The sequence below is a fragment of the Thalassophryne amazonica genome, chromosome 12 (assembly GCF_902500255.1).
Source record: "Thalassophryne amazonica chromosome 12, fThaAma1.1, whole genome shotgun sequence".
Lineage (NCBI taxonomy): Eukaryota > Metazoa > Chordata > Actinopteri > Batrachoidiformes > Batrachoididae > Thalassophryne > Thalassophryne amazonica.
Genome location: NC_047114.1, coordinates 23381550 through 23645251, shown reverse-complemented (window position 1 = coordinate 23645251; position 263702 = coordinate 23381550). Strand labels below are relative to the sequence as shown.

The 263702-nt window shown below is 43.1% G+C and overlaps 4 protein-coding genes and 2 pseudogenes across 7 annotated transcripts; 4 read left to right on the top strand and 2 right to left on the bottom strand.

Moving 5' to 3' along the window:
* Nucleotides 1–12975: 12975 nt before the first annotated feature.
* LOC117521712 lies at nt 12976–14879 on the bottom strand (annotated as a pseudogene).
* Nucleotides 14880–23988: 9109 nt separating this feature from the next.
* On the top strand, nt 23989–97393 carry LOC117521714 (pyroglutamyl-peptidase 1-like). The gene is made up of 7 exons (XM_034183052.1): nt 23989–24006; nt 25067–25160; nt 25234–25277; nt 35535–35587; nt 38414–38530; nt 38682–38914; nt 95712–97393. The coding sequence occupies exons 3-7, from the start codon at nt 25247–25249 to the stop codon at nt 95935–95937; spliced, it is 660 nt and encodes a 219-aa protein (XP_034038943.1). The 5' UTR covers nt 23989–24006; nt 25067–25160; nt 25234–25246; the 3' UTR covers nt 95938–97393.
* A 7586-nt stretch (nt 97394–104979) lies between these two features.
* LOC117521507 (regulator of nonsense transcripts 1) lies at nt 104980–158803 on the top strand. Its single transcript, XM_034182822.1, has 24 exons — nt 104980–105324; nt 108587–108723; nt 112727–112816; nt 115516–115683; nt 115785–115965; nt 119606–119767; nt 121398–121482; nt 122728–122826; nt 123413–123521; nt 126605–126764; nt 127142–127260; nt 132401–132565; nt 133732–133846; nt 139819–139962; nt 145738–145951; nt 146077–146194; nt 150892–151048; nt 151208–151350; nt 152771–152945; nt 153078–153159; nt 156958–157119; nt 157213–157469; nt 157719–157838; nt 157952–158803. Exons 1-23 carry the CDS (start codon nt 105160–105162, stop codon nt 157833–157835), a joined length of 3324 nt encoding a protein of 1107 aa, XP_034038713.1. The 5' UTR covers nt 104980–105159; the 3' UTR covers nt 157836–157838; nt 157952–158803.
* LOC117521508 lies at nt 114297–115062 on the top strand (annotated as a pseudogene).
* Nucleotides 158804–167586: 8783 nt separating the features above from the next.
* Nucleotides 167587–246648, top strand: LOC117522392 (homer protein homolog 3-like). 4 transcript variants are annotated; one of them, XM_034183787.1, is made up of 10 exons: nt 167587–167776; nt 203254–203410; nt 208267–208398; nt 208473–208577; nt 213522–213530; nt 218179–218291; nt 220203–220359; nt 240757–240864; nt 245588–245668; nt 245813–246648. In XM_034183787.1, exons 1-10 carry the CDS (start codon nt 167754–167756, stop codon nt 245996–245998), a joined length of 1071 nt encoding a protein of 356 aa, XP_034039678.1. In that variant the 5' UTR covers nt 167587–167753; the 3' UTR covers nt 245999–246648. The 4 variants fall into 4 exon arrangements, with proteins under 4 accessions (XP_034039678.1, XP_034039676.1, XP_034039679.1 ...); XM_034183785.1 differs by having other exon boundaries at nt 218158–218291; XM_034183788.1 differs by lacking the exon at nt 213522–213530.
* An 8742-nt stretch (nt 246649–255390) lies between these two features.
* On the bottom strand, nt 255391–263066 carry LOC117521176 (homeodomain-interacting protein kinase 1-like). The gene is made up of 9 exons (XM_034182526.1): nt 262955–263066; nt 258667–258872; nt 258334–258525; nt 257392–257573; nt 257092–257215; nt 256852–256971; nt 256683–256772; nt 255704–255876; nt 255391–255607 (listed from the first exon to the last, which is right to left on the bottom strand). The coding sequence occupies exons 1-9, from the start codon at nt 263064–263066 to the stop codon at nt 255391–255393; spliced, it is 1416 nt and encodes a 471-aa protein (XP_034038417.1).
* Nucleotides 263067–263702: the final 636 nt, after the last annotated feature.

The window sequence follows — 263702 nt, the reverse complement described above, 5'->3', positions numbered from 1 at the left end:
GCTACATTGGGACTTAGCACAGGTTTTACTCTGATGCAACTCCAGTTCTACTGGAGAAACATACACAGACATTGGTCTTCCAAAGTGGTCTCCAAGCTATGTACTAGTCAGGACCTACTCTGCTTCACTTCTGAAATCTGACAGGATGAGGTGTACACAAAGTAGCATGGCTGTGTAGCCATGTGTGTTTTAAAGTCTTACTTTTTCTTAAACATTAAGGTAAACCTTACCTCAGCCTAGCTGTCCTCTTTGTTGTGGATCTGACTGTCCCAAAAAGTGTAAAAAAGTGGAGTGAGAGTAATATTAAGGCTATTTCCTCTCTTTATTCAAGGCTGTGGTCTGAGCACATGATTTTTTAATTGCACTCATTTTGTAAGACCCAACACGTCATCCCCATTCAGATCTTTTAGTATGGTGGTTTGCATTCAGCTTAATGATGTTACCACCCCCTCCAGTGTTGATCAGACATTGCCTCAATTAAATCTGTACACAAGTGCCATCTTGTGGCCATAGATGAAGGCCAACTTAATGGTCTAGAACAAGGGTGGCCAAGTTCGGTCCTCGAGAGCCACATTCCTGACACTCTTAGTTGTCTCCCTGCTCCAACACACCCAAATCCAATGAAAGGCTCATTAAAGTCTGCTAACGAGTCTTTCATTGGATTCAGGTGTGTTTGAGCAGGGAGACAACTAAGAGTGTCAGGAATGTGGCTCTCGAGGACCGAACTTGGCCACCCCTGGTCTAGAAAGTAGGTTATTGACATTTTTGCTGTGTTTTTGTGGAGTAGAAAGTTCTAGACGATTTGTCATCCTACAGCATCAACGACATACATGATGGCATGTTTACACATGCACTGCGTCTGAGCAGCTCACATACAAAACAAAAATGATCACTGTGGAAGGTGGAATTCGAAAGTTAGTGAGGAACAAATGTTAACCATAAACTATGTGATGATGCAATGTGATACAGCCATATCATGAACATGATGCAGAAGCTTTAAATAACAGCGTTATGGTGCACTTCTGCTCCATGCAGCAGAGGATGAGAACAGGACATCCACAGCAGGTTGTCTCCATCTGTGCTCTGTGCAGATGTACAGAGTGAGTGAGGGTTAATGGATGGTGTGTGTTGTATAAACATCTCAAAACATTAGAATATTAAGTTGATCTTATTTATTCATCTTTATTTCAGAAATAAATTTATTTCTGAATTTATTCATCTTTATTTTACCCTCCAATCAACTTTTTAATTAAACTACGCTGTTCGTCTGAACGTCTTGAACATCCCATTTTCCTCAGGCTTTCAAAGAGAAAAGCATGTTCAACAGGTGCTGGCTTCATCCTTAAATAGGGGACACTTGATTCACATTTGTTTGTTCCACAAAATTAATGAACTCACTGACTGAATGCCACACTACTATTATTGTGAACACCCCCTTTTCTACTTTTTTTTTTAACTAATAGCCCAATTTCATAGCCTTAAGAATGTGCATATCATGAATGTTTGGTCTTGTTGGATTTGTGAGAATCTACTGCATCTACTGGTACCTTGTTTCCCATGTAACAATAAAAAATATACTCAAAACCTGGATTAATCTTTTTAGTCACATAGCACTACTATTATTCTGAACAATACTGTATATTCCAGACAACATATCCATCCATCCATTTTCTGAACCTGTTTATGAACTTTTTTTGTGGCTGGAATTATGGCCTAAAGCTCCAAAAAAAAAAAAAAAATCAGCAAAAAAAGTTTTGCGAGATTAGATAAAATGATTTTTAATACATACAGTACATGTTGAATTTGACTTATGTAATACATGTTAATTTATGTACTCAATACTTGGTTGGAGATCCTTTTTGACTGAGTTACTGCATCAGTGTGATGTGGCATGGAAACGATCAGCCTGACATTGCTGAAGTGTTATGGAACCCTAGATTGCTTTGATAGCGGCTTTCACCGTATCTGTATTGTTGGGTCTGGTGTGTCTCTTCCTCTTGACAGTACACCACAGCAAATCTATGTTGGTAACGTCGGGCGATTTGGCTGGCCAGTCAAGTACAATAATGCTACCATGTCCGGTAAAGTGTTTCTAGTAGTTTTGTCACTATTTGCAGGTGCCAAGGGCAGCTGGAAAAAGGAAGTCTGCATCTTAATAAAGCAGATGGAAGCATGAAATGTTCTAAAATCTCCTGGTATGCAGCTGCATTGACTTTGGATGTGATAAAACACAGTAGCCTGACACCAGCAGGTGACATGGCACCCCAAATCATAGTTGACTGTGGAAACTGCACTGACCTTCAAGAAACCTGGATTCTGTGCCTCTCCACTCATCCTTCAGACTCTTGAACAAGGGCGCAATTTAGAACTAGAAATTTGGGGGACAAAGTGTGAAGCCCGCAGGGCCAAAGCCCATAGGCCAGGGAGGGCCCATTAGCCAAAGATTTCTAGATAAGCTCAGATGCATTCTGAGCATCCAGAACAGTAATTTTAATGTTTTGAAAAACCCATAAAGTGGACACCATTTGACTTACGCAATTTGAAACTGTGGATATAAGTACTTTATTCTGAGAATAGCCAGCATTGATTTTATTAACATCCTGTTAAATAAGGTATCACCACATGTGTAGAACTCAAAAAGAATGATAGGTTGAGTTTCATTTAAAAAAACAACTGTAATGTGGTAAAATGTATTCATAAATATGAAGAACAGGCTCTTAATAATTATTAACTATCGCATACTGTATTTTTTTTCTCAAGATTTGTTTTTGCAGTCTGAAGTTTGAAAAAAAACACAGATCATAAGTTTAGGATAAATTACTTATGAATTTAATTTTCGAAGTGGCATTTTAACACTCATAGTGAACATAATTTTGCTTGCATAGACTGATTTGGAGATCAAGCAATAATTGCAGATGGGCTTTCTGAGGTCCCAGATAGCTTTTCTGATTTCCTTTTCTAACTTTCAGAATTAGTAAATTAGCATATGGTCCATTGATACTTATGTGTAGACACTAGTCCCTAGAGGCAACTATTTTTGGTTTCAAATCTGGGCAAATGCAGTCCCAGAAAATTCCAAATGTGACAAGAACGTGTAAACAAGTCAGTGCTGCTAAAAATACAAACTTGCAGAAACAAAGATACTATTCTGACATGGTTTTGCACATAAGACTGACATAGCATGTTTCAAGTACACATACGAGGGCTGTCCATAAAGTATAGGTCCTTTTTATTTTTTCAAAACTATATGGATTTCATTCATATGTTTTTACATCAGACATGCTTGAACCCTTGTGCGCATGCGTGAGTTTTTCCACGCCTGTCGGTGACGTAATTCGCCTGTGAGCACTCCTTGTGGGAGGAGTCGTCCAGCCCCTCGTAGAAATTCCTTTGTCTGAGAAGTTGCTGAGAGACTGGCACTTTGTTTGATCAAAATTTTTTCTAAACCTGTGAGACACATCGAAGTGGACACGGTTCGAAAAATTAAGCTGGTTTTCGGTGAAAATTTTAACAGCTGATGAGAGATTTTGAGGTGATACTGTCGCTTTAAGGACTTCCCACGGAGCAAGACGTCGTGCAGCGCTCCCAGGCGCCGTCGTCAGCCTGTTTCAAGCTGAAAACCTCCACATTTCAGGCTCTATTGATCCAGGACGTCGTGAGAGAACAGAAGTTTCAGAAGAAGTCGGTTTCAGCATTTTCCGGATATTCCACTGTTAAAGATTTTTTAATGAAAGACGTGCTGGCGGATTGCAGCGTCGGCTCGCAGCCGCCGTGACGCTCCGCCACAGGAAAAACACCTCCGTTGGAAGCCTTAAGGACAAGTTGGAACATGTCCAGCTGTTAAACAATTTCTCATATACTCACTCCACTGAAAGCCATCAAAAGCCGCCTGGATTTTACAAATGGTTATCAACACGGAGGTGTTTTTCCTGTGCCGCCGCACCGCGCCGGCTGCGTCCCGACGCCCCGTCCGCACGTCTTTCATTAAAAAAATCTCCTTTAACAGTGGAATATCCGGATAAAATGCTGAAACCGACTTCTTCTGAAACTTCTCTGTTCTCTCACGACGTCCTGGATCAATAGAGCCTGAAATGTGGAGGTTTTCAGCTTGAAACAGGCTGACGACGGCGCCTGGGAGCGCTGCATGACGTCTCGCTCCGTGGGAAGGCCTTAAGTGACAGTATCACCTCAAAATCTCATCAGCCGTTAAAATTTTCACCGAAAACCAGCTTAATTTTTCGAACCATGTCCACTTCGATGTGTCTCACAGGTTTAGAAAAAATTTTGATCAAACAAAGCGCCAGTCTATCAGCAACTTCTCAGACAAAGGAATTCCGACAAGGGGCTGGACGACTCCTCCCACAAGGAGTGCTCACAGGCGAATGACGTCACCGACAGGCGTGGAAAAACTCACGCATGCGCACGAGGTTCAAGCATGTCTGACGTAAAAACATATGAATGAAATCCATATAGTTTTTGAAAAAAATAAATAGGACCTATACTTTATGGACAGCCCTCCTATATGTCAGAAGGTTGGGGGGGACATACCATATTCTGTCCCCCCTGGTTGAAAAGCTGGGAGGACATGTCCCCCCTATTCCCCACCAAATTGCACCCATGCTCTGGAACCTTGATTTCCAAATGAAATGCAAAATTTAATTTCATCTAATAAGAGGACTTTGGATTACTAAGCAATGGGCCAGTTCTTCTGAGCTCAGGTGAGATGCTTCTGACATCTGGTTCAAACGTGGCTTGACACTAGGAATGCGACACTTGTACCCGTTTCCTGGACAGGTGTAGGTGTGTGGCTTTTGATGCACTAACTCCAGCCTCAGTCTACTCTTTGTGAAGATGACCCAAGTTTTCTTGACAGTCTTCTCAAGGCTGCAGTCATCCCTGTTGCTTGTGCACCTTTTCCAACAACACTTTTGCCTTCCATTCAATTTTCCGTGGCTGTGCTTTGATAGAGCATTCAGCAATGACCTTCTTTGGCTTACTCTCCTTGTGGAGGGTGTCAGTGACTGTCTGTCTTTCTTCTGGACAAATGTGAAGTCAAATCGTCCCCATGACTGTGGTTGTGTGTAATGAACCAGACATTCGTTGTTTTTTTTGTTTTTTGTTTGTTTGTTTGTTATAGTGCATAAATAATGAGGTAGTCCCCATGTCTTGCTTCTTTTCTTTCCCCCCAGTTGCTTCACATGAAAATGTAAAAGTGTATGCGGCTGCATGGCAACTTAATTATTTGAGAAGACTGCATTAGCTGTTTTTTTTTAATTGTACATATTTATTTATTTATTTCTGCTGCTGTTGAGAATGTTTCAGTTGAAAAATCCATGAACTTTGCAGAAAGGCTGCAGTGTCACTGCAGCACCTTTTTCAGGCAACTGGGAGGACAGGTTTATGTTTGCTGATTTGTCATTCAAAACCCATCACAATGGAGACAAACTAATTTGTGATAAAATTGGTCGGATACTAGGTTGTTGCTGAGGGTGAGTACATTTTAATGACTGTACATTATAATTTAGTTCACTGTTTATTGATGATCATAGAAACAAATTCCAAGGCCAGTGGTTTTTTTTTTTTTTTTGTCATCATAGTAATAAATCCCACATGTAGGCTCAACACTGGGGGCTGGGGAAATGTTGATTATTAAATACTTTGTGATACACGTGGATATTTCTGAATTGATTGACAAATGTCAGTTGATTTTATAAACGTGAACATGTTAAAAGCTCAGCTGATTGCTCTGCTGAAAGTGGACTCATTCTGTTATTTCATAAAGGTCAAAGAATCCAAATGAATAATTTGTGGAGTATGATGGCTCATCCCCTAAAATAGTCTCCACCAGTATTTTCATTTTTACCCAAGGCTAAAATACGGCCATCAGTTATTGCAAAAACTTTGCGTCTGTCTGTGCCCAACATAACTCCATTCCTATTACTGCCAGGGTCTTCAAATTCACAGGGAGCATTCTTGGGACAAAGACCTCAGACAAATTCAAAGCTGTCTAATCTTGACCTATTTTTAGGGGTCAAACGGTCACATTCTTAGTTCACACTTTTTCATTGATTACATGCTTATATCAAAGGGCATTGCATTATATTTTTCATATGCATTGGGCAGCACATTGTGGTGGAGCGCGCATGTGCACATTATTTTAAATTATTCTAACATAAGTGCAAAGTGCATTCGTGCCGCACAGCCAGTGTGCACGCGCATCACGATGAGGTGAACACAAAGGCAGGAAGAATTTGGAGTGGTAATAATCCAAACAAGTTGGACTGAAACCACACTTAACACAGGTTTTAGCACTTGGGATTTTTTTTGGGGGGGGGGGGGGGGGGGGGGGGGGGGGGGGTGGGGGGGGGGGGGGGGGGGGGGGGGGGGGGGGGGGGGGGGGGGAGGTGGGGGGTGGGGGGGGGGGGGGGGGGGGGGGGGGGGGGGGGGGGGGGGAGCAACAGTCCTGCATTGTAGAATTTAGAATCGTAGAATGAGAGCCACACAGATGCAAAATATGACTCAGTTTTAAACATGTATAAGAAATCGTTTATTATGGATCTTGCAAATGATTTGAAAAGTAACAAGTGGTGACAATGAGGAAAATAAGAAATCTTCTATAGAAAAAAAGATGCATCGATGATCCGTTTGTAATTGAATCGTAGCCCAATTGAACATATGCTGAATGGCATTTCAAGAAATGTTTGTATTTACAGTTTGTGTTATTCTAATGGACACCTGTTTGACACTTATTTTTTTTTTAACAGGCAGATATTGTTTGAAATATCATTGTTGGTGTCTTACATTAGAACTAATCCATACTGGCCTTGAAAAAGCCATATCTGTCGACCCCCTAGAACAGACTGTATGTCTGCATGTACAGTAACATCATGATGTGCTGGCAGAATTATTTAATTTGTGCAAATGAATGAATCAAACCATGGAAATGGACTATACAGATTGCTATCTTCAATATTTTCCTTTCCATGGCCACTCTGGGGCTCTGTTGCTATGCTATGGACACGTTCATGTGCACACTTTGGCGGTCAGATTCTTTAAAGGCACACAGCTTTTTTTTTCTTCTTATTATTATATTATTCTTTTTGCTGCATCTCTTGAGCATTTTTATAAAAGAAACATCTATTTCCACTTCACTTAGGCTCTTTAAGGAAGTCCAGTGGCTTTGGCCACAGGTATGTGATGCATGGTGCCGTGTTCATGTCTTCATTTATGTTGTTACAAAAAAAAACAACCTTGAAATATTGCGAGATCATATGTCTGTCACCCACCCCTAATTAGCACCAAATGTGCAAGTGCACACTCTGAGTCCTTACAAATGCGTGGTTGCTGATGTTGTCAGAAGGGTGATGAATGTTCCATAATGATACATAGGCTTTTTGTTCATACAGTATGTTCAGAATAATAGAAGTGCTATGTGACTAAAAAGATTAATCCAGGTTTTGAGTGCATTTCTTATTGTTACATGGGAAACAAGTACCAGTAGATTCAGTAGATCTCACAATCCAACAAGACCAAGCATTCATGATACGCACACTCTTAAGGCCATGAAATTGGGCCATTAGTGTAAAAAAAAAAAAAAAAAGTAGTAAAGGGGGTGTTCACAATAATAGTAGCATCTGCTGTTGATGCTATAAACTCAAAACTATTAGTTAGTATTTAATTGTATAACCACAATTTTTCATGATTTCTTCACATCTGTGAGGCATTAGTTTTGTTGGTTTGGAACCATGATTTTGCTCGTTTACTCGTGTGCTTGGGGTAATTGTCTTGTTGAAACACCCATTTCAAGGGCATGTCCTCTTCAGCATAAGGCAACATGACCTCTTCAAGTATTTTGACATATCCAAACTGATCCATGATACCTGGTATGCAATATATGTAGGCCCAACACCATAGTAGGAAAACATGCCCATATCATGATGCTTGCTTCACTGTCTTCACTGTGAACTGTGGCTTGAATTCAGAGTTTGGGGGTCATCTCACAAACTGTCTGCGACCCTTGGACCCAAAAAGAACAATTTTACTCTCATCAGTCCACAAAATATTCCTCCATTTCTCTTTAGGCCAGTTGATGTTTCTGGGCAAATTGTAACCTCTTGCACGTCTTTTATTTAACAGGGACTTTGCGGGGGATTCTTGCACATAAATTAGCTTCACACAGGCGTCTTCTGTCACAGCACTTACAGGTAACTCCAGACTGTCTTGATCATCCTGGAGCTGATCATGGTGAGCCTTTGCCATTCTGGTTATTCTTCTATCCATTTTGATGGTTGTTTTCCGTTCTGGTTTTTTGTCCATTTTAAAGCATTGGAGATCATTGTAGATGAACAGCCAATAATTTTTTGCACCTGCGTATAAGTTTTCCCCTCTCCAATCAAACATTAGAATATTAAGTTGATCTTATTTATTCATCTTTATTTCAGAAATAAATTTATTTCTGAATTTCATCTTTATTTTACCCTCTCTGCTATTATTGTGAACACCACCTTTTCTACTTTTATTTTTACTAATAGCCCAATTTCATAGCCTTAAGAGTGTGCATATCATGAATGCTTGGTCTTGTTGGATTTGTGAGAATCTACTGAATCTACTGGTACCTTGTTCCCATGTAACAATAAGAAAATACTCAAAACCTGGATTAATCTTTTTAGTCACATAGCACTACTATTATTCTGAACACTACTGTATCAAATCAAAATCAAATCAATTTTATTTATATAGCACCAAATCACAACAAACAGTTGCCCCAAGGCGCTTTATATTGTAAGGCAAAAGCCATACAATAATTACAGAAAAACCCCAACGGTCAAAACGACCCCCTGTGACCCCTGTATGTGTAAATGCATGATCTTAACAGATTTTTATGAGTCCCCTTCATTCACTGCTGTGTCCATAATGGGGTTGAATGTTAAAAGGTTGTAGACGAGAATCATTCCAGATCTGTGGCTCCATGGCCTCAAACACAAAGGGATCCTCAACATTTGGAAATGTTTTTTGCTTCAGTCCCACTGGAAAAAAACAACAACAAAAACTTTTTGCTTTTCTTTGAGTTGCTTGTGATTTTGGAGCATGTCACCTGTCTTTTAATATGTTGACTTTTTTTAATACATCTAGATTGGATATAGTTAGAATCAAAATCTATTAAATTTAGCAATAAAGATGAGCAGAGCCAATAACATCAGGTACTTGTTATTACACATTTCACTGTGGTCACTTTACGTGTGGGGCTCAGTGAAGTTGGTGCATCCATAAAGTATTCACAGTGCTTCACTTTTTCCACATTTTATGTTACTGCTTTATTCCAAAATGGAGTAAATTCATTTGTTCCCTCAAAATAGTCACAACACCCCATAATAACATTAAAGTTTGTAGTTTTTTTTTTGCAAATTTATAAAAAAAAAAAAAAAAAAATTAGTCACATGAACAAAGTTGTGCTCAAAAGTTTATGTACCCTGGCAGATTTTTTTTTTTTTTTTTTTTTTTTTTCCCCTTTTCAGAAAATAAAAACACAAAACTTTTTTTCTTATAGCTAGTGGTTAGGTGAAACCATTTATTGTCAAACAACTGTTTACTCTTTTTAAATAATGACAACAGAAACTACCCAAATGACCCTGATCAAACGTTTACATACCCCTATTGTTAATACCGTGTGTTGCCCCCTTTTAACATCAGTGACAGCTTGGAGTCTTGTGTGGTAGTTGTGGACGAGGCTCTCTGATGGTAAAGCTTCCACTGTCAGTTGTGGGACCTTATATGTAGACAGGTGTGTGCCTTTTCAAATCCTGTTTAATCAACTGAATTTACTCCAGGTGGACTCCAGTTAAGCTGTAGAAACATCTCAGTGATGATCAGTGGAAACAGGGTGCACCTGAGCTCAATTTTGAGCTTCATGGCAAAGGTTATGAATAGTTATGTACATGCGTCCTTTTTTAAATTTTCAATGAATGTGCAAAAATCTTAAAAAAAAAAAAAAAATCATCGTCTTTATGGGGTATTATGTGTAGAAGTTTGAGAGTGGAAAATGAATTTAATCCATCGGAATAAGGCTGGAACATAACATGGAAAAAAAGTGAAGCACTGTGAATACTTTCAGGGTGCAGTGTATTTCAGTCACAGTATGTGGAGCTGCTCAGCCTCTAGAGGGCACTAGATTTCAACTTATCAGATGTTTAATTTTTTTTGCCATTTTTGTAAATGCACAGGACATTTCAGCGTGATGTATTTTAACATGAGTCTGATGCTTAAAATGTCAAAGGGCATGCATTTTGAATGCAGGTGAATATATATATTTATTTTAAAAATATGGAAGCATGGTACTGTAAGGAGATTTTACAGTTGTTGGGTAATTCCATTCATGTTTGAATCGTATTTGTTGCTTGTATGTTTGTGTTGTGACAAAACCCACATGTACGCCGGCCTCCCCCAATGTTAAAGCATCTTGCTGACTTTTGTCGGCCACATGTGAGCTGCTGCTGTCCTGTCCAGTGAAAGGTGTGTGTTATTCAGACCAAACGTCTGCATCCATAGAGGATGTTCTGTCAGATAATCTCTGTTTAAAGAACACAATATTTATAGACATGTTACTTTGTCAGACTGTTTTTATTTCTCTAATTCTGAGATTAGGGACTCATCTGCTTCCAAAATTCATGCAGTTACAGGCATGCTGAGGTCACATTTGTTAACCTTTTTAATTTATTTCAAAATAACATTATTTTACAAATTGTTCGTTCCAGATTATGCATATCAGTTTACATGCCATTTTTTAAGACATTTTCTGTTGTTTAGTTACTTAGTGTCCCACCGTTCAGTTAAATGTTAATGATGCAAAGGTTACATTGCTTTCTTTAATAATAAAGTGAAACATTCCATAAGAACTCAATCACTTGGCTTCAGTGGGAATTTTTTTTTCTTTTGATATTGCTTGTCAGGTTTAAGACTTTCCCAGATATATATATATATACACACACAGACTGTTCTCTCAGAGCAATAGCAGTGCTTTCTCACCTAAATGTCAGCGACGCGCTGAAATCTTGTAGAACACGTACTGTGGGTGGATACGTGACCGTAAAGTTCTGTATAAAGTTGGCACTCATGGTAATTGTTTTCCATAGGGGCCTTGACCAATAACACGAAGGCAGAAAAGTGTTTGGGGAGTTGCACTTGCACTGACATGCTTCCCAAGTGTATCTCTACACTGTAGTGTGAAAGAGAAGAAAATACCCCAAATAAAGTTTAAAAAAACGAACAGATTGCGTATTGGCTCACTTTATTGGTTGTTGTATTTTGCAGCTGTGAAGTTTGTGGGGCTTAAAAACATATCGGTTCCTCTCGATCATGGGCCAAGCAGGTTTTCGGTACCACCGAAGGAAGGGGTGGGCAACTTGTTTCAGAAAGGGCCAAGAGGGTGCAGGTTTTCTTGCAGTCACTGACTCCACCAGGTGATTTCACTAATTAATATCGTTGAGCCAATGGAATCAGTTAATCAGTGAAATCACCTGGTGGTGCAAGAAAACCTGCACCCTCTTGGCCCTTTGTGGAACAAGTTGCCCACCCCGACCCAAGTGACGAAACATGGTCTCGGGATAACCATGACCTGTACAAAAATGTATATCTACCCCAGAGTGGTAACTATGGCCCAGGAAGGTTCAGTTAAGGATTACACAGGTGGCAAAATTTAAAATTCGCCAATCCTGTTGACAAGTATACTCCTATTATTTATTGATGAAGGTATAATTTGGTCTATGCTGAATGTTATGGAGTTGAGGGGTAAAAACAGCAAAAAGAGTGATATTAGGCTTTCAGTTTGTACAGGGTCAAAAGTTGCTCCAATTTTGCTTAAAAGTGATGCGAATTATTAGTTGAGTTAGTAGGATTACATGAAAATAATTTCCACCATCTGTTGCTCTTACCGCATTACGAAATAACGTCATAGAATCCAATGAATGTTGACCTTGTTTGCCCATTACTTTGGAGACTAAGCATTCAAAACAAACAAATTGCCCAGTTCAAGCTGAAAATCAGTCTGTCACCATTTTTTAACCACATACTCCATAACTTTCAGTCCTACGTAGTACAAAATGTAGGACTGTCGCTCTCGGTGCAATAGCAGTTCGTTCGCACCTAAATGTCAGTCACATGCTGAAATCTTGTATAACACGTGCTGTAGGCGGGGTACGTGACTACGGTTTTGTATAAAGTCGGCGGTTGCGTGAATTATTCCAAAGAGGTCATGACTAATGGATGTTGAACCTGTTTGGCCCGTTATTTAGGAGGACTTAAGCATTCAAAACTATGAAATTGCCCATTTCAAGCTGAAAATCAGTCTTTGGTCACCATTTATGGTATTTGTTTTACCACTTAACTCCATAACTTTTCAGTTCCACTATAGTACAGACTACATCATTTTGGAATCTTTATGATCGAGTAACAGTGTGTCAACTTTGTGATTAAAGTGGACCCATATGTAATCCTTTATTGGCTATAGCTCCCACTCTGTGATGGCTGTCGTACATTTTGTATAGGTCATGATGTACTGAAGCTGGACTGTAATGTTTAGGCCCTTAAGTAATATAGATTAGGTCCAAGTAGGTTGTGGCTCATCGACCGCATTCGCTGTAAATCAGATCTTTTCCGTGGCTCGTCCTTCAAGTTGTGTAACTGTGCGTAAATGCAATTCTGTAATGCCAGATTAATTTTTTTTTTTTAAAGCTTGATTTATAAATGCAGCACTCGTGTGGGTTATTTGATTCATAAAATAAACCTGTGGTTATTCAGACATACGATTTTGGCCCACTAGAGGGCGTCAATCCTGCTTAATGTCTTGTTTTTGACTCTCACGGTGTTTGACCATCTATGGCTTGGTTTTTGTTTCTGCACCACAGTATCAAAATGTGGCAGAACAGATAAGTGTTTGAGCACAGAAGTGATGCCTCAGGAGAAAAAATAAAAGGCCCAATGGGCTGCATTAACGTAGTGAATTTAATAAGTGTTGGGTCCATTACACATGGATACATGAGGCTTTGCAGCACATACATTCATGGGGGCTCGCGGCCACCATAAGGAGGTACAACAGTTACTGTACACAAAAGTTACAAGACATGCAGTGTTCAATCTTTGCAAAATATAAAAAAAGTTGACAAAGAAGTAAGACCATATGCAAAATAAGAAATGTCCTCAGTAAATTAAAATAGCTATATATATGTCATTGCTAAGTTCTTGTAAACAAGTAAGGCATTGTATTTTGCTGGCTGGTGACAGCCTGGTGTTTGGTTGCTGAGATTGTCCCGATGCCTCTGCAGGCTGCACATTGCTTTAAAAAATAAAATAAGTTGGACATTGGACTGATGTGCAGCTTGGACCAGCTGCTGACATCTGGATCTATAGTATTTTTTCATTTTCCAATGGTCTGACATTAATGTTGTCATTAAGGTCAAAAGTTATATGTCACTTCAGAGTAGGAACTCAAAAAGAGCAGGTTGACTTTTAGTAAGCTTGGACCTGGTTTGGTAAAAGCTGGCAGCCGCTGCTCACGTGGTTCATGACTTTTGCTTCAGCTGGGCCACTTGCTCCCTGAGCACGCTGGCTGTGGAGGCCAGCTCGGTGTTCTGCGTCTTCCAGAGTCTTGACCTTGTCCTCCAGCCGAGAAATGCGCTCCAGCTTTCTCTTGCGGCATTTGGAAGGCGGCTATCCTGTTGCGCAGCTTTTTCCTCTCGGCCTTGATGCGCTCCTGGTTGTCCATGTCGATGGGAGACAGAGGGGGACTGTCCCCGAAGCTCTGCATGTCCGGCACCGTCTGCGGCTCGTCCTTCAACGCGCCGCTTGCGGCAGCGTGGAGCCGCGACAGCGCGGCCGCCTGCTGCAGGTGCGGCGGCGGCGGCGGGAAGGGGATGGTGTCCGTGGAATAGTTGATGGTTGGTTCCTCCGAGCGGACTGGCCGCGTAGCCGTTCAGAGTAGTGTAGACGGGCAGGTCCGGGTCTGGAGCCCGGCCGAGCTCACTGCGTTGGATCCGAGGAGCTCCAGCCTGTCCACGGACACGCACGCCGCCTCGCTCAGCTGGTTCTGCTTGTGGAGATCCTCCAGCGCCTTCACGAATCCCTCCGCGAACTCCTGCTCCTCGCTGGCCGATTTCGGGTAGAGGAACTGGGACGTGGCGTTGGTGGCCGTGACCAGACCGTTGGTCTGGATAATGAAGCGTTCCAGGTCCGGAGAGGCCAGTTTCAAAGTCCCAAATCGGCCGAGGCGAGAAGTCCGTCCGTGTCCCGGAGCGGGTTGGCTTTGAGCTCTGAGTTCTGCTCGTCGAGGTTCAGGTTGATTTCTTTCTTCATCATGGTGATCCTGTGGGTGTTCGCCGCCGCGGAGCCTGGGTACAGGGTCGTTTCCATTCTAAACCTCACATGTTACCGCACCAGAACGCCACATCCAAACAGGAAACCCGGAGATTGTGCTTCTGTCTCCGCTCCCCGGGAACCCCCCTGACACGGATCAGACTGTCGGCGGACCGCTGTGAGGTTCTGGGATCTGGTGAGATTGTCTTTTCCCTGATGGCACGGCTGCTATGCGCAGCGCCAGACCTCGCTCGCTTTCTAGCCCTAAAAAATTCCATTATGTCACTCCAGAGCGCAGAGATTGGCCCAAAATGACGTTGGTTTCCGGCTTAATTTAAATAAGGGGCCGAGCCGGCCTTTATTGCCATGGAGACTTTAGGTAAACTCCAAACAGTGCAATGCATTGTGGTTTGATGTCATAGCATGAAAAAGCACACTGCTGGCCAAAAGAGAGCAGAGACTGGGCGGGAGGGCGTGAAGGCGCAGAGCAGGAAACAGGCTGTGCAGAGCTCGGCCCGAGTTCAGGCGAAACCAACTTAACAACAACAAAGCACAACTGCATCTGTGTTTCTAACGCCACCTGTTCCACCTTCTAAACCTCATCACTCACCGCAAGCCCGGAGACAAAGTGCATCCACATGTACAGGGGCGGCTCCAGGATTTATGGATGGGTGCGGTGACAAGGTTACGAAACTGAGAAGGTGGAAAAAATGTCATTTTACTTAACCAAGAAGGTACTCGGAGAGTGGATACCTCCACCAAGGCCACATGTGTTGTGGAAAATATATTCCAGATCACATTCAAAGTAAAATCCCTCATTTTCTAAGACATTATTCATCTGCTCATCAAATTTCATCAACGTGCTCTCACAAATAGAGTTATGTGTTACTATGTGCCAAATTGTATCGATCTCAGTTCCATTTTATATTCTAGATTAGGTCCAAAATCGAATCACTTATTTCCTGAAACAGTACGCATCTGCACACCAAATTTCATTAAAATCTCTTCATTACCTTTTTAGTTATTCTGCTAATAGACAACCGCCAGGGAAACCATTACCTCCTTGGTAGTGGTAATACGTTTTTCTTAAAATCAACCAAATGTGCAGAATTACATTCAGTGAAGTCTTAAGACAGCTGAGAGGTATTTTAATATTTGACACAAAAAAATGAAAGAAACGTGTGTGTATACACACACACATATTATATATAATACAAATAATGGATGGTAAGGAGTCCAACATAGAGAAATACTGGATGAAGAAAAGTTATATTGGACGAGGCAATAATTCAGCAAGGGAGGCAGATGCTCTGACTAGTCTGCTTAAACCTGGCTCTGGCCTGAGTGGCAAGTGTATCCTTTGGCTGTCAGGGGAGTGAGGCTTATTGACTACCACATACACAGCAACTCCTGCTGGCCTCTATCAGTCACACACCATGCATTTTATACTCTATATAATAGGATATATATATATACTCAACAAAAATATAAACGCAACACTTTGGTTTTGCTCCCATTTTGTATGAGATTAACTCAACGATCTAAAACTTTTTTCCGCAGACACAATATCACCATTTCCCTCAAATACTGTGCACAAACCATCTAAATCTGTGATATTGAGCACTTCTTCCTTTGCTGAGATAATCCATCCCACCTCACAGGTGTGGCCATATCAAGATGCTGATTAGACACCATGATAGTGCACAGGTGTGCCTTAGACTGCCCAGCAATAAAGGCCACTCTGAAAAGGTGCAGTTTTGTTTTATTGGGGGGGATACCAGTCAGTATCTGGTGTGACCACCATTTGCCTCATGCAGTGCAACACATCTCCTTCGCATCATCCGTGAAGAGAACCCCTCTCCAACGTGCCAAACGGCAGCAAATGTGAGCATTTGCCCACTCAAATCGGTTACAACGACGAACTGGAGTCAGGTCGAGACCCCGATGAGGACGACGAGCATGCAGATGAGCTTCCCTGAGACAGTTTCTGACAGTTTGTGCAGAAATTCTTTGGTTATGCAAACCGATTGTTCCAGTAGCTTCCGAGTGGATGGTCTAAGATGATCTTGGAGGTGAACATGCTGGATGTGGAGGGCCTGGGCTGGTATAGTTACACGTGGTCTGCGGTTGTGAGGCTGTTTGGATGTACTGCCAAATTTCTCTGAACGCCTTTGGGAGACGGCTTAGGTAGAGAAATTACATTCAATACACAGCAACAGTTCTGGTTGACATTCCTGCTGTCAGCATGCCAATTGCACGCTCCCATCAAATCTTGCGACTTCTGTGGCATTGTGCTGTGTGATAAAACTGCAGCTTTCATAGTGGCCTTTTATTGTGGGCAGTCTAAGGCACACCTGTGCACTAATCATGGTGTCTAATCAGCATCTTGATATGGCACACCTGTGAGGTGGATGGATTATCTCAACAAGGAGAAGTGCTCACTATCACAGATTCAGACTGTTTGTGAACAATATTTGAGAGAAATGGTAATGTATATGTGGAAAAAGTTTTAGATCTTTGAGTTCATCTCATACAAAATGGGAGCAAACCAAAGTGTTGCGTTTAAAGTGTAGTGACACGGACCCACAACAGGGGGCGCAAATGAACGGTCAATAGATGAGCCAAAGGTAACAATTTAATGTTGTGAATGTGCACAACGAATATACAGACAATCTCAGAATCTGATAGCAGTTAATACACAAAGGTGACGTGTGGGCAGGCTCGAGGATTAGAAGACTTCTGTCCTGAGAAGAGCCGGAACCACACGATTTCCGCCGCCACCGAACCTGGTGAATACTGGAGCCGCCAGTCCCGAATTCCCAGGTGATCACAGTCCCCGACTGTCCGGATCTGGTACTGCTGGCGAGGAGCACAAACAGTGAGATGTGGTGTGTGCACACCCAGTAACAAAAACAGTCAGAAGGTGGAAAGTCACCTCCACCTCTAATCACACACTCGTGCAACTCCTGTTAACCACTTATCTGGTGGGGTGTGAAGCGAAGCCGTCGCTGATCACACCAAACGCCAATCTCACAGATAAGGCAACACCCACAGGAAAACGGCTGCAAAGAAGTTCAGACTATAAAGTCAGTGTTAAGTTCAGATACAGCAGAAAATATTACCTTCACAGGTAGATGATATCTCGGCAATGAGGTGGAGATGACGTCCGGGTTTTATGCAGTAGTACGATGAGTGTAATGAGTGACAGCTGTCACCCCCGGCTGTGTCCGTGGCGGCAGCGCCCTCTCGTGCCTGAAGCCCGCACTTCAGGCAGGGCGCCCCCTGGTGGTGGGCCAGCAGTACCTCCTCTTCTGGCGGCCCACACAAACAATATATATATATATATATATATATATACAGCTAGATAGATAAGTATAGTGCATCTAGAAAGCACTCACAGTGCTTCACCTTTTCCACATTGACAGGGTTTTCTATATATCAGCAATATGATTATCAAATATTAATGGTCTTTACTTTGATTTGCTGTCTTGGATTTTGTCTTTGATCTCATTCTCCATATACACATTTATATACATTTTCAATGTGTTTCATTAATATTGCTTTCCTTGTTAATCACTGATTGCTAAAGTAGTTATATTCACTACATTGATTGATTGATACATATCTATTCACTGTATTCACTGAACTGTTTAAGTAATCATTAAACTGCTCACAAGATGATCTTTGACTCAGTGAGAGGGCAGACTGTTTTGCTGAGATCATGTTTTTGCTGAGCGCAGATGTGTGTCTTTAATTAACGGGTCAGCCTTGAGGGAAGAGCGGTGTGACCGGCACACTGGTTCAGGGCTGAATGTTGTTATCGGAGGAATAGGAGACTGGAGGGTTAAAGCCATAACAGTTTTCATATCAACGTGAGACCAGACTCTGTGTTTTTTTTTTTCTTGTTTTGTCCTATATGCTTGTATGTAACTTTACGAGGTCTGTTAGAAAAGTATCCGATCTTTTTATTTTTTGCAAAAACCATATGGATTTGAATCACGTGTGATTACATCAGCCAAGCTTGAACCTTCGTGCGCATGCGTGAGTTTTTTCACACCTGTCGGTTCCGTCATTCGCCTGTGAGCAGGCTTTGTGTGAGCAGTGGTCCACCCATCTCGTCGGATTTTATTGCGAATAAAATGTCTGAACGATTTGGAGCTTTGCTGCATCAAATTTTTCCAGAAACTGTGAGCCCTCCAGGTGGACACCATTCGGAAAATTCAGATGGCTTTCAGGGACGATTTTATGGGGATTACACAGATAAGGAGTGATCCAGCCAATTTAAAGACCACCCACAGCTGCTGAGAGCACGCCGCGCTCCAAGCGCCAATCGACAGGCTCAAACCCCGCTGAAACAACCAGATCATTTCCAACGTGAAGGCTTTGTTGATCCGGGACGTCGTCTGACTTACACAAAAATGGCAGAAGACGTGGACATCAAGACTTTTCGGCACATTCCACTATTACAGGAGTTTTTTTCATGGAAAGAGGAGCGGAGGAATGCACCACCATGCTGCTCATGGCGTGGCACGAAACCACCTCCGTGTTGGTCTCACAGGACGGCTTTCAGATGGCTTTCAGTGGCTTTTCAGTCGTGTGACTATCCGAGAACTTGTGCATGAGCTGAACATGCCCCAACATGTCCTGTGAGGCTTCATCACGGCGTTGCTTTGCGCCATGCGGTTTCCGTCCGGATGCGTGGAATTCCTCCGCACGTCTGTCTCAATGTGCCGAAAAAGTGCTGATGTCCAAGTCTTCCGCAATTTCTGTGCTAGTCAGATGACATCCTGGATCAAAACAGCGTCCAGTTTGGAAATGAACAGCACATTCCACTGTTACAGGAGTTTTTGTCATGGAAAGAAGAACGGAGGAATTCCGCGCATCGCGGCAGAGCCGCATGGCGCAAAGCAACGCCGTGATGAAGCCTCACAGGACATGTTCCGGCATGTCCAGCTCATGCACAATTTCTCGGATAGTCACACGACTGAAAAGCCACCGAAAGCCGTCCTTGAGACCAACACGGAGGTGGTTTGTGCCGCGCCATGATCAGGCTTGGCTGATGCAATCACACGTGATTCAAATCCATATGGTTTTTGCAAAAAATAAAAAGGTCGGATACTTTTCTAACAGACCTCATATTCAATAAATAGGAGAGGCAGAAGGGCAGGGCCCTTCAGAGCGGACGAGATGGTGGTTGGCGAGGGTCACGCTCGTTTGCTCTCTCCTGATCAGGAAAAGAAATTCAGTGTCTCCTGCGTGATTATTTTCTGTGTTAACTGAGTTGTTCTTTTCATGTCTAACTTGAACAACTCTGACACACATTTTATGTTAGAGCCTTATTCTAAAGTGGATGAAATTATTTTTTTTCCTAAAAAATCTACACACAATACCCCATAATGGCAATGCAAAAAAGTTGTGATTTTTGAAAAAAAAAATCCACATGTACATAAGTATTTGCAGCCTTTGCTATGAAGCTAAAAATTGAGCTCAGGTGCCTCCTGTTTCCGCTGATCAGCCTTGAAATGTTTCTACAGCTTAATTGGAGTCCACCTGGGTAAAGTTAGTTGATGGAACATGCTTTGGAAAGGCACACACTTGTCTACATATAAGGTCCCACAGTTGACAGTGCATGTCAGAGCACAAACCAAGCATGAAGTCAAAGGAATTGTCTGTAGAACTCCAAGACAGGATTGTCTCGAGACACAAATCTGGGGAAGGGTAGAGAAACATTTCTGCTGATTTGAAGGTCCCAGTGAGAACAGTGGCCTCCGTCATCTGTAAGTGGAAGAAGTTTGGATCCAGGCCGCTGTGAATGTCTTTGAGTGGTCCAGCCAGAGCCCAGACCTGAATCTAATTAAATATCTCTACAGAGATCTGAACATGGCTGTGCACCATCACTCCCCATCCAACCTGATGGAGCTTGAGAGGTGCTGCAAAGAGGAATGGGCAAAACTGCCCAAGATAGGTGCACCAAGCTTGTGACATCATATTTAAGAAGACTTGAGGCTGTAATTGCTGCCAAAGGTGCATCACAAAGTATTGAGCAAAGGGTGTGAATACTTATATACATGTGACTCCTTAGTTTTTTATTTTTAGTAAATCTGCAAACAAATAATAATAATAAAAAAAACCTTTCATATTGTCATTATGGGGTGTTGTGCGTAGAATTTTGAAGGGAAAATTAATTTACTCTCTTTGGAATATGCTGTAACGTAACAAAATGTGGAAAAAGTGAAACACTGTGAATTCTTCCAGATGCACTGTAATCTTAATAAAATCCCTTCCCATCCATGAATCTGAGCAAAAGGGGTTTGGCCAAGACACCAGAGACCAAGATGATACAAGAACGTGTGCCGCCATCATTCATACATTAATGACGTGTTCTTTTGAGTTCGTGTGGTTTTATTTGTTAAAGCTGAACCGAAAAGAATGGGGTGCAACTTCTCATGTATAAGGAAGATGCGCTGTGAACTCTATGCGCTAGGAAGCAAGAGTGCTGACCACGTATTCTCCAAAACCACTGCACCACCGCCCCCCCCCCCAAAAATCATCATATTCTTACACTGAACTGTTTGAATCTCAGAATGAAAGACAACGATCCATCGAAAATGTATTTGTATTTATAGAAACCGTGCAGTCGCGTGACCACTGCTTCCGCTGCCATGTTGGTTGTCGACAGAGACACTGGATCCACTTACTCAGTGCACAAGTGGGCCTATCGCTGTCGTAACACAATGTCTCCAAATACACTGACTGAGGAATGATTACTGTGGCAAATGTTCACTAGTTTGGGTGCAGGAGTGACACAATCTGTCTGGTCTATTTAACAGAGTCTCTTCTTCCACAAACTACACAAGACTTTAAAACTGGTTCAACCTGTCACCATACAAATAACCTGAATTTTTGGAACTGTGCATGAACTGAAGCGTAGAGCTCGTTTCTGGACACAGACATGAACAGAATCATTTCTATAACGGTCAGAAAGTAAGGTGAGTTTAATGGAATCGGGTTCAAAATCGGGTTACATGCACTCAGTTTAAAAAGCAGGGACCAAAACAAAAGCAGATGTGGGTGGTGTAATGTGCCGTGTGTTACCAAACAGGAGATTAAAAGATCAGCAACAAGTCTGACGTTACGTTAACTCTAAAGTACTAACTAACACATAAACTTCAGCAAATATTGCGAAAACTGAACAAATGATCACATACGAAGATGTTGATTTGTCTCAGGGCAGTGATGTTAGGAGGACACTAGATTTAGTGACCTTTTGTCATTGCTTAGCGATGTAAAATAAAACTAGCAACCAGCGGCAAAACTGGTGTCTTTAATGCACGCAAACTGATCAGTTTGTAAATAGTTGAATATAATAAAATGATAAAAACAGGAAAAAGTATTTAAAAAAAATACCAACACAAATATACCCCACCTCCATTTCCCTACCAAAAAACAAAACAACAAACTAAAGATAACGAAATTATCCTACCTTCAAGGAAAAGGATGTCATTCACTTTAACTCTATATGCAAATTAGTTGTGATTACTTCATCAAGTGACTTTTATCAAACTTTCAGAGCCAATAGTGACTGCTGGTGAGGGTTTTGTTGTTGTTGCTGTTCTTGTTCTTTGTTTGTTTGTTTGTTCGTTTGTTTTTTTGGCAGCACTGATTTTCCCTCCCTCATCTTGACACACAGCGGTGCACATATACACACACACGGGCGTGTACACACAGAGTGGAACACTGCAGGCTTGCCTGAGGTCTAAAAGTAATAAATTTGCCTCCTGTCCAGCTCATTTAAATGATCTGATGCTGGTCTCCAGTTCTCATCACTTGTATTTCTGCATTTGATGGAAATCTCACTCACTCGCCTTCAACTGCTTACACCAATTAAGGGTCGGGGGGTCTATCCCAGTAGTCATAGGGCATGAGGTGGGGTACACCCTGGACATGAAGCCAGTCTGTCGCAGGGCCACATATAGTCAAACAAACACATTCAACTTTAAAGTTTCCAATCCACCTAACCTGTATGTCTTTTGATGTGGGAGGAAGCCCACACAAACACGGGGAGAAGATACAAACTCTGCACAGAAAGGCCACAGGTGGGAATCGATCACATGACCTTCTTGCTGTGAGGCAACAGTGCTAACCACTAATCCACCGTACTGCCTTTTGATGCAAATCTGTAGATTGGAATATCCTTTTTTTTTACATTGATTGTGCAGCCATGTGCTCAACAAGTAGTAGTGCCCTCAGTGGCCACCAGATATTGGAAATGAAAGAAACGGCAAACATGCTTGTTTCAAGATTTATTTATTAAAGATTTTTCTTTGCAACAAGTCCAATCATGTATAATACACAAGCAAAACAAACATGCCTTTTCTGTTGATCTGGTGCCTCAAAGTTGACCATATTTTAGCCAGTTTATCCTCATTATGTGCCATTTCAATTTGGAGGTGTAAAAGATGGTGGCTGTTATTGTTTTTGAGTAATCGTGTTGGGTTGCACTCATTCATCTACAGTGTCGATTGACTGTGTGTTTTACAGGGTAATGCATAGGGTTTTAGGATGACAAAATCCACCACGTGCCCTTTGGTCCAGAAGATCCAAAATGAGAGGATATTGAAGAATGAGACTGAGCCATTGTTGCTTAGTAAAATAATGGATAAACAATATCTGATCTTGCATCGGCTGCACAGAATCTATAGTTCCAGTTCCAGGGAGAATTATTTGATGTGGTAACTGTGATTTCTGTTCATCAAATCATAGCAGAAATCTTTAAAATCACATTTTATGACATTTTACAAAGTGAAAGCAGTAGGGCAGCATGTTTAAAGGTGCACTGGGTGAGGCCTTCATGTTCTTTAACTGTCACGTGTATAAAAAGCATTTTGAGTTCTGTGGTGGAAACTATAAGCAGAATCATTCTTATTCTTCTTGTGCTCTGTGAGGACGTCAGCGCACCGTCTGCATCAGCACCACGGAGCAAAGAGGGCATTTCTGTTCCCATGGCAACACTGACATAGCCAATGGCGGGAAGAGGGAGAAGGTGAATGGATGGAGGGAGGAGAAGTGGAGGCTGTTAATGGCTGCAACGCAGGTTGTGCTTGCGCGATAGCATTTAGAGGGACATTTTTAGAAGCACAAATATGAATCAACAGATGGACTAACCTTTGGAAGAAAAAAAATATAATCAGTTTGTGGAGGAGTAGGTTTGAGTGGCACTTACAGCCACACATGATGCAGTGTGCAGAATGTGCGTGTCACTTTACTGCCAGGGGTGTGGACCTCAGAAAGAGAGAGAGAGAGAAGGGGGGAAGCGTTTCTGTTGGATGATATTAGATTAGTGTTGCCTTCATGACAACACGCAGCTCATGTGAATAGGCCAAAAATGTCAGAATGCGCTTTGTCCTGTGTGTGTGTGTGTGTGTGTGTGTGTGTGTGTGTGTGTGTGTGTGTGGTGTGTGTGTGTGTGTGTGTGGGTGTGTGTGTGTGTGTGTGTGTGTGTGTGTGTGTGTGTGTGTGTGTGTGTGTTGTGTGTGTGTGTATGTCTGTTTCCTCTTGGGAAATCTAATGGGGCATGCATGTTGCTTTTCAGCGAGGCCCTGCCTCACACTGAGCACATTCACACCAGTGAAACCAGCTGAGGAGGAGGAGGGGAGCTGAGGGGTTATGGTTTCATTTCTTTAAGACACTTGAACATTTAATCTGTAAATGCAGATGGTTTTAATTTGAAGTGCAATGGATGACTGAAACAATCCTTCAAACAGTGATACAAGCACCAAATTTGGCACAAATACACCTTAGACATTACTCTTTTGAAAAAACTGACTGACCACTTGAATTTTCAATAGGCGGCCAGGTAGGGGTCAACTGAAGAATTACACAGGTCAAAATACAAATATTCTCCAATTGAACTGAAAACTATATCACATTATTTGTCTGATCATAAAGATTCCAAAAAGGTATAGTTTGTACTCTCTGTGACTGAATGTTGGAGTTATGGGATAAAAACAGCAAGAATGGTAACAAAGGTCAGTTTCAGTTTGTATAGGGGTCAAAAGTTAAAGTTGCTCCAGTTTTGGTAAAAAGTTGTGGAAATTACTGGTTGAGCTAATAGAATTAATAAATGGAATAGTTTTGACAGTGTCGAATGCTTGGTCTCCAAAGTAAAGGTCAAGCAAGGTCAACATCCATTAGATTCTATGACATGTGACATGTAACCCCATAATGTGATAACTAAGCATGATACATGGTCCAAACTATTCCCTTTTAAAACCCTATTAACTCAACTATTAATTTGCATCACTTTTTTTTTTTTTTTTACCAAAATTGCAGCAGCTTTAACTTTTGACCCCTGTACAAACTGAAACAGACCTTTGTCACCATTCTTTCTGTTTTTATCCCATAAATCCATAGAATTCAGTCACAGAGTCCAAACTACCTTTTTGAAATCTTTATGATCAGGCAAATAATGTGGTGTAATTTTCTATATGATTGGAGCATCTTTTAATTTTGACCCCTACCTGACAGCCGATTGAAAATTCAAGTGGCCAATCAGTTTTTTTCAAAAGAGGAATGTTAAGGAGTATCTGTGCCGAATTTAAGCTTGTATCACCATTTGCAGGATTCCGCTCTAAATATTCTAAATATTTTCTTATCTGCTTCACTACTGACCCACATGTGCCTCACGCTCTGATACAAAGCTTTGTTTTATTCCCTGCTGGAGATCAAACGTCTCCTCACTGTGGAGGGATTGCCTCCCATACAGCAGGGGGCGATACACTGTGGCCTTTCTCTTCAGCAGAAAAGCACAGCTGCAGGTACAGTGCTGTCATTCATGTTTTGGTGGCTGACCTGCTATTACACATTTATAACAGTTGTTTTGATCTCCAGTAAGGATCTACTGATGGCCAGTAAGAAGAATGTAATAGTAACAGGTGAGATGACGCTTCTGTCTGTGTGATTTTTTTCAGGATGGATCACTAACATTTCATTATGAATGTGGCCCAGAGTGTGACTGAAAAGGTTTTTAATCTTCTAACTTGATAAAGGACACATAACAGTTGTCAAACAGGAGAAAGAATTAATTTCTTGTTCTTTCCAGCGGTTGTTTCCTTTAGTGCTACAGTTAATGTTTAACGGGCTCCAACATTAAACTTTGTGTTGTTTTCAGATTCACTCTAATCCCTCCGTAACGTTTCATCCTCACTGAGTTTTGCTTCACTTTGTCATTGCTGTCAGATTATATTTGACATTGTTTCATCCATAATAATAATAATAATAGTAAGTAAGTAAGTAAATTTTATTTATATAGCACCTTTCACAGACAAGAGCCACAAGGTGCTTCACAACATAAAAGCAGAGTACACCACACAAAACATCAGACAATGGCCGAGACATAAAAACATAAAACATAACATAGGATCACAGAGCAGCCTAAAAGCTAAGCAAACGCTTGAGTAAAAAAGAAAGTCTTAAGTTGGCTTTTAAAAGTATCGACAGAGTCCAGTGAGCGCAGAGAGAGCGGGAGACCATTCCAAAGCCTGGGAGCAACAGCCTGGAAGGATCGCTCTCCTCTGGTTGCAAAATGGGTGCGAGGAACCATCAACAGATTTTGGTCCACAGACCTCAAAGCCCTGGCAGGGGCATAAGGCTGGATGAGGTCACAGATATAGGGAGGCGTCTGGCCATGTAGAGCTCTAAAAGTTAAAACCAAAATTTTAAAATTGATCCTGAAGGACACTGGCAGCCAATGAAGTTCCTTTAAAATTGGGGAAATATGAGTCCTTCTGTTAGCTTGTGTCAGAATTCTTGCTGCAGAGTTCTGTACCAACTGCAGTCGACGCAACTCCTTCTTGTTTAGACATGAAAACAAACTGTTACAATAGTCTAAATGTGTTGACACAAAAGCATGAATAATAAGCTCTAAATCATTTCGAGACACCATTTTCCTGAGCTTAGAGATATTTCTTAATTGAAAGAAGCAATTCCTCGTCAGCTGTTTACAATGCTGTACCAACGACAGGTTTCGAAGACATGATTTAGCAGACTGGCCCAGGTCTCCCAAGTACTGCTGCATACCTGGAATATGGGCATCAGGGGCAATAACCAATGTCCTCTGTTTTGTCTGCGTTAAGCTGAAGAAAGTTATTCGTTAGCCATTGTTTAATTTCCGCCAAACAATGGAGGAGGGAATCAAGCCTCTTAATCTCAGATGGCTTAAAGGAGCAATAAAGCTGGATGTCATCCGCAAATAACTGGTAAGAGACATCAGTAAATATTTGAATGATCCTACCTAAAGGGATCAAGTACAATAAAAACAAAATGAGGCCCAATACAGAACCCTGAGGGACTCCACAGATAAGGGACTCTGACCTTATCTGGTTAGCAAAAACGCTAAAGCTGCGCCCAGACAAATATGAAAAAAAACCACCGAAGAACTGACCCCGACAGTCCGACATGATCCCTCAGTCTATTCAGCAGGACCTGGTGGTCAACAGTATCAAAGGCAGAGGACAATACATAATCCATAATCCATAATTTGTGGGTTTGAAGGAAGTGTCTAAAATGGCATTTTAATATCTATCTCAATACTTTAATGTTTTCTGTTCTTGTATTCTGAAAAATATTTCCCAACAATTGTCATTATAGCCCCCCCATCCCAGTTCATCTTACATCTTTCTCTTTATATATATATATATATATATACACTCAACAAAAATATAAATGCAACACTTTTGGTTTTGCTCCCATTTTGTATGAGATGAACTCAAAGATCTAAAACTTTTCCACATACACAATATCACCATTTCCCTCAAATATTGTTCACAAACCAGTCTAAATCTGTGATAGTGAGCACTTCTCCTTTGCTGAGATAATCCATCCCACCTCACAGGTGTGCCATATCAAGATGCTGATTAGACACCATGATTAGTGCACAGGTGTGCCTTAGACTGTCCACAATAAAAGGCCACTCTGAAAGGTGCAGTTTTGTTTTATTGGGGGGGGGGGATACCAGTCAGTATCTGGTGTGACCACCATTTGCCTCATGCAGTGCAACACATCTCCTTCGCATAGAGTTGATCAGGTTGTCAATTGTGGCCTGTGGAATGTTGGTCCACTCCTTTTCAATGGCTGTGTGAAGTTGCTGGATATTGGCAGGAACTGGTACACACTGTCGTATACGCCAGTCCAGAGCATCCCAAACATGCTCAATGGGTGACATGTCTGGCGAGTATGCCGGCCATGCAAGAACTGGGACATTTTCAGCTTCCAAGAATTGTGTACAGATCCTTGCAACATGGGGCCGTGCATTATCCTGCTGCAACTGTTGTGTGGGCCGCTGAAGAGGAGGTACTGCTGGCCCACCACCAGAAGGCGCCCTGCCTGAAGTGCGGGCTTCAGGCACGAGAGGGCGCTGCCGCCTCAGGAACAAGCCGTGGTGACAGCTGTCACCCATCATCCGTGACAGCTGTCACTAATCATCACATCTGGTATAAAAGCAGGAAGACACCTCCACCAAATTGCTGAGATATCATCTTCATCTGGAGGTAATACTCTCAGCTTTTGTGATTTATAAATCTGTTATTGTGAGTGTTTGCAGGAGAACCGGTCGTTTTTGCGGAGGCTGTGCAAGACAGCGCTCCTTTTCATCTGAGACCGCTGCAACGTGTTGAGTGAGAGGTGGAGGTGGCATTCCCACCATTGTTACTGGGTGTTCACACACCCACCCTTTGACTGTCTTTTGCTTTCTGCCAGCAGTGCCAGATCCGACACGCCGGGAAGGTGGCCACCTGGGGACTCCGGGACTTGGCGGCTCCAGTATTCCTCGGGTTCAGGTGGCGGTGGAAATCGTGTGGTTCCGGTTCGTTTCCAGACGGGCGTCTCCTATCGTCGAGCCTGCCCACACGACACCTTTATTAATTGACTGTTGCACATTCTGAATCTGCTGTGTTTGGTTGTGACATTCACAACAGTAAAGTGTTATAATTTGTCTCCTTCCATTGTCCGTTCATTTACGCCCCCTGTTGTGGGTCCGTGTCACTACACTTTCCCAACAGGATATCTCGGCCAGCGTCATGGACTCCGAGGGGCGTCACCAGGCTGTTGAACAACCAATGGGAGAGCAGGGAGCGCAGGCATCTGCAGGAGGCATGATTGGTGAGCTACAGCATATTCTCACCGCCTTTACGGCTCGAATGGATCAAATAGCCGAGCAGAACATCCTCCTGAACCGCAGGGTGGAGGCTCTCTCCGCGCAAGTGGCGGCGAGCGCTCAGGGTGCTGCTGCAGCTCCTCCTCCTGTCGATCCTGTGCTAGATATTAATGTTCCAGTGGTGGTTCAACAACCCCTCCCACCATCCCCTGAAGCATACATAAGCCCTCCTCAGCCGTACGGAGGTTGTGTGGAGACGTGCACGGACTTTCTTATGCAGTGTTCGCTCATCTTCGCACAACGTCCCGTCATGTACGCGTCAGACGCAAGCAAAATAGCTTATGTGATCACTCTGCTTCGGGGAGAGGAACGGGCTTGGGCTACGGCGCTTTGGGAGCAAAATTCACGGCTCCTTCACACATACACTGGGTTTGTGAGGGAGTTCAGAACTGTGTTTGATCACCCTAACAGGGGAGAGACCGCTTCAACCGTGCTGCTGTCGATGAGACAGGGACGCCGGAGCGCAGCCGCTTATGCAGTCGACTTCCGCATCGCGGCTGCGAGGTCCGGCTGGAATAACGCTGCGCTCCGCGCCGCCTTTATAAATGGACTGTCGTCAGTCCTAAAGGAGCACCTAGTGGCCAAGGATGAACCACGGGAATTAGATGGGCTTATTGATCTCGTTATACGGTTAGACAATCGGTTGGAGGAACGCCGTCGGGAATGAGACGAAGGACGTGGCCGGGCGCGCGCCGTCCCTCTTCCTTCCGGGTCCGAGAAAGGTCCGCCCTTCCCACGCTCCCTGGCCTCTACGTCCCGTGGGGCGACAGCTCCCCCTGCTGACGAAGCTATGGACACGAGCAGGGCCACATTTAGACCACCTAATAGACAGAGGAGGTTTCCACACGGGGCGTGTTTTGTTTGTGGCTCAATGGAGCATCAATTGAGCGATTGCCCCGAACGGTTAAACACCAACGCCCGCCCCTAGAGACTGGGCTTAGGGTGGGCCAAAAAATTCACGTGGGACACACACATATTGCCGCACGACTCCCAGTTACAATCCTTAGTGGGGATTTAACCCTTCAGGCCCCAGCACTGGTAGACACAGGGTCAGAAGGGAATCTGTTAGACAGCAGATGGGCCAGGGAGGTAGGGCTCCCTCTGGTGGCGCTACCTACACCATTGCAGGTGCGAGCACTAGATGGCACCCTACTCCCTTTAATCACACACAAGACACCACCAGTAACTCTGGTAGTGTCAGGGAATCATAGGGAGGAGATTGAGTTTTTTGTGACTCCTTCTACCTCCCGTGTGATTCTGGGGTTCCCCTGGATGATGAAACACAATCCCCGGATTGATTGGCCGTCCGGGGTGGTGGTACAGTGGAGCGAAACCTGCCATCGGATGTGTTTGGGATCCTCGGTTCCTCCCGGTTCCCAGGCTAAGGAGCAGGTCCAAGTTCCCCCCAATCTGTCGGCAGTGCCGGTTGAGTACCACGATCTTGCTGACGTTTTTAGCAAGGATCGGGCACTCACTCTTCCCCCGCACCGTCCATATGATTGTGCCATCGATTTGTTGCCAGGCGTGGAGTTCCCGTCCAGCAGGCTGTACAACCTCTCCCGACCTGAGCGCGAATCAATGGAGACCTACATCCGGGACTCCTTAGCCGCCGGGCTGATCCGTAACTCCACCTCTCCGATGGGAGCAGGTTTCTTTTTTGTGGGAAAAAAAGATGGCGGTCTTCGTCCATGCATTGATTATCGGGGGCTGAACGAGATCACGGTTCACAACCGATACCCGTTGCCTTTGTTGAATTCAGTGTTCACCCCCCTGCATGGAGCCAAAATCTTCACAAAGTTGGATCTTAGGAACGCATACCACCTAGTTTGGATCCGGAAGGGAGACGAATGGAAGACGGCATTTAACACCCCGTTAGGTCATTTTGAGTACCTGGTCATGCCGTTCGGCCTCACTAACGCCCCCGCGACGTTCCAAGCTTTGGTTAATGACGTCTTGCGGGACTTCCTGCACCGATTCGTCTTCGTATATCTGGATGATATACTCATCTTTTCTCCGGACCCTGAGACCCATGTACGGCATGTACGTCAGGTCCTGCAGCGGTTGTTGGAGAACCGGTTGTTTGTGAAGGGCGAGAAGTGTGAGTTTCACCGCACTTCTTTGTCCTTCCTGGGGTTTATCATCTCCTCCAACTCCGTCGCCCCGGATCCGGCCAAGGTCGCAGCGGTGAGAGACTGGCCCCAACCTACAAGCCGTAGGAAGCTGCAACAGTTCCTCGGCTTCGCAAATTTCTACAGGAGGTTCATTAAGGGGTATAGTCAGGTAGTTAGCCCCCTGACGGCCCTGACCTCACCAAAAGTTCCCTTCACCTGGTCGGATCGGTGCGAAGCCGCGTTTAGGGAGTTGAAACGCCAGTTCTCGACTGCACCGGTCTTGGTGCAGCCCGATCCTGGTCGCCAGTTTGTGGTTGAAGTGGACGCCTCTGACTCAGGGATAGGAGCCGTGCTATCCCAGAGCGGAGAAACCGATAAGGTTCTTCACCCGTGTGCCTATTTTTCCCGCAGGTTGACCCCAGCAGAGCGGAACTATGACGTGGGCAATCGAGAGCTCCTTGCGGTGAAAGAGGCCCTTGAGGAGTGGAGACACCTGCTGGAGGGAGCGTCAGTGCCTTTCACGGTTTTCACTGACCACCGGAACCTGGAGTATATCAGGACCGCCAAGCGACTGAACCCCAGGCAAGCCCGCTGGTCACTGTTTTTCGGCCGTTTTGACTTCCGGATCACCTACCGCCCCGGGACCAAAAACCAAAGATCGGATGCCCTGTCCCGGGTGCATGAACAGGAAGTCAAGACCGAGCTGTCGGATCCACTGGAACCCATTCTCCCGGAGTCCACTATCGTGGCTGCTCTGACCTGGGATGTGGAGAAGACCGTCCGGGAGGCCCTGGCACGGAGCCCGGATCCTGGAACAGGGCCGAAGAACAGACTATACGTCCCACCAGAAGCCAGAGCTGCCGTTCTGGACTTCTGTCACGGGTCCAAGCTCTCCTGCCACCCAGGGGTGCGTAGGACCGTGGCAGTAGTCCGGCAGCGCTTCTGGTGGGCGTCCCTGGAGACTGATGTCCGGGCTTACATCCAGGCCTGCACCACCTGCGCCAGGGGCAAGGCTGACCACCAGAAGGCACAGGGACTTCTACAGCCACTTCCTGTGCCTCACCGCCCCTGGTCCCACATCGGTCTGGATTTTGTCACGGGCCTCCCGCCGTCCCGGGGACACACCACCATACTCACGATAGTGGACCGTTTCTCCAAGGCGGCCCACTTCGTGGCCCTCCCGAAGCTCCCGTCGGCCCAGGAGACGGCGGATCTCCTCGTCCACCATGTTGTCCGGCTGCATGGGATACCAACAGACATCGTTTCGGATCGCAGTCCCCAGTTCTCCTCGCAGGTGTGGAGAAGTTTCTGCCGGGAACTGGGGGCCACTGTAAGCCTCTCGTCTGGGTATCACCCGCAGACTAACGGACAGGTCGAACGGGCCAACCAGGAGTTGGAGCAGGCCCTCAGGTGCACGACCTCCGCACACCCGATGGCTTGGAGTGAACATCTGGCCTGGATCGAGTACGCTCATAACAGCCAGGTGTCCTCTGCTACCGGCCTCTCCCCGTTCGAGGTGTGTCTGGGGTACCAGCCCCCTTTGTTTCCTTTGGTGGAGGGAGAGGTCGGTGTGCCCTCGGTCCAGGCCCACCTGCGGAGATGCCGTCGGGTGTGGCGCACCGCCCGTTCGGCCTTGTTGAGGGCCCGGACGAGGGCTAAAGCCCATGCAGACCGTCGACGGTCCCCGGTCCCCACTTACCAGCCCGGGCAGGAGGTGTGGCTTTCCACCAAGGACATTCCACTCCAGGTAGAGTCCCCCAAGTTGAAAGACCGATTCATTGGACCCTTCCCCATCCTCAAGGTCCTCAGTCCTACGGCAGTGAGGCTCCAACTCCTGGCCTCACTGCAGATCCATCCGGTCTTTCATGTCTCCAGGATAAAACTGCATCACACCTCGCCCCTCTGTGCACCCGGTCCAGCGCCGCCTCCTGCCCGTATTATCGACGGGGAGCCGGCTTGGACAGTTCGCCGGCTCTTGGACGTCCGTCGAATGGGCCGGGGTTTCCAGTATTTGGTGGACTGGGAGGGGTATGGACCTGAAGAACGCTCCTGGGTGAAGAGGAGCTTCATCCTGGACCCAGCCCTCCTGGCCGATTTCTATCGTCGCCACCCGGACAAGCCTGGTCAGGCGCCAGGAGGCGCCCGTTGAGGGGGGGGTCCTGTTGTGTGGGCCGCTGAAGAGGAGGTACGGCTGGCCCACCACCAGAAGGCGCCCTGCCTGAAGTGCGGGCTTCAGGCACGAGAGGGCGCTGCCGCCTCAGGAACAAGCCGTGGTGACAGCTGTCACCCATCATCCGTGACAGCTGTCACTAATCATCACATCTGGTATAAAAGCAGGAAGACACCTCCACCAAACTGCCGAGATATCATCTTCATCTGGAGGTAATACTCTCAGCCTTTGTGATTTATAAATCTGTTATTGTGAGTGTTTGCAGGAGAACCGGTCGTTTTTGCGGAGGCTGTGCAAGACAGCGCTCCTTTTCATCTGAGACCGCTGCAACGTGTTGAGTGAGAGGTGGAGGTGGCATTCCCACCATTGTTACTGGGTGTTCACACACCCACCCTTTGACTGTCTTTTGCTTTCTGCCAGCAGTACCAGATCCGACACGCCGGGAAGGTGGCCACCTGGGGACTCCGGGACTTGGCGGCTCCAGTATTCCTCGGGTTCAGGTGGCGGTGGAAATCGTGTGGTTCCGGTTCGTTTCCAGACGGGCGTCTCCTATCGTTGAGCCTGCCCACACGACACCTTTATTAATTGACTGTTGCACATTCTGAATCTGCTGTGTTTGGTTGTGACATTCACAACAGTAAAGTGTTATAATTTGTCTCCTTCCATTGTCCGTTCATTTACGCCCCCTGTTGTGGGTCCGTGTCACTACACTTTCCCAACAGCAACATGAGGTGATGTTCTTGGATGTATGGCACAACAATGGGCCTCAGGATCTCGTCACGGTATCTCTGTGCATTCAAAATGCCATCAATAAAATGCACCTGTGTTCTTCGTCCATAACAGACGCCTGCCCATACCATAACCCCACCGCCACCATGGGCCACTCGATCCACAACATTGACATCAGAAAACCGCTCACCCACATGACACCACCCACGCTGTCTGCCATCTGCCCTGAACAGTGTGAACCGGGATTCATCCGTGAAGAGAACACCTCTCCAACGTGCCAAACGCCAGCGAATGTGAGCATTTGCCCACTCAAGTCAGTTACGACAACGAACTGGAGTCAGGTCGAGACCCCAATGAGGATGACGAGCATGCAGATGAGCTTCCCTGAGACGGTTTCTGACAGTTTGTGCAGAAATTCTTTGGTTATGCAAACCGATTGTTTCAGCAGTTGTCCGAGTGGCTGGTCTCAGACGATCTTGGAGGTGAACATGCTGGATGTGGAGGTCCTGGGCTGGTGTGGTTACACGTGGTCTGCGGTTGTGAGGCTGGTTGGATGTACTGCCAAATTCTCTGAAACGCCTTTGGAGACGGCTTATGGTAGAGAAATGAACATTCAATACACGAGCAACAGCTCTGGTTGACATTCCTGCAGTCAGCATGCCAATTGCACGTTCCCTCAAATCCTGCGACATCTGTGGCATTGCGCTGTGTGATAAAACTGCACCTTTCAGAGTGGCCTTTTATTGTGGACAGTCTAAGGCACACCTGTGCACTAATCATGGCGTCTAATCAGCATCTTGATATGGCACACCTGTGAGGTGGGATGGATTATCTCAGCAAAGGAGAAGTGCTCACTATCACAGATTTAGACTGGTTTGTGAACAATATTTGAGGGAAATGATGATATTGTGTATGTGGAAAAGTTTTAGATCTTTGAGTTCATCTCATACAAAATGGGAGCAAAATCAAAAGTGTTGTGTTTATATTTTTGTTGAGTATATATATGTCATACATGTATGTATGTGTGTCTGCCTGTCTAAATGATGACTAGCCTGTTGCTAAGCATCAACTAGAGCAACCAATTCATTATTAAGAGACTTACGGGAAAGGGGGTGTGCAACTACTTATAGACCTTCTAAATTAAAAATCCCATTCCTTCCTTCCTTCTTTCCTGTCCACATTGTCTAAATACCTAGCAAATATTAGATTCTAATGTTAAATAGGTAAAAGTATCAATCAGTCAAGATCAAAGTTCAGTGAGCTTCAGGAGGATTAAAGTTACATTCAAGCTCATTCATTTCCATCTTTGATGCTATTAATGGTGTTAGTCAAAAACAATTAAAGCTTTAAACCATACTGTCAGAGGCGAAGCAATCATAAATTTCTGCAAAACCTCACCAGCAGACATCACTCAGGTGCCCTGCTAGTTAATACAATACTTGGTACAATGAATACAATTTAATAAAAAAAGTAAAGTGTACAGTAACTTTGACATCTGCAGTATTCCTAGGCTTTCCCGATGAAATGCTGTGGGTGAAAGGTTAAAAAACGAGTCTGTCCTAAAGGTAGTGAACTTTGATGCACTGGATCAAGCCATAAAGCAACTCTTGTTTTGCTGATATAAAAGCTCATCGATGTCTCTGCCACTTGCTGGATGATTAGTGGATTCTAGATTGATGAAGGATTAAGAGCATGTGTGGTTGTCGATGAGAGAGCCATCGTACCAGTTCAAACAAAGAAAAGAAAAGAAAACATCAGTGAGAGGCAGCTCCCGGGTGACGAGCCTGCAGCCTGCACAATGGCACCGTCAGAGGTGTGACAGGCAGAAATGCCCAGCAGGCAGAACAAAAAAAAAATCCTGGCAGTATTTTCAAAGCTTGAGCTGGTATTTATTTTTTTGCATGTGCAGTTAGAATGTTTTGTATATCTAAACAGGTTTTGAGGTATTTTTGTCCTTCTCTGTCTGCAGGCTTTGAGCCTTTTGGAGAGCATGAAGTGAACTCAAGCTGGGTGGCTGTGCAGGTAATCAGTAATCAGCTAGTCCATGTTTAACAAAGGTTAAGACCTGGTGTCCTTTATGGATTAGCAGATTTGGCATTAAGTAAGGGAGGTGCAGTTCATATTTCCCGATGCAGTATCATTTCCTCCTTTATTCCACAAACACTGTGCAGTCATGTGACCTGTGATTTTTCCGCCTCCACATTGGTTGGGAAAACAGGTCTTAGATCCACTTGCTTAGTGTACAAATAGACTTATCACTAAAGCACCGTCTTAACTCTACAGAACACCGGGATGGCAAGACTACAGTAAAGCCCAGTTCTCACTTTTACAGATATGCATCCCAGAAAGTCGGTTTGAAAACTTTGGAAAAACGTGAACCAGGGTATCCCATCATAACACTGCAGGCTTGTTGAAACTGCTGCAGGATTTTCAAGATGATCAAAAATATAATTTTTTCATGTTATACTTCGACGTGCATTGTAAATCCAGGGCATTTCCATGGAGCCTGTTTAAAGTTGTCGTACAGACGAGCCCATAAGTACGACTTCAACTGTGTACGACTTTTTAGACTTTGAGAATAAAGTCGCAATATTACAAGAATAAAGATGTAATTTTATGAGAAAAAACTTGTAATATTATGAGAATAAAGTCGCAATATTACAAGAATAAAGATGTAATTTTATGAGAAAAAACTTGTAATATTATGAGAATAAAGTCGCAATATTACAAGAATAAAGATGTAATTTTATGAGAAAAAAAACTCGTAATATTATGAGAATAAAGTCGTAATATTACAAGAGGATGTAATTTTATGAGAAAAAAACTTGTAATATTACGAGAATAAAGTCGTAATATTGCGAGAATAAAGTCATAATCATTAGTATCAGAACTTTGAAAAGAATATGCAAGAAAATGTGTCTGTTCCAGAGGAGGAACTACACAGACTTCGCCTGTAGTTCTGGCAATTAGTAGCTCCCGAAATCACCTCTTTCATGGAGGAGGAGATGGTTATAGCTGGTGTTGGGGGGCTGGGTGCCAGGGGATACAATTCCTGGTGGGGATAACTACTTTGGCACGACACTGGCAGTTGTTGCTTCTCGTATAAATACAACATAATTCTTGTAATATTATGACTTTATTCCTTGTAATATTATGAGTTTTTCTCATAAAATTACAACTTTATTCTTGTAACTCATAATATTACAACTTTATTCTTGTAATATTATGAGTTTTTTTCTCGTAATATTATGACTTTATTCTCGAAGTCTTAAAAAAAAAAAACCTCAATGTAGCCCTAAAATGCCATCGTAGACAGTGACACAATATTTGAAATGTTGCCTCTGTGCACCAACACAATGGAGTTGAAATGAATTAAGATGTACTTGTATACTTCCAGCTTTAATTCAAGGGGTTGAACAAAAAAATCACTTTAGCTATTCAAGAATTACAATCATTTTTATGCACAATTGCTTCATTTTCAGAAGCCATAAATAACTGGACAAGCTAAATATAAGGATTACTGTTCATTTTTACAGCCAGTTTGCTTTAGACAAGTCAGGGGACTGACACATGAACATTTCCAAGTCACTGTATTCATAAAGACAAACGGTGGGCAGTTTGGTGGCCAAGTGGTCAGTGCATTTTCTTCCAGAACAGAAGATTCATGGATCAAAACCATATCTGATCTGTCGTAGCAACGTCAAACAAGCAAGGGAGAACCTGAAAGATGTTTCTATCAAGAAATCCAGACAGTATTGTACTATCTATTTGTGCAAGAAGGGGACCAGTGAGGGAAGCCGCAACACATCCGTGACCTCTCTGAAGGAGCTATAGGTGACTGTGACTGGAGAAACTGTGCATTGTCTATTGCATTATCAATTGTATGTACAGCTCTATGGTGGAGTGAAACAAAAGGATTTACTTCAAAATAACCAATAAAATTTCAGCTACATTTTGCCAGAAGTCACATGCGAGACATTAGCAGAGGTCTGTTCTGTTTTCTTGAATCAAAATCCATTTCTGTGCCACTTCACCATGAAACTGTGACAGGTGACAGTGCTACAGTATGGATATGTTTTCTCAGAGAAAAGCCCCCGTCATACATAGCAAGAATGTGGAGGAACCATTCTGACACTGCAAATATTGCCATAATCCGACGCAGTCGAGAGGAAAAGAGACGTGGCCAGCCGTTGTCTGAACACATCCGGCCTGCCTCGTGCACACCTGCAGGATGCAGCCCAAACATATTTCAGACAGATGACACAGATTGCTGTCAGATGGCAACATTGGAGCTGTCACTCACTCACCCACGCAATCAAATCTCTGCTTGTCCTCACATTCCCAGCGCTAAACTGACCTCATCATCTCACGTGACAGAGTGTGCGCGTGTACGTGCGTAGAACAGGCCATCTGCTGCTTGAACAGCTGCTTGTATATGTTTCCATAAACGCTGTACCAGCGACTCCACGTGCGCACGTGTGGCGCACACGTGCACGCGAGCACTGGAGCTGTCCATCCGGCCACACAAAAAGACTGACAGCTGTCAGTGATCGCCTGCTTGTGTACAGACAAAGCATGCATTTTTTTTTTTTTTCTTTTGGACCCGGAAGTTGAAAATCACGTGATGCGTTACGTCACACTTGACAACCGAATAGCTGCCACCCTGGGATGGCCTCCATACATTTTTCTGTAGTCCAATGATTACTGATGCTGGATTGGACCAGTTACAAAACAAACTGGCCTCAGGCTCTTGGACAATGTGTTTGTATTTATGGCATTGTTTGTTTTGTGTCCGTGAGGTCCTCTCAGTACTATACTGAGCTATCTACAGTATATGTTTGCACACAGGCACTGGAGCGATTAGGGCTGGGTGAGGCAGTCGACCTTTATGTGTGTGAGGTCCCTGTTGAATACCAGGCTGTTCAGTACCTGCTGCCAACTCTGTGGAAACAGTACCAGCCACAGGTATTTGAGGATATACACGGTAGAAATGAAAGGTTCATAAATCCATTTTTTTCAGTCACTGAAACTCAGCACTACAAAAAAAAAAAAAAAAAAAAAAAACAATACCTGCAAAATGTTTTTTGCTTTCTCCGCTTTCTGGTTGTGTGAGCAGTTAGTTGTCCACGTTGGAGTTTCTGGAATAGCTACCACAGTTACTCTGGAGCAGCGTGCCCACAACAATGGGTACAAACGGGTGGACAACTGCAGCTTCTGCCCACAGTCACATTGTTGCATGGAGAACGGCCCTGACTCCCTCAGCTCAGTCCTGGACATGAACGCAGTCTGCAGACGGGTTAATGACTCTGGCATCGGGGTGACCGTGTCAGCATCTGAGGACGCTGGAAGGTTAGTGATCTTCCACTTTTACACACTCACACACATCTAGGTACACACAGTGAGAGTATCAGTCCTACCCTAAATATCTATTCATTACATGTAGAAATCATTCAGCAACAAACAGTGTAAAAACACTACCAAACAACTGCAAAATCTACCAGTTCAAAAAGAAAAGTTTGTAAGAGTTTCCATACATACAGTGGCGTGCAAAAGTATTCAGCCCCTTGGTATCTCACACATTTTAATTTGTTTATGGCATTTCAGATACAAAAAGTAAATCAGGCTTCTCACTATAAAAATTACAAAACTTATCTTCCTTAGACTCAAACTGAAAGTAAATCTCTACAAGTTGATATAAATTAAGTAAAAATATAAAAGCCAAGATGATGGGTTGCATAAGTAATCAGCCCCTTTGGTATAATACCTGTAAATAATCAGTTTAATTGCCAGTTTTCTTCAGACAAGTCAGGGGATGGATACATGAACATTTCCAAGTCACTGAATATGTCTTGAACTTTATTTACATCCGTTATGAAGAAATACAAAGGCTCTCTATGGTAAATCTGTGTGGAGTAGACAGTTCTCAAAAACTGACTGTGCAAGGAGAAGAGTGAGGAAAGCCACCGAGACACCCAGACAACCCAGAAGAAGTTACAGGCTTTTGTTGCTGTGATTGGAGAAATTGTGCGTAGTGCATGTTTTGCATTTTGTACCCCAGTTATAAAGCTTCATGATAAAGTGGGACAGAAGAGGGTTTTTTTTCACCAAAACATCAAATCTTGGCTTACGAGGTCTGTTAGAAAAGTATCAGACCTTTTTATTTTTTCAAAAACCTGATGGATTTGAATCGCGTGTGCTTGCATGAGCCAACCTTGAACCTTCGTGCGCATGCGTGAGTTTTTTCCACACGTCGATTGCGTCATTTGCTTGTAAGCAGCCTTTGTGTGAGGATGGGTGGAGTCTCTCGTCGTTTTTTTCTTTGCAAGGAAATGGCGGAACGACTGGAGCAGGGCGACTGCATCAAATTTTGCCAGAAACTTGGCGACAGCCAGGTGGAAACCATTCGGATTATTCAGACGGCTTTCGGTGACGATGCTATGAGCATCACATAGATTAAGGAGCGGTACAAGTCATGTCACCTCTTCCACAATTTCTCGGATGGTCACATGACTGAAAAGCCACCAAAAGCCGTCTGAATTTTCCGAATGGTGGAAGAGCTGGGCATGTCACAACATGTCCTGTGAGGCTTCAACACGGTGGCGCTTTTGCTGCGCCATCAGCTTCGTGCCAAAGCCATCGGCAGGAATTTTGCTGCAACTCTTTTCATGGCAAAATTTTCTGTCACAGTGGAATGTGCCGAAAAAGTGCTGATGTCCACCTCTTCCGCAATTTGTCGGATAGTCACACGATGGTCCCACATCACCACAGAGTTCACTTTGGAAATGATCTGGTCATTTCAGCATGTTGATGGCCGCCCGGAGTGCGGCTCGCTCTCCACCGTTGTGCGGCCATCTTTAAACCGGTTGTACCGTTCCTTAATCTGTGTGATGCCCATAGCATCGTCACCGAAAGCCGTCTGAATAATCCGAATGGTTTTCACCTAGCTGTCGCCCAGTTTCTGGCAAAATTTGATGCAGTCGCGTTGCTCCAGTCGTTCCGCCATTTTCCTTGCAAAGAAAAAACAATGAGAGACTCCACCGATCCTCACACAAAGGCTGCTTACATGCAAATGACGCAATCGACAGGCATGGAAAAAACTCACGCATGCGCATGAAGTTTCAAGGTTGGCTCATGCAAGCACACGTGATTCAAATCCAAGAGGTTTTTGAAAAAAAATAAAAAGGTCGGATACTTTTCTAACAGGCCTCGTACATATCAGATGTACTTTCTGGCAAATTGTAGCTGAAGTTTCAAGTCTTCTTTTTAATAAAATCCCCCTCTACACCACTTCATCACGAAGCTGTATAACTGGGGATACAAAATGCAAAACATGCACTATGTACAATTTCTCCAATTACAGGCAGAGAAGCCTGTAACTTCTTCTGGGTTGTCTGGGTGTCTTGGTGGCTTTCCTCACTCTTCTCCTTCTTGCACAGTCACTCAGTTTTTGAGAACTGTCTCCTCCACACAGATTTACCATAGAGTGCCACACTGTTTGTATTTCTTCATAACTGATGTAAATAAAGTTCAAGACATATTCAGTGACTTGGAATTGTTCATGTAGCCATCCCCTGACTTGTCTGAAGAAAACTGGCAATTAAACTAATCATTTACAGGTATTATACCAAAGGGGCTGATTACGTATGCAACCCATCATCTTGTCTTTTATATTTTTTATTAATTTATATCAAGGTGTAGAAATTTACTTTCAGTTTGAGTGTAAGGAAGATAATTTTAGAAATTTTTATAGTGAGAAGCCTGATTTACTTTTTGTATTTGAAATGCCATAAACAAATTAAAATGTGTGAAATACCAAGGGGCTGAATACTTTTGCAAGCTACTGTATCACAGGGATCATTATCAAAAATCAATATTTCGTGACTCCCCCTCTAGCTGCCACCTTATCGTGGTGGGGGAGTTTGCGTACCCGGATGATCCTTGGAGCTATGTTGTCGGGGGCTTTGTGCTCCTGTAGGGGCTCCCAAGGCAAACAGTTCCTACGTGACGGGTCAGACTAAGGGTAGTTCAGAACCTCCATGACCAGTAAAAAATCAAGGACCGAGACGTCACCCGGTATGGCGGAGCCGGGGCCCCACCCTGGAGCCAGGCCTGGTGTTGGGGCTCGCGTGTGAGCACCTGGTGGTGGGGCCTTAGCCCATGGGGCCCGGCCGGGCTCAGCCCGAAAGAGCGACATGGGCCCACCCTCCTGTGGGTTCACCACCTGCAGAGGGGGCCATGGGGGTCGGGTGCAGAGAGGATTGGGTGGCGGTCGAGGGCGGGTGGCCCGGCGGCCCAGTCCATGCTCACAGCCCCTGGCTGTTGGGACGTGGAAGGTCACGTTGCTCCCTCAGAGTCACTCAGGAGGAGCTCAGAGTCGAGCCGCTGCTCCTCCACGTTGAAAGGAGTCAGTTGAGGTGGCTCGGGCATCTTTTCCGGATGCCCCCTGGACGCCTCGCTGGAGAGGTGTTCCGGGCATGTCCCATTGGGAGGAGGCCCTGGGGAAGACCCAGGACACACTGGAGGGACTACATCTCTCAGCTGGCTTGGGAACACCTTGGGGTTCCCCTGAAGGAGCTGGGGGAGGTGTGTGTGGATCGGGAGGTCTGGGCGGCTTTGCTTGAGCTGCTGCCCCCGCGACCCGACTCCGGATAAAGCGGAAGAAAATGGATGGATGGAATATTTCGTGGTAAGACTGTGCGATAAAACCATCACAATAACGGATCCCAATCAAATTTACGTCAATAATAATAATATGATTTTTACAATTATACTTGATATGGACAGATCTAACAGCCTATTATGTGGCACGAATAAAAGTGATAACAGTGTGGATAGTTTTTAGCTGTGAGAGACTGTGAAAGTGAATTCACAACATCCTTTAAATATGTAGAAAGAGGAAATTGTTAACAAACATGGTCATCTGACTGAGGGTTATAGGTAGGTGTGTATAGATATATACATTTTTAATCCAATTACATTTTTTACGTGAATCTGATTGGTTAAGCGTGTGAGATTTCAGACTGTATAATATCGGGATAACGGTGGCAAAATGTGACTGCTTCACATTTGGATGTATTACTCCGCGCTCTGACCGGTGTTCTAATGAGATGTCATTCCTGTTGAATGTCATTCCTGTCCACCGCACAACTGCGCATTCACACGCATGCACACGCATGTGCAATATTGCCCGGATGCGGAACTGTCGATTCATGCGATGAGACGCACAATTCGACAAAACACTCACTGGCTGTGCGTGCTCCTAGCTGTTAGCGCTGTTAGTGACGGCGAGAGAAAGTCACGTGCTGCCACCGCCTCTGCCGCCACCGAAATTTAAGCTACCATATGAAAGTATTGATGTGGATTCTGATACAAAATTACCACTTCACATTTGATGGATTTTCACGTATGATGGATTACTCTGCACCCTGACCACTTTCGGTTGGCTTGACAGTAAGCCTCATTGACCGAATTACCTACAGAAATATAAACCGTGCAAACGATGGAATTGAATTAGAATGGGAATAACCCTGTTGTATCTGATGATTTGTGGACATTCATGCTGTTATACAGTCGCAAATAGCCATTTTACCGGCTCTGCTAACACTCCGCAGGGGTGGTGGCCAAGTGGTTAATGCGCTTGGTTTCAGTGCAGAAGGTTCCGGGTTCAAATCCCACCCCTGCCACATTTCTCCATGTAATGTGGAGTTGCGTCAGGAAGGGCATCCGGCGTAAAACCTGTGCCAATTCAATATGCAGATCCACCTAGGATTTGCTGTGGCGACTCTGAGTGCAAACAAGGGAGCAGCCGAAGGGACTTACTTTTCTCAATTTGCGACCGTATAACCAGCATAAATGTCCACAAATCATCAGATGCAACAGGGTTATTCCCTAAATATATGTAATAATTATAGTTGTACAGTATATAGTATTTTATATATATATATATGCATAGTAGTATAGTTGTACTGATACAGCATAAATAAAGGAGGCTTGCTAGAAATTAGAAGAGCAAAAATTTTAAATTTTGTCACACTTAAACCATCGTCAAACAGAGAGATACACCTCTCCTTCTCACAATAAAAGCCCTATACAGTGGGGAAAATAAGTATTTGGCCCCCTGTCAGTTTTGCAGGTTTTCCCACCTACAAAGAATGGAGAGGTCTGTAATTTTTTATCATAGGTACACTTCAACTGTGAAGTAAATCACATTGTATGATTTTTAAATAATTAATTTGCATTTTATTGCATAAAATAAGTATTTGACCCCCTAGAAAAACAGCTTAACAATTGGTACAGAAACATTTGTCTGTCACTACAGAGGTCAGACGTTTCCTGTAGTTCTTGACCAAGTTTTCACACACTGCAACAGGGATTGTGGTCCACTCCTCCATACAGATCTTCTCCAGATCTTTCAGGTAGGTGGGAAAACCTACAAAACTGACAGGGGGTCAAATACTTATTTTATGCAATAAAATGCAAATTAATTATTTAAAAATCATACAATGTGATTTACTGGATTTTTTTTTTTTTTTAGATTCTGTCTCTCACAGTTGAAGTGTATCTACGATAAAAATTACAAACCTCTCCATTCTTTGTAGGTGGGAAAACCTGCAAAACTGACAGGGAGTCAAATACTTATTTTCCCCACTGTATATGTCCTACTGCAATAAAATAATAAAAATAATGATAATGTTACAATTAATTGTGCTACACTTTCTAAACATATACACAAAGTACTTCCCAAAATAAAATACAATAAAATATGAAGGTTTTACAAATGACCCATCTGGTTTCCTCAGGGTTCAGTCATTACTGGGATACTCTACACTGTACATCAAGATAAATATTAATATTGAGAAATACCACCCAGCCTTAAATTGCAGTATGCCTTGCCAGATATTTTTATATTGTTAATGTTACTTTAAAAATGATACTTGTCGTGTCTTCTTTTCTTATTTGTATTATATTATGGAATACAGTTTGAAAAACCCTCAAACTCAACAAAGTGGTGTGTTAAAACCTCAAGCAGAGTAATATAATAATATATCAATAATAATAATGAATAAATATAGACAACACAAAGTTCATTGAGAGCATTTTTTAACTTCTCTTGCCTCAAGGTAAACAGACAGAGATCTACATAACCTTCATCCCTCCTCTACCGGCTGGTGGAGTGACAGAGTTTGAAATGCTTTGAAACGTCTGACTGACAGAAAATATAATGGCCATGGGATTATTCAACAATTTTTATCATTTTTATTTAGAACTGAGGATATTTTCTTGGTACTTTTTAAAGTTTTCACGAAAGTGTAATTTGTTTTGCAAATTTGGGTGGGGCGGGGGTGCATGACTAAAAATATCAATAGCTGGAGTTTGTGGCTCAGTGGAGGTAGACACACCACTTGCAACCACTGTTGTAATATTTCTTCCAATAGTGGCAGCAAATGCACAGCTATCTCAACCACAACTGTAATAAGTGTTATAGCCCCGTCACACTAGATGCTGAATGAGCCCGAATGCCTTCCGAATGAAAATCAACCACCATTCGGGCAAAGTTGAGGTGCATTCGAAAACCTCCAACAGCTACCTGAGTGCATTCCAAACACTCAGGCTCATTCATTCGTGCAGCCAGCCTGAATGTGGAGCACATGTACCCAACTCTCGAGGTGCGTTCGAGGTGGAAAAAACTCGAACAGCGGTCGAAGTACAGTCTGATTGTAGTCCTACTGCACTCTAGGTATTTGAAACGGAACTCCGACAGCATTCGAAACAATCTGAACGGGGTTGGATGACATACCACACAATGGCCAGTGTCACAAGCTGGTTCCTAGCTTGTGACAAATAAATGAGTGGAGACAAGGTTTAGGCCAATCAAAAGAGTTTTATTGTAAATAATAATTAACTTTAAATAAAAATAAAGACAATGGGGTGTTACGTGTCAGCATGTTGGTTGTATGCAGTGCATGGATGGGTGAACATGTATGTGCAAATATGACTGAGTATGAAAACTAAACCCTAACCAAACTAAACAAAAAGAGGTTACCTGTGGGAGCCAGCAGAGAGAGTGAATGTTCCTGGAGCCCTGCTTAAATAATGAGCCCCAGGTGGCTCCAACTACATGGCCCATCTCTACCTGCAGGAGGACCCGCCCCTGCAGGGGTATGAGACCAGCCCCCTTAAAACGAGGGTTCACCCTCTGCTCCACAAACCTAATGGCCCACTTAAAAGTCCCCCCCCCCCAAAAAAAAACACCCTGTCCCAACTCAAAATGTTGACCTCACACCCCCTACAACCATCCTACTCCCCCCATCCCACTCAGCAACCCTAACAACTAGGAAGCAGTTTAAGAGCGGTAGGGGGTGGACAGCCATTCTAGAGACCTAGAGGCAACAAGAACAAATGTTAGTTCACCGGAGCATGGGACAAAGCATCAGCAAATTACAGTCAATAAAGACCTGTCCAGAGCCAACATAGACCTCAAAATGCTATAAAGGCCAAATGTGACCGTATGCCTCCTGCACTAATACAGCTCCAGTCCCTATCTGGCTAGCATCATCTATAACTTAAAGGGTTGCCCAACCCAAGAAAGGAGCTGAACATAAAAGATCTTTTACCAGTTCAAATGCCTCGTTAGACTGGGTGGACCAAACAAAGTCAATCTTGTCCTTCAACAGGTCAGTCAGTGGGGACACCACTACCAAGAAGTTTTTACAAAAAGCACAATAGTAACCTGCCATTCCCAGGAAGCACACCAGCCCTTTTTTTGTGGTTGGCTGTGGAAACTGCTTCACAGCCTCAATTCTTGGCTCCACAGGACACACAAAACCGTGACCAACAACTTTTCAAAGGTAAGTCACAGTGGCTTTAGCAAACTCACACTTTGCCAAGTTAATTGTTAGCCTGGCCCACACCAGTTTTCAAAACAGGGCAACACAGAGGCCAGCTGTCCTCTCACTGCCGGAATCTCGACAGACGCCAACTGTCTGGAATCTCGACAGACTTTAACAACCAAGTACAAAAAAGTAGCTCACCTGCTGCCAATCTGGGTTTAGGACAGGAGACACTCCCCGCTATTCTCAAAAGCAGCTAACTAAATGTTCCCTAGTCTTTGTACAGCCCCATATGGTGGGGTATTATGCACACAAAACCAGTGGAGTGAAAAAGCAACCAAAACTGGCCACCTTCAACAGCCAAGGAGCTGCTCCCAAGCCGATGTTGGGGAAAAGGGAAGGGGAAGCTCCACCCACATTCACTGCCGCCTAAAACAAAAGCACCACGAGTCTGCTCAACTGCTGCTCACCGAAAACAATGGCCTAACCAAACATCCCCTCAACAATTGGCAAACTCAACCAAACTTAACAACTGAACCAAACAAACCAACTGAAATTTAACAAGCCAATTAGAACAAGCCCCCATTTGTCCCGGGTGAGCCCCCATTTGTCACAAGCTGGTTCCTGGCTTGCAACAAAAAAATGAGGGGAGACAAGGTTTAGGCCAATCAAAAGAGTTTTATTGTAAATAATAATTAACTTTAAAGTGTCCCTGCCACGCCATGACGTTTTTACATATTCTTGAAGAATAAAAAAGCTTTTTCCACATGTTGTCTTTGTTTTTTTACCATAAAATTACACTGAACAAAGATTTAGACATTTCGTCCATATGAGAATTTGTATTTACCGTCTCTGAGTTTGACCTACTCGCTGCGACGGATGTGATGTCATGCAAGTAAAGGTGTCGAAGTGTGGCTCTGTTTATCAATACGGCAGAGACGGACATTGAAGGCATAGTGAGCGATTACAGCGAAGATTTAAGTGACATATCGATTGTTTTTGAAGAAGATGAGGAAGCTTCTGATGAACGAAGTGGTGTTGAAAATAATGAGGAGCTCCAGCCGTATATGTTTGAGCCGTATGCAACAGAAGACGAGGACGAAGCAGAGGTGTCAGGGGATGACAACAACAACGCTGTCAAGGAGGATATAAGCCGCTTACAAAACACAGAATGGTTTGTTCACCCACCAACTTTTCTTATAAATGATCATTTATTCCTGGGTAATAGACAGTTCCACCTGCATTTTGATCACTTTGGACCTGGACTGCGGTGTGTTTGTATGTGTATGAAAAAATTATTTCAGCAGCACGCTGTGTTTAAATTCAGGAATCACTGAAAATAAAATTTCTGTACATTCTGTATATATTTAATCATTTGGGATGGGGGGAAAGATTTCTAAATAAAAGAAAATTTTACTTATATATCTGTTGTCAAATTTTATCAGGCATAATATTCTAGAAAAAAAAGAATATGCTAAATGGAGACTTTCCTGTCTAAAATACACATACAGAACATCTGTAATCATAAATTGTATCACATCTAATCTACTTTGAATGAACAGAAGTCTGAACAAAAACAGGCTGTTCAGTTTACATGCATATGTATATTTGGAAAACACAAAAATATCAGTGTTCTGTTTTTTTCAGGTATTCATGTGAACACAGTCAGCTGATGCCACTCGTGATCGAGTCTCCTTCTCATATCAGGGTCAGCTGGCAAGTTGTCTATGTTATCTCAATAACACCCTAACTTTCAAACAGCATTTTGTAATGTATATAAGCTATTTTTTTTATTAATTTTGTTTTAACTTCTGTTTTAGGAGTTTGGTGGCAACCCTTCATTTTAATGAAAATGCAGGGAGACAACAAAAGCAGACAAAGCAAGAGAGACCAAGGTTCAGAATATACTTTCCTTAGTGGAAAAGAGGAGGATTCACAGTGAGAAAGTTGGCCACATATCCAACATGTGATATGTGGAAAATGGAAAAAAAAAAAAAAAACAACAAACTGTTAATTGTATATTTTTATATAGCATGATAAAATGAATAAAAATACAATTTCACATAAGTTTAACATTGTTTCATTCAAATGAGAAGTGTTTTACAATTTGTTAAAAAACATTTTATTCAGTCTATATAAGCGACAGCAAAAGAGGTTCTTCAGATCTGCAAAACACCAAACCGACCATAAATCCCCACCAATGATCCTCCTCCACTGAGCAGCCAACGTGAACGGACAAAGCTGAGGCTGATGCTGCCACGCGGACCAGGTACCACCGATGAGCCCAACCCCTCACTCCAGAGGAGGAAACTGGAAGCCAGTGTAGTCGGATGATGGTGATGGAAAAGTACTCCTTATTTTGGATACAACACAAGCTGGTACTGTGGCAACCTTCTGTGCCTTCCCAAGTGTCCCCAGCACAACCGCACAAATTACCGATATGCGATATGACGATACTTTCTGCAACAAAAAAATAGCATGGATTTATGTTCAAAACAACAGTTCATTCTTTTTGTATTTGAATATTTTTTACTTTTTTCTATAAACCATGTAAATGAAACTTTCTATTTCATGTGCTGACTCGTACTGTGGAGCATCATGTAGGCTTAGTGTGCCACTCTGAGGACATCTGCATCCAAACACACAATCGAGAAACTCGCCAGCTGTGTGACACATTGAGGATTTTCGCCACCACGTTGCATGTCCGCCAAGACTGCAGAAATTTCCCTGCAACAGCGAGACTCGATCACAAGTGGCATCGGCTGACTGTGTTCACATGAGCACCTGAAAAAACAGAACATTGACATTTTTGTGTTTTCCAAATATACATATGCATGTAAACTGAACAGCCTGTTTTTTGTTCAAACGTCTGTTCATTCAAAGTAGATTAGATGTGATACAATTTATGATTACAGATGTTCTGTATGTGCATTTTAGACAGGAAAGTCTCCATTCAGCATAAACATTTTTCTACAATATTATGCCTGATAAAATTTGACAACAGATATAGAACTAAATTTTCTTTTATTTAGAAATCTTTTTTCCCATCCCATGTGGGTCTACAGCTTTTCAGATAAAGATTTGCAATCATTTGCTTTGAATAAAATGTGAAGAATTAGCAATCACAAGAAACTGACTTATAAATGATTAAATATATACAGAATGTACAGAAATTGTCTCTGGAGTGAGGGGTTGGGCTCATCGGTGGTACCTGGTCCGCTTGGCAGCATCAGCCTCAGCTTTGTCCGTTCACGTTGGCTGCTCAGTGGAGGAGGATCATTGGTGGGGATTTATGGTCGGTTTGGTGTTTTGCAGATCTGAAGAACCTCTTTTGCTGTGTCGCTTATATAGACTGAATAAAATGTTTTTTAACAAACTGTAAAACACTTCTCATTTGAATGAAACATCGTAAAACTTATGTGAAATTGTATTTTTATTCATTTTATCATGCTATATAAAAATATACAAGTGACAATCTGTTTTTTTTTTTTCTTCATTTTCCACATATCACATGTTGGATATGTGGCTAACTTTCTCACTGTGAATCCTCCTCTTTTCCACTAAGGAAAGTACACTCAACAAAAATATAAACGCAACACTTTTGGTTTTGCTCCCATTTTGTATGAGATGAACTCAAAGATCTAAAACTTTTTCCACATACACAATATCACCATTTCCCTCAAATATTGTTCACAAACCAGTCTAAATCTGTGATAGTGAGCACTTATCCTTTGCTGAGATAATCCATCCCACCTCACAGGTGTGCCATACCAAGATGCTGATTAGGCACCATGATTAGTGCACAGGTGTGCCTTAGACTGTCCACAATAAAAGGCCACTCTGAAAGGTCCACCAAATATTGGAAGCCCCGGCCCATTCGACGGACATCCAGGAGCTGGCGTACTGTCCAAGCTGGCTCCCCGTCGATGATACGGGCAGGAGGCGGCGCTGGACCGTGTGTACAGAGGGGTGAGGTGTGATGTGGTTTCAACCTTGACATGTGAAAGACTGGATGGATCCGCAGTGAGGCCGGGAGTTGGAGCCTCACTGCGGCGGGACTGAGGACCTTGAGGATCCAGAAGGGCCCTATGTATCGGTCCATTAGTTTGGGGGAAGCTACCTGGAGGGGTATGTCCCGTGTGGATAGCCATACCTCCTGCCCGGGCTGTATGCGGGAGCCGGGGACTGTCGACGGTCTGCATGGGACTTTGCCCTCGTCCGGGCCCTCAACAAGGCAGAACGGGCAGTGCGCCACACCCGACGGCATCTCCGCAGGTGGGCCTGGACCGAGGGTACACTGGCCTCTCCCTCCACCACAGGAAACAAAGGGGGCTGGTACCCCAGACACACCTCGAACGGGGAGAGGCCGGTGGCAGAGGACACTTGGCTGTTATGCGCATACTCGATCCAGGCCAGGTGTTCACTCCAAGCTGTCGGGTGTGCGGATGTAGTACATCGCAGGGCCTGCTCCAGCTCTTGATTAGCCCGTTCAGCCTGTCCGTTGGTCTGAGGGTGATACCCAGACGAGAGGCTCACAGTGGCCCCCAGCTCCCGGCAGAAACTTCTCCAAACCTGCGAGGAAAACTGGGGACCACGATCTGAGACGATGTCTGTTGGTATCCCATGCAGACGTACGACATGGTGGACCAGGAGATCCGCTGTCTCCTGGGCCGACGGGAGCTTCGGGAGGGCCACGAAGTGGGCCACCTTGGAGAACCGGTCCACTATCGTGAGGATGGTGGTGTGCCCCCGGGACGGCGGAAGGCCCATGACGAAATCCAGACCAATGTGGGACCAGGGGCGATGAGGCACAGGAAGCGGCTGAAGGACTCCCTGTGCCTTTTGGTGGTCCGCCTTGCCCCTGGCGCAGGTGGTGCAGGCCTGGATGTAAGCCCGGACGTCAGCCTCCAGGGACGCCCACCAGAAGTGCTGCCGGACCACTGCCACGGTCCTACGCACCCCTGGGTGGCAGGAGAGCTTGGACCCGTGACAGAAGTCCAGGATGGCAGCCCTGGCTTCTGGTGGGACGTATAGTCTATTCTTCGGCCCTGTTCCGGGATCCGGGCTCCGTGCCAGGGCCTCCCGGACGGTCTTCTCCACGTCCCAGGTAAGGGTGGCCACGATAGTGGACTCCGGTACGATGGGTTCCGGTGGATCCGACAGCTCGGTCTTAACTTCATGTTCATGCATCCGACCTCTGGTTTTTGGTCCCGGGGCGGTAGGTGATCCGGAAGTCAAAACGGCCGAAGAACAGTGACCAGCGGGCTTGCCTGGGGTTCAGCCGCCTGGCGGTCCTGATATACTCCAGGTTCCGGTGGTCAGTAAAAACCGTGAAAGGCACTGACGCTCCCTCCAGCAGGTGTCTCCAATCCTCAAGAGCCTCTTTCACCGCAAGGAGTTCTCGATTGCCCACGTCATAGTTCCGTTCTGCTGGGGTCAACCTGCGGGAGAAATAGGCACATGGGTGAAGAACCTTATCGGTCTCTCCGCTCTGGGATAGCATGGCTCCTAACCCTGAGTCAGAGGCGTCCACTTCAACCACAAACTGGCGACTGGGATCGGGCTGCACCAAGACGGGTGCAGTCGAGAAGCGCTGTTTCAACTCCCTGAACACGGCATCGCACCGATCCAACCAGGTGAAGGGAACTTTTGGTGAGGTCAGGGCTGTCAGGGGGCTAACTACCTGACTATACCCCTTAATGAACCTCCTGTAAAAATTTGCGAAGCCGAGGAACTGTTGCAGCTTCCTACGGCTCGTAGGTTGGGGCCAGTCTCTCACCGCCGCAACCTTGGCCGGATCCGGGGCGACGGAGTTGGAGGAGATGATAAACCCCAGGAAGGACAAAGAGGTGCGGTGAAACTCACACTTCTCGCCCTTCACAAACAGCCGGTTCTCTAACAACCGCTGCAGGACCTGACGTACATGCCGTACATGGGTCTCAGGGTCCGGAGAAAAAATGAGTATATCGTCCAGATACACAAAGACGAATCGGTGCAGGAAGTCCCGCAAGACGTCATTTACCAAAGCTTGGAACGTCGCGGGGGCGTTAGTGAGGCCGAACGGCATGACCAGGTACTCAAAATGACCTAACGGGGTGTTGAATGCCGTCTTCCACTCGTCTCCCTTCCGGACCCGAACTAGGTGATATGCATTCCTAAGATCCAGGTTTGTGAATATTTTGGCTCCATGCAGGGGGGTGAACACCGAATCCAACAAAGGCAACGGGTATCGGTTGCGAACCGTGATCTCGTTCAGCCCCCGGTAATCAACGCATGGACGAAGACCGCCATCTTTCTTGCCCACAAAAAAGAAACCTGCTCCCATCGGGGAGGTGGAGTTCCGGATCAGCCCGGCAGCTAAGGAGTCCCGGATGTAGGTCTCCATCGATTCGCGCTCAGGTCGTGAGAGGTTGTACAGCCTGCTGGAAGGGAACTCCACGCCTGGCATCAAATTGATGGCGCAACCGTACGGACGGTGCTGGGGAAGGGTGAGTGCCCGATCCTTGCTGAAAACGTCAGCAAGATCGTGGTACTCAACCGGCACCGCCGACAGATTGGGAGGGACTTTGACCTGCTCCTTAGCCTGGGAACCGGGAGGGACCGAGGATCCCAAACACACCCGATGGCAGGTCTCGCTCCACTGTACCACCACCCCGGACGGCCAATCAATCCGGGGATTGTGTTTTAGCATCCATGGGAACCCCAGAATCACACGGGAGGTAGAGGGGGTCACAAAAAAACTCTATCTCCTCCCGATGATTCCCTGACACCACCAGAGTTACTGGTAGTGTCCTGTGTGTGATTAAAGGGAGTAGGGTGCCATCCAGTGCTCGCACCTGCAATGGTGAAGGAAGCGCCACCAGAGGGAGCCCTACCTCCCTGGCCCATCTGCTGTCTAGCAGATTCCCTTCTGACCCTGTGTCTACCAGTGCTGGGGCCTGAAGGGTTAAATCCCCGCTAAGGATTGTAACTGGGAGCCATGTGGAAATATGTGTGTGTCCCACGTGAATTTCTTGGCCCACCCTAAGCCCAGTTTCTAGGGGCGGGCGTTGGTGTTTAACCGTTCGGGGCAGTCTCTCAATTGGTGCTCAATTGAGCCACAAACAAAACACGCCCCGCGGGGAAGCCTCCTCTGTCTAGTCGGTGGTCTGAATGTGGCCCTGCTCGTGTCCATAGCTTCGTCAGCAGGGGGAGCTGTAGCCACACAGGGCGTAGAGGCCATGGAGCGTGGGAAGGGCGGACCTTTTTCGGACCCGGAAGGAAGAGGGATGGCGCGTGCCCGGCCACGCCCCTCGTCTCGTTCCCGACGGCGTTCCTCCAACCGATTGTCTAACCGTATAACAAGGTCGATAAGCCCATCTAATTCCCGCGGTTCGTCCTTGGCCACCAGGTGCTCCTTCAGGACCGAAGACAGTCCGTTTACGAAGGCGGCGCAGAGCGCAGCATTATTCCAGCCGGACCTCGCAGCCGCGATGCGGAAGTCGACTGCATAAGCGGCTGTCCGGCGTCCCTGTCTCATTGACAGCAGCACAGTTGAAGCGGTCTCTCCCCTGTTAGGGTGATCAAACACGGTTTTGAACTCCCTCACAAACCCAGTGTACGTATGAAGGAGCCGTGAATTTTGCTCCCAAAGCGCCGTAGCCCAAGTGCGTGCCTCTCCTCGAAGCAGATTAATTACATAAGCTACTTTACTAGCATCAGACGCGTACATGACGGGACGTTGTGCAAAGACGAGCGAACACTGCATGAGAGTCTGCGCACGTCTCCACACAACCTCTGTACGGCTCTGGGGGGCTTATGTATGCTTCAGGGGATGGTGGGAGGGGTTGTTGAACGACCACTGGAACATTCATATCCTGCACAGGGTCGGCAGGAGGAGGAGCTGCCGCAGCGCCCTGAGCGCTCGCCGCCACCTGTGCGGAGAGAGCCTCCACCCTGCGGTTCAGGAGGATGTTTTGCTCGGTCATCTGATCCAACTGAGCCGTAAAGGTGGTGAGGATGTGCTGCAGCTCACCAATCACGCCTCCTGCAGACGCCTGCGCACCCTGCTCTCCCATTGGTCGTTCAACTGCTGGGTGACGCCCCTCGGAGTCCATGACGCTGGCCGAGATATCCTGTTGGGAAAGTGTAGTGACACGGACCCACAACAGGGGGCGTAAATGAACGGACAATAGAGGGAGTTAAATGTGAACACTTTACTGTTGTGAATGTCACAACCACACACAGCAGATTATAGAATAAATACAAGTCAGTGAATAAAGGTGTCGTGTGGGCAGGCTCGATGATAGGAGACGTCCGTCTGGAGATGAACCGGAACCACACGATTTCCACCGCCACCGAACCCGAAGGATACTGGAGCCGCCAGGTCCCGAACTCCCCAGGTGGCCACCGTCTCAGCGTGTCGGATCTGGTACTGCTGGTGGAGAGCAAAGACAGTCAAGTGTGGGTGTGTGTACACCCCGTAACAATAACGGTGGGAATTCCACCTCCACCTCTAACACACACTCGTGCAGCGTCTGAGTACCACTTATCTGGTGGGAAGTAGAACGAAACAGTCGCGACCCACGCCGGTCCTCTGGGTAGACAGCTGCAACAAAGTAGCTCTTGAAATCAATTTGTACAATACGCAGGCAGAGAACGTTACCTCCAAAGAAGTACGATATCTCGGCGACGTGGTGGAGGTGTCATCCTGCTTTTATCCGGGGTGAAGTGCAGATGATCAGTGACAGCTGTCATAGTTGATGAGTGACAGCTGTCACCTCGGCTGTTCCTGTAAGGCGGCAGCGCCCTCTCGTGCCTGAAGCCCGCACTTCAGGCAGGGCGCCCTCTGGTGGTGGGCCAGCAGTACCTCCTCTTCTGGCAGCCCACACAACAGTGATACAATTTATGATTACAGATGTTCTGTATGTGTATTTTAGACAGGAAAGTCTCCATTTAGCATATTCTTTTTTTTCTAGAATATTCTGCCTGATAAAATTTGACAACAGATATAGAAGTAAAATTTTCTTTTATTTAGAAATCTTTTCCCCCCATCCCAAATGATTAAATATATACAGAATGTACAGAAATTTTATTTTCAGTGATTTTAGAACAAACTCCTGAATTTAAACATGCTGTGCTGCTGAAATAATTTTTTCATACACATACAAACACACCGCAGTCCAGGTCCAAAGTGATCAAAATGCAGGTGGAACTGCCAGGAATAAATTATCATTTATAAGAAAAGGTGGTGGGTGAACAAACCATTCTGTGTTTTGTAAGCAGCTTATATCCTCCTCGACAGTGTTGTTGTTGTCATCCCCTGACAGCTCTGCTTCATCCTCGTCTTCTGTCGTGTACGGCTCGAACATATACGGCTGGAGCTCCTCATTATTTTCACCGTCGCTTTGTTCATCAGAAACGTCCTCATCTTCCTCAAAAACAATTGATATGTCACTTAAATCTTCGCTATAATCGCTCACTATGCCTTCGCTGTCTGTGTCTGCTGTATTGGCAAACAGATCCTCGGTTCGACGCCTTTACTCGCATGACGTCACATCCGTCGCAGCAAAGTAGGTCAAGCTCGGAGGCGGTAAATACAAATTCTCATATGGGTAAAGAAACTTCTAAGTCCTTGTTCAGTGTAATTTTATAGTAAAAAAAAAAAACCAGACATGTGGAAAAAGCTTTTTTATTCTTTAAGAATATGTAAAAACGTCATGGCGTGGCAGGGACACTTTAAATAAAAATAAAACAATGGTGTGTGACCTGTCAGCATGTAGGCTGTATGCAGTGCATGGATGGGTGAACATCTATGTGCAAATATGACTGAATTGTTATATGTCGGACGCAGCCCGGAGAACCGACCAGCGTTTGAAGGACCCAGTATAAAATAAGCAGAGCACGGTACAAAGGATAACTGAGTTTAATAAACATAACAGTGCTGTGAAAAAATATAAAAGTGCGCGGTCTGGCGTGGTGGTTTTGCGGTGCGCTCCCAGCAGCGCCATCGGTCCGGAGCCAGAACCAATTCAGACCCAAGGACCCCGCTGACACCCCCCAGGTGGCCGCGACAAACCGAGTCTGTGAAAGAAGGAATCATTATGTGAGTCCACACTCAACACACAGAGAGAACGCTCAAAGGTGCACAAACAGCAAACACTTCCTGGCTTAATTACTAATCAGCTTCCCACCCTGCAGGCATGGAACACGCAGTTCACAAAACTCCACTGCAGAGGAAGCTGATTACACGACCAACATACAGCTCAATATAATAAGGTGTGAGGGACACCACATTTACTGACTGTATAAATGTTAGTCACAAAATCTAACGTACCTCAGGAAGTGTGCTGACGAGCGTGAGACCTCACCCCCTCCTCTTTCACAGACCATGCATCAAACCTGGACGTTCTCTGCATCCACTGATGATGAGATGGCTCCCGAGACGACGATCTCACCCGTCTGGTCACAAGGTCGAGTCTCTGGCAAATACACACTGTGTACTCCAGTCTTAAATGCCACCATGTTCCAATCCATGTAGATGCACCACAGCTGTGAGTCCTGACGAGCCGCAGGTGATCAGCCTCAGGTGATCAGGGTGAGGTCCTGATAAACTCAGCTACACAACCACTCAGTCCCAAATGCAAGCCACCTGGAAGGAAAAACAAAAGACAGGACAGAAAACAGAAACAAAAGGCAGCCAGGCCCCCCCAGCCACACAACATGAATATGAAAACCAAACTTACTTACTATATTTTCATCATATTTTTACTATGCTATGATTTATCATGTCCTGTCTGTTTTCATTGTCTTTGAGAAATGTTAATGGTGAAACCAAAGATGAATTTGCACTCTGTGGACACTATAGTTTTGGTATCATATCCATCCAGTTGTCATGTGCGTCTGTGGAGTTTGGCCCATCCTGTAATTATACTGTGTCACACTGACATCAACTGTAGGATCACTCATGGCACCAAACAGGGCAGGCCTAGAGATACACAATGTGGCAACAAAGTGTCATATAAAAGCAATGGGTGGATATTGTGCACAACAGACCTGACTGACAGGTACTGGGCACATCCGCCGTACTGATACATACACACCCACATACATGTGTTATAACAGCCCATGGTATCAAGGTGTCATTATTAGCCCCAATGGGGCAATTTGTTGTCCAGCAAGAAGAGAGAACACATTCATACATACATAGACGTAAACATGACATGATCCTAAATATAGCATGGAAATCACCAGACAAAGACACTGGTATCGCCAAACACCTCTGATCAGTGATCTCATGACTGCATAAGGTCTTCCCAGATGTCTCTCAATGTCAAAAACTAAGGACTTGGAGACACGAAAGTCACTACTAGGAGAAGTGAATGTCTCTATGTTTGACACTTTCTCCATATGCAGATACACTTCTGATGGCCAAGTCCAGGAAGTCACTAAAAGCCTGGGCCCGTATGCACGAAGCAGCCTAAGGCTAAAAATAGCTCCTAGTGACATTATTCTAAGAAAAATCTTAGAATTCCTCAAATTCTCAGACATTTCTTAGAATTTTCCCTTGGTAAGATGAAAGTTGTCTGCAAAGCACCTTATGCCTTAAGAGGGCTCCTAAGGGCCCAGTCCCACTGGCGTTTAGGAGGATTTGGGTATGGATTGCGCACAAAATTGGCTCATGTTCGCTTAACATCCGCAATATGCGTGAAACATGCTTGTATGAGTCGGCCGACACCCGCACACATCTGCAATTATCTGCAGAGGCACGTTTTTCTGTTACCAGGATTTTTGAGCTGCACAAAATTTTGGCTGCGGATGACATCCGCCTTCCATACTCCATACATACATATACAATCTCAATCTATGCGCTGTATATTCGCCATCATCTGCTGATATCCGCAACTGACAGGGATTTGCGGCTTGGCAGCGGACTGGGACAATGTGTAAAACGGATATTTTGCGTGCACATCATGTCCACATCATGAACTAAAATAAGTTGTAGCGACTGCATACAGAATGGCCACGAATAAAGCCTTTTTATTTCGTCTGCTTTGCTTCTGATTTGTGGCAGATGCAAATCAGATGTGCTGTGTTCACAGCTGGACGCCATTCTTTGTTGCCCAGCTGCCACGCGCTCTGCGCTGGATGCTGTGTATATAAAATAATTATTTCTTGGCGGATTAATCATTTTATTCTGCAAATTGGCTGTTGAAAACGGCTCTAATCACCTCCTGAATCACAGAGGAAGCTGCAGCTTGTTAGCCCGTGCGCGAACGGCTAACAAGCTGCAGAAAGCGTTTTGAGCCGTCTAAAAAGGTAATTATTTGACTTGTTTACATTGTCAAGGCTTGATAAAACAGTTGCATGTTTTTTCCTTCTTGTCTGTAGCCGTTACAGTATTTATTCCTGTGTTTATAACAGATTTACCTTCTTGTTATAATCGTTCAGACGAGCTACGCTTTGATGCGATCCGCTGACGTCGCCACTCGCCCTGTTCACTGCTTGTTTATGCCAATCAACTTGTCTAAGTCCAGCAAATGCTCCAGAGCCTGTATTGTTGGTGTGAATAGTGATGCCGAAAGGCCCGAGTGCGCTTCTTTTATGACCGCAATGCAGATGCCGTGCACATGCAACATGTGATCGATGCATTCATAATACACCCGTAATACTGCCGTGATAATTGCAATGCGTCGGGTCCGTTTCCTCACTACATGCGTTATACAACCATGATTGTTCATCATGTATTCGCTATATATTATTAATATATCCATAATTCATACTGGGACATTTGTCATTTTTGGCCAGTTTTGTTGCGGACGACAATGAATGCCCGTAATTTGTATACTCAATTCATGCTCAATTAATCCTCTCCCCAGTGGGACCGGGCCCTAAGGTGCCAAACTGGTAAGAGTAGTGAGGACTTTTAAGAAGCCTAAGAGTGTCTTAAGCAGACAAACTGGTGGAAAAGACAGAGAGGAAGCAGAAATATTCTCCGTATGTAGGATAACAGTGAGTCATTAACACACTACCCGCGTAATTATTTTATGTTAATTTACTGTCTTAATGTATTTATAAATTGTTTAGGTTGTTGTTATCATATTCACACATTAATATTATCATTATTTTTATTATTATTATCAGTATTACTGATATTATTTTATTTTATTATATTATTACATCTATTTTGTCATTTGATTTTTAAATGGACAACAATGGAAATAAGTGTTTTCACTTTCTTGTGTCATGCATGTAATTTTAACGTATTTACAGTTATATTATGTACTTACATTGAACTCATTAATACACTCACCCACCCACACACACTTTTAATATGTAGATAATCAACGTGAGAATGAGGTATGTTCAAACATCTTCAAGCTGTGTAATAATTCATTTTGTGGTGAACTGTGTGGAATGAAAGACAAGTGAGACATTTTGCCTTTATGGCACTGTCACAAGGAGGCACTCATTTTTCAGACAAAGCAACACAGACTGTGAAGGGACAGCATCAAACCCAATACACTTTTGACTTATGGTGGCAACATGGTGACACTTGACTGACTAAACCAAGTGTACTACAAAAACACAATGAATCAATAACACTAACATCACTGTTAAACTAACATGAACTGGAATAACAACATTTAAAACCCAAAACTCTCATAATGCATTGCAGCACAACAATTTTCAGGTTATCAAGCAGTCCAGTGATCACTCCAGTTTAATTTTGCTGAGTCTGGGCCCTGGGCCCGTATCCTTGGTGCATCTCAAATCCTCTCAAAGAGCTCCTAACTTAGCCTAAAATATCCTGGCAAGGAATCCCAGCCTAAGACACACCCAAGAGGTGTCTTAGAGCGCATCTGAGCAAGGAGTGGACAGAAACTCCTATCTTTTTTGCGAGTATGCGGGGTTGACCGCCGTTGCTAGGTATGATGCAGTCCTCTAAGAGCTGTGATTGGTTGTCACGGAAAGGGGAGGAGAAGTAAGAAAACAAATGTGCTCCGCCCTCCTCATCATGAATGGACAGTGAAATCAACTGATCAGCTGATCAACTGATCATATAACTTGAACTGCATTAAAACGTGTAATCGTGAAAATAATTTAATGTCATGATTTTCTTCTTCTCCCGCTGTTCGTGGCAACGTTTTCCTCCTCTTCTTCGTTGTCTGCTGGGCGAAGACGACGAAAAAGAGGAGGAAAACGTTGACACGAACAGCGGGAGAAGAAGAAAACTAGAAGGGTGGAAATGAGAGTGAGGACTTTGAATGTTGGTAGTATGACTGGTAAAGGGAGAGAGCTGGCTGATATGATGGAGAGGAGAAAGGTAGACATATTGTGTCTGCAAGAGACCAAGTGGAAGGGAAGTAAGAGCAGGAGCATCGGTGGTGGTGTCGCAGCTCGTCTTTAGTCTTCTCAGGATGTCGTCTTTTAGATAACACAAACTAATTGCAAGTGATATGCTAGAAAATGACACAACACTTTAGAATAATTCAGCCTTAAGCAAGATAAAATGCACAGAGTTTTTAAGTTTATTTAAGCCTTCGACACAAAGCTTAGACAAACTGAGTCCTCTAGAGAGACTGAATATGACAACCGCGCTCGTCTATTTATTGGAGACCCGCGGGCATCGCTCCTCCTTCGACTTTTTTATTTATTTCATTCCCAAGACATGGTTTTCTATTGGAAGCGTCCTCTAGTGAACCCTAAGCAGGTGTTAGGCCATTATTTCAATGTGACAAACGCTCCCATTAAAACGTGAAGGATTTACAACTGATTTTTTTAAAAGACCTTCAGCCACAGGTGCAGCTGGCCTGAGGCCCCCTCCGCACGTGGCCTCAGCCACACGTGCAGCTGGCCTGAGGCCCCTGCACGTGGCCTGCGGGAAAGCACCTAAAAGGCCTTGGAAAGCCCCTGACAGACTAAATGACTAATAGAGCCCTTTTTTTGGGTTGAACACCTGCTAGTTCAACCAGAGGACATACAGTTCGGATCAGGACACTTGATAGTTCATCACAGTTCAAATATGGACCTAAAAATTATTCTACAGTCCCTCCTCTGGGACTCGAAAGAGTCCCATTACATCAACTATACTCTTGGGTTGTTTACTGACAAGACATCCTCATTTGTGCATTGCAATAAAAAAGAAAAACACAGCACTCGACTTACTGATAACTCTGGTGCGGATATGAATATCAGTGATACTTCACACGGTAAATATTGCAGTGCAGGTGAACCTACATACTAAGGCACAAGGTGATCAATTAGCTGGATTATATCAACACAAGGTGACATTCAAACATTGAGTTTTGGTGTAATTCAAGGCACTTAAAATGGCCACATAAAACAAGTTACATCAACCTCTTAATCATGGCAAAGTAAAGGCTTCACATTGACATCAGTGCAACCAATCATCTTCTGGCATCTATTGACTCACTCAACCAGAGGCTCCAACCCATTATACTTGGTTCTACATATTATTTTGTTAAAGCGTCACACATTTATTATTTAAATGCATCAAATAACCCCTACGTTACCACTATTTAGTCGACCAATCAAGAAACTATTCTAAGGTTAGCACAGCTATGTCTAATTAAATGATAAAACACAATAAATGGTTTCCCTTCATGTCCGTCCTTAAGTCATTTGCCTTAGTCAATCATATAATGGTTTTCATTATAGGCCATTTCTCAACATTTTCCACTTTGTTTTTCTTCTTTTTCAGCTTGTTTTCTAATGCCCTTTTTGGCCAGACGCCAAATTTAGGCGATGCATGTCTCTTGAGGCATGCTATAATTTAAGAAAAAGGGGTCCCTATGGTGCATCTTTACTACTAAATCTACAAACACGCCGTGTAAGGGTCCCCTTTTTATAACTTTGCAATGTGATATCTATGTGTATGCATTTAGCTTTATCTGTGTTACGCAGATGATGGTAAGGACAGACATTTACCCAACCTTCGTTACTAATATATATCCTTCTTTGTTTTTATTTACACTCAGATTTCTGAAACCAGTCCGCAATTCAAACTCAAGAACCAAGATCATAGTCCGTGTTCAGTGCCATTACGTCAGTCCGCGCTCCTCAGCATTTACTCAGCATCTGAAGTTTTGGGAGAAGTTGGGGAACATGGGGAGGTTGGCCTTTCAGGGGTAGTGGGGGAAGGATCAGGAATTCTGGCTTTCAGACAGTCGTGCAGTTCTCTGATGGATCTTTCCAGCTCCTTGTGCTGCTTGGCCAGGTTGTACAGGGCCCCCAGAGAATTCTTGCCCACATTCAGGGTGGTGGTGGCCAGCCCTAGCTGTTCCCTTTCCATATGCTCCATCATGCCGGCTAGCATGTCCATACTAGACTGAAGACCACACAGTTGAGTATGGAGGCCCTCCTGAGCACAAGAGATGTTGGCATTGTCACGGTGTATCCTGAACAGGTATGCAGCTGTCTGACTTAGTTGTGGCATGATTTCCTCAAATAGCTAATGGGGAATGTGATTTGTGAGGGGCAGGAGCTGCTCCAAGGTTTTTGTAACAGACTCTTGTGGAAGACGAAGCTCTCGAACCAAGATTGCCATGTCCTGTGGGGTGACCATGACCAGATTAAGGTTGTGCAGTCCAGGGGACAGGAAGTACAAGGGGGAAGGCATTTCGTGTGTGGGGGGAGTATTGTTGATGTCGCACAGGCAAGTGGGTGGGACACTCTGGGCATTTAGCAGCCTGTACAAAGCTCCCCTCTGTCCTGGTGGGTGAGTTCGGCTAAGGTCTACCCCTGCTGATCCTCCTCCAGAGGTACTGGGCTGATCAGAATATCTCTCCTGCCTTGGGGGTGGAAAGCTGGGGACAGGTCCTAGCAGTGAATTGGGTCTAGGATGCACTCGGGCAGTTGCTGCATATGGCCGACCTTGGCTGCCTCCCCTGGAGGGTATCGTTGCCACTGGCACATGTGACTGTCTCCATGGCATCTGCGGAAGGGGTGTGTTCCTGAGTCCAAAGGGTCCTTCAGGTGATGGTGGAGTCCTCGGGCCGACTCTTGCTGCAGGCAGATTCTGTGAAGCCGTCATCGCCAGGTGCTGGAACGATGAAGATCCTTCTGTTGCCAACTGGTTTAGCTGCTGGATGGATGGCGGCTGTGGCGACCAATCATGTCTCGACCATCCCTCCTGTATATCCTCTTCTCCAAACAGTTCTGAGAGTCCAATCAGACTTGATAGAGGCAGATCAGGCATAGGTCCCTGATCAGGGGAGTCTGGTCTCTCAGCCATACTCCTGTGTCCTAGTAATATACATATACGTTCATTATTACAGCTCCATGTCATTCTTTCAGATATTGTCTATCCTATCCCTCATTTTTGTGGGTGCATGTGTGTGAATGTAAATGTGCGTGCATGTCTTCTTCCTCGTCTACAATATCACCAAGCACGGTCCATCCCAGTCCTCCCTATCTGGGGTGTACGCCACAATATTAGGGAGCTGGGGGCTGTCGGGGAGGATAATTGGTATTTCATCCATTTCCATATATTCTGGTTCTCTGTCTGTTTCGTTTGTGCTTTCTTCTAGGGCTCGGATGGCTAACAGTGGGAGCTGTCCTACTGTGGATGAAAGCAATTTATTGACCAGAAATTTTATCAAGGGAATACCACAACATATTACCAGCAAGACCGCCACCCCTGTTAGTGCCAAGATTACACCTATCTGGTATAACCAGTCTTTCCATGATATCCACCCTCTCCTTAGAGTCCCAAACAGTGAAAACAGTGGGCCAATATTCATTCCATTCCCTACAATGTATCCAGAATCGTCAGTTTCATTTCTCCCTCCTATGGAGTTACTTAACAGTTCCTGTTGCATCTCTTCAAGTGTGATTAAGAGCTCTGTCAAATTTCCGTCTTCCCCTGTACGCATGGGAATAGCTGTGCAACATTCGGTGGCTTTGATCATAATACAAACTCCTTGTTCATCAGCCATCATCATCTTGATAGCTAATCTATTTTGCATTGTCATTAGCGAGGTGGCGTGCAGTTGTTCGGTTAAGGCTCCTACTGCTGCCAATGTCCAGTTCAGGTATCTTTGCTGATTATACCACAAGTAATTAATCCACTGCACCTCCTGGAACCTAGAACGGATTTTTGGAGTAACCCCAACCAGAGCCAATGCCCATCCCCATTTATCCGCATCTTCATCTGCTTTAACTCTGCTACTGTCTATGGCTTCTAACTGTCGGGGTATCCCTTCTGGTATCCCGTTTCTTATTGTGATGTTGTAGTCTGTTTTAAACGTCATTATTCCTCTTTTCTTACGAAGTTTCTGTGGCATGGGTTGTATTGAATTTGGCATTTCAATTACTGTTATTGCTCCTGTGAGCATCACAGGAGCACAAAGGCCTTTCCAATTCGGGGACAGCGATGACAGGAGTTTCCTTTTTTGTCCGCATATCCAAAAGATGTCAGCTAAGGGTACCGTTCCCTTAGCTAAATTTGGAGTAGATACCCATGAAGCATGGGTGAGATTCAGTCCAATTACAGACCCCCCTGTGGCCGGTACTATTTGTTCACACTGTATGCCTGCTGCTGGCAGGGTGTGACAGACGGTAATGTTCCATGCTGTTTTGGCCGGTTTGTATTCTTGCTGCTTTTGCATACACTGTATGTGGTGTTTTGGCTGGGTCGTCCCTACCTGCCAATCGCTTATGTATTGTGCTACTAAGCCTTTAGCTATACAGAATGGGTGTATCATCCCTTTCTCTATTTTAATCATAGGTGGAACGGTTCCTTCTGTACTTAGGGGCACTGGACAAAGTTGACTGTCGGCAGCATATTTTTCATCACCTACTGCCATTTTCATAACACATTGTGTATAGCATTCTGCTTGGTCTGAGTTATGTTGGGGACTCCTATAACAGTTGTTGATATCAGGTAGGGGTTTAGCCTGAGGTATCACACCTTTCCGGTGACAGGCTATGCAAGGCTTTTCACTGATCTGCCTAGCCGAAAATTTCAACCATTGGTAAAATAAATTGGTCTTCAACCCTTGTGTGCGGGCTAGGTCTGTACTGGGATCCCATCTCCCTAAGTGACTGCTTGTTTCTAGGCTTCTAATTGTCCTCTTTTTCCTTGGTTTGATTTTTACCCATTTTGTGGCTTCATGTACTGTAACAGTTACGTCTTGCTTGGTTTCCCTGCATTCTCTTTTATCACAAATTACCTCTATGTTGAGTGTTCCCTCCTCTTCACATTTGATGCTAATGGCTTCGCCTAATATGTAATCCCCCAGCTTTCCCTGTATTCCTATGTTCTTGTAGGCTTTTGATTTAATGTATACCAAATTATATGTTTTTCCTGTGTTTAGAATGCCTTGTTTAGCTGCTATTGCGGCCATGGCCACGGCACAGTCCGTTGTATGTTTTGGATGTCTATTTTCTCCCATACTGACCACCAGTAGTATTGTCAATCCCTTGAATAATTCCTTAATCATTGCTCTGATGACTGTTGAGATGTGCTACTAGATGTGCTACTAAGTGAGCCGTCACTAGATGAGCTGTCACTAGGGATGTGTGGTGTATCTGTGCTTTGTCTGGGTTGTACTTCCTGCGGTTCTTCTGTCGGTAAATCTACTGAGTTGCTGAGTCTGATGTCTCCTGTGGCCTGTCTATCTGTCGGTCTGTATTTCTGTCTGTCTGGTGGCCTGTGTCTCCAGTTGTCTCTGAGTCTGCATCTGAGTCTGTCGCTGCTCTATCTGGCAGGGATCCACTACTCTCTGAAGCTGTGCGTCGTCTTTGTTCAATCAGTCTCTGTGAGCGCCTTGGCCAGTGTTCGCCTGGCTGCAGGGAGGCGTGGCCTTCCCTCGGTGCTTCTTCTGGCTGCAGGGAGGCGTGGCCGTCCCTCGGTGCTGCTGTAGGGTCTCTGGCTTCTCCTGCTTCCCCCCTTGGCCCGGCGGCTCTGCCAAGACGAGCTTGCCGAGGCCGCAGGGGCGCTGGGCCACCAACCCTACAGCAGTGGTTTAAATGAAACCAAGTGTCCTTACCGTCTACTTTGACTGCTGTACGTGAGGCAAGAATAACTTTGAAAGGACCTTCTCGGCGGGGCCTGTCCCACTTCTTTTTGAACACCTTGACGTAAACCAGATCACCAGGCTGGATGCTCTGATTTTCAAGTGGAATCTCTGCTTCTCTGTCTTCTGTAGCACCTTTGACCTGCAAAAAGATAGTTTTGTGTATTTGGGTTAACTGTCTCAGATAATTATGCCATTCGTCTTGTAGCTGCTCCAGCGATGGTCCTTCGTAGGGTCCTCTCAGGTATGGAATAGGCATCGGCCGACCTGTAAGAGCTTCAAATGGTGTCAAATGGGTTAGTCGGTTAGTTTGTGAGCGCATTGACAATAAAGCAAGCGGCAACGCATCCAGCCAGGTTAGTTTGCCATTGCTGTCTGCTATGATTTTTGCTAGTTTGTTCTTTAAAATGCCATTAGCCCGTTCCACCGCCCCATTTGATTGGGGGTGATAAACACACCCAAACTTCTGTTTGATACCCAATTGTTTGAATGTTTCTTGTGTAACCTTGGCTACAAAAGCCCTACCGTTGTCAGATGAGATAGTATCTGGAATGCCAAATCTTGGAAAGACATCTCGGCACAAGAATTTGGCTACCGTTTTATGGTCTTGATTTGCAGAGGCTACTGCCTCAATCCATCGGCTGAATCTGCATATCACTACCAAAACATATCTCATTCGTTTAACTCAATTTTCAGCTCCCATGTCTATGAAATCCATCATAAGATGTCTGAATGGCCCATCAGGGACCGGAATGTGGGCTAAAGGGGCTGTGAATGATTTCCGGACATTGTACTGTGCACATACCTCACACTCATTCAACAAACGGTCCACTGTTGCTGCCATATATGGTGACCACCAGACAGCTTTTAGTTTGTTCATAATTTGGACTCGCGAACAATGATCAGGTCCGTGGGCCCAAATGATTGCATGTCGTAATAAATTGGTGGGTAACACAAAATGTCCATGACTACTGCGCCACAGCTTGTCCGCTGGCCCCTGACTGCGTGTCTCAATAGCGCCTCGTTTAACCCACATTCGTTTTTCTTCTCCACTGGCCCTACTTTGAGCCACTATCAGTGCGTCAAGTGAAACCAGTGGGGCACAATCTTGGATGGTTAGCAGGGGAAACATATTTTCTCCTTGTGCTCCTTTGCGAGCTGCGTCATCTGCTAGATTGTTACCTTGAGCTATGATGTTATTATTCTTTTGATGACCTGCACATTTAATGATGGCTACCTCAGACGGTAATTGGAGAGCTTGTAACAGTTGGGAAATCGCTTCTCCATGAGTGACAGGGGTGCCATCTGCTCTCAGGAATCCCCTTTGTTTCCAAATGTTTGCATGTACATGACATACGCCATAAGCGTAGGCTGAGTCTGTGTAGATATTAACACGTTGATCTTTAGCTATCTGGCAAGCCATAGTTAAGGCTTTGATTTCTGCCAGTTGGGCTGAACAAGGCTGATCAATTCCTTGGGACTCCAGTAATTCAAAGGTTTCGCCATCCGTGTTTAGTTTAACAATCCCCATACCCGCATGCAATCCCGCGGCATCCCAAAAGCATGAGCCATCCACGAACAGGGTTAGATCTGCATCTATGGCGTGATTATACAAATGTTCTCTGGCTCTCAAAAATTTCTCTGTCTCTGCCACACAGTTATGTGGAGTACCATCTAACGGTGTGGTCAATTTGGTGGCGGGATTCACCGTGTGACAACGTTGTATTGTTATTTCTGGAGCGGACAACACAACTTCATATCCAGTGCGTCTAGCTTGTGTTAAGACAAAACGTTGACTGGTTAGCAGGGCATGTAACTGATGCGACGTGTACAACGTTACTGCATGTCCCATGATTATGGATGATGCTTTTTGAAATGCAAAGGCAGCTGCTGCTAGACCCTGATAGCATGGTGGCAATCCTGTTTCAATGTTGTCAAGCTTTGTACTATAATAGGCCAATGGTTGTTTTCCTTCATTTGTTTCCTGCATTAGTACAGCACAAGCATAACCAGCTTTTTCAGTAACATACAAATGGAAAGGTTTCCCATAATCTGGGTTACCTAACGCGGGAGCAGATTGCATGTCTGTTTTTAGGGCCTCAAAAGCTCCCGTTGCCTGATCTGTCCAGACGAGGAGAGCTGCATTGCTTGTTTGCCCCACTGCTCTAATCATGGCACGCAAAGGTGCAGTTTTTATAGCATAATCACAAATCCACGGCCGACTGTACCCTGCCATCCCAAGGAATGAAAGCATCTGTCCCACTGTTTGGGGTTTGGGAGCCTTGATTATAGCCTCCACTTGGCTTGGGGCTATACATCGCGTGGTCCCACACAACTGTCTTCCCAAGTATTCTACTTGTTGTTTGCAGAACTGCAATTTGTCCTTACTTACTTTATGACCTCCATCTGCCAATGCATGCAATACAATTAATGAATCTTTTTCACACTGTTCTTGAGTCTCTGATGCAATAAGGAGATCATCCATATATTGCACCAATGTACTGGGTATGTCAAGGTGTTGTAAATCTTCAGCCAGGACTTTGTTAAAGATGGCTGGGGACAGGTTCAGTCCCTGAGGTAGCCGTGTATACATTAGCTGTTGTCCCAGAAATGTGAATGCAAACAAATGTTGTGAGTCTGGGTGCACAGGCACACTGAAATAGGCTGAACACAGATCGATTACTGTGTACCATTTTGCTCCAGCAGGGATGCTTGATAGTATAGTATGCGGATCAGGTACTATAGGTGCATCCATTTCTATTATTGCATTGATAGGACGCAGATCATGTACCAGCCAATACTCTTTGGTATTGTTTTTAGGGATAGGGTAGATAGGAGTATTGCATGGGCTTGCAGTTTTTATTAAAACTCCAGCTGCCATTAGTCCCTTAATTACTGGTTTTATGCCTTCAATAGCCTGAGGTTTTAATGGATACTGCCTTTGGTGAGGCAGTTTTGCTCCCGGTTTTACTTTTATTTTTACTGGTAAGGCTGTTTTTACTAGTCCTACATCCGTTTTGCTTTTGGACCACACCACTGGTGGTATTTGCTCTAACAATTTCTCTTGTTGGGCCGATAACACCATCTGTCCCTCTGATCTAGGATTGAGCTCCACTTTTTGAGCTATAGCCTCATCATTTACTTTTAAATTAATTCGTATAAACTGCTGGTCTTTTGACAGATGTACTTGTGGACTTTCCATGTTTTGCCATTCTTCAACTTCTGAGGCTGTCTTTACCGTTGGACCTAGGTCATGGGATTCATACTTTTCTGAGACTAAAAGGGTCACATGAGGCATGGCATTCGGCACTTGATACCATTGTTGTTCAGCTGAAGTTAGCTTGACAGAAGCTGCGGCCCCTTGGGGGCCTAAATAAATTTCTGTGGTGGTTATGTGAAACAGCCGTTGATTCATCAATGCATCCCAGCAGCATGCATAGTCAGTTTGTTCTTGTTTGGCATCGAACATCAGGGTGACATGTAAAGGTAAACTAGGTGTATATACTGCTTCATAGTGTTGTTCGGCCCAGGGCTTCCATTTTTCCCATTGCAGTTGAAGATTTGAATTTTCTGGTTGTAACTTCAGCCAGTATACCATGGGTTGCACAGGTCGGACCTTGTTTTCCATGTCCATAAGCACCATAATGTTGGCGAGTGCTTCGTCAGGAAAGTGTATTTGCAGTCCTTGATGGGTACACACTATCTGGGTTTGTAGCTTACATAAAATGTCTCTTCCCAGCAAATTCACAGGTGTATTTTGTGAGTATAACAGGGGTGCTTCAATTGTTTTTCCTGCAATCGTTACAGGAAGTGGGCGTGTAAAAGGTATTATTTGAGTTTTCCCAGAGAAGCCGATGGTCTTAATTACAGACCCAGAGAGGGGGAGATGAGCGCCCATTTTCCCTATGCAAGAGTATGTTGCCCCTGTATCCACCATGAAAGGGAAATTTCTGTTTTGTATATTAACAGTGACGGTTGGCTCTTCCTTAGGTATCATCGAAATAGCCAATGCCACCGTTTCCCCCTCTGTCTTCTCTAGGCCTCCCTATTGCCAATAGGCAGAGGGTCCAACCCAAGGTCGGGCCGGACAATTTCTCATTCGATGTCCAGGTTGTCCACAGCTCCAACACTCATTAGAGGGTTGATCCCCTATTGGGGGTGTTGGTCCCATAGGCGGTCCCGCTTGACTGTTCCTGGGAGCTGAGTTTTGGAATCTGCTTCCAAATGAAGGTTGGCGAGATCCTCTTCGCCACCCTCCTCTTTGACCTTGAAAGTTCCGTGACTCTCCTCTCCACCCATGACTGTAGGTGGGTCCATTTCCGGGTGTGCCAGTGCTATGGTAGTGATAGTGATGCTCCACTGGTGCTGAGACTTCTCCTGTAGGAGTGCTTCCTGCTGCTCCTTGGGGGCTCTGTGCGGCTGTTACCACAGGTGCCTGTATGGTGGCAGCAGTGTTTGCCGTAGGGGCTAGGCTTGCCGACTCAGAAGGAACAGGGGTCATCATTGGTGCCTGGGTCTTTGTTTTTTCTTTCTTGACTTTGGTTAGCTCTCCCAACTGCATCTGCACCAATTTTTTCGTCAGGGATTTTGCTGCATCTTCTTCTTTTTGTTTTTCTTTCTTGTAGATTTCAAGATGGTGACAAATATGCTCAGAGTATAAAGCCCAATTCATTTTCGATAGTCCCACAACTCCATCTAGGGCTTTCTGAACCTCATCTGGTAGAGCCTTTTTTACAGTTATTTTAAACAGGATTTCAGTTGCTGGAGAATGGTTCCATGCATTTCCTGTTTCCTCCGCCCATCTTTTCTGGAATCGGTGCAGGAACTTCTTTGGGCACTCTTCAGGTGTCCACTCCTCATCATCCAATTTAGAGGGATCCAAGACCTCAGGGTACTTTCTTCTCAGTCCTTCCCACATGGAGTTTCTATAGCGATTAAAGGGGACTTCATCATGTTGATTAGTGCCCATCATTTGTGTTAGTCCAACCTTTCCTGCTAATTCTTCAGTGTCATGTTTTCCCATGACATGCATTAGCAAGGCTTTTATGTCACCTAAAGACAAGGTTACCCCTGCAGTGCCTTCTTCTAAGGCAGTTATCCATCTCCCAGCTCCTTGGGTGATGTCTGGCAGTCTGTTGGCCAGCCCCACCATGTCTGTCCAGCTCCATGGGGTATACACATGATGACCATTTCTAACCACCAATGGGCATATGAGGTCTTCGTCCTCCTCTTCTTCTGTGCGGGCTCCATACTGTCTTCCAGATCAAGTGCGACTGACTGGTTCCAGGCAGTCCATCCAGTCGGTTATATTCTGTTCTAAAGCCGCTATGTCTTTGGCTACACATTGTTGTCTTTGCCTGAGTCGGGCCTCTTTTGCAGTCTCAATGATGATCTCACCAGAAATTTTTCAGGTGGGTGGCTCTATATTGTGATTCCCTTGATTGGGCGTCGATTGTTGTAATATTCTTCTTTCCTCGGCGTCCCTATGTCTTTGTATTCTTTCCTTCGCTAGCCGAAGTTGCTCAGCTAGTTCTTCATTATCTCTTCTGGCCAGATCCAGTGTGTCACAGAAGCTCTTGTGCCACTCTTCGGAGCCTCTATAGCCTGTGAAGGTCCAGTCGGCTGACTTATGGTGGGAGGGGACGGTTTTCAGTGGACCTCGATGTGCAGGCGGAGCCTTCAGGTCTCTCTCTTTATCCTCGTCTGCCTCCGTGTCACTGTTATTTGTGGCCCCCCCTGCTGGTCGTGGTGTGCGACCACTTACTTTCGGACTTGGAGACCTTGTATGATCCATTTGACAGACTGAGGACCTGTCTCCTTGTGGCTCTCGAGCTTTTAGTGTCAGTGTGAATTTGCCCTCCACATCCATGCCTTGGTCCTCTTCACGAGTTCCTAATACAAATTGTCCAGCTGTCCTTCCCATATCATGACGTTTATATGGGGGTGGCTCTGCTTCCCAGCTCGGTGCACTGGCTTTAGTCTCTTTGGATCTTTCCTCTGCCATTTTTTCTCTTTTCTGCTGTAGCCTCTGTGCTTCCTGCTTGAACAAGGCCAAAACTTCTTTTTCTTCAGTGCGTTTTTTGTTGTTATTTATGTTCTTCTGCTGATCTTTAATTTCTTTTTTCTGTATTTCTACCGCAACTGCTTCACACATCACCGGATCAAATGATCCCTCCAAAGGCCATTGCCTGCCCCCATGTGACCTTTTGTGCCACTTTCTCATACATTGGTTGGCCTTAGTGCGTTTTCCTGGATATTTTCTTAGTACTAAGTCTAGCGGGGTACTTTCCCGACCTTGACCTTGAGAGTTACCCATGTAACCCTGACAAACGCTATGTGAGGTGTTTCTATGGTGTTCTGGTAGCCCCTCAGGGGCTGTCCTGATCCAGACCAATAACTTGCTGGCTGTAACACCTGTTTTGTATTTTAAACCCTTAAAAGGATTAAATTTCCAACTGTTATGCCCGTCTTCTTTTTCTTTAACTAAATACGAAAATTTACCTGTTTCCCACCGAACCTTCCTTGGGACCACAGTCAAAGTCAACCTAGGAAACAGTTCTTCACCTGGATCGGTTGGCAGTGTTACTAAATGATTTAATGGTATGCTAAGTTCTTTATTAGGGTCAGCACAAAGCAGCTCCAGCCACGGGGTTAAACCCTGATGCCACAGACGTCTTATCAGCAGCTCCCAATTAATTAGAGGGAATTGTTCTTTCTTTTGCTTCAGATTGATTACCTTAGTAATCTGCCATAATTTCTGATTGATCTCTTGTTCGTCCTGCCAATGTTCTGCTCCTACCCTGTCAAAATAGGTCCTTTCCAGCCAAAAATGTGTCCTGATTCCCTGGGTTTTGATGTCTCCGTCAGTCAAGTAATGTTCTGGGAGTATTATTTCATCATCACTTAAGTCTCCCATCAATGACTGTCCCAAGCATTGATCAGTCTGTCAGCTTTTTCACTATAATCTAAGCTTTATCTCTTTTGATTTATAACCAATTTTATTTATTTAATCCTCTTACAACCCTAACACTTCCTAATGTCTTTGCTCCCGACTTTCTATTTTCCTTCTAATTTTTTTTAACTTTCTGCTTCTAGTCTTTTTCTGCTATATTTGTTTATTAGTGTTCTCTCTTTGAAATAATATATTTACATAGCACTCTTCTCCTGTCTTTTTCTTCACTGTCTCTGTTTCACACTTTCCTCTCTGCCTGTCATGCACCTCCCAAGTCCTCCTGTTGGGTCTAAATACCTCCCCCTCGTACTCTTTCACATTAATCTTGTATGTCAGCCAGCCTGCAAATTCTCACAGCTTTACACAGATTACTCTCCACTCTCCCACACACCAATCTTCAAAAGCTTTATACACAAAAATTATTAAAAACAACTTTCTATATATCTCTATCTAGACTTCTGCCACTTTTCACTCCGCGGCTTTAAACAACCTTTTTATTCACTTAACACCAATGTGTTCTGTTTAAGCATGTATCTCTTCTTCACGTTAGACAGCTTCTCCGGCGCTGTCAGCAACTTCATATATTACTTTTTTACAAGCCCTCTTTGAGCGTACAATATTTCATTTACTTCTACGCCTTACCGCGCCTCGCGTGCGTATCCTGTGCTTAATATATTATTTTCACAAGCTCCTTTCTGAGCATACAATATTTCATTTACTTCTACGCCTTACCGCGCCTCGCATGCGTATCCTGTGCTTAATATATTATTTTTCACCAGCTCCTTTCTGAGCATACAATATTTCATTTACTTCTACGCCTTACCGCGCCTCGCGTGCGTATCCTGTGCTTACTATATTATTTTCACAAGCTCCTTTCTGAGCATACAATATTTCATTTATTTCTACGCCTTACCGCGCCTCGCGTGCGTATCCTGTGCCTTTCTGCACTTTCTTCTACCTTTTTTTTTTTCACTTACTGAGCTCCTCGTGAGCTTAATGTGCCTTTGCACTGAAAATATTCTCTTTTTCTTTTCTTATAAAAAACTCATATTACTGTGTACTTAATTACTTATTCTTCTCCCACGCCCCACAAGCGTGTATTTGGTGCCTTACTGCACTATTTCTGCTTCATTAATTCTCATGTATTCTGCACTAACTCTCTATTTATTTTATTATTTTTTTTATAGTTTTTCTCTTTTCTTAAAAAATGACGTCCTTTATTGAGCTCTTTTACTTACTGTCAGCTGTGCTTCTTTGCACTTTTCTCTTTAAACCTCTTTATCACGTACGGTATTTCTACTGCGCCCCCTCAGGCGCTTATCTTGTGCCTTCTCTGCACGTATTCTCTTGTTAAACTCTTTTTTCTCACTTATTTCACTTCAGTCTCTGTTAAACTCTTTAAATAACCTTGTATTACCTTGTATCTATTTGTCAGTATACTCCCCTAAATTAACCCCTACAGCGCATGCTATCAGCCGGCACGTTAGTAACGAATTTCAACACCAATTATTCCCCAAGCATCCAGGTTAGTTCTCCACGCACTCTTTCCGCACCAGAGTTCATGAACATTCCTGACCTTTCACTCACACAGACATTCTTTTTCCCGGGAACACACACACCTTCTGAGCATTTTATCTACAAGGCCTGATAATTTTCAATCTTATCTTTTTTAGTCTCTTATCAATTTTCTTAGTCCAGGTTCTTTTGGGTAAGAGGCAATTAAAAAATATCACCTGTCAACTTGGGCGGAAATCCCGACTCACTCCTCCAGATCGTGCAGAAGTTATAAAAGGTTTCTGCTTACCTTTTAGTCGTGATCACTGTTATTTACGGTCTGGAGGGATGAGCTGGACTGCCCCAGGCTGCCGGAATGCCCCTGGACCCTCCTGGCTGGCTCGCCAAGTTCTGTCGCGGCTCGTCTTTAGTCTTCTCAGGATGTCTTCTTTTAGATAACACAAACTAATTGCAAGTGATATGCTAGAAAATGACACAACACTTTAGAATAATTCAGCCTTAAGCAAGATAAAATGCACAGTTTTTAAGTTTATTTAAGCCTTCGACACAAAGCTTAGACAAACTGAGTCCTCTAGAGAGACTGAATATGACAACCGCGCTCGTCTATTTATTGGAGACCCGCGGGCATCGCTCCTCCTTCGACTTTTTTATTTATTTCATTCCCAAGACATGGTTTTCTATTGGAAGCGTCCTCTAGTGAACCCTAAGCAGGTGTTAGGCCATTATTTCAATGTGACAAACGCTCCCATTAAAACGTGAAGGATTTACAACTGATTTTTTTAAAAGACCTTCAGCCACAGGTGCAGCTGGCCTGAGGCCCCCTCCGCACGTGGCCTCAGCCACACGTGCAGCTGGCCTGAGGCCCCTGCACGTGGCCTGCGGGAAAGCACCTAAAAGGCCTTGGAAAGCCCCTGACAGACTAAATGACTAATAGAGCCCTTTTTTTGGGTTGAACACCTGCTAGTTCAACCAGAGGACATACAGTTCGGATCAGGACACTTGATAGGTCATCACAGTTCAAATATGGACCTAAAAATTATTCTACAGTGGGTACAAGTTGTTATACCATGGTGAGGAGAGGAAGAGAAATGGTGTTGGGGTCATTTTAAAGGAAGAGTATGTTAAAAGTGTGTTGGAGGTTAAGCGAGTGTCTGACAGGGTGATGAGTGTGAAGTTGGAAATTGAAGGGGTGATGATGAATATCATCAGTGCGTATGCCCCACAGGTAGGTTGTGAGATGAAGGAGAAAGAAGATTTCTGGAGTGTGTTAGATGAGGTGATGGAGAGTGTGCCCAAGCATGAAAGAGTGGTGATAGGAGCAGACTTCAATGGGCATGTTGGTGAAGGGAACAGAGGTGATGAGGAAGTAATGGGTAGATATGATATCAAGGATAGGAATGGGGAAGGACAGATGGTAGTTGATTTTGCAAAAAGGATGGAAATGGCTGTGGTGAATACCTACTTTAAGAAAAGGGAGGAGCACAGGGTAACATATAAGAGTGGAGGAAGGTGCGCACAGGTGGACTACATTCTTTATAGGAGATGCAAGCTAAAAGAAATCACAGACTGTAAGGTGGTAGCAGGAGAGAGTGTCACTAGACAGCATACGATGGTTGTTTGTAGGATGACTTTAGAGGTAAAGAAGAAGAAGAGCGTGAGAGCTCAACAAAGGATCAGATGGTGGAAGCTGAAGGATGAATCCTGTTGTGTGAAATTTAGCGAGCAGGTGAGAGAAGCACTGGTTGGAGGGGAAGCAATTTTGGACAAATCAAATCAAATCAATTTTATTTATATAGCGCCAAATCACAACAAACAGCTGCCCCAAGGCGCTTTATATTGTAAGGCAAGACCATACAATAATTACGGAAAAACCCCAACAGTCAAAACGACCCCCTGTGAGCAAGCACTTGGCGACAGTGGGAAGGAAAAACTCCCTTTTAACAGGAAGTAACCTCCAGCAGAACCGGGCTCAGGGAGGGGCAGTCTTCTGCTGGGACTGGTTGGGGCTGAGGGAGAGAACCAGGAAAAAGACATGCTGTGGAAGAGAGCAGAGATCAATCACTAATGATTAAATGCAGAGTGGTGCATACAGAGCAAAAAGAGAAAGAAACACTCAGTGCATCATGGGAACCCCCCAGCAGTCTAAGTCTATAGCAGCATAACTAAGGGATGGTTCAGGGTCACCTGATCCAGCCCTAACTATAAGCTTTAGCAAAAAGGAAGGTTTTAAGCCTAATCTTAAAAGTAGAGAGGGTGTCTGTCTCCCTGATCTGAATTGGGAGCTGGTTCCACAGGAGAGGAGCCTGAAAGCTGAAGGCTCTGCCTCCCATTCTACTCTTACAAACCCTAGGAACTACAAGTAAGCCTGCAGTCTGAGAGCGACGCGCTATATTGGGGTGATATGGTACTATGAGGTCCCTAAGATAAGATGGGACCTGATTATTCAAAACCTTATAAGTAAGAAGAAGATTTTTAAATTCTATTCTAGAATTAACAGGAAGCCAATGAAGAGAGGCCAATATGGGTGAGATATGCTCTCTCCTTCTAGTCCCTGTCAGTACTCTAGCTGCAGCATTTTGAATTAACTGAAGGCTTTTCAGGGAACTTTTAGGACAACCTGATAATAATGAATTACAGCAGTCCAGCCTAGAGGAAATAAATGCATGAATTAGTTTTTCAGCATCACTCTGAGACAAGACCTTTCTAATTTTAGAGATATTGCGCAAATGCAAAAAAGCAGTCCTACATATTTGTTTAATATGCGCATTGAATGACATATCCTGATCAAAAATGACTCCAACATTTCTCACAGTATTACTAGAGGTCAGGGTAATGCCATCCAGAGTAAGGATCTGGTTAGACACCATGTTTCTAAGATTTGTGGGGCCAAGTACAATAACTTCAGTTTTATCTGAGTTTAAAAGCAGGAAATTAGAGGTCATCCATGTCTTTATGTCTGTAAGACAATCCTGCAGTTTAGCTAATTGGTGTGTGTCCTCTGGCTTCATGGATAGATAAAGCTGGGTATCATCTGCGTAACAATGAAAATTTAAGCAATGCTGTCTAATAATACTGCCTAAGGGAAACATGTATAAAGTGAATAAAATTGGTCCTAGCACAGAACCTTAGTCTGTGAAGAAGATTCCCCATTTACATGAACAAATTGTAATCTATTAGATAAATATGATTCAAGCCACTGCAGCGCAGTGCCTTTAATACCTATGGCATGCTCTAATCTCTGTAATAAAATTTTATGGTCAACAGTATCAAAAGTAGCACTGAGGTCTAACAGAACAAGCACAGAGATGACTCCACTGTCTGAGGCCATAAGAAGATCATTTGTAACCTTCGCTAATGCTGTTTCTGTACTATGATGGATTCTAAAACCTGACTGAAATTCTTCAAATAGACCATTCCTCTGCAGATGATGAGTTAGCTGTTTTACAACTACCCTTTCAAGAATTTGTGAGAGAAAAGGAAGGTTGGAGATTGGCCTATAATTAGCTAAGATAGCTGGGTCAAGTGATGGCTTTTTAAGTAATGGTTTAATTACTGCCACCTTAAAAGCCTGTGGTACATAGCCAACTAATAAAGATAGATTGATCATATTTAAGATCGAATTGACAACTGGAAAAGTACTGCAGATGTGGTGAGGGAGACAGCTAGGGCAGTACTGGGTATGACATCTGGACAGTGGAAGGAAGACAAGGAGACTTGGTGGTGGAATGAAGAGGTCCAGGAAAGCATAAGGAGAAAGAGGTTGATGAAAAAGTTTTGGGATAGTTGGAGAGATGAAGAAAGTAGACAGGAGTACAACGAGATGCGCCGTAAGGCAAAAAGAGAAGTGGCAAAAGCAAAGAAAATGTTGTGAAAGTGTAATGACATGGACCCACAACAGGGGGCGTAAATGAAGGGACAATAGATGAGCCAAAAATACAACACTTTACTGTTGTGAAGCGTGCACAACGAAATACAGACAAATACAGAATTTGGACAGAGTCAAATGTACAAAGGTGACGTGTGGGCAGGCTCGAGGATAGAAGACGTCCATCCAGAGAAGAGCCGGATCCCACACGATTTCCACTGCCACCGAATCCGGAGAATACTGGAGCCGCCAAGTTCCGAGTCCCCAGGTGGCCACCGTCTCCGGCTGTCGGATCTGGTACTGCTGGCAGGAAGCAGAAATAGTTATATGTGGGTGTGTGTACACCCAGCAAATACAAGCAGCGACAGTTCCTTTATGGTGGGTAAGACACCTCCACCTCCAAAACAGGAACACAATAACAATACCAGTAACACCTACTGAACACGGCTGAGAGTTTTACCTCCAAAGGCAAACGATATCTCGGCGACGAGGTGGAGATGTCGTCCGGCTTTTGTGTGTGTGGTTGATGACCAGGAGATTGGTGACAGCTGTCATAATTGATGAGTGACAGCTGTCACCCCAGCTGTTCCTGAAAGGCGGCAGCGCCCTCTTGTGCCTGAAGCCCGCACTTCAGGCAGGGCGCCCTCTGGTGGTGGTGGGCCAGCAGTACCTCCTCTTCAGCGGCCCACACAACAGGACCCCCCCCCTCAACGGGCGCCTCCTGGCGCCCGACCAGGCTTGTCCGGGTGTCGCCGGTAGAAATCGGCCAGGAGGGCCGGATCCAGGATGAAGCTCCTCTTCACCCAGGAGCATTCCTCGGGTCCATAACCCTCCCAGTCCACCAAGTACTGGAAGCCCCGGCCCTTCCGGCGGACAACCAGGAGCCGACGCATCGTCCAAGCCGGCTCCCCGTCGATGATCCGGGCAGGAGGCAGCGCAGGTCCGGGAGGACAGAGGGGTGAGGTGTGGTGCGGCTTGATCCGGGAAACATGAAAAACCGGGTGGACCCGCAGTGAAGCTGGGAGCTGGAACTTCACTGCGGGTCCACCCGGTTTTTCATGCCGGACTGAGGACTTTGAGGATCTTGAAAGGACCGATATACCTGTCCTTGAGTTTAGGTGAGTCCACTTGGAGGGGGATGTCCTTCGTAGAAAGCCACACCTCCTGCCCAGGCTGGTATGCAGGGGCCGGGGAACGCCGGCGGTCTGCATGGGCCTTAGCCCTCGTCCGGGCCTTCAACAAGGCAGAACGGGCGGTACGCCACACCCGATGGCACCTCCGCAGGTGGGCCTGGACCGAGGGCACACTGACCTCTCCCTCCACCACAGGAAACAATGGGGGCTGGTACCCCAGACATACCTCAAACGGGGAGAGGCCGGTGGCAGAGGACACCTGGCTGTTATGCGCATACTCGATCCAGGCCAGATGGTCACTCCAGGCCGTCGGGTGTGCGGACGTCACACAGCGCAGGGCTTGCTCCAATTCCTGGTTGGCCCGTTCTGCCTGTCCGTTGGTCTGCGGGTGGTACCTGGACGAGAGGCTCATGGTGGCCCCCAGTTCTCGGCAGAAACTCCTCCAGACCTGAGAGGAGAACTGGGGACCTTGATCCGAGACGACGTCCACAGGTATCCCATGCAGACGCACGACGTGGTGGACCAGGAGTTCCGCTGTCTCCTGGGCTGTAGGGAGCTTCGGGAGGGCCACGAAGTGGGCCGCCTTGGAGAATCGGTCCACTATCTTGAGGATGGTAGTCATGTCCCGGGATGGCGGGAGGCCCGTGACGAAGTCCAGGCCGATGTGGGACCAGGGGCGATGGGGCACAGATAACGGTTGGAGGAGTCCCTGTGCCCGGTGGTGATCAGGTTTTCCCTTGGCGCAGGTGGTGCAGGCCTGGACATAGTCCCGGACGTCAGCTTCCATGGACGCCCACCAGAAGCGCTGCCGGACCACTGCCACGGTCCTTCGCACCCCCGGATGGCAGTAGAGTTTGGAACCGTGACAGAAGTCCAGGACGGCAGCTCTGGCCTCTGGTGGGACATAGAGGGGGTTCTTCGGTCCTGTACCCGGGTCCAGGTTCCATGCCAGGGCCTCCCGGACGGTCTTCTCCACGTCCCAGGTGAGGGTGGCCACGATAGTGGACTCAGGTAGTATGGATTCCGGCGGATCCGACAGCTCGGTTTTGACTTCGACTTCGTGAACCCGGGACAGAGCATCCGATCTTTGGTTCTTGGTCCCGGGGCGGTAGGTGATCTGGAAGTCAAAACGCCCGAAGAACAATGACCAGCGGGCTTACCTGGGGTTCAGCCGCTTGGCGGTCCTGATATACTCCAGGTTCTGGTGGTCCGTGAAAACCGTAAATGGTACCGTGGCTCCCTCCAACAGATGTCTCCACTCCTCAAGAGCCTCCTTCACCGCGAGGAGTTCCCGATTGCCCACGTCATAGTTCCGCTCAGCTGGGGTCAACCTGCGTGAGAAATAGGCACAAGGATGGAGAATCTGATCGGACTCCCCACTCTGGGACATCACGGCTCCTATTCCTGAGTCCGAGGCATCCACTTCAACCACAAACTGGCGGCAAGGATCGGGCTGCACCAGAACTGGTGCAGTCGAGAACCGACGTTTCAACTCCCTAAACGCGGCTTCGCACCTATCCGACCAGGTGAAGGGGACTTTTGGGGAGGTCAGAGCTGTTAGGGGGCTAACTACCTGACTGTAGCCCTTAATGAACCTCCGGTAAAATTTAGCAAAACCGAGGAACTGTTGTAGTTTCCTACGGCTTGTCGGTTGGGGCCAGTCTCTCACCACCTCAACCTTGGCCGGATCAGGGGCGACGGAGTTGGAGGAGATGATAAACCCCAGGAAGGACAAAGAAGTATGGTGGAACTCGCACTTCTCGCCCTTCACAAACAGACAGTTCTCCAACAACCGCTGCAGGACCTGACGTACATGCTGGACATGAGTCTCAGGGTCCGGGGAGAAGATGAGTATATCGTCTAGATATACGAAGACAAACCGATGCAGGAAGTCCCGCAAGACATCATTAACCAACGCTTGGAACGTCGCGGGGGCGTTAGTGAGGCCGAACGGCATGACCAGGTACTCAAAGTGACCTAACAGGGTTTTAAATGCCGTCTTTCATTCGTCTCCCTTCCGGATCCGAACCAGGTGGTACGCATTCCTAAGATCAAGTTTTGTGAAAATTTGGGCTCAATGCATGGACGGAGTCCGTCGTCTTTCTTGCCCACAAAAAAGAAACCAGCACCCATCGGGGAGGTGGAGTTCCGGATCAGCCCGGCAGCTAATGAGTCCCGGATGTAGGTCTCCATTGATTCGCGTTCCGGACGTGAGAGGTTGTACAGCCTGCTGGATGGGTACTCAACGCCCGGAATCAATTCAATGGCACAATCGTATGGACGGTGGGTTGGAAGAGTGAGAGCCAGATCTTTGCTGAAAACGTCAGCAAGATTGTGGTACTCAATCGGCACCGCCGTCAGATTGGGGGGAAGTATAACCTCCTCATTAGCACTTAAACCGGGAGGAACCGAGGATCCTATACACTCCCGTTGGCAGGTTTCGCTCCACTGAGCCACAACCCCAGACAGCCAATCAATCCGGGGATTGTGTTTTACCATCCACGAGAAGCCCAAAATCACACGGGAAGTAGAAAAAACATAAAACTCTATCTCTTCCCGATGATTCCCAGACACCACCAGAACTACCGGTTGTGTCTTGTGTGTGATTAAAGGGAGAAGGGTGCTATCTAGTGCCCGTACCTTCAAAGGTGAAGGAAGCGCCACCAGAGGGAGCCCTACCTCCCTTGCCCATCTGCTGTCCAACAGATTCCCTTCAGTCCCTGTGTACAGCAGTGCTGGGGCTTGAAGGGTTAAATCCCTGCTCAGGATTGTGACTGGGAGACGTGTGGAAATACGTGTATGTCCCATGTGAATGTCTGGACCCACCCTTAACCCAGTCTCTAAGGGCGGGCGTTTGTGTTTAACCGTTTGGGGCAGTCTTTCTGCTGATGCTCATTTGAGCCGCAGAAAAAGCACTCCCCGCGGGCCATTCTCCTCTGTCTATAAGATGATCTTAACCTGGCCCTGCTCGTGTCCATAGCATTGTCAGCAGGGGGAGCTGTTGTCACACGGAGCGCAGAGGCTGTGGAGCGTGGGGAGGGCGGAACCTTGTCGGAACCGGAAGGGAGAGGGACGGCGCGTGCCCGGCCATGTCCTTCGTCTCGCTCCCGACGGCGTTCTGCTAATCGATTGTCCAAACGTATAACTAGATCGATTAGACTATCCAAATCCCGCGGCTCATCCTTAGTCACCAGGTGCTCCTTCAGGACCGACGACAGTCCGTTTATGAAGGCGGCGCGGAGCGCAGCCGTATTCCAGCCGGACCTTGCAGCCGCAATGCGGAAGTCAACTGCATACTCAGCTGCGCTCTGACACCCCTGTCTCATAGACAGCAGCACTGTCGAAGCGGTTTCGCCTCTGTTAGGGTGATCAAAAACCATTCTGAACTCCCTCACAAACCCAGTGTAAGTGGTAAGGAGCCGTGAATTCTGCTCCCAAAGCGCTGTAGCCCAAGCGCGTGCCTCACCTCGAAGCAAATTAATGACATAAGCCACCCTACTGGCGTCTGATGCGTACATTACGGGACGCTGTGCAAAGATGAGCGAACACTGCATTAGAAAGTCAGCACACATCTCCACACAACCTCCGTACGGCTCCGGGGGACTTATGTAAGCCTCAGGGGATGGTGGGGGGGTTCGTTGGACGACCAGTGGAACGCCTACATTCGGCACCGGGTCAGCAGGAAGAGAAGCTGCAGCCGCGCCCTGAGCGCGCGCTTCCACCTGCGCAGTGAGAGCCTCCATCCTACGGTTGAGGATGACATTTTGCTCGGTCATTAAATGAAACCGAGCAGTAAAGGCGGAGAGGATTTGCTGCAACTCACTGATCACGCCCCCTGCAGACGCCTGTGCATCCTGCTCTTCCATTGGCTGTCCAACAGATGGTTGACACCCATCGGGATCCATGACGTTGGCCGAGATATCCTGTTGTGAAAGTGTAATGACACGGACCCACAACAGGGGGCGTAAATGAACGGACAATAGATGAGCCAAAAATACAACACTTTACTGTTGTGAAGCGTGCACAACGAAATACAGACAAATACAGAATTTGGACAGAGTCAAATGTACAAAGGTGACGTGTGGGCAGGCTTGAGGATAGAAGACGTCCGTGCCTGAAGCCCGCACTTCAGGCAGGGCGCCCTCTGGTGGTGGTGGGCCAGCAGTACCTCCTCTTCAGCGGCTGGAAAAGATGTGCAGCAGGTTAGGGTGGTAAAAGATGCACATGGCAATGTGCTGACAAGTGAGGAGTGTGTGCTGAGAAGGTGGAGGGAATATTTTGAAGAGCTGATGAATAAAGAAAATGAGCGAGAGAAAAAGCTGGATGATGTGGTGAGAGTAAATCAGGAAGTACAAGAGATTAGCAAGGAAGAAGTGAGGGCTGCTATGAAGAGGATGAAGAGTGGAAAGGCAGTTGGTCCAGATGACATTCCAGTGGAGGCATGGAAATGTCTAGGAGAGATGGCAGTAGAGTTTCTAACCAGATTGTTTAATAAAATCTTGGAAAGTGAGAGGATGCCTGAGGAGTGGAGAAGAAGTGTGCTGGTTCCTATTTTCAAGAACAAGGGTGATGTGCAGAGCTGCAGTAACTACAGAGGCATAAAGCTGATCAGCCACAGCATGAAGTTATGGGAAAGAGTAGTAGAAGCTAGGCTTAGAAAACAGGTGAAGATCTATGAGTAGCAATATGGTTTCATGCCGAGAAAGCGCATTACAGATGCAATGTTTGCGCTGAGAATACTGTTGGAAAAGTACAGAGAAGGACAGAAAGAGTTACATTGTGTGTTTGTGGACTTAGAAAAGGCTTATGATAGGGTGCCAAGAGAAGAGTTGTGGTATTGTATCAGGAAGTCTGGAATGGCAGAGAAGTATGTTAGGGTAGTGCAGGACATGTACAAGAATAGTGTTACAAAAAAACTCATGCATGCGCACAAAGGTTCAAGCTTGGCTGACGTAAAAACATATGAATCAAATCCATATATTTTTTGCATAAAATAAAAAGGTCGGATACTTTTCTCACAGACCTCGTATATTTTAAAAGTGTGCATGCGTAAGTTTCTTTAGTAAGTTCATTGTAAGTACATAATATAAATACATTAAAATGTATTACATAATAAGTACATAATGTAAATACATTAAAAATACACGCATGACACAAGAAAGTGAAAACACTTACAACCCCAATTTCAATGGGATATTGTGTAAAATGTAAATAAAAACAGAATACAATGATTTGCAAATCTTCTTCAACCTATATTCAGTTGAATACACCACAAAGACAAGATATTTAATGTTCACACTGATAAACTTTATTGTTTTTGTGTAAATATTTGCTCATTTTGAAATGGATGCCTGCAACATGTTTAAAAAAGTTGGGACAGTGGTATGTTTACCGCTGTGTTACGTCACCTTTCCTTCTAACAACACTCAATAAGCATTTGAGAACTGAGGACACCAGTTGTTGAAGCTTTGTAGGTGGAATTCTTTCCCATTCTTGCTTGATGTACGACTTCAGCTGTTCAACAGTCTGGGGTCTCTGTTGTCATATTTTGCGCTTCATAATGCGCCACACATTTTCAGTGGGCGAAAGGTCTGGACTGCAGGCAGGCCGGTCTAGTACCCACACTCTTTTACTACAAAGCCACACTGTTGTAACATGTGCAGAATGTGGCTTGGCATTGTCCTGCTGAAATAAGCAGGGACGTCCCTGAAAAAGACGTTGCTTGGATGCAGCATGTTTTGCTCCAAAACCTGAATGTACCTTACAGCATTCATGGTGCCATCACAGATGTGTAAGTTGCTCATGCCATGGACACTAACACACCTCCATACCATCACAGATGCTGGCTTTTGAACTTTGCGCTGGTAACAATCTGGATGGTCATTTTCCTCTTTTGTCCAGAGGACACGATGTCCATGATTTCCAAAAACCATTTGAAATGTGTACTCATCAGACCACAGCACACTTTTCCACTTTGCGTCTGTCCATTTCAAATGAGCTTGGGCGCAGAAAAGGCGGCAGCATTTCTGGACATTGTTGATGTATGGCTTTCACTTTGCATTTTAGAGTTTTAACTTGCACTTGTAGATGTAGCGATGAACTGTGTTAATTGAGAGTGGTTTTCTGAAGTGTTCCTGAGCCCACGCGGTAGGATCCTTTATACAATGATGTCGTTTTTAATCCAGTGCCGCCTGATGGATCGAAGGTCACGTGCATACAATGTTGGTTTTCAGCCTTGCCGCTTACGTGTAGAAAGTTCTCCAGATTCTCTGAGTCTTCTGATTATATTATAGACTGCAGATGATGGAATCCCTAAATTCCTTGCAATTGAATGTTGAAAAACATTGTTCTTAAACTGTTGGTCTATTTTTTCATGCATTTGTTCACAAAGTGATGCTTCTTGCCCCATCTCCCCATCTCGCTGGATCAGACCACCTCTGCCTGTCCCCCATCCCCCCCCCCCCCCCCCCCCCCCCCCCCCGCTGAGGCGAACAAAGCCACAACGAAAGACTATCCAAACCTGGTGTTGTGAAAGTGTTGGAACACGGACCCACAACAGGGGGCGCAATGAACGGACAATGGAGAAAGTAAATAACAAGTTTTACTGTCGTGAAAATGCACAACCAATACAACAATTGACAATTTGGGTTTACACCGAATTCCACTGGTGTCGTGTGGGCAGGCTCGAAGGTAGGAGACGTCCGTCCGAGTCGAGCCGGAACCACCCAGATTTCCCCTGCCACCGAACCCTGGAAATACTGGAACCGCCAAGTCCCGAATTCCCAGGTGGCCACTGCCTCCGCTCGTCGGATCCAGTACTGCTGGCAAGAGAACAAACACACAGGTGTGGATGCGGCTGCACCCAGTACACAGAGAGGGAAGAAGCTGACTCCACCTCACGTCAATACTGCAGAAAGGTGAGTACTTCTCCAAGCAATTTAGCTCACAATAATCAGCTGTCCTGCAAAGGTTTAACAAATCTTTTAGCCAGTTAATCAGAATATTAATGCAGAGAACGTTACCTCTAACGTAAGGCGATATCTCGGCACTGAGGTGGAGACGCCGTCCTCCTGATATACCTCTGTGCTGAGTGGAACAGCTGAGTCTGGTGATGGGTGACAGCTGTCACCCAGGCTACTCCCATAAGGCGGCAGCGCCCTCTGGTGCCTGGAGCCCGCACTCCAGGCAGGGCGCCCTCTGGTGGTGGTGGGCCAGCAGTACCTCCTCTTCAGCGGCCCACACAACAGGACCCCCCCCTCAACGGGCGCCTCCTGGCGCACGACCGGGCTTGTCCGGATGGCGACGGTAGAAGTCGGCCAGGAGGGCCGGGTCCAGGATGAAGCCCTTCTTCACCCAGGAGCGCTCCTCGGGTCCGTACCCCTCCCAGTCCACCAGATACTGAAAACCCCGGCCCATCCGACGGGCATCAAGGAGCCGGCGGACAGTCCCAGCCGGTGCTCCGTCGATGATCCGGGCAGGAGGCGGCGCCGGACCCGGGGTGCAGAGGGGTGAGGTGTGAAGAGGCTTGATCCGGGAAACATGAAAAACTGGATGGATCCGCAGTGAGGCCGGAAGCTGGAGCCTCACTGCGGCGGGGTTGATGACCTTGAGGATCTTATAAGGTCCGATGTACCGTTCTTGTAGTTTTGGTGAGTCAACCTGTAGAGGAATGTCCTTGGTGGACAACCAGACCTCCTGCCCAGGACGATACTTGGGGGCCGGGGCTCGCCGCCGGTCTGCATGTCTCTTCGCCCTCGTCCGGGCCTGCAACAAGGCAGAGCGGGCGGCCCGCCACACCCGACGGCACTTCCGTAGGTGGGCCTGGACCGAGGGCACACCGACCTCTCCCTCAACCACCGGAAACAAGGGGGGCTGATACCCCAAGCACACCTCAAACGGGGAGAGGCCGGTGGCTGATGACACTTGGCTGTTGTGGGCGTACTTGATCCAGGCCAGGTGGGTACTCCAGGCCGTCGGGTGCGCGGCTGTCACACAGCGAAGTGTCTGCTCCAGTTCCTGATTCGCCCGCTCTGCCTGCCCGTTGGTCTAGGGGTGGTACCCAGACGAGAGGCTGACCGTGGCCCCCAGTTCCCGGCAGAAGCTCCTCCAGACATGTGAGGTGAACTGGGGACTGCGATCGGAGACGATGTCTGATGGTATGCCATGCAGACGGACGACGTGGTGGACCAGGAGGTCCGCTGTCTCCTGGGCCGTTGGGAGCTTCGGGAGGGCCACGAAGTGGGCCGCCTTGGAGAAACGGTCCACTATCGTGAAGACGACGGTGTTTCCCTGGGACGGCGGGAGACCCGTGACGAAGTCCAGACCGATGTGGGACCAGGGGCGATGAGGCACGGGCAGTGGCTGTAGCTGCCCTGAGGTCTTTCTGTGGTCGGCCTTGCCCCTGGCGCAGGTGGTACAGGCCTGGACGTAGTCCCGGACGTCGGCCTCCAGGGATGCCCACCAGAAGCGTTGCCGGACGACTGTCACGGTCCTTCGCACCCCTGGGTGACAGGCGAGCTTAGAACCGTGACAGAAGTCCAGGACTGCAGCCCTAGCCTCTGGTGGGACGTATAGTCTGTCCTTTGGTCCGTTTCCGGGGTCCGGGACACGGGTCAGGGCCTCCCGGACGGTCTTCTCCACGTCCCAGGTGAGGGCGGCCACGATAGCGGACTCCGGGATGATGGGATCCGGGGGATCCGACGGTTCCGTTTTGACTTCGTCTTCGTGCACCCGGGACAGTGCATCCGACCTCTGATTCTTGGTCCCGGGACGGTAGGTAATCCGGAAGTCAAAACGGCCAAAGAACAGTGACCAGCGGGCTTGCCTGGGGTTCAGCCGCTTGGCGGTCCTGATGTACTCCAGGTTCCGATGGTCAGTGAAAACCGTGAATGGCACGGCTGTTCCCTCCAACAGATGTCTCCACTCTTCGAGGGCCTCTTTCACAGCAAGGAGTTCCCGATTGCCGACGTCATAGTTCCGTTCAGCGGGGGTCAACCTGCGAGAAAAATAGGCACACGGGTGAAGGACCTTATCGGTCTTCCCACTCTGGGAGAGCACCGCTCCTATCCCTGAGTCCGAGGCATCCACTTCAACCACTAACTGGCGGCTAGGATCGGGCTGCACCAGAACTGGTGCAGACGAGAAGCGCCGTTTCAACTCCTTGAACGCGGCTTCGCACCGATCCGACCAGGTGAAGGGAACTTTTGGTGAGGTCAGGGCTGTCAGGGGGCTAACTACCTGACTATAGCCCTTAATGAACCTCCTATAGAAATTAGCAAAACCGAGGAACTGTTGCAGCTTCCTACGGCTTGTGGGTTGGGGCCAATCTCTCACCGCCGCAACCTTGGCCGGATCAGGGGCGACGGAGTTAGAGGAGATGATAAACCCCAAGAAGGACAAAGAAGTGCGGTGGAATTCACACTTCTCGCCCTTCACAAACAGGCGGTTCTCCAACAACCGCTGCAGAACCTGACGGACATGCCGGACATGAGTCTCAGGATCCGGGGAAAAGATGAGTATATCGTCCAGATACACGAAGACGAACCGGTGCAGGAAGTCCCGCAGGACATCGTTTACCAACGCTTGGAAGGTCGCGGGAGCATTAGTGAGACCGAACGGCATGACCAGGTACTCAAAATGGCCCAACGGGGTGTTAAATGCCGTCTTCCATTCGTCTCCCTTCCGGATCCGAACCAAATGATACGCATTCCTAAGATCAAGTTTGGTGAAGATATTGGCTCCATGCAAGGGGGTGAACACCGAATCCAACAGGGGCAACGGGTATCGATTGCGAACCGTGATTTCGTTCAACCCCCTATAATCAATGCATGGACGAAGCCCGCCATCCTTTTTACCCACAAAAAAGAAACCAGCACCCATCGGAGAGGTGGAATTCCGGATCAACCCGGCAGCTAATGAGTCCCGGATGTAGGTCTCCATTGATTCTCGCTCCGGCCGTGAGAGATTGTACAGCCTACTGGACGGAAACTCACTGCCTGGAACCAAATCAATGGCACAATCATAAGGGCGGTGGGGAGGAAGCGTGAGAGCCAGATCCTTGCTGAACACGTCAGCGAGGTCATGGTACTCCGCCGGCACCGCCTTCAGATTGGGCGGGACTCGGACCTCCTCCTTAGCTTGGGAGCCGGGAGGAACCGAGGAACCTAGACACTCCCGATGGCAGGTTTCGCTCCACTGAACCACTACCCCGGACGGCCAATCGATCCGGGGATTGTGCTTTAGCATCCATGGAAACCCCAAAACCACACGGGAGGTGGCCTGAGTCACAAAGAACTCGATCACCTCCCGGTGGTTACCTGACACCACCAGAGTTACTGGAGGTGTCTTATGTGTGATTGGTGGGAGTAGGGAGCCATCTAGCGCCCGAACCTGCACAGGCGAGGTAAGAGCCACCAGAGGGAGCCCTATCTCCCTGGCCCATCTACTGTCAAGCAGATTCCCCTCAGAGCCGTGTCCACCAGTGCTGGGGCCTTCAGGGTTGAATCCTCAAACAGGATCGTGACTGGGAGTCGTGTAGCAATGTGGGTGTGTCCCACGTGAATATTTTGGCCCACCCCTGGCCCAGTCTCTAGGGGCGGGCGTTGGAGTTTAACCGCTCGGGGCAGTCGTTGGCGAGATGCTCACTCGAGCCACACACATAACAGGCTCCGTGGGCCCGCCTCCTTTGTGCTCCAGGTGCCCTAAATGTTGCCCTGCTCGTGTCCATAGCTTAGTCAGCAGGGGGAGCCATAGGCGCACGGAGCGCAGGAACAGAGGAGCGTGGGGAGGGCGGAGCTCGATCGGACCCGGAAGGGAGAGGGACGACGCGTGCCTGGCCACGCCCTTCTCCTCGTTCCCGACGGCGTTCTTCTAACCGGTTGTCGAGTCGTATAACTAGATCGATGAGCCCATCTAAATCCCGCGGTTCATCCTTAGCCACCAGGTGCTCTTTTAGGACCAGTGACAGTCCGTTTACAAAGGCAGCGCGGAGGGCAGTGCTATTCCAGCCGGATCTCGCCGCCGCGATGCGGAAGGCGACTGCATAGGCAGCTGCGCTCCGACGCCCCTGTCTTATTGACAGTAGTGCGGTTGAAGCGGACTCTCCTCTATTGGGATGATCGAACACCGTTCTGAGCTCCCGTACAAACCCATCGTACGTATGAAGGAGCCGTGAGTTCTGCTCCCAGAGCGCTGTAGCCCAAGCGCGTGCCTCCCCGCGAAGCAGATTTATCACATAAGCTACTTTGCTAGCATCAGTCGCGTACATCACGGGACGCTGTGCGAAGACGAGCGAACACTGCATCAGAAAGTCCGCGCACGTCTCCACACAGCCTCCGTACGGCTCTGGAGGGCTTATGTATGCTTCTGGGGATGGAGGAAGGGACCGTTGAACGACCAGTGGAACGTCACTTTCGCGCGCAGGGTCCTCGGGAGGGAGAGCCGCAGCGGCGCCCGAAGGGCGCGCCTCCACTTGTGCGGCGAGAGCCTCCACCCTGCGGTTCAGGAGAACGTGCTGCTCGGTCATTAAATCGATCCGAGAGGTGAAAGCGGTGAGAATCCGCTGCAACTCACCGATTACCCCTCCCGAAGCCTCCGCCGCGCCTTGGTCTTCCATTGGCCGTTCAACAGCCGGTTGACGCCCCTCGGGGTCCATGACGCTGGCCGAGATATCCTGTTGTGAAAGTGTTGGAACACGGACCCACAACAGGGGGCGCAATGAACGGACAATGGAGAAAGTAAATAACAAGTTTTACTGTCGTGAAAATGCACAACCAATACAACAATTGACAATTTGGGTTTACACCGAATTCCACTGGTGTCGTGTGGGCAGGCTCGAAGGTAGGAGACGTCCGTCCGAGTCGAGCTGGAACCACCCAGATTTCCCCTGCCACCGAACCCTGGAAATACTGGAACCGCCAAGTCCCGAATTCCCAGGTGGCCACTGCCTCCGCTCGTCGGATCCGGTACTGCTGGCAAGAGAACAAACACACAGGTGTGGATGCGGCTGCACCCAGTACACAGAGAGGGAAGAAGCTGACTCCACCTCACGTCAATACTGCAGAAAGGTGAGTACTTCTCCAAGCAATTTAGCTCACAATAATCAGCTGTCCTGCAAAGGTTTAACAAATCTTTTAGCCAGTTAATCAGAATATTAATGCAGAGAACGTTACCTCTAACGTAAGGCGATATCTCGGCACTGAGGTGGAGACGCCGTCCTCCTGATATACCTCTGTGCTGAGTGGAACAGCTGAGTCTGGTGATGGGTGACAGCTGTCACCCAGGCTACTCCCATAAGGCGGCAGCGCCCTCTGGTGCCTGGAGCCCGCACTCCAGGCAGGGCGCCCTCTGGTGGTGGTGGGCCAGCAGTACCTCCTCTTCAGCGGCCCACACAACACCTGGCCTGAGAAAGCGCTCTCCCAGCTATAGGACTGCTTCTCATGAACTGTATGGGATTTATTTTCCAGCAACAACCTGCAGGAGTACACTGACACCGTACTCTCTTACATTAAGAACTGTGTTGACACTGTCACCGTCAACAAAAGGGTCAGGGTTTTTCCAAACCAGAAGCCCTGGATGAACAGTGCAGTCCAGTCCCTGTTAAAAAGCCGCAACACTGCCTTTAAATCAGGGGACAGGGCCCTGTACAGCGCGGCCAGGTCCGATCTGAAAAAAGGCATCAGAGAGGCCAAGGCTGCCTACAAAAAAAAGATAGAGGCCCACTTCACTGTAAATGACCCCAGAAGAATGTGGCAGGGAATAAATCATATAACCAACTACAGAAGCAGCAACCCAGGAAATACTAGGTCTGACGCCTCGCTGGAGCTGAACCGCTTCTTTGCCCGCTTCGAAGCAGACAGACCAGCAGCAACTCCACACCCACCACCCTCCAGCACTAGCACACTAACACTTCAGGAACACGACGTGAGATGTGTGCTGAAGGCGGTGAACCCCAGGAAGGTGGCCGACCCCGATGGTGTACCTGGAAAGGTACTCAAAGCGTGTGCTGACCAACTGGCTGGAGTTTTCACCTGCATCTTCAACCTGTCCCTGTCGCAGGCCATCATTCCACTCTGCCTCAAATCTTCCACCATCATTCCAGTCCCCAAGAAGTCAGCAGTGGAAAGCATAAATGACTACAGGCCTGTTGCACTTACGCCTGTGGTCATGAAGTGCTTTGAAAGACTGGTCTCTCAGTACATCAGAGCCTGTCTGCCTCCCACTCTGGACCCCCACCAGTTTACCTACAGGGCAAACTGCTCCACAGAGGACACTATCACCACAGCCCTCCACACCGCGTTGAGCCACCTGGAGCACCAGGGGAGCTATGTGAGTATGCTCTTCCTGGACTTCAGCTCAGCCTTCAACCACATCATCCCGGAGATCCTGGTCCACAAACTGACACATCTGGGCATCTCCACCCCCATCTGCCAGTGGATCAAGGACTTCCTCACAAACCGCCCACAGTCCGTGAAACTTGGCCCCCACCTTTCCTCCACCATCACACTCAGCACTGGTTCCCCTCAAGGCTGTGTACTGAGCCCCCTCCTGTTCACCCTTTACACGCACGACTGCTCTCCGACCCATCCCAACACCATCATAAAGTTTGCGGATGATAACACCGTGATTGGGCTCATCTCAGGGGGTTTGAGACTGACTACAGAGACAAGGAAAATCAACTGACAGCATGGCGTTCATCTAACAACCTGCCGCTGAACACCATAAAAAGTAAAGAAATAATCCTGGACTTCAGGAAGGACAGGGCCGACCCAGTCCGGCTCTACATCCAAGGCAACTGTGTGGAAAGGTTCCATTAGGTTCCTGGGAGTGCAGCTCTCTGACAGCCTCTCCTGGACTGCCAACACCACAATGGTGGTGAAGAAAGCCCAGCAGCAACTCCACTTCCTGAGGGTGCTCAGGAGAAACAATTTGGAGGAGAAGCTGCTGGTGTTGTTCTACAGAGCCACCATCGTGAGCATCCTGACGTACTGCATCACAGAGAGGTACGGGGGATGCTCAGCAGCAGACAGGAGAGCACTGCAGAGGGTGATCAAAATGGCTCAGGGGATCACTGGCTGCTCCCTGCCCAGCCTGGAAGACATTGCCAGCTCTCGCTACCTCAGCAGAGCTGCCAGCATCAGTAAAGACACATCCCACCCCAGCAACCACCTGTTTGACCTACTACCCTCCGGCCGACAGTATAGGTCAATCAAAACTAGGACAAACAGACTCAGGGACAGCTCTCCACCCCCCCCCCCCCCCCCCCCCTCCCAGAGCGATCACTGCACTAAACAATAACAAATCACTCTAATCCGCACCTTTCAAGTTTCTTGTGCAATATCTGTAAACCATGTGCAATATTTGAGTGCAATATGATTCCACTGTTGTATATAATTCTCATTTTACATTTTACTTGGTCCATATTTTATTTTATTTTACCTTATGTTTATATTAGTTGTACATATACTCTGAATAATTTACCATTAAATTTCACCATCTTTTATTTGGCTAAAAATTACTCCTTTTTTACCTTTTTGGAGTTGCACTCAAATCTCGTTGCAATGCAAATTACAATGACAATGAAGGCAATTCTGATTCTGATTCTGATCTTTGCTTGTGAACGGCTGAGCCTTTTGGGGGTGCTCCTTTTATAACCAATCATGACACTCACCTTTTTGAAATTAGGTGTTCTTTGAGCATTCATCAACTTTCCAAGTCTTTTGTTGCCCCGTCCCAACTTTTTTGAAACGTGTCGCAGGCATCCATTTCAAATTGGAATTGGGGTTGTATTTCCATTGTGGTCCATTTAAGAATCAAATGACAAAATAGATGCAATAATAAAAGAAAATAACAATATTAATAATACAGATAAGAATGATAATATTGATAGTGTGTATATGATAACAAGTACCTAAACAATTTATAAATACATTATGATAGTAAATTAACATAAAATAATTACATAGATCATGCTGATTATAGCATGTTACTGACTCACTCTCATCCTACATACGGAGAATGTCTCTCCTTCCTCTGTCTTTTCTGCCATGTTCTCTGTTTAAGACACACTTAGTTGACACTCTTAAAAGTTCTTCCTCCTCTTACCAGTTTGGCACCTTAGGAGCTCTCTTAAGGCCTAAGGTTCTTTGCGGACATCTTTCATTTTACAAGGGAAAATTCTAAGAAATGTCTCAGAATTCAAGGAATTCTGAGATTTTTCTTAGAATAACAACACTAGGAGCTATTTTTAGCCTTAGGCTGCTTTGTGGATACGGGTCCTGGATATTAGTCTTGATCTAGGACTCTCACAAATCCAGGCACTCAAATTCTTCAACTGCTGCATTCAGGCCATCTGTTGATTCTGCATTCATCAGGGATGTGTAATCTGTTCAGTGTGTTGGTATAGTTGTGGAAACCAGTGACTTTGGTGCTTCACTGACTTTGACTTTGCAGAAGATGCTGTGATCTTTGCAGTCAAGTGAATAAATCTATTATTGGTCCTACTGAATTAAAACTACACTTTCCTATGTGTTGCTTATGATTCAGGAGAACATTGACAATTCATAAATACCTAAACGTAATAAATTAAAAAGGCAGCACTTGCAACACTCTTGTTGGTGTAATGATTATTACAGTAACAGTTGCAATAATGCACACTGAATGCTGTTCTGCTGTTTCTGTGTCTCCTGTACCTGTTTGATTTTTTGGAATTTTCTTTCTTCATTCTTACAAGCATTATGATATAAATGTGCTAAATCTGCCTATATCTTGTAAATGTTGAAAACTGTGAGCGATGTGGGATGTCTTATCCTCCGCCCTTTGACTCCTGGCAGGTATCTGTGTGACTACACCTACTACATTTCTCTGTACCTGAGCCAGGGCCGAGCTGCGTTCGTCCACGTGCCCCCACTCGGGCAACCCTACAACAGCCTAGACCTCGGCAGAGCCCTTCAGGCTATCATCCAGGAGATGCTGAACCAGCTGGATGCAGATCACCAAGACAACAAGCATGACCACCAGCATTCCAGTGAATTACAAACTCTCAGCCCAGTTTCTTAAAGTTGGACGGATCAAAAACTTAAATTGACCAAAATGAACCACTGACATCTTTGAAAACTAAACTCAAAGTGAGAAGTAGATTTGTGATTTGTTTGTGTAGGATGGAAATTTGCAGAATGTGAGACTCACAGTGATGAAGCGGTGCCTGCAGAAATATGGAGATCATTTAGTCTAACTGGCTGCTTTTGGCAAAAATGTCACTGCAAAAAAGTAACATATTTGTTAAATGTGAAACAGTTTGCAGGTTGTAAACAGAGTGCTGTGTGTGTGTCTGAATGTGTGAGGTGTGTTCAGATCTCTGCTTCTAATCTTTCATAAGACTGAAACCAGCACCTTTGTGAACACTGTGATTGTTCTAATGAGAGGGTATCTGTGAATTACAGTTATGCTTAACTTGCTGCGTCAGCATTTGAACTGAGATTCTTCTCCTTTCTCAGAAGCTCTTCCACCAAATTGTTGTCTTTGAAATGGCTCACTCCAGAGAAATGCGAAAAACTTTTGAAATGTGTAAAAACTTGGTAGAATAGCATGTTCATCTCAGGGAATATAGTGTGTTTGTAATGCAGCTTTGTAAGTTAAAATCAATGTGATTAAATCAGTTCACTGTTCATTCTTAATTCCTTTAAATCAGGCTTTTTCAAAGAGCAGTGTGCAGACTGCTGGTAGCCTCTGAGCGACCCCTAGTGGTATGTGAGCATATTGGCAAAATATCACATTTTAAATTAATAGGGCATGCGTGGTGGCCAAAAGGTTAAATGCTTGTGCAGAAGGTGCCAGGTTCAAATCCACCCCTGCCCACTCTATATGTAATGTGGAGTTGTGTCAGGAAGGGGATCTGGCATGAAAAAAACAAAACAAAACACTTGTGCCAAATCACCATGCTGGACCATCTACCCTTGGATCTGCTGTGGTGACCCTGAGTGAAACAAGGGAGCAGCTGAAAGAATTTACCATCACATTTTAAATTAAAATCATATTCTAACTGAAAAGTGTATGTCAAACAGTTTTAAAAAGCTCCAAAGTCTAATAGATATCAACATATATGTATTATTTTCACTGTTAACTCTACTCGTATGTAAATTATTATTGTTTCTGGATATTTGGGAAGTTAGGTGATCTGCAAGATTTTTTTTATTTATTGGTTAAGTAGTCTTTGGCTTGAAACAATTAGAGAAAATATAACACTTTTATTTGTAATTGTATATCGATAGCAGAATTGTAATTGACACTCTCGGGTCACACAGCAGTGATGTAAGATGGGTTATTGAATAACAACAAATAAGTAACAATTGCTACTTGTTCATTTGCATATTACACAAGCAAGCATAAATCCCAAATCAGAAAGGAAAATCATAGATACTAATGTTTCGATTTATTACCTCCGCCAACAAAGTTGGAGGAGATTATGATGTTGCTTGTTTGTCTGTTTGTTTGTGAACTGCCTGGAGCCCACAATTTTTTAGATATTATGAGATCTTTACGGAAGATTCATATCCTGATAGGCAAAAACTGATTCAATTTTCAAAGTTATAGGTCAAATTCATGAAAAATCTTGGAAAATTGAAAAAAAATCACTATCTCTAACATTGAAAGAATTTTCAAAAATTTATAACTGTCAAAAAAGATCAAGTTTCTTTCATATTTGAGAGTGTTATGTAGGATGGTATCCTTTATTGACTGACAAAGTTTATCCGTTGTTGCCGACCGAACAGTCCCCCTTAAAAATCGGTCCGCTCTGCCTTCACAGCGCATGCTTCATTTCGGAGCGTCAGAAGCAATTTATCAGTTATCGTTTCTGCTTCAAACTGCACTCCAGTCATCATTTATCTCAGTGATAGATGATGAAGCTTTTGTACGACAATCATTTCCATCATTTCATAAAAGACGGGGGAGTGATCAGAGTGCCGCGGCTACACGTTTGAGACTGACTCTCTGAGTCTGACTCTCTACACCCAAAGTGATGAAAGGGAATAATGTGATTATTAACCATCAGATGACAACGTAAAACCTCTTAAATCATTCTAAAGTCAGTTATAAGCAGAAATGAGGTGATAATTAATCGCTGACGCTCCAAAATGACACATGCACAGTGGAAGCAGGGGGACTGATCAGACAGGAGATCATACTACAACACCGGTACTAGCAAGGCGCACCTATTAAAGTGCTCAGTGAATGTATTTATGTTTCACTACATTTCAGCATTTTGTTTTGTCACTTTGTGTTCATTTTATTAAATGTTCATACTTTAAAAAAAATGGTTCATTTGCATTTTTCACCATCTTGGATTATTTTCTTTGAGCAACCAATTGGCGTCTCGCTGCCTGTTCAATTGGATTGACAATATTTTTTGAAAAATGTTGAAAATTGTTGGGTTAAAATTAAGGAGCGCCAATAATTCTGAGCAGGACTCTGTATTTAAGTCTCTAAACGTGTTTAGCGGTGTGACACGTGTAACATAACTATGTATTTCTTATTTACTTTCAAGCTCCTTGAGTGCAAGTTATGGTAAGTTTGTATGTTTTGGGCAACTCGTGCTTCCACAGACCTGCTGAACTTGTTCCAATTTGACAGACTGTGGAGGCCAGAGTGAAAGAATTATGAAGCAACTGCAGTGTGATGCAACACTAAAACTAATAAAGCCTCCTTAAAATAGTCAAACAGAGGCTTGCATTTAAGATGGTTTAAAAAGAAGCACTGGGTTTTTCTTGAAGGTTCACATTTCTCACATTGTTAGAATCTTTGTTCTTCCTTATTGGCAAAGGTGTAAAAGCATTAAAATGGACTCAGATACCTTGTATAGTTAGTACACACACACACACACACACACACACAATATTTAAAATGTGAAGAAAAATTCGGAAAAAGGTTTATGGCTAATAATGACATTTACTGCAGAGATCCTCCCAGGGTTATTAGAAAAAAAAGTAAATATTAGAGGTGTTCAATATGTACCCCAAAATGTTGGATTTATCCATGATCCATTTACTTTTCGTTAACTATGAAATTACAAAAAAAAACAACAACAAAAAAAAAACCATGCAAGTTATATTTTCCTTTCATCTAGCAACATCTTACTGGAAAATCTTGGGCATTTGTACCTTATAATGTCACAAAGGTGAGGAATTAAAGTGGGAAATCTCACAGCCATAAAGTATTCTGTTGGGAAATCTGAAGAATGTACAATATTATGTTGCTCCTGTTGGCCTACACTCACAGAAATATTTAACCCTAACTTTTAAGATTTATGTAATTTTATTACATCACAAGTTCCCATTTACTTTTTAAGATCATTTTAATACAAATTTACCAAATTAACCTTACATGATGCATATTCATTACTGTAATAAGTCCTATTTATTTGAAATGCATAATCCTCAGCTTTATGTATTTAGTATTAATAAAATATAATTACTCTAAATCAATAATAATGACAGTATTTATTTAAAATACATAAAGTATATTGTTTGAACTGCATAATAATTATGTTACCTATAGGTAAAGCTGAGGATTATGCATTTTAAATTAATAGAATTTATTACAGTAATGAATATGCATCATGTAAGGTTTATTTGGTAGGTTTGTATTAAAATGATCTAAAAAAAAAAAAGTAAATGGGAACTTGTCGTGTAATAAAAATCACATACAGCTTAAAAGTTAGGGTTAAATATTTCTGTGAGTGTATAAAAACATTTTATTATTATTATTTTTTTTTTTTATCATTTAAAGCCAGGATGCACCAAACCTATGCTGTAAACTAAAAAATAAATTAGCATTTCTTAAAAAAAAATTAATCAATAGTCCTGAATTTTTTTCCCACTTACACAAAGAGAAAATGTTAGCCAGTTGGGATTTAAGGCCGAATGTCAATATATTTATGACTACATTTAATTTGATGAACCATTTGAAGTTTTTCGACTGGCAGTTTTGTTGACGGCTCCAGGTCACGTGTTTGTAGAAAACAACCAGAAGCTTTTTGACGACACGGGTTCAGGATCGAACCCTGTTCACTGGCGACACCTGGTGGTCAAAACAATCGACAGCTGATAGAGCCATAATTACACTTACATAAAAAATATTAACAGGCATACATTAATTCAAAGGTTTGACAGCCTTTTTGAAAGACAATTTTTATCTTGTGCAGTTGCTTTCAAGAAACCAGCAAAAAAGTATTCTTTAATTTTATGTTATTTTTATGAATTTACCTTTGTAGTACATCTGGAGAACCCTGAGCAAAGAACCACATTGATTTTTAAAGGCAAACAGTCTTCACTGACGACTGACACAGGTGTAGAATGCAGTAGGCAGAGGAGAAACAGTCCATTCACAAACACAGTCCAAATGGAAATGCACCGGGGTTAATCAAGGACACAAGCAGAGGCTCTGGCAATAGGAAGGCCATCTGGAATGCAACAGTGTCTGTGTGGACTTCAGCAAATGGTGTAACAAGAATAACAGGCTGAGGTTCAAAGCACAGTTATCAAAAATGTTGACTGAATAAACCAGTAGTTGGCAGGCTAGGTTAGGTAAGCACAAGAAGGCAGTGTGGGTCGGCAACAGGAAGTCAAACACAAGAGAGAAACACATGAGAGCAAAGATGAGAGTGAGACAATCTGGTACTGTGAACAGCTGCCCAAACAAACTAGTAAATGAGCGTGCATGTGAAATCAAAAGTCTGAGTGCCTGTGGAATGGGAAGTAAAGCCGATGAAAAGCACAATAAGCAGACACTTCAGAATATGAAAGAAGACAAATCACTTGGAGACAAACACTGCATCCGAATACTTCCCACCGGTATGTATGAACGTCTGTTACTGCATACTGTCCAACCATTACTGTTGTACATAAATGAAGTAAGGTCCAAGTAGTTGGGACATATTTAATGCATACTACACCACCACCTTCTTACCTGTCCTCTGACCTGGATGTTTCCAAATGATACCATGAAAATTTATATTTTGCAACAGCAGACCTTTTTTTAAATGGCAGACACCCCGATCCACAATTCAAGTCTAGGAGGATGTGCTATTGTGTCACCCTTCACCGCATCCATGATGCCACGGAACTTAGGCCCTGGATGGCAACCACCCATTCAGACAACCTGTCCATCCCCACCTACCAAATGTAACCATCAATCTGCTGCAGCCACTGGGACCACAGGCATCCCCTTGGTCTTCTCCAGCTGCTGGAGTCCTCAACACTCATGCACCTATGTCCTGGACCATGCATAGAGAAGCATGGAACATCGCATGGAACATCATATATATATATATATTAGATTATATATAGCAGATTCTATGATTTGGAACTGTGCTAGCAGAGTTTCCGATCGTAGAATCTACTGGCGTAATGGGAGACTGTGGTAGAGTCTCCGATTCTGCCAAGCCATGACAGGATGATATCTAGACATAGAATGACAATACCTTACTGTGGAAATTAGAAAAATATGTATCATATCAACTTCACATTAGAGCTGAAGTGATCACAGTAAGAAAGTAAGAACTTGAAATCACAAAAACTCTACCAGATTATACTCTACTGGGATTCTACCAGTATAATCTCCAATTGGGAACTGCACTTGTAGTCTCTGATCGGAGACTCTACTGGCAGTAGAGTCTCCGAATCGGTAGAATTCTACCAAATCGCAGACTCTACTTCGACATATATATGACCTGCAATGTGCATTAAACTCAACGCATTTATGCATCTAGACATGGTGAAGACGACTTGTTGAAGTTCAAACTGAGCATCAGAAAGGGGATTTAAATGACTTTGAAGATGGCACAGTTGTTTGTGCCAGACGGGTTGGCCTGAGAATTTCAGAAACTGCTGATCTACTGGGATTTTCATACACAACCATCTCTAGGAGTTACAGCGAGGTCTACATATTGAGTAAAAATTGATGTTCAGTAAAAGTTCTCCCAAATAATTGTTCCATCCACCTGCTTAATCAGTTGAGATGAGATGAGATGAGATATACTTTATTGATCTTACAGTGGAGAAATTATGTTTACACTCCAGTTACCTCAGACAGCAATTAGTCCACAATTATTACTTGTTTACCGTAATAATGGCACACATCAGAATTAAAGACAGCACATACGCATTTGACATTGTTTGAAGTTTGAAGAAGTCCATTATTCAAATTGAGGCAAGTGGGTGAAGGTCACGCAGCAACACTGAGATGCGCCACCGTCAGCTTGGGGGGATGAACGGGGGCTACAGCTAAAACTGCACCGCCCCCGCAGAGGGGGGAGGGAGTGACGTGAGCAGACGCCGGAGTGGGGTGTGTTGATAGGGGATGGGGGGGTGTTATGTGGGCCGCTGAAGAGGAGGTACTGCTGGCCCACCACCACCAGAGGGCGCCCTGCTTGGAGTGCGGGCTCCAAGCACGAGAGGGCGCCAGACCCAGAAGAAGTGACAGCTGTCACTCATCGCACCAGCTGTCACTCATCATCATCACCATAAAGGCCGGACTGCAACTCCACCTCCTCGCCGAGAAATCGACTACCATTGGAAAGGTAATTTCTCTGCTGACTAACACTTTGTGTGTAATAACCTGAACTTCTATTGCAGCCGTTTTCCTGGAGTGTTGCCTTGTCTGGAGGATTGGCGTTTGGTGTGACAGCGACGGCTTCGCCTCACACCCCAACCCAGATACGTGGTTGACCAGGAGCTGCACGAGTGTGTGTGATTGGAGGTGGAGGTGCTCCCTCCTAACTGTGTTTGGACTGTGGATTACTGAGTGTGCGGACTCACACTCATACATCTTATCTCTGCTTTCTGCCAGCAGTACCAGGGTCGACAGCCGAAGACAGAGGCCACCTGGGGACTCGGGACTTGGCGGCTCCGGTGTTCTTCAGACCGTTGGTGGTGGAAGCTGTGTGGGACGCGGCTTCTCTCTCGTCGGGGGTCTTCTATCTTCGAGCCTGCCCACACATCACCTGGTGTTAATTGACTGTGCAAATTCTGTGAATTTAGTTGTGTATTATCACAACATTAAATTGTTACTTTTTGGCTTGCGCCCCCTGTTGTGGGTCCGTGCTACGACACCTTCACAATGGGGGGGGGGAATGGAGCGTGCTTCAGTTCTGTGAAAAGCAGTTTATTGTCTTTGTGAGTTGAGATAAGAAATAGCCAAATGATCCCCAGGCCGAAGAAATTCCTCTGGAGGAAAAACAGTCGGGCAATTTGACCTTCAGGCTTGATAAGCCTGTAATGTTGTGGTTTGAGCAGTGAAAAACACTTTTAACAGTTCCACTTGAACAACCAAATCGCAATTATGAATTAAGAATATTCCCAATTATGAATTAAGATTATTCACCGGCCTCTGAAATCTTCAACTTCAACTGCAAGGCATGCATCTGCTCTAAGATGTCATCCAATTTGCATCTGAGTTCAAGAGTCCTCGCAGTCTGAGAATGCACTGCCTTGCCAACCTTGTTAATCATGACGGACAAGCGAGGAGGCCGTGGTTCTTGATGCCGCCGTCTTGCCAATTTTCCGGTAGATCAGGGCAGCACATCAGCCAAAAAGTACCAGCCCTGCTACCATAAGACCAAAAATGAATAAATCCTTGAGGTCCTCAACGGAGAAAGGCGCCAAGCATGCCACACGCCAGGAACTCCAGGAGTCGAGTACATAGCCCGCAGGATGCGTTCCATCTGGGCAGGTAGGATCCCCCGGTCCTGACCTCCTTGTAGAAAAAATGGTGTCAATAGCATTCAGAGACCAGTTGATCAATTCCATGGTTAATCCAATAGTAGTCCAATAGATCCAGTATCCAATATAATTTGAGGAATTCACAGTCTGAAGTAGGGACTTGAAGGTTAAAGCAGAGAACAGAGATAAGGGAGAGTGGAGGAGATGCGACCGCCCTCATCAGAGTCCCAAGCTGGTAAAGTGCTTTAAAAAGTTGATTGAAGTTAGTTCAGCTCTTCAGGTAGGCTAATTAGTGAAATCACCTGTTTTAGGTGTACAGATAGAACCAATGCATGACTTTTACTCACTGAAACCAGGGTTACCAAACTCTGTATTTTGAGAACCTAACTCTTTATCCCACTTAGCTTTTTTCTCTTTTTAGCATATTTCTCATCCTTCTTACACATTTTCATTTTTTTTCTTATGTTCATTCTCTGAAGAAATACTGTGAATAAATTAAGCTGTAGCTACACCTCAAGCATGACCAGTGGAAACAGGATACATCTGAGCTTAATTTTGAGCTTCATGGCAAAGGCTGTGAAATCTTATGTACTTGTGATTTCTTTTTTTTTATTATTATTTTAATAAATTTGCAAAACCTAAAAAAAAAAAATTCACATTGTCATTATGGGGTATTGTGTGTAGACATTTGAGGAAAAAACGAATTTCATCCATTTTCGAATAAGGCTGTGATGCACTGTATATGAACCTTGTATTTGAAATAAACTGGGGAGGTAGTAGTGAAGTGCTGGGCTTCAGACCAGAGGATCCTCGGTTAAAAAAAATCTCTAAAGACCCTTGGGCAAGGCTCTTAATCCTCTCCCAGTGTGTAGTGAGCGCCTTTCGTGGCAGCACCCTGAAATCGGTGTGTGAGTGCGAGGTATAATTGTTAAGCACTTTGAGCTTCTGATGCAGATGGAAAATTGCTATATAAATGCAGTCCATTCACCATAAACGGATTGAGTTTAATTTGAATACAGGAGAATGTGTATTTACACCTGCACTCTTATGCACTAAAGCACTATCCAATTGCAATCCAATCAACAAAAAACATTTTAATGCCAGGGCCTGAGTTAATGTGTAAACACTGGCACAAGTATAATTAGGCCTTCCCCTAAGTTTCCTGCCAGCTCATGTTTTACTTTCAGCCAGCCAGTCTGGCTGCTGTTATTAAGTTTGAGACTAGATCCCTTGAGAGTCAAAGAAATTCTGAAATCAAAGGTGTTTTTTTTCTATTTATTTATTTACCCGAAAAGAATGCAGCACATTCAACACGTTTTGAAACTCTGGTGTGACATATAACATCACTACAAGTGACCGAGGAAGGAAGGAAGGAAGGAAGAAAGGAAGGTAAGGAGACGAGTAAGAAGAAGCCAAACGGGACGCACCTGTAGCCGAGGCGCTCTTTTCTTCCTCAGCACCAGTAACAAGCTAGCGCTTTTTTTCTGGGGAATATAGAGTTTGTCTGTAACCGCAACAGTTTGAAACGAATTTCTTTGAAAGTGGTGAATTACAGAGCAGAACCATGAGTGTTGAGGCGTACGGACCGAGCTCCCAGACTCTAACGTTCCTGGACACGGAGGAAACCGAGCTACTGGGAGCTGACACCCAGGGCTCCGAGTACGACTTCACCGACTTCACCCTGCCGAGTCAGACCCAGGGTCAGACGCAGAGTCAGCTGGACAGCCAGGTCGGTGCCGTTATTCCGCACAGCTTTACATAATGTGCTGTTAGCTATCCTCAGTAGCCGCCTCCGGGGTTAGCGTGACGCTCCTCTGTTGCCATGCTATCTTGTTAGCGTGCTAGCTAACTAGCCTGTTGGATAGCATGCTGGTACAGTTAGCATGTGAAGATTCTGCAGCGTTACATTGAATAAACGGATACTTTCAAGAGTTTGCCACTTTGTTAAAGTAGACACAAATGTCCTGACTTTATACTTGGCGTTACTTATACCTGATGGCGTCCTTTGGGGGCATAAAGTAAACACTTGGCACACCTACATAACAAAATTATTTACAGCAACAGTGGACTTTAATTTATTCAACAAATCGTCATGTGTTCTGGTCGACTCCATGTGAAAGATGTTGTCATATTTGGGTTTCTTGATCTCAGTGGTAGGGATGGGGCAGGTTGTATGACAACTTAACTGACTTTGATAATAATATTTTCCCTTTAAATAATGGAGAGTTATTTATCAGTGGAATCTAGTAGGCATGGAATGATACATTCAGCTGATTCTGAATTTGTGTGATTTCTGATGTTTTTTTCTATTCTTTTTTTTAAAGAATGAGTTACAAACAATGGCCAAAAAATATTTATGTCTAAACTGCAAAACAATGCATCCTTCTAAAATGTTAATTGGAATTATTTAATGTTGAGTAACAAAAATAAAATTTTGGATTTTTAAAGCAAATCCCACAATATAATTAATGTGCTGCCTGCCACACAGATGTCTTAAGAAATAAAATAAAGGCTGTGGATATTGTTACAGTAACCATAAGTATGTGTTGGTAGGTTATTATTACGGAGGTCACGTGACACCCTTACCCTGATAGCCTAAATAACCCAAATCTTCCAGAGATACATGAACTAAAAGGATAACTGAAACAAAAAATGTTGGTTAATATGAAGAGAGTGAAAAAACAAAAAAGCCCTGTTCTCTCTGTCTAAGGTGACAGATGTCCCACTTGGTGCAAGACAGTCTTTCACAAATTGCGATGCACTTTGACATGCGTGTTTTATGATCTGACAAATGGCCCATTTGTCAGATCATAAAACACGCATGTCAAAGTGGGACATCTGGTCACCCTATCCCAGTTGGAGAATCGTACTCGGTCTCCCGCATGACAGGATACTTAACACTATTCTAACAAAGAGTTAGAAATAAGCACAGAGTCACAGAACATCATATGGTGGCTGCAGTAATTGTAATCAAATTCAAAGTGGTTACAGTTATGGCAGCTGTAAACCCCTTAGTAAAATCAAATATGTCCATCCCAATTACTTTTTTAATTTTCTGATGGTTCAAATTGTGTCCTTTTATTCTTAAACATTACAAATGAAACATTAGGACTGTCCCACAATATCTGCTGTATCTGTGGATTTTCAAAATATAAAAATAGGAAACTTATAACATCAAGGATTCAAATTTTTACTTCAGAATAGTTTGTTTCTTTAAAGTTAAAACATTCCACACAGATTATTTTGTGGATAATTAATGGAACAGTCATGTAATTATATATCATGATATGTATCGAGTCATGATAGATATATTGGGATGTGTATCATATTGTAGACCCAGTTACATCCTTAAAAGCAGTGGTGGTGTACAGTGGTAAACTTGGATATTTGACAGACCTTCACTGTGTGTGTGCATGCATGCGATTGAAAGAACATTGTAGTTCATTTTCATCTCAACAGATTCCGATCTTCACACACGTCATTTTTTAAGTGATTTGTAATTCATCCTTTCATCCTTGGAATCTTCTGCTATAGTATTTGGTTGGAATAAAAACCTGAAACTTTTGGTGCTCCATAACAAGTGATTATCATCACATCTACGTTAAGCCTCAGTCCTACCAAATAATAAGCCATGAATAATGAGCCACGCATGGGTGTGTCAGCGATTATTCGAAGAATGATCCACGTTTTAAGCTACCACGTATCTGCTACTAAGGCGCGTCTATGTGCCTCTCTGTACCTCACATGTCCCAGGTATCAGCCTCTAGTGAGCCATGACCGACCTGTCATTTGAGCCGTGTCCAGCCTCAAATGGCTCGTGTCGCCGCAGGTGATCCATGTCAGGCCACATATGATCCACGTAGCGACATGTAATGCGACGTTGGTGCACGTTTAGGCATGGGTTTGGTCCAAACCTCCAGCCCTCCCACACCTGGTCCCTTTAAGTGTGGGTTTTCAATTCACAGCATCCATGCAAGATGTTTTCAGACAGTCCGGCTGGTGTGCGCTGTGCGCCAGGCTGCTGTTCACGTGTGTTCCAGAGTCATTAAATGCACCAGACCAGCTAGAACTGAACCATGAATTCCTGGACAGTCACCTGTGCTTCTTCTCGCTGGGTTTATTTCTTCCACGGCTTTACAGTCATTTTGACAACGTTATCCAACTTTTAACTTTGTGTTTGTCCGTTAATGTCTGCAAAATCGTTCTTTTGCGCGCTCGCGTTCTGTGTTCCTACACAGTCGCCTCTGCGCTTCTTCTCGCTGGCTTTATTTCTTACGCGGCTTTACAGTCATTTTGACACCGTGATCCAACTTTTAACTTTGTGTTCCTCCATTAATTTCTGCAAAGTCGCTCTTTTGCAAGCTCGCATTCTGCGTTAATGCTCATCTTGACGTGAGTCATTTTGTCAGCACGCGCAGAGCGCACCTCATCTGATCCATTATAATAAGCTATCATAAACATACCTTTGGAGCTCCAAATGTCCTCTGTGATTCCAGAAGCGATTAGAGGTGTTTACAACATCCAAGCTCTGACAGAAAATGATTAATCCGCTCCAAAATAATTATTTTATATACAGTGTCTGGCACACAAAGTGGGTGGGGTTGTAGTGTGCAAGAGGGCTGAGCCTGCCCAAAATAGCCTTTCCTGTCCTCGTAGCTGCCAAGTGCTTGGAAAATGGGCTTTTAACAGCCTCGTCCTCACCACAAACATGCCTCTGAAATCCTCGTAGTACCTTGTACACAAACTGCCCCACGCTGTTGTTGCTAAATTTTGAATGTCTTGAAATTAGCACCACACTCAGAGATGAGCCTTGTTAGCCAAATATTCTGCCTCTAAGAGCCTCTGAGCCACTGTTCTCCCACTATTGTTAATAACTGGACTCGTACAGCAACAACAAAAAACATGCTACATGGCTCATTATTCATTCTTCATTATTCAGTGGGACCAGGGCTTTAGATTGTAGTTTGTCTATAATACATCTCTGCTCACAGGTTAATGGCCCTGACAGGATGTTACAGAACGGAAATGATGCTGTAGTAAAAGCGAGTCAGCTGCTTGCAGAGTTGAATTTTGAAGAAGATGAGGAGGATACCTACTATACCAAGGATCTTCCTGCGCATGCTTGCAGGTAAGAAAAAAAAAAGAAAAACAATCAAACATTGCACCTGAGTTCACCTACTGGCATCAAACTGTCACAACAATCATAGCAGAATTCATGAGGCCCGTTCATTTTTCAGTGATATGGACATGAACAATAATTTTCTTGATTGATTTTTAGCTGACTTTTAGCATTTTGCATAGCATTATATTAAAACGGGAAACCCTGCCTCTGATGGCACTTTAAAAAGTTAACTATTTTGTGACTTTTATAAATGAATTCCTTTCTGAATTGTTGCACAGATTATTCACATTTATCTAATTAAAACCAGATGACCCTCTGCACTTAAATAATTCATCTCTTGCTGTCCATTTTTCTTCTTCATTAAAGGACATGTCGCATGTTATTTAGTAGGAAAAAATCGATTTACGTCCGAATCGCGATTCTTATTTATTAAGATTCTGAATCGATCCAAAATGTTCAAGAATCAATTTTTAAAAAGCAGTTTTTTAAAACATTTTCTTGCTTACTTGCTGTGTGTACTGTTTGTCAGGCAACGGCCTCTGTACTACAGCGTCCCCGCGAGGGGAGGGTCCAGTGTGCTTCAAACATTCGTGAGCTGCAGCTTAGCATGGCGGACGAAGAGCTAATTCAGCCAGCACTGTCTTTGCTGAAGGCAAATGTTTGAGCGCATTTTGATTTTATTATTTGCTGCGTAAGGAGGAGCTTGACATGACTTATGCAGTGTGCAAAATCTGCAAAATGAAAGTCAAGTACTTCGGAAACACTTCAAATCCGCAAGCCCACATGCGACACCATCATCCGGAGCGAAAAGAAGCGGAGCAGCGGCCTCTGCCAACTACTGACCAGCGCACACTCCATCACTTCACTAAACTGCCAGCCAACTCTGAACGAGCAAAGCAGATAAGTAAATTTGCATCTTTAGAATCACTTGATTAAGCTTGTAAAGCTGCATTTTCTTAAACATAAACATTTTTTAAGTAATATAACTATTTCTCAGAGCTCTTTCAATTAAAAATCGATTCTGAATCGAATCATCACCCCAAGAATCGGAATCGAATTGAATCGTGAGTTGTTGTAAGATTCACATCCCTAGAATTTAATGTCCCAGTTAGCAACACATTATCAAAGTATTCATGTTTGTTAGTCTATCCATGCACATGCGGTAATAGTAGTCGCTGATGTATTTTATTGTGAATTATTCTTCTCGCTCGGCGAGTTGGCAGGTGCATTTCCGGAGAACGTCTTACTTGGCATTTCTTGGTGTGACATACATTTTAGGAAAAGCAGAAACGTCCTGATGGCCGACAGAGTGAAAGCTTTTGAGCTTTAATTTGAAAGAGATGGCTCTGCGAAGATGTACAGACAGGAGGCAACACACTTCACCCCAAAGCTCTTAATTTTTTCAGTCTGTTGGATTTTGGATCCTAACATGTGCTGACACAGCTGTGTGTGTATCGTAGGATGCTGTTTTACAGCCACTGTGAATGCGCACCTGGAATGTCTCCACAATGCTCATAAGTAATTTGATAAACTAAGCATAAGGGTTATTGTGAATACAGATCACAATTACAGAGGTGGATGCATCAATATTTCTAAGTCACTGATTACAACTCGTATGTCTTGGCCTTAATATGTATCAGTCATTAGAGCACATAGACTGTACGATATCTCGTATGATACTGTAAATCTGCTTTGAGTAGGCAACTGTCAAAAAGTGAGTGACCCTACAAGAATGATACCAGTGAGGGAAGCCACCAAGACACCCATGACAACTCTGAAGGAATTACATTTTTGTGGCTATGACTGTGGAGACTGCATAGTGCAATGAGGGGTGTGCAATATGATGTAATGGGTTCATGAATGATTACATTGTCTACTTGATCTGCCTTCACAGGGATATGACTGGTGTCTTGCTCATGGCCTTTCCTCAGCAGCCTGTATGTACAGGCTGTATGTGCAGGCTGCTGAGGAAAGGCCATGGGAGTTCCCCAGAAAGGTATGTCAGATCAAAAGTGAAAGTGCACAGCATTATAATTTCTAGAGGCCAATTTGTTTTGACACCGAGTTGAAAATGAAAGTAGCCACTGAGCAAGTGCTAGCAGTAGTTAAAATGTGTAATGTGTTACTAATGGTGATTTTTCAAGTGAACATGATGCATACGAGTATATTTGCCCATATCTCAGAGGCTGTCAGAGCTAATATTGACAGGAATTTGAAAAAAGGATTTGAAGGAACCTACTTTTTTTATTTATTTTATTTTTTTTTGGGGGGGGGGGGGGGGGGGTCACATTTGAAGAGGTCAGTTTCTTGTAACTTTCTTCTTGTTAATGCTGTGAAAAAGATGTTGGAGAAAGTGTTGTAGAGCTTGAAAACAGCTTAAAAAAAACGACACCAAAACTACCTCTGTAACTGCTATAACTTCTCTTCTGAGGTTCAGTTGTGGTGTACGTACACTCATCATGTGTATGAATGTCATGGTAATTTTGGGCTTTTAATAATGTCTTTGAACTGTTCTTATGCCAGGGTGGAATGATGGTACAGCATACATCATTATGATGTAAAAAAAAAAAAGACTTGGGTGTACAAGTTTGAATTTATTTTCAATCTCCTCCAATCCACACATGGTAAAAATTATACATACAGGCTCAAATATATACATACATTTACTTAAATCTTTTAATGATTAAGATTCCATAGTGACAATGCCAAGACCTGTTTACTCCTTGTTAGTGATCGTGATTGAATACAACTGGTGGTTTGCCTTTGCCAGGATAAAAAGGATGTGTTTGACAGTTCATTGGACTGACAGAACAATGGAAAAGTCCAAGGAACACAGTGAAGATATAAGGAGGAGTATTGTTAATTTACACAGGTTGGGACCATCTCTTGGAGCCATTTCTGCACAACTGCAGATTTCAAGATCATCCGCTTTGCCAGGGTCTTGAAGAAGACCAAAGCTGTCGTACTTCGATGAGAGGAACAACCCAGGACCCACTAAGGCTCAGTCTTGCCATGAACTAGAAAACTGCTGGAACACCACCGTTACTCTCCACAGTGAAGCAAGATTTACATTGCCATGGACTGAGAGGGTGGTGATCAGGAAAGAATCCCCTGCTTCAAAATTGACACCATCAAGATAAACTAAAATTTGCAGCTGCCCAAATGGAAAAATATAGAAAAAAAACATATGTATAAAACAATCACCAACCTCCAAACCAATGATATAGTAATTTCCTCCATGAATTGCAGGTTATTTGAGCATCTTTTTCTGACTTTGTGTTGTGAAGTCATATTTGCAGACTTTTCGATCTGATGCAAGATAACTGTAATTGGTGGGCACACTGCAAAAAACTACTAAAATATGATGGAAGAGGAAGGAGTAAAAATCCAAAAGTGACAAATCACAGCCCTCTGCAGTCTCCAATTTAACAGGTGTGCAGGTTCACAGCCCTGCAGAGGGTTCTGATCTAAAGCAGTTTGGTTCGTCACACCCAGGCATATGTGGAAAACATAACACCATATTACAGTGCAGATAACAAGCAGCATTTTGTTAATAATCACCGGCCTTGAATTCCGCCCTGCCTTGTTTAGGTCCCGTGTCTGAGCACGGTTTAAAAAATAAACGGCTGGTCTTTTAATCAAGGAAAAATGGTACCCACTTTCCTCGAATCGGCGAGTGTCAGTGCTGAACTTCATTTCTTACCTCTGTTACTGGGCACGTCCAGACTGCTCTGTCCGATACATGGGAGGGGTTTTCAATGGAAATACATTACGATGTGGCGGGGCATTTTGCCCGATGTGAGAGAGAAAAGCTGTTATACAAAATCTGTTATATACAGTGTTTATTACATGGAAAACCATACAGAAGCATTGGGACTTTTGCTTTTATCCAGTGAATGCGAGTATCCAGTTTATACGATCACTGTTTAGGCGAGTTTTATTGGACTATAGTTCAGTTGATATCATGGCTGCTGTAATGTTTTTCTTTATTTTGTCTTTTCTGTTGTAGTTATTGTGGGATACATGATCCTGCCTGTGTTGTCTACTGCAACACCAGTAAGAAATGGTTTTGTAATGGTCGTGGAAATACGTCTGGCAGGTAAGTTCCAGTGCTACCTCAGTCATTTTCTATATAGAACTGCTAGTGTACTTGGCAAAGTAAAAGTGATGATAAATTGGCGTTGAAAAATTCCTTGTCACTTCAATCCAGTCATGCGTTCTACCTTCTGGTGTCATTGGAAATATTAGGGGTAAGAATCTCTAAGCACCCCACCCATCCCTGTTTCTTGCTGAGCAACTACTTAGAAAGTGTGTTTGGAATGATGGATAATTAAAATAAACGTTTCTTTAAATAAAACAAATGCAAGGTGCTCATCAGTTGGATGGTTACGTTTATTTCCCAGCAAAGCAAATAAGCAGCAGAAAAGAAATGTGACTGCAGCAGTGATTTCAGACTATTCTAGTCTTCCTGTTAGAAATAGGAAGTCTATTACACACAAATTATGTGCACTGAGTGATAGAATCCTTCAATTAAAAATAAATAAAATGAAAACTCCAACCCGCTTTCTTCAGTGATTCCATTACTTTAGTTTGAGTCTGATTGTAGAGGTTGGGGATCATGTCAATAAAATATTTGACTTGGGGCCCTGTATCTTGGCTGCAGAGTGTACAGCATAGCCCTGGTTTTCAGAATCTGAATGTGGGCCAAGCAAATTCTTGGTGATTCAAGTTGTGATAGTCTGTATTTTGTGACACCATTTCTGCATTTAACAGAAGCTTTATCACTTGTATGATGGTAATTTTGTGTGATGGTTTTTCTTCCTCTTTCTAGTGCAGACACGTAATGGTGTTTCTCAGAAGAAGAAATTTTGAGGCGAGAGAACTTATTTTTTCTTTGTACTGCTGCAAATTGCCAAGGTCTTGAAGAAGACCAAAATTGTTGTGCAAGCATGCTCGTCAACAAAAGTGCTCCACCTGCCAATCAAAAGGATTCTTTTGGCAAAAAAGAACTGTTCTGACACGTATAAAAATGTGCATCACTCGAACCACTCAGTGAAAACGGGGCTATCAGTAGCCTGTAAAAATCTATAAATTAATGGGACTATGAGCCAGTTTGGATCTGGAGGGAGGTTCCAAAGGTGACGTCACGCAAGTCAACATTTTTTGCAGGCTAACAAATCTGAGCATTTCAAAACGGCAGATAAAATCAAGCTAAATTCCCCATGTTTATGGCTTAATATCTCAGGGCATATAGCATCAAAATAAAATAATTTCATAATTCTTTATGTATTTTGTATAGTCCACTCATTTGACATTTCATATACCATTGATATGCGCTTTAATTTCATAACCTAATTGAATGCACGTCCTGCCTTACTTTGACTATTTTCACCTTGGCATAAATTACTGTTGCAATTAGAAAATACAAGTTTCAGTTTGCCAAAAGTAGTAGGTTTAGGTATACTAACCTGTTTGATGGTCTTGATATCATTATTTAAGTATTGTCCATCTTTCAACATATTTAATATTAATCAAATTTTTTTGCTTTTTCCATTCATATATCTAAGTAGTTTGCTTTACCCTTTCCTTGACCCACAGGCTGCTGTCGTCACATTCGGTAAAAAAAAACATGTCCTGACAGCAGCATTAAAAATACATTTTGCTGTTATCCTCGTACATTTAGTGAATGGATTTTAAGTGTGTGATTTCATGTTCAGAGTTTGTGGAAACTTGCACTTTGAGTTAATACTGTCGCTGCTGTAACCTTACGGTGTCTTTAGCAAAAGTAAATGATGTTTCTCTGTAAAGGTTTTCATGCTGCACCAGTCAAGGTCCTAACTGGAGCCACACTGGGACCATCTCCTTGGTTCTTCTTCATTTGCAGCAAATTTTTCAAACCCAGAATCCCAAAAGAGCTTTTTGCTGAAGGAGCAAAAGAACAGGAACGGTTAGGTAGCGATCCTAACCAAAGACACAAACTGTACATAGTGGCACATGTTAAAAGTGTGGTAGCACGACCACACCGGGAAAAAGATATGGTCTGGAAAAAGCACAGATGCTTGTAATCCATAAGAATATACCCTCAGTCAACAGCCAGCTAAAATTTATCAAGCACCTTGTGCATTTCCAGCCACTAAAGATGACATGCGGCCTGCCCGCTGTACAGGACATGGCTGAAAGCTACATCAACAGTAAAGGAGAGCTGATAATATCTCACCTCATTCAGCCTGTTGAAACCAAAGCCATCGGGTCGTAGTTCTGCGGTCGCATCAACACTTCATTTCTGCACAGTGGGAAATTTTATTCCAGTTCTGAGTCCACTGTACTGACAACAAGCAAGTTTTTTGTGTGTAAAGTAAGATTTGATGTTGATTATTAAGGGTCTGCTCCTTTCTTTGCCCTTGACCAAGGCAGCATCTCTATGTCTGGAGTTGGTCCCCGGGCACTGGACTGTGGCTGCCTACTGCTCCTAGTGGTTGGATTGTGTCTAACTGTAATTAGGATGAGTTAAATGCAGAGGACAAATTTCATTGTATGTCTATGTGTACAATGATAATAACGGCTCTTCTTCTGAAAAGTTCATCAGTCTGTAAGCTACTTTTTTGAGTTTTAGTGTCTGCAGACAAACATGGCAGTAAACTATATTTCACTGACCATGTGGGTTTATGCTCTTAGTTTGTATTATTTGTTCTTGGCGTTCGTCAATGATATTGGTCCCTGGATTCAGAACTAAAGGAGACCTGTATACAAGAAGGTAGTTGTTCATTAATAGTACTTCTGCATTTCTTATACTTTAAGCCACATTGTAAATCATCTGGTGAGAGCAAAGTCAAAGGAGGTGACACTGCATAAAGACGGCCCCCTTGGAGAAACTGTGCTGGAATGCTACAACTGCGGCTGTCGCAACGTCTTCTTGTTGGGTTTCATTCCTGCCAAAGCTGACTCAGTGGTGGTGTTACTGTGCAGGTAAGATGCATGCAATTGTCCAAGATCTTGGACCCCACTCTGAGGCGTTAGGGGTAGATGTTTGCAGTTAGCATTTGACACTTGTGTTGATGGTAATACAGGCAGCCATGTGCCAGCCAGAGCAGCCTGAAGGACATCAACTGGGACAGCTCCCAGTGGCAGCCGCTCATCCAGGACCGCTGCTTCCTTTCCTGGCTCGTCAAAATCCCCTCAGAGCAGGAGCAGCTCAGGGCCCGGCAGATTGCCGCCCAGCAGATCAACAAGCTAGAAGAACTCTGGAAGGTGCTACTCTCCCTGTTGTCAATGCACACACCCACCACAATGTTCAGGAAATATTCATGACTTGTACTGTAACTTAAGGCATCACCCGTTATGAATAGAACATTTAATTGTGAAAATAATCAAGAGCAGTTTCTTACCTGTGATTGTTTTTAGAAATTCCCTAATTCCCATGTTTTGTGGTTGCGCCTATGTTTCATGTAGGAAAGCTTAAGTGGGCACAGTGTGTTTAGTGGATGCTGTGCACAAATCTCAGTCTACATTTAAAATTGGCACATGGTCTTTTTACTTGCACAGACATTCTCAGATATAATCACCTGAAGAGGTATTTGCTAGAGCCAAACCAATATGGATTGATTTTTATTTATTTATTTAAAAAAAATGGGGGTGGGGGGTGATATGATGCTGATATTAGGGAGTAAAAAGATTTATGATACAGATATATTTGCTAATATATACATCGTCAGTCCCAAACCACCGGTACACAGACCAGCACTGGGCCACGCAGCGTTTGCTACTAGGCTTTAAGGAAATGTAGAACTATAAATAAATAAGTATGTTAAAGCAATCTTAAAGAAATGCATCAGTACAGGCTTGTGTAGGTGTTAATTTGACATGCAGTCTGAGTGGCACCTATTCTCCCGCTGTCACACCACAGGTACACACGTATACACAAATGCTGGTCAGGTCAGTCATCACAGTCCTCACTTGCTGACTGTTGCATTGCAGTTAATGAGCCAAAAACATGAAGAAAAAGCAAATATTTAAGTCTTTTTCATTACAGGCGGCTTTCTGTCAACTTATAATTGTTCTCCATCAAGGCATGACCGGGCTGCATTGTGACTGGTCGAAAAAAGAGACTTGTCGGATTTCCACTCTGATCAGAAAAGTGTCATTATCATATTGCTGATGAATACAACAAAGATGATGTGTACTGGGAAAATGTTCAGTCTGCACCCATAGGTACAGAGACACCAGAGGCCGAGACCACAAAAAAGAAGATAGCTTATTAAAAAAAAAAAAAATCAGAAATGAATCACATATAAAATATGGTTATATTTTGACCAATGACTTGCATGCTCCAAGCCGGCTGTATGTGATACCTCAAGACAAGCTGTCTCGCGAGGCGATGAAGCTGTCAAAACTGCTTCAACACCTGGAATCCAAGCATCCTGCACTTAAAAACAAGCCTGTTGAATTTTTTGAGTGGAAAAATGGTGAGCAGGTGGGGCAGAAGCAGATGCTGCGTGCCACAACCTTAACACGCTGTTTAGAGAGCGTTGTGGTACATGGCTAACTGCACTGCCAAAGCTAAAAGCCTTTCACGATTGGTGACAAATTAATTTTGCCTACTTTTGCCAAGGACATATGCTGTGAATTTCTGGAAGATGCTGCAATTAAACAGGTGGCATAAGTTCCCCTTTTGGTGACAACTGTTTCAAGGAGAATTGATGAAATTGCATATGAGATTGAAACACAGTTGTTGTAGCGGCTTAATGAGTCACTGTGGTTTGGTATCCGAGGTGATGAATCTACTGATAAAGAAAATAAGGCAATACTGCTGGTTTATGAGCGATGTAGTTTTCAAGGTGATGTGCGTGAGGATATGTTGTGTACACTGATGCTGCCATCAAACACAACTGGGGCAGAACTCTTTAAGGCTTTGATCAACTACATGTCAGGTAAACTGGTCATTCTGGGTTGGAATATGCACAGACAGGGCAGCAGCTATGACTGGCCAGCTGTCAGCACTCAAGACCTGTGTCAAAGAAGCAGCTGATGAATGCCAATCTACACACTGAAGTGTGTGTGTATATATATATATATATATATATATGTATAGATAGAGAGAGAGAGGTCTATTAGAAAAGTATCTATTCGAAAAGTATTTTTTTCAAAAACCATATGGATTTGAATCACGTGTGATTACATCAGACATGCTTGAACCCTCGTGGGCATGCGAGAGTTTTTTCACGCCTGTCGGTTACGTCATTCGGCTGTGGGCAGTCTTTGAGTGAGGAGTCGCCCACCCTCTCGTCGATTTTTTTTTTTTTCATTGTTTAGGAATGGCTCAGAGACTGCTGCTTTGTTTGATCAAAAAATTTTTCAAAACTGTAAGGCACAACTGAGTGGACACCATTCGATAAATTCAGCTGGTTTTCGGTAAAAATTTTAACAGCTGATGAGAGATGTTGGTCTGTAACTGTCGCTTTAAGGACGGTCCACGGCGCCTGACGGCGATCTGCGCTTCGAGGCGGCAGCGTCTCGCCGTTTCAAGTTGAAAACTTCCACATTTCAGGCTCTGTTAACCCAGTAAGTCGTCAGAGAACAGAGAACTTTCAGAAGAAGTCGGCATGAAGAGTTTATTCGGACATTCCATTGTTAACGGACATTTTGTAATGAAAGAACGTGCGGGCAGAGTCGCATGTCGGGCCGGACCCGACCGCGGGGGGTCGCGACAGGAAAAACACCTCCGTTGGAAAACTTAACGGGCAAGTTGGAACATGCCCAATCTGTTAAACAATTTCTCAGTTACTCACTTGTTGAAAGCCATCAAAAGCCGCCTGAATTTTACAAATGGTTTTCAACACGGAGGTGTTTTTCCTGTCGCGGCGCACACAGATTCGCCGAGTCGTCACGGAAACGACTCGGCGAATTTGCGCGCACGTCTTTCATTAAAAAATGTCCTTAAACAGTGGAATGTCCGCATTAAGTCCTCATGCCGGCCTCTTCTGAATTTTATCTGTTCTCTCACGACGTCCTGGGTGAATTAAGCCTTAAATTAGGATGTTTTCAGGTCGAAACAGGCCGACGACGGCGCCTGGAAGCGCTGCAGGATGTCCCGGTCCGTGGGAAGTCCTTACACCGACAGAAACACCCCATAATCTCTCAGCAGCCGTTAAACTTTTCACCGAAAACCAGCTTAATTTCTCGAATAGTATCCACTCGGATATTCCTCACAGATCCAGAAAAAATTTGATAAAGTAACGCGTGCCGTCTGGAGCAGCGTGTGAAACAAAGTAATTCAGCCGAGAGGGCGGGACCACATCTCACTCAAGGCCTGCCCACAGGGAAATGACGTCACTGACACGCGTGAAAAAACTCACGCATGCGCACGAGGGTTCAAGCATGATTGGTGTAATCACATGTCAATCAAATCCATATAGGTTTTTTTTTTTTTTTTTTTATAAAACTGACGGTTAATTTTATAAGATACCTCGTATATCGGTTGGGCTCTAGTATTTTCACTTTCAAAGTAGATGCAGACACTAAGTGAGCATTCTCTGTAAAATTCTTGATAGGTAAATCTCCCATGTTTGTTTCAAAGTTGGTGTAGAGGCATGTAACTGTATTTGGTTTCCATTTCATTTATACCCGAGGCCAAAATATAGCCATCGGGTATTGCGAAGGCTTTGCATCCGTCCATCTGTCTGTGCTCATAAGTCCAGTTATATTACTGTCAGGGTCTTCAGAATCACAGGGAACATTCTTGGGCCACAGACCTTGGACAAGTTCAAAGATGGCTAACCTTGTCCTGTTTTAAGCGGTCGAAAGGTCACATTCTGCTTATTCAATTTGAGGGTATTTCAGAATTGTTATATTTACCGGTATGTCTGATCTCTGGTGGGTTTCGTCTTGGCAGGAAAATCCAACCGCAACCTTAGAGGATCTGGAGAAACCTGGTGTGGATGAGGAGCCCCAACACGTCCTGCTCCGCTATGAGGATGCCTACCAGTACCAGAACATCTTTGGACCTCTTGTGAAACTGGAGGCTGATTATGACAAGAAACTTAAGGAATCCCAGGTCCCGTATGAGCATAATTTAGTATTAAAGAACATTTACCGTATTTTCTGCACCATAAAGGGCACCAGATTATAAGGTGCGGCCTCAATTAGCGGGTACTTAACCCTTACAAAAGGCGCACGCTAAAACATATAGTCTACAAAAAAAAAAGGTCACGGAAGCAAAACAGTGAGTTTATTTGAACTTTTTAACAACTTTGAACTACCGGTATTTAACAGTATGGTACTCACATTATTTTTTATTATGGTTCTGTCACAAATCCATTGAAGTCCTCATCTTCTGTGTCTGAATTGAACAGCTGGGCAATTTCGCCATCAAACACACCAGGTTCCCGCTCATCTTCCCTCTCATCGTCGCTATCGTTTTTGCCTTCAGCTGAATGGTGACTGTAGAGATGCTTCTCCCGGCTGTTCTTTGTTCAGTGACCCATTGCTCGAGTTGGTCTTCTAGCTGTGCCAACCTCGCTTTGTTTCCGCGGAAACTCCGTTTAGTCTTTTTAACTTGGCGCAGTTCATTTTCTTGTTTCCTCTACTTACGTACCATAGATTCATTTATCTTGAATTCTCTCGCAGCTACTCTATTCCCATGAACAACCGCGTAACTGATAGCCTGCAGTTTGAATTGTGCCTCGTAAGCATGTCTCTTCGCTGGCGCCATTTTCGTGGGTCCTTAAACAAATGTTGTTTTGCAGGATACCTGTAGTATACGGTAACTACCGGAGGAGTGGCGGAGGTAAGTGTACGTACCACAGACTCACGGACTCTTCTCTGATTGGTTTATCGCTGGCATCGTACGTACTCTACGCTACCAGCGTACGTACTTTACGTATTACATAATGTTCTCCGATTGGTTTATCGCTGCCAGGGTACGTACTCTACGCTGCCAGCGTACGTACTTTACGTATTACGTCCCTGTGTCAGCGGAAAATGGTCCAATATTCCCACGGTCAAAGACAACGTCAGTCGTTTTTACAGATTTTGGAATTCAGTGCACACATAAGGCGCACCGGATTATAGGGCGCACGGCCGATTTTTGTGAAAATTTAAGGCTTTTAGGTGCGCCTTATGGTGCGGAAAATACGGTAGTAATTTTTACACACAGACTCCTTGCACATTCTAATATCTGGAAATATCATACACTAAAAAAGTTTCACTTGGCCGCTTAATATCATACACTAAAAATTTTCACTTGGCCGCTTAATACCATCTGAGAAGTAATGTGACATGATATAGCTTGTTAGCATTTGAAAATACAGCTGCACTGTTTTCTTAATGGATTAAGCTGCACATACTCCACAACATATAAATTATTTCTGTCTGAAAAATTAAATGCTGACCACAGCATCCTTTGTGACCACTAGGACCCCAGTGATTAACAACAAGGTCTCACAACCAGCTTGATGCCTTTATGTTATGGTTGTTTTGCATGTTAAGATGTCAACATGGACCACCATCATAAGTTAATTGGTCCTCACTTGTATCTATCAAAATCCCAAATGTCAGAGTTGAATATGTAATAGTATTTATGAAATTATGAAATTTTGGTTAACCCACGCATTGACTGACTGACTATATTAATCCTATGCTTGCCCTTCTAATCACAGGGAATAATTGTCCAACTTATTTTACAGACTCAGGACAACATTACTGTGAGATGGGACTTGGGTCTAAATAAAAAGAGGATTGCTTACTTCACCCTTCCCAAGACAGATTCAGGTCTGTATTTGGAGTTTATTATTATTGTCCATGATATACACTGAACAAAAATATAAACGCAACACTTTTGTTTTTGCTCCCATTATTCATGAGCTGAACTCAAAGATCTAAAACATTTTCTGTACACATAAAACACCCATTTCTCTCAGCTATTGTTCACAAATCTGTCTAAATTTGTGTTAGTGAGCACTTCTCCTTTGCTGACATAATCCATCCCACCTCACAGGTGTGGCATATCAAGATGCTGATTAGACAGTGTGACTATTGCACAGGTGTTCCTTAGGCAGGCCATAATAAAAGGCCTGTCTGAAATGTGCAGTTTTGCTGTATGGTGGGGGGTGGGGGTGGGGGGTCAGAAAAGCAGTCAGTATCTGGTGTGACCATCACTTGCCTCACACAGTGCAACACATCTCCTTCACATAGAGTTGATCAGCAGCCAAACGCCATCGAATGTGAGCATTTGTCCACTCAAGTCAGTTACGGTGATGAGCTGCAGTTAGTTTGAAACCCCGATGAGGATGAAGCATTCAGATGAGCTGATGATCCTGCAGCAGATGATCCTGAGACCGTTTCTGACAGTTTGTGCAGAAATTCTTTGGTTCTGCAAACCAAATGTTGCAGCAGCTGTCCAGGTGGCTGGTCTTGGACGATCTTGTAGGTGAACGTGCTGGATGTGGAGGTCCATCATGAGGTTCTGGTGTGGTTACGTGGTCTGCGGTTGTGAGGCCGGTTGGATGTACTTTCAAATTCTCAAACGCCTTTGGAGACGGCTTATGGTAGAGAAATGAACATTCAATTCGCAGACAACAGCTCTGTGGACATTCCTGCAGTCAGCATGTCAATTGCATGCTCCCTCAAAACCTGCAACATCTGTGGCATTATGATGTGTGATAAAACTGTACACTTTAGAGTGGCCTTTTATTGTGGCCAGCCTAAGGCACACCTGTGCAATAATCATGCTGTCTAACCAGCATCTTGATATGCCACACCTATGAGGTGGGATGGATTATCTTAGCAAAGGAGAAATTCTGATTAACACAAAATTCTGAACAATATTTAAGAGAAATGGGTCTTTTGTGTATGTAGAAAATGTTTTAGATCTTTGAGTTCAGTTCATGAAAAATAGGAGCACAAACAAAAGTGTTTATTTTTGTTCAGCGTATGAATGAAATGGTGCTTTTAGTCACTAGTAGTTTAATTAATGTTCTCTTCATGTTGTGTGGTGGTGTATGTGCTGTTTTGAAGACATGCGATTGATGCAGGGAGATGAAATTTGCCTGAGGTACAAAGGAGACTTGGCTCCTCTTTGGAAAGGCATCGGACACGTCATCAAAGTACCTGACAGTATCCTGACTGTTACACATACATTTTGCAAACATTTGATATGTGTTTAGCGCTTATATGTTATCTTTAAATTGTTTCAATTTAATGTTTATGCTTTTTTTTTTTTTTTGCCCTAATTGAAAATGTTTTTAAAATGGTAATCCAATGCAAAGTAGTGCCAGACTGATGTATCTAATGCTACATGCAGAGGAGATTGCCTTGTTCGGTTAATGTCGACAAGAGTTCTCGCTGACTTATTTAAAAAATAAATAAATAAATACGAGCTGTGTATTTTTATTGTAAACATAGCTTTACAATACTAGGTAGATAGATATTTAAATAAACTCTTAATTCACATCAGAAACAAAACCAGATGCTGCCTGTTTAGAAAAACATAACATTTGGCTGCTTTTGAGGTAATGAAAATGTGACGGTTGTAGATTACACTTTCAAGGCACTTAAGCAGTGTAAGTGATCTTCTTAATACTCTGCATAAAATCATCTTTACCTGAAACAGGTGAGATTTAGGACTACGGTCACAAGATTTCATAAAACTGCCATTTATCCGAAAAGGTTCTGCCTTTTTGCTTTTTCCTTGACTTACTAGACTATGGTGATGAGATTGCCATAGAGTTGAGGAGCAGCGCTGGAGCGCCAGTGGAAGTCCCACACAACTTTCAAGTCGACTTTGTGTGGAAGTCCACGTCCTTTGACAGGTATTCTGAAAGATGTGCACAAACTTGAGCCTATAATGGACAACTTCATAATTCATTTTTTAAAAAAAGGGGGTGGGGAGCTACATATGTTTGCCTGAAACTATGGCTAGGTTATTTTTTTTATTAAAAGAAGCAACTCTCAAGTAGTTCATAGTAGCACAACATCAACTTTGTAGATGCAGTTTCAGTATCTTGTATGTGACGAATTGCACATGAAGATGGTCTGGTGATGCCAACTAAGGGAGGAAGTGCAAAAACTCTATTCCATCAACTGAAAAGGTACCTTATTTTAGTAAGCTAACTTGTTTGTAAGTAAAGCATGTTTAAACACTTAAATGTTTGTTCTGTTTTATTTTTGTAAACTATTTTTAAACTTTTAACTAATAGTCTGGTGTTTCAGTTATCAGGATACTGGCAGCGATATTAAATTATATCTAATATTTTATCCCCATTGTTTTTTTTTTGTTTTTTTTTTGGCCAATATTACTCAGCCCGATATTAAATGCACCTTTTACAAATGTGTTGTAAGATTAACTTATGTAAAAGAATATACTTTTGGATTTTGGCCAAAGCAGAACTCGGTCTAGTCTGCTTGAGGTTTCTTCTGATAACCAAAAATGTCTGAGGGAGTTTTTCCCCTTACAGCTGATGGCTTTTGCTGTTGCTCATGGGGTGGGTAAGTTTTAAAGCTTACTTGTGTATAGCGCCTTGGGGATGATTTGCATTGTGATTTGGCGCTGTATAAATAAATTGAATCAATTTTAATTTACATGTAAAGAGTTTGCATGACCTACTTTTCAACTCATTTGACATTACACGACCTCCATACTCAAACCCTAACAAATGCTTATTTACCGGCAATGGTGCCAGATGCAGACACAAGTCACAATTTAAAAACTGTCTTTAAGATAGCAGAGAGTGATATAAACAGAAAGTTGTTGATTGGTGGTATTGACTCCTGTTCTTTGTCAGTGATAGATTTTGACAGTGTAAATTGGCCAAGGGTCAAATTTGGAGACTTTTTTTTTTATCTTGTTCTGGAAACGTGTTTCTACACAGAGAAGGAAATGGTTTACAAGGCCTTGGAATATTTTACAACTGGATGGGTAGTTGACATCAAAACCAAAAGTATTGGCGAGGGCAGAGACTTAGTGTTTACAAGGGTAAGTTCATGTATTGATAGATTATTTTGTGTATCGAAAATTGTAACAGTGCATTACTGTTCTTTGGAAGGTAGCATAAAGCAACTAACTAACAACCATCATGTCCACTTGTGAATTACACATTTTGTCATATAAAATAGGTTTGGGGATGTTTAAAAATATTGTTTTTTATCAATTTTGTTTGGTTTTTAGATGAATCGTTCAATAAGGATAAGCGTTGCTCCTGTCAAGACGTGAGTCTCCCCCCTGGAGATTAGCACGAGAGATGTTAGCTAGACATTTCTTCTTTTCTTGATTAGTTCCTCTGTCTGATGACCCCAATTCATAATGAGTGATGGCACTCTGATAACTATGGATTTTTTTTTTTTTTTTTTTTTTCCCCCCCCCTGGCTCCAGTCTACCTTAACTGTCTGCCTTACACCAACAGTGCGGGGGCCAGTCATGGCACCATGCAGCTCTGCTATGAATAATGACCTCACGTGGAATCTGTCTGTAGTTATTTGTTGAATTTCTGTGGTTGATTGAGCAAATGTGCACATGCGTATCTGTATATATTAAAGTGATGTATGTCGTGCCTGTTTAAACTTAAAATTATGGCTGTCAAAATAGCACATTAATTATGTTCAATTAATTACAACTCCTATAATGCTTTAATTTTTTAAAATCTCGATTAAACACACTTTGATCCTTTTTGTTTTAACGTCACTGATTTGGTCTGTAAATGTGTTTTTGAGAGCAGTAACTGGTTTGGATGTCCATGCCTTTGGACAGAGTAGAACTGTTTTGTTTTTTTTTTTAAATGTAGAAGGAATGAAAAATAACACTGTGAGCATGTGTATGGCGCATGGATTACCTTTATGTGGTACTCCGACATGAGGAATAAAAGAGCCTCATTAATGTTCTGGTCAGCAACAGATGTAGGTGTTAAACCCCAAAATGTGACTGGTTTGGGGTTTGACTGGGACGGTACGCCTCTGAAACAGTAACGCAGGTGTCAAACTCAGGGAGGAAACCTCTCCTGGAGACTCCGGTAAAGTTAGAAAAATATTCACAGATTCGAAGTTCGTGACTCAATAAATCTTAAGAGAAATGTGGTAGAAAAACAAACACTAGTTTCTAACCTCAGGAAGGTAGACAATGAACTACAACCATTATTTTGGATCAGTATGAGCCGTCCTCTGAGCTGGAAAAATAACATTGATCTGAAAGAGCAGGTGGCTGAGAAACGGAAGTGTAGGGACCGTCATAAAATGCAAAAATGAAAAGAGACACCAGAAAAATATTCAATAAGTTCATTGGTATAAGATGTGGTGTCACCTAAATCACTGAACACATAGTCTCCTCCTGGTTATAATACACTACTCGGTTTGGAAAAATGCCTTTTTGAAAAAATTAAGGGAATTTTTCATTGTTTAAATTTTCAATTGCATCATTGTTATAAGATGTAGTGACACAAACTCCACAGCACACATCAGTGATCTCCTGCTGGTTATACGACAGCACTCAGTTTGGAAAAAAGTCTTTGTGAAAATCTGTGTAGAATTTTTCATTGTGTATATTTTCAGTAGCGTCAATGTTACACAATGTAGTGACACAAAATTTACTGCACACATCCTGCTGGTTATGCTACAGGGGTGATATTTAATAATAATAATGTGATTAATTGCAAACCTTGTAATTATTATATATATATATTTTTTTTGCCTGGCAGCACTACTTAAAATATATTTAATAGTCTGTACACTGTGAAAGGGCACAATAATTATTGGCAATATTGAAATACCTTTCTAACAAAATAAGTAAATGAGATATTCCTAAAACGTGATGTTCCGTGTGTTGTGAAACATTGGTAAATTTTACTTTGATTCTGCACCAAGTTTCAATCTTGTTTCAAAGCTTCTGTGTCCTTTGTTTGTCCAGGATGCAGAGTGCCTTGAAGACTTTTGCTGTGGATGAGACTTCAGTGTCGGGGTACATCTACCACAAACTGCTGGGGCACGAAGTCGAGGATGTAGTCATCAAGTGCCAGCTGCCCAAGCGCTTCACTGCTCAAGGCCTGCCTGACCTCAACCACTCCCAGGTGAGACATTAATAATTAAACCAAGATTGTACAAGCAAGAGATTTTTGCAGCATGGTGTCAAAAATGTACAGATACGATCTCAGATAACATTTAGGACAAAGTGTCTGTCTCATACAACCATCTTTAGTTCCAAAATTGCCAAATATTTCTGGTATGAAGGTTGAGTTCAGCCTAATTACAAAGGCATTACATCATCTCCCTATATAGTTTGTTTGACAAGCAAAAATATCTCCACCCCGAGGTTCACGCCACTACCTTGATATAAAGGCTTTGAATGAAATTTGGAAACACAGTAATTTGTAAATAACAATAAGGGAAATTAAGTTGAGTTTCATGTCATTGTGAACCTTAACCTATGTGATTTAATTTTTTCCAGGTGTATGCTGTGAAGACAGTGCTACAGCGCCCCCTAAGTCTAATCCAGGGTCCTCCTGGTACAGGGAAGACTGTAACCTCTGCCACTATTGTCTACCACTTGGCTAGACAGGGCAATGGGTGAGAAAAATTAAAAGGGTTTCCTTTTATTAACTGGGTTTGGAATCTTTACACAACTGTAAAAACCACAAAGTATCATGATAGCAGCCCTTGATATTTATTTTAAACATGGATATTGGCCCATAATTCTGAGCATCTGACAGTGGGAATTAAACGGTCAGTTTCTTCTCAAGATCAGAGTACTGGCTGAAACCAAGTAATATCCAAATCTAGTATTTGACTGTAATACACAGCTGCAAAACAAAAGTTGAGCATTTTGTTTAAAATGAGTAAAGCTAATCATAATATTTGGCAATGACTTGAAGGTTGAATAAATAGTTCACATAGCCTAAATTGACCCCAGTGTAGTTAATGGTAGTGTTTCAACAGTAGCAGTTCCCATCTTACTGGGAATAATCATTGTTATTCATAACTTCCTGCCATGTTCAAATCTTGTTTGTACACGAGTTGGTTATGTGGTCTTTAACAGTTTGCAGACAATTGCAGCACTGTACATAGTATGCACTGATTTCACAGCTTACTGGGTTCTACCGTGTCAGCTTGCCCATGCATGTTTCTTTATGATTGAATTAGGGGTGTGCTATATCATATTACCCATTATAAACTGGGAGAATGTCTCCCCACCATAGGAATTTTTCATGCCATACATAGTGGAGAAAGTGCTTATATACTGTGCGTAAGATTCTTGCATGTGTAACGGGGGCATGCACAGCACAAGGCGATGTTTAAAATGTGGACCAGTAGTAAATTGTCAAAAGAGGCCCTTTCTCTGTTCTATGGCACTGCTTTAAGTTGTAATGATCAGACAGATTTGTTCCACTATGTCAAGCAAAAAACTCAGACCTGAGTAAGAGGAAAACCAAAAATTACATAATGAGAAACCATCATCAATTCAGCAAATTCCTATAAATCAAAAGAGAACTGGCAGTGTGTTTAGCCAGTTGCTTTCCTTTCGAGTGATGAAGTAAACACTGGAACAAATTGAGGCACTGCTGTATGATTTTGTGATATACTTGTGAATAAATTTATATTCAGATTTTTAGCCTACTTCATTGGTTTGAGCTGGATGCTGGATCATGCATAGAGAAACTCTCCGCATGGTCGAAATGTCCAAGTTGACGTTGCTTCCCGATGCAAGTGATTCTGTCCCTAACTAACTGCTCATTTCATACCACGCCATTCCAGTAGTACCCAGTACTTGGGGAAAACCTCTCTAAAATTTCAGGCCGAAAGCAGCGCAGTATTTGTGGAGAGGGTGAGGGTAAAATGTTTGATCTAAAACACCTGTCACACCTGGATGATTTAGCCAGTATATGCTAAGTGTATTAAAAACGCTGGCGTATGTCTAATAAGTTATAGTTAAGTTTTGTATTATTTAAGAGCACGTTGAAGCACGCTGATATACATCGTAATATGGCAAGTACATGGAAAAAATTTTGGACATGCACAGTATTTTCGACGTATGCCTGTGTATGACTCATATGTCCCGCATACACGGACCATAAGTTGTAGGTACGTTATGCAATTGACACGTTTCTTGTAAGTTACTCATAAGTTGAAATGCCTCCTTTGATTGGCTCAAAGCTGCAGTCATCATGCAGGTCAGCCTGTTACGAATATTTAAATGGTTCACACACGGCGTAAATATAAAGTCTTAATCTAACCTGTTACGTCGTTTCAGTTGGATTCATCATCGCAGCCTGGCGAAAACCTGTACACATAAAGCCTCCTGATTGTGGAAAACAACGTCTGAAAGTACTTTTGTTCCATGTCGTGGCTGAAGAAATGTAGCGTGTTAAAGAAGTCCTCTCATGTTTGTCTGCTCTCAGTGCGTTTCTCAACCTGAACCAGAGAACACAACAAAATGAACTTATTTTAAAAGCTGAAAGAGTCACAGTGCCTCATTCATTCACATCAGCATTTACCACAAGCATCAGTTGATTCTTCAGTATTCTGCATGCAATGAAAATCAATCCCATGATCCACAAAGACTAAAAAAAAAAAAAAGTTAAATTACTCTATTTGGCCTCCATGTGGAGAAGAGACACCGCATGACATCATACGCAAGCTCGTCAGTATATACGTGTTCTGCTAGCCAAACAAAAGGGTTCTGCCATGGTGGAAATGCAAACCAAGCCAGACGTAACCATTCTGACCCGTACCACACCATGCAGTCTGACCCAGATCACTCGGTGGAAACGGGGCTGTCAGCATACGCTGGCAAAATCTTAAGGTGTGACAGCTGCATTAACCTATTCAAGATATCCAGCATATTCAGCACATTTTTCCATATGTCTGCATATGCTGGCTACATCATCATGGTGTGACAGGGCCCTAATATCATTGACCTTGCCTACAAAGAAAGAAAGGAAGTTGTTATATTTCTGGGTTGGGAAAAAATAAAAACAACCCAGAACTGCAGGTCTTGCAGGAGTAACAATATTCCACCCTGTGACAGTCGCTTGATGGAGTGAATGCTGTTATTTATCCAGGAAGAGTACTTGTACATTTCATGTTTGACCATTTTGTCTCCACATGCTGGAGTGTGTTTTTTTTTTTTTTTTTTTTTGGCAGTATCACTTTTTTGGTCAGTATGACTGGATTTGTGGTTTCTTTTTTTTTTTTTTTTTTTCCTCTGCTGCACTGGTTGTTTTCTGTGTTGCTCTCCTTTGTGACCCTGGAATGTCTGAGGTCTGTCTGTCTCATTGCGGCTACACTTTGCAGTCTTGAAAAATGCACTGAATCAGGGATGTGGATTTCCATGGTTTAGTGTTGTAATGGATCACAGTTGATCCGTGATTCATATGCATGCATGCATGTGATTCATGTGAACAGTGGATTAATTGCAGAGTTTACATAAGTGTAATTTTATGTCGTGACGTGATTTTAAAGTAATGACTGCGTTAATTTTGATGCAGTTACAGTAAAAATCAGCATCTGAGTGGAAGAAATGCCCCAGCTCCACACTCAGTCTGTTTAAAAAAAAAAAAAAAAAAAAAAGTCTTGTGGAGAGACGAGCTCCCGCTGTAGCACACACATGCAGCCTGTGTTTCCTCATCCTCCTCACAGACAAACAGGTTCAAGCACTTCTGAATAAAAATGAATAACTAAATAATAATTTTAAAAAAATCCCCATTAACATTCAGGACAGTGTGTCTGTCTTCACTGTGCAGTCATCAAGACCAGGCACCTAAGTGGCTCTACTCTACTCTTTTCTACTCTCCTATTTTACTCTTCCTTTTTAGCTACTTAGATATACCTTTATATACTGGCATAGTTCCACCTTAGAATTGGAATATAATATATACGATATACCTTACTGAATTTTCATGAGCCCAGTGTACAGACTGTCACACTGAAAGCACGTGCACAGCCAATGTGGCTGGAAGGGGCCACAGTACCGCTGTCACCGACCAAACGGTCCCCTCTAAAAATTGGTCTGCCCTGCCTTCACTGCGCATGGATCATTTCGGAGCGTCAGCTGCGATCCACAGATTATCGCCTTGTTTCTGTTTAAAATGGCCTTATTTCTGCTTAAAACTGACTTTAGAATGATTTAAGAGGTTTTATTTTGTCATCTGATGGTTGATAATAACATTATGCCCTTTGATCGCTTTGGTTGTAGAGAGTCTGTCTCAGACGTGCTGCTGTCGACCCAAATGATGCATGCGCAGTGAAGGCAGGGCGGACCAATTTTTAGAAGGGACCATTCGGTCGGTGACGCCTCAAAACGAGTTATTGTTACTTACTGCTCATCAGCACCACTGATCTCAGTGTGTAGGATGAATGTACTTATCTAGACAGGGTATAAATAAATGTATTCTTGTTACCTTCTCACCAGACAATGTGACATCCTCATCTCTTCTTTAAAAAAAAAAAAAAAAAGCTGTAAACTCACTTTTGATCCTTTTCTTGCTTTTGTACTTTTCATGGTTTTGGCAAAGAGAATTTATTTATTTATTTTTTAAATTCACTAATACTGTTCATGTTGTATGTTAATATAGTAATTAAGTATTTTATTAAAAGAAAATCTGTAAAACATTGGACACCTTGTTTTCATTCAGGATCACAGGCAGAAGTTCCTTATTTTCATTACTCATTGAGTTATTGTTTATTATTGGTGCCATATCTCAGAATAATTAACTTGTGCTGATTCATAGCCTGTAATTCTAATATGGATGTCGGCTATGTGCCTTTATTTCTCTATTCAAATACTGAACAACTGTAGAAACATTACTTGCTGTAATCTTTCATATATTAGTTTGTGTATTTTTCTATTAGTGCATTTGAATATTGAAGAATGTTAAATACAGCGTGGATATGTTAACTGCTGTGCACATAGTAGGCCTACCGTTGGGGGCGGATGAATATTATATACTGGATTGTCACAATGTGTAACTTGGCTACATAAATAAATACTCAGACTGTGATATTTCACACAATTTTTTCAAATCTTCTCATGGAAGTCTCATGAAATGTCTTCACTTTATTGCTTTAAAATGCAGGAAAATGTGTTTCAGAGCATCGAGGGCCCTTCAGTTTATGAACCTTGGGTTTACTTCTCGTCTGATTTCTTTGTTACTGAATCACATCCCTGTGAATCCTTTGTGTTATGTTCACAGTCAGCACTCAACAACCCTCAACAAATCTGTTCTGTCCATTCAGTGATTCCAAAGACAAAATGTTTTAACCTTTAAGTAATTCTGTTGGCTTCCTGATGTGATTGAGCCACAATTTAATTTGCTTTACTGTGTAGTTGAAACCAAAGTTAAAATGCTTTTCTAGTGATGTACATTCAGTAAAATGAGGTATCAGCAGTAGCTGGCTGCAGTGACCAGCAAAGCTGTGCACAGCAGTTCTCTGCCATTGTTTCAGTTCACTGGTGCACTTCAACCTGAGCACCTCTTGCTCTGTGCAGTGACCCACTGTGCCTGTATAGTAGCTGCAGGAACTCTGGGGTGTGATGGAGCATTTCTAATGGCATCTCTAAACTATGTTTCTCTAGGGTTACAACAGTGATAAACAGTGGCTTGGGGTTAATCTAGATGGTAAAAATCTATGAAACATTCTTAGTTGGTCTGAAATCCTTCTTGGTTTGGCTTTGTGTTCTAACATGTAGTTGTACCTTATATTTCCCCAGGCCCGTGCTGGTGTGTGCTCCTAGTAACATTGCAGTTGACCAGCTGACAGAAAAGATCCACCAGACGGGACTTAAGGTGGTGAGACTGTGCGCCAAGAGCAGGGAGGCTATTGACTCCCCTGTATCCTTCCTGGCTCTGCACAACCAGACCCGTAACATGGACAGGTAACACGTAACTGGTTATATTTTGAAGCAGTTTTAAAACACAGGATCAGCCATTATGATTTTTTGAGCTCATTGTGTAGTTTAATATTTTGTTGTTCTAAATGCTTTTCTAAGGTATCTAGAATTTAGTAAGCCAACAAAAATGGCATTTATTGACAGATATTTTTCCTATTGAAGTCGTTTTAGTTTTGACAGTCATACAGCCCCCCCCCCCCCCGCCCCCCACACACAAAAATAACATAACAAACAAATTTATGTTACGGACTAATTTTCCCAATTAAATGATCTGAACCTGATGGACTGTTTGTAAAGGGGGAGGCTGGGGGTGGATTGACTAGCTATTCTTTGGAAAATGGATGCCAAAAATGCTTATTTTGCTTTTGTGTTTTGGACTTAAATGTCAAATTGATATATGGTAAAATTATGGATGGATGTTAAGAGAGCTTCATTTGTCAGGATTGTACCTCTGGTTACTTGATTCTCTGCTGCTGGCTGTAAGATCAGAAGGGTTATATTGAAATGCAGTCAGCCAGTCTGTCAGTCAAACATTCTTATTTCCACCAGAACTTGAAAAATTTTTTCTGATTTCTCAAATCAGACACCTCCAAAAAGTGCACCTCAGAAAAGCTCAGGTTTAAGCAAGATTAGGTTTCACCAACACCCTTTAAGAAAACCCAGTACAGTTTTCTGGACAGAGTATTGATTCTGCTCATGATAGCTTGGCCAAATTTGCCAGCTTTTTAACAAATTTGACCTTGGAAATCTCCTTTTTTTTTTTAAAGTATGAGCTTGCACTTTTTCACAACCATTCTGCCACAACAGCACACAAGTATTTGGTCCAATTACAGTGCTTCCAGCTTTTAATTTTGAAAGCAGAAATGCCAGTGTTACCTAAATGTCAGTGTAGTAGCATTGTTAGGACAGCAACATCTCTGGTTGTTTGTATTTGCAAATACATATCAGAGCACAGCCCTGTCTCCTAATCTGTATACAAATGTGATCATGCAAAAACAAGCAAATTTAATGTGCTAAAAAAAAATGCTATAACATACTTGTGGGGGCTGCTTACTGCACAAGTGTGGCTTCTCGTTACTTCTTAGTAGCAGTGAGCAATATTTTTGTCAGGATTGTTTCACGTTAATGTAATAAATGCTTCATACTTGTAGTATGCCAGAGCTTCAGAAGCTCCAGCAGCTGAAGGATGAGACCGGAGAGCTGTCCTCCTCAGACGAGAAGCGCTACAGAGCTCTGAGACGCACCGCGGAGAGGGAGCTGCTCATGGTACATACTAAATTCTGAATATGTTTTACCCAGGGTTCCCACAGGTCCTTCAAATAGAAATAGACATGGGTCATTGAAAGTGCTTGAATTTATTTGTGCAAGACATAAAGTTGTCTGTTTTTCTGCATACACTTGTCAGTGTCTCTACCCTTGGTTATTATGCAACCATACAGCAACATTAGACACCGTACAGAACTAGAAGTTCACAAGTAATGGTGGTGTGATGATCGTGCTACAGCTTAAGAAACCTATCAATCACAGCCATGTATGAATTGACTCGAGCACTGCAATCATTAAACAAGCGCAGAAATTGTCATTTTGATGTCATACTAGCAACGTTAAATAATCAGCACCTTTTACTGGACTTTCTGTGACTAGGAAAGAAGACTCTCTCTCTCTCTCTCTCTCTCTCGCCCTCACTCACTCACACACACACAGAGATAATAAAACTAAAGTTTTTTTGTTGTTTGTTCTGTTTACAATTTAACTGGAACAATGTCACATGACTACTGTCTCATTACAAGATGTCACTTTTCTGCTCTCCCTTTTCTGAATATTGCTCATCCACACATAGTGCAGCAGGTAACAGAATATTTACACCGGAATCCTGCAAATGGTGATACAAGCACCAAATTCGTCACAAATAGTTCTTAGACATTACTCTTTTGAATAAACTAACTGGCCACGTGAATTTTCAATGGGCAGCCAGGTAGGAGTCAGTGAAGAATTACACAGAGGTCAAAATTAAAAGATGCTCCAATCATATTGAAAACTATACCACATTATTTGTCTGATTATAAATATTCCAAAAAGGAATAGTTTGGAGTATCTATGACTGAATGTTACGGATTCATGGGGTAAAAACATCAAGAATGGTGACAAAGGTCAATTTCAGTTTGTACAGGGGTCAAAAGTTAAAGTTGGTCCAGTTTTGGTTAAAAAGTGGCGCAAATTAATAAAAAGTAAAGGTTGAACAATGTCGACGTCCATTGGATTGTACAATGTGACATATGTTACCATGTCACATGATAACATGACACATAATGCAAACTATTCCTTTTTAAAACCATATTCAACCAATAATTTACATCATGTTTTACCAAAATTCAAGAAACTTTAACTAGTGACCCCTGCACAAACTGAAAATTGACCTTTGTCGCCATTCTTGTTGTTTTTACCCCATAACTCCATAATATTCAGCCATAGATGGTTCAAACAATACCTGACTATGTAACAAATTTTTATTTTTGTTTTGTTCCTGGGTACACAGTGTGTTTTCCTAACCTGTTATGCCTTAAATAAATAGAAAATAGCTGTTATTCCACAGAAACTTTGCTTCTGTGATCAGGACAATGATATTTTGAAATTTGTCTGTTTTCAAGAATATTCTCGATTCGCCTTCACTACTACTGAGTAGTCTTCTAGAATATTCTTTAACTGCTAGAACTGTCCAGAATTTTCTAGAAGTTTCCAGAATTATCTAGAAATTTCAAGAAACTTTTAGAACTTTCTAGAACATTAAAAAAAAAAAAAATCAAAGTTTGTGCTGAATGTAGTCATTTTTCCATAGACTTTAGACATAAGCAGTCGAAATATAACACTTAGAAGCCAGGAACAAAAATTGTTACATAGTGTAATGTGGTATAGTTTTCAATATGATTGCAGCATTTCTAAATTTTGACCCCTGTGTAATTCTTCATTGACCCTACCTGGCCACCTGTTGAAAATTTCAGTGGCCAGTCAGTTTTTTCAAAAGAGCAATATCTAAGGAGTATTTGTGCCATATTTGGTTCTTGTATCACCATTTGCAGGATGAGTGCAGTGGATAACTGAAACGACAGAGTTCTGTGACTCGCAGGAGCTGGATAATAAAAATAATTTAAGCTGATGGCAAGCCCATACCAGAAGTTAAGACAATATGGAAAATACAAACAAACAAAAAGAAAATCTGCAGTGATCCTTACATTTGCTTTGACTTCTATTTAATTGCAGACAGTACAGTACTATATGGTTTGTATTTCTTAATGATGGATGTAAATGAAGTCCAATGCTGCGTTCACACCGGGCCTGACCAGATGCCACAAATTCGTGGGGGTCGCGTGGCAATGGACGCGCCACCATCGCCCAGTGTGTCGCTCTGCTTTTGCTGCGAAAATTCGCCCCGATGCATTATCAAATAGGAGGAGCTTCCATTCCGCTTGCCGGCTCCGGTTGTCAATCAAGTTAACATGACGGACCTTGATCACACGGAGCGAGTTGTTGTGGAAAGCTGACAAACGTCATAAGACGTTCCCAATTTGGGGAGTATCATTATTTGCTGCAGGAGCTGCGTCTGGATTACGGCCGCTTTCAGCGGTCCTTTTGCCTCTGCGGGACCCAGTTTGAGGACCTCCTGTCCCGTTCACGCGCGCACATGTAAACAGTAAAAAAAAAAAGAAACTCTGCTGCTTGCTGCGGGCTGCAGCTCGCTCTTTCCCAAAAACCTCTGTCATAATTATGTTTAGAAACCAGTCACCATTTGTTTTATTATACATCTGTGTAGTTAATAAGTAAAATAATCCTCATGGACGATTCGCGCGTGCACGTAAAAAGAAAAAAGAAACTCCGCTCCCCCTCCTGCGGGGCTGCTGCTCACTCCAAAAACTCTGTCATAATTGTGAAATAAAGGACAAAAGAGACATAAGTCCTGCTCACAGGCTGCTCGCTTTGCTTCATTCGCGTCCATCGCGTTGCACTGCATGACTTGGCGCCAAAACATTCCATAGCTGTCGCTCGCGTCGCGCCCGGTGTGAATGTATCCATCCCCTTCTTTGTCTCAAGAAAAATTGCTGTAAAAGTGATGAATTAATTATTAGATTTGGAATAAGTTTTCCCAGTCCTACCTTTTTTTGGAATGTGTTGCAGGCCATAAATGTAGGAATAGATATGTATTAACAAATGAATTGAAGGTGACCACACAAAACATAAAATGTCTTCGGTTCATTTGGTCTGCATTGAAATAGAAGTAAAAGTTAATGTAAGGATTACTGTGTTAGTCATGCTTTTGTTTTTGGGTTTTTTGTTTTTTTTGGAACTTAATTGAGTTACTGAGCTCATATTTCAAGTAATCCTTTGTTCCCATTCCTTTACTCACACAATACGTTATGCTGTTTAAAAAAACAAAACAAGAGATCACCATTTCTGCTCTCCATGTATATGTTATGCTGTTTAAAAAAACAAAACAAGAGATCACCATTTCTGCTCTCCATGTAATGCAGCACTGTTAAGAAATACTCACAAATTTAAGCCTCTCACTTCACTTGTTGTTTCTGAGCTTCCATTCTTTCTGCAGCTCTAATAGAATTGGTAAGAGTAGCCAGCTTTGCAATCCCATCTCAAACTATCACCATATTCGGTCCTTGAATTTGAGGGAATTGGACCTTGAAATTACTAAAAAGGTCCTTGAATTTGATGTTTAACAAGGTGTGGGACCCTGGACCTGTTTGGCACAAAATTGTTAACAGGCCTGAGTTTTAAAGCTTTTTTTTGCCACATCGTTAAATATTTGTTTTAACTTATTGGAGAGCTGAAGATTATTGGGTTAGTAATGTATTATTCTGCACATAAAGAGTGGTGAAATTGGAGACTGTTAGGTGGTGGGAGGGGAGAGTGTAGTTAGACAGCATCGGATGGTGGTTTGTAGGATGAGTAGAGCTCAGATAGAGAGTCCAAGCTCAACAAATGATCATATGTTGGAAGCTGAAGGAGGACTGTTGCGTGAAATTCAGTGAGCAGGTGAGAGAGGCAGTGGATGGAGGGGTACTGCAGATGTGGTGAGGGAGACAGCTAGAAATGTACCGGGTGTGACATCTGGAGAGTGGAAGGAAGATGTTCAGGAAATCATAAGGAGAAAGAAGTTTACCAAAAAGTATTGATAGTCAGAGGGAGCGAAAGTAGACAGGAGTACAAGAAGATGCGGTGTAAGGTGAAAAGAGAAGTGGCAAAAACTAAGGAAAAAGCATATAGTGAGTTGTACAAGAAGTTGAATAGTAAGGAAGGAGAAAAGGACTTGTACCGATTGGCCAAACAAAGGGACAGAGCTGGAAAGGATGTGCAGCAGCTTAGGGTGGTAAAAGATGTAGATGGTAATGTGCTGACAAGTGAAGAGAGTATGTTGAGAAGGTGGAGGGAATGTTTTGAGGAGCTAATGAATGAAGAAGATGAGAGCGAGAGAAAAGGCTGGATGATGTGTTAGTAAATCAGGAAGTGCAAGAGATTAGTAAGGATGAGGAGAGGGCAGCTATGAAGAGGATGAAGAGTGGAAAGGCAGTTGGTCCAGATGACATACCAGTGGAGGCATGGAAATGTCTAGGAGAGACGGCAGTAGAGTTTCTAACCACATTAATAAATCTTGTAAAGTGACAGGATGCCTGAGGAGTGGAGATGTAGTGTGCGGTTTTCTGTTTTTAAGGATAAGTGTGATGTGCAGAGCTGCAGTAACTACAGAGGCATAAGGTTCAGCCACAGTATTGTGGAAAAGAATAGTAGAACCTAGGCTTAGAAAACAAGTGAAGATCTGTGAGCAGTAATATTGTTTCATGCAGAGAAAGACCACCGCAGGTGCAATGTTTGCTCTGAGAGTGAGGATGGTGAAGTATAGAGGCCAGGTGGAGTTGCATTGTGTGTTCATGGATTTGCAGAAAACGTATAGACAGGAGGCCAAGGGAAGAGTTATGGTATTATATGAGGATGTCTGTAGTAGCAGAGAAGTACAGTAGTGTTCAGAAAATAGTAGTGTTATGTGACTAAAAAGATTAATCCAGGTTTTGAGTATATTTCTTATTGTTACATGGGAAACAAGGTACCAGTAGATTCTCACAAATCCAACAAGACCAAGCATTCATGATATGCACACTCTTAAGACTATGAAATTGGGCTATTAGTAAAAAAAAAAAAAAAAAAAAAAGTAGAAAAGGGGGTGTTCACAATAATAGTAGCATCTGCTGTTGATGCTACAAACTCAAATCTATTATGTTGAAACTGCTTTTTTAGCAATCCTGTGAATCACTAAACTAGTATTTAGTTCTATAACCACAGTTTTTTATGATTTCTTCACATCTGCGAGGCATTAATTTTGTTGGTTTGGAACCAAGTTTTTGCTCATTTACTAGTGTGCTTGGGGTCATTGTCTGGTTGAAACACCCATTTCAAGGGCATGTCCTCTTCAGCATAAAGCAACATGACCTTTTCAAGTATTTTGACATATCCAAACTGATCCATGATACCTGGTATGCAATATATAGGCCCAACACCATAGTAGGAGAAACATGCCCATATCATGATGCTTGCACCACCATGCTTTACTGTCGCACTGTGAACTGTGGCTTGAATTCAGAGTTTGGGGGTCCTCACAAACTGTCTGCGGCCCATGGACCCAAAAAGAACAATTTTACTCTCATCAGTCCACATAATATTCCTCCATTTCTCTTTAGGCCAGTTGATGTGTTCTTTGGCAAATTGTAACCTCTTCTGCACATGTCTTTTATTTAACAGAGGGACTTTGCCAGCTATGTTGTACAGCTTAGACAGTGGCACTAACAAAAAGACAGGAGGTGGAGGTGGCAGAGCTGAAGATGTTTTGATTCTCTTTGGGAGGGATGGACAGGATTATGAATTAACATCTCAAAGGGACAGCTCAGGTGGGACGGTTTGGAGACAGTCAGAGAGGAAACATTTAGATGGTTTGAACATGTGCAGAGGAGGGAGCCAGGGTCTATAGGGAGAAGGATGCTGAGGATGGAGAAAAGGGAGGCCAAAGAGGTTTATGATTGTGCTGAGGGAGGACATGCAGGTGGTTGGTGTGACAGAAGAAGATACAGAGGACAGGGTGAGATGGAAACGATTGATCTGCTGACGCGACCTGTAACTGGAGCATCTGAGAGAAGACAACATAAAGAGCAGTGATCCCTGCCCCCTCCCCCTTCCATTTTCAGAATGCTGACGTGATCTGTTGTACCTGTGTTGGAGCTGGGGATCCTCGTCTGGCCAAAATGCAGTTCCGCTCAATCCTCATTGATGAGAGCACCCAGGCCACTGAACCAGAATGCATGGTACCTGTCGTTTTGGGGGCCAAGCAGGTAACACAGCAATACTGCTTCTGTACACGTTGTGATGCTTAAGTACTAAAACAATAACTGGTTCTTGTTTTATTGTACCACAAAACCTGTCGGTAGGTTTTAAAGGTATGTTTTAATTTAAAAATGAAATAAAAGAATGTCGCATTTGCACCATTTTATTATGGGCAGAAACTGTAATAACAGAAATTATCATCAGGTTTTCACATTTTTGATTGTTCTTCAACTAATGTGCCAGGAAAAAGAACTATCATATTTTCCCAGAGTATCTCACTTTGTTTTTATTACTAGTTTGAGAGGCCCTACAGTCCGGAGAGGCCCTTATAGTCCGGTGCAACTTATATACTAAAAAAACAAAAAAAAACAAAACAGAAACACAATTTATTACAGTGGAAACAAGAAACATTAAACTGCCTTAAAAAAAAAAAAAATCAAGAGGTGGAAACTTCCTAACGGGGTTCAGTTGCATTCAGAAGGCATTTAAAACAGTTGGGTCACACTTCAAACATTCTTTATAGGTGCAATCGTGATGGCGCCACTGCGTACTTTGAGATTTTCCTCATGTTGAGCTCCAGAGGTAAAATATAATTTGCAGTCATACTCATTTCAAGCAAATGAATATGAATAAATGTCTATCAAACAGCAAAGGGCATTGTGAAATGAAACAAACAGCTGATTTGAACATCTGTTCCCTCGCACCGCAGTGTACGGCGGAGCGAAACACACAATAAATCCCACAGTGATCTGATTTAATCTCAACTCACCTTTTTGTTGAACCACTGTCAGTCACTTCAAGAAATCTTGCGCACAAAAAATTAATCCACAAAGATAAGTCCGTGCTGGGCTCAAAACGCTCGGCCCACGTGTGATAATCCACCGTTAATCATTAAATGATGAAGCAGAAATTCACAATCTGGAGACTCAAATAAAATCCAGTCCATCATACCATCATAAAACGTTGTCCCAAACACTGAGGTTAATATAAAAATACAGGGGCTAGCTTCTTCTACTCCCAAATTTGTAGCATCAAGAATAAGAATGACAAGAAAGATGATGAACACACATGCATAAAAAGCTTTGTTCTTTGTTCTTAAGAAATAACACTTTTTAACTGGAACACCACACTTTTGGGGAAAAGGGACTTTGTTTGCTCTTTTAAGAACATCAAGAAAACTGAGGGTGAGGTTATTAATAAACGTTTAATTGCATTACATGTATACCTCACATATCTGTTCAGTGACTTAAAGCAGTCTACTTGCAGTTTGCACTTCTAACACAAAAAAAAAACATTAATTAGCTCTTAGCTACTGATTGCTAAAGCAGTGTTTGTGTTACTAATCAGTGATGAAAGTTTTCCGGAAATGGAAATCTGGGTTTTTACTCATGTGGTGAATGTTTCAGGGTTATTTTGACACCATACATTAGAATCCATCCATTCATTCAGTTCCACGCCCAGCAGTTGGTGGCTGTAATGCATCATGTTGGTTTGCAAGCCGCCAGTAAACTCCACAGAAGGTTTATTTTTGTTTTGGACTTGGGAGTTTAGTATTAAGTTATATTTTTGGGGACTGCACAGTGGTTCTTCTAACGGTTTACTTTGTTGTGGACATTAAAAGTTACAAGCTGCGTTTTTCCAACAGTAATCATACATTAAGTGGAGCTAACCAGTAAAGCTTCCAGCTGCTAAAAATGCTAATTCCATTAGCATTCAGACGAGCGTTTAACTGTCAGTCTGCGAATCATAACCACAAGATTGCGTTTGAGCAACGGACAAAGTTTGTCTGAGGTCAGTGAGTAAAAATAATATGTAACGTTAGTGCTCTGCTGAAGTTTATCAGCAAATTAGCTTTTAGCTGCAGGATGTTGAATCAATCACTGTCAAGCTGAGTGTTCAACCTATTTTTATTTTTACCAAATTAAGCTACACTGTTTAATTGTTACTGCCATAACTACAAGAAAAGACTCAACTTTAAATAACTTATTTTTTTAATTTAAATTTTTTTAAACTATCAAGTTATCAAAGGAAACAGCACAGTGCTGTTTCATATTTCTTTATATTTTAAGAAATATATTTCTTGTTCCACATCAGAAACATTTAAACAATTGCTGAATGAATGACTGAATTTACCATTACTACATGTACACATTATTATTCATGCTATTTTATTTGTCTAAAAATAAATGCCCAAGGTTCCTTATAATGTTAATCAAGAAATTATCCTAACAGATAAGTTATGGTTTTAATTTACAGATGAATCTTTTTTTAATTAAAACTATTTTAATTAGAAGTTTTCTAATGTAAGAAAACTTTTTTAACTTCAAAATGTACAGTAATTACGAATTAATCTTGAAGTAAAAACACATTTGTAAGGATTTTAAGGTGGCCAAGAATGTGAAAACTGAGATTATTAATAGCTACAAAACTCTTGCCAAAACTAGGAAAACTCAGAAGTGGGTGAAAGGTGAACAAGTTGATGCATTAATATGCCATAAATATTCTTGTTGTTCCATTTGAATTGATACTGAGAATGATTATTTTTGAGTTCTTTGAATTGACATTTACTGTGTACTTTTTTTTTTGTTTTATTTTTTTTAAGGGTGGTAGCACAATACAAGTTGTATGAAAAGATAAAGGTGAAAAAATTGACCTGACCCAACAAAAATTACATTTTTTTGGAGATTTGTTTTGGTGAGTAAATAGACCTGAAAATGCACCAGAGAACCCCCCAGACCCCCCACCAGGGACTTTAGGCTTTTTGCCCTTGCCAAAAATTGTCAGGTTTTTTTTTTCCCCATGGCCCACTTTCATCACTGCTAATAGATTAATAATGCACCTGGTTAATTTTTGCAGGTAAACCTCACATATGATTATCTGTACAATGGCTTAAATAAGCAGTTTACTCACATTTTGTGCCTCAACATTAATTAGCTTGTTAGCTGTGCTCCTTATAAATAAATGTGTGCCTTATGAATCAATAATGCTGTGATTAAATAAATTTTTCCCTTTTTTTGCATGAAGTGGCAAATGCGACTTATACTCTTGTGTGACTTATACCAGTTTGCTTACTCTTAAAGACACATTTCTGGACAGATATGGCTTATACTCTGGAAGATGCGATAAACCTGAGCTGAAAGGTGAATGTTTTTCATACAGTTGACAAAATTTTGACTCATTTTGGCAAACAGTAAAAATAATGTAACTGTAACAAATGTTTGTGTTGGCAACTGACACAGCAGATATTTGAGTTAATTCAAGGAGTTTAACAAAAATATCACATTAACCATTTAGGAATTCTAGACAGTTGTATACATTGTGCCTCAATTTTCAGAGCTCATGGATAATTGGGCAAAAGAAATATAGGGATTATTTTTCATACAAGTCAACACTTTTATAGGCATTTTTCAACAGACAAGTAAATGGATGGTTTCATGAATGTTTCCAAATCAATAAGTCTAAGACTTCATTTACATTAACCATTAAATCCAAACAGAACAGTACTGGAGATGCACAAATATATTAGGGAAATATCTCTATTCACCTATAAAGGTTAAAAAGTTAACACATTTTCCAACATATTAAGGCGCACCTATCCAAAATTGTGTCTTTAAGAGTAAAAAAAATTGTAAAAAGTCACACTTGACCAAACATGCCTTTTTAAGAGGGAAACAATAGCACCAGAGTAAAAGTCACATTTACCACTTCATGCAACAAGAAGCAAATTGAATTTAATTGCCACATTATTTATAAGGCACATAAGGTGTTAAGGAACACAGATAACGAGCTAATTAATGTCACTATTAGATGGCATAAAATGTGAGTAAACTGCTTCTTTAAGCCACTGAACAGATGATCATATGTAAGGTAGATGCCCTTCCTGGAGAATTGACAGAGGTGGTCTTGAACTGGAAAGAAGCTCACTAACCACTTTGCCACCATGCTGTCCTACATGACAGAGTCTGCACTGTTGTTGGACATTATTCCCCAAGAAAAAATAGCCTATTCTTAACTGGTCATCTGTCTTTTCATAGTAATAATTTATACATTATTCATCCCCTCAGGCAAATTTACAGTCTGATATAAAGTCTTTCCAAAGTAAAATTAATGCAAGAGCTCCGTTCATTTAAATAAAAGCAGTGTTGTGCATTATACTTGTTATTAATTAGGGATGCACCGATCCACAATTTTTCACTTCCATTCCCGATACCTGCATTTGGATATCTGCTGATACTGATACTTTTCTCATCCGATACCAGAGCTCTGTTTGCTTTAATTTTATAATTATTATCATCATTATTGTTGATTTTATATGAGGATTTTCTTAAAAAGTAGACCTGAAAGTTCAGTAACAATTTTGCCAGAAGGTGTATCTAAGATGAAAGTCTAGATTTGATGTTTTGGTGAAAGAATTAAGTACTTTCATTTTTCTATAGACGTTTATATCCTTATTTTTATAGACTTAAAGAGAAAAGACAGCATTCTCTCTCGCTCGCTTGCTGTTTTTCATGTTGCGCAAACTTTGAACTTTTTGGAAACACGAAGCCTTTCAGCTGTAAAATAAACTGTAAATTTCTAAATGTATCATCAGTGATGTTCACACACAGGATTTTAATGGAGATTTTTTTTTTCCCCTTTCAGCAGACAGAATCTCTGTTTGGCTGTCCTCCTCAGCTGCGATATGAGCTGGCATTTCATAGTGCTTCACAGTCTTGGGACGCTGAAGTCGCTAACTTTTCAGCACACGTTTTCATGAACAATTCAGTTCTTGATGCTTGACGAACAGACAATTTGAACCCGAGAGCCGGGCGGAAATTTGCCGCTACCCGCAGCTAGAACACTGCAGAAGAAAGCTCTCACAAACAGCTCAGCTTCAGAAACCTCCCCTCCTTCCCTCCACATGCTCGGCAGCAAACAAATCAGAGATCCAACAGCAGCATTTGAGAGGATACACAGTGGCTCCTCATGTATTGGAAAACTTTGTGGATTGGATTGGTGTTTTCCGATACTTGAATTACTTCGGTATCAGAAGCCGATCCCGAAACTGTATCAGATTGGTCGCAACCTTATTATTAATCCTGTACTTTAAAGGTAATCTTATTGGTACTTTTGTTTTGAGAAAGAACGCTGATACACACATGACAGGACTGGAGTATATAATTGGAAGATTAGAGTTTAGCTCAGTTCTGATGAGATTAGTTTATTATGACCAAAATAGCACAGGAGCAGAAAGCTCAAATAACAGAGTGAACAGGCCAGACACACAGCCGTCTCTCCCCAAAAAATAAAATAACCAGGCTTCTTTGCCTTTTTCTTTTCCATCTCTTTTTGTCCCCCATGTTCTTTGTTCACCTCTGAAAGAATAGATTGGTCTTTACAGTTGCTTTCATTCTTCTTTTCTCTTTTAAATTTGGCTGTGCGCTGTTCACCAGCATGCTTCATGTGTGCATATCTGAGCTGGTGGTCTGAATGTCATCTGATGGAAGCACAAAAATGTTTCACTTCAGGTTTTTCTTTTTTTTTTCTTTTAAATGTGCATGTGCACAACAGCTGCCTGCCTTTGACTTACAGGCAGTCTGCTGAGAAGAAAGGACCTAAATATCCACAGCTTGCACGCAGAGAAGAACGGAGATAAATGCGTGCGTGCGTGCGTGTGTATACACGCACACCTTATTTTAAAAACCCATTGTATTCATATTACACATCATATGCCAGGAGTTTTCCAAAGTTGTTTTGTTTTTCCCCTGATGTCATGAATGATTTTGTGACCCTTTTGTCCATAGTTAATTTTGGTGGGTGATCACTGCCAGCTGGGTCCTGTGGTGATGTGCAAGAAGGCAGCAAAGGCAGGTCTTTCCCAGTCTCTGTTTGAACGTCTTGTAGTGTTGGGGATCCGGCCAATCCGCTTGCAGGTCCAGTACCGCATGCATCCAGCCCTCAGTGCCTTTCCATCCAACATCTTCTACGAGGGCTCCTTGCAGAATGGAGTCACTGCTGGTGAGGCAAAAAGGACTGGATTGAATTCTAATTTTTGTCATACTCAAATAAGTCCTTCTCTTTTTCAGTCCGAGTTTTTAGGCTAAAATATCTGAGTAATAACCGTTTGTTTGCTCCTTCTACAGCGGACCGTGTGAAAAAAGGTTTTGACTTCCAGTGGCCGCAGCCTGACAAGCCAATGTTTTTCTATGTCACCCAAGGCCAAGAGGAGATTGCTAGTTCTGGAACATCTTACCTCAACAGGTTTCACACTGTCAACTTAATTATTTTTAATTGATATATCCTTTTTCTCCATCAACCAGTATACAGTACTGTGCAAACCTTTTAAGACACCCTTGAGGTATGATGGAGAATGGGGTTTATTTTTTCCACACGATTAACAAAAATCTAAATTTCAATGCTCACTTGAAGTCAGTGATGTCGGTAACGCGTTACTTAGTAACGCGTTACTCTAATCTGACCACTTTTTTTAGTAACAAGTAATCAAACGCGTTAATCTTTCCAAATCAGTAATCAGATTAAAGTTACTTCTCCATGTCCATATTATTTTTCATTGTGGGTCGATAGCAGCATTAAACTGGGCAGGGGGTCGGGGTTCGACTGAACTGCCCACTTTCAGCGAGCTGTGAGCTTTTCATCCACGGTTTTTTGCAGCTGCTCAACTCGTCCTCACCTCTTAAAGCGCGGTGATCAGCACACCTGCACTGAGCTTTACAAAGACATTTTTATACTTTTTTCCCTCCTTTATTTAGAATTCTGAGCTGAGCCGCTCCGTATCGTCTCGTTAAAAACAGCTGATCCTCCACGATGCGTCAACAACTAACACTATTTTCCACTCAAATGCACCTAAACTCTCTTTCTAAGGACCACATGATGTGAAAATGCAATAAAACTTTCTTACCTGTAAATCTGGTCCTGTTTTCTGCATAAATAAATGTTATCCATTCTTTGTGCTCAAACGCCAAAGCGGGGGCGAATCCAGATGGAATGGGGGTGCGGGGCAAGGATGTGCCCCCCTCCCCCACAACACCCCTAGATTAAAGGTCCAGTTTTGAAGCCGTTTTTTACTACAACTACTAATATTGCTTAAAATAATAATAATTTCGACAAGTAAAATGTTTAGAGAGAATTTAAATGTTAGAAAAATGTTAGAATTTAATAGTTACATTTATAAACAATGTAGGTTTGAAATTGCAAGTTTTACTGTTACAGTGCTGTCAACAGTTAAATATGAGGTCAAGAAAGAGGTCTTTATTTTACTTTTTATAAAACAAGTATTTATTTTTATTGAAGTCAAGAAAGGGTGACTATAAAGTGAGTTTTGGCAAAACAGGTATCATTGTCATGTTGATGTGGGTTGTTGTCGGCAGCTGGGGAAAGTAACTAAAAAAGTAACTAGTAATCTAACTTAGTTACTTTTATAATTGAGTAATCAGTAAAGTAACTAAGTTACTTTTTCAAGGAGTAATCAGTAATTGGATTACTTTTTCAAAGTAACTGTGGCAACACTGCTTGAAGTAGTCCTTTACAGGCCCCTTGGTGGTAGAGCCTGTCCCTGGATACCATAGCATGAAGCCATTTTCATCCTTCCATCAAGGAGGTTTGCATGTCAAGTCACTCCAACTACAACCCCAATTCCCATGAAGTTGGGACGTTGTGTAAAATGTAAATAAAAACAATACAATGATCTGCAAATCATCTTCAACCTATATTCAGTTGAATACACCACAAAGACAAGATATTTAATGTTCAAACTAATAAACTTTATTGTTTTTGTGCAAATATTTGCTCATTTTGAAATGAATACATGCAACATGTTTAAAAAAAACTGGAACAGTGGTATGTTTATTACTGTGTTACATCACCTTTTCTTCTAACAACACTCAATAAGCATTTGGGAACTGAGGACACCAATTGTTGAAGCTTTGTAGGTGGCATTCTTTCCCATTCTTGCTTGTTGTACGACTTCAGCTGTTCAACAGTCCGGGGTCTCTGTTGTCATATTTTGCACTTCATAATAACTCTCGATAAGCATTTCGGAAATGAGGACACTAATTGTGAGTGTCATGATTGGGTATAAAAGGAGCATCCCAAAAAGTCTCAGCCATTCACAAGGAAAGATGGGGCGAGGATCACCACTTTGTGAACAACTGCTTGAAAAAATAGTAGAACCAGTTAATATCAATGTTTCTCAATGTTCAGTTGCAAGGAATTTAGGGATTCCATCATCTGCAGTCCACTATATAATCAGAAGATTCAGAGAATCTGGAGAACTTTCTCCCCTTAAGCGGCAAGCCTAAAACGAACATTGAATGCCCGTGACCTTCGATCCCTCAGGCGGCACGGCATTAAAACCGACATCATTGTGTAAAGGATCTTACCACATGGGCTCAGGAACACTTCAGAAAACCTTTTGTCAGTTAACAGAGTTCATTGCTACATCTACAAGTGCAAGTTAAAACTCTACCATGCAAAGCGAAAGCCATACATCAACAACATCCAGAAACGCCACCGCCTTCTCTGGGCCCGAGCTCATTTGAAATGGACAGACGCAAAGTGGAAACGTGTGCTGTGGTCTGATGAGCCCACGTTTCAAATTAGTTTTGGAAATCATGGACATCGTGTCCTCTGGACAAAAGAGGAAAAAGACCACCCAGATTGTTACCAGCGCAAAGTTCAAAAGCCAGCATCTGTGATGGTATGGGGTGTGTTAGTACCCATTGCATGGGCAACTTACACATCTGTGATGGCACCATCAATTCTGAAAGGTACATGGATGGCGCAGCACATGCTGCCATCCAAGCAATGTCTTTTTCAGGGACGTCCCTGCTTATTTCAGCAAGACAATGCCAAGCCACATTCTGCACGTGTTACAACAGCGTGGCTTTGTAGTAAAAGAGTGGGTACTAGACTGACCTGCCTGCAGTCCAGACCTGTCGCCCATTGAAAATGTGTGGCGCATTATGAAGTGCAAAATACGACAACGGAGACCCTGGACTGTTGAACAACTGAAGTTGTACATCAAGCAACAATGGGAAAGAATTCCACTTACAAAGCTTCAACAATTGGTGTCCTCAGTTCCCAAATGCTTATTGAGTGTTGTTAGAAGGAAAGGTGATGTAATACAGTGGTAAACATACCACTGTCCCAGCTTTTTTGAAACGTGTTGCAGGCATCCATTTCAAAATGAGCAAATGTTTGCACAAAAACAAAGTTTATCAGTTTGAACATTAAATATCTTGTCTTTGTGGTGTATTCAGTTGAATATAGGTTGAAGAGGATTTGCAAATCATTGTATTCTGTTCTTATTTACATTTTACACAATGTCCCAACTTCATTGGAATTGGGGTTGTACACTAATTTTAGCATGGTAAACGAGCAATTCCTAAAAGCAGACTCTATAAGAAAGTATAGTAGAGAAGGGTAATGCAAAATGGAGTGATCACATGTAACACTGTGGAGGTTTGGCACAATGTGACCCCTTTAATTTTATTTCAGCAAGAGTTTAACCTGGACATTTTTAATTATATATATATGTGTGTGTGTGTTTTTTTTTTTTTTTTTTTTTTTTTTTTTTTTTTTTTTTAATCTGCTCCTTTAAGGCCCTGTCACACCTTGACAATTTACTCTGTGCATGCCGACCAGAATTAGAAACACTGGCATACGCGGGCATACGTCTTAATAAATGAATGCAGCTGTCCACCTTGATGACTTAGCCAATTAACGAGCGTATACTGTCAGCCCCGTTTCCCCCCGAGTGGTTTGGGTCGATACTGCGCGGTATTATACGTGTCAGAACGGTTAAGTCGAGCTTGGTTTACATTTTCATTGCAGGCAGAACCTTTTGTTTGGCAGGTGAAACACTTAAATATTGATAAGCACGTCATCCAGCGCACGTGCAGTGTCGCACGGCTTCTTCGCTCCGCACGGAGGCAAAACAGAATAATTTTAACATTATTTTATTTTGTCTTTGTGGATCATGGGATTTAATGTCATTGCGTGCAGACAGAATCGATTGATGCCTGTGATAAACACTGAGACGTTAATGAATGAGGCGCTGGCACCAGCTTCCTCAGACTGAGACACGTACCCCAGAGCAAAAAAAACCACAGGGACTTGTTTCTTCCACCACAACAAGGAATTAAAGTATTTTCAGACGTCGTTTTCCAAAATCAGGAGGCTTTATGTGGATACGTGTTCGTCAGGCTGTGATGATGAATCTGACTGAAATGAAAAGGTGGCAGCCTGTACAAGTAAGTACAGGCTGTAAGTAACTAATACAGTCGACTATCCACTTATAAATCCAATTTAACATAGTGGCACTTATTTGATAAGTGTCTTGGTTTATAGTGTTTTGGCCAAATATCATTTTTATATTGCTGTTGATTTGTGTCCATCTGTCCTGAAGCTGATCCAGGTATTGGGTCCGATGCTGATGTTGCTTTATACACACATCTGTGATAAAACTGCAGCAGCACTGAGGGACCAAACACAGCAGCTGGAGTAGCATAGTGACTTTTAGCTCTTATTTTAACCTTAAATTCTCCTCATCTCTGCGGTGTTCGTATCGTATGCAGTTTGTTGTTCGTGTAAATCATCAGCAAACACACTTAAAGAGAAGCACTGTGACCTTGATGAGTCTTTGTGAGCAAAATTATTAAATGGTAAAAATAAATACAAAAACTTTCCAATTGATATTCAGTTAATGTTCAATATTAAAACCCTCTGATTGGATTAGGTGATATGAAATGTGATTGGGACCTTACCACTGCTGCTGTGGGGGTTAATAAGGTTAGACCTTACTTGTGTGAAGTGCCTTGAGGCAACTCTGTTGTGATTTGGTGCTATATAAATGAAAATAAACTGAAAATTGAAATTGACAATCGTAGTAAGTAAAATCTATGAACTACTTATTGGTGTGTAATCACTTACGTTTGCAGAACGGAGGCAGCTAATGTGGAGAAGATCACCACAAGGCTGCTGAAGGCTGGAGCAAAGCCTGATCAGATTGGGATCATCACCCCCTACGAGGGTCAAAGGTCCTATTTAGTCCAGTACATGCAGTTCAGTGGATCCCTCCACACCAAGCTCTACCAGGTATGATGACAAATATTTCACTCAAAGCCAGACTAAATGATTTAATTCTCACAATTTCTGCAGCTCATAAGGTGAGTTGTCAAAATAAAGTACTTCAGATAGTTAAAAGCTAAGAAATGCAGTTGGTATAAATGTTCTTCTTTTGTTTGTTTTGTGTAGGAGGTGGAGATAGCCAGTGTCGATGCCTTCCAAGGCCGAGAGAAAGATTTCATCATTCTGTCCTGTGTCAGGGCCAACGAGCATCAGGGCATCGGCTTCCTCAACGACCCCCGACGACTCAATGTAGCTCTCACAAGAGCCAGGTGAGCCGGCAAATGTTCAGATGCTACCAGTTTTCTTTGAAAAGTACAAAGTGGACTATCAGGGACACTGGACACTGAGACACTTCACTATCTGGCAAAGACATTCAACCCCTCCCCCCAGTAAACATGTTGCGGTTTGTGGAAACAAACAAAGCTCAACAAACTCTGCAAGCTTGTCTACCTCTGTAAGTTAAATGACTGCTTTGTGCTGTGCTTCAGAGAGAACAAGACACTGTAGGATTTCAGCTTAAGCTGCGTTTACACATAATGACGGCAAGTCACGAATGCCACGAAGTATACATTCTTGGCCGCTGATCACGAATGTGATGATTCGGGGCAGAGGCAGTCAGGTGTCCTCAGAAACTGCTGCAACCTGTTACCACACGTTACGATTAATGGCACGTGTTGCTGGAGGATTATCAGGAACCATTACACACGGTCAAGAATATTATTCCACGCTATTGTGTGGAATCGCGTGTAACAGCGCATCGTTATGTTCTGTCACATTGTGAGTGAAGCGAATTGTCTCCACACATTCATCCTACCCTCAATTCAGATTGCTCCAGTTTGCTCCTCAAAATCCACAGCAGAACTTTGTGATTGCAGGCTTAGTTGGGCTCTGTGCCATGGAATGGCACAGAGAGGAGGAGGAGACGGAGAGAGCCAGTTGCTCTCGTCTCGCTCGTTTTCCCAAACATCAGGCGCAGCAGCAACAGCAGGTGGAACACCTGTAGGAGCACCCTGATGAGCATTGGAACGAGACTTTTAGCCGACTTGGTATCACTGTCCTTCTTTGGCATATTGCAGCAATGAAACTGAATGCGGTGCAGCAGGGTTTAATTGTGCGCATGTCAGAGAAAAACGCTGTCACGCTCTATTAAGGATCAACATGCTCAGTTGTGACCTCCACGACATGAGGTGAAAAGAGAGTGGTGTGTAACATTCGTGGAAGATTATTTTTGACAGCCAAAAACATGCTCCATGAAAATCACAAATATCACGCACCACCACGCACTATTAAGAAACCTATTCAGATGCGTTAACTCACGTTAAGAATGTCAGGAATGTGCCAAGAATGACACAGATACAACATTCATAACGCGTCCTGCCTATGTGTAAACGTAGCATTAAGCGCTGTAAAACTTATGTTTTATGTTTCTAATATTCACCTAAAATGATTCATCACTTGATGCAGTAACTGTCCCCTTGTGCAGGCTGCCACTGTAAACGTGTTCTCTGTCATAGACGAAGCTGTGCTGAGATGCTCACTCACTCAAAAAAAAAGAAAAAGCCTCATCCTTTCAGTCACAGTCCAGAACGTAAAGCTGGTTTTCTCTCTGTCGTGCACACCCACTGCATTGCTTTGTTTCAAAATGATGTCATGACTGTTATTTGTGATGGCTTGTGATCTGTCATGTAGGTATGGTGTAATCATTGTGGGGAACCCCAAAGCTCTGTCGAAGCAGCCCCTGTGGAACCACCTGCTTAACTACTACAAGGAGCAGAAGGTCCTGGTTGAAGGTCCCCTCAACAACCTGAGGGAGAGCCTCATGCAATTCAGCAAACCCCGCAAACTGGTTAACACTATTAACCCGGTGAGTTCAACCACTGAAATCTTGCTGCCCAAACAGGATCATGCAGTGCAACTTACACCTGATGTGTACGTCAGAATGTGGGAAATCACATCTGATGTTATACCTGTACATGCATGTTTTGTGGTTTTACAGGGGGGCCGATTCATGAGCACAGCCATGTATGATGCGCGGGAAGCCCTGATTCCTGGGTCTGTTTATGACCGCAGCAGCAACGGTACCAAAACAAACTCTTTTTGTATCATAATGTTGTGTGATTAATTTCAAAGATAACCTTATTGTTATTTAGTTTTCATAATTTGTTGTATGTTTGAATGTGCTAAAGGGGCATACATGTCAGCATCCAGAAAATATTCAGTGCTGCACTTTTCCCACATTTTTTTATGCCCCCCCCCCCCCCCCCCTCCAAATTCTACGCACAATGCCCCATAATAACAATGTGACAAAAGTGGGGGTTTTATTTTAGGAGATTTTTGCACATTTGTAAAAAAAAACAAACAAAAAAAACTGGTACATAGTATTCAGTCTTTGCCATGAAGCTTAAAATTGAGGTCAGGTGCATTCTGTTCATCCTTGAGTTGTTTCTACAGCTTAATTGGAGTCCACCTGGGGTAAATTCAGTTGATTGGACATGATTTGGAAAGGCACACACCTGTCTACATAGAACCCCAATTCCAATGAAGTTGGGACGTTGTGCAAAATGTAAATAAAAACAGAATACAATGATTTGCAAATCCTCTTCAACCTATATTCAATTGAGTACACCACAAAGACAAGATATTTAATGTTAAAACTGATAAGCTTTGTTTTTGTGCAAATATTTGCTCATTTTGAAATGGATGCCTGCAACACGTTTCAAAAAAGCTGGGACAGTGTGGTATGTTTACCACTATGTTACATCACCTTTCCTTCTAACAACACTCAATAAGTGTTTGGGAACTGAGGACACTAATTGTTGAAGCTTTGTAGGTGGAATTCTTTCCCATTGTTGCTTGCTGTACGACTTCAGTTGCTGAACACTCTGGGGTCTCCATTGTCGTATTTTGCGCTTCATAATGTACCACACATTTTCAATGGGCAACAGGTTTGGACTGTAGGCAGCCCAGTCTAGTACCTGCACTCTTCTACTACGAAGCCACACTGTTGTAACATTTGCAGAATGTGGCTTGGCATTGTCTTGCTGAAATAAGCAGGAACGTCCCTGAAATGGTATGATGGTTTGGGGGTGTGATAGTGTCAACACCCGCATACCATCACTGATGTTGGCTTTTGAACTTTGTGCTGGTAACAATCTGGGTGGTCTTTTTCCTCTTTTGTCCGGAGGACATGATGTCCATGATGTCTAAAACAATTTGAAGTGTGGACTCGTCAGACCACAGCACACGTTTCCACTTTGCGTCTGTCCATTTCAAATGAGCTCGGGTCCAGAGAAGGTGGCGGCATTTCTTGATGATGTTGATGTATGGCTTTCGCTTTGCATGGTAGAGTTTTAACCTACACTTGTAAATGTAGCGACGAACTGTGTTAACTGACAATGGTTTTCTGAAGTGTTCCTGAGCCCACGCGGTAAGATCCTTTACACCATAGGTGTCAAACTGATTCCAGAAAGGGCCAAGAGGGTGCAGGTTTTCTTTGTAACCACCAACTCCAGCAGGTGATTTCACTGATGAACATCACTTTGAGCAGATGGGAAGAGTTCATCAGTGAAATCACCTGGTGGAGTTGATGGCTACAAAGAAAACCTGCACCCTCTTGGCCCTTTCTGGAGTCAGTTGGACGCTTATGCTTTACACGGTGATGCCTGTTTTTAATGCAGTGCCACCTGAGGGATTGAGGGTCACGAGTATTCATTGTTGGTTTTCGGCCTTGCCACTTACGTGTCGAAAGTTCTCCAGATTCTCTGAATCTTCTGATTATATTATGGACTGTAGATGATGGAATCCCTAAATTCCTTGCAATTGAACGTTGAGAAACATTGTTCTTAAACTGTTGGACTATTTTTTCATGCAGTTGTTCACAAAGTGGTGATCCTCACCCCATCTTTGCTTGTGAACGGCTGAGCCTTTTGGGGATGCTCCTTTTATACCCATTCATGAAAGTCACCAGTTAACCTGTTCACCTGTGGAATGTTCCAAACAGGTGTTCTTTGAGCATTCATCAACTTTCCCAGTCTTGTGTTACCCCTGTCCCAGCTTTTTTGAAATGTGTTGCAGGCATTCATTTCAAAATGAGCAAATATTTGCACAAAAATAATAAGGTTTATCAGTTTGAACATTAAATATCTTGTCTTTGTTGTGTATTCAATTGAATATAGGTTGAAGAGGATTTGCAAATCATTGTATTCTGTTTTTATTTACATTTCACACAACGTCCCAACTTCATTGAAATTGGGGTTGTATAAGGTCCCACAGCTGACAGTGCATGTCAGAGCACAAACCAAACATGGAGTCACAGGAATTGTCTGTAGACCTCTGAGACAGGATTGTCTTGAGGCACAAATCTGGGGAAGGGTACAGAAACATTTCTGCTGCTTCAAAGGTCCCAGTGAGCACAGTGGCCTCCATCATCTCTAAATGGAAGAAGTTCAGTTCCACCAGGACTCTTATAACAGCTAGTTGCCCATCTACACTGAGCAGTCGAGGGAGAAGGGCCTTAGTCAGGGAGGTGACTAAGAACCTGATGGTCACTCTATCAGAACTCCAGCATTCCTCTGTGGGATAGGGTTAGAGGAGAGAGGAAAACCTTCCAGAAGGGCAACCATCTCTGCAGCAGTCCACCAATCAGAGCTGTATGGTAGAGTGGCCAGACGGAAGCCACTCCTTAGTAAAAGGCACATGGCAGCCCACTTCGAGTTTGCCAAAAGGCACCTGAAGGACTCTCAGACCACGAGACACAAAATTTTCTGGTCTGATGAGACAAACATTTAACTCTTTGGCCTGAATGCCACATGTCATGTTTAGAGAAAACCAGGCACCATCCATACAGTGAATCATGGTGGTGCAACGTCATGCTGTGTTGTTTTACAGCAGCAGGAACTGGGAGACTAGTCAGGATTAAGGGAAAGATGAATGCAGCAATGTACAGACACATCCTGGATGAAAACCTGCTCCAGAGCACTCTTGACCTCAGACTGGGGCGATGGTTCATCATGAGCAGGACAATTACCCTAAGCACACAGCCAAGATATCAAAGGAGTGGCTTCAGGACAACTCTGTGAATGTCCTTGAGTGGCTCAGCCAGAGCCCAGACCTGAATCTGATTGAACATCTCTGGAGAGATCTGAAAATGGCTGAGCACAGACACTCCCCATCCAACCTGATGGAGTTTGAGAGGTGCTGCAAAAGAAGAATGGACAAAACTGCCCAAAGATACGTGCACCATGTTTGTGGCATCATATTCAAGAAGACTTGAGAGCTGTAACATAACAAAATGTGGAAAATGTGAAGTGCTGTGAATACTTTCTGGATGCACTGTACATATGGACAGTGGAGCAATTTTTGTAATTTTGTGTCTATGTACCACCACAATTAAGCTGAAATGAAACAATCAAGATCTGCTTGTATTGTAAACTTTCAGCTTTAATTCAAGAAGTTAACCAAAAGTACCACATTAAAATTCCTGATTTACGGTCATTTTTATGTACGGTCCCTCTAATTTCAGAGCCCATTAAAAAAAAAAGTGGACAAAGACAAGTCATGGATGGATAAATGAGTATTTCCAAGTCCCTGAATGTACAGGTGCTGGTTATATAATTAGAATATCATGAAAATTTGATTTGTCATTCCATTATTCCAAATATATCAGTCTGTGTGTAATGATGGAATATAATATACAAGTTTCACTTTTTGACTGGAAATAATGAAATAAATCAACTTTTTTATGATATTCTAATTATATGACCAGCACCTGGATATACAAATGTCTGTAAATCCTAAATGGTCAATGTCATTAGTGTACAGAAGCAACATGCTGTCACTGTGTGAATACTTGGTGACCTGACCTGTTTCTGCTACAGGGCGTACGTCCAACGTGTACTTCCAGACCCATGACCAGATAGGTATGATTGGCACAAGTCCCAATTCCTTGACTTCCATGAACCTCCCAATCCCTTTCAACCTCGTGATGCCCCCAATCCCTCCACCTGGATACCTGGGACAGGTCAATGGTCCGGCAGCAGGTAAGAAATATAAAACTTTTCAAGACCTGTGCTAACGACACTTTTTAAAAGCTTTTATTTAGATTTGGCTGTGAATTATGTTTCTCTTTTAAGGTCGTGGTGGAGGTATGAAAGCCAAAGCAGGCAGTGGTGGGGGAGGAGGCGGTGGCGGAACTCGAGGCGGGCGTCAAAAGCATCGCAGCAACATGGGTAATGGAGGTCTGGACCGCGGGCATATGAGTGTTAGCCAGGCCAGCCAGGACCTGAGCTCCCAGTTCTTCTCCCAGGGGCCTCTGACGCAGGGCTTCATTTCCATGAGCCAGCCGTCACAGATGAGCCAGCCCGGCCTGTCCCAGCCCGAGCTCTCACAGGTGTGTTGCCACTTTAAGAATCCATGTAGTAAGCCAGGAGCCTCAAAGATGCCAGATGGGTGGACCTTTAGTCTTTTTATTCATTATAGCTGGTTGGTACCAAATGGCAGGGTGGTGAGAATAGATATTCCACGTTCGGTTCCAGCTTTCCTCTCCGCCAGCAGTCTTCTTATTGCTTTTTATGTCTGGAAAGGAATGAGGGAGTGATTGTTGACTTGTCTCTTTCATGTTCTGTTTGTCCTCTTACAGGACAGTTACCTAGGAGATGAGTTCAAGTCCCAGATTGATGTGGCTTTGTCCCAGGACTCCACCTACCAGGGAGAGCGGGCATACCAACATGGTGTGACTGGACTGTCCCAGTACTAGACTGTAAGTAATTCCACATCCTAAAAATAACCTGAGTTGCTTGTATGTTGAAGGACCACAGTGTTTGTTTCCTTACCTCAGCGGACGTGTGTGTGTGTTTCTTCTTTTTTTTACAGCTTGCTAGAAAGGAGCTAGGCCCGCTTTAAGCTTAGTTCACTGGTATTTTAATCTGGGTAATAACAAAAAAGAACAAACATGGATACCCGTTTTCCACTGCTACAACCGAAGCACCACTGTGTGAAAGGAACAGGAGAGAGACCGTGAGAAACCAACCAATCACAAGAGTGAGCGCAAAGATGGGAGTCGAGCCCAACAGGAAGCGAGCAAGAGCGTGGGAGGCTGGTGAACAAGGCACCGCTGTTCGCGCTCGCACACACGGTGAAGGAGAACGCTGGCGTCATCACAGCAGCGCGGCAGGAGACGCAAGACCTGCACTAGGTCAAAGGTCGGTGGACGGTTCATAAATTCCAGAGGCAGAAAGAGGGCAAACATGTCATCTTGTCCTCATGAGATCTCCAGACAGTATGGTTGGGAATCTTGCTCCAAGCGCTGGGAAAGATGGAGGAGTCTTGCACGCGCACACACACACACACACAAACGTGTCCTCCAAGTTAAGTGGATGTCTTCTGTTACTTGGAGAGGAGGAGAAAATGATGAAAGACACGACTCTTGAAGTAGTTGATAACTTAAAAAAACAACAAAAAAACGACCTCAGTGTGAAGTTTGTGCTGTGCTTTTGATTCCACCTGAGAGAGACGAGTGAAAACGCTGGTTTTGTTCAGTGAAGTCAAAGTGCTCACGGTGGTTTGCCTCCAGCGGTTACCTTAGGAAGCCACTGATCTTTCACTGTTCTTTCTCAGCTTTGAGTTGGAAAAGTTTCCAGAATAAAAGCTGTTTTCTTGGAGGTTTTCAGTGATGTTTCGTAGCATCGCCGGCTGTCTTTCTCAAGGCGGTCTGCAAAAAACGAGTGGTGGAATTGGTTGTTAAATATGTCAAACATTTTTGTCTCCGGATCTGAAGGGATGAGCTTTGAAGATGCCTGCTTAGTAAGACACTTAATGTTTGTGTTGTTCAAAATGTATCATTTTGTTAGGCAAAAATGGTACCATCTTATGACTGAATGAAGCAGCCATTATTTAACAAGTGTAAAGCCTCGTTCCTGATTGTCAGTCAGTGTAGCCCCACCCACTACTGTAGCGGGTGGGGCTTAACATGTAGATCACATGTGACTTCAGCATCTGCTTATCTTGATCAAATTAAAGAAAGATTTTTTTTTTTTTCTTCTTCTTCTTTTCCTTTGGAAAAAATTATAAGGTTGAGTTTACTGATTTCTGCAGAGTTGCCCATTGGGAGTAAAGTCAGGCCCAGAAGTAACTGGACACACAATTTTTGTTAAAAAAAAAAAATTTTTTTTTTTTTTTTTTTTTTTTTTTGCCTCTGTGCACCACCACAGTGGAGTTGGAATGAAATGGTCAAGATGTTCTTGTAGTGTACAAATCAGAAAATGTTGGGACGGTATGGATAAAGAAACCCCCCCCCCCCCAGAAGGAAGAAAAAAAGAAGTTGGGACGTTAAGGCATTTACCACTTTGTAATGTTGTCATTCCATCTTATAACACTTAAGATGTTTTGGCACTGAGCGATGAAATTCTTCTTGCAAATGCATCTTAACGTATGCAACTGAACAGCTTTGTGGTTGCATTTTTTTTTTTTTTTTTTCCCCCAAAACTATTCACAAATTCTCAATTGGGGGCAAGTCAGGACTGTAGGCAGGCTGGTCCAGAAGCTGTACCCTCAGTTTCCACAGCCGTGCCTTTATAATGTGAGAAGAATGTGGTTTTGCATTGTCTGGTTGAAAAATGCATGGACACCCCTGGAAAAGATGCCGTCTTGAAGGCAACATATGTTCTAAAATCTCAGTGTACTTTCTGCATTAGTGCTGCCATCACAGAAGTGTAAATTACTTTTGCTAAGGGCACTGACAAAACCCCGTGCTATGACAGACTCTCTCTTTTGGACTTGTTGCTGAGACAGTCTGGGTTTTTTTCTGTGGTTTGGAGCACACAGCATCCATTTCTTCCACAAAAGCTCTGGAATAATGATTCCACAAAAGACGTTTCCACTGTGTTATGGGCCATCTCACATATCTCTGAGCCCAGAGAACTCTGCCACGTCTAGACAAGGTTAACATAGGGCTTCTTTTTTGTACAATAAAATTGAGTGGCATTTGTGAGCACAACTCCATATTGTAGTGTTTGATACACGATTCCCAAATCCCTTGCCAGTGTGGTTATATCAGCTGTTGATGAATGACTGCCCTTGACACAGTGCCGCCTGAGGGGCCCGAGTTCAGTTTGGTTTTGTTGCCCTCTACATACTAAAATGCCTCTAGAGCCCTTGAATAATTTAATATTATGCACCGTAGACTGAGAAATATGCAAATCTCATCCAATCGTTCTTTGAGGAACATTGTTTTTGAACATTTAAATAATTGTTCTCATATTTGTTGACAAAGTAGAGATACTGTTTTTGCACCAACTCATGAGAATCACCTGTTGGCAACACCTCGTTGAAATAACACTATTATTAATTTTTGCCACATTATGTACTGTAAATTGTCCCCATCCTAACTTTTTTTTGAAAGTGTTGCAGGCCTTAAATGCAGGAATGGATTTACTGTATTTCCCCAGAGTATGCCATACCTTTTTTCTGTATTATCAGCTCTTGAATTTGGGATTTTTGTACATTGTTGTAGTGCACTTTTTAGTATTGACATTTATCCTTTTATTATTTTTGTTTAGTGCTTTGATTCTTGGGAAAGTCCTTTAGTCGTCATTATTAACGTTATTTTTTTGGGGGGGGTAGTTGCACTGGAATTCAAGTCCCCGAACTTTTCGTACTCTGTAAATAAAAAACACATATTGCAGAAAGCATGATATATTAAATGATGATCACACAAAATATCTTTGGTTCATACCATGAAACAGATGTTAAAATAAATGTAAGAACAACTGTGGGGTCTGATTGCAGAGATTATTAACTTTAAAGGGTTCATCAAAAATATACATTAACCATTTAGTAATTATGGAGATTTTGTTAAAAACCCAATTAATTGAACAAACAAAATGTGGATTATTTTATTACACAGTGCAGGAAAGAACAGTTTTTTGTTGTTGTTGTTGTTTTTAAGCACACTAGAGAGTTAGGCCTAGATTTGATCTGATTTGTCTTTTCCACTCCACTGTGAAGCTGTGACTGATTGTTACAACAAACTGCATTATACACAGCTTGTCTGATCTCTTGGTGGCTTCCCTCATGAGCCGTCGTCTTGCACTTTTAAAAATTGCTTACTTCAGGCGGATTTACTACACATGCTGTTTGTATTTTTTAATGATTGGCATAAATGAAGTCCAAGATCTACTCAGTGACTTAGAAATGTTCATGTGCACTGCATCCAGACAGTATTCACAGCACTTCACTTTTCCCCACATTTTATGTTACAGCCTTATTCTGAAATGGATGAAATTATTTTTCCCTTCAAAATTCTACCCATAACACCCCACAGTGACAACATGAAAGTTTTTTTTTTTTTTTTTTTTTTTTTTGCAAATTTATTAGAAATTTTTTAAAAAAAAAAACCCTAAGAAATCACATGTAAGTACACTGCTCAATACTTTGTTGATGCACCTTTGGCAGAAATTACAGCCTCAAGTCTTTTTGAATATGATGCCACAAGCTTGGCACACCTATCTTTGGGCAGTTTTTATCCATTCCTCTTTGCAGCTCTTCTCAAGCTCCATCAGGTTGAATGGGGAGTGTCGGTGCACAGACATTTTCAATGTCTCAATCAAATTTTTTGCCAAGTAAGTTCACACATACAAGGAATTTGCTGTGTTGTTATTAGTGCATAAACAAATACATTTTCAGATCGCTGCAGGGATGTTCACTCAGAATCAGATTCAGGCTCTGGCTGGGCCACTCAAGGACATTCACAGAGTTGTCCTGAAGCCACTCCTTTGATACCTTGGGTGTGCTTAGGGTCATTGTCCTGCTGAGAGATGAGCTGTCGCCCAGTCTGAGGTCAAGAGTGAAAATTGTTAGTGATAATTTGTTAAAATATATATTTAGTTTGTCCAAATGGAGACTTTGTAAATGGTGTGACTAAAAAATATCACTTCTGGATGGTAGTAGTAATGCTGTTAAATCCCTGTTTAGAAATGGTCATTGTCCAAATACTTTGGGACCCGATGAATCTCGTGCCAAAAAGTCTGTTGAAAAGATAACTGTTAACATAAGTACTGCAAACCTAAACGCCAGTCCAGTGCTGAAGTCACAACAGGACACATCTCACCGTGTTGAATGATTGTGATGGAGATTGGAAGTGAGACTTTTAAATTTTTTTCAGGTTTTATACACAGTATGTTATCGTGCAGCTTTAAGCCGTGATCAAATTGACACCTTAGAAATGTTTATATAAAGTAAAAATGGTTTTCTTTAATCTAGATCACTTTGTTAATGCTTGTTCTGTGGTTTTAATCTTGTGGAAAGTGTAACAGTGAAGTAAATGTGTTGAAGGACAAAACAACTTTAGTAAGCTGGGATTGTTTGTCTGATCATCAACAATCTGCATGTTTGTGATTATCGTGCACCTTATTTTCAAATTAACCTTACTGAGTGTTTTGTGTACCATTACTTCCCAAACCTTTCAGTCGACTTTCTGACAACACGCAAAAACAATAACAAAAAACCCACCATGTTGTAGCATTTTGTTTGTCATCATATCAGCTGTGGTTTAATAATTACATGGCTGTAAAAATGTTGATCAGAACCTCTCCTGTTGCTACAGTCGCAGAGTAGATAAGAGCATTAATAAAAGGTGAAGTTCAAATTCCCCATGTGGATTACTTAGTCTTGGTGAGTTTATTGCCCTCCCCACCTCTATAGTAGGCGCATCTCCAACCTACACGGGGCAACAATGATTAGTACACCACATTTTTCGTGCAGTTATTGAATTCTTACAACTGTTTTATGTTTGTACTTTGTAGTTTAATTTAACTGACCTCTAGAATAGTTTACCAGTACTCATTATGTGCATATTTAAAGTCTAGCTACTGATAATTGCCGATAATGTCTCTGTATGTCCTGTGACTTGGTTTTGCTTTATTGCTGTTTGCAGATGAATCATGTGCTTAGTTTGGCTTTGTGACTGAATCTCTCTGTTTAACTGCTCCTTTATGATGCTGGTAGTTGAATAAAGTTTGTTCATAAATTTCCTGTTGATAAACGTGGATAATAAACGTCCTTTGTTTTGCTCATTCCAGGCGACTTCACTTTTTGTTTTTGTACAGTGTGTAACTTAAAGATCACAATCAGTAACTGAAAGATTTTTTTGAATCAGAAAATTTTTTTGGAAATGCAGATGCGTTCAGTTTTATGAGCTCTTAATACTGAAAATGCACATGTTGTACTGTTTAAATGTTTTTAAGGTCTAAAGAATCCTGCTTTCTGCTAATCAATGAGTCGAGAAAAACTGAAGGAACCAAACACTCCAACAACAAACTAGGAGGTGCTCAAAGAGCACATACCTCCTCCAAGGCCACATATTGCTTAAACCTTCTGGATCCTGGATGTAAAATATATTCCAGATGAAATTCAAAATAAAATACCTAATTTTCTAAGACATTATCCATCAAATTTCATCAACATCCTCTTAAATGTTCTATGCACCAAATATTATTCTGGATCTCAGTTGTAGAATTCATTCCAGGTCTACTCCAAAATTGAATCACTTATTTCCTGGAACATTAGCTGATGACCAAATTTTATTGAAATCCGTTCCTACATTTTGAGGTATCCTAATTCTGCTAACAAATATCTGTGAGATCGTTCAACTCCACACCTTCCACCTTCACATTCTAGGACACACCAAATTCCAATTCTTACTCTTGTTAATGACCCCCGTCAAAAATACATTTTTCTTCACCACATCCATGTCATTATCTGGATAGACTGTCATGGGATCTGAACACTCTAATCATGACCTTAATACTTTGATACAGACTGCTGACCTGCAATTTGGATAGTTAAATTTAAATGTGATTACTGACCTTTGATTCTAGTCACTGACCTTTTAAGTCTCAGCAGTGAACCTTGATCCGGTAATCGGGATCAAATAAAGGACAGGGGTCAAACTCATGATCAAAGACTGGACAGACATGTTTGGTAATTCCAACATTACATTTTGATGTGAGTTTCTCTTCATAATCCAGCTTGAAGGTTTCTTGGTGTTAATAGTGGCTGAGGAAGATTAAGGGGACATCTGTGTCACCTGTCTTAACTTGCTAGTTTCAAGAACTACAACCCCTGGCAAAAATTATGGAATCACCGACCTCGGAGGATGTTCATTCAGTTGTTTAATTTTGTAGAAAAAAAGCAGATCACAGACATGACACAAAACTAAAGTCATTTCAAATGGCAACTTTCTGGCTTTAAGAAACACTATAACAAATCAAGAAAAAAGATTGTGGCAGTCAGTAACGGTTACCTTTTTAGACCAAGCAGAGGAAAAAAATATGGAATCACTCAATTCTGAGGAAAAAATTATGGAATCACCCTGTAAATTTTCATCCCCAAAACTAACACCCGAATCAAATCAGATCTGCTCGTTAGTCTGCATCTAAAAAGGAGTGAACACACCTTGGAGAGCTGTTGCACCAAGTGGACTGACATGAATCATGGCTCCAACACGAGAGATGTCAATTGAAACAAAGGAGAGGATTATCAAACTCTTAAGAGAGTAAATCATCACGCAATGTTGCAAAAGATGTTGGTTGTTCACAGTCAGCTGTGTCTAAACTCTGGACCAAATACAAACAACATGGGAAGGTTGTTAAAGGCAAACATACTGGTAGACCAAGGAAGACATCAAAGCGTCAAGACAGAAAACTTAAAGCAATATGTCTCAAAAATCGAAAAATGTACAACAAAACAAATGAGGAATGAATGGGAGGAAACTGGAGTCAACGTCTGACTGAACTGTGAGAAACCGCCTAAAGGAAATGGGATTTACATACAGAAAAGCTAAACAAAAGGCATCATTAACACCTAAACAGAAAAAAACAAGGTTACAATGGGCTAAGGAAAAGCAATTGTGGACTGTGGATGACTGGATGAAAGTCATATTCAGTGATGAATCTCGAATCTGCATTGGGCAAGGTGATGATGCTGGAACTTTTGTTTGGTGCTTTTCCAATGAGATTTATAAAGATGACTGCCTGAAGAGAACATGTAAATTTCCACAGTCATTGATGATATGGGGCTGCATGTCAGGTAAAGGCACTGGGGAGATGGCTGTCATTACATCATCAATAAATGCACAAGTTTATGTTGATATTTTGGACAATTGAAAGGATGTTTGGGGATGATGAAATCATTTTTCAAGATGATAATGCATCTTGCCATAGAGCAAAAACTGCAAAAACATTCCTTGCAAAAAGACACATAGGGTCAATGTCATGGCATAGGGTCAATGTCAATGAGCAGATCTGATTTGATGCAGGTGTTAATTTGGGGGATGAAAATTTACAGGGTGATTCCATATTTTTTCCTCTGCTTGGTCTAAAAAAGTAACCGTTACTGACTGCCACAATCTTTTTTTTCTTGATTTCTTATAGTGTTTCTTAAAGCCAGAAAGTTGCCATTTGAAATGACTTTAGTTTTGTGTCATGTCTGTGATCTGCTTTTTTTCTACAAAATTGAACAACAATTGAACATCCTCTGAGGCCGGTGATTCCATAATTTTTGCCAGGGGTTGTAGAAATGGGGTGGTCCTCTGCCTGGCTGCTTGCCATTCAGGACCCAAGGCAATTCCTTATAGTGATGCATGATTGAGCTGACGCACCAGTATCAAATTTAATTTCTTTCCTTACATTTGAGATATGCTGATTAATAATAAAGTCACAAATGATAACAAAACCTTTTGATGATGATAATAAAGTAGACATAATTGACTGAATGCGTTATTTGCTAATACGCAGAGTGTGGTGATGGGGAAATTTGAGTTTAATAGATTTTAGTCAAGTTGTCCAAAATAATTTGACCTAAACTTTCAGTAGAGAAATAGATACTGTATTCATTTATTTAGTTATTTAGGGGAAATTCGTCGGTTCGAGAGCATTCATACATACACAATGCATCCATCCAATACAATCCCAATAAATAAGACACACACACACACACACACATATATATATATACACACAGTAGTGTTCAGAATAATAGTGCTATGTGACTAAAAAGATTAATCCAGGTTATATATTTCTTATTGTTACATGGGAAACAAGGTACCAGTAGATTAAGTAGATTCTCAGAAATCCAACAAGACCAAGCATTCATGATATGCACACTCTTAAGGCTATGAAATTGGGCTATTTGTTAAATAACTATAATATGTCTCCCCTAACTATATTCCCCCCAGTCACCCCATATTTCATATCCCCATCACGAAAAGCACCCCATTTTCGCGACACGGTTTTGTGTTATTTTGCGATTTATAATCCTCCCCCTTCTCCTAACTCTCGCCATAACCATAATGTAAGTTTCTTCCCTCCCGTAACCCTAACTATAACCCCCCAGACTGAATGTACTTTTCGTAATGCCATCACGAACTACAGTAAGACTGGGTTGTAATAAAAACAACTGCTCACAGACTGCATTAATACCCCACTTTTTCCCACTTAAAAAAAAATGTACTCACCCAGCCAGGTGGTGAGAAATTTTGGTGGTTTTTACTGTTATTATGATGAAACATATATTTAAATCAAATCTAATTTATTTGTATATAATTATGTGATATTGATTTTTTTTGTAAAGAGGTTATATGAAGAGGTTATATTTGTAAATTGTGTTGGTAGCATGGCCCAAGCAGAGGGTCACCTCTTTGAGTCTGGTCTGCTTGAGGTTTCTTCCTCAAATCATCAGATGGAATTTTTCCTTACCACTGTCGTCTGTGCACTTGCTCTGGGGGTTGGTAATGTTAGACCTTACTTGTGTAGTGGGATGAAGGTCCCGGGTCCTGATTGAAAAGACGTTCCCACTAGCTTGGCTAACGGGGAATTCCCCTTTGGCTGACCTGGTAGAGGAATGGTCTTTAGTGCAAGCCATCTGGGTTCGATCCCACCGCCGTCCCGGCCACAAAGGTCCTGCGGTCACAATCTGGCGTCACAAACAGGATGTGGGTAGTCACAGAACATGCTTAAATGCACCTGTGACTTGGAGACGAAGTCAAAAATGGTGGGGAGATATGTAGCGGGATGAAGGTCCCGGCTCCTGATTGAAAAGACGTTCCCACTAGCTTGGCTAACGGGGAATTCCCCTTTGGCTGACCTGGTAGAGGAATGGTCTTTAGTGCGAACCGGGTTCGATCCCACCACAAAGGTCCTGCGGTCACACTTGTGTGAAGTGCCTTGAGGAAACTTACTTGTGATTTGGCGCTATATAAAATGAAAATAAATTTAAATAAATTGAAATTGAAATATGAAAAAAAAAAAAAGCAACTCCAATGGATACAGGTAGTTAGGATCCTCCCTTTCACCTATGCTGCCAGCAGGTGGCGCACTTGACTGTGAGGAGAGCAGGCAGCGGGTGGCTCGAAACACTTTGAGACAGATTTTCACCAGCAAGCTGGTCTGGAATCAAAGAGGGAGACAGAGCGGACCGGATCCTGTATGGTCTGACGGCACAGGTACCAGAACCGGAACGCTGCTGGGACCTCTACCGAGAGCGCACAGTGATCCTTTCATACGGGACAAACTCAGGACGGTTTTCACCAAAATGGGCTGAGTGGGAGTCAGAGTGACGGTGCTTTCGGAGTTCTGAGTGTTCTGTGTGAAAAAAAGAACTCTCTGTGTCGCCTCCTAAGATGTTTCCTCACCACAGAGAAAGGTAAGTAAGTGTCCTTCACGGCTTGTCTGGGGTTTCCACATCATCGGTTCGTGGATTTATAAAATGTAAATGTCAAAATACTTCTCCAGCACCAGCAGCCTCCTCGTTGGTTTCTATTGCAGTGTGGAGCAGTGTTCTGGTTCTTTTTCCGCCACTGAGCACAGATTGAACGGGACCTTTCTTTCTTTCTTTCTTTCTTTCTTTCTTTCTTTCTTTCTTTCTTTCTTATGAATGCGTTAATTATAGCAATCATCTGTTTTTGGTTTTCCTCTGTGGCTGCTGCAGCATTTTAAAGGTTCCAGATAATTTCAGCCATAATTCTAATTCAGGACTGATGGAACAAACAAAACATGAAACTGTCTCGGTTACTGTTACAAATGTCAGTTTCTCTGCTGTTTGCATTTTAGAAGTGTCAAACTAATGGTAAACTAAATCTTTTTCCCCTCCTCTTGGGAATCAGTTTTCTATATGTGTGGCAGAATCTACCAAACACCACAAACAGATACATCACTTTAAAATGTCCGAATGACAAAAAGGTGTTATATAGTGAAATGTAAAACTATAAATAAGAAAAACAGATGCAGAATGTTTGCTGAACTCATGTATCGGTATTTACAATAAATCATCACTTTTACAGTTCAGGAGATGGAAACATGAACATTTCAAAGTCAGTGAATATGTCTTGGATGTCATTTGCACCTGTCATTAGGAAACGCAACATGGTACTGTACGGTAAATCTGTCTCAAGGGGGCAATTCTCAAAAACTGAGTGTCTATGTAATGAGACTCATGAGGGAAGCCACCAAGACACCCACAACAAATCTGAAGGAGTTATAGGGTTCTGTGGCTGTGATTGAAGATACAAAGTACAACTTTTGATTTTATTACATTATGAGTTATAAAGCTTCATGGTGGAGTGGAGCAGAAAAAAAAAGATTTTCTTAAAAAGAAGCAGCATGAGACGCTATCCTGCAGACTTTGGTTGTAATGAGTGGTTATTTGTGTTCTGGTGCCTTTCTTTCAGCTTGAACCAGTCAGGCCATTCTCTGATTATGACCAACAAGGCATTTTTGTGCAGAGAACTGCCACTCAAATCAAATCAATTTTATTTATATAGCGCCAAATCACAACAAACAGTTGCCCCAAGGCGCTTTATATTGCAACGCAAAAGCCATACAATAATTACAGAAAAACCCCAATGGTCAAAACGACCCCCTATGAGCAAGCACTTGGCGACAGTGGGGAGGAAAAACTCCCTTTTAACAGAAAGAAACCTCCAGCAGAACCAGGCTCAGGGAGGGGCAGTCTTCTGCTGGGACTGGTTTTGGCTGAGGGAGAGAACCAGGAAAAAGACATGCTGTGGAGGGGAGCAGAGATCAATCACTAATGATTAAATGCAGAGTGGTGCATACAGAGCAAAAAGAGAAAGAAACACTCAGTGCATCATGGGAACCCCCCCCAGCAGTCTAAGCCTATAGCAGCATAACTAAGGGATGGTTCAGGGTAACCTGATCCAGCCCTAACTATAAGCTTTAGCAAAAACGAAAATTTTAAGCCTAATCTTAAAAGTAGAGAGGGTGTCTGTCTCCCTGATCTGAATTGGGAGCTGGTTCCACAGGAGAGGAGCCTGAAAGCTGAAGGCTCTGCCTCCCATTCTACTCTTACAAACCCTAGGAACTACAAGTAAGCCTGCAGTCTGAGAGCGAAGCGCTCTATTGGGGTGATATGGTGCTATGAGGTCCCTAAGATAAGATGGGACCTGATTATTCAAAACCTTATAAGTAAGAAGAAGAATTTTAAATTCTATTCTAGAATTAACAGGAAGCCAATGAAGAGAGGCCAATATGGGTGAGATATGCTCTCTCCTTCTAGTCCCCATCAGTACTCTAGCTGGAGCATTTTGAATTAACTGAAGGCTTTTCAGGGAACTTTTAGGACAACCTGATAATAATGAATTACACTAGTCCAGCCTAGAGGAAATAAATGCATGAATTAGTTTTTCAGCGTCACTCTGAGACAAGACCTTTCTAATTTTAGAGATATTGCGCAAATGCAAAAAAGCAGTCCTACATATTTGTTTAATATGCGCATTGAATGACATATCCTGATCAAAAATGACTCCAAGATTTCTCACAGTATTAGGTAGAGGTAGAGGTCAGGGTAATGCCATCCAGAGTAAGGATCTGGTTAGACATCATGTTTCTAAGATTTGTGGGGCCAAGTACAATAACTTCAGTTTTATCTGAGTTTAAAAGCAGGAAATTAGAGGTCATCCATGTCTTTATGTCTGTAAGACAATCCTGGAGTTTAGCTAATTGGTGTGTGTCCTCTGGCTTCATGGATAGATAAAGCTGGGTATCATCTGCGTAACAATGAAAATTTAAGCAATGCTTAATAATACTGCCTAAGGGAAACATGTATAAAGTGAATAAAATTGGTCCTAGCACAGGACCTTGTGGAACTCCATAATTAACCTTAGTCTGTGAAGAAGATTCCCCATTTACATGAACAAATTGTAATCTATTAGATAAATATGATTCAAACCACCGCAGCGCAGTGCCTTTAATACCTATGGCATGCTCTAATCTCTAATAAAATTTTATGGTCAACAGTATCAAAAGCAGCACTGAGGTCTAACAGAACAAGCACTCACCACCACCACTCACCAGATGGTTCTTCTTTCTCAAACCCATAGTACAAGGGTCACCAACTCCAGCTATATATACATCAGTTACAAAGCCACAAGGGTTGAAAAGCTGACCGCCTTTCAGTTTTACACAGTGTTTTAGGCATGGAATGTTCAATTTTAATTTTTGCCATCTGACTTCTTAATCTTTTCAGAAAAATAGTCTTAAAGGAGACCCTTAGCCATAATTATGGAGCTCAGTGGGCTTATTGAGGCTTCCTGGCCAGTGCCCCACATTTTGGTGATTTTTAAAAAGTGCTCTGTTAAAAAATGCCTACCTTTAACCTTGATTTACTCCATGAAAAAAATAAATCTCTTTTGTAACCCCTCTGTGTATGTATCAATCAACGTACGTCTATTGTATCTAACACTGACCGGGCTAGCGCCTTGGCAAAGTTTTTTAAACTGATTAACTGATTTCTTGTTTAGCAATGTAATTCTCAGAAAGGGGGTCAAGGGCCACACACACACACACACACACACACACACATACAATGAGGCAAATAAGTATTTAATCCACTGTCGATTTTGCAAGTTTTCCTGCCTACAAAGAATGGAGAGGTCTGTAATTTTTATCATAGGTACACTTCAACTGTGAGAGACAGAATCTAAAAAAATAATAAAAAAACATCCAGAAAGTTACATTGTATAATTTTTAAATAATTAACTTACATTTTAGTGCATGAAATAAGTATTTGATCGCCTACCAACCAGTAAGAATTCTGGGTCTCACAGACCTGTTAGTTTTTCTTTAAGAAGCCCTCCTATTCTGCACTCTTTACCTGTATTAATTACACCTGATTTAACTTGTTACCTGTATAAAAGACACCTGTCCACACACTCAATCAATCACACTCCAACCTCTCCACCATAGCCAAGACCAAAGAGCTGTATAAGGACACCAGGGACAAAACTGTAGACCTGCACAAGCCAGGGATGGGCTACAGGACAATAGGCAAGCAGTTTGGTGAGAAGACAACTGTTGGTGTAATTATTATAAAATGGAAGAAACACAGATGACTGTCAATCTTCCTCGGTCTGGGGCTCCATGCAAGATCTCACATCTTGGGGTAAGGATGATTGTGAGAAAGCTCAGAACTACACGGGAGGACCTGGTCAGTGACCTGAAGAGAGTTGGGACCACAGTCACAAAGATTACTTTAGTAACACACTACGCCTTCATGGTTTAAAATCCTGCAGGGCAGCAAGGTCCCCCTGCTCACGCCAGCACATGTCCAGGCCCATTTGAAGTTCACCAGTGACCATCTGGATGATCCAGAGGAGGCATAGGGGAAGGTCATGTGCTCAGATGAGACCAAAATAGAGCTTTTTGGTATCAACTCTACTCGCCGTGTTTGGAGGATGAGAACAACCCTAAAAAAAACGTCCCAACAGTGACACATGGGGGTGGAAACATCACACTTTTGGGGTGGTTTTATACAAAGGGGACAGGACGACTGCACCGTATTGAAGGGAGGATGGATGGGCTCATGTATCATGAGATTTTGGCAAACAACCTCCTTCCCTCAGTAAAAGGATTGAAGATGGGTCATGGCTGTCTCTTCCAGCATGACAATGACCCCGAACACACAGCCAGGGCAACTAAGGAGGGGCTCCGTAAGAAGCATTTCAAGGTTCTGGAGTGGCCTGGCCAGTCTCCAGACCTGAACTCAATAGAAAATCTTTGGGGGGAGCTGAAACTCGAAATCTGAAAGATCTGGATAAGATCTGTACAGAGGAATGAACCAAAATCCCTGCTGCAGTGTGCAAACTTGGTCAAGAACTATAGGAAATGTCTGGCCTCTGCGTTGCAAACAAAGGTTTCAGTACCACATATTAAGGGCTGTTTTTCTATTGTATCAAATATTTATTTCATGCAATAAAATGCAAAATAATTATTTAAAAATCATACAATGTGATTTTTTTTTTTTTTTTTTTTTTTTTTTTTTTTAGATTCTGTCTCTCACAGTTTAAGTGTACCTACGATAAAAATTACAGACCTCTCCATTCTTTGTAGGTGGGAGAATTTGCAAAATCGACAGTGGATCAAATACTTATTTGCCTCACTGTGTACACACACACACACACACACATACATACATACATACATATATGTATGTATGTATGTGTGTATAATACACACACACACATACCAATATTGTCATGACATTACATTACCCATGTCACTAAGATGAATGGTATGTGTGCTCCTCAAGCTCGGGTCCTCTACCAGAGGCCTGGGAGTTTTCTGGGTTTCGTGCAGTATTGCAGCTGTTCCTAGGACTGCACTGTTCTAGACAGAGACCTCTGATGTTGTGCCTGGAATCTGCTGGAGCCAGGTTTCCAAATTGGGGGTTACAGCTCCTAGTGTTCCTATTACCGCTGGGACCACTTTGGGCTTTACCACATCTGCTCCAGTTGTTCCTTCAGCCCTTGGTACTTCTTAATTTTCTTGTGCTCCTTCTTTCTTGATGTTGCTGTCTGTTGGGATTGCCACATTAATCACAACTGTGGTCTTCTTTTCCTTGTCAGCCACCACTATGTCTGGTTGACTGGCCAGCAGCTACTTGTCTGTCTTTAATTTGAAGTCCCACAGGACCTCAGCCCTGTAATTCTCAACCACCTTTGGTGGCGTCTCCCATCTGGACTTGGGGACTTCCTGGCACTTGGTTGTGCCTCTCAGTGTAGTCTGTCCTATCTTGCATCTTGCATCCTGCTACTATGTGCTAGACTGTCTCTGGGTCACATTTGCACAGCCTGCAACTTGGGTCCTGTTGGCTGTGGTCACTCCTGCCTCTGTGGATCTGGTGGTTAGGCCTTGTTCTTGGGCTGCCTTTGTGCTGTCCTTTAGTCTGGCCTTTTCTAGCCACTGGTAGGTCTTCTTGATGTCAGCCAATTCCTCTATCTGTAGACGATACAGCCCATGGAGGGGCTTGGGCTTCCATGATATCTCCTCCTCCTGTTCTTTATCACCCTCTGTCTTCAGCTGAGGCATTCTTGTCCAGGCACCGGACTGTGGCAGCCCACTGCTCCTAGTGGTTGGATTGTGTCTAACTGTAATAAGGATGGGTTAAATGCAGAAGACAAATTTCATTGTATATGTACAATGACAATAAAGGCTCCATTCTACATCCAGGCCAGGTGAAATATTTAGTTTCTCCTGAGTGTTCCATGATTATACTAGCATCTCCTCCTGCCTAGAAATCCTCCTACATGGCCTTAAAGGATGCATTGCTGGATGGAAGAACACTGGTTCATCTCTGAGCTCATCTAAGGGTGGGAACCACCAACTGTGCTGCAAAGGAAATTTATTTTGGCCGATTGTATCCATGATCTCATTTTTTTCAGTCACTAGCCAAAGGTGAGGGCTGGAGCATAAACTGTTTACCACAACAATCAGATGCAAAGTTACGTAACTCCAGCCTGCTGTTCACTCTGTTGTTCCACTCTACCCTCATCCGGGAACAACTCCTACAGAAACCCGAACTCCTTCACTTGATTTCCATCACAGTATGATGGAATCAGAGTTGGAGCTGCTAATTCAGATCTCGACTGCTTCACAGTCAGCTGCAGAATGTGGTAGGAACGGTTCACATCATTCATCCCATAGCTTGGACCTTCATCTAATCATAATCAAGCTCTGAAAATCCTGTGTTGCTCAGATTCATTTAAGAGCCTTGCAAAGTGCGGCTGATGTCATCTTACTTGCAACAATCAGAGATTTCTGATGTCTGGATCCGGATCACCTTCAAAATGCAGAGAAGTCTTCCATGGCCTAATATCTATCTGTAGTGCAAAAGTTGGTGAGAATCCATGAATTCATTTTGACATAATCCTACAAAGCCTATATAAAGGGAAATCTTGATCCAGAATCTGCATCCAGATCCAGATCACCTCCAAAATTCAGTCCCTTAAATAGCTATCTGTAGTGTAAATTTGGTGAGAAACCATAGATTAGTTTTGAAGTAATCTTTCAAAGTGTATATAAAGTGAAATCTTGATCCAGAATCTGGATTCGGATCCAGATCACCTCCAAAGTTTAATGGACTCTTCTTTGGACTCCATTCAATTTTGGAGGTGTATGTCATGCTCCTGTTTCCATTTTTCTTCTGTACAGCTTGTGCTTTAGTGTTCTAACAGGACAAGGCTTTAACAGTGGTTCGAAACTTATTCCATTAAAGATCAGTCTGTCATAAGGTTTGCTGGAGGAGGTTCTTAGTGAAACTGTTGTGTGGGCTGCTGAAGAGGAGGTACTGCTGGCCCACCACCACCAGAGGACACCCTGCCTGGAGTGCGGGCTCCAGGCACCAGAGGGCGCTGCCGCCTCACAGGAGCAGCCGGGGTGACAGCTGACACTCATCACCTGTGACAGCTGTCACCACTCATCTGATCTGCATCGGTATATGTCATCTCCACCTCTTTGCCGAGATATCGTTCTACCTGAAAGGTAATATCCTCAGCCTGACTGCTTGATAGAAAGCCTTTTTGTTGTGATTTTTGTGAGTGATAACAGACTTTTTCTCCAACGAGAGGTGGAGGTAGCTTCCCTGCCGTGCAGATTGCTGGGTGCAGACGCACCCACGTTTAATTGTGTTTTTGTTCCTCGCCAGCAGTACCAGGTCCGACACGCGGAGGCAGTGGCCACCTGGGAGTTCGGGACTTGGCGGCTCCAGTATTCCCGGGGTCTGGTGGCGGAGGAAATCGTGTGGTTCCAGTTCTGCTTTGGACAGGCGTCTCCTATCTTCGAGCCTGCCCACACGACACCTTGTAATTTGACCTTTGATCTATTGTGTAATCTGTTGTGTTTGTTGTGCACGTTCGCAACAGTAAAGTGTTGTTATTTGACCTATTCCATTGTCCGTTCATTTGCGCCCACTGTTGTGGGTCCGTGTACTTACACTTTCCCAACAGGATATCTCGGCCAACGTCATGGATCCCGAGGGGCGTCAACCGGCTGTTGAACGGCCAATGGAAGAACAGGGCGCACAGGCGCCCGCAGGAGGAATGATCGGTGAGTTGCAGCGGATCCTCACCGTTTTCACGGCTCAGTGGATTTAATGACCGAGCAGAACGTCCTCCTTAACCGCAGGGTGGAGGCTCTCGCCGCGCAGGTGGAGGCGCGCCCTCAGGGCGCTGCTGCGGCTCTCCCTCCTGTCGACCCTGTGCGTAACAGTGACGTTCCACTGGTCGTTCAACGACCCCTCCCACCTTCCCCTGAAGCATACATAAGCCCTCCAGAGCCGTACGGAGGTTGTGTGGAGACGTGCGCGGACTTCCTTATGCAGTGTTCGCTTGTCTTCGCACAACGTCCTGTCATGTACGCGACTGATTCTAGTAAGATAGCTTATGTAATTAATCTGCTTCACGGCAAGGCACGCGCTTGGGCTACAGCGCTTTGGGAGCAAAATTCACGGCTCCTTCTGACATATGATGGGTTTGTGAGGGAGTTCAGAACAGTGTTCGATCATCCAAATAGAGGAGAGACCGCTTCAGCCGTGCTGCTGTCAATGAGACAGGGGCGCCGAAGCACAGCTGCTTATGCAGTCGACTTCCGCATCACGGCTGCGAGGTCCGGCTGGAATAACACTGCCCTCCGCGCCGCCTTCGTAAACGGACTGTCGTTGGTCCTGAAGGAGCTCCTGGTGGCTAAGGACGAACCGCGGGATTTAGACGGGCTTATTAATCTCGTTATACGATTAGACAATCGGTTAGAGGAACGCCGTCGGGAGCGAGGCGAAGGACGTGACCGGATACGCGCCGCCCCTCTCCCTTCCGGGTTTGAAAAGGGGCCGCCCTCCCCACGCTCCACAGCCGCAGCGCTTTGTGGGGCAACAGCTCCCCCTGCTGACGTTGTTAGGGAAACGCACAGGGCCAAAATGGGGAGGCTGATCCGTGGAGAGTGTTTTCTCTGCAGCTCAACAGAGCACACACAGAGAGACTGCCCCAAACGGCCAAACGTCAACACTCGCCCTTAGAGACTGGGCTAAGGCGGGGTCAAGACATTCAAGTGAGACACACACAAATTGCCACACGACTCCCAGTCACAATCCTGAGCGGGGATTTAACCCTTCAAGCCCGAGCACTGGTGGACACGGGGTCAGAAGGGAATCTGCTAGACAGCAGATGGGCAAAGGAGGTAGGGCTCCCTCTGGTGGCGCTTCCTACGCCATTGCAGGTGCGGGCACTAGATGGCACCCTCCTCCCTTTACTCACACACAAGACACCACCAGTAACTCTGGTGGTGTCTGGAAACCACCGGGAGGAGATTGAGTTTTTTGTAACTCCTGCCACCTCCCGCGTGATTTTGGGCATCCCATGGATGTTAAAGCACAATCCCCGGATCGATTGGCCGTCTGGGGTGGTGGTTCAGTGGAGCGAAACCTGCCATTGGGTGTGTTTAGGATCCTCGGTTCCTCCCGGTTCCCAGGCTAAGGAGGAGGTCAAAGTCCCGCCCAATCTGACGGTGGTGCCGGTTGAGTACCACGATCTTGCTGACGTCTTCAGCAAGGACCTGGCACTCACCCTTCCCCCGCACCGTCCGTACGATTGTGCCATTGATTTGGTTCCGGGCGCTGAGTTCCCGTCCAGCAGGCTGTACAACCTCTCACGACCTGAGCGCGAATCAATGGAGACCTACATCCGGGACTCATTAGCTGCCGGGCTGATCCGGAACTCCACCTCCCCGATGGGGGCAGGTTTCTTTTTTGTGGGCAAGAAAGATGGCGGACTTCGTCCATGTATTGATTACAGGGGGCTGAATGAGATTACGGTTCGCAACCGATACCCGTTGCCATTATTAGATTCCGTGTTCACCCCCCTGCATGGAGCCAAAATCTTTACTAAACTGGATCTTAGAAATGCGTATCACCTGGTTCGGATCCAGAAGGGAGACGAATGGAAGACGGCATTCAACACCCCATTAGGTCACTTTGAGTACCTGGTCATGCCGTTCGGCCTCACCAACGCCCCCGCGACGTTCCAAGCATTAGTTAATGATGTCTTGCGGGATTTCCGGCACCGATTCGTCTTCGTATATCTAGACGATATACTCATCTTTTCTCCGGATCCTGAGACTCATGTCCGGCATGTACGTCAGGTCCTGCAGCGGTTGTTGGAGAACCGGCTGTTTGTGAAGGGCGAGAAGTGTGAGTTCCACCGCACCTCTTTGTCCTTCCTGGGGTTTATCATCTCCCCCAACTCCGTCGCTCCTGATCCGGCCAAGGTTGCGGCGGTGAGAGACTGGCCCCAACCCACTAGCCGTAGGAAGCTGCAAAGTTCCTCGGCTTTGCTAATTTCTACAGGAGGTTCATTAAGGGCTACAGTCAGGTAGTTAGCCCCCTGACAGCCCTGACCTCACCAAAGTTCCCTTCACCTGGTTGGATCGTTGCGATGCCGCGTTCAAGGAGTTGAAACGGCGCTTCTCGTCTGCACCCGTTCTGGTGCAGGCCCCGATCCTAGTCGCCAGTTAGTGGTTGAAGTGGACGCCTCGGACTCAGGGATAGGAGCTGTGCTTTCCCAGAGCGGGAAGACCGATAAGGTCCTTCACCCGTGTGCCTATTTTTCCCGCAGGTTGACCCCGGCCGAACGGAACTATGACATTGGCAATCGAGAACTCCTTGCGGTGAAAGAGGCTCTTGAAGAGTGGAGACATCTGTTGGAGGGAACATCCGTGCCATTCACGGTTTTCACTGACCACCGGAACCTGGAGTATATCAGGACCGCCAAGCAGCTGAATCCCAGGCAAGCCCACTGGTCACTGTTCTTCGGCCGTTTGACTTCCGGATCACCTACCGTCCCGGGACCAAGAACCAGAGATCAGATGCCTTGTCCCGGGTACATGAAGATGAAGTCAAAACGGAGTTGTCGGATCCACCGGAACCCATCATCCCGGAGTCCACTATCGTGGCCACCCTCACCTGGGACGTAGAGAGAACCGTCCGGGAGGCCCTGGCACAAAGCCCGGACCCCGGAACTGGGCCGAAGAACAGACTTTACGTCCCACCAGAAGCTAGGGCTGCAGTCCTGGACTTCTGTCACGGCTCTAAGCTCTCCTGTCATCCAGGGGTGCGAAGAACCGTGGCAGTTGTCCGGCAGCGCTTCTGGTGGGCGTCCCTAGAGGCCGACGTCCGGGATTATATCCAGGCCTGCACCACCTGCGCCAGGGGCAAGGCTGACCATCGTAGGGCTTCGGGTCTGCTCCAGCCGCTGCCCGTGCCCCATCGCCCCTGGTCCCACATCGGCCTGGATTTTGTCACGGGTCTCCCGCCGTCCCAGGGCAACACCACCATCCTCACGATAGTGGACCGATTCTCCAAGGCGGCCCACTTCGTGGCCCTCCCGAGCTCCCAACGGCCCAGGAGACAGCGGACCTCCTGGTTCACCACGTCGTCCGTCTGCATGGGATCCCAACAGACATTGTCTCAGATCGCGGTCCCCAGTTCTCCTCGCACGTCTGGAGGAGCTTCTGCCGGGACTGGGGGGCCACGGTGAGTCCTCTCATCCGGGTACCATCCCCAGACCAACGGGCAAGCAGAACGGGGCCAATCAGGAGATGGAACAGGCCCTGCGTTGCGTGACAGCCGCGCACCCGGCGGCCTGGAGTACCCATCTGGCCTGGATCGAGTATGCCCATAACAGCCAGGTGTCGTCAGCCACCGGCCTCTCTCCCTTTCGAGGTATGTCTGGGGTACCAACCGCCTTGTTTCCAGTGGTGTGAGGGAGAGGTCGGTGTGCCCTCGGTCCAGGCCCACCTACGGAAGTGCCGTCGGGTGTGGCGTGCCGCCCGTTCTGCCTTGCTGAGGGCCCGGATGAGGTCAAAGGCCCGTGCAGACCGTCGGCGGACCCCGGCCCCTGCGTATCGGCCAGGGCAGGAGGTGTGGTTGTCGACAAGGACATCCACCTCAAAAGTGGACTCCCCCAAGTTACAGGCCGTTACATCGGTCCCCTTCAAAATCCAGAAGGTCATCAGTCCAGCCGCAGTGAGGCTTCAGCTGCCGGCCTCACTGCGGATCCATCCTGTATTTCACCGTGTCCCGAATCAAACCACATCACACCTCACCCCTCTGTACTCCGGGTCCGGCACCGCCTCCTGCCCGGATCATCGATGGCGAGCCGGCTTGGACTGTGCGCCGGCTTTTGGATGTCCGTAGGATGGGCCGGGGCTTCCAGTATTTTGGTGGACTGGGAGGGGTACGGACCTGAAGAACGCTCCTGGGTGAAGAGGAGCGTCATTCTGGGCCCGGCCCTCCTGGCCGATTTCTACCGCCGCCACCCGGACAAGCCTGGTCGGGCGCCAGGAGGCGCCCGTGAGGGGGGGGTCCTGTTGTGTGGGCTGCTGAGAGGAGGAGGTACTGCTGGCCCACCACCACCAGAAGGGCACCCCTGCCTGGAGTGGCGGGCTCCAGGCACCAGAGGGCGCTTGCCGCCTCACAGGAGCAGCCGGGGTGGCAGCTGACACTCATCACCTGTGACAGCTGTCACCACTCATCTGAGCTGCATCGGTATATCAGCAAGACGTCATCTCCACCTCTTTGCCGAGATATCGTCTAAACCTGAAAGGTAATATCCTCAGCCTGACTGCTTGATAGAAAGCCTTTTTTGTTGTGATTTTTGTGAGTGATAAACAGACTTTTTCCTCCAACGAGAGGTGGAGGTAGCTTCCCTGCCGTGCAGATTGCTGGGGTGCAGACGCACACCACGGTTAATTGTGTTTTTGTTCCTCGCCAGCAGTACCAGGTCCGACACGCAGAGGCAGTGGCCACCTGGGAGTTTCGGGACTTGGCGGCTCCAGTATTCCAGGGGTCTGTGGCGGAGGAAATCGTGATGTTCCGGTTCTGCTTTGGACAGGCGTCTCCTATCTTCGAGCCTGCCCACACGACACCTTGTAATTTGACCTTTGATCTATTGTGTAATCTGTTGTGTTTGTTGTGCACGTTCGCAACAGTAAAGTGTTATTTGACCTATTCCATTGTCCGTTCATTTGCGCCCCCTGTTGGGGTCCGTGTACTTACACTTTCCCAACAGAAACCATATGTTGATGTGATCAGTAGGAATAAAATACCTGCACTCATCCTGACCTTTATGGAACAGATTTGGTGTTTCTGGTTTAGGAGCCCAGACAAAGGGTTCAAGATGCCGTCAGTGTGAGGAACTTCTATTGTTAGTTCACTAAAGTTGTAGCTTAACTAAACGATGTCAGCTGCTTTAATAATGTTTCAAATATTTGCTCCTCTGCACATTTCCTGTTCTTCAGCAAGCTCCTTCATGTTCTCAGTTGCTTGTCAATTGACTCACACCATCCAGTCACATTCACTAGGCCTCACAGCGCTCATTAAAAGTGGACTGTTATTGTTGGAGTAAAATGGAATCACTTCGTGATGTTCCACCATATCTATACTTTCAGAATTAATTTTTAAGATATAGGGTTAGTTCTCTCTGTAGAACCCTCATGCCATATCAACATGCAGAAAAACTGTGCACCACAGCATCCACCACACTACAGAACTGCCCTGGGGTCCAGGATAGCATCTAGGCAGACCACATGTTTAACCCCACCTCTTAGAAGTCATCTGCTGCAGCCAAGTGAAACATAGGCATCCCCTTGACCTTCTTCAGCCACTGGGGTCCTCAATACTGAGGCACCTGCATGGTGGATCATGTCCAGAAAAACTTCCCACATGGCTAAAATGTCACAGCTGATGTTCAGTCAATGTGATACTTCTCATCTGGGTCTATCTAACTGTTCTTTTGACACAGTCAGTCCAGCACTACACAAGGATCCTCAGAAGACACCGAATGCCAAAGACATCCACTCATCACCTTAGGTCACTGGTTAGCATCCAACTCTCGCAGCCTTACAGGAAGCAGTAGGACCCTAAAAACCTGGACCTTCTTTCACCTGCAAAGACATCAGCATTGCCAAACACCTCCACTTATTTGTGCCATGATTACATAAACTCTTCCTGGCATCTCCTGATCCTAAAGGCACAGGACCTAGGCAGGGACAAAAGTGTAAAGCTGGCACCAATGTAACAGTATATTCCCCCCCCCCCCCCCCATAGCTCCCCCCACCCCCTGCATAGCAGGTCTGTTGCAGTATTATCACACATTATCCTAGAATACCCCCCCCCCCCCCCCACCTGAGGGGGAAGTTGTCCTACAATATCCCCCCCACCCTGGCTATCTTCCCTCCCCCACTCGCTGCATAGCAAGTCTGCTGCAGTATTATCACACGTCATCCTCCATTCTGATGTATCTGACCCCTTTTTTGTGTAAATTCTCTCAATTCACATCTATAATTTCTTCCCTGCTCATGTATTATTTGACCTCCCCACTTATGATTGGGTAGGGGGTAAGATATCCTGACCTACAAAGGATGGTCACTGATCTCATCCTACCCAGATTAATACATAGCTGAAACAGTGGATATACTGTTACACCAGGTTCCATATTCAACATTTGAATATGAGGCTGGTAGTATGACTACAAACTACACATTGCTACAGTATACACTTGTGCTCTGTTGCGAAATTTTCATCATGAAGCCAGCAAAAGGACCACCAGGAATCAATATATGATGCACAGAGAAAGGTTTAATTGCACTTTAAGCACATTAACAGACATATCTGGAGAGACTCACAACAGATATGCAAGCAAACATAAAACACAGTCTTCTGATCTTAGCAACCCAGAGAACCGTCTTAAGGACTCCTGCCTTAGTAAAACAAATCCATATACAGACGTGGCCTTCAGTTAGTCTGCTACACACAATCAGATGCTTTGTGGTGGACTCAGAGAAACACACCTGTTCTATCAACACAGGCCAGCAGGCGATGGATGACCCTGACCAGTATGCAGACATGGGGAAACAACATTTTTTTCACCGGCATTCTAAGAACCTTCCATCCAAGGTGGTCCAAACCCCATGGGGTCTTGGGTGGCACACTCATTATTTAATGTGCAATAACTTTGCAAACATAATGCTTCCTTACTAACAGTCAGTCACAGTGAGTCCAATATGAGTCCCTCTGGCTACCAAACTATACACTGTGCCACTGTATGCCCTTGAGGTCCCACCATCGAAGATGGTCCAAACCCCATGGGGTTTGGGTGGCACACTCATTATTTAATGTGCAATAACTGTGCAAACAATGTATACACTGGCTCAGTGAGACTAAGATATTGCTGACTGCCTAAGACATTTTCCAATTTAAGGACTAATGCAGTGTTTGGATTACTTATTTTATTTTCCACGTCAGGATGTAGTAAATTGAAACATACATCTGTACTGGCTTAATAGGTCTGCACTGTGTTTCCTTCCTATGTTCATTGTATTACTTGGTCTTATGATATTATTGGTCATAGATTGCACATTTATTTATAGCATCTTATTTGTTGAAATTCTGTTGTTTATTGCAGTTCAGAAGGTTCTGGGTTCAAATCCCACCCCTACCACATTCTCCATGTATGTGGAGTGCGTCAGGAAGGGCATCCGGCGTAAAACCTGTGCCAAATCAACATGCAGATCCACCTTGGATTTGCTGTGGCGACCCCGAGTGCAAGGGACAAACAAGGGAGCAGCCGAAGGGACTTACATTGCAGCATCATCAAGTTTAAGTGTGAGGGGGCCAATTTTGTTGTTTGCTGCTGACTATTTCAGGATGAGTTGCAAGATGATAGATTTTAAGACTGAGAAACACATTTTATTGACTGCATTTCACTTGTCTCCATGTGACTTTCCTTCTTGCTATCTTTCTTTATTTTTTAACAAAGCTGGTCTATTACTAACTTCAATGCATCCAGGTAAAGCAGCAAGGGGAGCAATAGTCTCCCCCCCCCAAAAAAAAACCTAAAAAGCTAAATGTGACTGTTTGTGAATTTGTTTGATTCCAGGAAATTTGAACAATCAAGATTTTTACAAGAGCAAAAAATGTGATTACTCCATTAACAGTGGAAAATGCTAAGAACCTCTTAGGAGTCCAGGAGTCCGGGAATAGCCGGAAAACTTTCATCTCACTGCAATGCAATCATTCATTTAATTAACTATATTAGAGATCTTCTTTCTTCTTTTGTTTGGCTGTTGGCTGTTATATAGTGTTCCTTTGGTTAAATGCATGTGGTTTGTAAATTGAACACTGTAAAGGTTCTGGTTCATTCTTACTAATTAGGGCTCGATCTACACAAATCTGGTGTGAGAATGACAGATACATCTAGACCTTATTATGCATTTGTGTAACTTCCTTTGTAAGGCCTAATATACGTATTCCTTACAACAAATTTATATTTAGGGAATGACCCTGTTGTGTCTGTTGATGGCGTTCATGCTAGTTACACGGTTGCAAATGGAGCTTTACCAGCGACAAGTTAGTGGAGCCAGTAAAGCTCAATTTGCGTCCGTAATCCAGCAGGAACATCCACAAATCATCAGACACAACAGGGTTTTTCCAATTCTAATCCAATTCCATCGTTTGTACAATTTAGTTTTCTGTAGGTAATTTGGTCGGCGAGGCTTACTGTGAGGCAGCGTCGCTCCAGCAGCGGTCAGGGCGCGGAGTAATCCATCAAATGTGAAATGGGTACGTGACTTTCTCTCGCTCTCAGCTAGCAGCGACCTTACACCTGATATTATACAGTCTGAAATCTCACACGATTAACCAGTCAGATATGCTGAAAAAATGTAACTGGATTAGAATAAAATTTAATAAAGACTAAATGTATCCAGGGCTTAAAAATTGAGTACTTTTCTATGTAAAAGCAAGAATAAAAATACTTATATTATCCCACACTGTGTTCACTGTTGTATGGTTGTTTAAGAATTTACTTTGATGAAAATAGAGTTTTCAGGAGGCAATCACATTGCTCATGTGTGCAACAGCAGATTCGGAATTTGAATCACTTATGTGGTATCTGATAGAGGGACGACACTGCAGGCAGGAAGGGGAATGCAGTGAGAAATAAAAGGGACACCGTGGAGTTGGAATGGCAGGGACACTTGAAATATAACTAAAAGAAAGGGGGGGGGGGAGAGAATAGACTTGAACCTTGGCACCAAACTTATTAAAAGAAAATGGTTATAACCCCCTTTTTTTATTGACAAGTGCGTATGGTGGCACAGTGTATAGTCTGGTAGCCAGGGGGACTCATGTTGGGCTCACTGTGATTGACTGTATTAGCAGGGAAGCACAGTTATTGCACATTAAATAATGAGTGTGCCACCCAAGACCCCATGGGGTTTGGATCACCATGGATGATGGGCCTTTGATGACAAGTGCATACTGTGGCACAGTGCATAGTTTTGTAGTCATACTCCCAGCCACATATTCGAATGTTGAATATTGAACCTGGTGCCAACTTCACACTGCTCCCAAGGACATGAATCTCACAGGCGATCCAGTAAAGGGCCACATTTGGACTTGGTTTGTTTTATGCCGGATGTCCTTCCTGATGCGACTTCACTTCTACATGGAGAAATATGTGAAACTCTTGGGATTCATAAGAAATCTCACCGCCAAGTACTAATCAGGGCCTACTCTGCTTACTTTCTGAGATCTGAGATCTAAATTGGATTTCCTACTAAAACATGACATATGCCAAAACCCAGAAACTGGCGTAAGGACAAAAATATTCAGATGTATCAAAGTGTGTGTAGTCATGGATCCACACATGTCCTGTTTGTACATTCCAGTCAATGTGGAATTGAGTGCACATGCACACACACCAAGGTCTTCCCTTTCGACACCCCTATTTAAATATGCAAATCCATGTAAGTAGGTTCTGGAGTGGGGATTCCACTCATCGTCATGTCAGTCAACATGAACACAGAAAAGAAATTAAACTGAGTGTGTGCTGGGAATAACATGGAGACACTCAGGGATAATTTATTTGGAACTCTGTCGCAGGGAATACACATGAAATGGTAAAAGAGTTAGTGGGAACATGTGTGTGTGTGTGTGTGGTCAAAACACTGTGGGTTCAGGGCAGCGCACACACTGACGTTAAAACAGTGAGGGGCGCTGCCGCTGACAGTGTGTGACATCCACAACATTACACACGTGTTTATTGGCAAACATAGGGAGATAATCGGGGGCTTGTTAAGAAGTTGTAGTTTCACCACCAAGAAACAAAATAAATAAATAACAATAATAACAAACAACATATTTGAATGCACACATGCACAAATGTGCCCGCGCTGTTTTTTGTTCAGAACAATTACACAAATAAACTATTTAACTACACAGCCATCCATTGCGCACCATGTCAGCCTCTAGCCTGTTCCCAAACCAACCCAGTGCCTTTGCTCATCACATATGATGTGAACACTGATGGAATGAAAATGTTTCCTATTAACAAAAACAGATTTATCATGTGATGGTGCCTTCATAGCAGTATGTGTGCAGCTCTCAGTATATTAGGGAAACCAGCTCTCGCTGCAAATTGTGCTTTCCTGTTGCAATGTGATGATCACATTCCTACATGAAAGTGATGTACCTGGGTGACATTTGGATCATTACGTTCCACACAGCTGGTGTGGCTCAGCTAGAATGCCTCTGTTGCCAGACTAACCAGCGTGGTCAGCACCTGTGTGGGCACAGACAACCCCTGGCTCCTCGCCGTATTGCGCTCTGAGTCGGCCGCTGTTCTGTGCGCAACTCCAGTAACAGTGGCCTTGGTACACAAAATCACACACTTTGTACATGAGGCCCCTGGAATTCACAAAATGTCATTTTTATGAAATAAGTTCCTGTGCAGGACTTAATCTCCAATTTACAATCCTAAATCAGAAAAAGTTGGGACGATATGGAAAATACATTTAAAAAGGCAGTAATTCTTACATTTACTTTACATTTCAGATTTTTTTTCTGCTCAACTTAATTTCACTTTGTTAATATAGATTAATTCCTGTATTTCAGGTCTGCAACACATTAAAAAAATGTTGGGACGCTAAAGCATTCACCACTTTGTATTGTTGCCATTTCTTCACACAGCATTTTAAAGATGTTGGATTGTGGATAAAATAGATGAAGTATTTCAGGTTTTATGTTGTCCCATTCTTTATGCAAACATGCTTTTGTAATGTGTGGAGAATGTTGCTTTGATTCGTCTTGTTGAAAAATGCACCCAATCTCACCCCAAGTTTGTGACGGCATCACAAAAGTAAATAAATCAGTGACGGGAGCAGGAAATGTGGGGTGATGCTGGGGGGGATGTATGGTTAGGGTTTGGGCAGAGTTAGAAATAGTAAAATAAAAAACAAGCTGCATCAATTTTGTGACGGGGAAAAAACTGGGTATGCTGTCTTGACGACAGCATTTGTTGTTCTGAAATCTCAATGTGCTTTTCATGCTGCATCGCAGAAGTGTAAATTACCTTTACCAAGGGTACTGACAAAACCCCATAACATGACCACGTAGCATGACACATCTTGTAGCAAGGACTTCTGTTACTTGTCTGCAGGGGGGCAGAAAAGGGGAGAGTAAGGAGAAGGATTCTAGGGGCCCATGATTGGCAGGGGCCCAGAGAGGCCCCTAATACAATGGTGGTGTGCACAGCTAACCAAAAGTTAAATTCAATAACCACTAATCTGCTACCTGAAAAATTAACTGTTATAACACTAAACCGATAACCTGCTAAAAACATTTAGCGGACGTTACAGCTAACCGCTAACTTGTAATATTGACTTGGTACACTGTTGGCTACTGATAAGCCAGTTTTGAGTTTAAGTACTGCTGAGGCTTCTGAGTAAAATCAAAGGTGATCACAAACCCAAAACAAGCCAGAGCTTTTGTCTTTATGCATCCTGCCCGCTGCTGTAAAGAAGTATCATTTATTTTCCATATGCACCGACACAGACGTGTGACAGGGAACATGAAAGCAAAGTACTTTCACTCATGGTTTCATTTAAAAACAAAACTAATTCTGGACAGTTTATCAACATTAATGGCAACTCTGTTTTTACAAAGTGAAAATATCGCACATATCTTTTAAAATAATGTGCTAATTCTGAAGGTTAGAGTGTTAACAGACACCAAAAGGCATTATGGGAAATGAGTGGTTGGTTTATTTATTTGTAAAAACCAACACACAAGTTACTATAACGTGTGTGTTGGTTTATACAAGTAAATGTGTATTTGTAAATATGTCATTTTTTTCATTTGTAAACAAAGGCATTTGCAAAACTGAAAATTCTGTTTGTGAAGTGTGATTCAGCACAATGAATACGGACCAACGAACACATGTTGGTCACTATTCACACTCCCATCCAGTAAATGCCAGTGTTCTATGCATTTTGACCGGGGGGGTTAACGCTCAAACCTTCAGAATTGGTGCATTACTTTAAAAGATATGTGCGACATTTTCACTTTGTAAAAATGACAGAGTTGGCGTTAATGTTGAAAAACTATCCAGAATGAATTTTGTTTATAAATGAAACCATGAGTGAAAAGTGCCTTGCTTTTCATGTCTCCTGCCACACGTCCATGTCGTTGCATGTGGAAAGTAAATGACACTTTTTTTTTTTAGTTGCAGCAGCCGGCAGCCACCCTGCCCACTTCTGCTGGGGGAGGACTGAGCTCACAGTGGTCTGACTGTTGGAAAACATGCAACAGACAGGAACTAACATGTATGATTTTAGGGTTTACAAATGTTTTTGACCGTTAAGCTTTATTCACTATGCCAGCAAAAGAATGGTAGCGGACTGAAAGTTAGTGGAACTAAATTTAGCGGAAGCTAATTGGTCCGCAGATGGTTTTCAAAGTTAGCTGAAAAGCTAATATGCTAACAAAAAAGTTAGCATTGCTAATTAGTGGTTAGTGGATTAGCGGAAATGTGCCCACCAGTGTATACTACTAACAAAATAATATGGGGTTTGCCCACTAAGATTTCTTTTCATGGGGCCCAAAATCCCTCCTCATCTGTGATCATGCTGAGCAGGATTACGGTGACGTATATGAAGTATATGTGGGGTTGGTGATGCTGATTCTTCGTAGACATTCTTTGTAGTTCTTGAAATGTGTTTGCGCGTGCTCGTGCAGGAGTGCACATTTCTTTGTGTGATGGTTTCACACAGCAGAAGACGCCAGTAGATTTGTGTGTCACTAATGGGGTCAGATATAAATGAACGAGTGGCCAAAATGATACAGTTCTTCTGGGAACGGCCACATCAATTTACACTCACCAAAAATGTGTCCTTGTTCTGCACCATTTCTGGGCTTTAAATGTAACACGTCTATGTGACATTTTCATGAGATGGAGGCAAACTGCTGACAGATTGCCACAACGGCACCATGTTGTGATCCTTTTGCTCTTTAATATGATATTTCAGACCATTGCTCCTGCTGACATCACGTTCTCGTTCTCAATCTAGAAAATAAAATCTTCTCAGTTATTGTAACACCTATCAATACATTTTGACCCACCAGAACCAGAATAATAACGCAGTGCAGTCTCATATACAGATGTGGACATAAATGTCATGGCAATATTGGACTTTTACTCATTTCTTTGAATTGTTCTTTTGTTTTCTTTTCCTCTTTATGATGCATTTTCTTTGACAGATGTGATTTATAATCTGAAAAAAAAAATGACACTAAATGTGACTGGATGAGAAAACACAGTCAGTGGACACTAGCAGAGAGAACCTGCTTTTGTCCACTCTCTTAATTCCACAGTGACTGATTTGAGATAAACAGAGAATAAATGAGAAACACAGCATTTGCTTAATATTTAACAGTGTTTTCATAAGATCACGTGACTGGATTGCAAACTGTAGAGTGTTGGGATGTGAAAACATCACCAAATCATTGCAGGAATAAACTAATGTCTAAGTAAGATAAGTACGTTATGATTGACGTGTCGTTGTAGAATGCTGATGTCTTGTCAGCTGTTGCAGGTGTTCATGTTAAGTTTGCAGGACAGGCCTGGGAACATGCTCCAGTATGGCACCCACCACACCGTGGTACTGCCCCTGGTTACTACAACCCCTGGCAAAAATTATGGAATCACCGGCCTTGGAGGATGTTCATTCAGTTGTTTAATTGTGTAGAAAAAAAGCAGATCACAGACATGACACAAAACTAAAGTCATTTCAAATGGCAACTTTCTGGCTTTAAGAAACACTATAAGAAATCAGGAAAAAAAATTGTGGCAGTCAGTAACGGTTACCTTTTTAGACCAAGCAGAGGGAAAAAAATATGGAATCACTCAATTCTGAGGAAAAAATTATGGAATCATGAAAAACAAAAGAACGCTCCAACACTTCACTAGTATTTTGTTGCACCACCTCTGGCTTTTATAACAGCAAGTGTTAGTTTTGGGGATGAAAATTTACAGGGTGATTCCATAATTTATTCCTCAGAATTGAGTGAGTCCATATTTTTTTCCCTCTGCTTGGTCTAAAAATAAACTTTACTGCTTTTGTGCAAATATTTGCTCATTTTGAAATGGATGCCTGCAAGAAATGCTACTGTTGCACAGGACAGGAGGATCGCCAACACGAAAACAGAGCAAAACAGAGCAAAAACAGAATTAGGCATCAGAAAGACAAGAAATACTGTATAATTTGTCAGCATTAAACAATAAGAAAAACAGAGAAATACTAAGGTGATCGCCAGCCACTAGCCCTAAACTTCACTAAAAGACCCAGAATTTAGGTAAAGTTGAGGCCGTGGCCCGCTCCAATTACTAATAAAATGAATTAAAAAAGTAAAACGCATAAAACAAAACTGTACCAGTATGCAAGCCATATGAAAGGGAAAATAAGTGCGTCTTAAGTCTGGACTTGAAAGTCTCCACAGAATCTGACTGTTTTATTGACGCAGGGAGATCATTCCACAGAACAGGGGCACGATAAGAGAAAGCTCTGTGACCCACAGACATCTTATTCACCTTAGGGACACAAAGTAGTCCTGCACCCTGAGAACGTAAAGCCCGGGCCGGTACGTAAGGTTTAATTAGGTCAGCTAGGTAGGAGGGTGCCAGTCCATGAATAATTTTATAGGTTAGTAGCAGAACCTTAAAATCTGATCTCACTGGGACAGGAAGCCAGTGAAGGGACGCCAAAATGAGTGTAATGTGTTCGAACTTTCTGCTTCGTGTCAAAAGTCTGGCTGCAGCATTTTGAAGCAATTGGAGACCCCTAATGCTAGACTGCGGTAAACCAGAAAATAGAACATTGCAGTAGCCCAATCTAGAAGAGATAAATGCATGGATCAGGGTCTCAGCATCAGCCATAGAGAGGATGGGATGAATCTTCGCTATATTTTGCAGGTGGAAGAAAGCAGGCCTAGTAATATTTCTTATGTGGAGGCCAAGGACAACGAAGGATCAAAAATTACCCCACGGTTCCTCACTTTGTCAGTGTGATGTATGACACATGAGCCGAGGCTGAGCATTAACTGGTCAAATTGATGCCGATGTCTCACTGGATCAAGAACCTTCATTTCAGTCTTATCAGAGTTTAAAAGTAGGAAGTTTCTAGACATCCAACTTCTCACTGCTGCAAGGCAATCTTCTAAGGATTTTATGTGAACGAGATTACCAGCAGTTATTGGCATGTATAACTGAGTATCATCTGCATAGCAGTGAAAGGTAATCCCAAAACACCGCAATATGTGCCCAAGGGGTGCTATATAAAGGGAGAAAAGCAGGGGGCCTAAATTTGGAACCCCAAATTTCATGTCACTAAAGTTAGAGGTAGTGTTACTGTACAAAACACAGTGAGAACGACTGGTCAAGTATGACATCAGCCATGCAAGGGCATTCCCAGTAATCCCAAAATGATTTTCCAGCCTATCAAGTAGAATATGATGATCCACTGTATCAAATGCAGCACTGAGATCTAACAGCAACAGAACCGTAGTGGTGTCCGAATCCATTGTAAGCAGAAGATCATTCACCACATTAGTGAGAGCCATCTCTGTGGAATGATATTTTCTAAAAGCAGACTGCAGTGGCTCAAAGAGATTATTCTCAGTAAGATAGTCTATGAGCTGCCGTGACACCACTTTTTCCAGAATTTTAGAGAAAAATGATAGATTTGATATCGGCCGATAGTTTGTCAATACACTAGGGTCAAGATTAGGTTTCTTAAGTAATGGTTCTAATCACTGCAGATTTGAAACATTTAGGAACAGATCCAGAAGTTAAAGAAAGATTAATAATTTCCAGCCCAGTCAGCCCAAGAGTGGGCCACAGGTCCTTAAACAGTTTTGTTGGTATAGGATCAAATAAACAGGTTGTGCTTTTTGTTGACATTACGAGTTTTGTCAGCATGCCTAGTGAGATACTGTCAAATTCTGTAAATCTAAGTAATACCTCAGTAGTGGCGCCCACATCAATAGCAGGGTGTAGTGGCTGGATTAAGGCATGCCGGGATATGTTTAACCTGATGTTTTCTATTTTCTTCCCAAAGTAATCCAGGAAATCTTGTGCTGTAAAAGGAGAGTGAACTACAGGTGGTTGTCCATGCAAAAGTGTTGCCACCGTGTCAAGCAAGAACTTTGAGTTATGCTTGTCTTTGTTGATCAAATCAGAGTAGTAAGTCCGCTTTGTAGCCAATAATGCATGCTTATAGTCTAAGATAACATCACACCACGCAAGGTGAAATACTTCTAATTTTGAACAACGCCATTTCCGTTCTAGACCTCTTGCTTTATGCTTGAGGTCACGCAGATAATCATTGAAACAAGGTGACTGTGATTTGGGGGAGCGCGGTTTTAACACAGGTGGTACAATCATGTCGAGTGTAGTTTTGAGCACTGAGTTTAAACTATCCACAAGTCTGTCTACTGACTGGGTATTTGTCAGATGTGAAGCTAAGACATCAGGCAGTCTAGCTTCGAGTTCAGTCTTAGTTGAGGAGTTGATGGCCGTGAAGATATATAAGGTTGTTGTTCCACTAAACACGGCAGCGAAACTGTAAACTTAATAAGTGAGTGATCAGACACCACTGATGTAAGAGGCATGATGTCAATATTCGTGACAGCAATACCACGTGCGAGAACCAGATCCAGGGTATTTCCACTAATGTGCGTTGAATCCCGAATGCATTGCTGAAATCCTAAAGCATTCACAATTTCCATAAATGATTTGCAGAGGGGATCAGAAGGCTTATTTATATGAATGTTAAAGTCACCAATGATCAGAATGTTATCTACACTAGTTGACAAGTTAGAGATGAACGCACCAAATTCATCTAAGAATTCAGAATATGGGCCAGGAGGCCTATATGTACAGTGACAAAGTAATACGACTGTTCTGGTTCTGTTGGACCTCACAGCAGCCTTTGATACTGTGGATCACACAGTACTTGTTTCCCAGTTGGAACATTTTATTGGCATTCATGGTACTGCACGTAAGTGGTTTAGATCATATTTGGCTGAAAGGAGCTTTTCTGTCATGATTGGGGACCTTTCCTCATCAACTGCTCCTCTGTGCTGTGGAGTGCTGCAGATAAATTCTGTTGTCAAAGCTAGTTTTTTCCAACTTCGCCTTTTGGCAAAATAAAGCACTTTCTCAGTAGACGTGATCTTGAGACAGCCATTCATGCTTTCATCAGCTCCAGACTTGATTATTGTAATGCACTTTATTCGGGCATTAATCAGTCGTCTCTTGCATGTCTCCAGTTGGTGCAGAATGCTGCTGCTCGTCTTTTAACAAACACTTTTAGACGTGAGCATATTACACCCATCCTGTACTCACTCCACTGGCTTGCAGTTTGTTTTAGAATTGATTTTAAAATTTTAATGTTTGTTTTTAAAGCTATTTATGGCCTTGCACCTCCCTACTTGTCTGAAATTTTAACTTTGTGCACCTACAGTAGGACATTAAGGGCGTCTGGCCAGCTTTATTTAGATGTTCCAAGGTCAAGATATAAATGCTGGGGTGATCATGCTTTCGCGGTAGCTGGCCTGAGACTGTGGAATGAGCTACATCTTGAGTTACGTACTATTCCTGACCTAGCACTTTTTAAATCTAAGTTAAAGACTTATTTATTTAAACTGGCTTTTAACACTTAGTGGGGAGGTGACATGTTCTGTTATTTTTATATTCTTTTTATGTGTTGTTTTAAAATTTTATTTTATATGTGTTTTATTTTTGTAAAATTGTGTTTTTAATGTTAAGCACTTTGGACACCAGTCGGTGCTGTAAAGCGCTTTATAAATAAATGTTGATTGATTGATTGACTGATTTTTATTCTTCTGACCTTTTCAATGTGTAATATCCTTAGCAGAGCTGAGAATCAGATGCTTAAATGAGTGATATTTGTAACCCCCAACAGCTAATAAGCTAAACCTAGATTTATAAATAAGAGCAACACCCCCGCCTTGCTTCGCATCACGAGGGACATGACTAAATGTATATGCTGGTGGGCAGGCCTCATTTAAGGGGAGGACAGCTGTAGGTTTAAGCCAGGTTTCACATAGCCCAATCATATCTAAGTGATGATCAATAATTAGATCATTGATCAACAATGATTTTGAGGACAGTGATCTTATGTTAATGAGACCCAGTATAAGGACCTCAGTGGGGTTGACAGTTGAACTGTTTTGGTTTAGGGGTGGTTCCAGAGTAGCATATATAAGATGCCTAGAAGTAGGTTTGGGTTTAAGACATTCCACGCGCGTTGTAGGTAGCAGACATGAAATCTTTGCTATTGCTGGAACAACCACTGGGCCATCCTCAATTTCAACATCATCCAATATAGTAATGGGTATTAAGTTTGGAAAGCATATCCCTCTATGATTTTTATGGACACGACTACAGAAGCAGGCCACAGTCTCAACTTGTTGAAATTCCCTCCCTGGCAAATAAACTGCACTATCACCATAGTGGATTTTCTGCACTAAATTTCCCGCTAAGCTAATGGATTCCACACCCACATTTGTCATAAGCCTTGCAGGGTCTCTGATCACCTGCTGTAGATTCCAAATGGTAACAATCTTTATGGTCTTTTTCCTCTTTTGCCCGGAGGTCACGACATCCATGATTTCCAAAAACAATTTGAAATGTGGACTCAGACCACAGCACACTTTTCCACTTTGCATCTGTCCATTTCAAATGAGCTCGGGCACAGAGAAGCGGTGGTGTTTCTGGATGTTGTTGATGTATGGCCTTCACTTTGCATGGTAGAGTTTTAACTTGCACTTGTAGATGTAGTGACGAACTGTGTTAACTGACAATGGTTTTCTGAAGTGTTCCTGAGCCCACACGGTAAGATCCCCGATGTTGGTTTTTAATGCAGTGCTGCCTGAGGGATCGAAGGTCATGGGCATTCAATGTTGGTTTTCGGCCTTGCCACTTACATGTAGAAAGTTCTCCAGATTGTCTTAATCTTCTGATTATATGATGGACTGTAGAAGATGGAATCCCTAAATTCCTTGAATGAATTGTTGAAATGTTGAGAAACATTGTTCTTAAACTGTTGGATTGTGTTTTTTCACGCAGTTGTTCACAAAGTGGTGATTCTCACCCCATCTTTGCTTGTGAATGGCTGAGCCTTTTGGGGATGCTCCTTTTATATCCAATCATGACACTCACCTGTTTCCAATTACGTGTTCTTTAAGCATTCATCAACTTTCCAAGTCTTTTGTTGCCCCATCTGAACTTCTTTGAAATGTGTTGCAAGCATCCATTTCAAAATGAGCAAAATTATGCACAAAAACAATAAAGTTTATCAGTTTGAACATTAAATATCTTGTCTTTGTGGTGTATTCAATTGAACATAGGTTGAAGAGGATTTGCAAATCATTGTATTCTGTTTTTATTTACATTTTACACAACGTCCCAACTTCATTGGAATTGGGGTTGTATTTCGTTTGTGAACAGCTAGCTACATTACTATTGCGGGTTTGCGCTAATATGCTCAACCACTGCAATTTCCACCCTGTGTGTGGCAGTGGTTAGAATACTCGTATCGAAATAAAATTTTGCAAAAAAAAATTTTCTCATCAAGATGAACAATTTTTTCAGGCGTTTATTTATTTGTCTGTCTGCCTGTTAGCAGGATTTTGGCAAAACTACTGCACGGATATTGACGGAATTTTCACCACAGACAGATATTAGGCCATGGAAGACTCCATTAAATTTTGGAGGTGATCTGGATCTGGATTCTGGATCAAGATTTCACTTTAGACAGGGTTTGAAGGATTACGTAAAAAAAAAAAAAAAAAAAAAACCTACTTCACGGATCCTCGCCAAATTTGCATCACGGACAAATATTAGGGCATGGAAGACTCCACTGAATTTTGGAGGTGATCCAGATCGGCGGACATCAGAAATCTCGGATTGCTCTTGTTTTTAATAAATTTGCAAACATTTCAGACACTTTTTCCATGTTGTCATTATAGGGTGCTGTGAGTAGAATTTTAAAGGGAAAAAATGAATTTACTCTATTTTGGAATAAGGCTGTAACATAAGAATATGTAGAAAAAGCGAAGTGCTGTGAATACTTTCTGGATGCAGTGTGTGTGTGTGTGTGTGTGTGTGTGTGTGTGTGTTGTTGGGGAAAAAACAACCTAAACCTACAAAAATAACCTTTACTCAAAACATAGAAAATCTCAGGTTTCCCCTCGTGAGTCCAAGGGCAGTGCAAATAGAATACACAGACAACAATAATTTAAATTCAAGTTAATCCTACCAGGTTTATTAAAACAGCAGAGCAGATCAGTTGTCAAAAATCATTCATCTTTGCGCAAAAATGGGTTCAGAATGCATACACATCTTTAATAATGCCACAAAACCGATACCCACACCATGTGCAGCAAAAAGAACACTCTTCTTTTCAAAACAGAGTTTTTTAAGCTTGCAGTTCAGAAATCTGTCTGGGCGGGGCTCCCAGTCCCACACGTCCTCAGTCTAAGCACAAAACATGTAACTCCATGGAATAAAGCAGGCATTGTTGTTAATCCTTAATCGTCCAACATTGTGCACTGTTTTCTTGCTTTCAGCTCCATATGAGAACAGGTCCATGTGTTCAGTTCAGTGGAGTTATTGTGTCTCTACAGACACTTTCAAGGTTGCCTCCCCGATGACAAATAATCCAGTCATTGTTCTCTCCTGTGGAAGCAAAGTTCTTTCACAGTCAAAGTATGAGATCACTCACATTTTACAGAATGCAGAAGCAGCAATTAATTTTGAACAATACAGTCATTCAATTGTTCATTATTGATCAGTATCGTTCAAACAAAAATGTACAAACCATTTGATTATAAACAGAGGCAACAACAATATTATTTGCTGTACACATCTTGACCTCATGACCTTTGAACATATCATGAAACATCATGTCAGGCATTAGTCATGACTTTATTAAAAATGGTCAATGTCTGACATGTTTTAAACCAACATGTTACACCCTACTCAAGCATATGTTATTTATGAAAATCTTAAACCAAAACACTTTACTGATTTGAGAGTCAACAAATCTGTCAGCAGTTCCACATGTTCAATACAATTCATCATAAGCACATATTTCAATCATTAATCAAACCGTATAATATTGTATCATTTCAAAACCATCATAAATCAGTTGAACACCTATCAAAGCATAGGCATACACATTTTCATTCATTTGACATCATGATAAAACCTTTAAACACATTATGGCACAAGTATACACTCTATTCAACTTCATTCATTCAATACAATATGTAGTTCATTTAAACCTGCATGATGTACATACTTCTAAACATTTGTTACTTTTTGTAAATAATGAACACAAAACCTTTTATTCAGTTTGGTAACTTTTAGCATTGTTAGCATGCAAAGCTAATTATGAGTAAAATAGCATATATTTTCATTTATTCTTTACAGTGTATGAGAGAGAGGTGATTAGATTTTGGGCTAGTTTGGTCAAAGGTCAAGGAAAATGTGGTCTGAAAAACACTTTTTTTGGATATCTCAACCACCAAGAAGCCAAGATGGATGATCTAAACTGTATATTGATCAGCAAAATATTGTGATTGATTGGTATGAATGATTTCATAGTGAAGTCACACAAAGGTCATATATAGTCAAACATTACAGATACATGTATAATTTTACTTGTACATTTATAATGTAGTGTGTAGCGTGTACAGGGTATGCATCATCCCTCTGTTGCCTATCAGTTAAATTTGCAGTTCCTGCAAATTTATACTCACATTAAATCACAAAGTTTCATTCAGTATGTTTCAACTAAATGTCTCCTCTAAATTTATTGGTATTTCTTTGCATCTCCTTCACACTGTTTATTTGCTCAAAGATTTGCAATATTTTGATCTGCATCAGAATCATGTGGAGGCTTAAATATATTAAGGACTTTGTACCCCTTTTAGAAACAGAGAGGCCTTGTGTAGTCACATGACAACTAAACTATTTCCACAACATGCTGACTCTGCTTTGACATATTTACCTCGTTTCCAGGATACACGCCTGCACACGCTGGCAGGATGGCAGCGCGGGCCGGAGGGTGACACGGCTGAGGGAGGGTTCACAAGGTTTTAATCGCAGCTCTGTGTGGCTGTGGAATGACGCAGGAAAAAGTGTGGCAGAAGGCCGAGAGCTGACTTCCACATCTGTCCCCGGACGGCAGCAAGACGGACAGATGTGCCGTCATGGACATGATGTAAATAAGAAGTGAAAGTAATGTAATTTCAGCACAGTGATAAATGATCCGCTGTGGCTGATCCCGCTATACTGCACCGGTCACAGCCCTATAAAAGACAAGACCATTGGTGCTCTCCTGTAGTTTTGTCTTTTGCAGAGATCCTCATCCTCACATCACGCTAAGGGCCCTGTCCCACTGGCGTTTAGGAGGATTTGCGCATGAAATGAGGAGACAAAAGCTGAGCGTCCGCAACAAAGGTGGGCGGAAATGACAAATGTCCCGGGGTGGATCAGCGAATACATGAGGAAGAAAAGCGGATATAACAGGGAACAGAAGCAAAGGCGACCGCGGAGGCGCCCCCATGAGGGGCACAGCGGCCGTGATGCACTCGCTACATCCGTGCCCACTCTGTCTGCATGCACGACATACCATTTGCGACCGTGATGTGGCCGTGCTGGGCACGCATCATATCTGTTTTTCACGCTGTCCCGGTCCGCCGCCAAGCCGTGCCAACCCGTCGGTTGCGGATATCAGTGGATGACAGGGGATATGCGGCGCGTTGGTTGTGTATGTCCTGCGTATGTCTTCAGTATGTGTTCATACTTCATACTTCAGTATTTTTGAGCCGCTCAAAAATCCTGGCTGCAGACATGCGTGCCTCTGCGGATGATCACAGACGTGTTCGGATGGCGGCCGACTCATACAGGAATGTTACATGATTATTGCAGTTGTTTGGCGGATGTGGGCCACTTTTGTGCGCATTCCATCCACAAATCCTCCTAAATGCCAGTGGGACAGGGCCCTAACCTCCAGTCGAAGGCGGCCGCTGAGTTACTCCCGTTTGGTGCTGAAACAAGTGTTTTCTTGTTCGGTGTTTAGTTTATGAAGGTATTTATATTGATGGACCACCTTCAGTCCCAGGATGCAGGTATCTAACAAACATCAAATACAGAGCAGAATTTATATACTACACTCAACAAAAATATAAACGCAACACTTTTGGTTTTGCTCCCATTTTGTATGAGATGAACTCAAAGATCTAAAACTTTTTCCACATACAAAATATCACCATTTCCCTCGAATATTGTTCACAAACCAGTCTAAATCTGTGATAGTGAGCACTTCTCCTTTGCTGAGATAATCCATCCCACCTCACAGGTGTGCCATATCAAGATGCTGATTAAACACCATGATTAGTGCACAGGTGTGCTTTAGACTGTCCACAATAAAAGGCCACTCTGAGAGGTGCAGTTTTATCACACAGCACAATGCCACAGATGTCGCAAGATTTGAGAGAGCGTGCAGTTGGCATACTGACAGCAGGAATGTCAACCAGAGCTGTTGCTCGTGTATTGAATGTTCATTTCTCTACCATAAGCCGTCTCCAAAGGCATTTCAGAGAATTTGGCAGTACATCCAACCAGCCTCACAATCGCAGACCACGTGTAACCACACCAGCCCAGGACCTCCACATCCAGCATGTTCACCTCCAAGATCGCATAACCAAAGAATTTCTGCATAAACTGTCAGAAACCGTCTCAGGGAAGCTCATCTGCATGCTCGTCGTCCTCATCGGGGTCTTGACCTGACTCCAGTTCGTTGTCGTAACCGACTTGAGTGGGCAAATGCTCACGTTCGCTGGCATTTGGCACGTTGGAGAGGTGTTCTCTTCACGGATGAATCCCGGTTCACACTGTCCAGGGCAGATGGCAGACAGCGTGTGGTGTCGTGTGGGTGAGCGGTTTTCTGATGTCAATGTTGTGGATCGAGTGGCCCATGGTGGCGGTGGGGTTATGGTATGGGCAGGCGTCTGTTATGGACGAAGAACACAGGTGCATTTTATTGATGGCATTTCGAATGCACAGAGATACCGTGACGAGATCCTGAGGCCCATTGTTGTGCCATACATCCAAGAACATCACCTCATGTTGCAGCAGGATAATGCACGGCCACATGTTGCAAGGATCTGTACACAATTCTTGGAAGCTGAAAATGTCCCAGTTCTTGCATGGGCGGCATACTCACCGGACATGTCACCCATTGAGCATGTTTGGGATGCTCTGGACCGGCGTATACGACAGCGTGTACCAGTTCCTGCCAATATCCAGCAACTTCGCACAGCCATTGAAGAGGAGTGGACTAACATTCCACAGGCCACAATTGACAACCTGATCAACTCTATGCGAAGGAGATGTGTTGCACTGCATGAGGCAAATGGTGGTCACACCAGATACTGACTGGTATCCCCCCCAATAAAACAAAACTGCACCTTTCAGAGTGGCCTTTTATTGTGGGCAGTCTAAGGCACACCTGTGCACTAATCATGGTGTCTAATCAGCATCTTGATATGGCACACCTGTGAGGTGGGATGGATTATCTCAGCAAAGGAGAAGTGCTCACTATCACAGATTTAGACTGGTTTGTGAACAATATTTGAGGGAAATGGTGATATTGTGTATGTGGAAAAAGTTTTAGATCTTTGAGTTCATCTCATACAAAATGGGAGCAAAACCAAAAGTGTTGCGTTTATATTTTTGTTGAGTGTATAAAACAAATAATACTGCAGTATATCACAAATAAACTGTATTACAAGTGATGTTAAACCTAAATCAGCAAGAATGTGAACGAGGTCAGTTGAAAACAGGAAGCTGTCCTTTAAATCTGAAACAAAACTCAGTGAGATTCAGTCACCATAGTTCTCGTAGCGTCGACTCGACAGCAGGGAGATGTTCCCATAAGCACTGAACCCCAACATCAAAGATCAAATCAAATGATATTTATTAAGGTTGACAATTGTTCTTGTATCCATCCACTGAAATTACCACAGACCTGAATATCAGATGTTTGTATCTATTATACATTCAATTAAAACCCTTTAACAAACAGCTGATCTCCAGTTCACTAATGGGAATTATAAAACCAATTAGCTATTAAAGTGATGGTTTAGATGTGCTGTATTAAAAAGGGCTGAGTATTTTGGGTTTAATATTTGTATTTAATTTGGATGTTATGTCACTTTGTTTCCATTTAGACTTTAAAGATCATTTAAAAAGAGATTTATTTTGAGGCTTAATTACCTCCGCCAAGGAGGTTATGTTTTCAGTCGCGTTTGTTTGTTTGTCTGTCTGTTTGTCTGTTTGTCAGCAGGATAACTCAAAAGGTTTTGAATGGATTTTGATGAATTTTGTGGAGTGGTTGGAAATGACAAGAGGAACAAGTGATTAAATTTTAGTGGTGATCCGGATCACAATCTGGATCCAGGAATTTTTTAAAGGATTCTTCACCATTGCGGGATAGGGGGAATTTTGACATTCTAGTTTCTAACTTCAGAAAAACAAGGCAGAAAGGCTTGAAAAAAATTAGGGTGTAACATAGTCAAATGTTCTATCAAACAACAAAGTTTGGTGATGATCGGATCTGGATTCCGGATCTGGTGATCCAGAATATGCAAAGATATAGGGACAATAGAAAATGTGTCAGTGTGAGGTGACAAATGAAGCTAGAGATGCACAACTAACACCAAATTGTAGCTGAATCTGTACTGATTCAGTAAGGTGTCATCAGATTTGTTGTAGCTTCAAATGTTATGGAGCCAGAGCCAGAAGAAAACCGCCATTACCGAAAAATCGTTTTTACACAATAACTTTTGAACTAATAAAGACATAAAAGTGATTCCAAGTTCTAGTGGTATGTTTTCATGGTCAAGGATGTCAAATATAAAGGAAAGAAAAGTGTATGTATCATAGTTTTGGTTGTAACACTGAATTGTTGAATAGATCACTGTGCCAAGGAGGGAATCTCTTTAGGGTTAGTGACCCTATGGCCTTGTTTAGAGAAGTGTTTCATAAATGTTAAAAAATTCATATATTTGCAGTTTAGTTGAATAATAAATTGAATTTTTTCTCGTATTTGTTTTTGTCTATAAGCACATGCAATATCAATATCAGTGCTCAGATGACAGTAGCTTCTGGGAAAGTTGCAATAAACTGTGATGCCAAGCGCTAAGGATACATGCTATCCAGTCACAGCAGATGAAACTTTTTTTACTACTGAGCAAATATCATTGTTAGACTTTTTTAGGTTCAATGATTCCACGGCGTGTACATGTTATGGCGTCAGTGACCCCATGGCCTTGGCGGAGGTTTGCACTCTCTGAGTGCTTCTAGTTGGATACTGTTTTCAGTCCTCTGTGTGTGAACATATGCTTCCTTACTGTTCTGTTTTATTAAAGGAAGTAGTTCAGTTTTGGACAGAATTGATAAAATGCCAAGTCTGCAAAGAACCACAAGTTATACTGTGACTGAATGACTTTGTGAACGCAAACGAAGTTAGAGGAGGTTACGTTATGAAATTTTTACTTAACATTCATATCCTGATAGGCAAGAAATTACATTTTCAAGGTCAAAGGGCAAAGTCTGGAAAAATCTTGAAAAATTGGAAAAATCCCCATCTTTAACATTGAATGAATTTTCAAAAATTCATCTCTGTCAAAAAAGATCAAATCTCTTTCGTAATTGAGACTGTCATGATGGTATACTTTATCGGCTGAAAAGTTTGATCTGGATCTGATCCAGATTACAGATTTTGTGGCAATTTAAATTTAACATTGAAAACCCCATTTAATGTATATTTTACGTTATATCTTAATCAAACATGCCCCAGTCATACTCACATCTGAATGTGAGGTGCAGACTGGCACTCCCTATGGTGTGATAAAGTTTGATCCGGATATGATCCAGACTGTGAATTTTGTGGACATTTGATGTACATTTTACATTATATCTTAATCAAAAGTGCCTCAGTCACTCTCACTTGTGACAATGATGTGAAAACTGGCACTCTCATTGATTAGACTAAGTTTGAGCCGCATCTGAGCCGTACTGCAGTACAAATTTGTGGAATTGGAAATTAGTATTGGGGGAGGTTTGCACTCTACAAGCATGGTGCTCTAGTTGTTGATGAATAAATGGATACCATGATTATAGCACTTAGTTGAGTGAGAAATCACAATGAATGGATTTGCAAATGTCCTCATCACCTATATAAATAGGACCTACCAAACTAGTAAAAAAACAAACATCAATTTATACTCCGGAAAATATGGTACTTGCTGCTGTTGGGTCATATGTTACCAAATGTAACTAATTTTTCTTCTGTCAATGGGCACATAGTATGCTGAAGGTTTTGCACGTCTGCTTCCTGTTACAGGGAGAAGCCCATCTTCAGCACACGGGCCCATGTTTTCCAGATCGACCCTGCCACTAAGAGGAACTGGATCCCTGCCAGCAAACATGCTGTCACTGTGTCATTCTTTTTTGACGTCAACCGTAACGTGTACCGGATCATCAGTGTGGGTGGGACCAAGGTGAGCATGACTGTGATGAAGCTGTTGAAGCGCAGATGGACAAATGACTGGATTCAATATCACAGCTACACTAAAATAATATATGTAGAACTGTGGCAATGTAAAAAAAAATGTGGTAAGGACCCCAGTGCAGAGAACCACAGTGAAAGGCAGTTTAAACAGGTTTTATTGTCCAGCAGTAGCAGTTAGCTAACAGTGGCAGGCAAAAGGGTAGTAAAAACAGTAAAGGCTCAGTACACAGGTGATCAGTCCAAATAAGGAGAGTATTTCAAAGGAGCTAAGCCACAGTGTTATCCAAAACATAGACACAGTTACCAGAGATTCTCATGCTGTATCACAGAGTCCAAGAAAGCAGGCAAAAAACAGAAGTCCACAATGGCAGCAATGGTCTGTAACATGGAATCAAAAACACAGTAACTGGAACGCTAAGCAGCAGGGTGGAATATAATACAATCTGGCAGTTCAGAGCCCTTCTAACTGTGCTTATATAAAGCATGTTAAGCAAGTAAATTCAAAAACGGAGAGACATGCAAACATGAAAGTCAAAACTTTAAAGTTAAATGAACCAGAGGGAACACAGCAGAAACCTCACAGTAACAGGACAAATATTATGAGGGTTCACTGAAAAGTTCTGCCTATTACATAATTATTTCAATAACAAGCAAGATGCTCATTTGAATCACATATCTGCTTAATGCTTAGAATGTTCTCTGTTCACTTATGCTGGACAAGTATTTATATCCCATCAGTGAAGAAATCTGGTGTCTTCTCTCAGCACAGCTGCTTCCACCTCTAGTGCAACATTGTCCCTTCGGGTGTTATTCAGCTTGGGAAAAAGGAAAATGAGATCCGGACTGCACAGTGGGTGTGGTAAGATCTCATAAAATTTGATTCGCTGCAATGAATTCTGTGTTTTTCGACTTGTGTGTGGACGAGCATTGTCACTGAAGAATTGCGTCTTTCCAGGACCAACGGGCTTCAAGTGTGCGTAGCTTTTGCATAGTGTCCACATATTGGTCTGAGTTGACAGTGTTACCATGTTCCAAAAATTCTGAGAGGACTATGTCATTGAGCCCACACTGTGCATTTGTGGCTGTTATGGGATGTGCTCTATGGGCCTGGTCACGGAGACTCGTCGTGGCTGGATTTTTGCCCTTCAAATTCCTTGGCTTCCTTCAGACTGTACTAACATCCACACAGGCGTCACCGTGTACAACATTCAGTCGTCCACGGGTGCACAACCCTCCGTCATGAGGAATTCAATATCAGCACGTTGTTTCAAACACATGCCCATGTGCACCGACATTTTTTTACCAACTACTGTGCGCATGTTACGGCAAAGGCAATTCTGTGCATGCCTGAAACTGCAGGTGAAAAACATTTGGTGTAGCAGCAGCCAATAAGTAAAGGATTATTCTTCTACCAGTTTCACTTCCTTATTTTGCTTGTTATTGAAATAATCACATTGAAGCAAAATCGTTCAGCCAACTCTTGTATATCATGAGAGGAAAATGCCAAGTAACATGGAGGGAAAAAAAGACCAGAAATAATGCAGAATGACAATAATATCTGATAGAAAAACAGAACTAGAATGAAAACATGGATCTTGACAGACAATTGAAGGGGTTTTATTAGTTGTTGTATTTAACTGTAGTAAAAATGATGACTTTTTGAGTACTTGTTTTCTTGTGTTCTGTCTCAAAAGGCACCGGCCAAGCAAACACAGAGCAGCTTCATATTAATTCTCAAGAGTGTGTCAGTAAGTTTAAGAACTGTGCAGTGCATGAAACAAGAGTGGATGCCCACAGCTGAGGAGCCACACACTGTTGGCTAGAGATTAGGTGGTCATGTGGTGGGTTGGGGGGGGTATCTATTTGATCTTCTCTTAACACCTCTGGTCTGACCCACATTTCAGCCTCCCAGAAGGCAGTGCGGTGTGGCAGTTGGTCGGCCAGCAGCCCAGTCATGCCAGAACTGGTGTCAGACTCCTCAGTAATCTTTACTACTGCTGCACCGTCCAACATATTATGTCAAACTTGGCAACATTAGGGGAGGTGATGGTCTCGTGGTTAAGGCGTTGGGCTTGAGACCAGAAGATCCTCGCTTCAAATCCCAGTCTAAACTGGAAAATCACTAAGGGCCCTTGGGCAAGGTCTTTAATCGCCTATTGTTCCCGGTGTGTAGTGAATGGCTTGTATGGCAGCTCCCTCACATCGGGGTGAATGTAAAGTGCTTTGAGTGTCTGATACAGATGGAAAAGCGCTATATAAATGCAGTCCATTTAACGAAGGAACAGACTGAGTCCATATAATCTGTTGTTGGTGGCAACAAGGGGAGGAAATAGGCTGACCCTAAACTGATGACGCAAAACATTTGTTTTTCCATGTGTGTAAAAGAAGTGGTTTTACGTGTTCATTTCTTGTTTCATCAAGTATATGAGTATAAGCCATGTGTCATCAGCATACAGTGGATAAAATAAGTATTGAACATGGCACCATTTTTCTCAATAAATATATTTCTAAAGGTCCTACCAACATGAAATTTTCACCAGATATTGGTAATAACCCAAATAATCCACACATGCAAGGAAATTAATAGAAATAAGTGCAGAAATTATGTGTAGTAAAATGAATGTCACAGGGAAAAGTATTGAACACGCTTACTGAAAATATTCAATACTTCGTACAAAAGCCTTTATTGGTAATGAAGCTTCAAGATGCCTCCTGTGTGGAGAAACTAATCACATGCATTGCTCAGGTGTGATTTTGGCCCATTCTTCCAGACAAACAAGCTTCAAATCTTGAAGGTTCTATGGACCTCTTCTGTGAACTCTGATCTTTAGTTCTTTCCATAGATTTTCTGTTGAATTCCAGTCAGATGATTGGCTGGACCATTATAGCAGCTCTATTTTCAGTCTCTGAAACCAGCTGAGAGTTTCCTTGGCTATGTGTTTAGGATCACTGTCTTGCTGAAATGTCCACCCTCCTTTCACCTTCATCATCGTCCTGGTAGATTTTAGCAATAATGTCTTGGTGCATTTTTCCATTCATCCTTTCTTCAATTGTATGAAGTTTGCTAGTGTCATCTGCTGAAAAACAACCCCATACCATGATGTTCCCGCGTCCAAACTTCACTGTTGGTTTGGTGTTTTTGGGGTGATGTGCAGTGACATTTATGGTGTGTATTATGGTATCCAAAGAGTTCAGTTTTGATCTCATCTGAACAAACTATGTTGTCCCAGTATTTCACGGCTTTGTCTAAATGCTGTGCAGCAAACTTTAACTGAGCATCAACATGCTTTTTTCTTCAGCAATGAAGTCTTGTGTGGTGAGCGTGCATACACCCCACGATAGTTGAGTGCGTTATTTATTGTTTTCTTTGAAAAAAATTGTTCATTTGGTCTCCATAAGTGGTCTTTGGCTCTTGGACAACTCTTCTGATAATTATTTTCACTCCTCTGTCAGAAATCTTGCAAGGAGCACCTGGTCATGGCTGGTTTATGGTGAAATGGTGTTCTTTCCCCTTTCAATTCATTTATTTCATTTATATAGCACCAATTCACAAATAAAGTTGCCTCAAGGTGCTTCACACAACTAAGGTCTAACCTTACCAACCCCCAGGGCAAGCATACAGGCAACAGTAGTAAGGAAATACTCCCTCTGAAGAAGAAACCTCAAGCAGACCAGGCTCAAAGGGGTGACCCCTTCTGGATTATGGCCCCACAGTGCTCACTGGAACATTCAGAAGTTTAGAAATCCTTCTGTAACTAATGTCATCTGTCATGATTGTGGTTTGTATGTAGTGTCTTTTTGTTTTTCTTTATTTTGTTGCTGCCATTTTTTGTCACTGTCATGTTTGGTGGAGGGATCTTTCTGCTCTGTTGTCTTCTGCTTGGTGTTAGGTGTTCTCCTTTGGTCCTCTCTCCAGCTTGCCACACCCCTTTCCAGATCCTTCCACACACACTTGTCCTGCATTTCCTGCTAATCACTCCCTCTATTTTAGTCACACCTATCACCCTGTCTGGTTGTGAGATTGTTGAGCCTTGAGCCACTTTTGAGCACTTATTCTTCTGAGCATTTTTATCCTGTTTTTTGACTACCCATGTTTTTGACCTGCCTGCCTGTTTTTGACACTGTCTCTGCCTAATGCTTTGGATCCTGTTGCTCATCTTGGTGTGCCTACCTGTGTACCGCCTGCATGAACTTTCATTAAACCCTGGTTTACTGACATCTGAATCCTGCATTTGTGTCCAGCCTCGCCATTTCAGTAAGCCTGACACCATCAGTATGTTTTGCAACAATAAGGTTGTGAATGTCTTGACAGAGATCTTGCCCATCATCAGATATTTCTTGTGTGACACCTTGACAATAAGACACCTTTTTATGGGCCATAAGTTGGGACTGAACCAGCTGATATTAATTTGCTATGACAAAGAGAAGGATTGCTTTCTAATTACTAAGAGAGTTCAGTTGGTGTCTTGGCTTTTCACACCTTTTTGCACCTCCCTTTCTTCATGTATTCAATACTTTCTCCTGTGTCATTTCATGTTATTACACATAACTTAATTTCTCTACTTATTTGTTTATATTTTGTTATATGTGTGGATTACTTGGGTTGTTATCGTCATCTGGGGAAAACCTCATGTCGATAGCATCTTTAGAAATATATTTACTGAGAAAAATGGTGACGTGTTCAATACTTATTTTACCCATTTTTTTAGAAACAAATTAGCACTGACTTCAAAGCATTTCCTTCTCGACTTGCATAACATAACCATCAACTTAAAAAAAATTGAAGTTGTGCAACCTTGAGTACACAAAAATAGGTGATGATTGTTGTTTTCACCACACCTGCAGGCAATTATCAACTGCACCATTACACCCAGCATGACGTTCACCAAGACCTCACAGAAGTTTGGTCAGTGGGCTGACAGCAGGGCCAACACGGTTTATGGTCTGGGCTTTGCTACAGAGCAGCAGTTGCAGCAGGTAAAAGTCCAGTGCTTGCTTCTGTTGTATTATTTTTAATAATAATTACAATCACCACATTCTCTTTTGATAAGTTCTCAGAGAAGTTCAAGGAGGTGAAAGACGCAGCTCGTCTGGCACGAGACAAGTCTCAGGACAAAGAACTGGCCAATACTGCCCTTACCATCGCCGCCCCTCAGGTAAGTCCCACCATGTCACCAAAACCAAAGCCAAAGTACCAAAGTATCGAGGCAGAAAGTGTTAATGTGGTCACATGGTGCACATCAGGATTAAAGAGACAGCAGGACCACACACCAGAGTTTCAGGAATGTCCCTGGATTACTTTACAACACTTCTGCTGTTTGGCAGCTTGTTCCAGGAGCTGCTATGATTGAATCAAATGAGCGATGGAAAGAAAGCAAAAGCAAGAAGAGTTAGGTCACCTGTCTCTGAGGGAAGAGAAAGTGAAGTAAAGTAGGGCGATGGTAAAATTATCTCACACTCAGTTGCAGCTACATCTTCTTCCCACAAGAAGTCCTGACTGTAGAACGTGGTATCAGCTTGTGGTTGATAACTATCCATCGTATTCCTGGATGTGAGGAGCCCGTCTCTCATTCTACATTCATAAATTTAATGAATGCAGTAGAAAATTCAAACATTGTGGTGGTCTAGTGGTAAGCGTTGGGCTTGAGACCAGAGGATCCTCTGTTCAAATCCCAGCCTGACCGGAAAATCACTAAGGGCCCTTGGGCAAGATCCTTAATCCCCTAGTTCCTCCCGGTGTGTAGTGAGCGCCTTCTATGGCAGCACCCTCACATCGGGGTGAATGTGAGACATTACTGTAAAGTGCTTTGAGCAGGGGCGTAGGTTTGCATATGGACCATAGGGACAAGTCACAACCAATATTTTGGGATGGCAAAATAGTCCCTACCAATATTTAGCATTTTTTATATAACAAAATCATTCACTATTTTTTTGCGAACTCGATACTATAATTTTAGTCGTCACGTTTTGTGTTTTCGACGTGCCAGAGTGACAGGGTTACCCATGTTGCAATTTCATTGGCTCACGTTCTTCTCACATGGCCGTAAACAAAGCGCATCTCGTGGCAGGCAGTGCTTCATTTGTAAAGTGGGAGGTCCCGGAGCGCAGAGGATGGGTGGCTCCGGTGCAGTGTTGCCAGATGTACAATAATTATCGTATTTGTACGATAGTTTTGCCCTCTGTACGATGTACGATCAATAATGGGAAAAAATCCAATATGTACGATAATTTTAGTTGGTTGCCCAAACACGCATCTCTCTCTGACACCCAAGAATCATTTTGCAGGCGCTGCACTCAGTCGGCATCAAAGACACACCACACACAGGGCTGCTGCTGGCTTTCGGCGACCGTCATTTGAAAGCCCGCCCCCTCTCCATACAAAGTAATGAGTTCCATCCAATCTGTGCCGTGACAGGAAGATTCCCCAACCAACAACTTTTTTTTTTTGAAACTTTATTTCAACAAATGCAATAACAAACGAACAAAACACAAGAGCAAAGAGATATACAAGAAAAATAAAAAAAGTTCAAGTTCCTTATGGAGGTGTCAACATTTTTCTGTGTTCAACAAAATCTGCACAAGTGTCCATGGCATCGGATGACGACAGCGACCTCGAGGTTGAATTCGACTCTTTCTAGTCTTGTAATTAACACATGTTTGTGTCCCTTCACAGAAAAAAAAAAATCTTTCTAGTCTGGTAGTGCATTTGCGTTCTTTTTGTGCCATAGTTTCCCCCATTTCTATAATTACTGTTTAAAATGTGACATAAAATTCTTTGTAAATAAAAACAAAACAAAACGCTAAAATAGCTACGTTGTATGCGTTTTGTTTGTGTACGATAATTTCTCCCAAAATACGATAGTTTTGACGTTTTGGTACGATAGTTTCATATTTCATATCTGGCAACACTGCTCCGGTGCAGAAAAACAAGAAGGGCGGGGGAGGGGTTGCGAACAATGCTGTGCGCCACACTTAAACTGCACAGCCACACAAACACGCACACACACCTTCACAAATGACACTAACACCCTCCCTTTTCCTCAAAAATTACTACATTTATGTTTGCTGTCTGTCTCTGTACTTTTCTCTCACTTTTGCGCTCTTTTTCATACTTTTCCCTCGTTTCAAAAGTCACCGAACGCACTTTACCGTAAGATATGCAACATATAGCATACTGTTGGAAAGCACGGGTTCTTGGCTTGCTGTCAGTGTTGAAATTTTTCAGAGTGAGGGTTTACATGAGAACTTACGGTAATGAGAATCAGCGGCGCACTAGTGTGAAACTTCCGTGTTTTTCCTCTGCGTTATGACATCACAGGCTTACGTTTAATGTAATACACCATATATCATTGGAAAGCCCTTTTTTTTGGCATATTAGGTTGCCAGATACCTACAACTGCATTATTGATGAAGAGAATAGATTATACATCTTGGTTGCAAAAACTTTTTTTTTTGTTAGCTCCACAAGTATTTTTTTTTGTTGTCTTGTTCTCTCGGGTGTAGGCCTATAGAATAGATTTGTGATTTTGGGTGCAATTTTTTTATTTAAGCTATTTGTTTGTTTGCCTACACACTTAATATTGTAAATAAAGTGTTAAATTATTCAGCATTATGTCGTCATATGTTATGTATTATGCTGTACTTGTGCGTCTAACGGTATGAGTGGGTTAGGGGGTGGTGGGCATGGGGGCCGGGGGGGGGGTGGTGGTGGTGGTGGTATTGTCCCTACCAAAGCTGAGACCAAACCTACGCCCTTGGCTTTGAGCATCTGATGTAGATGGAAAAGCGCTATATAAATGTATGAATTTTGGTCTTGCTAAGTCGTGCGTCACTGATTCCACGTGAGAGGATGTTTACCTATATGGAATCGGACTCAAAATTGGACCACCCCCATTCTCAGTTCCATACAAGGTTATTACGTCATTGTGACATCAAAATAACAACATGAGCAGCCTTGAGTCTCATAGTGGCACATTATTTGACCTGAAGTTGCCATGGACTTGAGAATATGGTCCATTATAGGTACAGTTCTCCTACATATACTTGTAATATAATTTTTAAAATGCCACATGTGCAAAATTATTATATGAGCCACCCCCACTAAATTTGGCTCATGATAACTACCACTTGGGGGGGGTGGGGGGGGGGGGGATTTTTACCATCTTATTTTCTGAAAGCTGTATATCTCTAGAGTTCATTCCAGCATGACAACAGTCAATATCATGTAGCTTCTTGATTTTACAGCCTTCCTAGTGTATCAGCCCAACCTGGTCTCACGGCAAGTCGTGATTCAGCAGCACGAAATATACATTAATCTATTGGTTCGTGATATTGTGACGAAAAGCGCCTCATTTTTGCCACGGAAGCACAAATTCATTCTAATTCATTCCGTGATGGCTGCACGAAATTAAAAGTGAAGCGGGGGCGGTTATGGTTAGGGTTGCGGGAAGGAGTAGGATTAGGTTATGGTTAATGCTGCGTTTACACATAACGACGAGAATTCACGAATGCCACGAAGTACACATTCTTGGCCGCTGATCACAAATGTGATTATTCGGGGCAAAGGCGTCAGGTGTCCTCAGGAACTGCTGCAACCTGTTACCACACGTTACAATTAATGGCACGTGTTGCTGGAGAATTATCAGGAACCATTACACACGGTCAAGAATAGTGTTTCACGTTGTTGCGCGCTATTGTGCGTAACAGCGCATCGTTAAGTTCTGTCACTTTGTGAATGAGGTGAATTGTCTCCACACACATATTCATCCAACCGAATTCAGATCGCTCCAGTTTTTCAGAAGAACTTTGTGACTGCATGTGTAGTTGGGCTCTGTGCCATGAAGTGGCGCAGAGAGGAGGAGGAGGAGGAGATGGACAGCGCCAGATGTGTGGCTTCATGCGGCTCTCGTCTCGCGCATTTTCCCAAACATCAGGCACATGCAGCAGGTGGAACACCTGCAGGAGCGCGCTGAAGAGCTCTGAAGCTCTGAAGAGCCGACTTGGTGTCAGCAATCAAACTGAATGCTTTGCAGCAGGGTTTAATTGTGCGCACACTTCTTCCTCCGCCGGACTGGAGGAGGTGCAGAGATGTCTCATCAGTTACAACAGCAGGTGGAACACCTGCAGGAGCGTCCTGAGGAGCTTCAGCAGGAACTGTGGAATGATACTTGGAGCCGAGTTTAATTGTGCGCACGTGACAGAAAACTGATTCGTCGTAGCGCGCAGTGAAATGTGACGCCGCGTTACAAGTCGTGTCAAAACTTGACAGTTTCCGTGTCACTTCGTAATAACGCGTGACAGTTTGGGCTCCAAGAACCATCACAAGAACCACTATGAACGTTGTCACGTTCTATTAAAAATCACTACTCATCAAGACGGATCAATACGCTCAGTTGCGACCTCCACGACATGAGACGAAATGAGGGTGGTGTGTGACATTCGTGGAAGATTTTTTGACAGGCAAAAACATGCTCCACGAATATCAAGAATATCATGCACCAACACGCCCTATTAAGAAACATATTCAGATGCGTTAAGTCACATTAAGAATGTCAGGAATGTGTCACAAATGACAGAAAAATGACATTCGGAACGCGTCTTGCTTATGTGTAAATGCACCTTAAGGTTAGTATTGGGGGTAAGAGTAGGGTTAGTACTGTAATAGTTAAAAAAAACATGTCACGAAAATTTGACTCATTTCGTGACGGGAGCACGAAAAAAAAATGTGAGACTGGGTTGATCAGCCAGGAGGAGTAATAACAACCACTAAGGGGAGACAATGATAACTCTATATATAATTATTGTATATCTTCTTGATTTTTACAGGCTTTCAAATGGACCCCCTATTGACAAAAAAAATTCTAATTAAGAAAATCATTTTTTTAAACATGTGAACCCATATTAAATAGTATTCTAATCATGCTAAATTTGATGGTTGATGTTTAAATATGTGCAGAATAACCAAATCCAATATGAACCTAATGTCAGTGCTTAAAGAAAATGAATAAAAATGGCACTCATGACAACTTCCTGGCCCATACACTATATGTGTTAACATTTTTCTTTGTCTTTTTTTTCTACTTGATGGATTTCTTCTACAGTTTTCACAGGTAAGTGTTTCATTGTTGATAAGCACAATGTCATTTTGCACCACAGTTGTGACGCATGTACGCTTTGGCTGAAAGTCTGTAAAATCGATTTTCCAAACTTCACATATTTCCTGTTACGAAACAGTATTCATGTTGAATCCAGTAGGATGCCCCATTCAGATATTCTCTCAGAAATATTTATGAGCATCGGATTAAACAAGCACATGGTGCGGTGCAAGTATGGGGAGGACACTATAGATTTCAGTCACATGGGTTTCAGGACAAATTTTGTTTGACCTTCCCAATCACTGTTGTCAGAATAAATCAGATCATCAAGTAACCATGACAACAATTCTAAATTTTTTTGTGATTCAGGAAGTGATCACTCATTGGAGTGTGGGGAAACCTACCTCAATGAAAAGTAAGCTGTAGGAAGTATTTGGAGATGTTATTCATGATGATGACAGCAGTGCTGGTTATCTTCTGTGCTCTAATTGTGATGCTATTTTGCAGATTGGGCATCATTTTATCATGTTGCAAGGTGGTTTGACACTGAAAGCGGTAGGAAGCAAATGCAGACTCTCAGACAGGAGGGTTTGAGTAAAAAGGCTTTATCTGGATAACTTGCAGAAGGTTCGGTACACAGGGAGGCAGTCAGCATAGCAGAGGTAACCGGCAGGCAACAGGCTGACGTGAGGTCAAAAAACAAGCAAAGTTCAAACACTGTGGCGACGAGAAGCACAATAGGCAAAGACAGAGACAAAGTCAAGAAATGAGCAAGGTTCAGGGATTAGGCGAGGCAGAGGTCGGTTAACAAAAGCAAGGTCAAAAATACAAGGCAGAACAGGGCTGAGACATGAGGCTGGAAAGTGTAAAAATACAACAATCTGGTGAAGGACTGTGAGGGCTTAAATACTAGTGGAATAATCAGGGTGAGAAATGCGGAACAGGTGTGCAGAAGGTGCTGGAAGGGGGCGTGACCAGGGAAGACAAAGGTGCCCTCTCTTGCCTCACCGCAAGAGAGTGCAGTGAGGCAAAAGCAAAATGAACTGGGGCAAGATAACTAAGTGGCAGAAAAACCAATGGCGCAAAACGTGACGTGCTTGACAAACCATAATAAATGTGAACAAAACAAAAGGGCAAAATTAAGAACTAAGGTGGCGACAATCTTCATTTCAAAACCCGACCATAACAGAAAATCACTAAGGTCCCTTGAGCAAGGTCCTTAATACCGAGTTTCACCCACTGTTTTGAGCACCTTGCATGGCACCACCCTGACATTGGTGTGTGAATGGGTGAATGTGAGGCATCATTATAAAACACTTTGAGCTTCTGATTCAGATGGAAAAGCACAATACAAATGCAGTTCAAGACAGAAACTATTACCCTGCAATCCACATAAAAACAAAACTTGACAAATGCAATACAATACTGTTATTAAAGAGTAAAAAAATGTATGAGATCAGTATATCTGCCGATATATACATAAAAATGGCAATGATTCCTGACATTTTGTTAGCAAATCCTTAAATGTAATTGAGACTTGACATTTCACAGTTTAAATATGAGCTTTATTATAAATAATCAATATAACCAACAACCAACAAACATACATGGTCACTTTGTCTCTGTCTCTTGTAGCTAATGTGACCAAAGGGTGATGAGGGTCCCAGCCATGCTTGGCAGCACTCTCATGCTGTAAATGCCACAGTACCATCGGAGCATCCTGTGCTTGACTAACTACATGATGACACTATTTTTAACAGCCAAAGTGTTTTTCTGCATTGTTTAAGTTTCACAACAGCTAAAACACCAATACCAATATGTGTGTTAAACGTTCATATCCACCGATATTATTGAAGAACTAATACACTGGTCAGGCTCTGCGTTTGACCTCCTGGAAATCTGACATTGTGGCTTGACACATGTATTGTTTGGTAACATGAAATGCATGGATTTGGGAAAAATGAGTTTGAAAATTTGTAGCCAATGTCTAAGTATGTATGTATAACCTGCATTGTACAACACAGTGCTCTGTGTTCTCTGTGTTCATGATATGTTTCAAACTTAAAGTGTCTTTCCAGCAAATAGTTGGATATTTTGCTTCATATCATCTGAAGCACAAGAAATTTGTGTGCAATTTTTGAAAGTCAATAGTGATCACAAAAATAAAACATTTGATACGTCAGATCACTTGAAACAACTTATTCTGAAAAAGATTTAATCTTTTGAAATGTTTGAAACATCTAGTGACCAAATGCATGTTTCATTTGAAAAGAAAAAAAAAAAAGAAGTTCAAACATTCTGTTTTCTTGGATGTAGGGTAGAATTCCAAATAAGTGTTGTACATTTGTAATTGTGAATGTTTGGCTTATATTGGATATGTTAAGTATTTTTAGTTTAAAAAAAAGGTCTAGGGTAGGGGGGCGGAGCCCCCACAGAAGCTGAAGGCAAAAAAAGAAAAATGTTTAAAAAGGCAGGGGGTCTGGGGGGTGCGGAGCTCCCCCAGAAGCTGAAAGGTTTTAGCCATGCTAATGCTCCCCTGAAGCATTTACTAAAAAAAAAAAAAAAGTCTGAAAGACTTAAAAATGACATGGTTAGATGCTGAAGAGCTTTACTCGTTCATGTCCATGACATATACATATTAATATTAATAATGATGACATGAATAATAATAATAGTTTCAACAACTGAAATGTTTAGAAAGAATTTAAATGTTACATAAATGTTAGAAAGAATTTAATTATTACATTCATAAACAATGTAGATTAGAAATAAATATGTTTTACTGTTACAGTGCTGTCAGCAGTTAAATATGAGGTCAAGAAAGACTGTCTTGTTCACAAACCAGTCGAAACCTGTGATAGTGAGCACTTCTCCTTTGCTGAGATAATCCATCCCACCTCACAGGTGTGCCATATCAAGATGCTGATTAAACACCATGATTAGTGCACAGGTGTGCCTTAGACTGCCCACAATAAAAGGTCACTCTGAAAGGTGCAGTTTTATCACACAGCACAATGCCACAGATGTTGCAAGATTTGAGGGAGCGTGCAATTGGCATGCTAACAGCAGGAATGTCAACCAGAGCTGTTGCTCGTGTAGTGAATGTTCATTTCTCTACCATAAGCCGTCTCCAAAGGCGTTTCAGAGAATTTGGCAGTACATCCAACCAGCCTCACAACTGCAGACCACGTGTAACCACACCAGCCCAGGACCTCCACATCCAGCATGTTCACCTCCAAGATCGTCTGAGACCAGCCACTCGGACAGCTGCTGAAACAATCGGTTTGCATAACCAAAGAATTTCTGCACAAACTGTCAGAAACCGTCTCAGGGAAGCTCATCTGCATGCTCGTCGTCCTCATCGGGGTCTCGACCTGACTCCAGTGTTGTGTGGGCCGCTGAAGAGGAGGTACTGCTGGCCCACCACCACCAGAGGGCGCCCTGTCTGGAGTGCGGGCTCCAGGCACCAGAGGGCGCTGCCGCCTCACAGGAGCAGCCGGGGTGACAGCTGTCACTTATCGCCTACGACAGCTGTCACCAATCATCTGATCAGCAGTGGTATATCAGCAAGACGACATCTCCACCTCTTTGCCGAGATATCGCTCTACCTAGGAGGTACAGTACTCAGCCGACTGTGTTGTCTTTTTGACATTAACACTTTGTTACTTTTGTGCGTTAAATAGCAGACATTCTTCCGACGAGAGGTGGAGGTGGTTTTCCCGCCATACGGGTTGCTGGGTGCAAACGCACCCACATTTAACTGTTTTTGTTCCTCGCCAGCAGTACCAGATCCGACACGCGGAGGCAGTGGCCACCTGGGAGTTCGGGACTTGGCGGCTCCAGTATTCCCGGGGTTCGGTGGCGGAGGAAATCGTGTGGTTCCGGTTCTGCTTTGGACAGATGTCTCTTATCTTCGAGCCTGCCCACATGACACATTTTGTGAATTGACTTCTTTGTCTATTGTTGTAATCTGTTGTGTTTGTTGTGCTTATTCACAACAGTAAAGTGTTGTTATTTGACTTCCTCCATTGTCCGTTCATTTGCGCCCCCTGTTGTGGGTCCGTGTTCCTACACTTTCCCAACATCCAGTTCGTCGTCGTAACTGACTTGAGTGGGCAAATGCTCACATTCGCTGGCGTTTGGCACGTTGGAGAGGTGTTCTCGTCAACTCTATGCGAAGGAGATGTGTTGCACTGCATGAGGCAAATGGTGGTCACACCAGATACTGACTGGTATCCCCCCCCAATAAAACAAAACTGCACCTTTCAGAGTGGCCTTTTATTGTGGACAGTCTAAGGCACACCTGTGCACTAATCATGGTGTCTAATCAGCATCTTGGTATGGCACACCTGTGAGGTGGGATGGATTATCTCAGCAAAGGAGAAGTGCTCACTATCACAGATTTCGACTGGTTTGTGAACAATATTTGAGGGAAATGGTGATATTGTGTATGTGGAAAAAGTTTTAGATCTTTGAGTTCATCTCATACAAAATGGGAGCAAAACCAAAAGTGTTGCGTTTATATTTTTGTTGAGTATAAATAGAAGTCATTTGTCTGTTCCCTGACTGATCCATGTGTTGCTCAGTTTCTGTTCTTCATAACACTATATTTGGAGAGTCTATTTACTGAAATGTTTCTTAGGACCTCTTGGATGACCTCCAGTCTCCACCGGTGATGTGTGTGAACGGACCAGAGGACAAGTTGTTCCGCAGCCAAAGTGCAGACATCACCTTGTCTGTAGAGAAGGAGCGCATTAAGAAGATGCTGTCTGAAGGGTAAGTCAGCATAGAACAAAAACACAACAGACACACACACACACACACACACACACACACACACACACACACACACACACACACACACACACACACACACACACACACACACCAAAACCCCCCCAAAAAACTAAACAATGGTCCAGTCTTATTTTCAAGCTTTTAAACAATTACATCCATTTTTATACATAGACCCTCCATTTTCAGATCTGATAAGTAAATCTAAATATTACTTATACAACCAGTTTTCTTGAGATAAGTCAGGGGATGAATGCATGAGTATTTACAAGTCACAGAATATGGAGTAAATTAATTTTCCCCTCAAAGTTCTATTCACAACACCCCATAATGACAAGATGAAAAAAGTTTCTTTTTTTTTTTGTTACATTTTAGCAAATTTATTAAAAATAAAAACTAAGGAATCACATGTATATAAGTATTCACACTCTTTGCTCAATATTTTATTGATGCACCTTTGGTCTTTTTGAATATGATGCCACAAGCTTGGTGCACCTATCTTTGTGCAGTTTTGTCCATTCCTCTTTGCAGCAACTCTCAAGCTCCATCAGATTGGATGGAAGCGTCGATACACAGCCATAGTGCCTGGATTCCGTCAAACATGATGCCTGGAATTCATGCCAAAGAGTTCAGTCGTTGTCTCATCATACCAGAGAATTTTGTTTCTCACAGTCTGAGAGTCCTTCAGGTGCCTTTTGGCAAACTCCAGGAGGGCTGACATGTGCCTTTTACAAAGGAGTGGCTTCTGTCTGGCCACTCTATCATACAGGCCTGATTAGATTAGAGATGATTGTCCTTCTTGAAGGCTTTCCTCTCTCCACAAAGGAATGCTGGAGCTCTAACAGCGTGACCATTGGGTTTCTGGTCACTTCCCTGACTAAGGCCCTTCTACCCGTTCACTCAGTTTAGACATGTGACCAGCTCTAGGAAGAGTCTTGTTAAATCTGAACTTCTTCCATTTACAGCTGATGGAGGCCACTGTGCTCATTGGGACCGTCAAAGCAGCAGAAATGTTTCTGTACCCTTCCCTAGATTTGTGCCTCAAGACAATCCTGTCTCAGAGGTCTACAGACAATTCCTTTGACTTCGTGTTTGGTTTGTGCTCTGACATGCACTGTCAACTGTGGGACCTTATATGTAGACAGGTGTGTGCCTTTCTAAATCATGTTCCATCAACTGAATTTACACCAGGTGGACTCAAATTAAGCTGTACAATATCTCAAGGATGATCAGTGGAAACAGGATGGACCTGAGCTCAGTTTTGAGCTTCAGGGCAAAGGCTGTGAATACTTATGTCCATGTGATTTCTTAGTTTGTTCTATTTTTAATAAATTTGCAAAATCTTAAAACATACAATAAAAAATTTCACATTGTCATTATGGGGTAATGTGTGTAGAATTTTGAGTGGAAAAAGTGAATTTTATCCATTTTGTAATGAGGCTGTAACATAACAAAATGTTAAAAAAAAAATGTGAATACTTTCCATATGCACTGTTTATAGTAGTATTCCAGGATTTCCTTACCTAAGTGCTGATGTTTGACTGACAAGCCTGCTACCAGTTAGCAGTAGTGTCTCCAATTGTTCTTTAAAAATCTGGCATTCTAATTATTTCCTTTCTGCTCTGCGGCAATAAGTGAAACAAGTTTCTTAAGTCAAAAAATTAGAAGAAAAAATAATTAAATAATGTTCTCGAAGACATTTTCTTGTTGTGACAACCATTCACTCTTTCATTCACTTTCTGCCAGTTCATAGTCACAAGTAGCTCATTCCACACTTCCCTATCCTCGGCCATGCCCCCCCCAACACACACACACTGTCTAGTTGTCAGCCCCTCATCATTGTTTTTATTTGGGAACAATGATGGTATATTAGTGACTGTATGTTTATTTCAGGTCTATTTGCGAGTTCAACCTGGAAGCTGAGCTCTTCACTCTGCAGGACAGCAACTCCAAGCTGGTGGCAGCGTTGCATGAAGCGAACGCTAACGTGGAGCAGTGGAAGAAACAGCTAGCAGCATATCAGGAGGAGACTGAGAGACTACGAGAACAGGTGACTAAGGTCACTTTGAATGTCTTCAGTTCAGCTTTCCTTCAACTAAATATTAAATCTCTGCAGAGGTCAATCAGGAACATCGTAAAACTCTGGGTCTCTCACGAGTCACGACTGCAGCAACCAGCTCAAGGGGGCAAACACTAACTATTGTGACTCTATTCCAGCATAGAATGCTCATCATCCCTGTGAATTTTTGAAGTGTATGACCATGTCTGTATCTCTAACTTCTACCCTGTGAATTCTGGCATTCATCAGGGATGTGTTCTGGCTCTGACATTTTTCAGTGCTTGCCTGGACTAGATGTTGGGTAGAGCTGTGCAATCAGTGACTGAGTTGCTCTGTTGGCCTGAAAAGGTTTCCAGACCTTGACTTTGCAAACAATGCTGTAATTTTTGCAGAATCAATGGTTTACTGTGGTTACAGCACTTGATCCAGGCTTTCAGTCTGCTATAAGAAGAGTGTCTGTATTTAGTGGTGAAAGGGTTGATCTTGTAGAAACGTTCATTTATCACTTATTTTCCCTTTCATATGGCTAGCATACTGGTACAGTTTTGTTTTACGCTTTTTACTCTTTTAATTAATTTTAGTAATTGGAGCGGGCCACGGCCTCAACTTTACCTAAATTCTGGGTCTTTTAGTGAGGTTTAGGGCTAGTGGCCGGCGATCACCTTAGTATTTCTTCTGTTTTTCTTGTTGTTTAATGCTGGCAAATTATACAGTATTTTTTTTGTCTTTCTGATGCCTGATTCTGTTTTTTCTCTCTGTTTAAGGTGCAGCTCCATCCAGAGATGGGAGTTGTATTTGTGTTGGCGACCCTCCTGTCCTGTGCGCCAATAGTATTTCTTGTATATTCGTCCGTGAATTGTTCTGTAATTTATGTTTGTAGCATGGCCCAAGCAGAGGCTCACCCCTTTGAGTCTGGTCTGCTTGAGGTTTCTTCCTCAGAGGGAGTTTTTCCTTACCACTGTTGCTCTGGGGGTTGGTAAGGTTAGACCTTACCTGTGTGAAGCACTTTGAGGCAACTCTGTTGTGATTTGGCGCTATATAAATGAAAATAAATTGAAAAAATAAACTGAAATCTCTGCAGTGACGTTCCTGTCTCTGAATCCTCAGCATCTGTGACTGAGAGATGCCTGTGCAGGAGAAGAAAAACCCAAGTCTTTATGTCCCTGGTGCTTCCTGTCTTACTGCGTGGTTGAGATATGTGGACACCTCCCAGTGACCTAAGGCAATGACTGGGTCTGTTTTGCGCTTTGTCCTTTCAAAGGATCCTTAAGTACCATCAATGACTTTGTGCCAAATGAACGGTAACTTTTGGGAAATTCAAGTGAGGAGTATCAGTTGCACTGTGAGGGAACATCAGCTAAAATAGTTTGGGTATGTGGTGTGTTTCACCAGGAATGATCCAGCACACACGTGACTCTGGGTTAAGGAGCCCAACAGCTGGAAAAAAGTCAAGGGGATGCCCATATTTGTAGATATGCGGCTACTTTGATTAAATAATTGATTCATTCATTTTCTATATCCGCTTCTTCCAATTAAGGGTAGCGGAGGAGCTGGAACCTATGATTAAATATTGACCGAAAGATGTGTGGATTTGATTGATGAATGGATTTGATATATTGATGATTAGGTATTGGGTGAAAGATAGATGAATTTGATTGATCAATGATTAAATATTGACTGATTGATTGATAGATTAGATTTTGCTTAAATATTAACTAATGGATGGCTTTGATTGATTGATGATTAAATATTGACTGATGGACACAGAGATTTCATTATGAGCTTATGTGTGTGCCCATGGGTGTGTTGGTGTAGTCAGGGACAAGATACTCAACTGCTTCCCTTAAAGCCCCGGTCACATGGCAGTAACGAAGGACACCGAAGCCAAAACGAAACAAGAAATGTGGACTTACGGTGACTTTCGGAGACATCATTTAACCGCTGTCCAGCTTCTTTCCTGTAACTGGCACATCGTCAGAATTTTCAAACTGTTGAACTGTGAACGAATTCTGACGACAACTTCAATTTGTCCGTATTCCATTTTGCTTTCTGTCTTGACGGTTTCTCATCGTTTGCGTAGTTCTCGTACCGCCAGCGCTCCGTTTGATTGTTGTCCAACTTCGTCCAACCTCACAAGTCTAATGTCTTGCATGAACATATCGATATCTAAACGGATCAATAAGTAAAGATCCGACAAGCTGAATGTGACTCTTACGTGTGTGGGATGAAAAGCAACGTTTTTATACAGAAACAACAGTAGTAAGAATGTTTGATCAACTACTTTAGCACATGCACATTGCAGCCATCTCTGGCTGCAATGTGCATGTGCACGCACACATTGTTGTAGTGAAGACAAACCTGTTGTCAAGACAACGCAGCTGCAGGTGGCTGTGGAGAGCACGGACTCGCTGCAGAAATGATCACAGCGTCAGGTCGCCACTCGCTGTGTTTTTCTTTTGTTAGTTTCAGTTTCGTTTCGGTCTTTTATGCGCTCTGCTTTCGCAGACTTTTTGGTGATGGAAGAAGTGCCGGCTCATTCGTCCACTTTTTCTCGACAATTTGTGGCTTTGTGACTTTTTTCCTTTGTTCAGCTAACACCATGTACCATGTGACCAGGCCTTTAGGGAGCTTTGATGGCCACAGATAATGTCGTGCTTCCAGTAATTATCAATACCTGAGCTTTGAAGGTGTGAAACTGGAGCATTCTGTGTTTATTCCAGAAATAAAGGCTTGCTGAATCAAGTTACGGTTGATGAAACAGTCTAGTTGCTGCATCACAGATTTCCGCTTTTTCTCAGCTGAATGAGGTCACGGTGGTTCTGATTGGCTCAGTGGATTTTGTTTTGTTTGAAATTTGCTCTGGGTGTTTTCCTCTTGTAGCTTTTTAGGTAATTTTGTGGCAATATACATGAGGCACTGTTACATCTTCCACAACGGGGCTCAATCTAAATATGATGATCCTCAAAAACAAATTACCATTTAGTTGAGGATGCAGTCGATCTGCATGCTTTGCCCTTCCTGTCCTCACTCATCAATAAAAAGCATTATAAAGTGTGCTTTTCCTGATTCCTTTGGGAAGAAACATGCCTCAGGCTGACAGTTACAAACCTTTTTGATTCACCGCGTCGATACATGAATCCCTGTCCATTAAAGTCACGCTCACAGTATTGATCTCTGCCTTTTAATCAATCACTCGCCTGGTATTTCAATGAGAATCTGTTTTCATCATCAGAAATGCTTGAGATCTGCATCTCCTTTGGTCCAAGCTGTCTTTCAGGCTATCTGAGGATGGGTACCAGGTGGCAGAAAATAGTTCATGTCTCTAGGGTGGTGTGTGAGGGAGACGGGTTTGTAGGACAGCAATATCCTACTTTCAATGCCCCAGTTAGGAAAATGAAAAAATAACCAGAGGGAGCTGGCAGCAACTCGTTTCTCTCTTTATTTCTATCTACAGCTTCTCTTCATCTCGACTATAGATGCTTTAAAACGAGCCAGTATGTCTCTTTAAGGCATTTATAGAGGTGCCCTTCTTCTTTTCTGTTTCACGATGACACTGCAGTGAATGTTCCTGTTTAGCTAAACAGGAACTCTCACTGTTCCTAAACAGGAACTGTTTAGCTGGTTAGTTAAGGAAGTCTATGATTTGGAATTTTAATTATACAGAAGCATGAAGATTTAAAGCTTTGTTCAGTGACCCAATTGCCGGTATTTTAAACTGAGACTTTGAGGTTTTATCTACGTAGAACCCGACCGAAATGGATTTTTTGGGGCCCGATATGCTATTGATATTAGAGAGTAAAGAATTTATGATACTAATACATATATCTGCTGATATACGAGGTCTGTTAGAAAAGTATCCGACCTTTTTATTTTTTTCAAAAACCTGATGGATTTGAATCACGTGTGCTTGCATGAGCCAACCTTGAACCTTCGTGCGCATGCGTGAGTTTTTTCACGCCTGTTGATTGCATCATTTGCTTGTAAGCAGCCTTTGTGTGAGGATGGGTGTAGTTTCTCGATCGTCATTTTTTCTTTCCAAGAAAATGGCGGAACGACTGGAGCAGCACGACTGCATCAAATTTTGCCAGAAACTGGGCGACAGCCAGGTGGAAACCATTCAGATTATTCAGACGGCTTTCGGTGACGATCCTATGGGCATCACACAGATTAAGGAGGGGTACAACCGGTTTAAAGACGGCCGCACAACGGTGGAGAGCGAACCGCGCTCCGGTCGGCCATGAACATGCTGAAATGACCAGATCATTTCCAAAGTGAACGCTGTGGTGATGTGGGACCGTTGTGTGACTATTCAAGAAATTGTGGAAGAGGTGGACATCAGCTCGTCAACCATTCGGAAGATTCAGACGTCTTTCGGTGGCTTTTCAGTCATGTGACTATCCGAGAAATTGTGGAAGAGCTGGGCATGTCACAACATGTCCTGTGAGACTTCAACACAGTGGCACTTTTGCTGCGCCATCAGCTTCATGCCGAAGCCATTGGCATGAATTTCGCTGCAACTTTTTTCATGGCAAAATCTTCTGTCATAGTGGAATGTGCCGAAAAAGTACTGATGTCCATCTCCCTCCACAATTTTTAAGAATAATTTTAATTATAATTAATAATAATTATAATAATTTTAATAATAAAAATTTAAAGAATAAGCAAGAACATTTGACCATACTGTCCTCTGCAGGAAGCAGCACAGACAAATCCTGAGAGCACCCACAAAATCAGCTCTTTATTAATCATAATCATTTTTCCTTTTAACATTCTGCTCCTGCAGGAAGCTCCTGTTTACAACAGCACTCCCACCACAGAGGAACACCAAGAACAGCCATAAGACCAGCTCCCTATCAATTTCAACACTCTGGTCAGGCGGAGGTCTTGAAAAATAAAGTCATACTAACTTATGGTTTTTTGAAAATACTGATAGAATAACTCCATTAATGTCAATTCTGTCATTTGTACAAAGTTAAAATATAACATATATCTTTTAATGTTGAATAAGGCACTAATTCTGAGGTTTTGTAACAAACACAGACCGCAAAGCATTCTGGGTAAAAGTGCTAAAAAGTGATTGGTTCAGTAATCCATTATGTAAATCAACACGTTAATGTGACGTGTGTCGTGTGTTGGTTTAAAGATAAATGTGCTTTTGTAAAATATTCCATTTTTATTTGTAAAAACAGGCATTTTTACGAAGTCCTGGAAGTGTCATCGCAATTGCATGTTTTAAAACTTTTATGTTGTAAAACGTGCACTCAATATTAGTAAGTAAGTAAATTTATTTATATAGTGCCTTTCACAGACATAAGGCCATGTACACACGTTGTCGGGTATTTGTAAAACCGAATATCTTACCCTTTCAGTTTGGGGAAAAAACTTCATCCACACTACGTCGTTTAAAAAAAATCCATCCACATCGAACCATATAAATGTGTTGTAATTAGTCTGCCAAACCTTTGGGTGGCGGTAATGATTAAAATTCTATCCAATCAGGAGCCTTATTCTCTTGTCGTCACTTCCACAAAAACTAAAAACATGGCGCCAACCTTGTTCGTGTGGACCGATAAGGAGTCGGAATTACTTCTAACCGTAGTTTTAGAATACAAAGTTAACAAATATATGCACACAAAAAGCGCCTGGACAATGGACAATACCAACACTTTGAGAGCAGCCATGTACCCAGACGTTTAATACTGCCATGAACACTCCTGGCCAGTAGATGGCAGTAGCGGCCTTGAAAAAATGTCAAACAGAATTCCAGATAATCCGTGTCTGCTACATTTAAGATGCGTGGAATTTAACAAATGCAAATACACTAACGTCTATAAACCCAGAGAATATATTCACGAGAGTTTTAGGCACTAGAGTATAATGCTGTTATCTGTGGACCCTGAACAGAGTGTCTGAAATACATTTGTCCTGTGGTGAACGTCTGAGATTACCTTATGCTACCCATAATGCATTGCTGCCTGGCACAGCATGTGCTCACAAAACCTTAAAAATTAGCACATTACTTTAAAACGAAAACATATATCTGATATTTTCACTTTATAAACAGACATGACAATAATTTTAAATAACTTGTCTAAAATGAGTGATTAAAATTTGAACCATAAGTTAAACATGTATGCCTCTGGATGACTTGGTGACATTGCGATTATATTAGTATGGTGTTAAAGGAAATGACTTTTTTTTTTGGTCACCAGTTCTCTTTTGCTTACAGATGATAGAGTGGTTTCTGTTTGCAGAGAATAGAAAAACATGCTTATTAGGAAACTTTTAACAGGTAGGTCTCAACAGCTTTAACAGTTTTAAAAGTTTTTCGCTGTTAGGTTAGTTTAGTACGTTATCGGACGGTAATTCGTCGGAAGATAATTAGTCCTTCTTCTTCTTTGTCTTTCGGCTGTTCCCGTTAGGGGTTGCCACAGCAGATCAATCGTTTCCATCTCACCCTGTCCTCTGTATCTTCCTCTGTCACACCAACCACCTGCATGTCCTCTCTCAGCACATCCATGAACCTCCTCTTTGGTCTCCCTCTTCTCCTCCTGCCTGGTGGCTCCATCCTCAGCATCCTTCTCCCTATATACCCTGGGTCCCTCCTCTGCACATGTCCAAACCATCTCAATCTCGCCTCTCTGACTTTGTCTCCAAACCGTCCCACCTGAGCTGTCCCTCTGATATGTTAATTCCTAATCTTGTCCATTCTTGTCACTCCCAAAGAGAATCTCAACATCTTCAGCTCTGCCACCTCCAGCTCTGCCTCCTGTCTTTTGTTAGTGCCACTGTCTCTAAACCATACACTACTGTTTTGTAAACTTTCCCCTTCACCCTTGCTGATATTCTTCGGTCACAAATCACTCCTGCCACCTTTCTCCACCCACTCCACCCTGCCTGCACTCTCTTCTTCATCTCTCTACCACACTCTCCATTACTTTGAACAGTTGACCCCAAATATTTAAACTCATCTACTTTCACCACTTCTACTCCTTGTAACTGCACTATTCCACTGGGCTCCCTCTCATTCACACACATGTACTCAGTCTTGCTTCTACTGACTTTCATTCCCCTTTTCTCCAAAGCATATCTCCACTTCTCCAGACTAGACTCAACTTGCTGTCTACTCTCACTACAGATCACAATGTCATCTGCAAACATCATAGTCCATGGGGACTCCTGTCCGATCTCATCCGTCAACCTGTCCATCACCACTGCAAACAAGAAAGGACTCAGAGCTGATCCTTGGTGTAATCCCACCTCCACCTTGAATAAGTCTGTCATTCCGACTGTGCATCTCACCGCTGTCACACTATTCTTGTACATGTCCTGCACTACCCTAACATACTTCTCTGCCACTCCAGACTTCCTGATACAATACCACAACTCTTCTCTTGGCACCCTATCATAAGCTTTTTCTAAGTCCACAAACACACAATGTAACTCTTTCTGTCCTTCTCTGTACTTTTCCAACAGTATTCTCAGAGCAAACATTGCATCTGTAGTGCTCTTTCTCGGCATGAAACCATATTGCTGCTCACAGATCTTCACCTGTTTTCTAAGCCTAGCTTTACTACTCTTTCCCATAACTTCATGCTGTGGCTGATCAGCTTTATGCCTCTGTAGTTACTGCAGCTCTGCACATCACCCTTGTTGTTGAAAATAGGAACTAGCAGACTTCGTCTCCACTCCTCAGGCATGCTCTCACTTTCCAAGATTTTATTAAACAATCTGGTTAGAAACTCTACTGCCATCTCTCCTAGACATTTCCATGCCTCCACTGGAATGTCATCTGGACCGACTGCCTTTCCACTCTTCATCCTCTTCATAGCAGCCCTCACTTCTTCCTTGCTAATCTCTTGTACTTCCTGATTTACTCTCACCACATCATCCAGCCTTTTCTCTCGCTCATTTTCTTTATTCATCAACTCTTCAAAATATTCCCTCCACCTTCTCAGCACACACTCCTCACTTGTCAGCACATTACCATGCGCATCTTTTATCACCCTAACCTGCTGCACATCCTTTCCAGCTCTGTCCCTTTGTCTGGCCAATCGGTACAAGTGCTTTTCTCCTTCCTTACTATTCAACTTCTTGTACAGCTCGCAATATGCCTTTTCCTTTGCTTTTGCCACTTCTCTTTTCGCCTTACGCCGCATCTCCTTGTACTCCTGTCTACTTTCTTCATCTCTCCGACTATCCCAAAACTTTTTCGCCAACCTCTTTCTCCTTATGCTTTCCTGGACCTCTTCATTCCACCACCAAGTCTCCTTGTCTTCCTTCCACTGTCCACATGTCATACCCAGTACTGTCCTAGCTGTCTCCCTCACCACATCTGCAGTACTTTTCCAGTTGTCCAAAATTGCTTCCCCTCCAACCAGTGCTTCTCTCACCTGCTCGCTAAATTTCACACGTCTTCCTCCTTCAGCTTCCACCATCTGATCCTTTGTTGAGCTCTCACTCTCTTCTTCTTCTTTACCTCTAAAGTCATCCTACAAACAACCATCCTGTGCTGTCTAGTGACACTCTCTCCTGCTACCGCCTTACAGTCTGTGATTTCTTTTAGCTTGCATCTCCTATAAAGAGTGTAGTCCACCTGTGTGCACCTTCCTCCACTCTTATATGTTACCCTGTGCTCCTCCCTTTTCTTAAAGTAGGTATTCACCACAGCCATTTCCATCCTTTTTGCAAAATCAACTACCATCTGTCCTTCCCCATTCCTATCCTTGATACCATATCTACCCATTACTTCCTCATCACCTCTGTTCCCTTCACCAACATGCCCATTGAAGTCTGCTCCTATCACCACTCTTTCATGCTTGGCACACTCTCCACCACCTCATCTAACACACTCCAGAAATCTTCTTTCTCCATCTCACAACCAACCTGTGGGGCATATGCACTGATGATATTCATCATCACCCCTTCAATTTCCAACTTCACACTCATCACCCTGTCAGACACTCGCTTAACCTCCAACACACTTTTAACATACTCTTCCTTTAAAATGACCCCAACACCATTTCTCTTCCTGTCCTCACCATGGTACAACAACTTGTACCCACCGCCAATGCTCCTGCTCTTACTTCCCTTCCACTTGGTCTCTTGCACAAACAATATGTCTACCTTTCTCCTCTCCATCATATCAGCCAGCTCTCTCCCTTTACCAGTCATACTACCAACATTCAAAGTCCCCACTCTCATTACCACCCTTCTAGTTTTCTTCTTCTTCCGCTGTTCGTGGCAACGTTTTCCTCCTCTTCTTCGTCGTCTTCGCCCAGCAGTAGCCCAATTTCCACCGGCACCCTGTTGGGCAATAGCATCGGTGGCGGACGTTGTTAACCCGGGCCACGACCGATCCGGTATGGGAATTCGATTCTGAGTCCGCATAATGATGGTCTAGTGGGAGATGGTCTCCCAAATAACTCGATGTCTCATCCTGGTTTTCAAGACAAAATAACCAAAACCAAAAGAAGAATTCCAGTTCTTTGGACATCTAGACATCATTGTCTGGATGACTTCTTCAACATTAACCAAACTAATGTGAATTGTTTTACTCATTTTTATTTCACGTGTAAGCGTTTGACACAATTCGATACCCAGTTTGTGAAATTTTCAAGCCTGGTTTTTGGAGCTGTGCAGATCTGGAGTGTAACTACAAAATGGGATGTGTCCCACTCACCTCACTGCACAAGAGGAACAGCAGATACAGTAGGTCAGTTAGACTTTCATGGCATCGACCCAAGAGTTAAAAATAAACGTGGTGTCAGCTGGCACTTTACAACTGGGCTCGAGTCACTTACAGTGCTGCACATGTTTCGTCACTCTGGTGCCCACTTATACCCATTTTAATGCCATCAACTGCTTGGTATTTTGCAGTCCTTCTGGCACCATTAGCTGATACATGATCAGTTAGCTGTTTTACAACTACCCTTTCAAGAATTTTTGAGAGAAAAGGAAGGTTGGAGATTGGCCTATAATTAGCTAAGATAGCTGGGTCAAGTGATGGCTTTTTAAGTAATGGTTTAATTTCTGCCACCTTAAAAGCCTGTGGTACATAGCCAACTAATAAAGATAGATTGATCATATTTAAGATCGAAGCATTAATGGTAGTTAATGGTAGGGCTTCCTTGAGCAGCCTGGTAGGAATGGGGTCTAATAGACATGTTGATGGTTTGGAGGAAGTAACTAATGAAAATAACTCAGACAGAACAATCAGAGAGAAAGAGTCTAACCAAATACCGGCATCACTGAAAGCAGCCAAAGATAACGATACGTCTTTGGGATGGTTATGAGTCATTTTTTCTCTAATAGTTAAAATTGTATTAGCAAAGAAAGTCATGAAGTCATTACTAGTTAAAGGAATACTCGGCTCAATAGAGCTCTGACTCTTTGTCAGCCTGGCTACAGTGCTGAAAAGAAACCTGGGGTTGTTCTTATTTTCTTCAATTAGTGATGAGTAGAAAGATGTCCTAGCTTTACGGAGGGCTTTTTTATAGAGCAACAGACTTTTTCCAGGCTAAGTGAAGATCTTCTAAATTAGTGAGACGCCATTTCCTCTCCAACTTACGGGTTATCTGCTTTAAGCTGCGAGTTTGTGAGTTATACCACAGAGTCAGGCACTTCTGATTTAAAGCTCTCTTTTTCAGAGGAGCTACAGCATCCAAAGTTGTCTTCAATGAGGATGTAAAACTATTGACGAGATACTCTATCTCACTTACAGAGTTTAGGTAGCTACTCTGCACTGTGTTGGTATATGGCATTGGAGAACATAAAGAAGGAATCATATCCTTAAACCTAGTTACAGCGCTTTCCGAAAGCTGGGTAGTCCATCAGAGTAAATGTAAATGTTATTAAGAAATGATCAGACAGAAGGGAGTTTTCAGGGAATACTGTTAAGCCTTCAATTTCCATACCATAAGTCAGAACAAGATCTAAGATATGATTAAATTGGTGGGTGGACTCATTTACATTTTGAGCAAAGCCAAATGAGTCTAATAATAGATTAAATGCAGTGTTGAGACTGTCATTCTCAGCATCTGTGTGGATGTTAAAATCGCCCACTATAATTATCTTATCTGAGCTAAGGACTAAGTCAGACAAAATGTTGTGAAAGTGTCGTGACACGGACCCACAACAGGGGGCGTTAATGAACGGACAATGGATAAGCCAAAAAGTAACAATTTAATGTTGTGAATCACACAACGATGTACAGACAATAACAATACAGTGACTGTCAATCATACACCAGGTGACGTGTGGGCAGGCTCGACGATAGAAGACGCCTGGCGAGAGAAAAACCGGATCCACACAGCTTCCACCGCCAACGGAGCTGAAGAACACCTGCGCCCCAGGTGGCCGCTGTCTTCAGCAGTCAGACCCGTTACTGCTGGCAGAGAACAGAGACAGTCCAGATGAGTGTGAGGTCGCACACTCAGTAATCCCACAGTCTATATTCAGTAAAGGAGGGAGAACCTCCACCTCCAATCACACACTCGTGCAGCTCCTGAGTTAACCACTTATCTGAGTGGGGTGTGAGGCGAAGCCGTCGCAGTCCACATCAAACGCCAACTCCGCAGATAAGGCACACCACAGGAAAACGGCTGCAAAAAGAGATCAGACTAATACTCAAAGTTTAAGTCAGCAGAGAAAATTACCTGATTGGTAGTTGATTTCTCAGCGAGGAGGTGGAGTTGCAGTCCGGCCTTTATGGTGATGGTGATGAGATGAATGAGTGACAGCTGGTGCTGAGGATGAGTGACAGCTGTCACTCCCAGTGGCTCCGGCGCCCTCTCGTGCTTGAAGCCCGCACTCCAAGCAGGGCGCCATCTGGTGGTGGTGGGCCAGCAGTACCTCCTCTTCAGCGGCCCACACAACAGGACCCACCCCCTCAACGGGCGCCTCCTGGCGTCCGACCAGGCTTGTCCGTGTGCCGGGCGTAGAAATCGGCCAGGAGGGCCGGGTCCAGGATGAAGCTGCTCTTCACCCAGGAGCGTTCTTCGGGTCCATATCCTTCCCAGTCCACCAAATACTGGAACCCCCGGCCCTTTCGACGAACGTCCAGGAGTCGGCGCACAGTCCAAGCCGGCTCCCCGTCGATGATCCGGGCAGGCGGCGGCGCCGGTCCGGGGGCACAGAGGGGAGAGGTGTGGCAGGGTTTGAGTCTGGAGACATGGAATACTGGATGTATCCGCAGTGAAGCTGGCAGCTTCAGCTTCACTGCGGCTGGACTGAGGACCTTCACGATGGTGAAGGGTCCTATAAATCTGTCCTTAAGCTTCTGGGATTCCGTTTGCAGAGGTATGTCCTTTGTGGATAACCAAACCGCCTGCCCGGGCTGGTATGCAGGGGCCGGGGAACGCCGGCGGTCTGCATGGGCCTTAGTCCTCGTCCGGGCTCTGAGCAGGGCAGAGCGGGCGGTACGCCACACCCGACGGCACTTCCTCAGATGGGCCTGGACCGAGGGCACCCCGACCTCTCCCTCCACCAGTGGAAACAACGGGGGCTGGTACCCCAAACACACCTCAAACGGGGAGAGGCCGGTGGCAGATGAGACTTGGCTATTATGAGCGTACTCGATCCAGGCCAGATGGTCACTCCAGGCCGTCGGGTGCGTGGAGGTCACGCAGCGGAGGGCCTGCTCCAGTTCCTGGTTAGTCCGCGCTGCCTGCCCGTTCGTCTGGGGGTGGTACCCAGACGAGAGACTGACGGTGGCCCCAGTTCCTTGCAGAAACTCCTCCAGACCTGGGAGGAGAACTGAGGACCACGATCCGAGACAATGTCTGTTGGAATCCCATGCAGATGCACGGCGTGGTGGACCAGGAGGTCTGCAGTCTCCTGGGCCGTCGGGAGCTTCGGGAGGGCCACGAAGTGGGCCGCCTTGGAGAACTGGTCCACTATCGTTAAGATGGTGGTGTTGCCCTGGGACGGCGGGAGGCCTGTGACAAAGTCCAGGCCGATATGAGACCAGGGGCGACGAGGCACAGGCAGAGGCTGGAGGAGGCCTTGGGCTTTGTGATGGTCGGCTTTGCCCCTGGCACAGGTGGTGCAGGACTGGACATACTCCCGGACGTCGGCTTCCATAGACGCCCACCAGAAGTGCTGCCGGACCACTGCCACGGTCCTTCGCACCCTTGGGTGACAGGAGAGCTTGGAACCGTGACAGAAGTCAAGGACCGCAGCCCTGGCCTCTGGTGGGACGTACAGTTTGTTCTTCGGACCTGTCCCCGGGTCCGGGCTCCGTGTCAGGGCCTCCCGGACGGTCTTCTCCACGTCCCAGGTAAGGGCGGCCACGACAGTGGACTCGGGGATGATGGTTTCAGGGGGGTCTGACAGCTCGGTCTTGACCTCCTCTTCGTGCACCTGGGACAGGGCATCAGATCGTTGGTTCTTTGTCCCGGGGCGGTAGGTGATCCGGAAGTCAAAACGCCCGAAGAACAGCAACCAGCGGGCTTGCCTGGGGTTCAGACGCTTCGTGGTCCGGATGTACTCCAGGTTCCGATGGTCCGTGAAAACCGTAAATGGTACCGATGCTCCCTCCAACAGGTGTCTCCACTCCTCAAGAGCCTCCTTCACCGCAAGAAGTTCCCGATTGCCGACGTCTTAGTTCCGTTCAGCTGGGGTCAACCTGCGGGAAAAGTAGGCACATGGATGGAGAACCTTGTCGGACTCCCCGCTCTGGGACAGCACGGCTCCTATCCCTGAGTCAGAGGCATCCACTTCAACAACAAACTGGCGCTTGGGATCGGGCTGCACCAGAACCGGTGCAGTCGAGAACCGGCGTTTCAACTCCCTAAACGCGGCTTCGCACCGATCCGACCAGGTGAAGGGGACTTTTGTGGAGGTCAGGGCTGTCAGGGGGCTAACTACCTGACTGTAGCCCTTGATGAACCTCCGGTAGAAATTTGCAAAACCGAGGAACTGTTGTAGTTTCCTACGGTTCGTTGGTTGGGGCCAATCACTCACCGCCGCAACCTTGGCCGGATCAGGGGCAACAGAGTTGGAGGAGATGATGAACCCCAAGAAGGACAAAGAAGTGCGGTGGAACTCACACTTCTCACCCTTCACAAACAGCCGGTTCTCCAACAACCGCTGTAGGACCTGACGTACATGCTTGACATGGGTCTCAGGATCTGGAGAAAAGATGAGTATATCGTCTAGATATACGAAGACAAACTGATGCAGGAAGTTCCGCAAGACGTCATTAACCAATGCTTGGAATGTCGCGGGCGCATTGGTGAGACCGAACGGCATGACCAGGTACTCAAAGTGACCTAACGGGGTGTTAAATGCCGTCTTCCACTCGTCTCCCTCCCGGATCCGAACCAGGTGATAAGCATTCCTAAGATCCAATTTCGTGAAAATTTTGGCTCCATGCAGGGGCGTGAACACTGAATCCAACAGAGGTAACGGGTATCGGTTGCGAACCGTGATCTCATTCAGCCCTCTGTAATCAATGCATGGACGGAGTCCGCCGTCCTTCTTGCCCACAAAAAAGAAACCAGCACCCATCGGGGAGGTGGAGTTCCGGATCAACCCGGCAGCTAACGAGTCCCGGATGTAGGTCTCCATTGATTCGCATTCCGGACATGAGAGGTTGTACAGCCTGCTGGACGGGTACTCAGCGCCTGGTATCAAATCAATGGCACAATCGTACGGACTGTGCGGGGGCAGCGTGAGTGCCAGATCCTTGCTGAAGACGTCAGCAAGGTCGTGGTACTTGGCCGGCACCGCCGGCAGATTGGGGGGGACTGAAACCTCCTCCCTAGCAGTCACACCGGGTGGAACCGAGGATCCTAAACACTCCCGGTGGCAGGTTTCGCTCCACTGAACCACAACCCCAGACAGCCAATCAATCCGGGGATTGTGTTTTAACACCCATGGAAAACCCAAAATCACTCGGGAGGTAGAAGGTGTTACATAAAACACAATCTCCTCCCTGTGATTCCCAGACACCACCAATGTCACTGGCTGTGTCTGGTGTGTGATTAGTGGAAGAAGGGTGCCATCTAGCGCCCGCACCGACAATGGTGACGGTAAGGCCACTAGAGGGAGCCCAACCTCCTTTACCCATCTGCTATCCAGCAGATTCCCCTCTGACCCCGTGTCCACCAGTGCTGGGGCGTGAAGGGTTAGATCCCCACTCAGGATCGTGACTGGGATTCGTGCAGATCGTCGGGGTTTCCCCACGTGGGTGTTGTGACCCACCCTTAGCCCAGTCTCCAAGGACGAGTGCTGTTGTTTTGACCGTTTGGGGCATTCTCTCTGTATGTGCTCGGTAGAGCTGCAGAGAAAACACTCTCCACGGATCAGCCTCCTTTGTCTCTGATCTGATCGTTTTTTGGCCCTGCTCGTTTCCATAGCAACGTCAGCAGGGGGAGCTGTTGTCACGTGGAGAGCCCTGGCAGTGGAGCGTGGGGAAGTCGGCTTCCTTTCGGACCCGGGAGGAAGAGGGACGGCTTGTGCCTGGCCACGCCCCTCGTCTCGTTCCCGTTGGTGTTCCGTTAATCGGTTGTCTAACCGTATAACCAGGTCGATAAGCCCATCTAAATCCCGCGGCTCGTCCTTCGCCACCAGGTGCTCCTTAAGGACCAGAGACAGTCCATTTACAAAGGCGGCGCGGAGCGCAACAGCATTCCAGCCGGCTCGCGCTGCCGCGATGCGGAAGTCGACTACATACTTCGCTGCGCTCCGACGCCCCTGCCGTATCGACAGCAGCACACTTGAAGCGGTCTCGCCTCTATGAGGGTGGTCGAACACCTGTCGGAACTCCCTCACAAACTCAGTATAAACCGTTAGGAGCCGTGAATTCTGCTCCCAAAGCGCCGTAGCCCAGGTGCGTGCCTCTCCTCGAAGCAAATTGATCACATAAGCCACCCGGCTGGCGTCTGCTGCGTACATGACAGGACGCTGTGAAAAGACGAGTGAGCACTGCATCAAGAAGTCCGCGCACGTCTCCACACAGCCTCCGTATGGCTCCGGAGGACTTATGTATGCTTCAGGGGAAGGTGGGGGGGTTCGTTGAACGACCAGCGGAATGTCTGTTTCTGGCACACGGTCAGCAGGAGGAGGTGCTGCCGCAGCGCCCTGAGCACGCGCTTCCACCTGGGCGGTGAGAGCCTCCATCCTATGATTGAGAACACTGCTCTGCTCGGTAATTAAATCCAACCGAGCGGTAAAGGTGGTTAAGATGTGCTGCAGCTCACCCAACACGCCTCCTGCTGGCGCCTGTGCACCTCGCTCTTCCATTGGCTGTTCAAGCGATGGTTGACGCCCCTAAGGATCCATGACGCTGGCCGAGAAATCCTGTTGTGAAAGTGTCGTGACACGGACCCACAACAGGGGGCGTTAATGAACGGACAATGGATAAGCCAAAAAGTAACAATTTAATGTTGTGAATCACACAACGATGTACAGACAATAACAATACAGTGACTGTCAATCATACACCAGGTGACGTGTGGGCAGGCTCGACGATAGAAGATGCCTGGCGAGAGAAAAGCCGGATCCACACAGCTTCCACCGCCAACGGAGCTGAAGAACACTGGAGCTGCCAAGCCCTGCGCCCCAGGTGGCCGCTGTCTTCAGCAGTCAGACCCGGTACTGCTGGCAGAGAACAGAGACAGTCCAGATGAGTGTGAGGTCGCACACTCAGTAATCCCACAGTCTGTATTCAGTAAAGGAGGGAGAACCTCCACCTCCAATCACACACTCGTGCAGCTCCTGAGTTAACCACTTATCTGAGTGGGGTGTGAGGTGAAGCCGTCGCAGTCCACACCAAACGCCAACTCCGCAGATAAGGCACACCACAGGAAAATGGCTGCAAAAAGAGATCAGACTAATACTCAAAGTTTAAGTCAGCAGAGAAAATTACCTGATTGGTAGTTGATTTCTCGGCGAGGAGGTGGAGTTGCAGTCCAGCCTTTATGGTGATGGTGATGAGATGAATGAGTGACAGCTGGTGCTGAGGATGAGTGACAGCTGTCACTCCCAGTGGCTCCGGTGCCCTCTCGTGCTTGAAGCCCGCACTCCAAGCAGGGCGCCATCTGGTGGTGGTGGGCCAGCAGTGCCTCCTCTTCAGCGGCCCACACAACACAAAAGGTCTGAAAATTCACAGAGAAACTCACAGTAACGACCAGGTGGACGATAGATAATAACAAATAAAACTGGTTTTTGGGACTTCCAATTTGGATGGACAAGACTAAGAGTCAAGCTTTCAAATGAATTAAAGCTCTGTCTGGGTTTTGGATTAATTAATAAGCTGGAATGGAAGATTGCTGCTAATCCTCCACCTCGGCCCGTTCTACGAGCATTCTGACAGTTAGTGTGACTCGGGGGTGTTGACTCATTTAAACTAACATATTCATCCTGCTGTAACCAGGTTTCTGTAAGGCAGAATAAATCAATATGTTGATCAATTATTATATCATTTACTAACAGGGACTTAGAAGAGAGAGAGACCTAATGTTTAATAGACCACATTTAACTGTTTTAGTCTGTGGTGCAGTTGAAGGTGCTATATTATTTTTTCTTTCTGAATTTTTATGCTTAAATAGATTTTTACTGATTATTGGTGGTCTGGGAGCAGGCACCGTCTCTACGGGGATGGGGTAATGAGGGGATGGCAGGGGGAGAGAAGCTGCAGAGAGGTGTGTAAGACTACAACTCTGCTTCCTGGTCCCAACCCTGGATAGTCACGGTTTGGAGGATTTAAGAAAATTTGCCAGATTTCTAGAAATGAGAGCTGCTCCATCCAAAGTGGGATGGATGCCGTCTCTCCTAACAAGACCAGGTTTTCCCCAGAAGCTTTGCCAATTATCTATGAAGCCCACCTCATTTTTTGGACACCACTCAGACAGCCAGCAATTCAAGGAGAACATGCGGCTAAACATGTCACTCCCGGTCCGATTGGGGAGGGGCCCAGAGAAAACTACAGAGTCCGACATTGTTTTTGCAAAGTTACACACCGATTCAATGTTAATTTTAGTGACCTCCGATTGGCGTAACCGGGTGTCATTACTGCCGACGTGAATTACAATCTTACCAAATTTACGCTTAGCCTTAGCCAGCAGTTTCAAATTTCCTTCAATGTCGCCTGCTCTGGCCCCCAGAAGACAATTGACTATGGTTGCTGGTGTCGCTAACTTCACATTTCTCAAAACAGAGTCGCCAATAACCAGAGTTTGATCCTCGGCAGGTGTGTTGCTGAGTGGGGAAAAACGGTTAGAAATGTGAACGGGTTGGCGGTGTACATGGGGCTGCTAAAGGAGGACGAGGAATAACTAAACATTTCACACCCAGAGCAGAAAAGTGCGGGAGAGACAGGAGAAGCCGCCATGCTAAATCAGCTAAGAGCTAGTAGCTATGCTAAGCTAGCGGATTCCTAAAAACACACAAAGTGAATAATGTGTAAATAATTTAGAGGTGATTCAGCAGAGGGAGTGCTTTAGTTAAGGCATGTGAAGATTACACTGTGAAACAAATCGTTATCTAGTTAACTAGATCAATCTAACTGTGCAGATTAAACAGCTAACAGATACAGCAAAACACTGTTGTGCTCCGGAACAGGAAGTGATACAATACCGCAGTGAGAGCCAACCACCAGTAGAGGCCTGTAGGATATCAGTTCTCAACAGAGATATCAGTTGAGCTCTAGTTTTATCCTGTTCCATATGCACAACCAGTGTTGGGAAGGTTACTTCTGAAATGTAATAGGTTACAGATTATTAGTTTCTCTGTAAAACCCTAATGTCACTATTTTATTTTATACTTTTTTTTTTAACATTTGATCACTGTGTGATTATGTTTTGATTACTTGTCAAACAAGTGTTTTAAACTGGACAATAAAATAGAACAAAAACACATAAATTTAAGCTTAGCAGTGCTGACTTTACAACACTGATTATTTAACTTTTATTAAACAGTCTTGAATATAACTTGAACTAAGGTTGCAAGGTTTTGATTTTAAAGCACAACCATCAAAAGAGCAACAAACTTTGCAAGAAAAAAGAGGAAAATGTAACCACTATCTCATATTCTACATTCAAACTTCATCTTGAGTTGTGATGGAGTATATAAATAGAGGGCTGGAGTCTATCGCAGCAGTCATAGGGCATGAGGTGGGGTACGCCCTGGACAGGACGCCAGTCTGTCCCACAGCCAAATGTTATACAGATTAAAAAAAACAACAAAAACAAACAAACAAACAAAAAAAACAAAAAACAAAATCAAACTCTGAAATATTGATTTAGAAAATAAATAAATTAATACAGATCAGGTAGTTGAGTGGATAAGCGGTTGGTCTGCCAATATGTAGATCTGTGTTTGAATCCTGCTCATGCTACCTGTCTGTGTCCTTGGACAAGGCACTTAATCTTCATTGTCCCAGTCCACCCAGCTGTAAAAATGGGTACCAGCCTTAGCTGGAGGAGAAAATGTGAATTGTCATTGTAAAGCACTTTCAGTATCTGCTAGATAGAAATGCAGTCCTTCTTCTTCATCTATCAGTAACTCCTGTGCTCCTAATGTGTTTCCCTGTCAGAGACAGAGGTAAATCCTACATTACCTCATCGTACTAGTGCTTAACTACGGAATCTGTGTGGTGTGATGGGACTCGAGTCCATCATAGGTTACTTTCCCAGCCAAAGCTAGCACTCATTTACAGCTGGGTGGACTGGGTCAATGAAGATAAAGTGTCTAATCCAAGGACACAGAGAGGTAGCATGACGGTAATTGAACCCAAATCTACATACTGGTAGCCCAACTCCTATCTACTGAGTGACCTATGTATGCAGCCCAGTAATGATAGTTTGTGTCACACTGAGAAATTCCAAGTCATTAATTCTGTGATTATTTGAGTTGCCCCAATTGAAGGAAAGAACCAGGCCACCAATCCTGGTCCTTGGGACCCAAAGTACTATGCATTTTCCATGTCTTTATTTAATTATTATTATTGTTATTATTATTATTATTACTTTTCATGATTTTGACCGTGTACAGGGTTACATTATGTGCTCTGATTCAGCTAATTTTGCCAAACTAATAGGATGGAGCTTCACACTGCAGATTTATAATGACCTAAAACATACTGGCAAAACAACCAAAGAGTAGATTATTGTATATTAACACGTGTTTTATAATCTCAGTATCGTTAATTTCACATCACTTCTTCATCATTTTTGTTTGTAATGCTCACATTGTCATGCTTTAACTCTTCAGAATAGAATAGAATCAGTATTGGTGACAGTATTATTTATTTTATATGGACAAAGCAAGATTGGATGAGGCCAAACACCAACTATGATGCTCAAAGTGCATTACAATGACAATTCACACCAACCTTCATCTGTTCAGTCCAAATATAATTGGTGTGTTTGTGTGTTTTTTCAGGTGGCTGACCTGGAGGCCCATGGGGGCCACGGCCCCTCTGACATGCTGAAGGATGAGCTGACCCATTCACTGGAGGAGCTGGAGGCCCTGCTTAAGGCCAAAGATGAGGTAGGTTGTTGATTTTAACTCATCATCTACAATCAGGCTCATCGTTGCTATTGAACAAAGTGTTGCTGGTTTGATTCCCTGCTACTCCTGTCTGTGTGTTGAACTTGTGTCACATTTTGGTGTTTTGGATTCTTGTCTATGTTATTCTGTCTTTTGTATGATTTATTCTCTGGGTTATCTGGTTAATTACTCCCTGTTATACTTGTCATGGTCACGTTTTGTGTCCTTCTCTGGTGTATTTCCTGGGTCTTGTTATTTGCCATCCTGATTATCTGGTTAATTTTTCCTCATAGTGAATAATTTCTGTTATTGTCATTCCTGTGTTGTAGTTGTCCCTGTCTTATTGTCATTTCCATGTTTCAGTCGTCCCTGCTCCCTGTCCCTCTGGTGCCCTCTTGTGTTGTCACTGGGCACGAGCCCTCTTGTGTCTCCTGCCATCAGTATCATCATTATCATCAGAATAATTTACACATTTGATTTTTGTCATTGACCTTTTGTCACAGTATTTCGGAGTCTTCCTTTGTTACAGTTTTTTTTTTCTGGTTTGTCAAACATTGTTCCCCGCATTTCCTGTACAGTTTATTGATCTGCTGTTACAGATAATCCATGGGCCAAGCAGGTTGTTGGTACCACTTAACAGTGATGGGCACAGATAACCAAAAAATTATCTTCAATAACAGATAATCAGATAACTGAAAAGTTGTCTTTGATAAACATAAACCACCCAAAAATGTATCGGACGTTACAGATAACTGATAAGTTCCAGTATTGTCTCTGGTACATTTGCAACTACTAACAAGCTGAATTTGAGTTTTAACACCACGATCGCTTTTGGAAGCATCAAAAGCAACAACAGACCCAAACAATGAGCCCGCACTTCTATGTTTGAACATCCTGCCCCCTTCTGGAAGCTCTTATTTACTACATGACTTCCAGCACAGAAGCACCCGCTCCGGTCAGGCGGAGGTCTTGGAAAATAAAGTCATACTGACTTATGGTTTTGATTTATAAATAACATTAATACCGATAGAATAACTCCATTAATGTCAATTCTGTCATTTGTACAAAGGTAAAATATAACATATATCTTTTAATGTTGTATAATGCACTAATTCTGAGGTTTTGTAACAAACACAGACAGATCGCAAAGGATTCTGGGTAAAAGTGCCTCGATATGCTAAACTTTGGTTGGTTCAGTCATTCATTATGTAAACCAACACGTTAATGTGACGTGTGTCGTGTGTTGGTGTTTACAGATAAATGTGCTTTTGTAAAATGTTCCTTTTTTTTTTTTTTTTGTAAAAACAGGCATTTTTACGGAGCCCTGGAAGTCTCATCGCAAAATGTTTTGCATGTGGAGAGAATGTGCGCTCATTTTATTAGTGCCATGCACATGTTTTATGATGTTGTAAAATGTGCACTCAGTATTGTCTTGACACATAAATGTTGGCTTTACACTGTGCAAGTTTTGGCCCTTTTTCAGCTGATTTTTCATTTGTGCGAGAATTTTTTGGACAGAATTTCAGGTTAATCGTGCGTCCTGCATCGTGTAGTGTACATGGAGTAACAAGCTGCGTTTAACATCTCACAACCACCTCCTGATCACCGATCGTATGGTCGAATGAAAATCAAACCAGTTCGATATTATTCTGGTCGGCCGTCGTGAGGGTATCCCGCTGCTGAAGAGCTACAAGCATCCAACCGCTCGCACTGTGCATGTGCAAACACTGCAGACCTGTCTTGTAATGTTTTTTTTTTTGTTTGTTGTTTTGTTTTTAAACTTTGATGTCTCTCATCGAGAGTTTTTGTAAATTAAGTTTGAAAAAAAGCTTACGTTTTGCTTCTGGAAACACAAATTTGATGTGTGGTTTTTGAACGTACAATGTGCGCTCTGAACTTTTACATTGTGCGGTTCTGTTGTACAGTTTGAACTGAAACAGAGTACAGTGATTAAAATATCATACAGTGTCTGCTCAGCTTCAGGACAAATACTGCCATGAACTGCCATGAACACTACTGGCCAGTAGATGGCAGTAGAGGCCTTGAAAACTTGCCAAAACAAAATTCCAGATAATCCGTGTCTGCTACATTTAAGATGTGTGGAATTTAATAAACGCAAATACAATAACAACATCTATAAACTCAGAGAATATATTCACGAGAGTTTTAGGCACTAGAGTTTAATGCCGTTGTCCGTGGAGCCTGAACAGAGTGCCTGAAATGCATTTGTCCCGTCATGAACGTACTGAGATTACCCTATCCTACCCATAATGCACTACTGGGCACAGCATGTGCTCACTAAAACCTTAAAGATTAGCACAGTACTTTAAAACTAAAACGTATATCTGATATTTTCACCTTATAAAACTTCAGACATGACAGTAATTTTAAATAACTTGTCCAAAATTAGTTTGGTTAAAATTTGAACCATAAGTTAAAAATGTATGCCTCTGGATGACTTGGGTGATATTGCCAGCGTATCAGTATGGTGTTAAAGGAAATGTTTGGTTTTTTTTGTAACCAGTTTTTCTTTGTCTGCAGAGAATAGAGCGGTTTCTCCTGGAAGCAGCTCTCTTCTGTTTACAGAAGATAGAACTATACATGTGTTAGGAAACTTTTAACAGGTAGGTGCTCAACTGATTTTAAATTTTAAAAATGTTTGCCGCTGTTCAGCTTTGTTTACTACGTGATCAGTCTAAAAGTTATCGGACAAAAATTTATCAAAAGATAATTAGTCTGATAATGGTTTTTAAAGTTATCTAAAATGATAATCCGAAAATGAAAACATTATCTTCAATAATTATGTTATCGGAACTGTGCCCACCACTGCCACTTAAGGTGCCCGAACAACACTTACAATCGAGCCTCAGTGTACCATGGCCTACCCGGGGTGGCTGCTATGTGAAAACAGCAAAAATGGTGGCAAAGGTTAATTTCAGTTTGTGCTGGGGTCAAAGGTTAAAGTTCAGGCACTACTGTGTACCCAGTAAAATGCCAGAATTTCATTGTAGTATGTATGTATGATGATGAAGCTTTGAATCTGAATCTTAACTTCAACTGCTAACTTCAACAGCACAAACCAGTTCAGACCCCAGCTTCAATTTTGCTTAAAAAGGATGCAAATCATTATTTGAGTTAATAGGGTTAGGAAAAGGGAAAGTTTGCACCATCTCTTACATTTTGTTATGACTACAGGGTAAAATTGTTGACCTCTGTACAAACTAAAATGATCATTTGTCCCCCCTTTTGTTTATTTTTGTATTATTATTATGATTTATTATTATTATTATTATTTATTATTATTATTGCTGTTTTTGTTGTTTTTACCCCATAACTCTCTAACATTCAGTCATAGACTGCCCAAACTGTACTTTTTTGGAAACCCTATGGTCATTGGATTGGAGCATTTCTAATTTTGACCCCTGTGTAATCCTTCACTAAGCCTGCCTGCTTTTGCTACCACTCTGAGATGTCCATCGTACATTTTTGTGGTGGTATACTGAGGCTAGATTGGAAAGTTTGGATTCCTTTGGTAACATTTAGGTCAAATTTGGCTTTGGGCTCATGGACTAAAATGTCCTGTTCCTCTCGTTATCGCCCACTTCTTTTACCTTGGCTGACTCTTTGTGTTCCTGTATTGTTACCTGTTCCTTTTAGTATGTGCTCTGCCTATTTTTGGAGACATCGTTTGTTGCTGATATCGGCCTGTTTTTGGAGAGCCTTCTGCTGTCTGCTGACCTCACTTGTATATATCTTTTTTCTGTTGTCTTTTTTATCACTGTTATGTTACAGGCATTGTCTTTTTCCAAATTTTGTCCCTGGTCAGCTGTTTTTTCTTTTAAATAAATAACTCGACTGAAACATCTGGGACATCTTTCTGCGTTAGGGTCATTCCGGAGAACTCACGCATTACAGAACTGCCTTTGAGCAAGGCAGTGAAGTCCACATTTGTTCCGGTGCGCATGCAGTTCCTTGGCATTGGCAAGCCCTTTAATCATTTAATGTAAGAGGGGAAAGGTGCTTCAGAAAGGACGTCTATTCATGGTGTTTTTTTCTTCTTTTAAGATGTATTAAAGGTGTAATCCCCTTTTAATTTTCCATAAAACTGATCAAAGGTACTGTGTATTGAAATGTAGTTATTATAAAGTATCAGTATTTCTCTTTTACATTGCAAAATTGCAGCAATTTTTTTCCTCTAGTAAATATTTAAATTGGGGTGAATCCATGGAAAATATAGTTTGTTTGCTCCATGACATCGTGCAAATAAGACACATGAAGAAATTCAAAGTTTATATCCAGGAAAAATATTGTGAGAAATATGTCCAGACATATGAGTGTATCACTAAATGCCTGTGTTTACTATCTGTGTTGGTTTATTCTGTGTTCGTATTACATCCTTTCAGTTAGAATACAAGCTCTACAGCTCACAAAAGCCCCCCACATAATATGTGACATCACCACAGAGAGTGTGCCATAGCATCTTGTCACTGCATTTTAATCCATGTGGGTTAAAATTCTAAGGTGTTTCCTGACAACACACATTTTGATCCTATTGGCCAAATAAGATGTTGGATTATTTATTTCAATAGTAAAGCAGAAAAACTATAGTGGTGCAAAAGAAAATCTTTCTCATGACTTGAATTGTGAAAAAAACATCTAAAGGAACTGCACCTTTAATTAATTATGATGAGAACTTAATATATGACACCACCTTTCATTTTAGGAAATCCATATTTTACAAAGCAAGAAATCACAATATCATGAAATGGAACACGAGAGAGACAAGGCCGTACACCGATTACAGGTATTCAGCACCTCAGCATACTAACATCAGTTATGAAGACATTTGTTGAACAACACATTTTAAAACTGTCTGTGTCCATCAGTTGCCTTGACATTAGTATTTATATTTAAAAGTTTTCCTTCACTTTCCTTTTCTAACTTTTAGGAAATGGAGATGCGTAATTCCGAGTTGGAGCGACGCGTCCAGAATACAGAGCAGAACCTGAATTGCTCACTAGAGGAACGAGATCGCATGGACTCTGAGATCCAGAGGGCCATTGAAATTCTGGACATCAAGATCTTTGACCTAAATGACCTCCGCCAGAGTTTAGTTAAAATCATTGATAAATAGGACAGACGAGGGGAAAAGTGAGAAGCACAACGTGTGAAAGGGATGGAAACGATGACGCCAGGGTAGTGTGAAGACACAGAACAAGATGGTGGTGGTCCCTGTCGTTTTCCAGCACAAGAACCAGTTCATCCGCACAAAGGCTTATTCATGTGTCTGTCGCAGTCACGTCTTAGCTGTACTCGACAACATGCTGTAAGTTGCACTGTTGGACTCGGCAACAGCAGCATCATATGCACAGTGTCGCTTATCAGAGCCAATCTGATGCTGATGATCATGTAGCTTTCAGCAGTAAAATTCAGTGCAATAAACCAACTATAAGGTAAGTACTTCACAGAATTCCACATTTAAATACAGTCCTGGTTATGTATACTTTAAGTACCAAATTTAAAATATGTTTTAAAAAATGCAAATGATCCAATTCTATAGCCAGTTTTCTTAAGACAAGTCAGGGGATGGATACATGTACATTTCCAAGGCATTAAGAAATGCAAACAGTATCTGACTGATGTGGGTAGTTCTCAAAAACAGAGTGGCTGTGCAAAAAGGAGGCTTGTGTGGGAAGCCAAAAAGATATCATGACAACTCTGAAGCAGTTATATAAGCTTGGAGATGAGCGAGACAACACACAGTGCAGCTTTCATTTGTTGCTGCACCAGTTATACAGCTTCATGGTGGACTGGAACAGAGAAGAACTTTCTGAAAAAGATGTGAAGTAAAGAAAACACAAATGCAGGAGTGAATTAAAGCAGCCATTTAAGTGGCTGTAATATGACACATATGTAATTTCCCCCTGTTCTTTGTATAATTGACTGCCCCTTACAAAAAAACACATGGATATATTCCTTACTTTGAATTTACTGACGGTCACGTTGAAAACCAGGGTCTCCACAGACAGTGTCCATCTTGTGAAAGACCACGTACATAACTTGCACAACACTTTTATACAATGTGGGCATTACAGTGGGTGTGGTTTAGTCTATATGTTACTGGCTCTCACAGATAGGGGGAGCTCTCCCTGTATCTGAAACTTGCACACGTGTGATGGAAGTGAAACTTAACTCTTATGCTTAAACTTTAAACCAGATCTCAGAGACTTCCAATTAAATAACAAAGGGAAATACTTGATCACTAACATAAAATAAGGAATCAGCACAGATATTATCTAATGCATATAAAGATGAGGTGTGTGCATCCCAGTTCATGGAAAAACTGTGCAAAACTCACGGTGCTCGGCTGCACGCCTTCCAGTTACATTATCCAAAAATGCAACTAGCTTTAATGGAATTTAAAGAAACAATTATAGATTTTCATCCTGTTAATGACTTTTCATTTATTGAAGTATCACAAGTTGGTGAAAAAGTAAAAATAACTTAAATTAGTCTTAAATAGCCTTTTCTGAATAATTTTTAAATAGAGTTACATTTGGACCAACTAAAATATACTCTGTCCATCAAATTTAGGTGTTTGGTTGCTTAAAAATATTAGTGTTTATCCTGAATATATGTGGGAGACTTGAGCCTACATTTGATGTCTTTTCTTATAGTAATGTTTTGAAATCCAAGACGTATTCAGTGATTTGGAAATGTTCAATTCCACTCTGATTATTCTAAAGAAAACTGGCTGAAAGGTGACTATTTAGTGTAAATTCATCTAAACTGTGCCAATGACTGTCTCACATGTACATTCGTTTTTTTGTCACCAATCCTGTTTGTGATATTCATGGACGGGATATTGAGGTGTAGTCAGGAGGAGGGTTACCAGTTTGGTGGGCTCAGGGTCTCATCACTGCTTTGCAGATGATGTGGTCCTGTTGGCTTCATCGGCCTGTGACCTCCAACACTGACTGGGTTAGTTTGCAGCTGAGTGTGAAGCAGCCAAGATGAGGATCAGCACCTCTAAATCTGAGGCCATATTTCTCAGTGGGTAGGGAATGAGGTTTTGCCCCAAGTGAATGAGTTCAAGTACCTCGGTGTCTTGTTCACGAGTGAGGGGACCATAGAGCGTGAGATTGCCAGGAGAATCTGTGCGTCAGAGACAGTATTGTACTCGCTCTGCCGTACTGTTATGTTGTAAGGGAGTTGATCCAAAAGGTGAAGCTCTGAATCTACAAGTGAATCTTCATTCCTACTCTCACCTATGGTCACGAGGGTTGGTTCAAACTTGATTGCGAGTACAAGCGGCTGAAATGAGTTAATGGTTGCTGGTGTCTCCCTTAGAGATAAGGTGAGAAGCTCGGCCATTCATAGGGAGCTCGGAATAGAGCCGCTGCTTCTTTGCATTGAAAGACGCCAGCTGAGGTGGTTTGGATATCTGGTAAGGATGCCCCCTGGGGGCCTCCCAAGGGAGGAGTTCCAGGCACACCCAGCTGGGAGACCACAGGGGAAGATCCAGGACCAGGTGGAGAGATTGTATCTCCACACTGGCCTGGGATCCCCCAGTCAGAGGTGGTCGATGTGGCCCAGGAAAGGGAAGTTTGGGGTCCCACACTGAAGCTGTTGCCCCCGCAACCCAATCCCGGATAAACGGTTGAAGATGAGTGATGAGTGAGTGTGGATTATTTGCATTGATTTCTGAACATATTTTATAGTCTGTACTTAAAATATAGGGTGTGCCAATAATTCTGTCCAGTACTATTTAGACACTTGATGCTTGTAGTTTTTCAGTGTTAAAGTGAAGCAGTGTCACCATGAATGTTAAGAGACCTTTTCTTCATTACTGTAGTCTTTAAAACAAAATAAGTGGATGCAAATGAGGAAAGGAACAGCATACTCTGAAAAGCCATCTTAAAAAATACATAAATGACAAAAATGAGAAAGGTGTCCCAGATTTTTAGGTATTGATCATTTGTAACTAATAGCCAACACATTTAGATTAATACATCAATATAACTGATAAGTAAGGAGCACATTGTTCTCTATAGGTATCGACGCATAATGTAGCAGCATTAATGTCAAATGTATTTAGAAGATTATTAAGTCTATTATTAATATTAAGTAATATTTTTATGTATTTTTACATATAAACAAGTGCATATGGTTAAGATTTTCTAAGCAAAACAGCTTTACTGCCATGATAGTATTTGATATTTGACTGTGGCATCATGGACACCAAACTTTAAAATAAAACAGACCTGAATATCGGCACCAAAGAGCAAAGTTAAGAGCAAAGTCACTGATGTGATTTATCTTTTATTCCATCATAAGGAACTTTTAAGTCTCAATAAAGCTGCAGCAGCCGAGTAAGTGCATGTTGGTAGATAAGACAAAAGAGATACACTAGAAATAAGTGTGAATAACATTCTAGGAATCAATAGCAATTATTCAGACAGCATAAATTTATAAAGTCATCCAGATAAGTTAAAGTGAGCTTTGCACTTGCCAGGTCTGAATAACCATCCTGTGCACCATCTCTCACCAAACCACTGAGTCACCGACACCTTTAAGAAACATTCTCTGCCTTCTGTCATTTTTAGCGTTCTGCTTTGAGCTGTGAGCAGAATCATGCCTTCAGATTTTGGTTGTCTTATAAACAAAATAATTTATGTAAAAGCTCGAATTTTGACTTTACAAATTCAGACTTTATAATAACACTGTATTGATAAAATAGTTTACTGATGCTATGTTTGTATTTTTCATGCCTTACTGTTACATGGTTGTAGACATAATGCAGACTCACACACAGTCTGTTTATTGTCATGACAAATTGGAAATAAAAACAAAGAAAACAGTGATCCAGACTTTTTTTGAGCAACTTTTTTCATATTTGTTGCTTGTGTCTTTCACTAATGTGGGATCTTATACAGTATTCCTCCCTAATATTAACCCACAGGGCACCAGGAAGTCAAGCTGCTTTGTGTTGTCATCCATTTCCAAAGATACATGAAGTCAGTTGAGATTTCAGACTGAATCCACGTCTTGGAAAACATCCACTCCATGGACCAAAGAAAAATGGTGCATCTTTTCTCCTGCAAAAGCTTTGTTTTCAGGTCTGCCATTTAAATGCATTAAATTTGTCTCCAAATGATCCAGAACGCAGCAGCATGAATAGTGGAGCAGATAGGTATGACTTTTGGCCACAATTGTTCACATGGTGATACAAGCATCAGATTTGGCATGAATGTTCTTCATAAATCAGTGTTTGAGGAAAAAAGCGGGGCCACTTGAAAATCTAATATGGCAGCCAGGTAGGGGTCAATGAAGAATTACACAGGGGTCAAAATTTAAAAATGCTCCAATCATATTGAAAAGTATAACACATTGTCTGATCATAAATATTCCAAAAGGGTATAGTTTGGACTGTCTATGACAATGTTCTGGAGTTATGGGGTTAAAAACATTAAGAATGGGGACAAAGGTCAGTTTCAGTTTGTACAGTCGTCAAAAGTTAAAGTTGCTCCATTTTTTATAAAATGTGAATCTTTGTGATCAGACACATAATGTGGTATAGCTTTCTATATGATTGGAGCATTTTTAAATTTTGACCCCTGTGTAATTCTTCATTGACCCCTACCTGGCCACCATATTGGAGTTTCAAGTGGCCAGCACTTTTTTCCTCAAACACTGATTTCTGAAGAACTTTCATGCCAAATCTGGTGCTTGTATCACCATGTGAAGGATTGTTTCCATTATCTCCTGCACTAGGATTTTATCTGGAAAGCAAACATTTTATCACATAACCCCTCTGTTTGCACCTCTCCACTGTTCACGTGAAGGTGGATTTTAAAGTTTTACGACTCTCATAATTTTCTTGGCTGTGCGCCATCTTATATGAGTGGTTTTAATTCAGCTGTATGCACCAGTGTGCATCGCAGGCAAGCGGCCCGTTGTGTATTCCTAAGAAATCAGCAGGTGTAGCACCACCTTCATCATATGTGATCATTTGTTTTTGGCTTTTTATTTTCAACATTTGTTAAAGTCTATTAGATCAGTGTAATGTTTGTTCATCAGAGGCACATCAACCATCTTGTTCTGTTTTCTGGTTCAGTGCATTTTAAACTGGGTCTGTTTTACCAATAACAGACCAGATTCCTTTAACCTCAGCTTCCTTACAGCAGGGTGCACTGAGACAACACACTGCATTCAACACACTCAGCCAAATAAAGTTATGCACAAAAAGACATTTTATTCACATGACCAGGTTTTTGTAGAACCAGTTACAGACTGTTTTACTCAATGACAAGTAGTTTCATCTTTTGTGGGGTTGGTCATAAAAGCTGTTTTGCATGATGAAAATTCTGCAGCACGACATTCAAATCTACAGAAATCTGTTTTCAGCAGTTGGAAGTTGTGGTGGAAAACTTGGGATACTCTGACTCACTCACTAAAGTCATCCAATTCACTTGAGTCAGTGTTGCTGTGGATTCACCGATGGTCAGAAACTACATGCATTTTTAGCTTGTAGACATTTATTGTAAAATTCCACACACCAAAAAAAAAAAAAAACCCCACAAACTCCAGCAAATAGAATAAAAATGTAAATTGTGCAAAACAATAGTAAGTTAACAAAAATATGTTAAATGTTGAACAACCAAATAGAACCAAAACATGCAAAAATGTGCAAATTAGAATATAGACAAAGAATTATATAGCTGTTTAAAATATTTAAACAAAAAGACAGTGGCTATCCGTATGTAGTCTCTCTCTCTCTCTCTGTGTGTGTTCTACACACGTACAGTCCGTGACACCTATAGCCTTCATCATAACATGTATAGGACCTAATTATTTATTCCATTCAACTTATATCCTCTAATTATCCTAACATAGGACAATAAAACTACCTAAGTTACATTCACCATGATATTATTTTTAAATATAGGTATGTCACGGACTCTACAGGATTTTCTGAACATCTGAGACCATGCACTGCAATCATCGCCAAAAACAAAATATTGCTCTGGCCGCATTAAATCTTTGTTTAATTTTTTAGACACCCTTGAGACTTCAAATAACATTATTTAAAGACCAAAGGATGACTTTTTATTGTTTTCATTCAGCATTTCCATTCAATATTGTCTTGAAAATGAAATTTTACAACGGTGTAACTCATTTCTGTAAAACTATGTATCTGTCTCTCGGATCACCCGAAACTGATGAAATTTTCTGAAAATAGAAAGATATTTGTTTAGATCATAGAAAATATTTTCATAAAAGACTACCACACCTTTATTGTTATACAATAAAACATGCTGCATCAATTTTAAAGTAACACAGAATAATGCCTAATTTCATTTTAAAATGCACCACGTTTCTGGTCATAACTTGTTAAATATTAGGATTAATCAAACCATTTTTTCGGCAACATGAGGTTTTTTTTCATATGCAGATGCTGAAAGCAAAAGTACATCTTCATGACATATAATTTAGTGTTTCTGATATAACATCTGTATTTTGTATCTATAGCCTTGATTGTGACCCACCCGTGTGTGTATATATTTTCTATTGATACATAGATTCCAAAACTATGTTAACCACTAACCCCAACCATAACCCTTAACCCTAAGCATAAACCCCAACCATAACCACTAACCCTAACCCTAAGCATAATGAGGGTTCGCTCAGTACAAACAGCAACTTCCAAACAAAAGCAATGAAACTGAACAAAAATTCTTTTCTCCATAGTCACGTGGGGGTCTCCTGAAACTGCAGCTTCTCAGCCTAAGAAAGACATAAATATAATTAAGAATGAAAGTCAAACTCAAAGACGCAACATGATGAAATCAGAAAAAGATCAGAGTGACAGAGTTATCACCATTAGGTAGAATCTTTACTTACTGAATCAGTCTGGGAACCCCTTTTCTTTTTGGTGGCAGCCGTCTGTTGGAGGTCTGGATCAGAGATGTCAGCATACTTTCTTTTCTGAGTCTACAAAAGCAGTGAAAAATAGAAATGTCGGCATATCCAAACACTTTGCAGATGACACAACTGTGTTTTGTAGTGGTGATAATCTTGAACAGCTTTTGGATACTGTGGAAAATGAATTGGATAAATTCAAGGCTTGGTTTAACGCTAATAAATTGTCACTTCACCTTGGAAAAACTAAATGTATTATATTTGGAAATAAATTTGTACCTAAATGTAAAAATGTAACCATTAACAATATGGAAATAGAGACAGTGACTGAGAATAAATTCCTTGGTGTTATAATTGATAATAAACTCAGCTGGAAACCGGATATAAATTATATAAAATTGAAAATGTCAAAATCTATCGCCATCATGTACAGGGTCAAGGACACACTGTTACAGGAAGGATTACTCACTTTATATCATTCTTTAGTAGTATCATATATGACATATTGTGTGGAGTCTTGGGGTAACACTTATAAATCAAATACCAATCAAGTATTTCTCTTACAAAAACATGCCATTAGAATTATTTGTAACAAACATTATCTTGAGTCAACGCATTCTTTGTTTATGATTTTAAATTTATTGAAATTTAGAGATTTAGTGGATTATATCACAATACAAACTTTGTACAAAGCAAATAATCGAGCCTTACCACTTTATGTCCAGAACCTGTTCAAGATAAGGGATTCTGGATATAGTTTACGAGGATGTGCTGTATTTAAGAGGCCTCCCGTACGCACTAATATAAAGGGTTTTTGTGTTTCAGTTAAGGGGGTGAAGATTTGGAATAAATGTCCTGTTGAAATTAGATTATGTAGTTCTTTAGTTTGTTTTAAGAAACATTATAAAAACTTAATTTCTGGATATATTGGAAAAGGAAATTGAATTTAATGTATAAATATGATGTATAAATTTTTTAATGTATGGTATGTATCTGTGGGGAATGTATGTATATATAGGAGTGTGAGCAAAAATGGATATGTATTTATGAGTCCTATTTTTTTTTTAGTATAAGTGTAAAATGTGTTGGACTGGATTTTTGGTATAGGGGTGGGTAACTTATAAGCTTTGCTTCTTCCCACCCCTTTTCAGACAGTGCAAATTTTGGTTTTTGTTTTGATATGTTGTGTCTGTACTGTGTTGATGCTGAAATAAATTTCATTCATTCATTCATTCACTTACAGGGGTAAAACTTAATAATTAATACTTAAAAAGCTAAATCAGGGTTTGGGTAAATCAGTGTATATGTAAGAAAACACTGTAAAAGGCTTTAAAGTAACTGCATCAGATAGAAATGCAGTCCACTTACCATTTAATACACGGTGCATCCAGAAAGTATTCACAGCACTTTTACCACATTGTGTTATGTTACAGCCTTATTCCAAAATGGATTAAATTATTTTTTTCCTCAAAATTCAACACAAAATACCCCATAATGACCGTGTGAAAAAAGGTTGGGTTTTTGTTTTAGATTTTTGCAAATTTATTTAAAATAAAAACTAAGAAATCCCATGTACATAAGTCATAGCCTTTGTGATGAAGCTCAAAATTGAGCTCAGGTGCCTCCTGTTTCCACTGACCATCATCACCTGGGGTAAATTCATTTGATTGGACATTATCTGGAAAGACACACACCTGTCTACATATATGGCTCCACAGTTGACAGTGCATGTCAGAGCACAAACCAAACATGAAGTCAAAGGAATTGTCTGTAGACTTCAAGACAGTATTGTCTCAAGGCACAAATCTGGGGAAGGGTAAAGAAACATTTCTGCTGCTTTGAAGATCCCAGTGAGCACAGTGGCCTCCATCATCTCTAAATGGAAGAAGTTCAGATCCACCAGGACTCGTCCTAGAGCTGGCCGCACGTCTAAATTGAACAATTGCGGGGAGAAGGGCCCTAGTCAGAGAGGTGACCAAGAACGCTTTGGTTGCTCTGTCAGAGCTCCAGCATTCCTCTGTGAAGAGAGGAGAACCTTCAAGAAGGACAGTCATCTCTGCAACAATCCACCAATCAGGCCTGTACAGTAGAGTGGCCAGACGGAAGCCACTCCTTAGTAAAAGGCACATGGGAGCCCACCTGGAGTTTGCCAAAAGAGAGGTGCTGCAAAGAGGAATGGGCAAAACTGCCCAAAGATGGGTGCAACAAGCTTGTGGCTTCATATTCAAGAAGACCTGAGGCTGAAATTGCTGCCAAAGTTGCATCAACAAAGTATTGGGCAAAGGGTGTGAATACTTACGTACACGTGATTTCTTTGGTTTTTATTTTTAATAAATTTCAACAAATTTCAGAAAACCTTTTTTCATGTATTCATTATGGGGTGTTGTGAGTATAATTTTGATGGAAAAATTAATTTACCCCATTTTGGAATAAAGCTGTAACATAACAAAATGTGGAAAAAGTGAAGCTTTGTGAATGCTTTCCAGATTGCACTATAACCCCAACTCAGGAAAAGTTGAGGGGGAAAAAAATGCAGTAATTTTTACATTTTCTGTACATGGATTTTGCAAAGTATAACACCTTTTCATGTGGTGAAATCAGTTTTTAAAAAGTCACTAACTCAGCATTGGTTTCAGGTCCATCCTTTGATGAAACCTGATCACTAACACCATCACCTTCTTCTTCAGTGGTTTTAGGTGTACTTGCCTGGGGGCTGCTCGGTCGCTCTGTCTGTCCGTCTGACTCAACTTTCTTTTCTTGTTTGCCAAACACTTCTCCAATCCTTGACCACACAGCCAGCATTGTTAAAGTGTCCATGGCGCTGCATAAAAGATCAAATCAGTCAAACCATCCAGCAAGTCTTATTTTTCTCTTATTTTAGTAACATCGCTGTCACATGACACACATGGTCACTTACTAGGAGCTGGTGGGGACGCTCTTCATCAGGGGTGCCATCAAAGTGAAATCGTGGTACACTGCCTGTCGGGGGGTGAGTCGTCTGTCAGCCTCCACATGAAGTAACCCCTCAAGAAGGTGAAGAAACGCCTTCCTGTCTTCAACCTGCTTGGAATCCTCTGGATTCTCACATTCCTGATCGGTAAAAGCAACGGTTCATCATTTAAGCCCCGGTCACAACCCACTGTGCGTTTTTTGCGGATGCCACGGCCACTACGTTTTTGTGAAAACGTATGGAGGCAGTAGCAAGAGGAGGGAGGGAGTACGTTCAACGCACGTCTTTAGGAGTGTAATGATAAAGAGAGTTGACAATAAAGCAGTGTGTGTGTGGGGTCGCTTTTCTTTTTTATGAGCGGGACCGGAGCGGCAGGTGTTTTTCGGCGTCGGCGATGCATGAGCATGTCCAGCCTGCAGCGGTAAGTTGTACGAGTGTTTACAAGACTCTAAAAGTTACAGCTAGTTAACAGACTGAAGCTGTGGAGTGTGTGTTGCTGATGTTTGGAAATAAAGTCCAAGTTCAAGTGAGAAGCTGCGTTGTGCATGCAAGTCTGTCGGCCTCCATAGTATGTGGTGAGTGCCGTAATCCGTACTGCCTACGTACGGATTTGGTTAATTCAATAGTAACTGAATGAAAATGTGCTGCTTTGAATCCGTACTGAGGCAGTACTCACAACGTGCATCATCTGTACTGCTGGTGAATCTGCAGCCTGACCGCAGCGAAAGTTCTGCATGCACTAAAACCTCTACGGCGTGTCTGCGTGCTCCTAAATTCGTACTGAGGCAGTACTTACGAAGTACGGATCTCCAAATTTAGCCCACGTTTTTGCAAGTAGACTGCACGCACGTGCAAGTACGGTGGGTTGTGACCACGGCTTTAATCTCACTGAGAGCCAGACATTGATATGAATTCAGTCTTTGTATGTACAGTAGTGACTACGTACCGGCATCGGCTCGTCCAGACTGCTGGACGTTTCAGACGAGTCCACACACAGATTCATGGGAATTGTGATGTTATTAAACTCCTGCCGTGTCTGAAAACAAAGAATATTATAAATATTGTTGTATAACTGAAGTAATAGCCAAAGATCAAGCAGAGAAGCACTGCAGTACCATAAGTGTCCAAGCTGGTCCTTTGATGTCCTGGTTCTTGTTAAAATATGAATCTGTGTAAAGTCCATGATCCAGCAGCTCGTCTCTTGGCTGACCCAGAATGTGGATGATTTTGCTGAGCTGGACAGAGAATATATCAAATCACATCAGCTGACATTTTACTTTCGGTCTTCTCTGGGTTTTGGGTCTTCTCTGTCTGTGAGACACTGAAATAAAATAAAGCTCCACCACGTTACTCACCAGTTTGTGTGGACAGTATGTTTGGAAGAGGTTCCTGCCCAGATACAAGCAGGCAGCCACACATCCGAGGCTCCATACATCAATGGTCTCTGTGATGGGGAGGCCGAGGAGAACATCTGGAGCCCTGAAGATGGAAGATAAGAGCAAAATATGATAAATACGACCAACGTCTAAAGGACAAGAAAACCACAATATATGATGAATAACTACTGAGAACAGCTGTGGATTACCATGTTAAATTCAATGACAACCTCAGCTGTCATGAACAACTAAAACACAAACTGTCCAGGATGAACCCACCTGTAACTCGCAGGCTGACACGTCATGCCCCGCCTGACACCCTCAGCTGGAATCGCCAAACCAAAGACGATTGATTTGACCCGGTATGGCTTTTTCACATGATCCACGAGCATGATGTTGTCAAGTTTTATGTCAGTGTGGATCACACCGACGCTCATCAGGGCATCTAGAGCTCGGAACAGCTGCAGAGAAAGAAGAAGAACAAGTTTAATTTCTGTTGCAGTAATTTGCACGTGTCATGACTTTGAAATATGGAGCCCAAAAGGGATCTGGTCTAAAATATGAATAAAATAGGCCTGACACTAGTGGGTGGGCTGGATGTACAAAACTGCAATTTTTTTTTCCCCAATCAGCAGATCAACTGCAGTGATTTCTGCTGTTCTGATTTGTTGTTTTCTTGCTACGTTCTCAACCTCACAGAGCGACATTCAAAAAGACAGAGAAGACAGAAGAGATAAGAAAGCCCATATCCTATTGGTTCCATTAGTGCCAGCTGTTTGCTGGTTCTGCTGTTGACTCTTTGAGCCTCATCAACAATGTGGAAGAAATTGTTCTATTTTTTATGGGGGGGCAGCACAGAAACATCGATTCTCCATTTGATTAAAATTCACTCTTGAAAAGGAGCTAAATCGGATGCTCAGTTGAATAAAAAGGCATTGTTCTGTAGAACTTCAGTTCAACCTTCATCTTTGTCATTACAACTGATGGTGAGTCTTCGGTGTTTTATTTTCAGTGCATCCACTGTGGTGCATTATTAAGTCCATATCTGAAACATTGTAACTTTCATTTTGATGGGTCAGATGAGACTTGGTCAGTGGTGGACTGTGTAGGACAGCCTTAGCTGTGAATCAGTGGTGGCAAAAAGTCTCTCTGTGAGGTTTTGTTTGCTGTTGATGTGCTGAAAGCTCACTAAGAGAAAGATCAAACCCACGTAATAATTACCTGCATGAGAATGATCCTGATGGCGGACAGAGGGAATGGCCTACAGCCTCTCTCCACAAACAGGTCGTAGAGACTTTTGTCGAGCATCTCAAATACTAGGCATGGATGTCCTCGATGATCAAAACCTTTCAAGAAATCAACAAGATTGTTGGTTCTTGGATCCAGTTGGCGGATTTTGATCAGCATGTCAAGCTTGAGACAAAACAGAAAATGATATAATTCAGTCATAAAACTACTTAAGATTAGATTTCATCACATACTGTAACAGAACAAACTGGAAGAAATATGTGCCGCCCCAAACAGACAATCATCACCAGGACTCTGATGACCTACCTCTCTGTCAACATCATCCATGCAGTTTGTCCTCTTCAGGATCTTCACTGCCAAGGGCTCACCAGTGTCTTCTATGATGCACTTGGCCACTTTTCCAAAGACACCTTCTCCTTTCACTTCACGTACGATGTAGCGACAGAATTGGCCAACCAGAAGATCATCTTTTTTGACCAAAGGTCGTTCAGGTTTTGAGTCTTCTTGAGAGTCTGTTGAGAGAAATTGTTTATGAAGGCAAATCAGTGGATTTCTTACACTGTTGCATGATTAAGTCATCTTAACAGAAACAAAGAGCTGAGTTTTCTTTTATTTTCTTGGGATACAGAGCTGGTCTGTCACTACACAGACGTTGTTCAAGTTCTGTTCATGCTACCTGCCTGTGTCCTTGGAGAAGACACTTCATCTACATTGTCCCAGTTCACTCAGCTGTCATTGGGTTCCAGCCTTGGCTGGTGAAGTAACCTGTGTCAGACTGGTGTCCTGTCTTAGATTTTCATCTGCTTCATGCTACAGAATCCGCAAATAAGCACCGACACCAACGGGTCTCAGGGACTATTTAGACTTACTTTTAATGCTTTTTTTTTTTTTTTTTTTTTTTTGAGATTCTGTGACAATTCAAACTGGCAAATGTTTAACAATGGAGAGAGTCAGTGTGACCACAGTTTGATTATATGTTAATTAAAGGGCCACACCACCCATTGAATTCAGCCATTCCCAAACTTAAGAATGCCTGGGCCACTTTAAAATCTGAATCACCTGTGACAAAATCCAAAACCATAATCACAATTTTGATCAACATATGAGGCTAAGATGAATTATTTGCAGATGCACAGTGTGTTAAATTCTGTCAGATAAATTAAGAATAAAATATAAATTTGCTCCCATGGCCTTGTTTTATTTTTCCGTTTAGATTTGATACGTCACTACTTGATAATGACGTATTTTCAAGTAATCTTGAACTTGCTAAAAAAAAAAAACTGAAAGTCAAATACATTTTTTTAAATTTTATTCTGACCCCCTTGACCCATGTGCAAAACATTCATGATCCACCAAAGGGTATCTACTGAAACTTTGGGAGCCACTACTTTAACGCAACATGAGAATGACAGATGTTCTCCTTTCATCACCCAGACTGTAGAGCAATATTTCTCTGCCAGCTTTGATGCTCCTTTTCTTTTAAAACATGCAGAATAATAAGTAAATAAAATCACTGCCACTATCAATAAATTGTGGAGTCAATTTGTCAACATGTCCATAATATATTCTTTTTAATTGTTGTTTCTCGTGCTTTTCTTTTTCGCAGTCTCAAGATAAACCAGTACTCTGATGTGGTGCCAGGTCCTCAACAGTACCTGAACCAATACTTTAACAATTACAACACAAAGGCTGACTACATTAAATAATGGCTTTTTATATTGCTGAGGCAAATTTGAATGTCAAATTAAACCAAATATGAGCACCTTAAATATATATGGAAATAAATACACAGGAACTTCACAGAATAAATAAAATCTTGCCCAAGTACCATCATTTAACACTCAAACGCTGTTGAAAAGGGAAAACCACAGCAGCAGTAATGACTGCTTACATTAACATTTGAGGCAGAAATAAAAAATATATATCTAAAAATTTAGCAAGTATGATTGAGAAAAACATTCAAAAGCCATTTAGAACAGATCAAACATTGATACTGACATGTAAAGTTTCTATAATAAGCCATTTTATGTTTTATTTTTGATGTTATATCTCAAATGATTACAGTACAGAATTTTATATTGCACTGAAGAATGAGCTTTTTCTTATCGGTGATATGATTAAATATAAACATTTGTGGACTATATTTTTAAGAAATAGTAATGCAAAGAATACTTCAAGAAGATGAATTATAATCCAAAATATTCTGTAATCCAACAACAGTTTGTCGGGATTCATGGTGAAGAATGAACAGAATGCAGGACACAGAATGCAGACTCACAGAAACTGGAGTTGGAGTAATAAAAGGCTTTATCAGAGTCAAAAAACAAGCACAGTTCAAAAAAGCACAGTGAGTCCAAGTACAAGGGCTGAGTCAAAAAACAGGGTCTAACACAAAGCAAGGTCTTACACAGTTGAGCAAAAGGTCAGGAGCAAAACAAGGCTGGAACGCAGACTAGGTCAAACGAACTGGCAGAGGAGTGGAGAAAGGGAAGGCCTTAAATACACAGATGAGGTAATTAGCTTAACAAGGTGCATGTGTGGATGAAAGTTCCAGAAGGGAGGTGTGGTTGGGTGAATCCAAGAGGAGCGATGAGATGCAAGAGAGTGAGGGAGTGATTCAGGGAGACTGTGACAAAGATGAAACAGACAAGTGCAAGAGAATAAGTGAACCTAAGGACAAAACAGAGACAAAGATGAAACAGACAAGTGCAAGAGAGTAAGTGAACCTAAGGACAAAACAGAGACAAAGATGAAACAAGCACGTGCAAGAGTGTAAGTGAACACACGGGGGGAACAAAGAAGAAACACAGGTGCAAGAGTGTACGTGAAGGATATGCAATCGGTGACCAAAATTAATGACAAAGGAACAAACTAAACACATGGCTAAAGTCAAGAAGATAACATTGCAAAGAACCTATAAATTACCATCTGAACTGTAAAACAGAAAAAACACAAGACAACCATATAAGCTACGTGAAGAACACAAGAGGACTGAAACAACTAACGACTACATTATAAGAATCAGGAGACAAACCAGAATGGTTAACACAGTGGAAACAACCATAACTGGATGGAAACAAAGAATGAAAAAAACTACATGACTAAAATATGAAGAACAGAAAATCCAAAAATAAACAGAAAACAAACCAGAGACTAGAGAATATAGAACAGAAAATAAATGATGAACACAGAATAAAACTAATAACTAGAAAACTGAGCTATGAAAATGGGCCGACCCCGGAGGCCGACAGAACCCCCCAAAAAACATGGCAGAAGGAGACACAGGGCCGCCAACAATGAGTGGGCCGGTGGGGGCTGGCAGGCGGGCCCAATCCCACTGAAGAGCTACCAGAAAGGATCCCCGAGGCCAGAAGGGCAAGAACAGAAACAGAAACTGTGCCTCGGGGGCGTCAGTCCTCAGTCAAAACCACAACTGGGGGCGTCGACTAAGAGGCAGACCAACACCAAGAGCAGGAGGTCGACCATGAAAACCAAAAGTTCCCCACTTCTCGGCGAAATGGTGGGCAAGATGACCAGAAGCTGAGGCAGGGATAGAGGCAGGCCTAAAGGGAGGTGCAGGAGACAAAACCTCAGAAAAACCAGACCCCTTACTGGGAACAAATTGTTGGGGTCCAGCATAGCGGGCGAGACAAATTAAAGAAATAATGGACTGAAAAGCCATGCGTGCCCGCATCCAAAACAAAAACAAAGCGGGGAATCGAAATAAATAAAAAAAAACAACCATCAAAAACCAAGCAACCCCAAAAAAACAAACAAACAAAAAAAACACAACCAAGTGGAGGAGGGACTGGTGAAAAACAAAGGGGACCTGAACCCAGGAAAAATGGAATATACTACATGAAAAATCCAACATAAGGATCTCGGCCGGAAGTAACCCAGGTTAATTAAAATCAGCAAAAGATTTGAGATAAGTGAACCAACAAAAGACCTGGGGGGGTAAATCAACATTATAAATGGGCAAAAATGAAGAAGCCAACCAGAAAAAACGTAACCAGGGCAACAAAATGGAAACAGATTAATAACCAACCAATAGGGGGCACCAAACCAAGAAAAGATAAGAAAAACAGACACCATAAAGGGGGCAAAAGAAAATGGACAAATCACTGGAAAAGATGGGAAAAAGATCAAAAGAAAAATTATACTTGGAATTGGGGCCCAACCAATGCAGAAAACAAAATAAAACGTCATGAAAACACTGAAACACCAATGAACCAAACCAAGTAAATGGGACCCAAACCATAGCAGGCAACTCATGAAAAAGAAAAAAAACTGATGGAATGCACTTGAGGACTGACAAAAAATGGGCAACTTAAGCCAGGAACCAAAGAACCTTACCCATATGTCATGCAGGGAAATTACTGGTTTCCTTTTTGATTTTAACATATGTAAAAACCAGAAAAACATGAAAGACAGGGTGTACCAGACCAGAGAAAGGATTATAACTGATGTAACATGATGACTTGACGAAAAAGGAACAAAACATTGCTTTAAGAGTCCAGACTGCATGTCAAATGAAAACGATAGAAAACAGCAAGCAGAGTTGCCCAAAGGAATAAAAAGAAGCAAAACTCACAGTCATGAAGACTATGGAGTTGGTGGTTTGTTTTGGTGAATCCACAGTAGTGCAGGGAAGTCGTGAAAGTCCGGAAGTTGTGTTCTGGGGTGAATTCTCCTCTGTGGCGCATGCTGGAGATGAGCTTGGTGCCATGCACGCAGCTAGTTCAGGGGCTGTGCATGGAGCAGCCCATTCTGGAGCCGCTTTAAGGTGTGAGGCTGCTGGTGGGGGTGCTGGAACCACCTCCTTCGGCACCATAGACATCTGTGGAGCAGCGGGCAATGTGATTGCATCAGGTGAAGCCGCTGCTGTTGGTGATGAAGCGCATGCTGGGATGATTTCATCCAAAGTCAGGGAATGTAGCAGGGCTGTGTGTGTCGTGGTCGATTCGATTGCTGCTGGTGTGATCCGTGGTGGCGTAGCAGGAGTCTGTGGTGGTGTGCGCGCTTTGACGGTGTCAGCAGGTGGTGCTGCGGAGAGCCCCACTGAGACACGCTGAGGCGTCGGAACCAGAGTTTCCCAGAGCCGGTGCGCCGGTGACGGCGGAACAGGTGATGTCAGTTGCTGTGAAGACGTGTTGCTTCCTGAAGGCCCTACATGAACAGGGAAGACAGGCAACGCTACAGCTTCCAGAGCCGTAGGTAGAGTGGTTGCGGGTGCCGTTGACTGGAACTGAGATGTACGTAGTTTGCGTGGAGCTGGTGTGGGTGTGGCCAGCGCAGGTGCCGCATAAAATCGCAGGACCGGCCCACCAGGCTGATCAAGC

Bases quoted from the DNA above. Each gene is read 5' to 3' on its own strand.
- LOC117521714 (XM_034183052.1), top strand. From the start codon at position 25,247: ATGGCCAGTAAGAAGAATGTAATAGTAACAG. The intron at 35,588-38,413 runs GTAATCAGTAAT...GTTTGCACACAG, and splicing joins CAAGCTGGGTGGCTGTGCAG to GCACTGGAGCGATTAGGGCT. The intron at 38,531-38,681 runs GTATTTGAGGAT...TTGTGTGAGCAG, and splicing joins GGAAACAGTACCAGCCACAG to TTAGTTGTCCACGTTGGAGT.
- LOC117521507 (XM_034182822.1), top strand. From the start codon at position 105,160: ATGAGTGTTGAGGCGTACGGACCGAGCTCCCAGACTCTAACGTTCCTG. The intron at 153,160-156,957 runs GTACCAAAACAA...TTTCTGCTACAG, and splicing joins TTATGACCGCAGCAGCAACG to GGCGTACGTCCAACGTGTAC. The intron at 157,120-157,212 runs GTAAGAAATATA...TTCTCTTTTAAG, and splicing joins GGTCAATGGTCCGGCAGCAG to GTCGTGGTGGAGGTATGAAA.
- LOC117522392 (XM_034183785.1), top strand. From the start codon at position 167,754: ATGTTTCCTCACCACAGAGAAAG. The intron at 203,411-208,266 runs GTGAGCATGACT...CCACACCTGCAG, and splicing joins TCAGTGTGGGTGGGACCAAG to GCAATTATCAACTGCACCAT. The intron at 208,399-208,472 runs GTAAAAGTCCAG...TCTTTTGATAAG, and splicing joins CAGAGCAGCAGTTGCAGCAG to TTCTCAGAGAAGTTCAAGGA.
- LOC117521176 (XM_034182526.1), bottom strand. From the start codon at position 263,066: ATGCGCCACAGAGGAGAATTCACCCCAGAACACAACTTCCGGACTTTC. The intron at 255,877-256,682 runs GTACGTAGTCAC...TTTACCGATCAG, and splicing joins GTCTGGACGAGCCGATGCCG to GAATGTGAGAATCCAGAGGA. The intron at 255,608-255,703 runs GTAAGTGACCAT...TCTTTTATGCAG, and splicing joins AGCGTCCCCACCAGCTCCTA to CGCCATGGACACTTTAACAA.